We start from the raw sequence: 224,698 nt of genomic DNA, 5'->3' as shown, positions 1-224,698 counted from the left end.
AGTCTGGGTCTAGTGGGAAATCTGTGTTTTGAGGACTTGGCCCAGTGCTGGCTTTGCCAGGCAGTCCCTGGACATAAGTCTCCTGTTCCCCTTGCATTCTCTGGGTGAATCCAAGCAAGTTGCCTAACTGTTCTGAGTCTCAAGTTCCTTTTCTGATAATTTCAGAAAATAACACCTGTCTTGTGGGGCCATTGGGAGAATAAAAAGATGAGTACACAGTAAGACTCAATAAAATATAACCATGATGACTACTATTATATTTATTGATAGTCTCCCCATATGTGAAACAAGAGATTAAATCAGTAGTTTTCAGAGGAATTCTAGAATTCTGAAGGGCTACCAGAACTATTAGAGGATGGGGCTCGAGGTAGCTCACCCTCCAAGATGCTTCTTTTTTTCAGTTCTGTTTTTCTCAGATTTATGAAATTTTATTTATTTTGGGAAAAAAAGAATTCTAAGGCTTTTTTAAAGTGCTTGAAAAATTCTGGACTGGATAATCAGATAATTTTCAATCTTACGAATCTAATTAAAAGATAGTAAGACATTGGAACTCCAATCGCGGGGAGGGGGGATCTCACCTGGCAGGGAGAGTGTGACGGCCTGGCCCCAGAATTCCAGACCCCAAACTTCCTAAGTTTCCTTCACTGGGCTTTGTAAGGACTAGTTCCCTGTTAGAGTAATCTCCAGGATCAGTCTCTCCTCTGATGAACAAATGGTGGTTAAACCCCTCCTGGTGAAATATCTCACACTGTCATCTCTGCCTACGACTGCTTATTCCCCCCAAACTCTCGCATTCATGAAACGGAGGAGGGGAGAGGTAGTTATTAGGAAATACTTCTGGGTACTCCTGTCTCTCACATCTTTTCAATCTAGTTTCAACCCTGGGCATGGACTTAAAACGAAGCTATTCTGGAGGTGGTCTTCAAATGCTTGATGATTAAGGCTCACGCTGTCCTTTGAGGCCATGGGCTGTCTTGTGCACTATTCCCCATGGCAGCTGCTAATCTGGGTTCAGGGTATGGTGGAATAGCCTGGCCTAGAGGTCTGGAGCAGACCCAGCTCCTTCATTTGTTGGCTTAAAAACCTTGGGCAAATAATGTGCATTCTTAAGCCTTGGTTTCCACATCTGAAAAATTAAGGTAAATAATATCTGCCTTGCCCACCCCACAAGACCTTTGTAAAGATCTCATGAAAGAATGGATACAAGAAGCACACAGAACTACACAGAAGGGAAGCCCCAAGGTTACAGAGACCCTCTGAGCTGCCCCTCCCTGAAAAGGTCCAGCTTGGCAGAGAGGGGCCTTGCTCTGGACACGCACGTGGGTCCCTGGGCGTGGGGTGATCTGGAGAAGGCTGGGCCAGGGGGGCTGCAGCTTACCACACGATCCTTCCTCACATCTGATCAGAGCAGCTCACATTCACAGCTTGCCCAGTGTCAGGCAGGTTAGGATGCAAGTGTCCTGGCTGAGATTCCATCCAGATCCATGATTACACAGATAGTGGATCTTACGCCCCTCAGCTTCTCCAAGGCAGAGCTGGCCTTTGGCTCAGTGGGGCCCAAGGCAAGAATGGCTGGGGCCCCTCCTCCACCCGACGCTCCCATCCAGCCCCTGAGGAAGGTGGGTGTGAGTGATCCACAGGCATAGCCACTTATTTGGGCAACATCAGGATGTGGAAAGCCAGAGAAAGCCAAGAGAAGAGGGCTAATGACATGGACCAGGAAACACGTGTGGCTGAACTGACGTGGAAGTAAATGATGTAGGGAAGTGAAACAAGATGAATGTGAAGTTCAATGCAAACTACCTTTGGAGGCTTACCCCGTGGTCCCAGACTCAGACTCCGGAAACCTGGCTCTGCTTCCTACTCTGGGGGCCTTGGGCAAGTCATGTCTCCTCCTCAGGCTTCTCTAAATCTGTAAACTGATGGCGTTGGACCAGGATCTCACTTCTCAAATGGGTGCACTTAACCCCAGCTTGCCCACTGGTGAAAACCTACAAGTTTCTTATCTTCCCGGAATGTCAACTTCACACGACGATGGTGAGGGACAATTTTTTATTTTTTTAAGAGCTTTATGTGATATAATTCATATCACATACAATCCACCCATTTAAAGCATACTATTCAACGGTTTTTAGTATATTCATGGATTGTGCAACCATCACACAATCAATTTTAGATCATGTCCATCACCCCAAAAAGAAACCCTGTACCCTTCAGCCATTTCCTCCCATCTTCCCCAGCCCTGGCAGCCCTAGGCAACCCCTAACCCACTTCTCTGTCCCCACAGATTTGCCTATTCTGGGCATTTCATGTAAGTGGAATCATATAATATGTGGTCTTGGGAGGGTAATTTTTATATGAAACCAAACAGCTGCGTTATGAAAAGCAAGGAAAAAATTACATTCATTTTTAAGTCACAAAAGATATTTCAAAAAACTTTCTCTTAAATCTGACAGCTTCACGGCAAGTTTGTCCCCTTCAGGGACAGTGATTCATGGTGCTGTGCCCCTAGGGCCACTTGGTGGAAATTCTGGGGAGCACTGGACTTAATGATCTTTTATCCTCATCCTAAGTCCAATCTTTAGAAGACACCAAGGCCCAGCCTGATAAACCTACAGAGAGATTTTTCCAGGAGAAACTGCTAGTGACCTTCTGTTACCAGTTCTTCCTTCATCTCCTTATCTGTCCATCTCATCTCTACCCAGAGGTCTGCATTTAGAATAACTGAAAAAATAATCAGAGTACAGCAATACTACAGCTTTCTCTATAAAAGAATGACAGGTTGGGTTGTCCTCCCTGCCCACTCACCCTATAAATTCCCCCAGGTCTTGAGAGGAGCTTCTTGATCTGTTTTATTCACTGAAGTCTCTCCAGTGCCCAGTGCAGTGACTTGCAACATCATAGGGACTCAATAACTATTTGCTGGAAGTAAGAAATGAAAGAAAAGATGAAGGAATTAAAGGAGGGAAGGATAGAGGGAAGGAAGGAGGAAAAGAGGGAAGGAAGGCAGGAGGAAGGGCGGGCCTTGGATAGTGTCATCATACAGGAAGTTAGGCTGTGACAGGCACTCAGCATCAGCGCCAGGACAGTTTGTCTGTCTTCCAGGCTTGACACGCTGAAGGAACTGGCTCCGTCCCTTCAGTTCCATCCAATGGGAAAGAAAAAAAGTAACCATGAGCAAACAAAAGAAACAGGAAGATGAAACAGAGAAGGGACTCAGGGTGCCCTCTGAGAGGGGGCCCAGGAAAGTAGACAGGCAGTTCCATCTTCTGCACCCAGTTCAGGACTGTCTAATAGGGAGTTTCTTTCCAAAGTAAAGTCCTGACCCAACACGAATGCCAAATAACCCCAGGATCCCGCCTTACACTCATGGGCAGGGAAGCAGCTCAGGGCGATTTTGACACAAAGAACCAACAACTCACCAGAAATAGTGGCAAAGAAACATTGAAGCCTGGGACCCAAGGGCCACCAAGGCCATAGAGAAGTGGGTAGTGAACTTCTGTGGATTTGGCCTGTCCCGGTTGCCTGGACCCCTGGCTGCCTGGGCTCCAAGGCTCTAAAGACAAGAAATGAATTAAATAAGTTTTTTAGCTACATAAAATCTATTAATTTAGTCAACAAGGATTACTGTTCTAATCACCAAACTGATGAAACAAAGAAACACAAGAGTAAAGGCCACTTCTTTCCTTTTGTATCACTCAGCTTCTTCTAGGTTACGTTGCATAACAAATGTCCCCCCAAATCTGTGTCATACAACAACAGGTTTCTTGCTCACATGTCACACCTTCTACAAGTCAACTGCAGGTTTTCTTCCATTCTAGCACCAAGGCTGAGGGTGCAGCCCTCCCTGGAACAAGCTGGTCTCGTGGCAGAGAAAAAAGATCCAGAGGACTGGTGGAGACAGGCAATGACTCACAAGTGGCAAATGCCACTTTCACTCACATCTCATCGGCCAGTGGAAGCCATCCACCCAAGCCTATGTCAATGATGTAGAGAAAAACAAAACTCTCACAAGAAGGGCGGCAAATCATTGCAAACAACTGTATGGTCTACCACAGTCCAAACGTGGCCAGAAAGACCATGCTGAACCTCTTGAAGGGCAGAATTGAGACTTTTTCCCTCCGCCCCAGTGTCTGGCAGAGCCTGGTTATAGTAGAGTGTTCAAGAATGAAAGGATGGTGCCCACATTTAAAGGTGGAAAATAAGGACAATGACATTGCCAAGATTAGAAATCAGACATCCTGATATCAGCCTTCTCTCTTCCCATCACCACACCATCCTGAAATGCAGCCACCTAAAGAGCTTTGACCTTGCACATGGCAGTAATCTTGCTTTTCAGAAATCGTTCCTGCCCCAGATCAAGACAACAAAACCAACTGTTGACTAAAGAATTTGAAGATGAAGAGGGGTGAGTGAGTTGGGGGTGGTGGTATTAAACCAGGAAGCATAGCACTTTTAACTTATAAAGTGCTTTTGCATATATTAACTCATTTGACCTTCCCAGAAACCTGGTGAGAAAGCAAAGTTTATTTAGGCTGTTTTTGATGAAGAAACAGTGTTTAAGTAGAAAACAGTGGTTTAGCACACAGGTTCTAGAACCACTCAGCCTGGCTTAAGTCCTGGCTCAGCCCCTTGCTGGCTGTGTGACCTTGGGAACACTGCTTTACCTTGGTTATGCTAATGGACACAGGCAACAGCACTGGTCATTGGGGCAGAGGCTGGAACACACAGGGAGAAGGGGCAGCCAGTGCTTGGGTGCTGTATTCTCCTGGCATGGTGCCCCATGCCTGTGCTCCAGGAGAGACAGACCTCTATCTTTCTACTGGCCATGAAAGGAGCCTTGGAGGGTGAGGGACAAGTCAGGCCGGGGTACTAGGAGGTCTGAACATAGACCTGAGCTGTTCAAGGAGGTGCTGGGAGTGCTGGTGCCCAGGATCTGGAGACAGGGAGCAAGTCAAGACTGTGCACAGCCCTCCCACCTTGGTCCCAGAGACCTTGTTGCCAGGTAACTTGAGGGTCATCCATTGAACAATTCATCTGACATTACATCTGACATTTGGAGTTGGAAGGGCTGGGCCCAGTGCCCTCCTGGAGAGGCTCACAGGGTGGAGGGGGCAGACACACAGGATGTGAGTGTAACACAGTGGGTGTGGTGGATGACTGCACAGAGATGTGAGCCCTCGAGCTGGACCAGTGGCAGGCAGGAGGGATGCTTGACGAGGGAAGAGGCAGGAGCGGACACCTGAGGAGGTGAGGGAGGCTTCCCAGGTCAGGGTCAGACCAGCAAAGCGAGAGCCTGTGCGGGGAGCACTGAGGGGCCTGAGGCTGGGAAGAGCCACCCTGACCTCTGAGCAGAGAACAGATGGAGACCTGGGAGGGGTGCGGGGCCGGGCCTGGGAGCTTATAGGCGCACACCTCATTCTGCATGGATGAGGAGCCAGTGAGGCAGGCCCGGCCACATAATTAGGGGCCCCGTGCAAAATGAAGACGTGGGGCCCCCTTGGTTAAAGAGTGTTCGCAATTTCAAGACAACAGCAAAAGAGCATTATACCAAGTCCAGGGTCCTGAGTGCAGGCCCCATGTGACCACCCAGGCTGCAGCCCTGGGAAGCTGGCTGTGGGTGTGGCTTAGGGAATGAATCCAGACCCAACAGCTGGCAGTTCCCAGTCTTGGCCAGGAAAAGCCTTGTACTTGTCTGTCTTTGCAATACTGCTGTTTTACAGGCACACCTTCATTTTATTAGGTTTCACTTTATTGTACTTCACAGGTATTTTTTTTTTTTTTTTACAAATTGAAGGTTTGTGGCAACCCTGTGTTGTCAGATGATAGTCCACATTTTTTAGAATAAAGTATTTTTAAATTAAGATATGTGCATTTTTTTAGACACAATGCTATTGCACACTTAATAGACTACAGTGTAGTGTAATCATAACTTTTTATGCACTGGGAAACCAAAAAAGTTGTGTGACTTGCTTTATTGCAATATTTGCATTATTGTGGTGGTGTAGAACCAAACCCGTAATATCTCCAAGGTGTGCCTGTAGTTTTTCTTCAAATAGAAAATTTTTAAATATATTTTAAAATCTTTTATGAGATTTTTAAAATGTTATATGCGATTAAATATACAGATTATTCAACTAAAAGAAACATTTCAGAGACAATTTTTTGAGAATCTCTCTTCTCCAGAGAGGGACAGCTGGAGTAAATCATCAGCGTTGCCCCTGTGGCTGGCATGCAACTTGCTGCTGGGGTCAGGAGCCAGCACTGCCTTGAAAACAGGGTAGTTGACACCTAAGGTTTAAGTTCTGGCAACAGTGGTCTGTCTCCTTTCACATATTTTACATCAAAGCCAGCCAAATTTCTCTGAGGTTCCCTAAGAATTTCTCTCACTATATCCCTAGGAGAAGGTAGAGTTGGAGAGAAGAAATGGTGTTTTTAAAGGGCCAGTGAGGACCCTCCTTTGGGGAGCCTCACAGCCCTTTTCCCCTGAGCCCTGGGCTCGTCCATCAAGGCAAGGCCCCAAGGGATCTTGAATCCTGTCCAGGTTCGCAGTCAGACTCCATGTCCCACAGGATGGAGCCCTGTGGAGAGAAAGCTCTACCTGTGCACTCCCTGCTGAGACCCAGACCCTCTCCAAGTGGACGGCACATGAAGCAGCAAACTTTCAAATATAGATGTGATTTTTTTAGGTTCTGATTTCTCTCGTCCTTGAATTTCTGCCTGGAATGTGAGGAGGTTTCCAAGAAGACTCCAAGCTGTACCCTGAAGTGGAACACGTGGAGTGGGAGCCTGGGCTTCCTACCCAGCTTCACGGAGGGTGTGACCCGGCCCTGCTAAGCCTCACTTTCCTCATCTGTAAAATGGGCATAAAAATACTCTGCTGCCACAAGTCCCAGTGGTGCCACGAGTATGAAGTGGGGAGATGGACACATCCGCACACAGTGAGAGTCTAATAAATGTTGACTGCTGTGATTTCTGCCCAACAGAAGTTTGCTTTAGTTACCTAAAGCAAATATACTCAATCTGGAGGGTTGAGAATGGTCAAGCTGTTAGAAACGGTCTGGATGGAAGGCTGATTTTTCATAAAATTACTGTCTTCACTGCCCTCGTAATAACCCCTGTGGGATGCCCACCCAGAGGCACAAGTTCCCCCCTGTGAACCCACTGCCCTGGATTTTATCTGTGGCCTTTGACCTCTGGTAATGGCCATGGGTGGGACTCCCAGTGATGCTCCTGAGCTTAGCCTCACCCCTGCTGCCCCACGCCCAGTGCAGGCCAGCCGATGGCTTTAGCTGCCATAACAATGCAAGCTGCTCCTCAGTACACAGCTTCAAGTTTTTCTATCCCTAAACCGTACTTTATGTGTTTAAACTAACAACAGAGTATCCATCAGTGCAGAAAAGTGGATTTCCTCCTTCTATCAGAGAGTAGTGAATGGGGAAGCAAATCACTTAAAGGGGTTTCAGAAATGAACAACCAGGAGCTCTTGGTTGTGAGAAGGTTGGAAGGAGACTCTACCCTCTCTTCCACAGTGTGCCTGCCAGCTCGCCAGGGAGCAACCACCAAAAACCACGGACAAGGTGGAAACCTCCAGAGAGGTGAGAGTTTCTGTAACACCTACAGAGCATGACTTGGGCCCTGGGAACACCCCAAGAACTGTCACCTGGCCCTGAAGGCTATTCGCTAAAGAAGAGTTAATTCTAACTGCTGGTGGTCACTGAACCTCCAGAAGGAGAGAATAACATGCATCCTTTCCAAAACAGAACTCACCACAAAACGCTTTTATTTGTGGAGTTCTGAGGGAATGGCTCCCTCAAGCCATTGCTCTAGGGACATGAGCAAAGGGAGAAGACACAGCTCCCGGACACAGGAGGGGACAAGTAAGTTGAGGCCACGCTGCCACCGTGTTGAAGAAACCAGACACACGACCCCAGGCAGCCAAGCCAAGGGAGGTTGTTGTGGACTGAAGGGCCTTCCCCTTCCTTTGCTCTCCCTTCTTTCTGAGTACATGCTCCTGGGTGTTTTCCTGGCTCCACCATAGCATCCATCACAGAGGCTCGGGGGGTGGGGGGGAGTAGCTGGGCGGGGAGGTCCAGCCCCTCACATGGCCCAGACACCTGACCCAAGTCCCAGCCAGGCCTGAGACAGAGGTGGGGATCCTGAGTTTTGTCTTTGTGTTTTTTATGACTGTACTTTCCACCCATCAAATAGACTTTTTCAAAGCAGTCATTCTCATTGTTTTAAAGGATGAAATTTATGGTTTGAAAGTAACGGCTGCCAACCTCATAAAATGAGCTTTAATATCACCACAGACATTCTCACAATTGGCCAAATCCCCAGGACCCCTATAAAGAGTGAATCGCCCTAGGCAGAAAAGGATTAAATTCACTGAACATCATAAAAATACACAATGAGCTCCATATCCTTTCTCATTTTCCAGTGACAGTTGTGCTGGGCAGGGGTCCTTTGGTCATGATCTCCTCTCCCCTCACCGTGCCCTCCTCCCAGTGTCCACGTGCTGGCCTCCACACTTACCCCACACAGCCTGGTCTGCTACCCCTGGTCTCGGCCCCTGACATCACTGTTGACCTGCTCCAGCCCGATCACAGTCAGTGTATTCTCTTGGATCCTGAAGAATCAGATGAGTCCAGAATTTGTTTCTGGATGTTGGGAATATGGACTCATTAATATAAGGCAATTAAAGGCTAATATTCACCTTGACCTGTGAGATATGTGAAAATCTCTTTATAGGTAGGCTATGCTCTGCTTTATAAACTGTAACCTTGAGGAAGTTACTTAACTGCTCTGAAACTGCTTATTCATCTGTTAAAAAAAATTTTTTTAATATGGAAGGTAACTTTACTATCTCGTCTCCCTTAATACTAAAATCCAACTTTCACAGCTGTTGAGGAAACTGACATTCTCCAGCCAGTATGAGTGGAGTTGGGGTTCAGATTCTGGTTTGTCTGATTCCAAAATTCACACTCTTTTTCGAGAGCCCTCCATCATATCCCGGGACGGGGGTTGGGGGGGGTGGGAATTTCTGGAATAGTAGGCAAGATGGCTGAGAAAGGAAAGAGGCCAATAGCAGAGCCTGGCACATTGGTCCAGAGTGAGAGATCCTAAACCAGAGTAACAGCAACTGGAGGGGACAGAGATGCTGTGAAGACTGAACCAACTTGATAGGAGCCAAGGGGGAGAAGAGTAAGAAAGTGGGAGGCACCATACTAAATTGAGATTTTTGAACCTAAATGACCGAGGAGGTGATGGAAGAGATGAATGTAAAAAATTTAGAAAAGAGAGGCATCTTGAGCATCAGGACAGTAAATGAAATGTCTGGAAGGAATTTAGGGATACAAAATTTTATATTTAGAAGAGATTAGATGCAGAATCAAGATGTGTAAAGCAGCCGCATTAATTAAGGCTAAAGTCACGAAGGCAGGGGACCTCCCAGTACAGAGAGGAAGGTTGCGGGCTGAGAGAGGCTTGGGTGGAGCGGTCACAGGTCATGGGGCAGGGGGAGCACCAGGCATTGCAGGGCCACCCTAGGGAAGGGACACTTTCCCAGCAGGAGTGCTCAGAATCGGTACACAAAGCTGAGGGAAGGATGTGGTGATAGAAGGAAATCTTTCCTTTTTAAGAGCGTAATCTCAGTAGATAGGTAAGGGTGGAGGTCAGATTATAGATGGTTAAAAAAAGACTCAGGGAAAAGAAAGAAGACAGAAGTCATAGACCACATGTTTAAGATACTTGGAAGGGAAAAGATAAAAAAGGGAACACAGGACCAAGGGAAGAGATTTTTCTTTCCCCTCTAAGTCAGATACTTGAGTGTGTCTGACTAGAGAAGGGAGGAATCTAGTGAAGATGGAGAGTGAGTAAGGAAAAGAGATCATTGGAAAAGCTGATTTCTAGAGAAGGCAAGAAGGGATTCATTTGTTAAGTGACAATGAGCCATTATATGCAAAGTATTGTGTTCAGGACAGTAAGAAATAATAAGGATAAAATGAAAAACAGTGCTTTCTCTAAGGAGCCCACAGTTTTGTAGGAGAGATGACAGTTAAACAAATAGTAATATTGCATGGCAGTGTGAGCCCTGTGTTCATTTAGCAATATAGTGTTATTTGAGGTTCAGAGAGGAAATTTGGGATGAAAAGGAAAGGGACACCTCAACAGGCATCACAGAAGAGAAAGTACCATATTCAGCCTCAGAAGATGAGCAATAATATGACTGACAAAGATGCAGAGGAAGTGTGCGAGAAAGGAGGAATTCCAGATGCAAAGATGGTATTCAGAACAAGGATAGAGGAGGTAGCCCTGGAAAGAGGAAAAATTCTCTAAATGGGACTTAAGGAAAGAATAGGTAGGGAGGAAAAATAGGATAAAGAGGTATTGCAAAGCAGAAAGGAGTGAGTACAAGAGAACTCACACCTGATGTTCTCACTGTACTTTGTAAGGTTGGCAAGCAGAGGAGCCTCTGAAAGCAGAGGATCAGGGGTCAAGGTCAAGAAGAAACGGGTGCATCTGAAAGAGATGGAGACACAGACTGCAAAGCAGCCAGGTGGGCTTTTTCTACTGAAGTTAATAACTCCCAAAACTTTGTCTAACAAAAGTCAGCACTCTGGGAATAGGAACTGAAATAGTAACTGTTGGGAGGACTTTTACTTCTGGAAGCATGGAAGAGATACTCTGGCCTACCCTCTTATGGAAAACGATTAACAATGCTGATCTATAAAAAGCATTGTTGAGCTTGGCCAGAAAAATGGCAAGAGACTGAAAATTAAGTGAAAGTGAAAAACCAGAGAGATGTGTAGACTTCTAAAGCCAGCTTTTACCTTGATGACATTTGCTGCAACAGTGAACTTGAATTTTGTTTTTCACAGCCTTGCTGGGTGAAGGAAATAGGGCCCAATCAAGGTGAGGAGTCTAACAGAACACCCCCTACATAAAGTTAGAGACTCACTGGATTATATCTTTCATGTCAGAGTGAACTGAGAAATAGACTCATCCATTCCCTCCTCCAAGGGGGTGCAAGGAATTTGCCTCTGTGAACCTAGAACTGAGGAAGAAGGAAAAACTTCAAATTGAATATTTAGTTTAAAGATATTTATGACAGGAGGTGCCCCAGATGCCTGAAAGAGGCAAACACAAATCTTCCCAAGAGAAACTCATCAACCGAACCTCAAATAATTCCCACAGATATCAGCTCACAGTCAAGAATCACAAAATACATAAGGAAACAAAGCATGAGTGGGTACAAGCAGGATTTAAAAAAAAAAAGAAGAAGAATCAGACCCATGGAATTATCAGATAAAGCATATATGATTTAAAAGATAAAATAAGGAATTTTAAATATTAGTAAAGATAAGAGACTATAAGAAAAAGAACCAAAAAACCCAAGAAATGAAAATGATAATTATAACATGAAACTCAGTAGTTGAGTTTAACAGCAGATTGGATACAATTGAAAAGAGAATTAGTGGATCAAAATACAAAACATTATAGCATATAATCTGAGATTAGAGGAGGGGTTTTTTGATAGGAGTTAAACTATCCCTCAAATCATGTATTGTTCAGAAAGGGGGAGAAAATACTGATTAACTTTGATGTTAGAATTTCTAGTATAGTAAGAAAAAATGGGGAAAAATTATATAATTTTTAAGCTAGTAAGGGGGAAAAGGAGATAAGAAAAATAATTTTTACTCTAAAAAAAGAAAGAAATGGGTGGGCCTTACTGGATCCAAATCAAGCAAACCAATACAACAGTAAAAAAAAAATTGTGTATGTGAGACAATTAGGAAAATCTGAACACTAACTGGATCTTTAATGATATTAAAGAGTTACTATTTTTTAAGATGTAATAATGGTAATGTGGTTTTGTTTTATAAAAGATCTCTTAAATATTATAGATACACACTGAAGAATGTATGAATGAAATTATATGATGGCTTTGTTTTGCTTAAAAACAATCCAATGCTGGGTTGTGGGGAAAATATAGAGGAGAGAAAAAATTTATTTGGTGAAGCTGAGAGATGGTTTTTCCATTTTTGTGTGTGTTTAAAACTTTCTGTAATAAAAAGTTAAAATAAGAAAATAAATATTAAAAAGATAAAAGAAGGCAAGTAAGGAGAGAAAAAGAAACAAAGAAGGCAAGACAAATAGAAAGCTTTTGATAAAATGGCAAATATATCAGTAATCACAATCAATACAAATTGACAAAGTTTCAGTTAAATAAATCTGTCTATATGCTATTTATAGGTAACACATAGAAACATAAAAGGTGAAAGTAAAAAGGACTGAAAATGATATTCCAGGCAAATGCTAATCAAAAAAGCTGGTGTACCTAAATTTAGAGTAGACAAAATAGACATGAAGGTAAGAAGCGTCACTAGGAATAAACAGAATCATTATACAGTGATACAAGTTTCAGTTTACTGGGAAAAGAGAGCAACTTTAAACATGTGTAACCTAAAAATATAGCTTCTAAACATATAAAAGAAAAACTATACACAATTACAAGGGGAAATAAGTAAATCCACTCTTATGGTAGGAAAATTTATTATACCTGTCCCAGTAATTGAAATATCAAGAATACAAAGCAAAACAAAACAACAACAAATAAAACAAAAAAGCGAAAAACACGTACAAATGTAGAAGATTGGAACAGCACCATAAGATCGATCTAACATATATTTATAGAGAACTATACCAAACAACAATAGAATATAAGTTATTTTCAGTGATAACACACTGAGTCAAAAAATGTCTCTATGGATTTTAGAGTATTGATATCACACAGACCACACTCTCTGATTACAGTGCAGTTAAAAAGCAATAACAAAAAGATAACTTCCTAATGGTTGGAAATTTTAAAATATGCTTATAACCAGTGATTCAAAGAAGCCAAGGGAAACAATTTATAATAGAATTAATGAGCTAAGCATACAACTTAAGAAGATAGAAAAAGATAGAATGAACCCAAAGAAAGATGAAGAAAATAAAGATGAGAAATTAATGAAATAGAAGACAAAAATATAGAGAGAATCAACAGAGCCAAAAGTTGTTTTTGGACAAAACTAATAAAATGGATACATTTCTGGCAGGATTAATCAAGAAAAGGGGCAGTCACAGATAACAATATCAGAAATTTAAAAGGAGACATAATTATAGATGCTCCAGACATTACAAGGATTTAAGAGGTTAATATAAACAACTTCATACCAATAATCTTGGAAATGTACATGAAATGGACAAATTACTAGGTAAGTATAATTTTATATAACTGACTCAAGAAAAAGTAGAAAACTCAAATAGTCCTTTAAACATTAAATAAATTGAAATAATAGTTGAAAATCTTTCAAAAAGGAAACACCAGGCTCAGATGATTTTACCAGCAAGTTCTACCAACATTCAAGAAATGAAAATAGTTTCAAATTATGTTAAGATAGGGACTTCCCTGGTGGCTCAGTGGTTAAGAATCCTCCTGCCAATGCAGGAGACATGGGTTCGAGCCCTGGCCTGGGAAGATCCCATATGCCACGGAGCAACTAAGCCCGTGTGCCACAACTACTGAGCCTGCGCTCTAGAGCCTGCAAGCCACAACTACTGAGCCCACGTACTGCAACTACTGAAGCCCACGCACCTAGAGCCTGTGCTCCGCAACAAGAGAAGCCACCGCAACGGAGAGTAGCCCCCACTCGCTGCAACTAGAGAAAGTCTGCGCACAGCAACGAAGACCCAATGAAGCCAAAAAATAAATAAATTAAAAAAAAATTATGTTAAGATAGAGAAAAGTAGGTACGACTCACCATTTCATTTTAATGAGGCTGGCAGAACTCTGGTATCAAAAGCAGACAAGGACAGTAGCAGAAAGTTACAATCTCACTTATGAAATACAGATGTAAAAATAATAAACGGCTAGCTAACGATGGCAGATTAAAGATGACTGCACTTATTTTTGTGACTTCTCCCATTCAGTGGTAGAGTCTAATTCCTTCCCTTTTCTTCTAGAAAAGTGCTTCATCAATAGAATGTGGTAGATGTGCCACTGCATGACCTCCTTCTGCCTTAGTCTCTTAGAAACTTCCTCTGGGAAGCCCTGAGCAGCCATGTAAGGAGTAACACTACCGTGAGAATGCCAGGTGGAGAGGCAACATGAGAGCACTGTGATTGACAGTCCCAGATGAGTCCAGTTTTTCAGCCATTTCTGTCAAAGCACCAAACGCATGAATGAGGTTGTTTTGGACCCATCAGACCAGCCCATCTGCCAGCTTAAATCCACCAAGTGACCTCAAGGAGTCCATATGAAGCAGGAAAATCCCTGAACTGAGTCCTGTCCAAATTTCTGATCTGCAAAATTATGAATAAAATAAAATGAATATTGTTTTAATCAACTAAGTTTTGAAGTAGTTTGTTATGCAACAAGAGATAACCAGAAACACTATCAAATTCCAATACTGTATAAAATCATTTATGACCTAGTTGGTCATAAATATTAGAAAATCAGATAATATAATTTACTCCATTAACAGATTAAAGGAGAATAGTCATCTTCTCAAAGTAAAAAGAAAGGTAGTTGTTAAATTACTACTCATGATTTAAAAAAAACCAAAAAACTCTTAGTAATCTAAGTACATAAAGGAACTTCTTCAGCCTAGACATCACTTTACAGACATCATCATATGGTAAAACATCGTCTGTATTTCTTTTAATATTGGGTACAAGACAAATGTGTCCGCTCTCACTACTTCTAATCCATTTTGTACTGGAGATTCAACCCAATAGAGGAGGGCAAGAAAAAGAAGTAAGAATTGTAAAGACTGCAAAGGAAAAAGCAAATCTGTCATTATTTGCAGATGATACAGTTGTCTTCAAAAACAACCCTAGAAAATCTATCAGAAAGAGTGTAAGTATTGATGAAATTTTATCAAAGGTGCTGGATGGATATAAAATCAACATACGAAGATGAATTTCATTTTCATCTATCAACAAAAGAATGCTAGAAATTTTGTTTTAAAAACACAGTTTAGAGTAGTATCAAAATATTTTAATCAACAAAGATACCAATTTTTCACAAATTCATCTACAGATTTAGTTCATATCCAGTCAAATACCAAAAGAGTTTTTGTGGACCTTGATGAGCTGATTCTAAAAGTTACATGGACAAGACAGCATAGCAGCCAAGACACTGTTGAAGAAGAATGGGGGAGGAGGAGTGTGGAACTGACATCACAAGGTATCAATATTTATTCAAAGCCATAGTGCATAAAACAGTGTGGTATTGGAGAGAGACAAACTGATCAACAGAATTGAGAGCCTCAAAGAGACCAACACTGATATGAATTTGGCGCATTACAGATCAATGGAAAGGATGGACTATTCAATAAATTGGTGGAATAATGGCATATCCATATGAAGGGAAAATTTTAACTGGACCCTGAACTCACACCATTAGAAAAAAAAAAAAAGAATTTCAGGTGGACTAAAGTGCTAAATGCAAAAGATAAAACCACTAAACTTTTAAAAGACAACTTAGGAGGCTATCCTTATGAACTTGAATGTAGTTGAAAAGGATTCCTAAAACCAGACACAATTATGCAAATTCTAAAGGGAAAGATTAAAGAACTTAACTATGTTAAAATTAATAACTTCTGTTCATTAAAAGGCACCACAAAGACAGTGAAATGATAAGCCAAAATTGGGAGTATGTATATATTTGCACAACACATAACTGACTGAGGATTGACATCCAAAACATATAAAGAACCCCTGTAAATCCATTAAAATAGGCAAAATATTTCAATAGGTGCTTCACAATGGCTAATTGGCATAATTAAAAGACACCCATCCTCATTAACCAACAGGGGAATTCAAATTGAAGCAATGGTGAGCCGTTATTTTCTGCTCACTGGACTGGCAAAGATAAAAAACAATATCAAGTGTTGGTAAGGAAACAAACAGTACACTTACTACACTGGAGCAGAATGGAAACTGACCTAGCCACTTTGGAAAACTGAAGATGTACACATTCTAGAACCATTCATTTTACTTCCAGAGCAAGTCTCGAACAAGGAGACATATGTAGAATGTACATAGCACAGCAGGAAAGTCTGAAATAGTGAAAACAATCTAAACGTCCTTCGGAATCAATATCACCATACGATGGGACTCAGTGAGCGGCGACACTGAACAATTTCACAGCCGCAGCCAAAAGGATGCTTCTCGGGAGACTGATGTTGCCAGAAAGAAGCTTCAGAAGAATATTATTCTATCATGTAAAGTCCGGAAACATGCAAACTGAGTATTCTAGTTAGAGATACTCAATATACATGAAAACGTAAAGAAAAGCAAGGGAACGGTGGACACACACCTCAGGATGATTGATCACTTCTGGGGGAGAGAGAAGGAGATGGATCAAAGAGAGCCCACAGGACACATCACAGGCAAGAGCAACGGCCTTTTATTTAGGGTGAGGGTTGGGCACATGGGTGTTCCCTAAATCGAGTCTTTTTATTCTATTCCGTCTCATTAAAAACAGCGAGGGTCCCCCAGGATTGGTGATTGGTGGCCAGAGGCGCCACTACAGGACAGAGATCCCTGTTTAGCCCCAGCTTCCAGACAGTTGGGCTTAAGAGGAATGTGTTGTAATTCTCTTCGGGCACCCCTCAAAAATAAGAAAATGCCTTTTTAAAAAAGCAAAAGCCCAGGTTTTCCACCTGAGCTAGCTTCGGGGAAATCTCTGACTCTGACGGATTAAGGATTATGCATGTGTGAATGCGTAGGTGGCCGGGGAGGGGTTGAAGAAGGATGAGGGAAAGTGAGAAAAGAGAAGAGTGTGATGGTGGTGGTTCGGGCCCCAAAGACAGGCACCCAATGGGAGAGGTTATGGGAAAGCTTCTTGTAGTCCCCAAAGAAAGTGAGGATTAACGCTGAACGCACCAATTAACGCACGTAGCGTCTACACTCAGAGTCTGATGAAACCAGTTTGATTCTGGCCAACAGCCAAGGGGAGAAAACCCCACTAGATCTGATTTCATAGTGCCCTTGAGGATGTACCCAGTAAATGGACACTTTGGAAAGAGGAAGAAAGGGTTGTGTCAGTTCCTGCCAACTTCTTATCCTTGCAAGGTCCTACCATCAGTTAAAAATGCCTCTGTCCTGTTGGGCCTGTCTGCCAGGGCACAGGGGAGGTATGATGGCCTTGCTTAATAGGAGGGATTGCTCTGCGTTAGTTTTTCCTGAAGCAAAACTTGGCACTGGCCTCCAGCATGGCAGAAAGACAAGCCTGTACCTCCCAGGCCCAGGCCATTCATTCCTCCCCTGGACTTGGGGAGGGAAGGTTGGTGATGCATGAAGCGCCTCTGGGAGGGGGCCACCGTGCTGGCCTGGCTTCCCAGGCACAGGGTTTGAATCAAAGGCGGAAGGGGAGCCGCTGGCTCCAGTTGGGCTGTGCTCAGAGCTCCAGCTGTTGGGTCTTTGGTTTTTATTACATTAGTCTTAAAAAAAAAGTTTTTAATCAGCAAGAATCAGTGAAGCAGGCTTTATGGTGCAATAATTCTGCATGTTTTGTTATAAATATCCCCAGGCAAAGTTAAGGTTATTTCATACGACTATCAAAGTAACACGCCCGCTTCGGTTGCAACAAGGAATCTGTGAGGACTAGCAAACAGGAAGCATACCATCTGCATTTAAGAGGCTTTTGTTTTAATAAAACGGGTACATATTTATCTATAAAAGAGATTGACCGGCTTGGTAAAGCCAGAGTCTGTAATAAGTAAAGATACAGAGAGAAGCCATGTTATTTGCTGAATTAAAAAAAAAAAAATCATCCATCCACTCACTTTCCAGAAACAGCACTCAACTGTGGGTTTTGGCCACACTGATGTTTACAATGAACTCTCGGAGCTCAAAGGCTCCAGGTCCAGTACCCGAGGCCTTGGCTCTACAGGAGATGCTGACGTCTGACTTTTTATTAAGAGTTAAGACCCTTCCCCACCCCTCCCCTGAAAAAACATCAGATGAAAGTTTGAAATCGTTCAGTCCAGGATGAAAAGACACTCCCATGGTTCTGCTTCATATATCACACTCGATCTCGCTTATTTCGACCCTGAGGAGGTTTGGCAGTAGACACGGGAAGCTTGCAGAGGGGCAGCGCAGAGGCGATAACACCCCCCCACCACCCCCATGCAGTTCTGAACCGCACACACTTTCTGATCACGGTGCAAAGACACATTTCCAAACTCCATGCTTCCTGCCAGGGAGGATGTCACAAATTCTTTTCCATCAAACTTCCCGAAAGCTGCAATTCTTGATGCTGAGGCTGTCCTGGGTCAGAAGGAAATATCTACAGGGTGTCAGATTTTAGTAGGAAGTCTGTTTGTTCGCTTACCTTTTCATTTACTAGGCGTCTCACACATCCCAGGCTGGCCCTGGGCATCTGCATATTGAGACATCCAATCATCCTGCAAGGTAGGCATCTCCCCTGGCACAGACGGGCCCACAGAGGCCGGAGAGGGCAGGAAGGTGTCCAGGAGCACAGGCTGCTTGGTCACTGAGGGCTTGGGAGGCAGACCTGCCTGCCCCCCTGTTCTGCCTCTTTCCCACCATAAATAACCCATTCGACTCTTCTCCCTCTGACCCCTCCGCCATCCAGGTGGGTGAGTTGTGAGAAACATGGGCGGCCAGGAAATGCAGCACGAACTTGACCTGGAGGCAGACCCTGTGGGGATGCTCAGGTTCTCACACTGTGGAGACAGCGGCTGCAGGAACTCCGTGTCAAACCACCCATCCCCATTCTGAGTAGGAGACATGGCACTGACTGTCACAGTGACCCTCCTTCTGCCCTTTGACTGGATGCTCTACTTGGAGACCCTCCCAGGAGTGTGTCCCAGGGACACTGCCGGCCTCCTGTCCCACACGGAGGTGCAGAACAAGCATATTTACCCTCCTGACCTCCGTGCTTCTGAGCCGTGTGGAGCCACGGCCTCTGACACGGGGTCTGTGAGCCCGTCCGCCTGGCATCCATCCCCCAGGTAACATCCCCTGGCCCTGCTGTAGCTCAGGGCTTCCCTCCAGCCTGGATGGTGACGGCCACACCAGCGGGGCTGCCCGAGTCTCAGGATAATCATCTCCCTCGCCCCTCATACCCATAAATGCACATCTGACACCACATAACCCCCTTGGGGCTCAATCAGCAGCCTATGTGGTACTTGGAAGGGATTTCTTCTCTCAGACTCAGAGCCCTTCCTACAATGGATAGACTAGGCTTCTAGGCAGTAAACTAGTCCTCCTGCCCCACAAAAAATAAAATGACCAGGGAGCCCATGGTTTGTTAACAGGCCTTTAGTTGGTGCCCAAGTGGGAAACCCGGGGCTCTGGCTAGCGACAGAAGGGTCTGGAAGTAAGACAGGTCGACCCATCTTGATTGTGCAGCCAGAGGCTTCGCTCCCAGGACAACAGAGTGATGATAAGGGAAAAAACACTGACCTTCTCTTCTCGGTTTTCCAGCTTGAGAGATGGCGTCCAACCCTGTGGGGGAGAAATGGCTGGGACACCACACGACCACCGACCAGAGGAGAAGGGGTGACAGCAGGAGAGGAGCCGCAGCCAGGCTTTCTGTTACAGAACACGTTTGAAAGTACTTAACCAGAGTCCATGATTTACACGGCACAAGCTACCTGCCGGCTGTGGCTTCCAGATGACTTACGAGGCTTCTGCACCCAGAGGACCCACCTAAGCCCTCTCAGGAAGAGCCCCAGGACCGCGCCTGTGGCTCAGAGGTGGCCTGTGCTGCCATCAACAGTCAGGACAACTACTGTCCGGCCCTGCCCAGACAGTTTGGTTCCTGCTGACTTCCAGAATTTCCATTCCAGAGGAGCTAAAAACAGACAGGAAAATCCCTAATTGTGGCTTCTGTAGGCACTCCCTCCCCCAGGCTCAGGTTACCTGGCAGGGAGCTAAGAAGCTCCCAGGTGCCAGTGCCTGGGGAGGGGACCCCTGCTGGTGCTGAGCCCGCCCAGTCCCGCCAGGGCCCACAAGTCTTCCCTCAACCTTCAAACCTCTAACCAGACCTGGGGGTTTCCAGAACCGAGGTTGCAGAGTGAAGGGGCACCTCTTCTGCTTGTTACCACAATACAAGTCACGTGGCGCCTCAGTGGAGCAGCCCCACATGAGGCCGTCTGCAGACTGCCTGGACCTGTGTCCTAACCCACTCCCACCAATCCCACCACGGAGAAGGAGAGGGTGGGAGTGGGCCGAGGAGCCCCCAGAAAGACGTTCCAGGGTCCAACCAGGCAGGGGCTCAGGCAGCTGGGCAGCAAGCAAGCCACCCCTTGGCTGTTCTCTTGGTAATGGTGCCTGGCAGGCAGGCAGGGCCGCCATGAGATGCTTCATCATCAGTCCTGCGATGTGTGAAAGACCAAAGCCCAAGGATGGAGGTGGCTGGCGTGTGGGTGTGAATGGTGAGCAAAAGGGGGACTATGTGAAAGCTGAAGGCCTCTCATGCTTAAATTCAAGCAGGCCTTACCTCTCAGGAAGCCTGTGTGTGTACCATCAATGTATTATCATTTAAAGGGCTCCAGAGTCAGGGGAGTCTGGGATGTGTGTGCTGTGCCACTATTGGAGGGTTGACTCCTGTACTCCTGAGCTGGCTTACAGAAGCTGTCATTCTGCACATGCTCCAGCCTCAGTAAACAAACAAGTCCCCAGATATAGACACGTCATGGACCTCTGCCTTTTGCCTGGACAATCTTCTTCCTAGGAGTCTAGGCAACTCCTATTTATTCTTCAAGTTTCAGTGTAAACTTTCCCAACTCCCTCCCAGAGAAGGCCCTCCTCCTGTGTACCTGGAGGGGACTTGCATGTCCCCCGTCCCAGCACTTAGCACACCCCAATGCAGCTATTTGGTGACAAGTGTGTCACCTGTCACCGAAATAGTTCACCTCTGTGTACCCATCACAGTGCTTGGGTACAATGGACGTGTGATAAAATAAAACCCGATATTACTATCCTTAAGCTATTTGATATTTATTCATTTTCAAGAAGGAAGAGAAACTGAAAGAAAAGGCAGAAAGTAAAAGAAATAGAGTTGATGCAAACAAGAATGAAAACCCTCTCAGTGCACTTGGTTCATCTTTCACCCTCACCACACTGTGTTCCATCCACCTGCCTCCCAGATATCTTGTTTACTCTATGCAGGGAGCTCCCAGGGCAGGGAGTATGTCTTCTTCATCCTGGAATCCCACTGCATGAGCTGCAGTGCCTGGTACACAGTAGGCATCAAATATATGTCTGTTGGATGCATGGCAATACCGATGATTGCAAGAAATCCATAGACAAAAGCAGCAGTACTACACATTGAGGGAAAATGGTTGAGTGCATTGGAGTATATCCAACTCACAACCAAGACACCTATAACCTGGAAGCAAGAACCACAGCTAAGACCTGTCGCTGGGGAACAGGGGTAAGTATTTTGCCAGGCGGCCCAAGCAAATGCCCAAATATCAGGCTCTCAGGCTCCCAAGACCAAGCTCACAGCCACACGGGACACCCTACCGATCTGTTGGATGATTCAAACCTCTGTCCCCCTGGCGCCAGTTTCTGCTTTGCCACTGACCATTTATGGACATTATTCTCCTCACCTGTAAAACGAGGTGCCAGTTCCAGGCTCTCTAACATTCCTTTGAGTGTTCATGTATATAATTCCACCCCCTCCAAAGCTCTGCAAAGGGATATTCTGTAGCTAAATATTGAATGAGCAGTGACCACTACAAAACCTAAGAAGAGTATTTTAAACTATAAGATCAATTTATGGATCAAATGGAAAATTCATCAGGGAAAAGCTTCAAGATTGCAATGGCACATTTTTTTAGATATCAGTGTGACATACATAGCTCATTCATACAGGTCTAAAATGCTGTACTAATTATTATTTCTACCAGTGCCACTACTGCAAGTGCTTTTATTATCATGGTGTCTGTTTAGATGAAAAATGTGTGTGGGCCAAAGGCATTCTGATGCGAATCAAAATGGAAATTTAAAATATAAAAGATGTGGGAGAATTTGCTTAGAAATGGGATAGACTTTAATAATCTCTCCTAAGAGGGTAAGACCAGATAGAGTAATTCTCCAAGCCAAGTGTTGGCCCCTGTAACTGGAAGCACGGTGGTGTTTCTCTTGGGCAGACAATCCTTCCAAGTTCTCTTCAACCCTCCACGGCACTAACCCCTCTGAATGCAGTTCATGTATGCAGCCAGCTAATTCATCCATTGCTTTAATAAGTTTAGGCCCAGTTCTTACGTTTATCTGGCTCAGAAACTGACTCAGTATTGCTGGGTTGCATAAGAAAATAATTTTTTTTATATTACCAGTGTTCCCACAGAATTGTGCATAATTAAATGCATTCTAGTGCTGTGCTCTTAGGCAAACTAATCTCTCTGGTCTTCAACTTCTCGTCCTGAAATCTGACTGCGTGGCTAAGGCTCAGCACAGCTTTAAAACTCCTAGGATCTGATCTGACCCACACGGGTATGCAGTTTTAAGCAAGCCTAATATTCAGAAAAGTTCAAATTTACCAAAAATCAGTGGGGGCAGGGCTTGGTAGAGCAGTTCTTCTCAAACTTATAACACACATACAAATCCCCTGGGCATCTTGTTAAAATGCAAATTCTGGTTGAGCAGCGCCGGGGTGGAGTCAAGGTTCCTCATCTAACAAGCTCCTGGTGATGCCCATGCTGCTGGTCCATGGACCACACTTTCAGTAGCAAGGGCATGCCCGCTATGCTAAAGTCTTCCAGTAAACAACACTGCCAAGGGTGCTTCCTCGCATGGGATCTTGTCTTGCTTTACACCTGTGACATTATACCCAGGGACTAGCCCCTGACCCCAGAGCAACTATCTATAGGCCAGCCAGTCAGTCACCTGTGAGATAGTTTAGCACAAAATCATTATCCAAAATGTATGAATATCCAAAAGGAAGGAACATTTAATCTATCTAAGCACTTCCTCTCTCTTGGGAGGTTTGAATGTGACACACAGAGATTTGTGCCCAGATGCAAAAATGTGCAGGGAGAAAGCACTCAACAGAGAACAAAAGCAGTAGCAGAAAAGTTAGCAGGAGAAGCAGGGATTGAGCAGCTGAGGCACTAACGTCAGAAGTACTAGAGTCAAGAGAAGGGGTTCTGACGTCGAGGGGACAAGATGACAGGGCTGCTGGAGTTTATGCTGTATGGTGATGACTTTTTCATTCTCCCAGAAGCTTCACCTCAGGGGTGTTGTATTCTGGGATTCCCAGTAAGCTTTGATTAAAGCCCACGAATGCAGACACCTTGGACATTCCTCTGTACCTTGTGACCCTAGAAGTGATTTTGCCCTTTGAGTCAATCTTTTCCCTCACCCAGGACGTTACTGGAGCAAACGGCCCTGAGGCATTTTAAAGGTAGCATCCTTTATGCCCACGTTCCTCACACACACAGAAAGGTACCACCTCAGATCATCTTACCAGAGCCAGATGATCAATTCTACCAAAAAGCAGTGGCAGAAGAGGGGAGGCGATGGGATGGTAGATTGCTCAAGGCTGCCGTAACAAAGAACCACAAACTGGGGGGCTCAGACAACAGAATATTTTCTCATGATTCTGGAGCCCAGAGATCAAGGTGTTGGCAGGGTTGGGGTCTTCTGAGGCCTCTCCCTTTGGCTTGCAGGTGGCTGCCTACCTGCTGCATCCTCACATGGTCTTCCCTCTATACCTGTGCCTGTGTCCCAATCTCCCCTTCTTATAAGGACACCAGTCACATTGGATTAGGGCCACCCGAATGAGCTCACTGTAACTACCTCTTCCAAGACCCTATCTCGAAATACAGCCACATTCTGAAGTGCTGGGGGTTAGGAATCTGCTAGCAGGTGAAGACCTTCCAAACCATCATCATGTTCTTTGAGGTGCCTGCCAGGCTGGTCCAGCACGTGCTGGGTGGTGCATACAAGGGAGCGAGTCCGCCAGAGCTGCTCGTGAAGACTCTGGGGGCCCTGCAGTAGCACTGTCAGTCAGATACGACCCCGGGCGGCCAGAGCAGTGTCCGTGCTGATTAACAGACTGATGGTGGAGACAGAAACATGCTTCATTATTTCCTAGCAGCCCTGTCTTGTTCAACACATTCACGCGCAAACTGAATGAACACAGAAGGCATGCTGATGAAACGTGTGGGTGATGCAAGGCTGAGCAGGATAATGGGTTGCAGGGTTGACTGAGTCACTTGAACTCAGATGTGCTCACTGAGTGACAGAATCAAATTTAAATGATCATAACAGGCCAAAACTAACAAAATGAAGCAAGCAGAACATAGTAATGTTTTCTCTTTAGGCTGATAGAGGCAATTGAGAGACAAGTGCTTCTCAAACTGCAGGGAGCACAGGAGTCACCCGGGGATCTTGCTAAAATGCAGGTTCTGATTCAGTAGGTCTGGAGTGCGGGCTTCAGCTCCTGCTTTTCTAACAAGTTCCTAGGTGAAGACGATGTTGCTGGTCCACTGGCTACTCTCTGAGCAGCGAGGGTGAAAAAGCCCTGGGGTGATTAGTCAGCCACAAGTTCACACGACCACCATCTGTCTTCAAGCGTACGAATGGGCCCGCTCTCCTCCGATGCCCCCAGCCCCTTCTGCTGTGTTGCATTTAGCATAGGAAACCAAGTTTTAATGTGGCCTTTAGCAGAGTAGAATGTGACCAAGAGAACAATGAAAATTCTGAGACATCTGGAACCTATGTGCGGAGAATGGAAAGAACTAGGACGCTTCAGCTGACAGAAGGGAATACCAAGTGTAGGAAAGGACACGGGTACTATCCCTAGATATTTAAAGTGCTGGCCACAGGGAGATCAGCTCGGTGCTTTGTGACCACCTGGAGGGGTGGGATAGGGAGGGTGGGAGGGAGGGAGACGCAAGAGGGAGGGGACGTGGGAACAGATGTATATGTATGAATGATTCACTTTGTTGTAAAGCAGAAACCAATAAAAAAAAGTGCTGTCACATGGGACGGAGATGAGCTCTGAAGCATTAAAAAACAAACAAAAAACAAAACAAGACACAACAACCCCCCAGCTCAGTGTAAGGATCAAGAGTGTAGGCGCTGGGGTTAGACCTCCAACTCCACGACTTTCTCTGTGACTTCCACTAAATTGTCTAATCTCTTAAGGCACCAGTATGTTTATCTGTAAGATAGAAATAATAGTAGCAGTAGCTGTATCTGGGTTAGTTGATTTAGTTGCTATAGTTATATTACACACCATAATATGTATAGCATAGTTATATTACATATATAGTTATTAGCAATTAACTACTATGGTAGTTACATCATATTAGTGATTTACACATTAGATGTTTATTTCTCACCTGTGCATAGTCCAAAATGGGTGTCCTTGATTAGCAGGCAGTTTTGCTCCAAGCCACGATTCAGTGACCACAGCTCCTTCCATCTGGTGGCTCGGCCATCTTCACAAGCCTTTCAGGGCCTCTGTAGAAAGGGAAAGAGCACACAAGTCACACATGGCAGGCTGTCATGAGCCAGCTCTTACATGTCACACATCACTTCTGCCTACATGTCATTGGCCAGACCTCAGGCACAAGGCGACTTTCAACAACAGGGAGACTCAGAAACATGGTCTAGCCGCGTGCCCAGGAGGAAACAGGTTTAGTGAACAGCCAGCCACTTTCTGACTGTGAGAGTGATGATTTAGACAGCGTCGGTAGAATGCTTAGTTTGGTCCAGTCTCCGTTTCAGAGTCAGTGCTCAACAAACCTGTGTTATTATGTAACTTCGGAGAACAAATGTAGGCCCCAAATGTTAAATTATAGGAAGGCAGATTTCAAATCAAACCAAGATCGAACAAAGAAATAATAGTTCAATTACGAATTCCATGATAAGATAGTAAGGTCCCCATCAATGAAGCTATTCAAGTAGAGGACCTAGGCCTCAGGGATGCTGACAGGAATTCCTTTATTAGTGGAATGTTGGACTAGCTAACCTTCGGACAGCCTCAGAAATATCGAGAACCTTGGGCTGCACGTAAGTGGCTTGATTCTAAGTGGATTTGTACTCAAATGTGGTAGACTAGACCACATCACCTCTTGTTCTACAGACACTCATCTTTGTGACTTAGCCTGCGTCTCAGCAATTGACATCTCTCAGTAACACTGAAACAGATGTAACCAGAGAGAAGATGCAACGTCCTATCATTTTGCTTGATTTGATATCTTTCTCTCCTTATCCCCATGCCTGCCTCTGCACCTGCCTCTGCATCTATCAAACAGATGGATTAAAACTTAATCTGGGGAACCTGAGGTCTGAGTCCTCCCTTGAGATAACTACAGACTACGTCATGAAAACAAGTTTGAGAATCTGGTAGATGACTGAGCCTATGTTAGCATTTTAGGCACAGCCTGCTGTTTTTTGACCTTTACAGACTGCACTCGATAGACTTTTCTGTGGGATTCTGCTTAGAATATATGCAGATGTCGTCTAAGGGCCTTTTCCCCAAACCCCTGCCAACTGTTTGCCTAGTTATTCAGTAAATCCATAAGAAGTAGACAGAGGATGGCCTTTGAAAGCTGCAGTAGGCAAAATACACATTCTTTAAAAAGTTAGTTAGGATCTTTTCAATATTCTATTGCAAAAGAAATCTGATAAAAACCTGAACTGCCTGTTAGGGACTCTAGATTTAGAACTTGCTATCAACTCCCAGGTCCAGAGGCTAATGCCTAATGGTGGCATCTGTGATGAAGTCAATAAAACTATTCTTGATGTTTCTCCAATTTCTAAGTCTCCTCAGTGAAGCATCTCTCCCCAGTAATTCTGGGCTTTGCTTCTTCCTTTCCTTCTCCAATAATACAGATTCCCACCTCAAAAGTGAGACTGCCAGTGTCAAATCAACTGGCTTGATTGATTTAATGGGACTGGGTCCACAGTTGGCACTTGGGAAGCAGATTTTGAAAGGAACAGTTACTGACATTTTCCATATATTGGCACATTCTCATTTCAGGACTAGACATGCATACCCTGGAGATATTGTGGGTTTGGTTCCAGACCACTGCAATAAAGCAAATATCACAATAAAGTGAGTCACACAAATTGTTTGGTTTCCCAGTCCATATAAAACTTATGTTTACACTATACTGTAGTCTATTAAGTATACAATAGCATTATGTCTAAAAAAACAATGTACGTACCTTTATTTAAAAATACTTAATTGCTAAAAAATGCTAACTATCACCTGAGCCTTCAGCGAGTCATAATCTTTTTGCTGGTGGAGCGTTTGAAATATTGCGAGATGTTGAACAAACTGTAACACACAGACATGAAGTGAGGAAACGCTGCTGGAAAAATGGTGCCAATAGACTTGTTCGACACAGGGTTGTCACAAACCTTCAATTTGTAAAGCAAAGCACAATTAAATGAGGTACGCCTGTACTCTCTTGACGTTCTTGCAGAGAGGACCTGGGTTCACTTCTATTAAAAAAATTCTAATACTTGACACTTGTTAGAAATAAACTTATGATTTGCTCATAGTGTGGAGAATTTCCTTAAGAACAGTCAACATGTACATAGCATTCAGAATCTCAAAAGGCTTCTGAAGACAGAGTCACTTGAATATACTTCTGTAAACGCCAGGATGGCACAGTCTAAACCACATCAAAGACACATTTCTCAGAACAGAGCCACCTACTAGAAACTTCTGAGCTGAAAGAGGAGAGAAGTGGGGAGAAGTGGAGGACAGGTATCTTGACAGACCACAAGATTCTAAGATACCCATTTAGGGAGACACAAAATCGACCCCTTTACATTTTAACAACCATTAAGTTTTTCACTACTTTTGAAGTCAGAGGTAAAAAATAAAGTATCAGGAATATATAATCATATACAGTATGCTCCTGTAGTGAGGTGGACAGTGTCCCCTACTTAATACATGTTCACCTGGAACCTCAGAATGGGACCCTATTTGGAAATAGGTTCTTTGTAGATGTTAGTTGAGGGTCAAGATGAGATCATCCTGGATTAGAGTGGGCTCTGAATTCAATGCCTGGTGTTCTTATAAGAAGAGGAGAGGACACAGAAGATGCAGAGAAGACCATGTGAAGATGGAAGCAGACACTGGAGTTCTGCTGTCACAGTCAAGGCCATTAAAAGATACCAGAAGCTGGAAAGGCAAAGAAGGTTCTCCCCAGAGCCTCTGGAAGCAGCTTGGCCCTGCTGACACCTTGATTTCAGACTTCTGGCCTCCAGAACCGTGAGAGAATTTAACTGTGTTTTAAGCAGCCCAGTTGTGGCAATTTGTTTTGGAAGCTGTGGGAAATTCATCTAGCTCAATATATCTCAAGTAGGATGCTTGGATTGTTCTTTGATTGGGGTCTGGCCCAGCACCATGCACAACTTACACTTTTTGATAATGGCAGAAGACACAGAAAAGACATGATGCACCATTTATTCTATTGCTCTTCTCAGCCATAGAGGCAACCACTGTCTACTTTGATAGCAATTAAAACTCCCAAGAAGCACCCAGTGAGATACTCATACCGCCATCTGAAAGTTTAAAGGTTCCTTGAAGACCAGCTGGCACAACTTCACACTTCTTTTTTTAGGGACATGAAAACCTAAGGCATGAGATTTCATCAAGAAGCCAACCAGCAAATCCTTACCTTCCCCTCATCTTCAGGCAGAGCCTCCATTAAGATTACAAACAGGAAAGTTACCAGTCCTATAGCTTAAACCTCATGGATAACATTCCTACACTAGCTTTGAATCTGCTCAATAGTTTACAGAGAATTATGGCAATTCTTCCTCCACATTACCTTCTCATGTAGAGGCCCAATGCAAGTAATGGTGAGACATAAAAAGTACTCTCATTTCACCCCGAAGTGCAGCAAATTGAAATTGTTTTAAACAAATCCACATGCTATATGAGGGCACCAGAAACATGGCCTCAACATCACTTTGAAAAGACAAAACTCAAAAAAGTGATGTTTTATTCTCCTAGCTGTGTTTCTTCTCATTTTCCCTAGTGTCTCCAATGGTGTGTAGGTAAGGATACAAAGCTGGATCAACTTTATGATCTAAACCATCTATCTACAGATTTAGCACAGAAAAAAAAGGATAGAAAGAAATGCACCGAATATTATTATATTTTTCATTTTCCTTATAGTCTCTTATTTTCCAAATTTTATACAGTGTGAATATATCATTGTTATAATCAAGGGAAAATCTTTTGGGTGGGTAGGGGGTTGGTTTCAGGCAACTCTTACCACTCTCTTTTTCTATAATCACTTTGAAATAAAAATTATACATAACTTATCTAGAAGACAAAGGTAGGGGACTTATATTCTTTTGTATCTATGAATTTTAGACAGTGTAAATATTAGTTGCTGCTATCTTAATTTCCAAAATTATTTTCCATTTCTCCCTTACATGACTTTCATAATCAGCCAAACTAGATCTAGATATTTACTTCCCTAAAAGTACTCTATCCTCTTTTTTTTTTTTTTTTTTTTTGCTTCCCAAACTTTTGCCTTAGAAGGCCTTAAAACATACGACTTGAAAAAAATCTTATCCATTTCTTTCATTGCACGGGTCAAATTCTATCTCTTCTGTGAGAAATTGAATACGATCGTTCCATTTGGAAGTGACATCTTTTTTTCTAAAGGCACCTACAAGAAACTGCTATTTATGCCTCTCTTTAGGAGGAGTATATGCTACTTTGTGTTTATGTGTCTAGAGTCCATCTCTCTGACTAGAAAACCCCTCCAGGCCATGGACTGTGTCTTATGCATCTTTGTTCCCCATAGTGCAGAAAATTTTTACAAATTTGCCAAATGAATATTTTGGTATCAGGCATTCCTTCATGGATCATTCTCAGGAACCCCAAATTTAGATCACCCCTATTATGATCTACTTATTACATTTAAATGAAGAATATCAATCTTACCAAAAAGAGGTTGGAGTGATCCTCAATTCAGGTTGGCTTCCAATGCTAGTGTTCACGGTGGGAGGGTTCTGTCAGTGAAACTTTATAATTACAACTAGAAGACTCAATTCTTCCTTTAAAAGATTTTTCCTCTTTCCCTCTCCCCACTTCCTCCCAGAGTAAACCTCTACTCCCCTTGTTGCTTTTCATGATGCCTGTTTGGTAGAGGAATGTTGTTGACACACACTCAGATATGACTGAATCCTTCTAGTGAAATAAGAAAATTTACAAAACAGTAAGAAAATCTGAGACTAAATCCCTCAAGGAAAAATTCAGTGTTGTTTTCCCAAAGATTTACAGGAAGAGTCTACTAGGACCCCTGGCCTGGGACACAGTATAAATTGAATTAAGAATAATGAAACCGTGAGAATGGCAAGGGACAGATCAGTATGCTCCCATATGCAAATAAAGGGGGAACCTACAACTATGTGCTTATATGTATACAAACTATGTCTGGTAAGAGATATATGAAACTGGTAAAAGTGGGTGAATCTAGGGAGGGGAGCACAGGACCTCAGGAGGTCTGTGAGTAGAATTACTTTGGTATGCCCTGTTATGTGATTTGATTGTTACAATATCTATAATAGTTTCAATTAAAAATTTAAAAATAACGGCACAGCTTCATTACTGCTTCCAACCCTACAAGAAACTTAATAGGCAAAGCCAGGGACATAAGAATTACTCTGCTTAATGGCTCCACTATAGTATTATACTTTTCTCCTTCTAGCCTCCCATCCTCCAATCCTCAATGCAATACATTAGACTTTTGCATGAGCTTAGATTATTCTATTTAAAATAAGATACTAGGTTCATGCATTCAACTAGTGACTTTTATCAATACAATCTAGTACTGGAGGTGGGTGGGAGGTAGAACTATGCCTTTCAGAATTGATAAAACCGTGACAACCACCATTACTAACAAATATAGTGTTTACTACATGTGACACACTGTTCTAAGAATTCATTAAATTCTCACAACTACCTCACGGGTAGGTACTATTATTTGCCTATGAGGAAACAAAGGCAGAGAGATTAAATAGTTTACCCAAGGTCACACAACTGGTAAGAGGCAAGACTGAGATGGTGACAATGTCAGCCAGGGCAACATTGCCTCAGTGCCGCCTATAATAAGAGAAGTTAGACAGATATCAAACTGACCTTATTATTTGAAAGGAGAAGAGCCGCCATTAAAATTGCTCTCATCATGTTTTACCAAAAAAGTCAAAAGTCTTCAAGTGAGTTCCTTGGAAGTATTTTCTTCCCACAAATATTCAATGTGCAAAGTCTATACAAATTCTAAACATATAACTGTTAACATTATCTGTTCCTCTCACCCAACCAGTGTCCAAGTACACAGTGGCCAACACTTTAGGTTTCTTGCATGCACAGCAGTCTCTCAAAGTTTCCCAAAGAAAATTATGGCAAATATATGCTACTTGGAACAATTTCTAACTGATGGAATAACTTCAGTGAAAACGTAATTGCACCAATGCCATACTGCTAAAATGCATGTGAAAATACCAAGGGGTTGTTAAAAAGTCAGAGAAAAAGAAGTTGATATCAGATGTAAACTGTGCCTAAATGTTAAAAAAAAAAAAGTTGTTTCAGGGCAGCAAGGCATATGAAAGTATCTGAAAAGATAATAACATTAAAAACAACAAGGTAAAAACTGGATACTAGGTCGTATATAAACATAGGATATATTATACTTTTATTTCCTGTAGAATCACTGAGTCTTGCTGAGGTTAAAGTTTCATAAACATTTAGTTGGTTCATTGTACAACTAGGTATAAAGTCCAACTTAATCCCCCTGAGATCTTGGTTTCTTATTTTTCTGAAGAATATGTCCTAATATTGCTTGTGTTTTTTTGCTGCAACTATGACATAACTAGTATAAATGGTTTTAATTCTAAATAAACTTTTGCCAAAATTCTAATGAGACAAAATTTACCTCAAAGCAGATTTCAAGAAATATAGGCTTTAACTTTTATTCAACATAATTTTGGAAGTCCTAGCCACAGAGTCAGAATAGAAAAAGAAATAAAAGGAATCCAAACTGGAAAGGAAGAAGTAAAAATATCACTGTTCTCAGATGACATGAAAATCCTAAAGCTGCTACCAGAAAATTAGAGCTCATCAATGAATTCAATAAAGTTGCAGGATACAAAATTAATATACAGAAATCTGTTGCATTTCTATACACTAACAATGAACTACCAGAAACAGAAATTAAGGAAACAATCCCATTTACCACTGCATCAAAAAGAATAAAATACCTAGGAATAAACCTATCTGAGGAGGTAAAAGACCTGTACTCGGAAATCTTTAAGACACCGATGAAAGAAACTGAAGACAAACCAACAGATGGAAAGATATACCATGTTCTTGGATTGGAAGAATTAATATTGTTAAAATGACCATACTACCCAAGGCATTGAATCTGCAGATTCAATGCAATCCCTATCAAAATACCAATGGCATTTTTCACAGAACTAGAGCAGGTAATTTTAAAATTTTTACGGAAACACAAAAAACCCCAAATAGCCAAAACAATCTTGAGAAAGAATAACAGAGCTGGAAGAATCATGCTCCCTGACTTCAGACTATACTACAAAGCTGCAGTAATTAAAACAGTGTGGTACTGGCAGAAAAACAGACACTTAGATCAATGGAACAGGATAGAAATCCCAGAAATAAACCCAATGCTATGGTCAATTAATTCATGAAAAAGGAAGCAAGAATATACAATGGAGAAAAGATAGTCTCTTCAATAAATGGTGCTGGGAAAACTGGAGAGTTACTTGTAAAAGAATGAAATTAGAAATTCTCTAGCACCATATACAAAAATAAATTCAAAATGGATTAAAGACCTAAATGTAAGGCTGAATACATAGAGGAAACTCCTAGATGAAAACAGAGGCAGAACACCCTTTGAACCCTTTGACATAAATCGCAGCAATATTTTTTGGATCTGTTTCCTAAAGCAAAGGAAACAAAAGTAAAAATAAACAAATAAGACCTAATTAAACTTAAAACCTTTTACACAGCAAAGGAAACCACTGACAAAATGAAAAGACAACCTACTGAATGGGAGAAGATACTTGCAAATGATATGGCCAGTAAGGGGTTAATATCCAACATATATAAACAACTCATACAACTCAACATCAAAAAAACAAAAACCTGATTAATAAAATGGGCAGAAGAACTGAAGAGACATTTTTGTAAAGAGGAAATGCAGATGGCCAACAGGCATATGAAAAGATGCTCAACATCACTAGTCATCACAGAAATGCAAATCAAAACCACAATGAGATATCACTTTACACCTGTCAGAATGGCCATCATCTAAAAAACAAAACAAAGAAACAAAAAACCCACAAGTAACAAATGTTGGCGAGGATGTGGAGAAAAGGGACCCCTCATACACTGTTGGTGGGAATGTATTGGGTTGGCCAAAATGTTCATTTGGTTTTCTCATAAGATGGCTCTAGTAGCACTTAGTTGTCTTTAACTTCATTCAAAACTATTTTGTTAGACTGTATGTGACAGCTGTCATATCAGCATGCATTTAAAAAATGACATCAAAATTAGCGAATTTTTGTGTAGCCATTTTAATATTGAAGATAGAAGAAAAAAAGCAACATTTTCGGCATATTATGCTTTATTATTTCAAGAAAGGTAAAAATGCAACCGAAATGTAAAAAAAATGATTTGTGCAGTATATGGAGAAGGTGCTGTGACTGATCAAACATGTCAAAAAGTGGTTTGCGAAGTTTTGTGCTGGAGATTTCTCACTGGATGATGCTCCACGGTTGGGTAGATGAGTTGACAGCGATCAAATCGAGACATTAACTGAGAACAATCAACATCACACCACGCGGGGGATAGTCGACAGACTCAAAATATTCAAATCAAGCACTGAAAGTCATTTGCACCAGCTTGGTTATGTTAATTGCTTTGATGTTTGGGTTCTATGTAAGTTAAGCGAAAAAAACCTTAACCGTATTTCTGCATGCAATTCTCTACTTAAACGTAATGAAGACGTTCCGTTTTTAAAACAAATTGCGACAGGTGATGAAAAGCGGATACTGTACAATAATGTGGAATGGAAGAGATCGAGGGGCAAGCGAAATGAACCACCAAACACACCAAAGGTCGGTCTTCATCCAAAGAAAGTGATGTTATGTATATGGTGGAATTGGAAGGGAGTCCTCTATTATGAGCTCCTTCCGGAAAACCAAACGATTAATTCCGACAAGTACTGCTCCCACTGAAAGCAGCATTTGATGAAAAGCATCCAGAATTAGTCAAAAGAAAATGCATAATCTTCCGTCAGAATAACTCAAGACTGCGTTTCTTTGATGACCAGGCAAAAAGTGCTACAGCTTGTCTGGGAAGTTCTGATTCATCCGCCGTATTCACCAGACGTTGCACCTTCGGATTTCCATTTATTTAGGTCGTTACAAAATTCTCTTAATGGAAAAAATTTTAATTCCCTGGAAGACTGTAAAAAGCACCTGGAACAGTTCTTTGCTCAAAAAGATAAAAGGTTTGGGGAAGATGGAATTTTGAAGTTGCCTGAAAAATGGCAGAAGGTTGTGGAACAAAAGGGTGAATACGTAGTTCAATGAAGTTCTTGGTGAAAGTGAAAAATGTGTCTTTTATTTTTACTTAGAAACCGAAGGTACTCTTTGGCCAACCCAATAAATTGGTGCAGCCACTGTGGAAAAACGTATAGAGGCTTCTCAAAAAACTATAACTAGAACTACCATATGACCCAGCAATTCCACTCCTGGGTATATATCCAAAAAAAACCAAAAACACAAATTTTAAAAGATACATGCACCCCAACGTTCATAGCAGCATTATTTACAATTGTCAAGTATGGAAGCAACCTAAATTTCCATCAACAGATGAACGGATAAAGAAGATGTGGTATATACACACATACACACACACACACACAACGGAATACCACTCAGCCATAAAAAAGAATGAAATTTTGCCATTTGCAGTAACATGGATGGACTTGGAGGGCATTGTGCTAAGTGAAATAAGTCAGACAAATACTGTATGATATTACTTATATGTGGAATCTAAAAAATACGACAAACTAGTGAATAAAACAACAAAGAAGCAGACTCACAGATATAGAGGACAAACTAGTGGTTACCAGTGGGGAGAGGGAAGAAGGGAGGGGCATTACAGGAGTAGGGAAAAAAGGGTTAGTATGGGATTATATGAAATCATGTGTGTGAAACTTGAAAATTGTAAAGCACTAAAGCACTAGAGAATTTAAAGAATCTTTCATTCAATAAAAAAAAAGAAAAAGAAAAAGAAATATAGGCTTTACAAGAATGTTAAACTTCGCTTCTTTTAAGAGGAGAATAATCTTACAGATATTCAGGAGGAAACAATTTAAAAGGTCCATTGGTCATATTAAAATTAAATGGATAAAATGAATTTTATATGTAAAACATGCCTCAATAAAATTGCTTAGAAAACAGTAAATAGATGGAGGATTTCTGGCACTTTCCCCTTTTAGTGTTCATAACTTAAGATCAACATTGAAGGCAGAGTCTCATACTTCAGTGCTTAAAGGGATCAGGCAAGGGAAGGTGAACTTAGGCTCCCACATCTAAAGTGGACAGCCACTGGTTGGCTCCAGCAGACTGTCACACAAACCGTACACCTAGTGACTCCAGATCTTCTAATTTTTCAAAAGAAGTGGAAATACAGATTTTTGTGAATTAAAATATTGGCAGCACCATGTGAGTCACAGAGAACGCATTTAGAGATCAAATCGGCCCCAAGGCCATCATTTTGCAAACTGAGTGGAAGAATACCTTGGGCCCACTGTGTTCTTTTGTGTGTAAGATATACTTTAGGACACAAAGTTTAAAAATGTATATTAAGGATAAATTTTGAAAAAGCATACCTTTGTAAGAAAACCTTGATGGGCAAGAGAAGCTTTTGTAATGAATATGTGTAGCTTTCATTGAGTCAAATACCATGCAAGTTTACAACTATTTCAAAGAAAGTGATACAGGAACTTGGATCTGAAGTGAGCTTATGGAACCCAAATGCTCACACTCCAAAGTAACAATCCCAGCCAAGAAAGATCTACTGCCCAGCCCCCAGCTTCAGGTGCTAACTTCCAGAGATATTTCCAAAGTCAGTGACTGAGCAAAGTTATTCTTATAATAAAATAATTATTTTAATGAAGTATTTGAAATAATTTTAAACATCTGATCAATAAGATTACACACAAATATGGGAGTGTGCTGCACTTTACCAAAAAATAAAGCTAAGCATTTAAATATACAAAAACAACTTTAGGTATAGACCTCTTCTTAAAGGACTCTTTTAACATACACATAATTTATAGCGTTTTTACATAATAACTTGCTGAAACAGAAAATGTGGCCAATTTGAAACTTACTACAGTATAGAATATGGCCATAACAGTCCCGATGGGAAGAACAGGATGAAGAATAACATACTTGAGGTTTTATTCCCCTGAATTCTTTTTCTAAGAAGCACAGCTTTCCTTTTTTTTTCTTTAGCCTTCTTTGGAGGATTTACTCATTCTTTCTGTATGTGATTCTAACTACAGCTATTATCTTTCACCAGCTACATACCACAAAAGTGGAATTAAAAAAAAAAAAAGAGGGTTTGCTTTGCAAAATGTCAGCTTCCTCCTCAGATGAGTATATATAACATGCTTCTCATAACATATGTAGAGCCAAGATCTCCACGAGTAAGATGCTGACATTACCTTTTAAGTACAGAATCCAAAACGGAATCCCATTGTTAAAAATTTCTAATCATCAATTAGGGATTTTTTTAATGCAACAAGATGCTTAAAACTTAGGGTAACTAAAAGAGTTTATAAAACTATCCTTCTTGAGATTTAAAGCAATACACAAAACAAAGAATAACTTCTTCCTTTTGAAATACTGTAATTTGAAAATGTTTGATACATTTTCCTTTTTGGTTGGGCTGTGATTTTTTTCCTGTCAACAAAACATGTACTGGTTGGTTCGGAGTTCCAATTCGACCATTGACCCCTCTTAGGTGTATACAGCATATTTCCTGTTTTATGATTCCGTTTTCATTTTCCCTCCATCGCTGGTGGTGAGATGAACCAGGGAACAGCAACCTCAGGCACAAACTATCCCCATTTGTCAATGTTTTAACAACAATGGGACTCAGCCGACAAAAGCCACCACTGGCCTTACCCTGTGGCTTGTCACCTTCAACCACAGAAGGCAACTGTCATAACTTGCTAAGCAACTTCTGATTCCAGCCCAGAAAACCTAATGCTTTGAGTCAGGTTCCATGTAGGATGAAATACATAGTTTCCTGGTAAGTGGTGACCCTTCCTTCTTCCACATGCATCTCAATGCAGGCTGTACTAGGGAAAGATGCCTTACCTATTAATAGTTTGGCAAATGAAGCAGGGAGTAACAAACAGAACCTTGCTGTAATTAAACACATAGGTAGGCATATGCCTACTTCTGTGTAAATAAACCGTACTTCACAACCTATTTTTAGAAGCTGAATCCTAGTCATTATGAACCTAATGGAATACATAAGATTTAATAAAAGTATATAACTGTAAACAATGGTCTTCCCTATCGGTGATTATTTTCCAGAAACTGAAATCTCAGGACCACGTGACACCGCTCTATATGTCTTCTTTGGCAGTAAGTAGCAAGGATCTGGATGGAGAGGGCCATGGTCACTTCAGAAGGGCCAGGTACAGAGCTCGAGAATACTTCATCTCCCTCTCCTGCTCCATACAGAAGATCAGGTCCCTGAGGCAGACTCTTGTGATTCTTGGACGAAGCAACTGTTTGGTGGCTGTCAGGCTGGATGTCCCAGAAGCAAAAAGGTTGTCTTTTAAACCCTATACAAAGTAAAGGGAGAAGCAAGTTTAAAATAAGCAATCTTTTATAAATAGAGAACCTGTCAACTCAGCAAGAGCCTGCTAGCCTCTGGCCCCTGGGGTAGGTGCTGGAGGTAATAGCACGATGCAGCTTGTCCTTCAGCAGCCCAGGCTCTTGGGGGAGGCCCATGGCCAGCACACCTAGTTCATGGCCTCAGTCACTCTCTCTCACCTGGACCGTGGCCACAGCCTTTTAACTGACTTCTCCACTTCACTCCGTTCTTTGCTGCACATCACAGGGCAGACCGTCCTCTTTAAAGGTCTTAGACAAAAGTTTCAGGAGTGATGGCTGTGGTCATAATTCTGATTGTGGCAATGATTTCACAGGTGTGTATATATGTAAGAACCTGTCAGATTACACACTTTAAATGTGTGTGGTCTTTTGTTTGTCAATTATAAAAGTAAAAGCGAAAGCCTCACGTGGTTCAGATCCCACCACTCCATGGTTCAAAAACCTTCAATGGTTCCTCTCTGTCCAGAGTAGCTACTTGAGCACTTATTATACTTTGAGAGCTACGTTAAGCACCTTCCACACATGATCTCTTTTCTTTCATACAACACTGCAGCAAGTTACATGGGTGCTGTCCTCATTTATCAGTGAGGAAACTGAGCTTAGACAGGTTAAAGCAACCTGTTTAAGGTCACACAGCAACACTGAGCTGGGACTCAACTTTTAATGTGATCTGAAGTGAATGCTCACCGCATAGCACAGGGAGATCAGCTTGTGCTTTGTGTCCACATAGAGGGGTGGGATAGGGAGGGTGGGAGGGAGACACAAGAGGGAGGAGATATGGGGATGTATGTGTATGTATAGCTGATTCACTTTGTTATACAGCAGAAACTAACACACCATTGTAAAGCAATTATACTCCAATAAAGATGTTAAAAAAATAATAAAGTGAATCCTCTTAGCCTGTTCTATATTATACATCATGTCAGGTACAAACTCATTACCTGGCTTCCCTTCAGCCTTACTTCCCATTGCAGAGATCAGCAAAAGGCCATTCCAGGCCAACCTACTCATCCTTTAAGACCCATTTCAAATGGGTCTACTTACCCTCCCCTTCCCTGTAAGAATTCTCACTGTGGTAATTATCTTACATCGTATTATAATTTGTATATGCTAACACCACCAGCACATACCCATTAGATTGTAAGCTTTCTGAGGACAGGGACTATCATTTCTATACCTTCTATGGCTTAGCAAAGTATACAGAACAACACAGATTATCAGCAATATTTTCTCAATTGAATACACTGGTTTAAAACAGAACAACTAATATGAGTTCTAAATGTCATTCAAAATTGAATGAAACCCAATACTTCTGTATTAAGATATTACGTTTCCTAAGTATCAATATGTCTATACACCACTATTTAAAAAAAAGATTTGGAAGAAGAAATAAAAATACAGAATACTCAGATATAGAATAATTTGGCAAAAATGAATCCTTTATTCTCCCATTCTTTTCTTTTTTTAACCATACTTTGTTTCAAAAACATCTCAATTGAGTTGGCAACTCTCCTTTCCCTACCCAAAAGACTTACACACGGAAAGATATGTACCTAACACAGGAAGCGAATCTTCTGGTTCCATTACTATCTTTTCATAACCTTCAAATTTTAATTACTCCCTCTACGTTTCTGTTTTTTTCTTTTTTTTGCTTTGTTTTAGTTTGATGGAGGGTAAGGAAATCCCCTTTAAGGTCTCCAAAACCCTGTGGTCAAAACAAGTGAACTTAATTCCATACATGTTCACAGAATGACTGGGAGCACTTTACCTTACAGTCGAATAAAATTTCCTTCGAAGATACTACTCACTTTTGAAGGGATATGATATCACAATCCCACTTCTATACTCATTAGGTCAGACTTATTCAAAAGCATCCATGAAGCAAATTTTGGAAAGTCCACGTTTTAAAAAAAAGGACAAAAAGACTAACTTAGAGGCGGTGTAACACAGATATAATCTTAACTCTTATAAATTATCACCATCAAAATATTCTCATAAGATTTTTACAGAATGGGCCCACCAACTCAGCTTTGGAACACTGGATAAAAGGACAAATTAGGAAGAAAATTAACATAACACGTCCCAGGCACTGAGCAGCAATTTTGCTGTATATAGGAGTTACCTACTTAAAACTACAGTATATTTAACTAGAGGCATTTTTCTTAGCCAAAAATTAGATATATTATGCTAAAGCTGAATCTATATATGTTTATAGATCTTTCCTACCAAGTTTGCCAAAAATCACTTGTTTAGTGTTTTACATGAATTTTTAAATTAAATGGCTAGTTGGACATATTATATCTTGGCAATTTAATTTCTACATAAATATCCAGAAATATGTCATGTCTTTTGATAAAAAGGCATGTATGAGACTGTTTAGCACTACTATTCATAATGGCCCTAAGCTAGAAACGATCCAAACGCCCATTAAGAGCAGAATAAACTGTGGACTATTCATACAAATGGAATACTACACAGCAGTAACAAACTTGAGTAACGTGGACAAATGTCACAAAATGTTAAATGAAAGGATCCAGATGCAAAGGAATACATATGGTTTGATTCCATTTCTATAACGTTTAAAACAGGCAAAGCTATAGAAGTCAGGATCATGATTCCCCTTAAGGGAGAAGAGTGGTAACCAGAAGGGGATAGTAGAGGTTTTCTGGGATTCTGGTGATGTTCTCTTTCTTGACCTAAGTACTGTCTGCATAGGTGTGTTCTGCTATGAAAATTCAGTGAGCTTACTCATGATTTGTGTACTTTTCTGCACTGATGTCCTACTTCAATAAAAAAAATTAAACTGCTACCAAAAAAGTCTTGTGTAGGTAGGAAATACAAAGGGAAATGAAGAGGGAAAAGAGGAAAGAAGATAAGGCAAAATTGTTAAATAGAAAAAAATTATGGAGAACGAACCATCTGGGTAAGGAACAAAGGGGTCACAGTTCATGTCTGTCATGTGACAAGCCTGAAGGATCCCAGGGAAAGAGCCACATCACAGCTGCCAGCACAGGGTTGAAAAGGAGGTCATTCCAACAGGATGCAGCAGAAGGCCTGAGGCAATGTTATAAATGAAACAAACCCCAAGGGACATTCAGTAACCCAACAGAAATGTCTTTTATAATTCACAACTTTACGAAGGTGACAGCATTCTCTTCCCCCAAATAGTGACTGGCTTGGAAAGTTAATCTCTGTTGAACTTAGATACAAATATATAGCATTTTTATTCCTATGCTTATGATTTGAAAAAATCCACAATCTGACTTTTCAGCGTCATACTGACCTGGCCAGAATAATCAGCTACATCTCAATTATCCATGGTAAAGCAGGTGGAACTCAGAGCCATAAAAATTCGAACCTGCCTTCACCATCAGTTTTTATTTTCTTCCTCACCAAGTCCTTTGCCCAAAGTCACCTAGGGCTGATTTCTGGTTACACTATACTGTCAGTGCCAAAGAACACAAATGTAGTTAGGAGACCATTTGAAAGAAGAAAATAAAAACCTGTTGGGACAATGTACTGTTTGTTTCTGAAATAGAGGATTTTCCCAATCGACTTTCTACATGAAGATATTCCTTAATCTGAATTCTTCACTTAGATGAATAGAGGGTAAAACAGAAGATGGCATTCAGTGAAGATGAAAGAAATAATTCACTTACTAAGTGTACAACAGATGTTTTCGGAAGCGTAACCGAACCTAAATGTAAACATTCTTCAACACTGCCAGGTCAATTAAGTTAGCCCTCATTAATTTGTTCAATTATATCACTAAACAATGTTTCTTATTTTTATAATGAAACTTCTGAGAAACGCTTTTGCTCTAATAAGGAAAACTTGAACACTGTCAGTTACCAATTTCAGAGCAATGACACCATTTTAAGAATGACACTAAGTAATTAAAAATAAGCAATTATTCACATTTCCCCCCAACTTAATAGAGCAGGTGCTGTGAGGTAAAACTTTTAAAAGCCTCTCTACTTCTTTTTCCATGTTTCCTTAAGTTATGTTACTGCTATACTAACTAGTTCATGCTAGCCCACGTACTGATTCAATTCAAAAGTTATCTGGGTTACTGGGTGCCTACTATGGACAAAGGAACTGTTCTGGCAGCATAAGATATACAGGGGGACTGAATGGTGGTGAATACACATTGTCTCCTCCATAAGGAAACTCAGACAAATTACTTAACTTCTCTGTGCCTCAGTTTCCTAATCTGCAAAATAGGGACAGTAACTGTAACTATCTCACAGGGTTGGCCTGAGGATTAAATGAGAACAATGCCTGGCATACAGTATACAGTCTATAAATGTCATTTGTCACTTGGGAAGCACTGAAGGTTTATAAACAGGTAACAGTATAATCCTAGTTCCAGATCTTTTTTTCCATCCCCTAGTTTAAATCTAATTAAAAGTTCCTGTCCATGCCCTATTCTCATAAGTCCTGGCTAATTTAAATAATTTGTCCTGCCACACTAACCTTGTCCCTCCAAGAGAAATTTTTAAATTTTAGTTGAGCTTTGAATGCTTAAAGCTAAAAAGTAAACTAATGGGCATTACAGACATATGGCAAATGGATGAGGGATGTATCCTGGGACAGGAAGGTTTTCATAAGCTCCTCAGATCAAACAGTGGAGGAGCAGCATTGCTCCTTTACAGAACCAACCACACTTATCAGTACTGTCTGCAGGAGCTGATGTCCATTCCTTCCATTCTAGTCCCTGAATCATAAGACCAAGAAAACACAAACGTGTCCCTGAATCTTAACAGTTAACCAGGAACAAGAGTTGGGCATTTTAACCTCTAAAAGGCAAAGCTCCATTATATTTCTCAGACTCTCTACTTGATTTATTCTAACCCCATGTCACCATGGCAGCTTTTAAGGGATGACTCAAGTCTCAAACTTTAAGGAAAAATAAGAATTAGACATAGGGCACAGGGGGTGGAAAGAAAATCTGGCTCCAGAACAAAAATCAAACATCTCTAAGTCTTGGAAGCAAAGATAAATAAAAGTGTCCTGGATGCCTGGCCTTAGTTTAATAAGATCACTGAAAATCTATGTTTGAAAGACCTGAGCTTCTAGGCCTCAAGGGCAGCACAGAGCAGAAAATACTGAGTTGTGAGACTGCCTGCCCTCTGCTGGTCAACAAGCAGAATTTATGAAGTAACACATCCCTTACCTCTATCACCTTCATTTCATTCCTTTGAGTTATTTCAGAATACAGACAACCTTGCATATTAACTTCCACCCTAGAATTTTGTCACCTCTAAGTATCCGTTTTTCAACAGTCTTTATAGAAGTAATACATCTAAACAGACTGATGTGACGTGTAATCGTGGGCTTTGAGTTCTAATTCTAGTTGTGTGATTATGAGAGTTTTGAAGACAATACTGGTTGTCCTATGCTAATGACCACTCGCATCTTTATCTCCAAAAGAACACTTCCTTAAATTCTAGACCTCATTGTTCAATTTCCTAATAAAGTATGTATCCTAAATTCAACATGTTTCAAATCATTACTCCTGCCTTTCTCCTCTTCTCTTTCTCATTTAAAGGAATGGTAATACCATTCACCTCCAATGCCTAAGCCAGAAAACTGTGTGTCATCCTCAACCCTTTCTTCTTCTAATCCTATCTATCACTTCTGATCCGTTCTACCTCTTTAATAGTTTCCAAATCATCTACATCCTTCTACATTTTCATTTCCATTATCTTCTGCCTAAGACAACTTCATCAACCTTCTGAGAAACTATTTCCAGTATTAATATTTTTCACACTGCTGTGAGTATGATCTTTCTAAAATAAGTAACCTGATAATACCATTTTCCTGTTTAAAATGCTCCAATGGCTAAAAATCTCCTCTAGGACCAAGTCCAAGTATTTAAGCATGACAAATACAGTCAACCATGAGCATACCAAAGCTTCTCCCCACATTCTCATCTCTCATTCCTTTCTTCCTATCTCAAACTATTGATCATGCCATAGAATGTTTTTTCCTCTTTGTTCCAGACAGCTAATTCTCTCCTCCTGGAACTCCTTCTCCAATCTCTCTGTCCTATCCTTATATCACATCACCCGACTAAGTTCTTTAAGACTCAACTCAGGTAACCTGTTTCCCCAATGCTACAAACACAGACTCACTCCAGGTCTAGATTAGGTGCAACTCCTGTGTATTTTAGCTGTACTCTGTACTTTACTGTCACATGTATTCAGTGCAATGCAACAACCTCTTTAACTTTCTCACTCACTGGAAAGGAAGGATTTTGTACCTGTGAATATTTTATATATATGGCACTTAGCTGGTATCCAATCAAAGTTCGTAGTACAATTATGCATCAAGTGTCACCCAATATCATCAGTTATATGAATGACCAAATAGTGAAAATGAGCCATATTATGGGCTTTGGACATTTTAAATCAAGATCCTGCTGTCATTCTTAGCTTTAAGCCAAATAAATTTGGGAGAAAAGCTGAAAGGTAAAATCCTTTGATGACTTGTTCCTCAGCATTACTCATCCCCACCAAGCTGCCACCAGATGGGATTTGCTCAAAAGGCTATTTTCTGCCACTTTCTCCAAACAGTGGGTAAGTGCTTCAACCCACCAAGTAATACAACACACAAGAACAGCAAATAACCAAATAAATGTCAATTCTGAAAAGCAGTAACTTACTGCACGTTGAAAAGCCTGTGTCAGTAGGACTTTCCTCTTTATACTCCCATAATTTTCTTTACCTTTAATTAAGACACAAAGTCCTTCGAAAACTCAAGTAACCTATGTCCAGAACTAAGTTTTATCTATTATTTTATGATAACTTCTTTAAAGGACTGCCAGTTAAAGATTTTTCTTTCAGAGCCAACTTTAATTTTATCCTCGAAGGACTGTAAATGTTAAAAAAAGCTACAACATCAGTAAGGATTGCTGTGCCTCACAACTAAAGGTAGAGTTACCGGTATATTTAAATGTATTAATAGTAGCTTTAGGTTTGTTTAATTAAAACTTTGGTAATTCTGGAGTCGATGAATTGCATATAGACTGATGGAAAATGATACTAGAAAGAAATATGAATTTACAGGAAAAATGAAAGAGCACTAGAAATGGTAAACATTAAAAAGCTGTTTTTATTTTCATAAGTTCTTTAAGAGATATATGACCAAGTGATAACAATGTACTATGGAGGTTAAAACATATGCACAAGTAAAATAGGTGACAACAATAGCACACAGGATGGGAGGAATTTGTATAATGGAATTATATAGTTAAAAGGTTTTTACATGATATGTGAAGTGGCATTAATTCAAGATTGAGTATAATCAGTTAAGGATACATATTGTACCGTAAAGCAACCATTAAAAAAAAAAAAGAGGTATAGTTAAAAAGCCGAAAGAGGATATAGAATGGTATACTAAAACACTACTTGGTTAACTCAAAAGATGACAAGAAAGGAGAAACAAGAAAACAGAGGGACAAACAGAAAATAGCAAGACAGTAGACTCAAATCTAATCATAGTAATAATTGCATTAAATGTAAATGGACTAAACAGTCCAAATAAATTTTCAGACTGGATACAAATCCAAAGCTCAATTACATGCTACTCATAAGAAACCAGCTTTAAATAAAGACACAGATAGGCTGGAAGTAAAAGAATGGAGAAATGATAAATCATGCTAATACTAAGCATAAGAAGTGCTGGTGTAGCTATAATAATATCAAAGTAAACTTTAAGACAAGGAATATTAGAAATGAGAACAATTTCACAATGACAAAAGGGGGCAATTCATCAAAAAGACATAATGTGTTTGCACTCAGTAAGACCATCACATAAAAGAAGCAAAAATTGACAGGTAAACATAGACAAATGTACAATTATAGTTAAAAGAAAAGAAAACAACTTATGGAATATTATTCAACCATAAACAGAAATGAAGTACTGATACATGCTACAATATGGATGGATCTTGAAAACATTATGCTAAGTCAAAGAAATTAGATACAAAAGGCCAAATATTGTATAATTCCTTTTATATGAATGCCTAGAATAGGTAAATCCATAGAGACAGATGGTTGCACAGCTATGTTGTCCCTAGGTATATTGGTTCCAGGACCTCCCATGGATACCAGAACCTGTGGATGCTTAAGTCCCTTATATACAGTGGCATAGCATTTGCATATAACCTCCACACATCCTCCTGCATACTTTAAATCATCACTAGATTACTTATAACACCTAATACAATGTAAATGCTATGTAAATAGTTGCCAGCACTTAGCAAATTCAAGTTTGCTTTTTGGAACTTTCTGGAATTTTTCCCCAAATATTTTCAATCCATGGTTGGTTGAATCCATGGATGTGGAATCCAGCAGATATGGAGGGCCAACTGTACTGAACTGCACACTTTAAAATGATGAGGTATGATATGTGAATTTTATCTCAACAAAAATCCAAATAATGGCACAGTTTGGTAAGTCAAACAAACAAGTTCAAATAAACATTTCAAAAACAATTTATATTTATTCTTTTCAATACTCTTCACAATTCTTAGGAAAAAATGCATAAATAGGAATTCAACAACATACTCTAAATAGGTACTGTTGCAATGCTTAAGGCAGATACATTGTTTTCCATGTAAACCTGGATTTTCACTGGTAACATTAGTTGAAAATCTGAACATTTTATTTCGGAATATTTCAGAGAGAAATTTACTGTCATTTAAACTACTGAATAATTTTATTGCTGATTTCTCCTCTCTTCTTTATTCTTGTGTATTTATGTCATTTTCACTCCTTTATTAACATTTAAGGGGGACTTGGGAAGGAGGGAAGATAAACCCATAATGTGCAATTCAACTTATTTCACAGGTGGTCCCTGAAGATAGCTGACAAGGTGTCACACCTGCTTCTAGATAGAAAGGACATACACTTATCTATATAGTAATAATTTCTTTGTTTTGGTTAGCAAATGAACACTATTTTAAGCAACACATACCAGGCATATCAATACTATAAGCATCATGTAGTTGATCTGGCACTGTAACCACTTAATTTTAAAAGAAATATCAGCATTTTCAAGCCAATATGTTATAAGGTTAAAATAAAACCTATCTTTATTTTCAAAAAAATAAAGAAATATTGCTATGATGGTTGGCTCATTAAGTTAGGTGAACTATTTGTAAGTATTGCTAACAGAGAAAAGGTAGATCCTTTCTAATCCAAGGACCTAAAATTAAGGCAGGAAGTAAAGTTATTAATGACTTAACATTCCAAAGAACCCCAAACACATCACCTCAGCAGTATACATACATGACACACACATGCAAACACTCTAAATCTTTAAGTAGGTTCTAGATTACTGCATAGGTATCTGTACAGCCTATGTTAATTTAAGAACTAATTTCATATGCATATATTCTTATATATAACTTCAACACACAGCAGTAAATTAAGGACAAATTAAATATTCCAAAGTAGTAAATTTTAAGTTCCCCCCCACTTAGAGCCAACAGGCTTATGAAACAAATAATTTGGCTCTAAATGATAATTGGTACTTGCTGCTTTTTGCCAGGTTAACACAAGGAGACAGGAGCTGATGCTATTCAACTCTACCAAGACTTCTGAGAATATCAATGTAAATCTACACAGAGGATAGTTTAATATATAAACTGTACAACTAGAAAGATTTTTTAAAGGATAAGAGCCAGTTTTGCTTTGTTTTACATAATAGAAAAAAATACTAAAGGAAGAAGGTCTAAAACTAATTTCTCCAAATTTATTATTGTTGATTTATTATCCACAAAAATGATAATCTATGAATGCTGAACGTTCTAAGTTTAATTCTCTGAATTTTACATTTTTTAAAATCACCGTTTTATGCAATCTTCCAAACTGAAACCTATTCCCTTCAGTACTAAAAACCTGCATTTGAACTAAGGATTTTACTCTTCAAAGAGCAAGACTCTACCTCACTCCCTTCTGGGATTATATGCTTATTCTAGTAAATTCAAATCAAACAGGTAAGATTTCAGGTTCCCATCTATAAAGTAAGAGGCAGACAAAAAGTAGACCCTTAGTTTTCAAGGTATAGAATATTAAAAATCTAAATGGTTTCATACATCAATTTTGTGTTATTTGTGAGAGAACAAAAAAACTAAATCGTTAAAGGGTTTTTAACAATCCTGATTCATGCAATTTAAGTGATTGGAGGGGCAAATCAATCAGCAGTATATGTAAACACTGAAAGAGCATACGGCAGGGTTCTCTCCAGTTTCCCATTTTTCAAAGAAAATTACCTTTGAAGGTAAAACACCATGAATAAAAATCAACAAAAAATAATTTTCAGCTAATTTCAAAATAAGGATTGTACTAAAATGTCACCAACTCATTAAAGAAATGGATATTTTCAATTCAGGTTGGCATTACTTAAAAGTACTCGCTGTTGTTATAACTCAGTAAAAGTCTGACAACGATCGAAGTTTAAAGTCCAGGAATAAAGGGGAAAACATACAGGCCTAAGTTCTCAAAACTGAAGAAGCACCAAGCAAACACACACTTCAGTATATTTATAGCCAAGTTAGAACACATCTGTTTTGAAATTTAAAACTTAAATAAGCTTATATTTTAATGCTAATAGATAAATCATATAAACTGATATTTTTTTAATCACTGTTTTGAACATCAGCAGTACATTTCATTTTCCCCCCTGTAACCTATGGACTTTCTCAGATTCAAACATACAATTGATGAAAAATACTTTAAAATCTGATTATTAGAAAACAGGGAACATTTAATGTTTCTGAGATTTGTGACGAACTCAAATGAGACATAAAAATGAAGCTTTGAAGAGATTAAGGATTAACACAGTTCAAATTCACTATGGATCATTACTACTTATAAAATTCTATTAAAAGCTAAAATAATGGTACTATTACTATGATAACAAAGATGACAATTTATTAGGCCTGTACTTGAGGCCAGGAACTAATTAAGCACTTTACATAATCCAATCCTTAAAACATTATAAGGCGGGTATTACACCCATATTCCAGACGGGGATAATTGAGGTAAGAGGTTTAAAGAACTTGTCAAAGGTTACAAAATTTAATGGTCAAGAACCAAATCCAGATTTGACTGAGTCCAAACTATTATGTACTTACCCACGTGCTATGACGCTTCCCCACGAAGCAAACATTTAACAGAATTTGTATAAAGCGACCATTATCAAAAAGTAGGGCAGGAACTTAGACATCCCTGTAGCTCTTTCTCAAAGGAATTATAATATTATAAAGAATAACTTTATGTGGATGAAAAAAAATTACAAGTAACTGTTCTTGCCAAAAAGAAAAAAGTATGCTAACTAGGCCATATTTTTTTTTTTTTTTTTTTTTTTGCGGTATGTGGGCCTCTCACTATTGTGGCCTCTCCCATTGCAGAGCACAGGCTCCAGACGAGCAGGCTCAACGGCCATGGTTCACGGGCCCAGCTGCTCTGCGGCATGTGGGATCTCCCCGGACCGGGGCACGAACCCGTGTCCCCTGCATCGGCAGGCGGACTCTCAACCACTGCCCCACCAGGGAAGCCCTAGGCCATATTTATAGGAATACGCTTAATGATGAAATAGCATGCCCCACTTTTAATAAATATTTACACATTTACATACAAATAGACCAAAAATAAAGGGCAGTGGGTTGTCCTGTGCTAGAGAAGTAGGAACATAAAAAACTCTACTGGACTAGTTTTACCATATTTTAAAATACACTAAGATTTGGAACCTTGAGGTCACAAAAAGACAAATACTAAATGATTCCATTTACATGAGCTATCTAAGTAGTCAAATTCATAGAATCAAAGTAGAATGGTGGTTACCAGGGGCTGGGAAAAGGGAAGATGGGGAGTTGTTTAATGGGTACAGAGTTTCAATTTTGCAAGATGAAAAAGTTCTGGAGGTGTGGTGCATAACAATGTGAATATGCTCAACGCTACTGAACTGTACACTTAAAAATGGTTAAGATGTTTGAAAAGAAAGATTTGGTACTAATACATAAATAGCCATAAACAGAGATATACATCACTGGACTGGTCCTGCTGCAATTATATGGTAGTTGCTAGTCACATGTGACTATTAAAATGTACATTAATTAAAAAAAATTAAAATTATTTCCTCAATCACACTAGCCACAGCTCAACTGCTCAACAGCCATATGTAGTTGCTGAGGACAGCACAGACAGCACATTCTCATCACAGAAAGTTCTATTAGCTAGCACTGGGTCAGAGTACACAGAAACAGTCTCAAATACATATGGGAATTTGTATTGGACACAAACTTGTTTGTGATAAAGGTGGCATTTCAAATCAGTGGGGAAAGAATCATTGAGTAAATAGTGTTGGGACAATCTGCTAGCCTGGGGGAGAATGATGGGGGAGTGAGGGAGTAAAGGTAAATCCAGATCTCAACTCTTATTCAAAACAAATTCTGAATGAACCAAAGATTTATACTTAAAAGCTGAAATGATAAAATTACTAACACATAAGTCTAATTATTAAGAAAGGGCTTTCCAAACACAATAGAACCCCAGGAGGACAAAAGCAGAAGACTGATTTTTTTTTTTTTAATTTAAGAAAATACAAACTTTTAGATGAATAAAGCCCAGACAAACTGAAAGGAAAGTGGAGGGAGGTGTGGAGAGTTCCATGTTCTTAATCTATTAAAAAATATAACTCAGTGGGGAAAAGGTAAATTGAAAATGCCAATATACACATGAAAAAATTGCTCAATTTCACTCATAATTTAAACACTCTATTAAAAATTGCATTTTCAACCATCAGATGGCAAAGAGAATCCCCAGTGTTAAATGAGAGTGTGAGAAAACAGGCACTAATGGATGTAAAACCTGATACAACTCATTCAGGAGGTAATTTAAAAATATTTATCAAAAATGAAAATCAGGGGCTTCCCTGGTGGCGCAGTGGTTGAGAGTCCGCCTGCCGATGCAGGGGACACGGGTTCGTGCCCCTATCCCGGAAGATCCCACATGCCGCGCAGCGGCTGGGCCCGCGAGCCATGGCCGCGGAGCCTGTGTGTCCGGAGCCTGTGCTCCACAACGGGAGAGGCCACAGCAGTGAGAGGCCCGCGTACAGCAAAAAAAGAAAATCAACAAATAATATTTATGGGTAAAATGATACTGAGTCTAGGATTGACTTTAAAATAACATGAGGAGTGAAAAACTTACCTGAGAAGGTTGGTGTAGATATAAATAACACAACATTAGGCATAAATTGATAGTAGTTGCAGCAGGATGGTAGGTGTGTAGGGGATTCATTATACTACTCTAGTTTTGAGTATGTTTGAATTTTTCCAAAAGGGTTTTCCTATTAATGCACACCCTTTAACCCAGGAATTCCATTTCTAGGTATTTAGTCTATAGTTACATTGGACAAGCACACAACAAGGTAAGTACAAGGATGTTCTCTGAGGCAATAAAAGCGAAGACCTGGAAACAACCTAAATTTCCATTAGAGAACTGGTTGAATACATTATTTATCTAAACACAGTCATGTCATATACCTTTAAAAAGTATGGAGGTAAATTATATGAGAGAGATTACGGAAAAGGGGAAAAGTATCAAGAGCAGAACAACAGACACAGTTTGACTGCATTTAGTAAAAACAAAATCAAATGTGGATTTGTGAAGGCACATGAGATACATGCCCACATTCACAACGAATTCTAGAGGGATATGTGAGAATATTAATGGTGGTTACATCTGGCTGGGCAGGAGATGGGGGACTAGAAATCTGTGAGGAGGAAACATTTATTTTTTTCAAACATTTTTATACTCTGGATTTTTTTTGCATGTGAACATATTGCATTCATTACACTTTTATTAATAAAAAGAACTAGACTTTTAAAATCCTTCTTCTATTGAGATGATTGTCATTCATTTAGGAACTATCAGTGTTCAGGGTCAGCACTGGGAGGGGCTTGTCTCAAAGCATATTTAAGTTTTACAGAGCAGAACAGACAAGCCGTGGTTCCTTTACTGCTGACCTAGCTCAGGGCTCTTATCGAACCTGTATCTCAGCCCTGATGACCGATCTGAAAATCTATCACTACAGCAAATAATTGCTCTAAAGATTTAAGTAAGATCCTTCCTTGGTGTTAATCAAACATTAATGATGTTTATTGAATATGTATGTGCCCTGTCCTGTGGGAGATACAAAGGAAAAGGATTATAGTCTTGCTCAAGAAATTCATAATCTCACAGAAGATAAAACACGCACGCGAGGAGCAGAGAATGATTAATGCCGTGGAAACACATTATGTGCTGAGAAAAGAAGTCAGTGTGGGTATGTAGAGTCAAGGTTCATGATAGAAATGAGAGTGCAGACTTGATTTTAACAGACGAGCTGGATTTAGATACATAGCGGGGAGAAAATTACATAAAACTGCCTGAAAGAGTGCACAGAAGAAACTGAGATAGTGAGATTCAGTATGACTAGAGATGGGGGATAGGAAAAAGTATAAAATAAGTAATTAGTAGGAGTAAAGTTCAAGGTGATATATATTTTTAAAAACAAGCAAAAATTAAGATTTTATAAAGAGGCAAAGGAGAGTTTTAACAAGTATTTGACAGCAACAGTGTGCAAGGCAGAGTAAATTTGCATTCTTTGCTTCCTTTAGGCTTGCTTTTTTGACATGAAAAATAGAATAACAAACAAACATTATTTCAATACCTCACTTCCAGACCCGGATTCTAGTGGTCTCTTCTTCCTTGGTCCAATAGCTGCAAGAGCTGTGAGATTAGCATCTCTATGCTGTATCTGCGCGAGCTCCAACTGTTGTAACTAGAAGATGGAATAAAAAAAAAAAAGAAAAAAATCAATGTTTACACACAGTGATGCTCAAAGGGGGAAAGAAACTGATCACTAAGCCCACTTCTCTGTTCTTTACCAAATACGTGACAGTGTAAAATAAACATGAGATTTCCCTAACAGCCAAAGGTACATCATTTCTTGATTCCTTTCCTCTAACAAACTCTTTATTCCTGAATCTCTAAATAGAAGAGGCAGAATTTAGGTAAGGAAGAAGTATGGAATAGAAGAAAAAGAAGAAAAGAAACACCCCTAGAGCTTAAGCTCTCCTTAGTTTAAGCACAGGTTAAGAAATGCCTGAAGAATAAGTTGAACAGTAAATTGGAGGGAAAGTGGCCAAAATATAGTCAAACTTTTTGGAATAAGAGAGAATGACAGTTGGCCCTTGAACAACAAATGTGGGGGGTAGAGGCGCGGACCCTCTATGCAGTAGAAAGTTCACATGTAACTTATCGTTGGCTCTCCACATCCGAGGTTCCTCCATATCCACGTGTCTGCATCCATTAATTCAACCAACTGCGAATCGTGTAGCACTGTAGTAGGTACTTAGTGAAAAAAATATGCATATAAGTGAACCCACGCAATTCAAACCTGTGTTGTTCAAAGGTCAAGGGTACTTAAAAATAGTGTCTGTATATTATAGGAAACAGTTCTATGCTGTATGATTTACAAAGCACTTCCTTAAAATTAACTCATTTAACTCTTACAACGACACTGAAAGGTATATATTAATTGCTATAATAACATGAAAATTATACATATACTTTTTTTTAATAACTAAGGGAGAAAGTGAGGTTTTAAGAGATTGGGAAAACTTCATAAAGGTCACACAAATAATAAGTGGTAGAAACAGAACTCAGAGCCAAGTGTTCTCATTATAAATCTTTTCAATATATTACACTTTCTTATGGATTTACTCTGTATCTGTCTTCATGTCAACAACTGAAAGTGAGTTAGTATTGTTTTGTTGTACAGCTTTCATTATGCCTAACCCAAATGACCAAATCTACAAGGTATAATTTTTTAGTATTTGGGCACTAAACTATTCAGGGGTACCCATGAAAGATGCCTCATTAAGGTAGATAAATTCAAGATATTAAAACTGGGAAATAAATGTATGAAACGTAGCATCATTTCACCAAGGCAAGTAAGTGTCAAATGGTATTCTTTAAAAAAAAACAAGGTGAAGAAGTCAAAATAAAATATCACTACACAGGTCCTTAAGTTTTTCTGGAAAAGGAAGCAGGTTTAATTCCCACTGAAATCTTATTACTCTGGAGAAGAAGGAAGAAAGAACCTGGCACTGGTTGCTAGATAAATATTCAAACAAGATCAGACTCCAAGAGAGTCAACTGAAAGTAACCTATTGGGGAACCATAAATGTATCCTGAGAATATTTTTCTAAAAGAACACTAACTAAATTTTTAACATTCAAGAAAAAAAGCCTAGATGAAAGAAACAAACAATTTATGATGAAACAGGCAGTCTCAGAGAGACATAAAGTAAAGATCACTTCAAATTATTTTATAATATCAGAGGACAGACAAAGAATAAGCCATAGGTAACTGAATCCAGCAAAGCAGAAAACACTTAACTAAAGAAAATGAACTAGGAACCATTTTCCATTTGTTCCCCAAATTACAGGACAGAAATCCTTCATTTAAATTGTGCATTTACTTATATATAACTTGCTAAAAACCGATTTTCAGGAGTTAACAGCCATCTTTGCTTAATGCTGGCCTTTTAAATAAAATATAGAGTTTTAGAGCCAGATGCTGTCACAACACAGAACTTGTAGGTGACAAAATATAATTTTAATTAATCTACCCTGCAGCACAAATCAAACAACAAGCTATAGTTTAGTCTTTCCCTGTAGAGAAATGGCTTCTGCACGAGAGTCACACCAAATAAATAGTTTCAAAATTGACCTCTGTCATCAAATTCCACTACCTATATAGTAAAACATTTCCTTTCACTCTGCAAATTACACTTTGGTTTTCAGAAATCTCAAGAACGTTTTAGAAAATTTTGCAAAACTCTTAACAAAAATGAAAACTGACAATAGGTTGGTTGTATTTACAATTAACTTTCTTAAAAACAATGTATTTTGGGGCTTCCCTAGTGGCGCAGTGGTTGAGAGTCCGCCTGCCAATGCAGGGGACACGGGTTCGTGCCCCAGTCCGGGAAGATCTCACATGCCGCAGAGTGGCTGGGCCCGTGAGCCATGGCCGCTGTGCCTGTGCGTCTGGAGCCAGTGCTCCGCACAGTGCAAGAGGGAGAGGCCACAACAGTGAGAGGCCCACATACCGCAAAAAAACAAACAAACAAAAAAAACAATGTATTTTGGCCAGCACAATATAGAAAAACTATGGACTTCTTTTTTTAACAGCTTTATTGGAATATAATTGCTTTACAATGGTGTGTTAGTTTCTGCTTTATAACAAAGTGAATCAGCTATACATATACACATATCACCATATCTCCTCCCTCGTGCGTCTCCCTCCTACTCTCCTTATCCCACCCCTCTAGGTGGTCACAAAGCACCGAGGTGATCACCCTGTGCCATGCGGCTGCTTCCCACTAGCTATCTATTTTTTATTTGGTAGTATATATAAATCCATGCCACTTTCTCACTTCGTCCCATTTACCCTTCCCCCTCCCCTTGTGCTCCAGTCCATTCTCTATGTCTGCGTCTTTATTCCTGTCCTGCCCTTAGGTTCTTCAGAACCTTTTTTTTTTAAGATTCCATATAAATGTGTTAGCATATGGTATTTTTCTCTTTCTGACTTACTTCACTGTGTATGACAGACTCTAGGTCCATCCACCTCACTACAAATAACTCAATTTCGTTTCTTGTTATGGCTGAGTAATATTCCAGTGTATATATGTGCCACTTCTTCTTTATCCATTCATCTGTCGATGGACACTTAGGTTGCTTCCATGTCCTGGCTAATGTAAATAGAGATGCAATGAACATTGTGCTACATGACTCTTCTTGAATTATGGTTTTCTCTGCATATATGCCCAGTAGTGGGATTGCTGGGTCATATGGTAGTTCTATTTTTAGTTTTTTAAGGAACCTCCATACTGTTCTCCATAGTGGCTGTATCAACTTACATTCCCACCAACAGTGCAAGAGGGTCCCCTTTTCTCCACACCCTCTCCAGTATTAACTGTTTCTAGATTTTTTGATGATGGCCATTCTGACTGGTGTGAGGTGATTACCTCACTGTAGTTCTGATTTGCATTTCTCTAATGATTAGTGATGTTGAGCGTTCTTTCATGTGTTTGTTGGCAATCTGTATATCTTCTTTAGAGAAATGTCTATTTAGGTCTTCTGCCCATTTTTGGATTGGGTTGTTTGTTTTTTTCATATTGAGCTGCATGACCTGCTTGTAAATTTTGGAGATTAATCCTTTGTCAGTTGCTTTGTTTGCAAATATTTTCTCCCATTCTGAGGGTTGTCTTTTCGTCTTGTTCATGGTTTCCTTTGCCCTGCAAAAGCTTTTAAGTTTCATTAGGTCTCATTTGTTTATTTTTATTTCCATTTCTCTAGGAGGGGGGTCAAAAAGGATCTTGATGTGACTTATGTCATAGAGTGTTCTGCCTATGTTTTCCTCTAAGAGTTTTATAGTGTCCGCCCTTACATTAGGTCTTTAATCCATTTTGAGTTTATTTTTGTGTATGGTGTTAGGGAGTGTTCTAATTTCATTCCTGTACATGTAGCTGTCCAGTTTTCCCCGCACCACTTATTGAAGGGGCTCTCTTTTCTCCAATGTATATTCTTGCCTCCTTTATCAAAAATAAGGTGACCACGAGATTGGTTCAAGATAGCAGAGTAGAAGGATGTGCTCTTACTTCCTCTTGCGAGAGCACCAGAATCACAACTAACTTCTGAACAATCATCGACAGGAAGACACTGGAACTCACCAAAAAGATACCCCACAGCCAAAACAAAGGAGAAGCCACAATGAGACGGTAGGAAGGGCGCAATCACAATAAAATCAAATCCCATAACTGCTGGGTGGGTGACTCACAAACTGGAGAACACTTATACCACAGAAGTCCACCCACTGGAGTGAAGGTTCTGAGCCCCACATCAGGCTTCCCAACCTGGGGGTCTGGCAACAGGAGGAGGAATTCCTAGAGAATCAGACTTTGAAGGCTAGCGAGATTTGACGGCAGGACTTCGACAGGACTGGGAGAAACAGAGACTAGACTCTAGGAGGGCACACACAAAGTAGTGTGGGAATCGGGACACAGGGGAAGGAGCAGTGACCCCATAGGAGACTGAACCAGACCTACCTGCTAGTGTTTGAGGGTCTCCTTCAGAAGCGGGGGTGGCTGTGTCTCACCGTGAGGACAAGGACACTGGCAGCAGAAGTTCTGGGAAGTACTCCTTGGTGTGAGCCTTCCCAGAGTCCGCCATTAGCCCCACCAAAGAGCCCTGCTAGGCTCCAGTGTTGGGTCGCCTCAGGCCAAACAACCAACAGGGAGGGAACCCAGCCCCACCCATCAGCAGTCAAGAGGATTAAAGTTTTACTGAGACCTGCCCACCAGAGCAACAGCCAGTTCTACCCACCACCAGTCCCTCCCACCAGGAAACTTGCACAAGCCTCTTAGATAGCCTCATCCACCAGAGGGAAGACAGCAGAAGCAAGATGAACTACAATCCTGCAGCCTGTGAAACAAAAACCACATTCCAAGAAAGATAAACAAGATAAAAAGGCAGAGGGCTATGTACCAGATGAAGGAACAAGATAAAGCCCCCAAAAAACAACTAAATGAAGTGGAGATAGGCAACCTTCCAGAAAAATAATTCAGAATAATGACACTGAAGATGATCCAGGACCTCGGAAAAAGAATGGAGGCAAAGATCGAGAAGATGCAAGAAATGTTTAACAAAGACCTAGAAGAATTAAAGAACAAACAGAGATGAACAGTACAATAAGTGAAATGAAAAATACGCTAGAAGGAATCAATAGCAGAATAAATGAGGCAGAAGAATGGATAAGTGACCTGGAAGACAGAATGGTAGAATTCACTGCTGTGGAAAAGAATAAAGAAGAAAGAATGAAAATAAATGATGACAGCCTAAGACACCTCTGGGACAACATTAAATGCAACAACATTCACATTACAGGGGTCCAGAAGGAAAAGAAAGAGAGAAAGGACCCGAGAAAATATTTGAAGATATTATAGTCAAAAACTTCCCTAACACGAGAAAGGAAATAACCACCCAAGTCCAGAGAGCACACAGTCCCATACAGGATAAACCCAAGGAGAAACACGCCGAGACACATAGTAATCAAATTGGCAAAAATTAAAGACAAAGAAAAATTATTGAAAGCAGCAAGGGAAAAATGAAATATAACATACAAGGGAACTCCCATGAGGTTAACAGCTGATTTCTCAGCAGAAACTCTACAAGCCAGAAGGGAGTGGCAAGATATACTTAAAGTGATGAAAGGGAAGAACCCTCAACCAAGATTACTCTACCCAGCAAGGATCTCATTCAGATTCGACAGAGAAATCATAAGCTTTACAGACAAGCAAAGGCTAAGAGAATTCAGCACCACCAAACCAGCTCTAGAGCAAATGCTGAAAGAACTTCTCTAAGTGGGAAACACAAGAGAAGAAAAGGACCTACAAAAACAAACCAAAAACAACTAAGAAAATGGTAATAGGAACATACATATCGATAATTACCTTAAACATGAATGGATTAAATGTTCCAACCAAAAGACACAGGCTCGCTGAATGGATACAAAAACAAGACCCGGGCTTCCCTAGTGGCGCAGTGGTTGGGAGTCCACCTGCCAATGCAGGGGATGCGGGTTCGTGACCTGGTCTGGTAGGATCCCACGTGCCGTGGAGCGGCTGGGCCCATGAGCCATGGCCACTGTGCCTGCGCGTCCAGAGCCTGTGCTCCGTGACGGGAGAGGCCCGTGTACCGCAAAAGAAAAAAACCAAAACAAAACAAAAGAAGACCCATATATATGCTGTCTACAAAAGACCCACTTCAGACCTAGGGACACATACAGAATGAAAGTGAGGGGATGGAAAAAGATATTCCATGCAAATGAACATCAAAAGACAGCTGGAGTTACAATACTCGTATCAGATAAAATAGACTTTAAAATAAAGAATGTTACAAGAGACAAGGAAGGACACTACATAATGATCAAGGGATCAATCCAAGAAGAAGATATAACAATTATAAATATATAGACACCCAACAAAGGAGCACCTCAATACATAAGGCAACTGCTAATAGCTATAAAAGAGGAAATTGACAGTAACACAATAATAGTGGGGGACTTTTTTAACACCTCACTTACACCAATGGACAGATCATCCAAACAGAAAATTAATAAGGAAACACAAGCTTTAAATGACACAACAGACCAGGTAGATTTAGTTGATATTTAAAGGAGATTCCATGCAAAAACAGCTGATTACACTTTCTTCTCAAGTGTGCATGGAACACTCTCCAGGGTAGATCACATCTTGGGTCACAAATCAAGCCTCAGTAAATTTAAGAAAATTGAAATCACATCAAGCATCTTTTCTGACCACAACGCTATGAGATAACAAATCAATTACAAGGAAAAAAAACGTAAAAAACACAAACACATGGAGGCTAAACAGTACATTACTAAATAACCAAGAGATCACTGAAGAAATCAAAGAGGAAATCAAAAAATACCTAGAGACAAATGACAATGAAAAAACAACAATCCAAAACCTATGGGATGCAGCAAAAGTAGTTCTAAGAGGAAAGTTTATAGCAATATAAGCCTATGTCAAGAAACAAGAAACATCTCAAATGAATGATCTAAACTTACATCTAAAGTAACTAGAGAAAGAAGAACAAACAAAACCCAAAATTAGCAGACGGAAAGAAATCATAAAGAGCAGAAATAAATGCAAAATAAATGAAGGAAACAATAGCAAAGATCAATAAAACTAAAAGCTGGTTCTTTGAAAAGATAAACAAACTTGATAAACCATTAGCCAGACTCATCAAGAAAAAGAGGGAGAGGACTCAAATCAATATAATTAGAAACGAAAAAGGAGAAGTTACAACAGACACCGCAGAAATACAAAGCATCATAAGAGACTACTACAAGCAACTCTATGCCAATAAAATGGACAACTTGGAAGAAATGGACAAATTCTTAGAAAGGTATAACCTTCCAAGATTGAACCAAGAAGAAAATATGAACAGACCAATCACAAGTAATGAAGTTAAAACTGTGATTAAAAACCTTCCAACAAACAAAAGTCCAGGACCAGATGGCTTCACAGGTGAATTCTATCAAACATTTAGAGAAGAGCTAACACCCACCCTTCTAAAACTCTTCCAACAAACTGCAGAGGAAGGAAAACCCCAAACTCATTCTATGAGGCCACCATCACCCTGATACCAAAATCAGACAAAGATGTCACAAAGAAAGAAAATTACAGACCAATATCACTGATGAATATAGATGCAAAAATCCTCAACAAAATACTAGCAAACACAATTCAACAACACATTAAAAGGATCATACCCTATGATCAAGTGGGATTTATCCCAGGGACGCAAGGATTCTTCCATATACGCAAATCAATCAATGTGATACACCATATTAACAAATTGAAGAAGTAAAACCATATGATCATCTCAATAGATGCAGAAAAAGCTTTTGACAAAATTCAACACTCATTTATGATAAAACTCTCCAGAAAGTGGGCACAGAGGGAACCTACCTCAACATAATAAAGGCCATATATGACAAACTCACAGTAAACGTCATTCTCAATGGTGAGAAACTGAAAGCATTTCTTTTAAGAATAGGAGCAAGACAAGGATGTCCACTGTCACCACTATTATTCAACATAGTTTTGGAAGTCCTAGCCACGGCAATCAGAGAAGAAAAAGAAAGAAAAGGAATACAAACTGGAATAGAAGTAAAACTGTCACTGTTTGCAGATGACATGATACTATACATAGAGAATCCTAAAGATGCCAGCAGAACACTACTAGAGCTAATCAGTGAATTTGGTAAAGTTGGAGGATACAAAATTAATGCACAGAAATCTCTTGCATTCCTATACACTAATGATGAAAAATGTGACAGGGAAATTAAGGAAACACTCCCATTTACCACTGCAACAAAAAGAATAAAATACCTAGGAATAAACCTACCGAGGGAGACAAAAGACCTGTATGCAGAAAACTATAAGACACTGATGAAAGAAATGAAAGATGATACAAACAAATGGAGAGATATACCACATTCTTGGATTGGGAGAATCAATACTGTGAAAATGACTATATTACCCAAAGCAATCTACAGATGCAATGCAATCCCTATCAAATTACCAGCGGCATTTCTTACAGAACTAGAAAAAAAATCTTAAAATTTTTATGGAGACAAAAAAGACCCCGAATATCCAAAGCAGTCTTGAGGGAAAAAACCGGAGCTGGAAGAATCAGACTCCCTGACTTCAGACTATACTACAAAGCTACAGTACTCAAGACAATATTGTACTGGCACTAAAACAGAAATATAGATCAATGGAACAGGATAGACAGCCCAGACATAAACCCATGCACCTATGGTCAACTAATCTATGACAAAGGAGGCAAGGATATACAATGGAGAAAAGAGAGTCTCTTCAGTAAGTGGTGCTGGGAAAACTGGACAGCTACATGTAAAAGAATGAAATTAGAACACTCCCTAACACCATACACAAAAATAAACTTAAAATGGATTCGAGACCTAAATGTAAGACCAGACACTATAAAACTCTTACAGGAAGAACACTCTGACATAAATCACAGCAAGATCTTTTTTGATCCACCTCCTAGAGTAATGGAAATAAAAACAAAAGTAAACAAATAGGACCTAATGAAACTTAAAAGCTTTTGAAAAGCAAAGGAAACTACAAATAAGACGATAAGACAACCCTCAGAATGGGAGAAAATATTTGCAAACAAACGGGCAAAGAATTAATCCCCAAAATATATAAACAGCTCATGGAGCTCAATATTAAAAAAAAAACCCAGCCAATCCAAAAATGGGCAGAAGACCTAAACAGACATTTCTCCAAAGAAGACATACAGATGGCCAAGAAGCACATGAAAAGCTGCTCAACATCACTAATTATTAGAGAAATGCAAATCAAAACTACAATGAGGTATCACCTCACACCAGTTGGAATGGGCATCATCAGAAAATCTACAAACAACAAATGCTGGAAAGGGTGTGGAGAAAAGGGAACACTCTTGTACTGTTGGTGGGAATGTAAATTGATACAGCCACTATGGAGAACAGCATGGAGGTTCCTTAAAGAACTAAAAATAGAATTACCATATGACCCAGCAATCCCACTACTGGGCATATACCCAGAGAAAACCATAATTCAAAAAGACACATGCATACCAATGTTCACTGCAGCACTATTTACAATAGCCAGGTCATGGAAGCAACCTAAATGCCCATCGACAGATGAATGGATAAAGAAGATGTGCTACACATATACAATGGAATATTACTCAGCCATAAAAAGGAACGAAACTGGGTCATTTGTAGAGATGTGGATGCATCTAGAGACTGTCATACAGAGTGAAGTCAGAAAGAGAAAAACAAATATTGTATATTAACACATATATGTGGAACCTAGAAAATGATACAGATGAACCAGTTTCTAGAGCAGAAATTGAGACAGAGAAGTAGAGAAAAAATGTATGGACACCAAGTGGGGAAAGAGGCGGGGGATGGGGGTTGTGGTGTGATGAACTGGGAGATTGGGACTGACATATATACACTACTATGTATAATATGGATAACTAATAAGAACCTGCTGTATAAAAAGATAAATAAAATAAAATTCAAAAAAAAAGAAAGTGGCCATATGTGCGTGGGTTTATCTTTGGGCTTTCTATCCTGTCCCACTGATCTATATTTCTGATTTTGTGCCAGTACAATATTGTCTTGGTTACTGTAGCTTTGTAGTATAGTCTGAAGTCAGGGAGCCTGATTCCTCCAGCTACGTTTTTCTTTCTCAAGATTGCTTTGGCTATTCGGGATCTTCTGTGTTTCCATACAAACTGTGAAATTTTTTGTTCTAGTTCTGTGAAAAATGCCATTGGTAGTTTGATAGGGATTGTGTTGAATCTGTAGATTGCTTTGGGTAGTATAGTCATTTTCACAATATTGATTCTTCCAATCCAAGAACATGGTATATCTCTCCATCTATTTGCATCATATTTAATTTCTTTCATCCATGTCTTACAGTTTCCTGAGTACAGGTCTTTTGTCTCCTTAGGTACATTTATTCCTAGGTATTTTATTCTTTTTGTTGCAATAGTAAATGGGAGTGTTTCCTTAATTTCTCTTTCAGATTTTTCATCATTAGTGTATAGGAATGCAAGAGATTTCTGTGCCTTAATTTTGTATCCTGCTACTCTACCAAATTCATTGATTTGGTCTAGCAGTTTTCTGGTAGCATCTTTAGGATTCTTTAAGTATAGTACAATGTTATCTGCAGACAGTGACAGCTTTACTTTTTCTTTTCTGATTTGGATTCCTATTATTTCTTTTCCTTCTCTGAGGGCTGTGGCTAAAGCTTCCAAAACTATGCTGAATAATAGTGGTAAGTGTGGGCAACCTTGTCTTGTTCCTGATCTTAGTGGAAACGGTTTCAGTTTTTCACCATTGAGAACGATGTTGGCTGTGGGTTTGTCATATATAGCCTTTATTATGTTGAGGTAAGCTCCCTGTATGCCTACTTTCTGGAGTGTTTTTATAATAAATGGGTGGTGAATTTTGTGGAAAGCTTTTTCTGCATCTATTGAGATGATCATATGGTTTTTATCCTTCAGTTTGTTAATATGGTGTATCACATTGATTGATTTGTGTATATTGAAGAATCCTTGCATCCCTGGGATAAACCACACTTGATCATGTTGTATGATCCTTTTAATGTGCCTTTGGATGCTGTTTGCTAGTATTTTGTTCAGGATTTTTTTGCATCTATGTTCTTCAGTGATATTGGCCTGAAGTTTTCTTTCTTTGTGACATCTTTGCCTGGTTTTGGTATCAGGGTGATGGTGGCGTCGTAGAATGAGTTTGGGAGTGTTCCTCCCTCTGCCATATTTTGGTAGAGTTTGAGAAAGACAGGTGTTAGCTCTTCTCTAAATGTTTGATAGAATTTGCCTGTGAAGCCATTTGGTCCTGGGCTTTTGTTTGTTGGAAGATTTTTAATCACAGTCTCAATTTCAGTGCTTGTGATTGGTCTGTTTACATTTTCTACTTCTTCCTGGTCCAGTCTTGGAAGGTTGTGGTTTTCTAAGAATTTGTCCATTTCTTCCAGGTTGTCCATTTTATTGGCATATAGTTGCTTGTAGTAGCCTCTTAGGATGCTTTGTATTTCTGCAGTGTCAGTGGTTACTTCTCCTTTTTCATTTCTAATTCCATTGATTTGGGTCTTCTCCCTGTTTTTCTTGATGAGTCTGGCTAATGGTTTGTCAATTTTGTTTATCTTCTCAAAGAACCAGCTTTTAGTTTTACTGATCTTTGCTATTGTTTCCTTCATTTCTTTTTCATTTATTTCTGCTCTGATCTTTACGATTTCTTTCCTTCTGCTAACTTTGGGGTTTATTTTGTTTTACTTTCTCTAATTGCTTTAGGTGTAAGTCTAGGTTGTTTATTTGAGATGTTTCTTGTTTCTTGAAGTAGGATTGTATTGCTATAAACTTCCCTCTTAAAACTACTTTTGCTCCATCCCATAGGTTTTGGGTCATCGTGTTTTCACTGTCATTTGTTTCTAGGTATTTTTTGATTTCCTCTTTGATTTCTTCAGTGATCTCTTAGTTATTAAGTAGTGTATTGTTTAGCCTCCATGTGTTTGTATTTTTTACAGATTTTTTCCCGTAATTGATATCTAGGTCTCATAGTGTTGTGGTCAGAAAAGATATTTGATATGCTTTCAATTTTCTTAAATTTACCAAGGCTTGATTTGTAACACAAGATATGATCTATCCTGGAGAATGTTTCATGAGCACTTGAGAAGAAAGTGTATTCTGTTCTTTTTGGATGGAATGTCCTATAAATATCAATTAAGTCCATCTTGTTTAATGTATCATTTAAATCTTGTGTTTCTCTATTTATTTTCATTTTGGATGATCTGTTCATTGGTGAAAGTGGGGTGTTAAGGTCCCCTACTATGATTGTGTTACTGTTGATTTCCCCTTTCATGGCTGTTAGCATTTGCCTTATGTATTGAGGTGCTCCTATGTTGGATGCATAAATATTTACAACTGTTATATCTTCTTCTTGGATGGATCCCTTGATCATTATGTAGTGTCCTTCTTTGTCTCTTGTAGTAGTCTTTATTTTAAAGTCCATTTTTTCTGATATGAGAATTGCTACTTCAGCTTTCTTTTGATTTCCATTTAAATGGAGTGTCTTTTTTTCATCCCCTCACTTTCAGTCTGTATGTGTCCCTAGGTCTGAAGTGGGTCTCTTGTAGACAGCATATATATATATGGGTCTTGTTTTTGTATACATTCAGTCAGTCTATGTCTTTTGGTTGGAGCATTTAATCCATTTACATTTAAGGTAATTATTGATATGTATGTTCCTATTCCCATTTTCTTAATTGTTTTGGGTTTGTTATTGTAGGTCTTTTCCTTCTCTTGTGTTTCCTGCCTAGAGAAGTTCCTTTAGCATTTGTTGTAAAGCTGGCTTGGTGGTGCTGAATTCTCTTAGCTTTTGCTTGTCTGTAAAGGTTTTAATTTCTCCATCAAATCTGAATGAGATCCTTGCTGGGTAGGGTAATGTTGGTTGTAGGTTTTTCCCTTTCATCACTTTAAATATGCCCTGCTACTCCCTTCTGGCTTGCAGAGTTTCTGCTGAAAGATTAGCTATTAACCTTATGGCAATTCCCTTGTATATTGTTTGTTGTCCCCCCCTTTTTTTTTTGCGGTACACGGGCCTCTCACTGTTGTGGTCTCTCCCATCGCAGAGCACATGCTCTGGACGCACAGGCTCAGCGGCCATGGCTCACAGGCCTAGCCGCTCTGTGGCATGTGGGCTCTTCCCAGACTGGGGCACAAATCCGTGTTCCCTGCATCAGTAGGCGGATTCTCAACCACTGCGGCACCAGGGAAGCCCCCCTTGCTGCTTTTAATATTTTTTCTTTGTATTTAATTTTTGATAGTTTGATTAATATGTGTCTTGGTGTGTTTCTCCTTGGATTTATCCTCTATGGGACTCTCTGCCCCTTCTGGACTTGGGTGGCTATTTCCTTCCCCATATTAGGGATGTTTTCAACTACAATCTCTTCCAGTATTTTCTTAGTCCCTTTCTTTTTCTCTTCTTCTTCTGGGACCCGAATAATTTGAATGTTGGTGCGTTTAATGTTGTCCCAGAGGTTTCTGAGACTGTCCTCAATTCTTTTCATTCTTTTTTTCTTTATTCTGCTCTGCAGTAATTTTTTCCACTATTTTATCTTCCAGGTCACTAATCTGTTCTTCTGCCTCAGTTATTTTGCTATTGATTCCTTCTAGAGAATTTTTAATTTCATTTATTGTGTTGTTCATCATTGTTTGTTTGCTCTTTAGTTCTTCCAGGTCCTAGTTAAACGTTTCTTCTATTTTCTCCATTCTAGTTCCAAGATTTTGGATCATCTTTACTATCACCACTCTGAATTCTTTTTCAGGTAGACTGTCTATTTCCTCTTCATTTGTTAGGTCTGGTGGGGTTTTACCTTGCTCCTTCATCTGCTGTATGTTTCTCTGTCTTCTCACTTTGCTTAACTTCCTGTGTTGGGGTCTCCTTTTCACATGCTGCAGGTTCGTAGTTCCTGTTGTTCTTGGTGTCTGCCCCCAGTGGGTAAGGTTGGTTCAGTGGGTTGTGTAGGCTCCCTGGTGGAGGGGACTGGTGCCTGTGTTCTGGTGGATGAGGCTGGATCTTGTCTTTCTGGTGGGCAGGTCTGCGTCCAGTGGTGTGTTTTGCGCTGTCTGTGACATTATGATTTTAGGCAGCCTCTCTGCTAATGGGTGGGGTTGAGTTCCTGTCTTGCTAGTTGTTTGGCATAGGGTGTCCAGCACTGTAGCTTTCTGGTCATTGAGTGGAGCTGGGTCTTAGCGTTGTGATGGAGATCTCTCGGAGAGCTTTTGCTGTTTGATATTATGTGGAGCTGGGATGTCTCTGGTGGACCAATGTCCTAAACTTGGCTCTCCCCCCTCAGAGGCACAGGCCTGACACCCGGCTGGAGCACAAAGACCCTGTCAGCCACACGGCTCAGAAGAAAAGGGAGAAAAAAAGAAAAAAAAGAAAGAAAGAAAAAATAAAATAAAATAAAGTTTTTAAAATAAAAAATTATTAAAATGTAATTTAAAGAAAGGAAAGAAAAGAAAAAACGGACAGACAGAACCCTAGGACAAATGGTAAAAGCAAAGCTATACAGACAAAATCATACAAGAAGCATACACATACACACTCACAAAAAGAGAAAAAGGAAAAAAAAATATATTTTGTTGCTCTCACAGTCCACTGCCTCAATTCTGGGATGATTCGTTGTCTCTTCAGGTATCCCACAGATGCAGAGTACATCAAGTCGATTGTGGAAATTTAATCCGCTGCTCCTGAGGCTGCTGGGAGAGATTTCCCTTTCTCTTCTTTGTTTGCACAACTCCTGGGGTTCAGCTTTGGATTTGGCCCCGCTTCTGCGTGCAGGTTGCCTGAAGGCGTCTGTTTCCGTTCAGACAGCATGGGGTTAAAGGAGTGGCTGATTAGGGGGCTCTGGCTCACTGAGGCAGGGGGGAGGGAGGGGTACGGAATGCGGGATGAGCCTGGACATTGCAACAGCCTGAGATGCGCTGTGTGTTCTCCCGGAGAAGTTGTCTCTGGATCATGGGACCCTGGCAGTGGTGGGCTGCACAGCCTCCTGGGAGGGGAGGTGTGGACAGTGACCTGTGCTTGCACACAGGCTTCATGATGGCTGCAGCAGCAGCCTTAGCCTTTGATGCCCATCTCTGGTGTCTGCACTGATAGCCGTGGCTCGTGCCCGTCTCTGGAGCTCGTTTAGGCGGTGCTCTGAATCTCCTCTCATCGTGCACCCCAAAACAATGGTCTCTTGCCTCTTAGGCAGGTCCAGAGTTTTTCCCGGACTCCCTCCCAGCTAGCTGTGGCACACTAGCCCCCTTCAGGCTGTCTTCACGCAGCCAACCCCAGTCCTCTCCCTGGGATCTGACCTCCAAAGCCATAGCCTCAGCTCCCAGCCCCTGCCCGCCCCGGTGGGTGAGCGGACAAGCCTCTCAGGCTGGTGAGTGCTGGCCAGCACCGATCCTCTGTGTGGGAATCTCTCCACTTTGCTCTCTGCATCCCTGTTGCTGTGCTCTCCTCCGTAGCTCCAAAGCCTCCCTCCCGCCCACGCTCGGTCTCCACCAGTGAAGGTGTTTCCTAGTGTGTGGAAGCTTGTCCTCCTTCACAGCTCTCTCCCAGAGGTGCAGGTCCCGTCCCTATTCTTTTGTCTCTGTTTTTTCTTTTTTCTTTTGCCCTACACAGGTACATGGGGAGTTTCTGGCCGTTTGGGAGGTCTGAGGTCTTCTGCCAGCGTTCAGTAGGTGTTCTGTAGGAGTTGTTCCACATGTAGATGTATTTCTGATGTATTTGTGGGGAGGAAAGTGATCTCCACATCTTACTCTTCTGCCATCTTGAAGGTCTCTGAAAAACTACACACTTTTAACTGGAACAGGAGGATGTTCTGGGCATTAATTTGGAGTTGGCATACACAGTGGGTGAAAATGACATGCAAGCTCAGTTCAGTAAAAACAGCCATTGAATTAGAGGTTTGCTGGTGGAAACAGGATTGCAAGTGACATGCTTATCTACACAGAAAACCTCAAGGTAGATACAAAAAAATGAAACCAAAAAGCCTCCTAGGACTAATGAATGAGTTTAGTAAGGCAACAAGATTCAAGGTCAATACATAGAATAATCGTATTTCTAAATATCATTAAGGTAAAGTCTGAAACTTAAATTTTTAAAAATCCTACTTGTAATAGCTTTCCCCAAAATGAAATACTTAGGTATCAATCTAACATGTACAGGTATCTGTATGCTGTAAACCACAAGACGCAGATGAAAGAAATAAAGGAAAATAGAGATAAATGGAGAGACATGCTGCATTCATGGATTGTAAGATTCAACATAGTAAAGATCTCAATTCTCTCCAAATTCATCTACAGATTTAACGTGATTCCAATAAAATTTTTTTGTGGATGTGGATAAGTTGATTGTAAAACTTATATGGAAACCGAAGAAACTAGAAAAGCTAAATCAATTTTGGGGAGAAAAAGGGAACAAAATGGAAAGAATTATACCATGAAGTTTTAAGAATTACTTATATAAAGCTACAGTAATCAAAATTATGTGTTATTGACAAAGGAATCGACACATAGGTTAATGAAACAGAATAGAGAATCGAGAAATAGATCCACATAAATATGGCCAATTTATTTTTGACCAGGGTGGAAAACAATTCAATTGAGAAAGCACAGTCATTTCAACAAATGGGGCAATTGAACATTCACATGCAAAAAAATGAATCTTGAACCTCACACCTTATAAATTAACTCAAAATATCAACTATAAACTTCTAGCAAAAAGCTTAAGGAAAAATCTTCGTGACTTGGGACCCAGAAAAGAATTCTTAAACATGACAGCCAAAGGCAGGTCTATTTTTTTTTATATTGACAAATTTGACTTCATAAAAATTAAACTTTTGCTCTCTAAAGGACACAGTTAAGAGAATGAAAGAACAAACTAATTTTCCTCTACAAGCTATATGCCTTTTCCTTTTCTTGCCTTATTGTACCAACAATATAATGTTGAATAGTAGTGAAGAAAGCAGACATCCTTGCCTTTTTCCTAATCTTTGGAAGAAAGCATTCAGACTTTTCACCATTAAGAATGATTTTTAGTGGTAGGGTTTTAACAGCTGCCCTTTATCAGACTGAGAAAGTCCCTTCTATTCCAAGATTGCTGAGAGTTTTATTATTAATGGATGTTGAAATCTGCCAAATGTATTTCTACATCAATTGATATAGTCACATGGTTTTTCCTTCTTAGACTATATACTGACTAATTTTTGAATATTGAACCAGCTTTGCATCCCTGGGTTAAACTGTACTTGGTCAAGATATATTATTATTTTTATATATCACTGGATTTGATTTGCTAATATATTGGTAAAGATGTTTACATCTATGTTCATGAAGCATATTGGTCTGTAGTGTTCGTTGGTATGCTGATTAGATCAGAGTCACATATAACAAATCTGTAGCTCAAGAGTGGTAATAAGAATTAAACATAGTAATACGGGGTTGCTTTCCTGAGCTCCTCCCTTTCAACCATCTTTCCAGTAATTTCTGGTTCCCTGGGGCTCCTCTTTTTGGCCCTCTGGCCAGAAAGCTGGGGTTTAGTTGCTCCTCTTTGCCACATAGTTCTCTGACTACGTCCATGTCTAGGGTCAAACAGCAAGAAAAAATGGGGGTGGGGAGTGGGGTAAAAGTGAGATGGCAACCTCACTGCTAGTTCAGAAGTCAGTTTGAATTCTCATCTTCTTCCCCAATTTGCCTACTATTTACTTTTCAAAGCCTTCGAATAGCTGCTCCATGCATTCTGTCCAGGTTTTATAGCTGTGTTCAGTGGCAGAAACAGTATGGAATGTTTTTACTCCATCTTAACTGAAACCATTAAAAACTAGTTTAATCAGAATTCTGACAGCAGGCTTCTGTTGTATTATATTCCTACTAGCTTGTACTTCATAAAACTTAAGCCTGCTTGCTCACCTATACCAGCAAACTCTCTCAACTTGGTCCAAAAAGACCTAACAGGCTTGGCAGGTTTTCTTTTAAGGGCACCCTCATTCCTTCCTTAATGGCTAATGAAAAAGGCAGAAGTCTTCATCTCCCTTATCATAGTCTCTCTGATATCAAGTAGAAGTCCCCTAAAATTCAAGTCAGTGCCCTAGAGAGCAACAGAGCAATCGTGGTTGAAAATTATTTTATCTCTGGTGTTTAGTACTTGTCTCTGTTCCTTAAAAGTATAACTATGGTAGTATTGACTTTAATCAAGAGCCAAACCGCATTAATAGATTACCTTAAAAAATCACACAAGCTCTCAGAGGTAAAACTCAGTAGAGGTACTTCTTGATGTTAAGGACATTATTTTTTAAAAAAACAAAAGATATAGAAAAAATGAAAATTAATGAAAACAGAAACCAAAAACTTATTAGGCAGAATCAGAGGAGTTACATGAAGAATGAATAAGCTAGAGTCCTAAAGCCAACTCCCTCAACAAATATAGGGACATATTTAACAAAAAGGGCTAACTTATCTAGATAACTATGCTGACATAATGGGAAATCCAAAAATGAGTTTCTTTTTCATGCTCAAGGAAGGCAAGATATAGGGGGAAAACGTAGGCACAGAGAGTACAAAAGATGACAGCAGAGCTGTCCTCCATAACAAATGATCCAAAAATATGAAGTAGTGTCACCTTCAGTCCGATTTTGCTACATACTTTCAGAAAGTATAAAGGTATAAAGCAAAGGAAGGAATTGAGAGGTAAGTTAATGAGCCTGTGCCCTAGAGCCCTTGTGCCACAACTACTGAAGCCCACGCGCCTAAAGCCCGTGCTCCACAACAAGAGAAGCCACCACAATGAGAAGCATATGCACCACAACAGAGTAGCCCCCGCTCGCTGCAACTAGAGAAAGCCTGCGTGCAGCAACGAAGACCCAACACAGCCAAAAATAAATAACTTAATTAAAAAAAAAGGAATGTCCTGCTGAGATTTCATAATTACAGTTAACATAATCTTAAACCAAAGGAAAAAAATTTTGGAACAAGTTCCAAAAAAATCGTCTCCCCACCTCACATAAATTCAAGGATACCACAATTCAAACACAGAATCCTTTTTAACACCTTAAAGACAATTATTAAGCAGGCATTCTACCAAATCAGTCACAGGGTCTGATTAATTTTTCTCCCAACCATTAAGGCTAATGTTATCAGGACACTGTCCAGAACACCTGAGATACTTGGCTTGAAGTTTTTTCCTCCATTGATAATTATTTTAATTGAAGTATAGTTGATTTAAAATACTGTGTTACAGTGTTCATTGCAGCTCTATTTATAATAGCCAGGACATGCAAACAACCTAAGTGTCCATCGACAGATGAATGGACAAAGAAGATGTGGCACATATATACAATGGAATATTACTCAGCCGTAAAAAGAAACGAAACTGAGTTATTTGTAGCAAGGTGAATGGACCAAGAGACTGTCACACAGAGTGAAGTAAGTCAGAAAGAGAAAAACAAATACCGTATGCTAACACATATATATGGAATCTAAAAAAAAAAAAAAGGGTTCTGACGAACCTATGGGAAGGACAGGAATAAAGACGCAGACATAGAAAATGGACTTGAGGACACGGGGAGGGGGAAGGGTAAGCTGGGACAAAGTGAGAGAGTGGCACGGACGTATATACACTACCAAATGTAAAATAGATAGTTAGTGGGAAGCAGCCACATAGCACAGGGAGATCAGCTCGGTGCTTTGTGACCACCTAGAGGGGTGGGATAGGGAGGGTGGGAGGGAGACACAAGAGGGAGGAGATACGGGGATATATGTATACATATAGCTGATTCACTTTGTTATACAGTAGAAACTAACACACCATTGTAAAGCAATTATACTCCAATAAAGATGTTTAAAAAATAAATAAAATATTGTGTTAGTTTCAGGTGTACAGCAAAGTGGTTCATATATATATATATATATTTTCAGATTATGTTACATCATAGGTTATTACAAGATATTGAATATTGTTCCCTGTGTTATACAGTAAATCCTTGTTGCCACCTGAGATACTTGGAATTTGAAATGTATATCTGCTGGTCAGCCCTTCTAATCCATCTCTACCTTTCAGGAAAATAGTATATTCCACATAATCTCAATTGAACACTTTTCCCCTTACATGCAAACATAATACTTGATTTATGTATTATTAAAAAGAAATATAATGTGCTGTATTCATATTAGATTATATAATTTTTTTTCCAGTTCTTACTCTTATATCCTTTTTTTTATTCCCAAACTTCTTTTCATTCCTCTGGAAGGAAAAAAAGAAACCAAAAAACCAAAAAACTGACATATTAGTTTTTGGAAACTGATATACCCATGGGCAATCTCAGGATTATTATATTTAAGAGCTTGATGGCATCTTTCTTAAATGTATCTTAGCTAATGGTTTTAAGCTACTGGTTTTCCCTGTAATACCTCACCTTTCCCTAAATTATGACAGCTCTGTAATACAAGCAGAGCATGTATTGTTACATTCATTTTAAATACAAGGAAATGGGTAAGTTCAAAGAGGTCAAGTAACTTTCCCAAAGTGAAATCTAGATAATGGCAGGCTGAATCTAGCATCCACGACTCCTGACTTCCACTTCAATGCTATTTCCTCTATAATACACACCTTTTCTATCAAAAGGATAATACATATCTCAAGACACGCAGATCCTATACATCAAAATTAAAGAATGAGTACAACCTTCTGAAGAAGCTCTAAATAAAATGTTATATTTTCTATGTAAGGTTCACCAATCAACAGATACAACCAATAAAGGTTTCTTGAGAAAATATCCATTAAAAAACCTAGTGTAGCTTTCCTGCTTCCAAAGAGAGAATCTAGTGAATGGTAATTGGATGGTAACTGAACTATGCCAGTTCAAGATGCCAGTTCTCAGATTCCCAATTCACAGTATTTTATTTAACTTTCTATGACCATTTAGTCAATGGGAAAACAAAAGTGATAGATTTTAAAGGCCCCCTTCTTTCCCCTCCTAGATTCTAAGTGTGATCTCCAGAACAGCGATAGCAATAGAAAAATCACCGAAAATTTTGTTGGAAATGCAAATTCTCAGGCTTCACCCAGGCCTACTGTGTCATAGATTACTGGGGTGGTACCCAGCAACCTGTGTTTTAACAAGCCGTCCAGATAATTCTTATGCATACCAAAGTTTGAGAACTACTATCTTAGACTATCAATGCTTTGAAAACCTTGCATTTCTGTTTCTCTGCTATGTATACAAGCGCTTTATAACTTGCCATTTTAAGAACATCTTCTCCATACTACATTAATTTGATTGCACTTTTAATGACAAATTTCATTTTTTCCTGTTCAGTGTTCCATGAGTTTTGGCTCATGCAGAACTAGCATAAAGTTTAAATACAAGTTGCTATAAATTTAATAGTTAGCCTTAACTATCATATTTCACTGACTCCATATCTTTTAAAATTTCTTTTTAAAAAATTCCTTGCCCTTCTTGTACCTAAATGATATATCTTCTTATCAGTAATGAGCCTTATGAGTCAGTATTTTATTTATTGTACAATAATGCTTCATGGAGAATTGTATTACTTATAGTTTTTATATCCTATATTTTCTATAAACAAAAATCCAAAGTCCTTCAGGGTATAAGTTTTCTAACCTGTTATGCATTTTAATTATTTAATACTTATTTTTGCCCAGTTTTTACAGGATGCACTGTGAAACTCATGTGCCAGCAGGTACATGTCATGCATTCTTTTTTCTTTCTTCTAATGTCTGATAACAAATGAAAGTGGGGATGCTAGGAATTGTTAAAAAGAAAGTAAATGAATTCTTTGTCTCACTCTGCACAGATGTACTAAACTCACATTTCCCAAAGGAGAAAGAAGATATTCAAAGGAAATAAGGGTCACAATATATATAACAAATGTTTAAGGCATCAGGATGTTTGAACTCCAAGGTCAGATGGCTTGCTCTGCAGAACTCTGGATGTGGTAAGAAAGGCAAACATTGAAGGCTAGATGGTAATCTAGGACACACAGCACACATTTCAGACAAGTCTGCAGATGCATTAAACAAAAATGTGCCTGCTTGTTTAAAGTCAGAATTTGGCAATTAGTAATCTATTTAAAACCTTTCACACATTGATGGTGAAATGGAAGAATGTCAGTAGTTACATTTCAGTAAAAGTATCTAGGGGAAAAAAGCCATCACAATTTAAAAGTGTCCATATTTAAAATATAAACTTACAATACAGAGAGCGAGAACGCTTATGACATTTTTTTTTTCCTTCGGTATGCGGGCCTCTCACTGTTGTGGCCTCTCCTGTTGCGGAGCACAGGCTCCGGACGCACAGGCCCAGCGGCCATGGCTCACGGGCCCAGCCGCTACGCGGCACATGGGATCCTCCCGGACCAGGGCACGAACCCGTGTCACCTGCATCAGCAGGCGGACTCTCAACCACTGCGCCACCAGGGAAGCCCCTGCTTATGACTTTTTTTTTTTAAAGGCAAAGATAGAAAATAGGAAAAAGATGGCCCCAAAGTTGGAACTAAAATGTTTGATATCCACAGACATTTTAGCCAGATGACAAGGTTTTCAAATAGATGGATAACCTGTCAGATCAGTAAGAATAGTATGCAGCAGGAGCTGCTTCAACGGATTCAGACTAGGCTGGAGGCAAACCCAAAGGCAGCCTACTTTTTTAAGTGCCAAATGAGAATGACAAAATTGGAAGAAGTCAATAGGAAGGATGAAAAGAAATTAGACATCTTTATAAAAACCTGCTCAATTTAACAGTTTGTCTTTACACCAGAATGCAAAGAAGAAACGCATAGACTCTAAAACTGTATTAGAGAGAAGAAAACCCACGGGAGAAATGACCAAATCAAAACTCTAGTCCTGGGCTTCCCTGGTGGTGCAGTAGTTGAGAGTCCGCCTGCCGATGCAGGGGACACGGGTACGTACCCCGGTCCGGGAAGATCCCACATGCTGCGGAGCGGCTGGGCCCGTGAGCCATGGCCGCTGAGCCTGCGCGTCCGGAGCCTGTACTCTACAACGGGAGAGGCCACAACAGTGAGAGGCCCGCATACCGCAAAAAAAAGACAAAACTCTAGTCCTTAACAGTTGAAAGCAACCATGGATTATAAGACTACGTATGAAGGGGATTCAAGTTGTGATTTAATATTTATATGACAAACATCACTGCTGAAACATTCCTCAGGATCAATAAAGCCTACAACTTCTCTAAACAGTTCTTTGGAGTTCTATATTTGTAAGACACTGTCATTAATCTGTTTCCTATGCCCAGCTTGGTAGGCAGGTAGTTACCGGAAAAAGGAAAGCAAAGCAGTTTTTATATTGAGCAATGGTACGGAATCTGTACTGATTTTCACAATTGGACAAAGAAAACTTCCTAAACAGCCAAATACCAAAAAATCACAAACCAAAGCTTTATGGTTTATAGCAGTGTGATAACAATTAGTATATCCCAAATGATAACCTTACAAATTACCATATAAGACAACAATTCAACTCTATATAAAGATAGGGTCAGTGATCTTGCAACCAAACAAAATATGGTGTGTTTGATTCTAAATTAGAGCCCCTTAGAATATTAAAGTTATTAAGAACTCTAGGGGACATGGGGATGACAAAAATGACAATATTTTACTTTCATCCAACATTTGCAACTAATAGAGTGGCTCTGTTCTTGGAACTGGGCCAATGTATTTGACTCTTTTTTAAATCAAAGATGATTTAGAATAGGAAACAACCAGAAAACTTTTGAAATATTTTGGAAGGAAAATATATAGTCTTTTTAATCTTGCTAGGAAAAATAAATAAATAGAGGTGCAAAAACAGTGGGGAAAAAAAACAGGCTTGCTAAAGCACACCTGCTCTCATTGAGAGTTGTTTTTTTTTTCTTTTCACATTTGCTCTTACAATTTTCTTCAAAAAATGCTGTCCACCTATTCATCCTTCAGGGAATAAAAAACACAATTAAAAGAAAAACAAACAAAAGCATTCCATACAAACCCGAAGGAAAAATTAATCTATGATCCACATGTTTGTGAAGGTATATGAAAGAAAAACAGACAGGATAAGACCTTTAAGGATAAAGCGGTAAGTTTTCTGATATTTATTTTCCAAAAAGTGGGTGGGATTAGAAGATAAGCATCTATCAGTCCTAAATGAAAACAAAGAGGGACACTCATGATTCAAAGCAACCAATCAATCTATCAGCAAGCCAGACTTGCTGTAAGATTATAGGTACAGTTCTCGTGTTAACTTTTTTAGATAATATTTTTAGATAAATTTTCTGGAAAGAAATGAGTAACAGAAATTTTTTGTTGTTGAAATAAAATGATTCGGTTTCAAATCCTTTTTAATATTCTCCTTTCCCAGTTCTCTTCACCTCAATCCAGAAACCCCTCCATCCAGAGTTCATGTTTTCTTCCTTTTCTATCTGAGTGAAAATACACCACATTGATTGTAAGAATCTTACTAGATTTCCATTTGCTTTGCCTCAGCTCCCACATTAATCCAAACAATAAGGTCCTTTAAAACATTCATAAATAACCTGCTGCTGCTGGCACCTAGGAGCCGAGTGCAGCAATGTTAAGCAACAACAAATTTCATAGTTCAAGAGGCACAGTGAAGGAAAAAGGTTGCTCAGGAAATCACTCTTATTTAGCACAAAGATCCTTAAAAATTGCATGGAATCAGTCAAGTAACTATAGAAACCAATTTCTTCAGCTCCATATCACACGTCTCACACCTCAGTTGTCTTTATTATCATCTGCTGTCAGATCCTTAATCAGAAATGTGAACAGGCTTGATGATTTATTCAGCAGGGAAAAGAATCTGTAGGTCAAGTGAAAAATTTCACACACACCCCCATACATACACCACGTCTTCAACCCTAGGTACTTTCAGTTCCTTCTGTTCTCAGCAGCTCTGGGGGCAACTCCAGTGGGATCCAATATTAAGGCTCAATTAAAATAAGCTCCAATTAGTGGAGCTTTTTTCTCTGGGGCTAGAAAAGTCAGGAAATGGATATTGGGAAATGTAAAAAGTCAGCTACTGAGAGGAGGCTGCAGACATAAATGAACTTATTTGTTGATTTCTACAGTTGCTATGCAGAGGCCTCTGGGAGTAAAAGCTTAACCAGTCTAAGCTATAAACTAAAACCCCCGCAGCTAAACATGAACTGTGTGAAACAAGGGCTCCATTCCAGAACAGAAAACTGCTGGGCCCAGAAAATTAAAAGCCAGAGGCGTTTTCCATTTAAAACTAAATCCCAGTACCACCTCCCAGCCAAAGAATTATAAGCAGTATCAGATTTACAAAACGAACAATTACCCTGGAAAAATGTAGCCTATTGTACAGTCCCAGATGCTAAATCTCAGAAGTTTCTTTTCTTTCTTTCTTTTTTTTTAATCCCACATTATATTCCTCCAAGTGTGCTGCTGTAGTTTACAAAGAGCCATTTCTAGACAGGCCTAAGCCTTGAAAATAAATTTTAAAAAGAGAACACATAACTCATTGACCTCATTTGAAGTACTGCCCTTGCCTTCAGCAGTTCCTGTCCTTCCCCAAGGCTTCGGCAAATGGTATGCAACAGCAAAATAAACCCTGACCTAATTGCCAGGAGAGAGCTGCCAACCTTCCCTCAAACACAAAGACAAGCATGGTAACTTGAAAGTCCTACCTCTTTGGCTTTCTGCTTTAATCTCAGCTGTTCTGGATCTTCTTTATTGGAACGACTCTATCAAAGGAAAAGAAAATTTTAATAGAAATTACTAGCATCTAAACACCATAGTTGCCGTTAAATATTTAATAAATGACAATTTTCTCTTGTGATTGAAAACCTTAGCTCCAGGGGAAAATGCCTCAATCCAGTCTCGTGCTCTCCCTCCCACCTCCCCCTCCCTCTCATCATCTGGGCTGGCTGCTGCAGTTCTAGCCGGGAGGAAGCTTATAGAGAAAATGATGCTAACAATGTCAGTCAGGTCCAGTTGAGGCATGACGTTGTTCTTGTTGGAACACTAAAAACTGAAAAATGGATGGTAGAGATGAAGGAAAAGAAAAGGATAACTGTTGGCTCAAATGAATGAAAATAATCAACATTGGCTAATCCTTAGGTGAAGCCATTTTGGTAAAAAATATGGTATTTCAAGGACTATTAAAAACAAGAACGTGACGAACTTTGAACCAAATTTCTCTCTCTTCAAAAGTGTAATTTTTAAAAATTAAGAAATACATCCCAATGTTTTCATTAGAGTATCTTATCATCTTTGGGTCCTCTATAGCACTTAACAGAATGCTGTGCCCAAGAAAATGTTCAATAAATGTTTACTGAATGTCACTTTCCATACTGATTCAGTTTAACATTCAAAAAATGAATAGTCTTACAGGACTGCTATAAGAAAAGAGCTACATTCTACATGTAATGCTATGATGGAACCAAAGGTAAGGAAAGAACTATATTTCTGACACTACAGACTTTTGTCCACTGAAAAATATGCTGCGGATAGGTGTATTCTTCTTCTTATTCTAATAAAGTTACCTAACTCCTTATAAATCTGAATATTCCATAACATTCAATAGCAGCTAACTAAAGATAGCTAACAAAATAAAAGCAAAAAGTATTTTCCTATTTACTTAGTTTAACTGATAACGTTTTTACTGATTGATCAGTACATCTGTTAAAGGAAAACACAAGGAAGAAACTTTATATTTGAGTGCCTTCTAATTTTAAACACCTTAATTAAATACCTACATAAGATTCTACCCAAAGCTAATATATTTTTTCTTAATTTTGTCTCCAATCTAGTAAAACAACTTCACTCTAGCTCAAACTAAGAAAACTCCCTTGTTATTCTAGTTATGTTAGGAGAGAATGAGTATATGTGTATTCACATAAAAATATGTGTGTATATGTATGTGTGTATGTGTATGTGTGTGTATATAATTTTTGCCACAGTATAAGATGGGCACATTTGGGTATCAAGTCTTTGTCAGTCAACCAGTATTTATTGACTATCCATAGTATATATTCTACTCTGTGTGCCATTGTTCTAGGCCTTGGAGATATAGAAATGAGGTAACAAGACAAAGTCTCTGCCTTCGAGTAACTTACATTTTAAGAAGAGAAAAATAAAACAATTTTATAGAAATTAAACACAGTTGTGAAATGTGAAACATTTATGATGGGGAAAAATAAAAAACGACTGATAGTGATAAGTACTATAAATAAAATAAAATAGGATAATGTGATAGAAAGAGGGGCATACTTCTATAGTCACAACAGGATGGAAGACATCTCTGAGGAGTGACAACTGAGTAGAGATCTGAATGACAAGAAGGAGGCAGCCACATAAAACCTGGGGGAAGAACACTCTTAAGCAGAAGGTGCAGTCACTGCAGAAGCCAAAAAATGGGAATATGGTTGGCATACTTGAGGAAAGAAAGAAGGCTGGTGTGGTTGGAGCATAAAGAAAAGTTGAGAGATAAGGCTGGAGACAATGTGCCGCCTTGCAGGTCATGATAAGGAGTTAGGCTTTGATTCTAGTTGTAAGAAAAAGCCACGGGAGGGTTTGGAGCACAGGTGTGAGATGCCACTGGCAGGACACTTTCGAAAGGTCACTCTGGCTGCCGTACAGACGATGCACTGTATGGATCCAAGACTGGTGGCACAGGCACACAGAGCAATTAGGAAGCTGTTCTAAAACAACTGCTGTAAATACAAGACTGAGAAAAAGATGAGGGCAACTTGAACCAGCATCATAGAATATGATGATAAATAACTAGATCGAAATACATGTTGGGGGTAGAGCCAACCAGATTTATTGATGGATTGGATATAGGGTGTGAAGTAAACAGAGGAATCAAGAATGATGCCTAGGATTGTGGCCTAAGTAATTGGAAGGAGAGAAAATTCCAACTTCCCGAGAAGGTGAAGACCAGAGCAGATTTGGGGAAAGGGAACTCAGTGTTCAGTTTTAGATGCTTCATTAGTAGTCTAGGATACAAACTTGGAGCACAAAGAAAGGTCACTGTGACTGGAGCAGAATGAGTGAAGAAGGGAGGGACATGAAGCAAGTTCAGAGAGAGAGGTGGGTGCCTTTAAAAATTTGGTAGTAAGTTTGGATTTTATTTTAAGGCAAGAGGAAGTCACTGAAGGATTTTAAGCAACAGAGACACACATGATTTGTTATGAAAACATTATCCTGACAACAGTATGAAAAATGGATTGTAGAAGGAAAAGGACATTAGTTAGAAGACATTATAAAGGTCCAAGGGAAACATGACTCAGATCAGAGTGATGACAACAGTGATGAAGAGAAGGTGGTGGATACATTTTGGGAACTGAATAGGAAAGTGAAGTGGATGTAGGGAGAGAAAAGAGAAAAAGGACTTAAAGATGACTCCTAGGTTTTTTTGGCTTGAACATATGGGTGAATAATGATGTCATTTACTGAGTTAGAAAATCTGTAAGAGTAGAAGGTAAAACTACAAGAAAGTGAGAGCAAGTATAATATACTACGCCCGACAATAACTAAACAAGTATTTAAAGGTTTATAACCTTGTTTACAGCAGAGTAATTGGGAATAAAATACCAATAAACCACCTCGTTACATTGGCTGTGTGCTTGCTTATAATACTCAAGGGCTCGAGAAAGAGCATCTTCCTGTCCCAGCAGCCTTTCCCAGGACGAGAGGGGTCAGAATGGGGACTGAGACTGTGGGACAGTGAGAAGCTGCACAGTGACAAGGTTGTGGTGCACCTTGGCACATGAAGGTATAGACCAGAGGTCAAGAATGCAGGGTGATGAAGGGCTGGGGAAGACCCACCAAGGCATGGGCCAGTGGGCATGGCGGCCAATTACATGGGCAATGAAATGAGGGCAGGGGTAACAGTGGTAGCAGACAGAAGAGTCAGTCAGCATGGTTGCTTGGGAGATTAGTTACATTGATCAAATAAGTAAATTGAGAACATAAATAAATATATTGAGGATAATGAGAGCCAAGTTTCTGACTTCAGAGTAAGTACTTATAAACATGGAAAGGTTAAGGCTAGGAAGAACCCCAAGATATCACGGAGATATTCATATAAATTTACAGTTTTACAATGTACACACACAGGAAAATAGTTATAGATCTATGTTTGTGTATTTATATAGATATGTGTACATATCACATACATGTTTCCTAGATCTGTCTATTTGACAGGGTCTACATGTAATGATACCCTCTTAGCAATGAGCACACTGTAGGCTCTAATCTTGATTTCTGGATATCATCCTCAACTAAAAACTATACGGTTCCTTGGAGAACTGACTGATTCCAGGGCTGGGAAAGGATGAGTAAAAGCTGGGCCTGGAGTATCTTGTGCCTGAAAGTAAGGACATGCTCAGTGAACGATGGAAACATGATTAAAGGACAGAAGTGCTAGCTGGAAGGGTCTCCCACTCAGGAGCAATTTGAGCAACAAAATAAATAATGATAGTAATGGGTTACAACCTGTTGCATCAAACAGAAATCCACGAGCGCATGTTGATATAAATGAATGCATGAATGTATGAATGAATGAATGAGAGAGAGGAAAGCTCTTCCACAAAGCAGAGTACTAATAAACATAGAAGAGATGATGAAAATAAAGAATCACCATTTGGCAGCCATCACAGAGGTATGTGATTCACAGGTATCATCTATGGATGCTAAAGTTGCTCTGTGGAGTTTGATGAGGTATGGGATATCAGTATAATGCTATAATACCTTCCTACAAAAAACTAATTGATTACAAAGGGGGAAAGGGCAACTTTAAAATGGAGAGAACTGATCAAGGTTGCCTTTTGATAGAATCAGCTGAGAAGAATGAAGCATCATTTCCATGCATTCCCACCAAGAATGCATGACCCAAGTCAAGTTGTAAGAAAACATAAGATGAACCCAGGTTGAGAGTCACCCTACAGAAGGTAAGGCTTGTACTCTTGTACTCTTGAAACTTGTCAAAGACATGAAAGAAAAAGAGTGAGAAAATCTGACTGAAGGAATCTGATGACAACTGAATAGACACACATTCCTGAATGGGAAAATGGACCATGAAGGAAAAAGAGGGTTGAGACAGCTGGTTAAATCTGAATGGGGTCTGTGGATTAGATGGTAGTGTCATGTTATTCACGTCCTGACTTGGAAGGTTATACAGGGGAATGGCCTTGCTTTCGCAAATACATGCCAGTATGTTTAGGAGTGATGAGACATCATATCTGAAGCTTGTTTTCAAAAGGTACAGAGAAAGACTAATTAGAGACAACAGTTCCACAACTTTGTGAATGTACGAGAGACCTCTGAATTCAAAGAAAAAAGAACAGAAGAAAGAGAATAATAACGGGAGTGTGCACCTGTGTACAGAAATGATGAAGATGGAGGAAATGCAGTAAAATGTTAAAAATGGGGAACCCCAACTGAAAAGGAGATGTATAGTTCTGGCAACTTTTCTGTAAGTATGAAATCATTTCAAAATAAATGAATTTTTAAAAAAGTGATTAGTATGTGACTAGGAACAAATATTCTAAAAGGGGAAGATTCCAATAACATTGGAAATCAAAACTGAAGCGTTTAAAACAAAAAATAACACTAGTATCCAACTCTTAAGACTGCTCCCCAAGGCCTACAAAGAAATGTGCAGCAACAAAACACAAACTATGATGGAACTAGCTCTCACTCCATCTGGCACTAATGGCCCGGGAAAATGCTTAAAGGAGGAAGAAAGAAAATCAATAATAGCCTTACCTGTTCTCTCTTTTAGTATCTCTCTAACCCATTCCTGCTCACCTTCTATTTTGTTTCATATAATCCTAATTATTCCTAATTTTTACCTATAACATTCATGTCCACTTTCCAAATTTTCCTCTCTCAACTTCAACTTGGCACATATTAAATCATATCCCTAAAAAGAACTTGAAAAAATTTTAAACATTTTTACTTGGGGAGGGAGGAGTGGTATGATGCTAGGCACACAGGAATTGAGAATGAGGAGACAAAAGATTATGTCTCATTAAACTAAATTAACTGAAAGCCACTGTACCACACCATCATGTGGCTGTGAGAGAATTTATTAGTAATTTCATTTTAAGAAATCCTTCAGAGAAATCTAAAGGCCTAACAAAACCAAGATAGTCAACAAATGATAAAGCCGATTCTGACCTCCTTGCCAGGCCATGTTCACTCATAAATCACATAGGACCTTACCTTGGCTGCTTTAAGTAACATTTCTCTTTCTTCTACATCCTTTCTCTGCTTCTCCAGTTGATCTAGCTTTTCAAGAAATTTGAGCTGTGATCTGGTGTCATTAGACAGGATGTAATTTTCACTTGCCTGGGGGAAAAAAGTCTTACGATGATCCTAGGCAACACATTCTACATTAGGTCTTGTTATAAATCAGCTAAAGACAGTAACACAAACATAGGGAACTAAATTTACAGGAGGTAATATGTTTATTTCTGTTAAGCAAACAACAACAAAATAAGAACTTTAATCATCCTTAAAATTTGAGAGGTGATTAAGCATTGAAATTTCAAAGAGCTTTCCTAGTAAGCTTCATCCAGAGGGGAGGAAAAAGGAATTAAGCCAAGCAGATCCTAATAACTGGAAGTAGAAAGCAAGAGAGTGCACTGTTTACCTATAATCTAAATCTTTTTATTTAAACTATCGTCCATCTCAGCAGACCTTAATGATTAATTAAATCGTAGGCCTGTGTAAGACAAAAAATAAGAAACAATCATCTCACTGAAAAATATACCTAAGATGAAAGTTATCACCCTTGTTTCTATTGTTGAATTGGTCTAACCATGCCAAGTGAAGGCAACTTCTACCAAAATACAACATAAGACAAAATGGCAAACATTAATATCCTAAACCCTGTTGTAAGGATTTCCTTAAGCTATGGACTTGGGCAGAAACTATAGTCAAAGAAATTAAGTATACAATGTATAAATGAGAGTCATAACAGAGAAGTATAATTATTCATCTTCAGTGTTCCATAAAATGATAAAATTTATACTGTTTCATTTATTCTGATATTCTACAGTGTAAAACAGTGCTTTACAATCTAAATATTTTGTAATTTTATCTGATATGACCACCTATCTCTCCTCCTTTAATACATGTATGCTTGTTGGGGGTGGGATGACTTCCTGCCATCTACTCATTTCAGTAATTCAGACATCCAAGCTATTGAAGGGAGACTATAAAATAGGAAAACTGAATGTTTTAAACATTTAGTCCAACGGTCAGTGCGTGGCTTGGAAATCTGGATACAGCACCATTCCCATCTTTGTTTTATCCCATGCTTATGGTTGATTCAATTAACTGGGACTGAGAGATTTCATATGCCCAAGATTCTTTTTAAATTAAATTTTTATTGTTGGTATTTAACTAGATCAAAAGAGTATTACATAGAATAATGAACAAGGATGTATTAGTGCTACTTATTTTACTTTGTGTTTAATACAAAAAGAATTCTCAAATGTTTTTAAAGTTAAATAATACAAGATAGAATATGGAATACATTATAAGCCAACCATAGAGGCATAAACATAATAATCAGTGGTTTCTTAAATACTTCATTTTTACCATTTTTCTGTTCATATACCCTGGAGATAATTTACTGACAGGATTTAATTTAAAAGGACAGCAAATGCTAAATTAAAAAGGGGCACAGACTTTCTAAATTTGAACCCAATCTCATTTCCATGCTAAGATTCCTTCTCTCTCTTCCAACTCAGTACAACTGCCTCTTGCTTAATGCATCCTTCCTTTACTTTTCCAGTCCTAAACAACTGAGTGTCTTCCCTACTTCTACTGACTCTCCAACTTTATTTAAACAACAGTAACCCCAATCTTACCATGATGCTTCCTGTCTACCCAGCTGGTCTAACTGAAGTCTTCTTGCACCACAGAGTCAGGTGGTTTAGCAGTGAAAATATAAGGACTCAGACCAAACAATAACATCATCAAGTGAATCCCATCTAGAGAAAGTACTACAGCCCCTTTCAACTGGAAAACATGAAGTTTCTCCATGGCCACTGGCACATAGAAGACTCTAACATATCTTCAGTGGGAAAAAACCTGGCAGCAAGATCAAAAGCTTTGTATCACGTGTGTCACTTTCTACTTCTTCACTTAAATCTCAGTTTATGGACTATGATTAATTAGAGAATTATGTCTAACCAGGTGAAAGATTATCAAAAGTAGAGGGATTTCAAATGGAAAGAGATGGTGGGATTTTGCTTTTAATAAAAGTAGCTCACTTTTGTGAAATTCATGGAGTAAAATTTCCCATACTGTACAGATAAAAATAAATCCTATCAGGGATGAACTGAAATATAAGGACAGGGCTCAGTCTGTGACACAAAGATTATTACAATCAAAGTCTACAAAATAAGTATATAATTTTGAACTAGATCCAAATATAATTAAATGATTATTATTTCTGTTTAAAGAAGGATGATTGTGTAGCTGCTTTTCTATATGTGCAAATTCACACAGTGGCATTAGCTGTATTAAGGAATAAGTGTGGGGAAAGGTGGACAGGGGAAAATCAATCAGGATAGGCAGTGTCAAGACAGAAGGTTAAGAAGGTGTTAGCTTTAAGCTAAGTTATTGAGTTTCTAAGTGGGGTAGATACTATCCATTTTGCCTGGGGCAACTAAATCCTTGGAATATGTGTTATTGATATACACTAGAAGAACTACTCCATCTGAAGGCTATACATAATAGAGCTTTGGATGGCATTCTGGATAGTAAACATTACTTGGAAAAATTCTATTCCATACTAAACGTACATGCTACATTTTGTATAGAAACAGCCTACTGTAAATGAAAGTGCACTCATGTATATCTGAAACAACAGGGTGTTTGAGGCAGGAAAAGGGGAGAATCCAGATGTGAAAAATTATAAGGCTCTTTAAAAAGTCACAGTAAAAAGACAAAAAGGAAGACTAATCCCCCCACATCCCAAAAGTGAAGGTAAATTGTTATCAATTTAAATTAGGTTACTGCAAATTTAGGATGCTAATTGTAATCCCCAAGGTAACCACTAAGAAAATATCTAAAAAATACACACACACACACACACACACACACACACACACACACACACACGCAAAGGGAATCAAAACAGTATACAACAAGAAAAAAATCAAACAAAAAAGAAGGCAGGTAAAGGAATGCCAAAAAAAGCTGTAAGACACACACAAAAACAGAAATAGCAGAAGTAAGTTTTTCCTTAATCAGTAATTACTTTAAATGTGAATGGATTAAACTCCTCAATCAAAAGGTAGAGACTGACAGAATGGATAAAAAGCAAAATCCAACTATATGCTGTCTACAAGATATTGGCTTTAGATAAAAGTACAAATAGGCTGCAAGTCAAAGGATGGAAAAAAATATTCCATGCAAATAATAACCAAAAGAAAGCAGGGGTGGTTATACTAATATCAGGCAAGACAGACTACTTTGTGTCAAAAACTGTTAAAAGAGACAGGACATTATATACTGACAAAGGGTGAATTCACCAAGAAGATATACACACTAGACAACAGAGCCCCCAAATATATGAAGCAAACACTGACAGAACTAAAAAGAAATAGTTTTACAATAGTAGTTAAAGTCTTCAATACCCTACTTTCAATACTGGATTGAATACCTATACAGAATATCAATATGGAAATAGAGGACCTAACACTATAAACCAACTAGATCTAAAAGACATATATGAACACTCCTCCCCAACAACAGCAGAATACACATTCTTCTCAAGTGCACATGGAACATTCTCCAAGACAAACCATATGTTAGGCCACAAAACAAGCCTCAATAAACTTAAAATGATTGAATTGTGCTAAGAATATTCTCTGACAACAATGGAATGAAGCTAGAAATCAACAACAGAAGGAAAACTGGAAATTTCACGAATATGTGGAAATTAAACAACATACTCTCAAATAACCAATGAAATAAAGAGATCTCAAGGGAAATTAGAAAATACCTAAGAGATGAATGAAAACAAAAACACAATGTACCAAAACTTATAGAATGCAGCAAAAGCAGTGCTCAGAAAGAATTTTATAGCAATAAATAAATGCCTACATTAAAAAGGGTAGATCTTAAATCAGTAACCAACCTTACATCTTCAGGAAACAAAATGAGAAATGAAAGTAGGATCATTACCACTGACCTTACAGAAATAAAAAGGATTATTAGAGAATACTATGAACAACTGTATGCCAACAAATTAAATAACCTAGAAGAAATGGACAAATTCCAGAAGCACACAAAAATAAACACTGATAGTAGGGGTTTTTTCACAGCTTTTTCTGATGATCATATATTTTAAAGTCAGTCCAGCAAATTCTCACAAAGATTTATACAAGTGAGGACCTCAGCAACTATAAATAGTTCTTCCAAAGTTCTAAATGAAGCAGAAAGGAGAGAAAACAGAATGATTTCCTCCAGGAAATTTACCGGTGGTAGAGTGGCTGATCTTCCCTAGATTGTTTTTAACCTATGTGTAGGACATCATGACAATGACCATTCTTGCAAACTCAAAACCTTGTAAGGTTATCCATATACTACACTGTACAAAATCTACCTATGAACATTTCTTGATATAGGGGGAAAAGGTTATCTTTCTCAACCCTCATTACCCAATAAATTTGTTCTCCATCAAAACCATAATGCAAATAAATCTAATGCTTTCATTTTGATGATGGCAAGTGATTTGGTTCACACTACTAGGGATAAGATAGGCTATTCTTGCATTTAATTTTTTATAAAAGTGGTCAATATAAATAATGAGTGGCACCAATATTAGCACTCAATGCAATCATTTAACTTATTAAAAGGAACAGGAGTGCTAGCAGAGAACGGATCACTGAAGAGAACACAGCTATCCAATACGTTATCCCTTCTAACACATCCTCCCTCCCAGTCAAGAGCTTTAGGAGGAAAAGCCTCAGGCAGAACAGATGCATATTTCAATGTACAGTGCCATAGAAGCTTTGGATACCATTTGAAACCCTATTTTATTTGTCATGTAAGCGTATCTAAATAAGGCAAATTAGGAATGAGACTTTTATTTTCTACCAATATGAAATTTGTCTCGACCATTTCCTTGAAAAAATATACTTAGAATGTGAACCCATATCAAAAAACTACCTTTAACACAACAAAGAAGAGACAGAAGAGTTTGTTCTTCTTTAAGGATTTCCTTTACCTTGTAAGTTGTCATTCGATGCTGAGCAATTGTAGTCAGTTTTTCTAGAAGGCCTCGTAATCGCTCCTGTGTTGCATGGGAGATCAAGTTCACAGCATCAGAGTTAAGTTCTGTAATGTCATGCTTTTTACCTGTGGAAGCAGAGAAAATCCATTACGTGTTTTAGTAGTGGCTGATAATTGAAATAATTAGCACAGCAGGTATTCTGTTCCCCCTGGAAGTCATACCCATTATGAATAAAGGTTTGGAGATTATGATTTTCCTGGTTAAGTCACAACTTCAAAGATCTTAGACATTACATTAATAAAACCTAGCCTGAAGCCTCAGAAAATATAGACATTGTTTCACTTAGCCTCTAGACTCATTCTCCTTGCAAGGTCATTTATAGGACAAAGTTAATAAGAACACAAATCAAGTCTAGTGTTCAGGGAGGAAAATGGTAACTGCAGAAATCAGTGCCGTATTCTGTTAATTTTAGTCATTAAAAAAATAGAAAATTACATTTTGCCGTTTGACACTGTTAACAATTTATGACATTTATTTCAGTTAATTCAGATTGTGAGTCTCTGTTAATAACTTGTCTGCATGACACACCTATACTCCTTTTATCCATTACCAATCATGCTTATTTTGCACTAACTCATGTTCCATAAGTTGACCTGGTAATTAATTTACAAGTTGAAATGGGTTTTCAAAGCCTCATCATTTTACCCATCAATTTGAAAAATTTCTCTTTCACTATATCTCCTTCCATAAATAAACCAAACTTCTATTCTTCCTTCTGCTAACTAGGAAGAAAGTTTCAGGAAAACAATTTGGACCACATACCCCAAAGCAGAAGCTCATTTATAAATCAACCTTATCAGTTTTTAAATAGTAATTCTCCAGCTCAGTGAAACTACCTGTATTATCAGAGACCTAACTCTAAAGATACAGGTAATTAGGTAACCTCATTTAAATGAGCTTTTAAATAGTGCTATTGTGATTGTTTTTAACATATGTATTTATAGAAATTTAAAATATATTATTGTTTGATTTTGCAGTCTATCTGAAACATACTCATATACTCAAAGTGTGAATGAGTATTGCAAAAAACAAGCTTTAATTAAAAGCTAACAATTCTTAAACACATTCTTTGACATTATTCTATAACAAATGTTCAACTTAATTCAAAATGTGGGCTATAGTAAATCACACAGGAAAACGATATAAAATGATTCAGTTTCTCCTATAACAAACCTTTAAAACAAAGCAGTTCATTACTTTGTAGCAAAAATGAATTAATCACCAAGTTATGACTCAAGGAGGGGAAAAACACCGAAAAGTCAAATCTACTTTACTAAAACATCAGCATAAACAAATAGTGAGGGCCTTCTATAGAAGGAATAATGCAATTTCAAAACAATCCAATGATTAAAATTATAATTAAACATAGAGTATATAGAGGATGACATGCCTGTTAATGCCTAAAGAAAGTGAACATTTAAGAATATATAGTGTTGGGCTTCCCTGGTGGCGCACTGGTTGAGAATCTGCCTGCTAATGCAGGGGATACAGGTTCGAGCCCTGGTCTGGGAAGATCCCACATGCCGCAGAGCAACTGGGCCCGTGAGCCACAACTACCGAGCCTGCACGTCTGGAGCCTGTGCTCCACAACAAGAGAGGCCGCGACAGTGAGAGGCCCGCACACCACGATGAAGAGTGGCCCCCGCTTGCCACAACTAGAGAAAGCCCTCGCACAGAAACAAAGACCCAACACAGCCAAAAATAAATAAATAAATAAATTTATTTTAAAAATATATATATATATATAGTGCTTGGGGAGAAACTTTGAAAATAATTTCATATGTATTTATGAAACAGAAACCTATGCTAAAGAAATACCTGTATTTTCAAAATACTAAAAATAAACAAGTACTGGGAGCTGCAATCAATTCCAGGGCTTAGTGAACAATCAAACATTCTAATATCTTCACTAAACTGATGATAAAACATAACAGAGTTACAAGTTAAAGTCTCATTTGAAAATAAAACACTCCCTTTAGTAAAGTCACCATTGACTGTTTAAGGCAATCTAGTAGGTGTTTGCAAGCTTACTACCTGATTTTTACAGAATGTCTGTGTAATTTAATTTAGGTAATTAGCAAAAAAGGAAGAACACTGGCATGTTTACTCCCCTAACATATTCAAGTAAGAAAATCTTCCTCCCCAAATTCTTTGGGTTACTTTATAATTCCTGTTATTAAGAAATGGTCTTGGTTCTGATCTGTTCTGTAAACATGAAATTTTATTGTAAATGAAAAAATTCCTAGAAATATATAACTCCATTCACTCTATGGTTTTTGTTTTTGTTTTAAAAGCTTAGGTAATTTAGAGGGAAGAAGTTTTGCAATTTTCCATCATATTAAATGACAAGTTGGTGTTTTATCATCAAGAACTGAAAATACAAAGAGTTCTCCCCAGAATTCTCCTTGAAAGCAGAGGTTAGCAAACTAAATCTGGTCTCTCTTTATAGATAAAGTTTGATGGCAATACAGTCTTTTCTATTTGTTCATATGCTGTCTACAGTTGCTTCTATAACATAACAGCAGAGGTAAACAGTTGCAACACAGACTATATGGCCCACAAAGTGGCAAATATTTACGATCTGATCCTTTGCAGGAAAAAATATTGTCAATCCCTGTCCTAAATGATGGAAAATGCTCTGTCAAACTAAAAGTTTTCCTATCATATAATCAAGGTTTAAATCAAGCTAGAAATAAAATTTAGAAGGGGGGCAGGGAATTGCTAAAACTAAGTATGAATCTACTTCTACTCTACCAGTTCTAAATAATTATATGGCTAAAAGGAGTTAAAACACCAGTAAATTTCCCATGCCATCACAGAAAGATATTTGCTCAGCCTTATTCCAAAATTAAGGAACCGTCTCCTATATAATACAAAATACAATGCAAGAAGAAAACGAAAGAGAAAGAAAGAGAGGGAGGGAGGGAAGGAGGAGGGGGAGGGAAGGAGGAGGAGGAGGGAGGGAGAAATCAAACAAAACACAAGCAAACAGCAAACAAACATTTTACAATTAGCTCTTCTGAATTTCTATCCCTTTGAACTACTGTAAATTCTAGTTTTTCAAGATAACATATAACCAACTTAAATTAGAGGTGAAAAAAGTGATAATTTGAATAACATACAGTAGGAGCTCACATATTTCTTTACTGAGTAATTGTGAAGTAGACTTAGAATATGTAATAGTAATGCATTTTGAAGTCTTTAAATATACCATGGATGTATCAAAAATCTGAAACCTTCACATTTTTGTGTTAGGCCTTCAACACAGAATGTAAAGGTTCTTAGTCAAGCATACTAAAAGGTCACTGGTACTGGCCCCACTGGCCCCTCAAATTGGACATGGGTTAAGGAAGAGAGCTAGAGGAGACTCCAATAAGTCAGGACACAAGAAGTGAGATAACTCACATGCAACAATCTCTCTCCAATCTGTCTCTTTTTTCAGTTATCACTGCAAGTTTGGTATTAAACAACAACAAAAAAGCTGTTTGGCTCCAGAATAAAACTGGTATGTTCTCTTCCATTTCTTTTCACATACTTCAGGCCACCCAGCAACTACTCCTGGCCAGAGAGAACTCTGATATTCTAGTTCAGTTCTTTTACGGTAAGGATGGGTTTGAATTTCAGGGTTGAGATGAGGAAAAAGGGACTTACTCTCATTGGCTATTTCTTTATTCCATAAAAACAAACTTGTAACAAGTTACATGCCTAAAGTCCAACCAAGGAAGAACAGCACAGAAAAAAATAGTATATTATAAGCATATATTCATTTTTTACACATCTATTCTCCCATTAAGATGAATAAAATATTAACTTCTATTATCTACACCAGAAACCATAGGTTACATGATTTAAGTTACAGTAATAATTTTTAAAATAAAATACTTTTTTCTATAACACCCATGAAATCTTGATTACTTCCAGAGCCTTTTTTAAGCCTCAGAATTTCCAGAAAAACCAACCCAGGCTATCTCTTTTGATAACATTTTCCTTGGAAGAGACAGTCCTATCAGGTCAATAATCATACTTACCAATGTCTAAAATTCTCTTTTGTAGAGCTCCAATGAAAAGAAACGGTTCATCTTTACATGACTGAACAAGTGTGCCAACCAATTCAGAGTTTGTTGCTAAGATGCAGGCATTTTCTTCACTGAGGTTGACCCCTGCCATGGAAGTCACATCATTGATGTCATCTTCATCTCTAATAGAAAAAAAAAGAAAGTTTTCAGTGGTTGTGGTATGTGAATGAGTGATTTAAGAGAGCAAAGAATTATAGGTTTCTCCTTATAACTAAAGACATTATTTTACTCAATTTATCCAAGCAAGTGAAGTAAAGCATGGCTATCTTTCCCTGTCAGCCTTTAAAATTCACTGATGTTTCTAACCACTAGTGTATATTTAATATCAGAAAGATGAATCAGAAGCAACTTTGTCTCCTAGTGTCCATCTCTCCCACTCTCAGTTTAGTAAATAAGATACTCTAAGAGGGATTTGGAAGTTATACTAAGTTATCCACAAATTGCGGGTAATGAAAGAATGAAATAAAAACAGACTTCTTTGTTTTCATCCAAGATGATTTAAAAACCCCTCAGATATCCCCAGTGCAGTCCACTGTTCCACTGAGGAGCAGGAGAAATCCCCCAGTCCCGAAAGGTCCATACCCATGTAAAAGCCCTTGAGAAGAAGCTTTCTAGACTAGCTATTCTGAAACCATATGGTTAAAACCAGTTTTGTTTTTCCGCTTCAGACTTTTGGTGTGCTCCACCTGTACCAATTGAATTCATTAAACCACCTCCTCAAGCAAGTGGCTGCAAAGGGCTTATATTTAAAATATAAAATTATACACACATATGTAAAAGACATACATATAAAAACACAAAATATGTTTGAGCTCCTTGCATTGTGCCAGCAAAATTAAATAGTGGCTTTTATCTAATAGAATTGCTACATGGCTACAGTACTAAGATGAGTATATATGTTTCAGGATAGAGAAGTGAGAGACAAAAACCTAAAATTCCCTTACGGCATTCTTAACACCCTGTAATAACAAGCATGTTACTGATCATAACTCATGTACCAATGCATAACATAATTTACATAAACATGATTATATAAAAAACATATTGTTTCTATTTACTGCATGGGCCAAAAGATATATCATGTGGTTTCATGTCAACAGATTTAAATTATGAACCTCCTTGTGGTAATGCATTTATGCACAAAAAAGCAAAATAAAGTATAACTGTCAAGCGCTCAAGATACAAAGGCCTCTGGTGTTCAGCTTTAAAAAGCAGCATGTTAGGAGTGAGAGGGAAAGAGCCCCTACTCACACAGGTATGAGAGATTCAAACTAAATGAAAGAAAGTTAAGTGCTGGACGTAGCAGTTGCAAGTGAAGAGAAAGAACAATGGTCTCACAATCTGAACACTATATTTAAAAACCTAACATTAAAAGGTGTGTCTCTGTAATGGAGAAAAGAAAAAAATTTTAATTAGTATCTCAAATCAACCAAATGAAACACGCAATATAAATAAACTGTATGGGGACTTCCCTGGTGGTCCAGTGGATAAGACTCCATGCTCCCAATGCCCAGGTTTGATCCCTGGTCAGGGAACTAGAGCCCACACGCCACAACTAAAAGAGCCCACACGCCGCAACTAAAGATCCTGCGTGCCACAATGAAGATCCCACGTGTTGCAACTAAGACCTGGCACAGTCAAATACATAAATATTAAAAAAAAAAAGAATCTATATGAAAATGGTTGGACTCCACCTCATCAAATGTCACAGAGGTACTCTCAGAGGGATGGTATGCTGAGAATGGTTCTAAGAATCAATTTACCAACTATGTAAACAAAGAAGTATTCCAGAAACATCTAAACATTTAAAGTCTAAAGTGTAAGACGTAGAGAATGGACATGAGGACACGGGGAGGGGGAAGGGTAAGCTGGGATGAAGTGAGAGAGTGGCATGGATTTATATATACTACCAAATGTAAAATAGATAGCTAGTGGGAAGCAGCCGCATAACACAGGGAGATCAGCTCAGTGCTTTGTGACCACCTAGAGGGGTGGGATAGGGAGGGTGGGAGGGAGATGCAAGACGGAGGAGATATGGGGATATATGTATATGTATAGCTGATTCACTTTGTTATATAGTAGAAACTAACACACCATTGTAAAGCAATTATATTCCAGTAAAGATGTTAAAAAAATAGTAAAATCTAAAGCATAAGAACAGTAGAAACCATAAACCTAAAGATGGACCAAGGTCTGAGTAAAAAAGTATTTTAAAAGGTCTGCGTAAAAAATATTTAAAAAACCCCCCAAGTATCAAGAAAATGAAAAGACAAGCCACACAAAGGGAGAAAATATTTGTAAAAGACATATCTGATTCAAAACATATAAAGAACTCTTAAAACTCAACAATATGAAAACAATCATTAAAAAATGGGCCAGGGCTTCCCTGGTGGCGCAGTGGTTGAGAGTCCGCCTGCCGATGCAGGGGACACGGGTTCGTGCCCCAGTCCGGGAGGATCCCACATGCCGCGGAGCGGCTGGGCCTGTGAGCCATGGCCACTGAGCCTGCGCGTCCAGAGCCTGTGCTCCGCAACGGGAGAGGCCACAACAGTGAGAGGCCCGCATACTGCAAAAAAAAAAAAAAAACCCACAAAAAAAAAAAAAAAATGGGCCAAAGACCTAACAGACACCTCACCAAAAAGATGTGCAGATGGCAAACAAGCATATGAAAAGATGCTCCACATCCTATGTCATCAGGGAAATGCAAATTAAAACAATGAGATACCATTACACGCCTATCAGAATGGCCAAAATCCTGAACACTGACAGCACCAAATGCTGATGAGGGTGTGGAGCAACAGGAACTCTCATTCATTGCTGGTAGGAATGCAAAATGGTATAGCTACTATGAAAGACAGTTTGGCAGTTTATTACAAAACTAAACATACTCTTACCATATGATCCAGCAGTTACACTTCTTAGTACTAACCCAAAGGAGCTGAAAATTTATGTCCACACAGAAACCTGTACATGGATGTTTATAGGAGATATACCCTTAATTGTCAAAACTTGGAAACAACCAAGATGTCATTCAGCAGGTGATTGGATAAATAAACTGTGGTAAATCCAAACAATGGAATATTATTGAGTCCTAAAAAGAAATGGTATCATACCATGAAAAGACTAGAGGAAACTTAAATGCACATTATTAAGTGAAGTAAGCCAATCTGAACAGGCTACATACTGATGATTCCAACTATATGACATTCTGGAAAACGCAAATTATGGAGACAATAAAATGACCAGTGGTTGCCAGGGGTTAGTACAGAGGGATGAATATGCAGAAAACAGAGGACTTCTAGGACAGTGAAATATATAGTATCTCTATGATACTATAATGGTCGATACATGTCATTACACATTTGTCAAAACCCACAATGTACCACACACCGAGTGAACTGTAAGGTAAACTATTTTGGGTGATAATGATGTCTCAATGCAGGTTCATCAATCGTAACAAACAGACCACTCTGGTGGGGGATGTGGATAATGGGGGAGGCTGTGCATGTGCTGCTATTTTCTACAACGTCCAAATCAATTTTTTGCTATGAACTTAAAACTACTCTAAGAAACAGTCTATTTAAAACAAAAAGGCCAAGTACAAATCGATGAAAAGTCAGGTCACTCCAAAAGAGAATACCAACCAGTTACTTAACACCTTTAGGACTCAAATTTTTCTTCCTCTAAAAAATGAATAACTTAGATTAGGTACTTTCTAAGGTCACTCTCAGCCACTTAAAAGAATGAGGCAGCTCTCTTTGGCCAGACACAGAACAAATGCCAAGGTGTATTGTGAAGTGGGAAAAAAACTAAATAAAACGTAACAAGGCATAGAACAGACTGCACCTTGAAAAAAATACACACACACACACACACCACACACACACACACACACACACACACACACACACACACACACACACACACACACACACACACACACACACACACACACACACACACACACACACACACACACACACACACACACACACACACACACACGGGCATAACATATCTCTGCATGCACAAGAAATTCTCCTCTGGAGAGGGAAACAGGGAAGCATGGATAGGAAGAAGATTTCACTTATACCACATCATACTCCTTTCTACCCTTTGAATGTTGTAGTATATGCACAGATTACCCAATCAAATGGTAAGTGATTTTTTTTTTTTTTGGCTCTGGATGCGCAGGCTCAGCAGCCATGGCTCACGGGCCCAGCCGCTCCACGGCATGTGGGATCTTCCCAGACCGGGGCACGAACCCGTGGTCCCCTGCATCAGCAGGCGGACTCTCAACCACTGAGCCACCAGGGAAGCCCCGGTTAGTGATATTTAAAAAAATAATATATAAATAAACAGAGAAAGAAAACTGGAGACAGAAAAATATTATGAAGTTTAGATATATGGTCTCATCCTTCCTTTAAAAAAAACCAGAATTGTTTAAGGTACACAGCACATGGCTTTTACACACATGCACACAACAGTGATTGTTCACAATCTCAGCTGTCTGCCAGGTACACAGGCCCTGTAAACTGCACCCTGCTTCCATAGGTGAGTTCCCACATAGCCCCTGCTGAAATCTCACATACAGACTGGAGAGACCAGTACGAGGCCTCCTTACTACCAGTACCATGCACAGTACTGGAACTGAACAGAACTCAATGTTCAATGAGGAGACTGTCCCATGTCTTTTAGAATCTTCTTGCAGCCCTTCTCTGAACTAAGAAGGGAGCTAACCACCCAATAAGATTTGTTCTTGCCTACCCACCCACCCAATTTGGCCCCAAGCTGAACACAGCTCCCTCTAGTTCAGCTGCCAGTTGCTATGGTTACAGAGGGCAGCAGGAATAGAGGAAGACCCCTACTGAGGGAAGAGGAAAAGGTACCACCATAAACAGTACCCGAACCACTTAAAAGTTCCTCTAAGAAAGGAGGCAGACTAAAGGAAAGCAAAGACAACACCGTGTTGTAGCAGTATTATTGATAAGGCTAAATATTGTAAGATAGGCCAAGGCAGTAATAAAGGATTTGATGCTGAGGTGTATTTGTGATTCTGGGTTGGCTCAATTTTAAAGGAAAAGAAAGTGAGAACCTCCAAATCGCATCTTCAAGTCTTCTGGTCTAATGCAGTATGTCTTTTAACGAAGGTGCTGTGAAAGATAATCTGTTTCATTTTTAAAGACATACAAAAAGGAAATTTAATAGTGCCTCAGTAGAAAAAGGCTTCCAACTCAAGATTCTGTGGGGAGTAATAGGTTAATATGCAAAAATTAAAGTAGCATTACCTAATTATCATTAATACCTTGCATTTTGGTTTCTGAAACTGATCTAATTCTTCAGCTTTTTATAAAGTTAACCGTTGCTTGTGCCTACCTTAAATCTCTTCTACCCTTTTAAGATCTATAATAGCACCAGACTAATTTTTCTATAGTAGAGAAAATCACATTACTTTCCTATTCAAAAACATTTCATGATCCTATGAGCTCAACCTGATATTCAAGGCCTTCCAAGTAATGACCTTAACTTAGCACTCTTACCTCCCATTCCTCACCATAAAATAGCTCCTACTGATTCTGGCTTTCCTGTTCTAGTCTTTAGCTCCTCTTGCTTTATTATCTTTCAGCTGTCAGTGCCTTATCTATATTCCAGACCTACTTCAAATGCCTACTTTGGAAATGTTGGTTTAACTTATCTTTATACTTTTAAAGCATCTTTCCAATTGCTACAACTTCCAAGGGTACATTTTGCCTTTGTTACGGTAGGTCTTACTCTGTCTTCCAATAATCAACTATTTGCCTTATACTTCAACCAGAATAATTTTACTGAACATATTATCACTTTCATCACCTATCATTTCTAGCAGAGTAGTCATAAATGGTACTTAAATATTTGAGGAATTTGTATGTGCTCAGAACAGCATGCTGTTTATCTGTGACAATGTACTGAGAAGTAGAAGAATGGTGGGTAAAAAAGATGAGTCAAACTGCCTACTGTGAAATTCTGTCTCTGCCACTTACTGTCTATATGAAATAAAGCAAATTAATTAACCTCTCTAGGCCTGCAACATCAGTAAAATGGAGACAATAACATTCCCCACATCTGAGACTGAGGACTGAAGGAAGCAATCATATCACGAAAAAAGGAGTTCCTTTAATATATAAAGAGCTCCTACAAATAACTAAGGAAAAGACCTAAAAGCCAATGGAAAAATGGATGAAACAGAGAAATCTTCAGTTAATGAAAAATTTTAAATGACTCAAATATAAGATGTTTTACCCTACTCATAAGAAAAATGTAAGATACAATTTTTCACCTGTTAGATTGGTAAAAGTTCACGAGAACATGTGGAAATATGATACCTTAAGCTTTGTTGCTCAGAGTATAATCTGTTAATCCAACTCCATTGAGAGTTACTTGACATCTAATTTAAAATGAATAAACTGCTCTTTCTAGAAATTACGTGAAACGATAGTCATTGCAACTCTGTTTTCTGAGTACAAAACACTGGAAACAACCTAAATGTCTATCATTATGTAACCTTGTTAAAAACATCAAATCACAATGATTATATACTGATATAGAATAATCTACAAGATTTATTACTGCTAAGTTGTAAATATCAAAATGGGTTGGCCAAAAAGTTCATTTGGGTTTTTCCATTACATCTTACGGAAAAAAACCGAACGAACTTTCTGGCCAACCCAATAAAACATCATGTATTGCATACTGTCATCTATGTTGAAAAGATTCTATCTAGAGAGATATGCAAGAAATTGCTAACAGTGGTTGGCTCTAGGCTGAGAACCTGGGTAGCAGAGGGAAAATGATGCAAGAGAGAACCTTATTTTTTTCCCACTGTATATCCTTTTGTTCCTTTCGAATGCTATACAAAATGTATTACCTAGTCAAATAAATAAATAATTTGCTTAAAAGGTATAAACAAAAAATTTTTATTTTAAGAAAATCAAGTTCTTCCTTTAGGTTACTAATCTCTGGTAAAATAAGGTTACCTTCAATATTCTTTTTTCACCACCCTTGGGCATAATCTCACTACGTTACCACAGCCAGCTTACAAACCCTGCTTTCTTCCTTCTATGACTTTTTTAAAGGTATCTTTCCTCATGGGAAATTCCCTTTCCTCTTTTTAACACAAACACAGCATAGGATATTGCAGTATTTCTCAAACTTCAGTGATTTTAGGAACTACTTACGAGTATATTCCTTCACAGTTCATTCAGCATGTAAGCACAGAGATAATTTTTCCTAAATCGCATTTTACTATGAAAAAAATCTGCCTAAAAACTATGAAAGACTTCACAATCTCATCTCTAAGTCTTCATTCATGTAATTTCCCTGTGAGGAATGTTTAAGACCATAATTTCTAACAAGATTTAGCATAAAGCAACTCCTTCAAGAAGATTTTGTTGTTGTTGAATTTTAACCCTAGATTTAGAGTTTATCTGGGCACAGCTCAGAAGGATGTTTCTTCCCTGTCTCCTGACTTTCCAAGATTTTGTCACCAGAGACTGTTTCCCCTCTCTTTAAGTCCTTACTTGAATGATTAATCATCTATATTATGTTACCCTATGTAACAAGTATATATCATTGATACACTTGTATATATAAGGACAGACTCTTAATAAATACATAATAAAACAATTAATTACATATGAAGCAAGTTAGAGCACATGTTTAATCTACACTAGAGAATCTGATTCCTGCAATATGAAAAAATGGGACATTAAAGTTGGTGGAGTAATATTATCTGTGCAAACAGCATGTAACCTTGTCCTATATTATTTTCTAAGTGTCTTTTAAAGCAAAATTTTTTAAAAACCTCTTAATTCCTAGCTGGTAAAATACCTTCTAAGTTATGTAAGTATATATTAATATACATATATATGTATTATTCATCCATAAATATTTTATAATTTCTCTCTAAAATATAAGGACTCTAAACAAAGACCTTAACCATAAGGCATTATCACCTCTTCAAAAAATCAATAATTCCTTATTATCATCAAATAGCCAGTCTGTTTAAATAGAGTTAACTCTACAAACATGCACAGGTACTGTAATATTTATCACTTCTGATTCTGAAGTACGAAGAATAAAACACAAATCTCTGGCACCCTCTGGTGTTTAAACACTATATAGCTTCCCTTATTCATCCCAGATGTACTTACTGACAAGCACAACAGAAAATACGATTTACACTGGGAAAAAGTCACAAAAATGTTCTTTTCAGTTAAACAGGTAGTTTTGAAAATACAGGCAGATATCACTCTATGTTATTAAACCTCATCCAGTTAAGACAGGATCTAATGCCATACACTATTACCTCTTCTTATTTAACAAAAGAGTCGATATTAAGGGTCTATTTTAAGCTTCATTTTAACAATAACTGAAGTGATATTAAGTATCCAAGAAAGCAAACTGAAAGAAAAGACATTACTATAAAAAGATATGCATAAAACCACATATAACAGAAATAACTAGAACATATTATACAAAAATGAAAAGTGTATCTTCGTGCAAAAATTAAATGTATCTTAAAAATAGATTATATCTAAGATTATAGATATTCCTGTTCTCTTTTTCAAAATTCATTATTTCAACAAATTTCTGAATGCTTATTATGAACAAGGCATTGTTCTAAATGTTAGACAATGGTAAAGTTATTGTAAACTCTCAGAGATTTAAAAAGGAGTGGGGCGCATAAAGAAGGGTAAATAAATGAATAGGGTAACTTTAGATAGTGCCTCAAGACAGCAGATATGACTGAAAAAGGAATAAAGAGAGAGGATTTATCTAAACAGATATAAAAACAAATAATGAAAGATAACTGAAAATGCAAAAATATTAACACAGAAATAAAACAAAAACAGCACTAAAATGAAAATCTAGAAATGCACCCTTGTATAACTGAGAATTTACTAAAAGGTAAAGTAGCATTTCAAATCAGAAAAGTAAGGATGGGGCCTCCCCGGTGGCGCAGTGGTTGGGAGTCCGCCTGCCGATGCAGGGGATACGGGTTCGTGCCCCAGTCTGGGAGGGTCCCATATGCCGTGGAGCGGCTGGGCTCGTGAGCCGTGGCCGCTGGGCCTGCGCGTCCGGAGCCTGTGCTCCGCAACGGGAGAGGCCACAACAGTGAGAGGCCCGCATACCGCAAAAAAAAAAAAAAAAAGAAAAGTAAGGATGATGAAATCTTCAGTAACTGTTGTTGAGATGAGCAACCCAACTGGGAAAAGGTAATTTCTGTTTCAGCTATTTACAAAGATAGAATCAAGAATTACTGAAGATTTTGTAAAGGTCTATTGCATATATGAGGTGTGTATAGATAACTTGGAAGAAAATATAGGAGCACATCATTATGAGCTAAGGACAGGGAAAGAGTTTTAAAAATAATGCAAAAGTCAAAAGCTATAAAGGAAGAGATTAATAAAGTTAATATTGTGATTTAAAATCTTCAAATAACAAAAGACACTAAAAACAAAATCACACATTAAACAAAAGATTGGGAGAAAAATATTTATAACATACACATACTTATAACATACACAACAAAGATCTACTCTCAGGAAGTCCCTGGCGGTCCAGTGGTTAGGGCTTCGTGTTTTCACTTCTGAGGGCCCGGGTTCAATCCCTGGTTGGGGAAATAAGATCCCACAAGCCACACAGCGCGGCCAGGAAAAAAAAAAAAACTATTTTCCAATATACAAGTCTAGAAAGCAATAAGCACTCAATAGCTAAATGAGCTAAAGTAGTAAGCTAGAAACTACCTAAAGAAAATACTAATGGTGACACTTTTGCTTCAGGCATTAACGACTAGATTTACCCATGAGAAATTACATGACATTCTTCTAATTTAGACCAACTTATTTTCATTCCAGTGTTGGATGCACAGAAGTTGTCAAAAAGGTGTCAGTAAAAATAAGCACTGAGCACACTCTAAAGTAGAACTGCCTCAGGGGCAAATGCCTGTGGCTAGCACTAGTTTTCGGGCCTCTGTTCAAGTGGAGAAACTCTTAAGTCAGGTTCTCTAGAACAGGTACTAACATGGTCCCAAGGTCAATTGTCATCTCTGGTTCCTATGGGACACAGTCACTAATCTTCTTTGGAGTAAAGCAAACTCAATTTGGGTCGCCAGATTTAATCTGATTTACCCATCCACTGAGGTTTTAAATTCAACCATTACATTTTTCACTTCTAAATGTCCTATTTGGTTCTTTATCAAATCTTTGTATTCATTTTTTAATAGATAATTGTTACTTGCTCATTTTTTGTGATTCCACATTTTATTTTTAACCATTTTATAAGAGTTTTTAATATTGAATAGTTCATCACCCAATGTTTGAAGTCAATGGCATTCCAATTGTGTTGCTGTTTCCTTTGCTTGGGGTGACCTTTCCTTGTAGGCTTTATCTTTGAAAGTGAACACATGCATACATACCAGAGAAGAATGAAATGACATTATTAAAGTGCTGGAAGCAAAAAAAGAAAAGCCAACCTATAATTCTAATCTCACTCCTGACATCACTGTCTACATAAATAACCTAATTTAAAAATAATCAGAAATAAGAACTTAACAAGGGGGTTGGCATATAATTTTTTTTTTAAAAAAGCAACCTAGGGAATTCCCTGGTGGTCCAGTGGTTAAGATGCAGGCTTTCACTGCTGTGGGCCCAGGTTCAATCCCTGGTTGGGGAACTAAGATCCCACAAGCTGCGTGGCGTGGCCAAAAATAAATAAAAATAAATAAATAAATAAAAAGCAACCTACATTTCTATATACTAGGAACAGAAAAGGCAATTACCAAAAATTTTACCTATAATAGCAACAAAAAGGTGCCTAGGAATAAACAACAGATAAACAAAACAAATGGTATACAACCTGTATAGAAAATTATATCACTTCACTGAAAGATGTTAAAGAAAGCATGCATAAACGGAGACATACATCATGTTCATAGATAGAAGGTTCCAAATTATAAAGAAATCAGCTGAAGGACAATGGACCTATGGGCTCAAGGCCATGTTGGTCAAATTCCAGCAGAGGTTTTTGATGGAATTTAAACTGATGCTTAAATTTATATGAACAGCAAAATCCCAAGAATGGCAAAAAAAAAATCAAGAAGAGCAGGGGAAGGGGGTATGAAAGTGGAGGAAGGAGGGTGTAAAAGTAGAGGAAGGAGAGGAAACAAAAAAATAAAGAGGGATAGGTAGGAGACATGCCTTAACAGAGGTAAAATTTATTTTGAAGTTATAGTAAATTGAGCAGTATGTTACTGGAAATAAATTAAACAGTAAGATAAAATAGAGATTAAAAAAAAAGATTAACAGAATAGATAAGCCCAGAAGAGACCGTGCCTATACAGGCACACCTCCTTTTATTGCACTTCACTTTATTGTGCTTCGCAGATAATGTGTTTTTTACAAACTGAAGGTCTGTGGCAACCCGGTGGTCAAGCAAGTCTACCAGCGCCAGTTTTCCAATAGCGTTTGCTCATTTCATGACTCTTCGTCACATTTTGTCAGTTCCTGCAATATTTTCAAACTTTTTCATTATTATTTTATTTGTTATGGTGATCTGTGATCAGTGATCTTTGATGTTACTATTGTAATTGTTTTGGGTCACCACAAACCATGCCCATACAAGATTGCCGACTTAATAGGTAAATGTTGTGTGTGTTCTGACTGCTCTACCAACCAGCCATTCCACAGTCTCTCTCCCTCTCCTCAGGCCTCCCTATTCCCTGAGACATGACAATATTGAAATTAGGCCAGGTAATAACCCGACAATGCCTCCTAAGTGTTCAAGTGAAAGGAAGAGTTACTCATCTCTTACTTTAAATCAAAAGCTAGAAATGATGAAGATTAAGGAGGAAGGCCTGCAGAAAGCCAAGATAGGCCGAAAGCTAGGCCTCTTGTGCCAAACAGTCAAGTTGTGAATGCAAAGGAAAAGTTCTTGAAGGAAATTAGAAGTGCTACTCCAGTGAACACACAAATGATAAGAAAGTGAAACAGTCTTACTGCTGATATGAAGAAAGTTTTAGTGGTTCCAGACAGAAGATCAAACCAGCCACAACATTTCCTTCAGCCAAAACACAATTCAGAGTCAAGTCCTACCTTTCTTCAATTCTATTGATACAAAAGCTGAGAGAGCTGAGGAAGCTGAAGAAGAAAAGTTTGAAGCTAGCAGAGGTTGGTTCATGAGGTTTAAGGAAAAAAGCTGTCTTCGTAACATAAAAGTACAAGGTGAAGCAGCAAATGCTGATGTACAAACTACTGCAAGTTATCCAGAAGATCTACCTAAGATAATTAATAGAAGTGGCTACACTAAACAACATACTTCCAATGTAGACAAAACAGCTTATACTGGAAGAAGATACCATCAGGACTTTCATAGGTAGAGAGGAGAAGTCAACCCCTGGCTTCAAAGCTTCAAAGGTCAGGCTGACTCTCTTGTTAGGGATTAATGCAGCTTATGATTTTAAGTTGAAGCCAATGCTCATTTACCATTCTGAAAATCCTAAAATTAGGGTTCAGAATCCAGCAAAGAAAAGTACCCTAAGTCTTAGTTGAAATACCTGAGGTACTACATCCTGGAGTCAGGGAGAACCAAAGGGACATGGAGTCTTGGAAAGATTACAGCCTAGATTTGAATTCAGTTACTGACTAGATGAAGGCAATCTGCTCCTCTCCTGCCAACCAGCAAACTGGATAAATTCTCTTTCTGGAGGTAATTAATCCAAAACTCCTATAATTACTTTTTACACATATTTGACACTGACTCAAAAATTACTAAGTTCATACCAAGAAACAGCTAAAAAGCCAAATAACAGAAACAGACTTACAGACAACCTGGATGTTGGAAATATTAGGTATGAACTTTAATATAACTATGACTAATTGTTCAAGAATGCAGAAGATAATTCCAATAGAGAACAAAAATCTATTAAAAAAGAAATGGAGGTGTGGTTTTTGGTAATGACAGAGTAGCTTAATTAATCATTACAAAATCAACATATAACTTTTTAAAAAGGCAACCATTTTAAAAAATGGGAAAAAGGCAACCAGAAACTAGAGAGAAGTCAACCCTTGAAATATGGTAACAATGATGGGTAAAATTTGTGAGTTTATGTCTTTTGGCCTGAAAGCACTCTCCGGCCTGTGCAGCCGTATTCTAGGTGTCAGAGGACAGATTTTAGTGTTGAAAGAGCACTTAGACAATTAGGGAAGATACATCAGAATGTAAGGCTCCACAGAGCAGTAATCCCTCAAATCTGCATATAAATCTGACCTAATCATTGACTGATGGAAGAACTACATATGCCCCAGGGGACACTCCAGCAGCCTAACAAAAACAGCAATAGGAAGGGGAAAGAACCAAGTGAATATTTCAGTTGCTACTCAACCTAAGAAAGACTAAGTTTGGAATTTAAGAACAGTCAAGTTAAACTAAACTAAATAAATAAAAAAAATAAATTTTTTACTAAATTAAAAATCAGTCTTCAGGAACATAACTGAATCCAGAGTCAATAATTACTAGATATGTGAAAAAACAGAAAGTCACTGAATGTTCTGAACACAATGAAAACTTATAAGACGTATGAAAAACTGGAAAATGGGACCTAAAGTTTAAAAAAAAAGTTGGCAGAAATGAGCCAAATGTTGCAATTAGCAGACAAAGATTTTTAAGGAAGCATACAAATATGCTGACAGATTTAAAGGAGCAAAAAGATCAAAGAAAATAACAGAGCCTTGGTATATGCAGGAAAATATCAAAGTCTAATGCATATATAATTGGATTCATAAAAGGACAGGAGAGATAATGGGGCCAAGAAAAAAACTCTGAAGAAACATTTTCCATAGTTAGGAAAAAGAAAAATAAACAGTTACAGATCCAAGAAGCTCAGTAAAACCTAAGCAGAATATAAAGGAAACCATAACTAGAGTCAGACTGAATCAAAGTCAAAGTGCTGAAATCTAAACAAAAAGAAAATCTTAAAGTAGTGAGAGGAAAACAAACAAAAAATCAGTGTACCCATGGAAATAATGATTGAATGAAAACTGTTTTTTTTTTTTTTGTGGTACGCGGGCCTCTCACTGTTGTGGCCTCTCCCATTGAGGAGCACAGGCTCCGGACGCGCAGGCCCAGTGGCCATGGCTCATGGGCCTAGCCACTCCGCGGCATGTGGGATCTTCCTGGACCGGGGCACAAACCCGTGTCCCGTGCATCAGCAGGTGGACTCTCAACCACTGCGCCACCAGGGAAGCCCTGAAAACTGACTTTTCATCAGAAACAATGGAGACCAGAAAACAATGGAATAACATCTTTAAGTCTTCACAGTAAAGAAGATTGGGTCAGCCTACAATTTCTAATTGGAAAAAAAAAAAAACCTACCCTTTTAAAGGGAAGGTAAACAAAAATAGTTCTCAGGAAAAGGAAAACAGAAGAGTTGTCACCAGAATTACAGACCAAGAAATGCTATAGGAAGCTCTTTAGCTGAAGGGAAAAAATACTACTGAAAACTGAACTCTACAGAAAAAAAAGAGCACTGGGAATGGTTTAAAGAAAAGAAAGAATATTTTAAGGAAAAAAAAAGACTTTAAAGCTAAAATCATAACATTGTAGATACATATATACATTTATAATGCATGCTGATGTAATACATATGAAAATAAAAATATATAGCACAGAAGAAGAGAGTGAGGTAAATGGACTTACATTGTTGCAAGGTTCACATATTTTATGTGTAGTACTATATTAACTCCAAATAGAGTGTATACTAAAAATACATGTTATAGCATATTGTAATCCCTGTTGATCAAACAAACAAAAAAATGCGGATATAGATAAGAAGCCAACAGAGGAATTAAAATGAAATATAAAATAATAATCACTTACCCTAAAAGACAAAAAACAAATGAATAAAATAGCAAAATATTAACCTAAAGAAACAACCGTTGGATTTCATAAGAAAAGCTCAACCTAGCTATATGCAATGTATAAAGGACACTCTTTAAATACAAAGACACATGTAGGTTGAAAAAAAGGAAGGAAAAAGATAGAATATGCAAACAGTAACAAAGCTGAAGTGTTTATATTCAGCAGATAAAATACACAGCAATACAAGAAATATTTTCAAATAAAGAAGGACATGTGGGGACTTCCCTGGTAGTCCAGTGGTTAAGACTCTGTGCTTCCACTGCAGGGGGCCCGGGTTCCATCCCTGGTCCGGGAGCTAAGATCCCGCATGCCACGCAGCATGGCCAAAAAATTTTTAAAGATAATAATAAAATAAATAAATAAAATAAAAAATAAAATAATAAAAAAGGACATGTAATTATAGGAGGGCCAATTTATTAGAAAAACATAATTATAAATGTGTATACCTAATAACAGAGCTTCAAATAATTAATGTAAAAACTGGCAGAACTAACGGAAAAAATAAATCTATAAGCATAGTTGGAGATTTAATACCCATTCTCAGTAACTGATGGAACTAGTCCAAAAAAAAGAAAGCCAGGAGATAGATATAAACACTACTAGCTACCTTCACCAGAATGGCACTTACAAAAAACTACTCCCCCAAACTGAGTAATACATTTTTTCCAAGGGCATATGAGATATTCATCAAGTTTGACCACAATAAAGAGTCTCAAATTTAGTAAGATTGATATTTAACAGTGTATATTCTCTGATCAGAACAAAATTACATTAGAAAAAAAATGAATAAAATCTCTAGAGAAGCCCCAAATATTTGTACTTTTAAATAAAAGGAAAAGGAGAAAATATTTTGACATGAATAAAAATGAAAACAAAACACTATCATTGGCTGGATGCTAACTCAGAAGTTAGGGGGTTTATAGTTTTAAATGAGAAGCAACTAAAACCCAACATAAGGAAAAGAAAGGAATATTCTTTATAATAAAATAAACAAAAGATGAACAGATAAAAACAATAAAATCGGGCTTCCCTGGTGGCACAGTGGTTAAGAATCTGCCTGCCAATGCAGGGGACGCGGGTTCAAGCCCTGGTCTGGGAAGATCCCACATGCCGGTGAGCAACTAAGCCCGTGCACCACAACTACTGAGCCTGCACTCTAGAGCCTGGGTGCCACAACTACTGAGTCCACGTGCCACAACTACTGAAGCCCGTGTGCCTAGAGCCCGTGCTCCACAACAAGAGAAGCCACCGCAATGAGAAGCCCATGCACCCCAACAAAGAGTAGTCCCCGCGTGCCGCAACTAGAGAAAGCCTGCGTGCAGCAACAAAGACCCAGTGCAGCCAAAATAAATAAATTAATTAATTTAAAAAAAAGTAAAATCAAAAGTTAACTCTCTAAAAACACTAAACAAAACTGAAAAAAACATATCAATGAAAAGAGAGAGTATCACTACAAATCTTACAGATATTAAAAGGATAAGGGAATAAAATGAACAGCTATATGCCCAAAAAAGTCAACAACTAAGATAAAATACACAAAATCCTTAAAGAAAAAAAAGCATGATACGTTATCCTAAAGAATCTACAAATATTAAAAGGAAAAGAAAGTAGTAGCACAGCTTCATTTCAACAAATTTAAAAGTAAAATGAAATGTACAAAAACCTTAAAAAATGCAACTTTCTGAAATTGACATTAAGATGACAGAGAAAATCCTTTATAGATGAAACTATCTTATCAAAACCTTCCCCCAGGGGACTTTCCTGGTGGTGCAGTGGATAACACTCCATGCTCCCAATTCACGGGGCCTGGGTTCGATTCCTGGTCAGGGAACTAGATCCCACATGCATGCCACAACTAAGAGTTTGCGTGACACAACTAAGGAGCCCACAAGCCACAACTAAGGAGCCCACCTGCCGCAACTAAGGAGCCCACCTGCCACAACTAAGACCCAGAGCAAACAAATAAATAAAAAACCAAAAAACCCCAAAACCTTCCCCCCAAAGAAAACAAAAGACCTATTTAGTTTCAAGGGTAAATTCATTCGTATATTTAAGGAAGAAATAATATAATTTCTACTCAAAGGTTTAAAATAAAGGAGAGGGAAAAATATTGTACAACTCATTTTTGAGACCAGCATAACCACATACCAAAATCTGGCAAAGACACCATAAGAACAGAAAACTATATACCAGTATCCCTAAAGAACATACATATAAAACCCTTAAAATAGTAATCAAATCAAATGCAACAATATATAAAAAGGATAATAATACTTCAGGAATACTAACATTCAAACTATTTTTTTTAAATCAGTGTAATTCACAATACATTGCATAATTTAAAAAATGAATGACTGTCTTAAATAGATGAAGAAAAAGTGCATGACAAAATCACTCAATTTAAAAATGGGCAAAATATTTGAACAGACATTTCACAAAAGGAGCTACACAAATGGCCAATAAGGACATGAAAATACACTCAGCATCTTGATCAACATGGGTTTGAACTGCACAGGTCCACTCATACACAGATTTTTTTCAGTAAATACATACAGTAGTAGATGATCTGGAGCTGGTTGAATCCGAGGATGCAGAACCACAGATATGCCAGGCAGACTATAGAACTTGAGCATCTGCAATGGGTCAACCACTGGTGGGAAAACCAATCCCACTGCAGATACTGAAGAATGAGGGTACAGCTATATACCAACTACAATGGTTAAAACTTTAAAAACTGCAGTTTATCAACTGTTAGCAAGGATATGGAACAAATTCTCATACTTTGCGGGTAGGACTGTAAATGGTACAACCACAAAGGAAAACAGTTTGGCAGCTTCTTATAAAGTTAAACATACACCTACTAAATGATTCAGCATTTTCATTCATATCTTTATGTAAGTAAAGGGAAAACTTATGTCCATACAAAGACTTGGATACAGGTGTTCCAAGCAGCTTTATTCATAATAGCCAAAAACTGGAAACAACCCGCACGTCCACCAGTGGATAAAGAGACAATTCAGTACAAACAAATGCAGTAGACCCATACAGTGAAATACTACTCAGCAATGAAAAACAACAAATTACTAATACATGCAACAACACTGGATGTATATCAAACACATTATTCTGAGCAAAGGAAACCAAACATAAGAATACAAATTATATGATTCTATTGATATGAAACCCCAGGAAAGACAAATCTACAATGATAAGAAGCCAATCAGTGGCTGCCTAAGGTATAATGGGGGGACTGGCTGGGAAGTCTCACAAAGGAGGCTTCTGAGGTATTGAAAGTGTTCTATGTATCTTGACTGAGGTACTGGGTACATGAATTTAGCCTTCTGTCAAAACTCACGGCACTGGAAGACAATGATGACTTCCTAGGTTACCATCTTCCAACATTTACTCCCCAAAACAATACAGAACAACAAAAACCACAGCCTCAGCATAACTTGAAGACAAAGAATACCCAAACTTCAAAACAAGAATAAGTGAAAAAGGAAAACAATTCCCAGTGCATACTTTCTTGCCCTATTGCGACCAATTTCCCAACGCACTCACCCTCACCTCAAAGGCTTTGGGTAAAAGGAGACTGAATAAAAACTGCAGAAGAGAGACCAGAGAACTAGTGGTAGGCACAAGGATGAAACTAATGGTTGTCCTGGTAGATCAAAGCATGGACTACATTCAATTAATTTCATCCAAACAAGAGATGACTGGGAAAACTTCAGAGAACAGACTGAAGGTGAGCATTTTAATATAAAAGTAGAACTACAACTAAAATATAGGTGGGGATGAGGACTAATGTACAAATATTTATATATTGTGACAAATAATGCAACTAAAAATGGGAGAAGATAGAGGAAAAAGAAAACAGAATATCCACACACTGATTTTTAAGTAATCAACTGGTAGAAATTAGAGAATATCAATCCAAGAAGGACAAACATAAGACTGTAAAACTTCTAGAACAAAGAACAGAAGAAAATCTTTGAAACCTTGGGTTACACAAACATTTCTTAGACAAAACATGAAAAGCATAACCTCTAAGAGAAAAAAATTAATGAACTAGACTTCAGCAAAATTAAAAACTTTTGCTCTGTGAAAGACACTGGTAAAAGAATGATAAAACACACCACAAAGAAATTACTTCCTAATCACTATGTGACAAAGGACTTGGATCTTGAATATATAATGAACTCTAAAAACTCAATCATAAGAGAAAAAACAACTCAAAGGAAAAATGGGCAAAAGATCTGAATACACACTTCACCAAAGAAGACAGTATAAGGATAGCAAATAAGCATAGGAACAGATGCTCAACATCTTAAGTCACTAGGAAACTGCAAATTAAAATGACAATAAAAACAACCACTATACACTTATTGGAATAGTAAAAATCAAAAGAATTGGCAATAACAAGTACTGACAGAGTTGGAGTGCAAATGGAACTCTCATCACTGCTGGTGGGAATGCAAAATGGTACAGTCCCTTTGGTAAACAACTTTGGCAGTTTCTTAAATAGTAAAACACATACTAATGACCCAGCAATAATACTCTTAGATATTTACTACAGAGAAGTCAAACCTATGTTCACATAAAAATCTGTATGTAAATGTTTATAGCAACTTTATATAGAATCATTAAAAAACTGGGAACAACCCAATGTCCATCAACAGGAAAATGGAGAAACAAATTTACATTCAGACAATGAATGCTGCTCAACAGTACAAAAGAACAATCTTCTAATAATCAAAATGATGTAGATAAATCTCAAAAAAATGCTGAGTGAAAAAAGTCAAATGCAAAAGAGTAGATACTGTAATTTTCCATTTATATAAAGTTCAAGAATGGACAAAAATGATCTATGGTGATGGACATAAGAACAGTGGCTGCCAAAGGCAAGGGTTGGAAGTCATTGATTTGAAAGGAGCATAAAGATGATGGATATGTTCAGCATCTTGGTCTGAATTATGATTACACAGGCATATGTTTGTCAAAATTCATTGAGCTCTACAATTAAGATATGTGCACTTTACTGCTTATAAATTATACTCAATAAAGTACTGTTAGCTTTTTAAAAAGGCATCATTAAATTTGTTTTGTATATTATTGTCATCCCTTTCCTGTTTTTTAAAAAATATTAATTTCTTAAACCAGACCAAGTTTTAACCATTTAATTTCTTTACCTGAAGGATGCTGTTCCATTCTCTTTTATTTTGTTTTTCTGAATAGATGACTGAAGTGACAGAACTTTACTTCCTGGCAGGGTAATTTGCTTTAGAATGGAAGCTATAAAAACAAAAGAAGAAAGAAAAGGTAAAATTTTAAAAAAGCAATCACACTACATTAGGAAAAATTCAGGACAAGTTATTTTTAATGCATATAGAATAATCAAAGAAAATTTCAAGCTGCCCTAGAACCATGTTTAAATTCAAACATGACAATGAATTTATTCCCTGCACAAGAAATCATAAAATTAAGACCTCTCCCATTTCTTTTTATATGGTCCTCAAATTGGCTACAGAATTACCAGCATTATAAAAATATTATGCAGAAAAGGTGACAGAAACATGTTAATAATATATCCTTTATATTGGTAGATTTAAAAAATACATAAAACCTCTTTTATTTGTAAGACTGACTTCCAAATGTAGGGAAAGCAGCACATTTTAAAAAGAAATAAGACAATAGCAAATTTTATAAGTTAGAAAAAGTACTTTATTTACTAGTAGATTGTTTTATCTAGTTACAAAACACCACGAGTGGTGCTTCTTTAATCTAAAACAACATACACCCTTAAAAAGTGGCTATGTACAAAGAATATAATAAAGTTATCTTTCAGTCTTCTCTCACAGGTCTCAACTTAAAAGAAATCTCTCTTCTCTTAACAGTGCAAAAGAAAAGTATGGAAACCCATCATGTTCCAAACCCAAGGTGATGGGGCAGGGATGAGCCAGAGCCTACCTTGAGGAAACTGACTGGTAGGTACTGCAGTGCTCACTGTCACCTTCTTCTGTCCAGATTTCTGGATGGTCAATGCTGAGGAATGGGAAAGTGTGGCCACTTGTTTTGTAACGCCTCCTGAAGGCTGCTGGACTACCTGAAACAATGAGAATGATTAATACAGTCATTCAACTAGACCTGCTTTAGGAAAGAACAAGCTTTCAATTGTAACAACAGAACAAATGATTAGGCTCACCTAACTAAATATACCTTTATTGTAGCATCACAAGAAAGCCTACTTAAAATATAAATTTGTATGTAGCAAAATTATCTTACTCAAAAGTGAAAAACATGACTATCTCACACTATAATTTTCAGAGTGTAATTCAAATTTATATTCTGCTCAATTTAAATCTCCAAATAGACCCTATTTTCATCTTTTAACTTAACACAGAAAATTTCAAACTTATACAAAAGCAGAGGGAACAATAAAATGAAACCACCTATACCATTATTACCCAGCTTCAACAATGATTAATTCTTGACCAATTTTATTTCATCTATATCCTTACCCACTTCTCCCCACTCTCAATTATTTTAAAGCAAATCCCAGATATATCTTTTTATCCATAAATATTTCAAAATATACCTCTAGAAGATGACAACTTTCAATCGGTTGTTTTTTTATAAGTATCTGAAAGATAACAATGCTACAGGCATTCTCCAAGATAACAGTTCAAGAAATCCAGAGGGTGAGGGTTGAGGATAAAGGAAAAGAAATTAAAGTAATAGCAGGGCCTTGTTTTTAGCTTCAAAGAAGAAACAACAGAATAGCAGAGTTTCATTTTTTCACTTCAAAGAAAAAAAAGTCACCATGTATTTGAGCCAGCTATTGAGAGCGAACTATTTATAAGTCCTCAAATTCATATATGGCTAATATAAATGATCTAGGAGGTAGACTTCATAATGGAATTCTGGAGGTATAATTTATTCTATACTCTAATTTTTTATAAATAAAATTGTCTAGTGCATAATACTAAACAAAAGTAACTTACAAGAAATCCAAAATGTCCCAATAAATAATCTTATAGGAACCGATATTCCTAGAGAAAAAATACAAGTTGGAATAATTCAATTGCCATGATTCTATGAGAATAGACTCTTGAAAGAGAGAAACAACTCTTGAAAACAATGATGCATTTCAGTTGAGATCATACTTATGTATTGTAAAGTCCTAGGAAACAGATTTAAATTCTATAAAGTAATACACATTCAGAGTCCCATTTATGCATTCAGATTGAAACTCAAAAGAAAACAGAAACACTCCTAACAATTCTGGCATACCTCCCTATTGTTCATATTTTCTTCCTTGATATCTTTTATTTGGTATTCTTTTCAGTATTTTAATTACAAAAGATAGCAATAAAATGTTATTAGAAATTTGCTTATGAGTTAGTCTTCATACCATTTTTGACGGGTACTCAAAAATATTTTAAAAAGTAACAGCCTAGAGACCAGCCCCTGAGGTGGAAGGAGGCTCTATGCCTCCTGGGGTCCTGCCAGGAGGAGTGGGGGCATGGAGACCACAAGACCCCAGCATCAGCGTGTGGCCCTAGCACAGAACAAGCTGGGGAAGGCAAGCCTTGGTGCCTGCAGGAGAGCTCCCAGGCCAGGGATGTGTGTGGCTCAGCCTACAGCCCACTCCAGGGCAAGTTCATGCAGGGAGCAGGAGGCAAATGTGCCAACTGATTTAACAATCCTGGATACCCATCATTCCTCATCCTAATGAGGATGTACCAATGAGGATGTATGCTACCAAGTGCACCTAATACACTTGGTATCACATGTGCAGTATATTCCTGCACACTTGCTGAACAAAATAAAATACCATGAGTGAGAAAGTATAAAACAGTTCAGTAGTCTTCTTTCAAAGAAAGTACCATTTTTAGACCACAATATTAGGCATCTTATGGAGACTGAAATTAGAGAGATGGAAATTGGCCCAAAGATGATATATCTGTTCCTACTTGGCAAGCAAAACAAAGAGCTATTATATTTTTTAAAACATGTCCTTTATTTACTTTCCCTCCAAAAAAACCACTAGAAAAGAAGAAGAGTAAATAGTACATACCTTAGCTTTTTCTCTTGACAAGTCAAGTTCTGATGTTTTACTAGGATATTAACATAATTTAATGTTCTATAGTTTATAGAAACTGCAGGTCTAGAGCTACACAATATTCTTCAGGTGACAGCTATTTTTTTACATTGATTATGATTTTTACATTAACTATGATCTGGAATATCTGACATGGAACTGTTCTTAAATTCCATAAGGAAAGGAAGCAAACAAACACAAGTACAGATTAAACTAGTAGATGAGAACACCCTTCACACTCTGCTTTCTCTATATTTCGACCCCACCAACTCCTGTTTATAAATACACAGCAATCAAATACTTAGCTCTAAATAACTCAAGCAGTAAATGCACACAAAGTTACTAAAGGGTAATACCTCCTCTAATTTTTATATAGTATTCAATATGTGATTACTGGCACACACTCACTGAGGTTGAGTTCTAGAAAACATAGGGCCCCAAATTAACAAAAACTGTAGTATAAAAAGTCAGGAAATAGGAAATCCCTGGTGGTCCAGTGGTTAGGACTCTGTGCTTTCACTGCTGAGGGCCTGGGTTCAATCCCTGGTCGGGGAACTAAGACCTCGCAGGCTGCGCAGCGTGCCCCCCCCCTCAAAAGTCAGGAAATACATGTTAGTTGCCACTATTTCTTAGGAACAGCCAATGTGTGGTTCTTGTGCTACTACTCATATTCTGGGACGAGCATACACCACTGAATACCACCACTTCTATATAACCACATGCAGCCTTAGAATCTTTCTTGACACAGAGGTCCAGTAAAATCCTATGAGAGGTGAAATGTTATTTGCCATGCCCAATCTAGATTAAAATTCAACCTTGGCAACCTCAGAATATGCTGTTTTTTCAAAGGGCCTTCTAACCACTTTTAAAAATTTGCCCAAATGAACTGTTAATTATATTACCAGCTTTTATAGAAATCAGTAAATGCTGCTTCAAATCGAGAACCTATAAATTTCTGTTAAAAAATTTAAATGTGCTTATTTGTATGATGATTTATATGAACTTTAACAACAAGCAAAACTAATCTGTGGGAGTCATTGCTTCTGGAGGTACACAGGTGGGGACTGACTGGGAAGGGACAAAAGGGAACTGCAAGGTGATGGTAACACTCCCTATCTTGAAAGAGTTTGAGTTACACAGAGGTAAGCACTGTCAAAACTTATCCAATGTTACATTTAAAATTTATGCACATCACTGAATATAAATTTTAGCTAAAAAGAAGAAAAGAGTAAACAACTATTGATTGGTAGTTAATGATATGCATGCATTAAAATTAATGTTTAATTTTTTAGGAAGAAACCTTTGAAATGTATCAAAAATTAAGATTGATGGGTGGATAAATCAAGTATAGTAACTGTAAATAGTGGAATCTCGGTGGTTGGTATATGGGTGTTCACTATAAACTTCAACTTTGCTATGTTTGGAAATTTTCATAATAAAACATTTTCTTGAATAAGGCAAAAATAAGACAACATACACCCTGTAAATATTGTCTCTAAATAGTCTATTTTCCATAAATTCTAATGTAGCCTCACCAAACTAAAAGCTAAAAAAATATATTCTTCAATTAAATTTAAATGAACTGGCATTAATGAACCTATATATTAAGACTACTATATGAACCCTGATTAAATTATAGTCCATGAAGATTTTTCGAGGCCTTACTTGGATTCAGACTCTTTACCAAATCTTTCATTAGTCCTATTTGACAATCAACAACTGAATTCTACCTCTCCTGTCACTCTTAACAGCATGCTAAGAAGAAAGAAAAAAAAGACAAACTGATTACTTAACTGTGGGTCTTAGTAGATCAGTCCAATATGAAACTGACAGTGAACTACTTGACCCAATAAAACAATAACCTTGTTTTGTTTCCTACTCAATTTTAATTTCAACTTCTTTAACAAAAATACTGGCCACCAGCATACTCAGAGACTGAAATTTATACCTGGAAAATATTTCTCCTTCTTCAGTGAGAAGTGAAGTCAGAGACAATCAGCAGAGTGAAGCCTCACAGAGCATTTCATATAAAAATGTGTATTCTGAAATTCTTTAATGATTCCCTACTTCAAAATAATTAGGTACGAGACAAAAATATGATGCAACAACAAATTTTTTCTAATATTCTGGGTCAATTTATTTTAGGAGATCAGTTTTACTTCAATGAAACTGAAAATTACCACATTAATAATATACTGATAATTAGCTGTCTTTCTCTTACATCCGCAAAACAGTAATAGTTGGAGAATGATTGTTGAACGTACTTGGCCACTTACTTATCAAATGTCTACAATTCTGTTAAGAAAGAAATGCAAGTAATAGTCACCTGGGGAAATATATATCTGAAATAAGGAAAATATCTATGATAATACTACAACTTCCTGCTCTATCTCCAAATAAAAACTTTTTTAAAGATTTTACACACACACACACAGACACACACACGCACACACGATTACTAAGAGTAACATTATTCAGTTTACTCTCTAAAACTATACACCTTTTTTCTAAAAAACAGAAACCCAGAATTTTGAATTTCCTTTCTCATTCATGATTTTTGTTCACACATGTGGATTTGAGAAGCTTATTAATTTTTTGTGTTAAAATTTATCAAAATTTAATTTAAAAAATGATGAGGGGGCTTCCCTGGTGGCGCAGTGGTTGAGAGTCCGCCTGCCGATGCAGGGGACACGGGTTCGTGCCCTGGTCTGGGAAGATCCCACATGCCGCGGAGCGGCTGGGCCCGTGAGCCATGGCTGCTGAGCCTGCGCGTCCGGAGCCTGTGCTCCGCAGGGGAGAGGCCACAGCAGTGAGAGGCCTGCGTACCGCAAAAAAATAAATAAATAAATAAATAAATAAATAAATAAATAGTTCATCCTCTTTAAAAAAAAAAAAAAAAATGATGAGACATTAAAATTTAGCTCTTTTAAATTAAATTAACATTTCTAATTACATTTAAACTGAATTACTATGACAATGTTTAATTTAAATTAAATTTAGCTTTTGCTCAATTATGTGTAAAATAATTTTTTCACAAATATCCTAAGGAAAATTTTAAGCATCAAAACTCCTGAAAGCGTCTACTTATTTTCTATCCACCATTGGTAGATTCTAATCCAATTCATCCACTCTCTTTCATTAACTTTTTAAAAAAGGTAAAAATGTCAAGCTCCGCTTAATTGTAGTATATAACATCCTATAAAGCTGCTATGCCAGAATTGGTAGACAACCAATAAGATTAATCATTTAAAAGAATTAGATTCTTAGATGAAATCCAGGAACTACTGGTTAGGTCCATATTTCAACAATTCAAGCATTTGAGGACCAAGATATACAAAGCACTATGTTGAACTACTGGTACAAAATGAAAAATTTATACCTAAAGAAAGTCTGAACAATCCTAGCTAATGTACTTGAGAACTTTAGCAGATCCCCAGAGGGCAACATACAAAAATCCATGAGATAGAAGAGATAACATGTGGTCCTAAATCTAATTTTTTTTTTAATTGGGAGGAAGGTCTCTTTAATCTGGAATGAAAACATATACTTCATAAAATAATAACTGTACAAAATCTAAACCCTGAAATGGTAGATTAAGAGGAATCTCATACCTTGAAAGTGTGATATTTAAAACATCTTATCAAGAAGGCAGGAAACCTATACAACTCTTCAGGAAAACTAGTACAAGCTAGAAAAAGATAAAGTATTAACAGGGATTTTTAAATTCATGATTATTAAAGGAAATACATCACACAAATTTTATACCTAACACTGAAAAACACAGCCATACTTCTACTGTTCAGACCACTTTTGGAGATTGCATCCTGAGTTACATGGACCACAGATTTGATTTAGAGTGGCAATTCTCGTATTTTAAATAATTATTTACCATATTTCTTACAAGCTGCATTGAATACTTTCTTATGTTTCTAGCACCCAGAGTGTTTTCCTCCTCACTTAGACCTAGAATTAAACTGCACTATGGTTTATAATGAACTCACTGATCATATTCTTAAATTACTTGAGTAATACTAATTCAAACTTAAGTAACATTAATTTTCTAAATTAGCTGATTTGAAAGAACATCCTAGTTCAATCCTCTCTGTGGCATTACCATACAGAAAGAACAGCTTATGTTGTTTTGTGCCCCAGGTAAAAATTTGTTATAAAACAGATTACAATGCTTCTTCAGTGTCTAGCTGCTTTGTTTCTGCCATTTTAAACAGGAAGGTATGAATACTGACATCAAATTTGTTGACTAAAATTGAAACAAAGGCCACACAAGAAAACAGAATTCACAAGGAAAATATATTCCCCATTCTTTTAAGAATGAAAGCAGGAAGTTTAAAAATCCCTAAAATTTACCAGTGGATTTTGTTACATGTTTTTCTTGATTGAAACTGTTTCTAATGTATAACAAGGTAAGCCTATAAAATGTAAATGCTGTCAAGATGTTATTACCTGACAGTTTTCCATTTCAGGACCCTCTAGAAACCTAGAAGTTCTTGCCATAAGTGCCAGAATCTAATGGGAAAGATGCTGGGTTCTAGGTGAGATCTATTACTTGTTGAGTGCCAGTGGATAGGTCCCTTACAATTTCTGGGATTCTTAGTTTTCTCCCTGCCTTGTCTTCATCAAAATTATTTCAAAATCCATACTGCATACAAGACATGTTTTAAGACTCTATGTAGCTATAAAGTATTATTTCACTTAGGGGTGGATATGCTATAGATTTTCAATAAAGATTAGCATTTATTCAAGAATCAGCTATGACCCATAAAGAGGATTTCAGTACTCTTAAGTGCTACCAAAAGAGACCTTTCACCAGGGCAATTACAGTTCCAATGGTTCCCAAACCTGGCTACTCAGATCGATGTTTAAGAATCACTGCTTCTAAAGAAGGTTCATCTCTGAGATTAAATGCAGACACCGAAGAGAAACGCCACAAGGCAGGTACATTTCTCCACTTGAAAATCAGACGCAGAGTAGGAAGGGATGAAAAAAGATCAATGCCCAGGAAATGATATTACTTCCCACCTACCCAAGAGTTTGACTGTTGCCCAAACTGATCTTTCCTCTTTTATTCTACACCTAAAGCTTGCCCTCTGCCTCAAAGACAATCATTCGCAGATACTAATGTCTTCTCCTGATCATGTACACAAGGCTGGGAAGTCTACGTAGATTTTACTGTTCCAAAAAGCAGAAAAAACTAAAACAAAGAGATTCAAAACACAGCCTTTAACATAAAGGTTTTCAAAGAAGAACAAGGGCAATCACCAAAAATCAAAAGAACAGTTAGTTCTGTGACAGTATAAGGTAGGGGAGAACTTTACTTAAAAAACACGATTTTTAATTAATTCACCACGTACTATCTTCCACAGGTTAACAATACTTTCAGTCTTCCGATAAAACGCGTCTTGAGTGAAGTAGATCTAAACACTAATAGATAAACAGCTAAAATTTCAGGTTTCTTCCACCCAAGAACTTCCCAGTCTATAGGGTTTAGGAAGAACCACAACTTCTTACTCATCTAGTCCCCTCACTTCTCTCTTCCCTCAGCACGTTTTTAAAAGAAATGTTACCATAATATCACCTATGTAATAACCTTACCAAAAATATTTAATCTGAATCTAGTCTTGAGGAAATGATTAGACAAAACAAAGTAAAGGACACTCTGCAAAACAACTAGCCCAGGCACTTAAAATATTACAACACAGTAAACAACTACAAAAGGCTGAGAACTGTTCTAGATTAACAGAGCCTGAAAAAAAAAAAGACAAGTGTAATATGCAATTCTTTACTAGAAACAACATCAGAAAAAAAATTAGCTATTAAGGACATTGTTGGGACAACTGTAAATATTGTGCCAATATTAACTACCCATGTGTGATAATAAGTACGTTTGCAGTTATGCTAAAAAAAATCCTTTTCCTTAAGAGATACACAGTACTTAATGGCACAAAGTCAATTTCTGCAACCAACTCTTAAATGGTTCAGGAAAAAATTACGTGTATGTTTGTGTATGTGAATAGAGGGGGGAGAGACAAAGCAAACATGGTACAACGTTAACAAATGGTCAACCTTGGTCAAGGGTACACAGGGGTTCATTTTACTAGTCTTGCCAGTTTTCTGAATGTCTGAAATTTTCAAAAGAAGAAACAGAGGAAGAAATGAACTGTTACTCACTAGTTGTTTGACTTTAACTGCCTGTGGAATGCTGGCTGGTTGGGTAAGCACGGGGCCCGGCTGTGCAAGTGTGATTTGGAGTGGAGTGCCAATGACAGGCTTGTCAGATGTGGTCCCAGCAGAAGTAACAACAGGTTTCATAGACGGAAGACATACAGCTGCTGCTGAGGTTTCTCCAAAAGTTACCGAGGGGAGGGCCAGTGTCACTGCTGTCCCAGAGACAACTGGCTTTTCAGGCTGAAGTGAGACTGCTGTCACTGTGTTCTGCAGAGATGTCACTAGCGGTTTTGGAGTCTGAAGCACAACAGTTCCAGCTGTTGTTCCTCCTGGCACAGCAGCTGGACCCACAGAATGAAGTGTCACAACTCCAGTTTTTGCTCCCCCTGGAGCAAGTGGATTCAGAGTTTGCACTGACACAGTTCCAGATGTTGCTGCTTCAGAACCAATGATGGGCTTTTCAGGCTGGACTGAGGAAACTGCTGTTGCCACCACAGGAGAAGGCGTTACTGTTGTGGTACAGGTAGCAATGACCACCTCGCTAGAAGTCTGCTGAACACACTGCTGAATAAAGCTCTGGGAGTTAGGCATCAGTTGTCGTAAGGCAATCACACTTTTCTAGAAACACAGGACAAAAAAAACACTGATAGCTAAATAAATGAGCTCTAGTAAAACAGAACTACTTTGTATGTCATATCTTTACAACATAAAATTAAAAGTATACCAACGTTTCAGTTGAGGAAATCTGTTATCAATCATTTACATTCTGTCAATATCCAGGATACAATTTAAAGCCCCGAAGTGCTTCATTTTTCAATTCATAATTATTATGTCTCAGGATTAAACTTATTTTATAAACCTCAGTGTCAATTTGGTATCAAATATTAATTTGGTAAAATAAAACACTGCATCCTACTTATTTGTATTTATCTAAACCCCATAACAGATCACCCATAACTTCAGTATTTACAAGTTTGTTTACAGGACAGCAGAACCTAAAAAAAAAGTTTTTGTTAAATAACTTCCAAACTCTTGAGTAGAAACAGTCTTTACATCAAAATAAAATTAATAGAAAGAAGGTCAATTTCCTTAATTGAGCTAGGATATTTTCTGACTGGATTTTAAGTTGGAGTCTACCTTTGTATCTTGCTAAAAAAATAAAAACAGCTTAATGTAAAAAGAAGGTTCTGCCTTTTCATCCCTGGGGTTTTTATCTACTTCTGTTTTTGAGTAAGAAAAAAAGATGAAAAAGGAGGTGGTTGGTAGGTTATCTTTCAGTGAATTCATGAGCTGTTTTGGAAGATTTCCTTGTTTTGATACTTAAATTCAGTCAGATTGCCTTTACTTAAAAAGCAAATGAGAACTATTGCTTCTCTTCCCTTTCCTTCTAGTTACTTCTCTTACTTTTTTTATTTAAAAAGATTGAGAAAATTTTAATCTGAAGGTTTTCAATTATATATATCTATAAATAGTATCAAAAGAAAGAAACAAAAAGTCTTTCACGCTCCTTTCCCAAACTTTAAAAATGGTAGAAAACAAGCTGCTTTGGAAATACATGAACAAATGAAGTGATATGATTAATTAAATTTAAGCAAGAAATCTAAGATGGGGGAGACCTGAGAAAAACACAACTGGAAAGAAATGTTAAAGTAATAAGACTTAAAGAGACAACAATAAAAACATGTATGTTAAATTATCTCTTGATCACCTGGCCAGAGTTAAGTCTAAATGCCGAATTCCTTATCTCTATGCAAAAGTCCAACCTCCAGAGCTCTCAAGGATGTGAAAAAAATATTCTCAAGAAAGAAACATAAGGCTTAATAATAGTCCTTAGAAAACTGATACAAAATGCAAATACTTAATGGTAATATTTAGTAACTTCAAGGGAGTGTTACATAGCCAGTAGAGTCAGGCTAAATTCTAGACCTGTGTGTTTGATCAAAAGTTAAGCTAATTTAAACAATTTTCTCATCTCCAAAATGGAAAATACTATACCATCTAGCACCTATTGTCAAAAGACTGATATGAAAATTAAGTCCAAACAATCCAAATTATAAGTGAAGTAGCCAGCAAAGCACAGAACACATAGTAGGTACTTTCTTATTTCCCTCCTTCTCCCCCACAGTGTCTCCATTGAGTATGAAACACAGATACACTAAACAGAGTTGTCAGTATCACATAGAGCACCTACAGCTCACAGAACTTTTACATTGAAAGGGACCCAAGAAGAACTGCAGCTAACTTCTCAATCAAGAGGGTCACCTGAAAACAGGGCTCTAGTCATTTGATGTTCGGTACTGCGCTGACCCTTCAATCTTCCCTTCCCCAGACTAAGTCTTCCCTGGCTAAAACATTCTCAGTTTTTTAGCCACATTTTATATCACATGATTGGCAACTTCCTAATCAACATGGTCAGCCTCCTAGGGACAATTTCCAGTTATTTTAATAGCCTTCTGAAAATGTGGTGCCCCATCTCCTTTCCCACTCTTTTCTAAAGGCAACTAACTCTTCGTTCCATTATTTCAAAATATACGGGATGAGTGTTTGGTTCACTAAAATCTCAGGTCTTTAATAACTTTATAAATTTCAATTCAATTCCTTTTCAGCTTCAAAATATCCAAAAGGAATATATTTTTTCAGCCTGCCAAACAAAGCTCTTGTTATCAAAGTTATTGTTCTCCATCAAAATCTATTTAATTCAATAAATCTTAGAGAAGAGTGTCTACTAACAATATAAATAAGTTTTTAAAAATAATAGCTTCCCCCCTCCAAAAAAAAATAGTAATAGCTTTCCCACTAAATTTGGTACCATGTGGCTTACTATTTCTAAGAGAATAAGAGTCATCAGGACAAAGCAGAGATACTATTTTTTTTTAAAGTTAAGAATCTTTGAGAATACAAGCATCAAATAATACAATCATTAAGTTATGTTCATGAATGAGATGTTACTTCTGTTTTCTCAATGTGTTCCAATGCAAAGAATATGAATTATGAATGTGCTTTACAGATTGCAACAGCCCTGAGAGATTTCTTCTACTGTTACTATCTTCACATTAAATTGCTGTCATATTGAAATATTCAGATTTTAAATTACTTTAAAATAATCTAATCCAAACTATTTCTTCAAAGTAACACATAACTCTACCTTAAGGAAAGGAACTAGGTGAGGCTGAGGTGAAGACTTGAGTTCAACATACAGTTGTCTAGTAAATTCTTCTGCTTCAATTTTTGCATCCTGAGGAATGGAAGAAAGAAAAACACTTTTAGGTCTACAAATATTTTACAAGAGGAAAAGTGTGTGGTTCATGATTGTAGACATAGCAAACTTTGAACAGTAATAAAGTCAAAGTCTATCATTAAATGGGGGCGGTTTTTTCATGTCCCCCATAAAATGAATAAACATAGAGATGTTTTTTCATACAGAATACAATGAAGAGATTATTATTATTATTTTTTAAGATCCCAGTAAGCAAAGTGAGAGAAGAGCTCACTGACTGGATAAGGTGATAGTACTATAGTCTGTTAAGAACAATTAAGAAGTAAAGACACAGGAGTCCTACACTTCTTAGGGTAGGAAATTGGAAGTTATTTGGTGTGGGGGCCTTGGATTTTTTTTTGTTTTCCTTTCTCAATTTTTAAATTACTTTAACTGAGGTTAGACTGTATTTTATTACAAGGCCACAATAATAGATATGCTGTTGTTCCAAAGAACTTAGGAACCCTTTCATAGTGGTTTGGACTCTAAACACTGCAGGGGTCTATGAGGTCTAAATTATTTTCACATTAATACTAATCATTTTTTTGCTTTTTCCACTGTGCTGAGATTTGCACTGATGGTACGAAAGCAACTGCTGGCAAGAAAGGCAATGATAACAAATTTAAATAGTTGTCGTCATACTCTGCATTGCTATGCATGTGTGGTAAAAAAACAAAAAAAAATAGAGCCAGTTCCACTTTAAAATGTCCTTCACAGAACAGTAAAATTTAATTTTACTAAATCTTAATCCTTCAGTAGACATCTTTTAAAAATATTGTGTGCAACATAATGGGAACCATACATACAGTAGACCAAAGTAAGATACTCAAGGAAAAGCACTTTGTGATTGAGTTGCTAGCTGAGCTAGCTGCTTTTCTTTCATTTACTGGAAAGAATATCAAACCAGCTGTGGTTATTCACATTGGGGTATTTTGAGAGACACTCTCTCAAAAAACAAACAAACGATCGAAGCCTGTCACTGTAAGGAAAACAACTGATGGTTTTTGTTGCTAATGATAAAAATCAGAGCTCGCAAGCCAAATTAGAATTTTGGAAAATTTGTAACCACAATCCTGAGCTTGATAGCTTCCCTGTATTGAAAAAATTTTCTGATGCGATTGTTAGATTACAGGTATGATTTTTTGATATCTTAAATAACAAATCTGTCAAATTTGGAAGATCTATACAACTCAGCGAATCAATTATTTTCCAGACAACCAAAAGTGAGCTGTTACATTTGGGTGAAAGATCCATCCAGGATACAAGACAAACCAGTGGACTCTACAGAATATCCATAACGATCTGGAGAAAAGCTCTTAAAATACTTTTCCAACCACTTCTTTTCATGAGGCCAAATATTCTCCAAATACTAATAAGTTTTTATTTGACCAAGTAGTCAACCTTCTCTCAAAAGCTCTTTTTAGGCTAAGTGAAGCAAGACTAGCAAACAAAGTAATACAGTCGGCCCTTCATATCCCCGCGTTTTGCATGAGCAGATTCAACCAACTAAGGACTGGTGTAGTACTATATTTACAATTCGCAGTTGGTTGAATCCACAGATGCGGAACCCACAGATAGGGAGGGCCAACTATGGGACTTGACCATCTGTGGATTTTGGTATCCTCAGCAGGTCCTGGGACCAACCCCATGGATACTGAGGAATGACTGTATAGATTAGATTTACTAGTCTAAGATTTATAATCATTACAAAGCTTTCAATAAGCAAAAGCAAAGTTTATCCAAAAATGCATTTAAGATAAACCTCATTTAAAAATATTTATTTCTCATTTAAAACATGTTCTACAGCTGTTTACAGAGCTTTTATAGTCCCAACTTACCAAAAGTTGTTCCACCAACTTCTTCACATTCTGCCCCATCTCCGGGGACTGTGATCCGCTACACGCCAGTTTTATTAACATTGCGAGGAAGTTCCTACATTTCTTCACATTTTCTAGCATTGTCTAAATATAGAAGTATAAACAAACAGTCACAAATGTTAGCTAGAAAATATACTTGAAGAAGATTTGTAAAGAGTTCTATTTACGTAAGGTACAAGGGAGAGCTTTACCGGAGAAAGATTAGTCTGAGCAGCAGCTGAGTTCTCTGCTGTGAGACTGGGCTCACTTGAGGGGGTGGGTGGTGCTCCCAAACTTGAAGGCTTCAGGGTAGCCACTGTATTCAACGGCTTTGCAGGGGTCACTGTAACAACACTGGTTGGCACAGCCACAGACTGAAAGTAAAAGCGGTAGATATCGAGAGATGTATTACTATGATATGCATCATGGCGAGTGCCTCATTTCACACTTAGACTACAAAAGGATCTTGACATCCTTGCTTTTATATTATGCTCTACTAGTCTAAGGCAATGTAACACCATTTACCAGCTCTGGACTCTGGCAGCTCTGGGTTTCATTCTCACCTACCTACCTATTTATCATTGACACCCAAGTGTTGACCTCAGGCAAGTTACTTTATTTTATCCTGCTAACCCTCTGATTCCTGTTTGTAAAAAACAAGGACAGCAATGGTACCTTCTATCCTGGGATTGTTTCTAAAAAACAGTGCCAGGCACGTAGTCCTCAAATATTATTAATACTTCTCCAGGGGGACGAGGGGAAGATGGCGGAAGAGTAAGAGGCGGAGATCACCTTCCTCCCCACAGATACACCAGAAATACATCTACACGTGGAAAAACTCCTACAGAACACCTACTGAATGCTGGCAGAAGACCTCAGACCTCCCAAAAGGCAAGAAACTCCCCACGTACCTGGGTAGGGCAAAAGTAAAAAGAATAAACAGAGACAAAAGGATAGGGATGGGACCTACACCAGTGGGAGGGAGCTGTGAAGGAGGAAAGGTTTGCACACACTAGGAAGCCCCTTCGCGGGCGGAGACTGCAGGTGGCAGAGGGGGAAAGCTTCGGAGCCGCGGAGGAGAGCGCAGCAACAGGGGTGTGGAGGGCAAAGCGGAGAGATTCCCGCACAGAGGATCGGTGCTGACCAGCACTCACCAGCCCGAGAGGCTTGTCTGCTCACCCGCCAGGGCAGGCAGGGCTGGGAGCTGAGGATCCAGCTTCGGTCGGAGTGCAGGGAGAGGACTGGGGTTGGCAGCGTGAACACAGCCTGAAGGGGTTAGTGCACCGCGGCTAGCCGGGAGGGAGTGTGGGTAAGAGTCTGGACCTGCCGAAGAGGCAAGAGACTTCTTCTTCCCTTTGTTTCCTGGTGCACGAGGAGAGGGAATTAAGAGCCCTACTTAAAGGAGCTCCAGAGACGGGCGCGAGCCGCGGCTAAAAGCGCGTACCCCAGAGACGGGCCTAAGACTCTAAGGCTGCTGCTGCCGCCACCAAGAAGCCTGTGTGCGAGCACAGGTCACTATCCACACCCCCCCTTCCGGCGAGCCTGTGCAGCCCGCCACTGCCAGGGTCTCGGGATCCAGGGACAACTTCCTCGGGAGAGCGCACGGCGCGCCTCAGGCTGGTGCAACATCACGGTGGCCTCTGCCGCCGCAGGCTCGCCCCGCACTCCGTACCGCTCCCTCCCCCCAGCCTGAGTGAGCCAGAGTCCCTGAAGCAGCTGCTCCTTTAACCCCGTCCTGTCTGAGAGAAGAACAGATGCCCTCCGGCAACCTACAGGCAGAGGCGGGGCCAAATCCAAAGCTGAGCCCAGGGAGCTGTGAGAACAAAGAAGAGAAAGGAAAATCTCTCCCAGCAGCCTCAGAAGCAGCGGATTAAAGCTCCAATATCAACTTGATGTACCCTGCATCTGTGGAATACATGAATAGACAACGAATCATCCCAAATTGAGGAGGCGGACTTTGAGAGCAACATTTATGATTTTTTTCCCCTTTTTCTCTTTTTGTATGTGTATGCTTCTGTGTGAGATTTTGTCTGTATAGCTTTGCTTCCACCATTTATCCTAGGGTTCTATCTGTCCGTTTTTTTTCTTCGTTTGTTTGTTTTTAATTGTTTTTCTTAATATTTTTTATTTTAATAACTTTATTTTATTTCACTTTTTTTTCTTTGTTTCTTTCTTTCCTTCCTTTAGACAACAAACCATCCCAAACTGAGGAGGTGGACTTTGAGAGCAAGATTTATGATTTTTTCCCCTTTTCCTCTTTTTGTGAGTGTGTATGTGTACGCTTCTGTGTGAGATTTTGTCTGTATAGCTTTGCTTCCACCATTTGTCCTAGGGTGCTATCCGTCTGTTTTTATTTTTTTTTAATTTGTTTTCTTAATAATTTTTTTTTATTTTACTAACTTTATTTTATTTTATCTTACTTTTATTTTACTTGATCTTCTTTCTTTCTTTTTTCCTTCCTTCCCTCCTTCCTCCCTCCCCCTTTTCTTTCTTACTTTCTTTCTTTCCCTTTCTTTCTTTTCCTTCCTTCCTTCCTTCCTAGCCTCCTTCCTTCTACTAATTCTTTCTTTCTACTTTTTCTCCCTTTTATTCTGAGCCGTGTGGATGAAAGGCTCTTGGTGGTGCAGCCAGGAGTCAGTGCTGTGCCTCTGAGGTGGGAGAGCCAACTTCAGGACACTGGTCCACAAGAGACCTCCCAGCTCCACATAATATCAAACGGCGAAAATCTCCCACAGATCTCCATCTCAACACCAGCACCCAGCTTCACTCAACGACCAGCAAGCTACAGTGCTGGACACCCTATGCCAAATAACTAGGAAGACAGGAACACAACCCCACCCATAAGCAGAGAGTCTGCCTAAAATCATAATAAGTCCACAGACACCCCAAAACACACCACCAGACGTGGACCTGCCCACCAGAAAGACAAGATCCAGCCTCATCCACCAGAACACAGGCACTAGTCCCCTCCACCAGGAAGCCTACACAACCCACAGAACCAACCTTAGCCACTGGGGACAGACACCAAAAACAACGGAAACTACGAACCTGCAGCCTGCAAAAAGGAGAACCCAAACACAGTAAGATAAGCAAAATAAGACAGAAACACACAAAGCAGATGAAGGAGCAAGATAAAAACCCACCAGACCTAACAAATGAAGAGGAAATAGGCAGTCTACCTGAAAAAGAATTCAGAATAATGAGAGTAAAGATGATCCAAAATCTTGGAAATAAAATAGACAAAATGCGAGAAACATTTAGCAAGGACCTAGAAGAACTAAAGATGAAACAAGCAACGATGAACAACACAATAAATGAAATTAAAAATACTCTAGATAGGATCAATAGCAGAATAACTGAGGCAGAAGAACGGATAAGTGACCTGGAAGATAAAATAGTGGAAATAACTACTGCAGAGCAGAATAAAGAAAAAAGAATGAAAATAACTGAGGACAGTCTCAGAGACCTCTGGGACAACATTAAACGCACCAACATTCGGATTATAGGGGTTCCAGAAGAAGAAGAGAAAAAGAAAGGGACTGAGAAAATATTTGAAGAGATTATAGTTGAAAACATCCCTAATATGGGAAAGGAAATAGTTAATCAAGTCCAGGAAGCCCAGAGAGTCTCATACAGGATAAATCCAAGGAGAAATGCGCCAAGACACATATTAATCAAACTGTCAAAAATTAAATACAAAGAAAACACATTAAAAGCAGCAAAGGAAAAACAACAAATAACACACAAGGGAATCCCCATAAGGTTAACAGCTGATCTTTCAGCAGAAACTCTGCAAGCCAGAAGGGAGTGGCAGGACATATTTAAAGTGATGAAACAGAAGAAACTGCAACCAAGATTACTCTACCCAGCAAGGATCTCATTCAGATTTGATGGAGAAATTAAAACATTTACAGACAAGCAAAAGCTGAGAGAGTTCAGCACCACCAAACCAGCTTTACAACAAATGCTAAAGGAACTTCTCTAGGCAAGAAACACAACAGAAGGAAAAGACCTACAATAACAAACCCAAAACAATTAAGAAAATGAAAATAGGAACATACATATCGATAATTACCTTAAATGTAAATGGACTAAATGCTCCCACCAAAAGACACAGATTGGCTGAATGGATACAAAAACAAGACCCATATATATGCTGTCTACAAGAGACCCACTTCAGACCTAGAGACACATACAGACTGAAAGTAAGGGGATGGAAAAAGATATTCCATGCAAATGGAAACCAAAAGAAAGCTGGAGTAACAATTCTTATATCAGACAAAATAGACGTTAAAATAAAGACTATTAGAAGAGACAAAGAAGGACACTACATAATGATCAAGGGATCGATCCAAGAAGAAGATATAACAATTGTAAATATTTATGCACCCATCATAGGAGCACCTCAGTACATAAGGCAAATACTAACAGCCATAAAAGGGGAAATCGACAGTAACATATTCATAGTAGGGGACTTTAACACCCCACTTTCACCAATGGACAGATCATCCAAAATGAAAATAAATAAGGAAACACAATCTTTAAATGATACATTAAACAAGATGGACTTAATTGATATTTATAGGACATTCCATCCAAAAACAATAGAATACACATTTTTCTCAAGTGCTCATGGAATATTCTCCAGGATAGATCATATCTTGGGTCACAAATCAAGCCTTGGTAAATTTAAGAAAATTGAAATTGTATCACGTATCTTTTCCGACCACAACGCTATGAGACTAGATATCAATTACAGGAAAAGATCTGTAAAAAATAAAAAACACGTGGAAGCTAAACAGTACACTACTTAATAACGAAGTGATCACTAAAGAAATTGAAGAGGAAATAAAAAAATACCTAGAAACAAATGACAATGGAGACACGACAACCCAAAACCTATGGGATGCAGCAAAAGCAGTTCTAAGAGGGAAGTTTATAGCAATACAATCCTACCTTAAGAAACAGGAAACATCTCAAATAAACAACCTAACCTTGCACCTAAAGCAATTAGAGAAAGAAGAACAAAAAACCCCCAAAGTTAGCAGAAGGAAAGAAATCATAAAAATCAGAGCAGAAATAAATGAAAAAGAAATGAAGGAAACGATAGCAAGGATCAATAAAACTAAAAGCTGGTTCTTTGAGAAGATAAACAAAATTGATAAACCATTAGCCAGACTCATCAAGAAAAAAAGGGAGAAGACTCAAATCAATAGAATTAGAAATGAAAACGGTGAAGTAACAACTGACACTGCAGAAATACAAAAGATCATGAGAGATTACTACAAGCAACTCTATGCCATAAAATGGACAACCTGGAAGAAATGGACAAATTCTTAGAAATGCACAACCTGCCAAGACTGAATCAGGAAGAAATAGAAAACATGAACAGACCAATCACAAGCACTGAAATTGAAACTGTGATTAAAAATCTTCCAACAAACAAAAGCCCAGGACCAGATGGCTTCACAGGCAAATTCTATCAAGCATTTAGAGAAGAGCTAACACCTATCCTTCTCAAACTCTTCCAAAATATAGCAGAGGGAGGAACACTCCCAAACTCATTCTACGAGGCCACCATCACCTTGATACCAAAACCAGACAAGGACGTCACAAAGAAAGAAAACTACAGGCCAATATCACTGATGAACATAGATGCAAAAATCCTCAACAAAATACTAGCAAACAGAATCCAACAACACATTAAAAGGATTATACACCATGATCAAGTGGGGTTTATTCTAGGAATGCAAGGGTTCTTCAATATACGCAAATCAATCAACATGATACACCATATTAACAAATTGAAGGAGAAAAACCATATGATCATCTCAATAGATGCAGAGAAAGCTTTTGACAAAATTCAACACCTATTTATGATAAAAACCCTGCAGAAAGTAGGCATCAAGGGAACTTTCCTCAACATAATAAAGGCCATATATGATAAACCCACAGCCAACATCGTCCTCAATGGTGAAAAACTGAAAGCATTTCCACTAAGATCAGGAACAAGACAAGGTTGCCCACTCTCACCACTCTTATTCAACATAGTTTTGCAAGTTTTAGCCACAGCAATCAGAAGAAAAGGAAATAAAAAGAATCCAAATCGGAAAAGAAGTAAAGCTGTCACTGTTTGCAGATGACATGATACTATACATAGAGAATCCTAAAGATGCTACCAGAAAACTACCAGAGCTAATCAATGAATTTGGTAAAGTAGCAGGATACAAAATTAATGCACAGAAATCTCTGGCATTCCTATACACTAATGATGAAAAGTCTGAAAGTGAAATCAAGAAAACACTCCCATTTACCACTGCAACAAAAAGAAAATATCTAGGAATAAACCTACCTAAGGAGACAAAAGACCTGTATGCAGAAAATTATAAGACACTGATGAAAGAAATTAAAGATGATACAAATAGATGGAGAGATATACCATGTTCTTGGATTGGAAGAATCAACATTGTGAAAATGACTCTACTACCCAAAGCAATCTACAGATTCAATGCAATCCCTATCAAACTACCACTGGCATTTTTCACAGAACTAGAACAAAAAATTTCACAATTTGTATGGAAACACAAAAGACCCCAAATAGCCAAAGCAATCTTGAGAAAGAAAAACGGAGCTGGAGGAATCAGGCTCCCTGACTTTAGACTCTACTACAAAGCTACAGTAATCAAGACAGTATGGTACTGGCACAGAAACAGGAAGATAGATCAATGGAACAGGATAGAAAGCCCAGAGATAAACCCACACATATATGGTCACCTTATCTTTGATAAAGGAGGCAGGAATGTACAGTGGAGAAAGGACAGCCTCTTCAATAAGAGATGCTGGGAAAACTGGACAGGTACATGTAAAAGTATGAGATTAGATCACTCCCTAACACCATACACAAAAATAAGCTCAAAATGGATTAAAGACCTAAATATAAGGCCAGAAACTATCAAACTCTTAGAGAAAAACATAGGCAGAACACTCTATGACATAAATCACAGCAAGATCCTTTTTGACCCACCTCCTAGAGAAATGGAAATAAAAACAAATATAAACAAATGGGACCTAATGAAACTCCAAGCTTTTGCAAAGGAAACCATAAACCATAAACCATAAACAAGACGAAAAGACAACCCTCAGAATGGGAGAAAATATTTGCAAATGAAGCAACTGACAAAGGATTAATCTCCAAAATTTATAAGCAGCTCACGCAGCTCAGTAACAAAAAAACAAACAACCCAATCCAAAAATGGGCAGAAGACCTAAATAGACATTTCTCCACAGAAGATATACAGACTGCCAACAAACACATGAATGCTCAACATCATTAATCATTAGAGAAATGCAAATCAAAACTACAATGAGATATCATCTCACACCGGTCAGAATGGCCATCATCAAAAAATCTAGAAACAATAAATGCTGGAGAGGGTGTGGAGAAAAGGGAACACTCTTGCACTGTTGGTGGCAATGTAAATTGATATAACTACTATGGAAAACAGTATGGAGGTTCCTTAAAAAACTACAAATAGAACTACCATATGACCCAGCAATCCCACTACTGGGCATATACCCTGAGAAAACCATAATTCAAAAAGAGTCATGTACCAAAATGTTCATTGCAGCTCTATTTACAATAGCCCAGAGATGGAAACAACCTAAGTGTCCATCGACAGATGAATGGATAAAGAAGATGTGGCACATATATACAATGGAATATTACTCAGCCATAAAAAGAAATGAAATTGAGCTATTTGTAATGAGGTGGATAGACGTAGAGTCTGTCATATAGAGTGAAGTAAGTCAGAAAGAGAAAGACAAGTACCATATGCTAACACATATACACGGAATTTAAGAAAAAAAATGTCATGAAGAACCTAGGGATAAGACAGGAATAAAGACACAGACCTACTTGAGAATGGACTTGAAGATATGGGGAGGGGGAAGGGTAAGCTGTGACAAAGCGAGAGAGAGGCATGGACATATATACACTACCAAATGTAAAATAGATAGCTAGTGGGAAGCAGCCGCATAGCACAGGGAGATCAGCTCGGTGCTTTGTGACTGCCTAGAGGGATGGGATAGGGAGGGTGGGAGGGAGGGAGATGCAAAAGGGAAGAGATATGGGAACAAATGTAGATGTATAACTGATTCACTTTGTTATAAAGCAGAAACTAACACACCACTGTAAAGCAATTATACTCCAATAAAGATGTAAAAAAAATACTTCTCCAAAAAAATTTGAAATAGTAAGTTTTTGTAAGAAAATATAGAATTTATTTTATAATATTCTGCTTTTTATTAAGTATAAATCTGAGAGATCTATTGATAGTCTCATATTCAGATAAGCTGCTTTTATGTAGACTATTAGAAAAGCAGTAATAGCTTTGTAATTTGTAATAACAAATATTACAAAATGTGATTATCTTATTTTCACACTGAAAAGAATTTCGGTTGTTTCTTCTATCCTCTATTAAATAAGGTGTGATTACAGCACCACCTGCAGGATAAAAAGTTTAATATAAGAAATCGCAAATTGGGTAATAATTTAGACAACCAGATTGAGATAAAGCAACAATCTTACTTTAAAGACAAACACTAAAAGTTACAGAACATGAGTAAAGTTTGAGGGTGGGGGAGAGAACAGTATTTACAATTCACACAGAAAACTGAACACTGCACCATCATTTTAATTTAAATACTTGTGTTCTACAGGTATACAACACAAAAAGGTCAGGTTGTTATTACCCTCAAGAAAATTTCTTTCTGCAACCATCAATATAAGTGAATAAAATATACATCAAAAATTTCCACTTTAGAAAGACTGAAGCATATATTAGATAAGAATGTTCTGGGGGTAAAAAAATGGGAAAAATTTAAAACACTGATTAATGATGAAGATGAAAACTTATGAAATGTTAAGCAAAAAAGGCAAAATTAAAAATCATACCTAAATTAGTAGTTTTATTAAATATTAACAGATCTCAAAGACAACAATGAAAATGAAGTCTCATTCTTAGTCTATCCCTAGTCCTGCTCTTCAAGGACAAGTACTGTACAGTTCCCTCTGAATCCTTTTGGAGATCTTCTAATAAACATTTTAGGTTTATGTAAACACATACTCTTTTTTCAGTGAGTATGTTTTATACTCTACCATTAATTCTCTGTACTACTATATTTAAGAAAGTAATGTCGAACTTTAGCTGTTGACTATGATTACCTCGCAGGACTGATGGGAGGGGTTCCTCAGGGGAGTACTGTCCCTCTTCCTTATGAAGCAAAATAAGGCCCAATGAAATGTGAGCTCAGGAAAAAAGTCCTATTTTTTGTGAGTAGAAGAAGCATTTGTGGCACTCCTACTTTCCTTGTCAATATTTTATTCTGTCTCCAGCACAAAATTTGTCCTTCATAACTCTTTTTAATATAGCTACTACCTGTACCTTACCAGATACCTGCAACTCTTAAGAGGCATGGAGAAACACACAATCCTGGTCTTACTCTATGTATATAATCACACTGCAGTAATGGATGGACTGTTTTAAACTCAATCATAAATCTCAATATTCTAGACCAGGCAAGGCTATTTCCATGCTTTGCAAGACTGCACTGGCACTGAGTAGGCATGTCTAGGGGACAGGAGAGAAAAGACCTGGGGTATATGTGAAGTAAATTGTGAAAATCAGTTATATTAATGTACAAGAGTCAGTGAAATTAATTGTACACAAATTTAACAGACTAAATTGCCTTTTAAGGAGAGTCATCCAAGTTCTAGCTCCTTATTTCCAAGAAATGCCTAAAACTGAGATGCTTTACCTCTCAAAGTGGACACAGAAATTATTCACTAACTTCACTGATAATTTCTACTGCCTTAGCCTACCACTAAGGAGCAACTCAGCTTAAAATATGCATCAATCTAAATTAAGAAAAGTTATACACACCCTGCATGGAAATAGCAACTGTAGACATATATATGGAAAAATAACCCAAGGAAAAGAATTAAACAACGCATATATACCATTTTAGTACAACTATATGTACTAAATCTTTAATAAATAGATACAATAAAAAAATTGATTTACTCAAAATACTGTGGAAGTTGAAACACCTTTCATAAAATAACTGTATTGTAAATTCTTCGAACTTCATATTTTTCTGGTGCCTCAACATCCCTACAAACAGGCTGTGAACGCCTTGCCCAGGTGACCAGGTGCACCAGTGTGATAAGGCTGGTCCCTGCCACAAGTTCTCTTTCTGCTCTCCCAACTGTGACATAATGACATTCAAACACACCAATGAAATCCCCTCACGTCTTTTGCTTGTGTACTCCATACCAACCCTCAACAAAGGCACTTGCCCCCAGGTCTTCATTCTCTCTCAGATCCCCACTTGTTTGGTTGAGCCTGCCCCGGTGCTCCTCCCATATGGCCCCCTGCATGTCGTTCCATGCCACCCTCTTCTAGGACCTGTCAGTACAGGAAGTCTCTTTCACTTTCATACAACTTCCTGTGGTGTTATTTGGTGTCCACCTCTGACTGATCAAAAAAAAAAATCCCATTTTAAGAAACATAATTATTTCTTACAACACATAGCAGCTATCAGTAGGCCTAAATTCATACCCTTTGGCCCAGTGATCTCCCCAGAATAACCTAAGGGAGGGGGGTGGGGGGGAGGTGGAACCTAGAGTTTGAGACGATCAGCACAGAGGTCATTAAGAACAGAGTTTCCAGAGTCAGAGACCATGGTTCAAATGCCCCCTTTGCTACATATTAGCAGAAATCATGCAAATTTCTTAACTTCTCTAAACCGATTTTCACATACATAAAATAGAGATAATACTTCCTTACAGAATAGTCACAGGATAAAATGAAATGAGATGAGGGATGTAAAGCACTTAAAAAGTGTCCAACACATTAAGTGCTCAATAAATGGTAGCCATTATTAGCAAAAAAAAAACAACAAAAACAAAACAAAACAAAAAAACTATGTTTAAAATCAGGTTCACTGATCACCATATCTGTTAGAGGAAGTAATATGGTTAAGTAATTCTGAAACACCAAACACCATGTTTGATCCACAGCATGGGATTTCACATAACATGCTTCAAGAAGATGTATCTTCTATACAGCAAAGGAAGTACAACAGTGGTCCCATGACCATGGGATCCACTGATTATCATATATGGCATGATCCAGAAGCTGCCTGCCTAGTAAAGTATTAGAACAGTGTGCAGAAAACACAGGTGAAGTGCAAACTCAGAGACAATACTCTATGAAGATGGAATTCTATCCTCCACCTTCTAAGACTTAGTGCATACTCACTGAATCAAAAAATTCTATATGGTACTATGTCCCCAACAGGACAAATATATGAAGAACCAAGAAATCAAAGAGTAGAAGGATGAACGGATCCACTTATCATTACTCCCAAAGACCCACTGGGGGATCCTGTGCTTCCCATTCCTGCCAACAGTTGGCACACTTTCACCAAAGAACCTAGCAAGAGTCCCTATAAACTAGACACCATGGCTGCCTCTTGGACACTTCAGGGTCCCTGTGTCCAGTGACCAACAGGAAAGAGAAGAGTCATTATCATGACAGGGGTAACTGACCTGAGAACTGGAATAGGTAGGGTAGCTTTTACACAATGAAGGCCAAGAGGAGTTTATGTAGTGAATCCAGGTGATCCACTTAAGTGCCTCTTGGTATTTCCTTGCCCAATTGTGATGATAAATGGACAAGTGACACAACTCTTGCCTCAAAGGACTGTGGCAATTTGGACCTTGGACCTGTCAGGGATAAAAGTCTGATCACACTACCAGTTAAGACCCAGAAGAGTTGGTAGTTGAGTGTGGGAGGAATCTAGATGGTATCAGCTGCAGCAGTGGGGACTAGATGGTAGTCAGCTGCAGCAGTGGGGAGTGTAGTTCATCCTACTAACCTCCTCTCCTTTGCTTCTCCAGGGAAGGAACCTATAGAAATCCAAGGAGAGCGGGTTTCCAATGCATATGAGGAAGTACATCCCAGCAATTCAAGTAGACTGTGATACACCATCACAAAGAGATTTGTGTTATCCTAGTTGTTGGGAATGCTATTCAGACAGACAATTGTCAGCTCCTTCAGAGTCTGCTTCGGCTACAGAGAATTACCTGCCCATGAGCACAACTCTCCCTGGAGAGTCCACATCCCATGACTGATGACAGGGGGAAAATTATGGCTCATCCAACCACATTGGCACACAGTGGGACAACTCTGACGGGCCACACTTGCTCCAAAGCTCTCCATCAGGTTGGCTGAGGCTTTATTGGACCTGCATCTAGTTCAAACTCTTACTCTCCTTCCCTTCCACAGGTATCAATCCCTAATAAATATCCCATACACCAAAATTCTGTTCCAGCACCTGCTTCTAGACACTGTGACACATGAACATTAGATGCATTTGTATTAATTTAATACATTTGAATAAATCTGATATTCCAAGAATATACACCATGTTCATCTTGTGTTTCCCATACTTCCAACAGTTCCCAGTTTAATAAGTGTCCTCACATATCACTGAATTGCTCTCTTCAGGAAATAGCTAGCAATAAATAATAATGAAAGATGAGAAAATAACCAGTGCGCACATGGCCACAAGTCACAACTTACTTGCACTGGGGAAGGCTTCGGAACAGTGGTTACCACAGTAGTTCCTATTTGTGCCAGTTGTTTAACAGGTGCCACTGCCACCTTCTTGATTAACTGTGAACTAGAATTCTTGGGGAGGAGGGGGAGATAGTACAGAGTCATCAGCATTAGTAATTTAAAATTAATCGGTACTATGGCAAACATCAAAACACTTTACCACAGCAAACTTCTTTGTTATAACTGGTTTTATAACCTCATGAATTTTATGCATATTTTCTACTATTAACCTAACTCGTCAATTAGCCAGTTGACACTCATTTCTTATTCCTAAAGAGACAACTGATTAAACAGATAAATATCACAGTATTTCTGCATTAAAATATTGAATTTTACTCTTTGGCTCACACAGAAAACATACAGATGTTTTTTGGTCATTTCTATTGCTGGTATCCTTTTAGTCTTTTTTTAAAAATAACTTTAAACTATATTTTTTGTGATATAATTGACGTATAACATTGCGTAAATTTAAGGTGTACAATGTGATTTGATATATTTATATATTGCAGTGTGATTCCCACCATAACATTAGCTAACATCTATATCATATCACATAATTATCATTTTTCTTTATTGAAGTATAGTTGATGTACAGTATTATATAAGTTTCAGGTTTACAACATGTCAATTCACAATTCTTAAAGGTTATACTCCATTTATAGTTATTTTAAAAGATTGTCTATATTCCCTGTATTGTACAATATATCCTTGTAGCTGATCTATTTTATATATAGTAGTTTGTATCTCTTAATCTTCTACCTCTATCTTGCCCCTCCCCCTTAGATTCTTATTTAATATATGATTATAAACAAAAGTCTGCTCACCTACCCATAGCAAACAAGAAAGGGAAGGAGCAGCTATCATTGACAGATATAGAAATAGAGAAAATGACTGGCTGAGAACCTATATCAAATTATGAGAGAGTGGGTTGGGGGAAACTGGCAAAAAATGATATTACCACAGAATACAATGAAACTTTTTATTAGGGTGAGCCTGCTTCACTAAGAAAATACTATACTACATTCCACATTTTCTGTTTAACCAAAGAAAGATGCTCATAAAAATATTTTTATTTAACTCTGGCACACACAGGATAAGCTTTAGTTACCTAGAAAGATGATCACGTATGTAAAATAAATCATCTTCTAACAACGCCAAGTTAACGAAATATTACAGCAGATTTCTAATTTTTTAAAGGTAATTCCTATATGATATGGATAAAAAAGAATACTATAAATTGTAGTGTTAATGTTTTACCACAAATTAAAATTGAAGCAGAATGGCTATTTTCTTCCCGTTTAGAGATGCACATAGCCCTTTGAACATCCCCTTGAGGACAAGAAAATCTTTGAGTACAAAGATTAACTTATTAGTTTTGCCAAACGACAAAACCAAACACCTAGATTAAATGAACATATTCAAAGAAAGTAGCTTAATTCAAAAAGTTGAGCAGAACCATCTCTTCTATTATTTTTACTGGCAAATATATACACATCTATATGAAGATAACTGCTGGAAAACTGAGGAGGATGAAAAAAACTTTAATGTACATTACCTGCATTGTACAGATTTTGACTGTTTGAGTATTCGTTGGTACAGCTGGCCTTGAAGTTATGTTACTTGTGGTCTCGGTTCTTGTTACAGCTTGCTGAGGAGATACCAACATCAACTGACCACTGTTACTTTTGATTAACACTGTTCCTATAGTTAAAAGAAAACAAAATGTGAGCTAATAAATGAAGTATTATCATCACATATTGTTCTCCCACTTCTTTCAGTGCTATAAAATGTTCTGAATAAGTGATTAGTTAGTACATACTGAATTCCATGTCTGCTAATTAAGATATATAATATGGAAAAAATGTTGTCACTCAAAGCTATTTAAAATATTAAAAGTCTAAACATATGAACAAGATACTCCTGAAGAAGGCAAAACACTTTTCCTTATGACATCAAACTATTTATAATGCTATAGTAAGACGGTATGGTAACAGCACAAGACTACACAAACTGACCAATGGAGTAGAATAGAAAATCCCCAAATAGACCCCAAATAGCCCACAGATACGTCATATCAAATTTTTCTAAAAGCACTGCAGATCAGTGAGAAAAAGAGATACTATTCAATAAATAGGGCTTGTTCAATTAACTAATGGAAAAGATGAAAAGTTTCACACCATACACAAAAAACCAAGGGCATTAAGGATACAAGGATAAAAAGTAAAAACTTTTAAACTTTTAGACAATGTAGAAAACTGTCATTCTGAACGGGGATAGGGAAAAATTTCTTAAATAAGTAAAGTTTGATACATACAACTATATTTTATTTTATTTTATTTATTTTTTTGTTTGTTTTTGCGGTACGCGGGCCTCTCACTGCTGTGGCCTCTCCCCTTGTGGAGCACAGGCTCTGGAGGCGCAGGCCCAGCAGCCATGGCTCACGGGCCCAGCTGCTCCGTGGCATGTGGGATCTTCCCGGACTGGGGAACGAACCCGTGTCCCCTGCATTGGCAGGCGGACTCTCAACCACTGCGCCACCAGGGAAGCCCACAACTATATTTTAAAAACTTTTGTTCAGCAAAAGATATCATCAGGTAAAAAGACAAACCACAAAATTGGAGAAAATTTAGGGACTTCCCTGGTGGTGCAGTGGTTAAAAATCCACCTGCCAAGGCAGGGGACACAGGTTCGATCCCCAGTCCAGGAAGATCCCTCATGCCGTGGAGCAACTAAGCCCGTGCACCACACTACTGAGCCCACGTGCCTAGAGCCTGTCCTCTGCAATGAGAAGCCACCACAATGAGAAGCCCACGCACCGCGACAAAGAGTAGCCCCTGCTCACAACGACTAGAGAAAGCCCCTGCGCAGCAACAAACACACAACACAGCCAAAAATAAATAAATTTAAAAAATAAAACTAAAAAAGAAAAAATTGGAGAAAATTTTAGTTCACGTATATTCAAGGAACAAATACCCAAAATGCAAAAAAGAAACACAGATACCAGTGACAGGGAAAGGTAAATTAAGACCACAGTGAGATATCACTTTATATCTACCTAGACAGAAAAAAATTAAGAAGTCCAGTGACAATATTAAGTGTTAGAGAGATGTGCAGCAACAAAAACTCTCAACATCTTTAGGCTGATAGTGTAATTTGGTACAACTGCTTTGTTCAACTCTACACTGTTGTGCCAAACTGGTTCCAATTTGCATACCCTCTAACCCAGTATTTCTAATGTAAAGAGACTGCTGTCCATGTAAGTAGGAGGTACAAACAAGAATATTCATAGCTGGAGTTCCATTTCTGGAATGGCAGCATGAAAAGCTCAGTAAAGCCACTCCCCAGAAAAACAAGCATAACGTGAAAATTATTTTTAAAAACAACCATTTAAAGTCTTTGGGAATGCCCTAAGGCATACAGAAAATGACTAGACAATTATTAAAGAGAATCTACTAAAACTCAGAACAGCAAGAATCTGTGGCATCTGAACCATGACCCACTCCCTCTCCTTTCTCAGTTCAGGCATTGTGGACAACACAAGGCCTCCCTCTTCCCCAAACTCCCAGTTGAGGGCTATGGTATCTCCCTGGGAGAAGCAGGCCACTAGCATTTCCCATCTCTGCCACCCCAACTTGCATACAGAAGAGAACAAATTTTAAATAAGTGCATCCAAGAGTTTCCAGGCTTCTTGTTTCACCCATCCCTACTCAGAAAGGGAAGGTTTTACCCCAGGGATGGCTCAGAGAATACTTGGGGCCCAATCACCCTCACCCCAGTTCTTTCATAGGGTGGAGGTTCCACACTGGAAGAGGTAAGCAGAAAGACCAGAGGCTACCACCCATGCCCAGTACCCCACTGCTAAAACATGGATATCACTCAGAAAGAAACATGCCACAGCCCTGGGTACTTGCTCCAAACATCTCCCAAAAGAAACTGACTTTATTTCCAACAGAGTGTGGGAAAGGTCAAGGCTAAGGTCACTCTCAAGTACAACAGAACAATTAAAAGGTTTCTGGTATCTTCATGACAGATATAAGCTAAGTCACAGGCATATCTCCAGTTTACAAGAGAGAACATGATAAAGAAACAACTAAGAAGGGCCCTTCTGGGGGTCAGAACCTCAAGCAATGACCTCAAAAACTACCCCTTGTAAAGGAGTCCACATTTAATTGAATCAGACTAGGCTCTAGGGCACTGCTGAAAACAAGAGGGTAACTGGCTGGCAGTGAGTGGAGCCTAACAGTTAGGCGTGACACCAGCTGAAGCAGAAAGCTTAACAGAGAGATCAGAGAAAGAAACAGTCAAAAAGAGCCCTGCTAAAACCACTGTCATCCCAGGGTGGCTGTGCTTATGCCCAAAGCTGTACCCTGTGAGGAAAATAGACTTCACTAAAATAACACAGCCATTAAAAAAAATAAACAAACAAACAAACAACAATAACCCACTCAGGGAAGTAAAGACCAGCATCTAGACTTGCTATAATATATTAGTTTTGGGGCTTCCCTGGTAGTGCAGTGGTTGAGAATCTGCCTGCCAATGCAGGGGACACGGGTTCGAGCCCTGGTCTGGGAGGATCCCACATGCCGCGGAGCAACTAGGCCCGTGAGCCACAACTACTGAGCCTGCGGGTCTGGAGCCTGTGCTCCGCAACAACAGAGGCCACGATAGTGAGAGGCCCGCGCATCGCGATGAAGAGTGGCCCCCACTTGCCACAACTAGAGAAAGCCCTCACACAGAAATGAAGACCCAACACAGAAAAAATAAATTAATTAATTAATAAACTCCTACCCCCAACATCTTCTTAAATATATATATATATATATATATATATATATATGTTTTGCTTAACAAATTACAAGACATACAAAGAAAAAGAAAAGTGTGACAGAAAAAGGCAGGCAACAGAAACCACCTATGAGGGACTAGATGTTAGATTTAACAAAGATATCAAAGTAACTGTAATAAATATGTCAAGAAACTAAAGGAAATCATGCTTAAAGAAGGAAGATATGATGATGATGATCTCAACAAATAGAGAATACCATTAGAGAAATAAATATTATAAAAAAAGGAATTCTGTAGTTAAAAAGTACAGTAACTGAGGGCTTCCCTGGTGGCACAGTGGTTGAGAGCCCGCCTGCCGATGCAGGGGACACGGGTTCATGCCCTGGTCCGGAAGGATCCCATAGGCCGCGGAGCAGCTAGGCCCCTAAGCCATGGCCGCTGAGCCTGCACATCCGGAGCCTGTGCTCCGCGACGGGAGAGGCCACAACAGTGAAAGGCCCGCATACAGCAAAAAAAAAAAAAAAAGTACAATAACTGAAATAAAAACTTCACTAGAGAGGCTTAACAGCAGACTTGAATGAACAGAAGATAAGTCAGTGAACTTGAAGATAGTTCAATAGAGATTATGCAATCCAAAGAACTGAGAGAAAAAAGCATTTCAAGAAAAATGAACAGAGCTTCATAGAAACGCAGGACAATGATAGGCACACCAACATAGGCATAATGTGAGTACCAGAAAGAGCGGGGGAGGGAGGGGAAGGAGGGAGGTGGGGAGGGAGGGGGGGAGAGAGAGAGAGAGAGAGAGATAGGAACAGAAAAAATATTCAAAGAAATAAGGAGGTGGGGAGGGGGGGGAGAGAGAGAGAGATAGGAACAGAAAAAATATTCAAAGAAATAATGGCTGACAATTTCCCAAATTTGATGAAAAATAATCTAAACATCCAAGTAGCTCAACGAACTCTAAGTAAGATAAATGCAAAGAGACCCACACCAAGACACAACATGATAAAAATGTACAAAGAGAAAATCTTGAGAACACCAGGGGAAAAATGTACAAGAGTACTGCATTAATAGGATTAACAGCTAACTTCTCATTAGAAACAATGGAGGCCAGACAGCAGGGGTATGACACATTCCACTTGCTGGGGAAAAAACAAAAAACAAAAAAAACCAACTATCAACCAACAATCAGATATTCCCTGAAAATATCTGTCAAAAAAGGAGACAAAATAAAGACATCCTAGACTGGGATTGACATATACACACTACTATATATAAAATAGATAACTAATAAGAACCTACTGTATAGCACAGGGAACTCTACTCAATACTCTGTAATGGCCTATATGGGAAAAGAATCTAAAAAAAGAGTGGATATATGTATATGTAAAACAGATTCACTTTGCTGTACACCTGAAACTAACACAACATTGTAAATCAAATATGCCCCAATAAAAACTTAAAAAAAAAAAAAAAGACATCCTCCTTAGAGGACTGAGTGCTAGCAGACAAACCAGACAGGAAATACTAAATGAAGTTCTTCAGGCTGAAAACAAGAGACTCCAGAAAGTAACTCAAACTCACATGAAAAGGGCACTGGTAAAGTTAATTATATAATTTATATGCATATTACTGCTTTATCTTAATGGGTTTAAAAAACAACTATATAGAATGATATACATAATTGTATTCTTGAACCTATAACATATTAGAAATGTAACGTATTTGTGAACAATAACACAAAGAAAGTGGTCAGGAGCAAAGTTTTACTGCACTAAGGAAATGACTTCAGATGGTAACTGGAATCTATAGGAACAAATGAAGAAAACTAGGAATGGTAAATAAGAAGGAATAAAACAAATGCTACAAATATATCCTTGTGATCTTTTCTTCTGTCAGCATCTTTAAAAGACATATAATTACATAAGGTAATAATTATAACAAGGTATTGTTGGGTTTGTAACATATCTAGATGCAATATGTAGAGCAATAATAGCACAAAAATAAAAAAGAGGAAAATGAGCTAAATAGGAAAAGTGTTTCTACATCTCACTGAAACAAGTTAATATAAATGTGAAGTAAATTTTAATAAGATGCATATTGTAAGAGCAATCACTAAAAAATATATATATTCTTAAAAAATATTATAAAGGAATTAAAATGTTGCACTAGAAAATATTCACTTAATGCAAAGGAAAGAGGGAACAGAGGAAGAACAAAAAAGAGAAAATATATAGAAACAAAAGTAAATGGCAGGCCTAAACCCAACTATATCAGTAACATTAAATGTGAATGGATTAAATAACCAATCAAAAGGCAAAAAGTGTCAGACCCAATTATAAAATAGGATTCTACTATATGCTGCCTACAGAAGACACACTTTAGACTCAAAGACACTAAAAAGGTCAAAGTAAAAGGACAGAAAAGACATCATCCAACAGCAACCATAAGAAAACTGGAATGGCCATACTAATATCAGACAATAGAGTAAAACAATGTGTTACTGGAGATAAAGAGTGGTACTTTATAATCGATAAAACAGCCAATGGATCAGGAAGATCTAACAATTACAAACATATATGCACCAAACAACAAAGCCCAAAATATATGAAGACATGTTGACATAAACGAAGGAAAAAAATAGAGAATTCAACAATAACACTTGGGGGACCTCAACACTCTACTTTCAATGAAAGATAGATGTCTAGGTAGAAGATCAACTAGGAAATCATGAACAGCAATATAAACCAACCATACCTAAAACACATCAATAGTATACTCCACCCAACAACAGCATTCTTCTTAAGTGTACGTGGAACAGTCTCAGGATAGACTACATGCTAGGATATAAAACAAGTTTAAATAAATTTAAAAGGACTGAAATCATACAATGTGTGGTCTCCAACTACAATGGAATGAAATTAGAAATCAGTAACAAAAAGAAATTAGGGGAACTCACAAATATGTAGAAATAAATTACTCCTAAGTAGCCAGTTGGTCAATTAAGAAATCACAAGGGAAACTGGACTATACTTTGAGATGAATGAAAATGAAGACACAACATACCCAAATTTATGTGATGCAGCTAAAGTAGTGTTTAAGGGAAATTTATACAGCTGACCCTGAACAACGTGGGAGTTGGAGATACTGATGCCCCACACCCTTGTTCCATTGAAAATCTGCATGTATCTTTACAGTTGGCCCTCCATATCTGAAGTTCCGCATCCACAGATTCAACTGATTGCAGCTCCCGTCGTAGCACAGTATACACTTATTGAAAAAAATCTGAGTATAAGTGGACCTGTGCAGTTCAAACCCGTGTTGTACACAGGTCAACTGTTGTTGTAAATCACTCTATTTTAAAAGAAGGATTAGGGCTTCCCTGGTGGCACAGTGGTTAAGAATCTGCCTACCAATGAAGGGAACGCAGGTTCAAGCCCTGGTCCGGGAAGATGCTACATGCCACAGAGCAACTAAGCCCGTGCGCCACAACTACTGAGCCTGCGCTCTAGAGCCCACAAGCCACAACTACTGCAGCCCGCACGCCTAGAGCTCATGCTCTGCAACAAAAGAAGCCACCACAATGAGAAGCCCGCGCACCACAACAAAGAGTAGCCCCTGCTCGTCGCAACTAGAGAAAGCCCACGCGCAGCAATGAAGACCCAACACAGCCAAAAATAAATAAATAAATAAATAAATAAATTTATATATATATTAAAAAAAAAAGATCTGAGGAGATGTGGGAAGGCCTGAAGGATTTCAAGTAGGAGAGACATTATTATATTTGCATTTCAAAAAAATAAAAGAAGGATTATTTGAATTAATAACTTAACCTTCTATCTTAAGACATTGGGGAAAAAAACAAAATAAAAACTATAGCAAGCAGACGAAAGACAATTAATAAAGATTAGAGCAGGGGTCAATACAATAGAGAATAGAAAAACTACTGAGAAAAATCAAAACAAAAGTTGGTCTCTGAACAGACCAACAAAATTGACAAATCTTTACCTAGATTAACTAAGAGAAAAGGAGAGAAGGCTCAATTTGCTAAAATTAGGAATGAAAGAGGGGATATGACCACTAATCTTACAGAAAGAAGGATTATAATAGAATACTATGACCTATCATAAACCAATAAATTGGATAAATAATATGAAATGGACAAATTCTTAGAAACACATAAACTACTAAAACTAACTTAAGAAAATGGGCAACCTGAATAGATCTCTAACAAACACAGATTGAATTAATAATCAAAAATAGTATCCACAAGATAAGCTCAGTTCCAGATGGCTTCACTGATGAATTCTACCAAACATTTAAGGAAAAATAAATCCTTCACAGATTCTTCTAAAAACCAGAAGAGGAAATGTGTCAATTCATTCTGTAAGGTCGGTATTACCCTGATATTAAAACCAAACAAAGACATCACAAGAAAACCAGAGACCAAAATGTCTTATGTATACCAACGCAAAAATTCTCAACAAAGTACTACCAACTGAATCCAGCAACATTTAAAAAGTGTTATACCCCATGACCAAGTGATATTTATCTCAGCATGCAAGGTTGGTTTAAGACCCGCAGCGAACACCATACTTAGTGCTGAAAGACTAAATGCTTTTCCCCTAAGATCAGGAACATTTGAGATGAGGAATGAGACAAAGATGCCTATAATCACTACCACTTTCATTTAACATTATACTGAGAGTTCTAACCAGGGCAATTAAGCAAGAAAATAAAATAAAAGGCATCCAGAATAGAAAGTAAAACTATTATGATCTTCTATATAAAAATCCAAACAAATCCACGAAAAAAGCCATTAAAATTAATAAATGAGTTCAGCTAGGAAGGATACAAGATCAACTGTATTAAAAAAAAATCAACTGTATTTCTATACATTTCCAATGACTAACTATAAATGGAATTTAAAAAAATTCTATTTACAATAGCATCAAAAATAATATACTTTAGGAATAAATTTAACAAAAGAAGTGCAAAAGCAATACTCTGGAAACTACAAACTGTTGCTGAAAGAAATTAAACATCTATATAAATGGAAAGACATCCCATGTTTGTGGACTGAGAGACTTACACTTACTTTGCAGGACTGTTAAAGGGATCAAATGAGACAATATGAGCAAATTTATGAACTTTAAAGTTATTGGTGGTAGTTGTTATTAATGCCTTAAGGTCCACAACCTCTGAGTCTTTCTAACTAAAAAATGAGTTAAAGTGGCTTCACAGCCTTAGAAACCCAAACAGTGGAGGGCGCATATGGTGAGCACTGAAGACAATTGCCTCTCATTTCATGACGTCCAGGAGCACCGTTACAACTGTGGGAGCAGATGATCATGTACTATTCCCTTGAAAAAGCTAGGGTGGAAACAAGAACCACGAAGATTATCCAGGAACGAATAAAGGAATTTGAGAAATGCAAAACCTATACCATGTCTCAGCATGAAGGAGTTGATGAAAAAGGACCCGAACCATTTCACAAGCAACTTTCACAAACTTCTGTACAGTAAGACTGAGAAGCAGAATTTATGAAGCACAGTCTATGACATAAAAGAAGCAATCAAGTCCTTACTCATCACTCTGAAATACATGATAGAAGGGACACAGAATACCAAAACGGAAAGAGCCACAGTCTGGTCTAAATCCCACAGATTCATAAAAAAGAAGACTGAAGAGATTACAAAAAATATTCGACAGAATAATCTTCAGGGCTTTGCTACAGTTTCTTTCATTTCCTCACAATGCCCCCCTTTTTGTTTCCAGCTCCTGCTCCCTAGAAAAACCTGTGGTGCATATGCATATTTTTTAAAACTAGTTCTGTTCACAGAGGAAATTCCGAAGTAAAGAGAAATCAAATACTTAAAGTATTCATTACCTTGGGAAAATCAGAGCTGACTCCTATGTAATTTAAGCATCCTTGAGCAATCCTCTGCTAATCCTCAGTATATAAAAGAAGTAGAACAAGACCTTTTTAAAATGTTATTTTAATCAGTGTTTCTATGTCATTCCTCAAGTATCGGTTATCTTATTGTGCATCTGTGTGAACACAAATATGAGTATGTGCTTCTGCTACACCTCAGCAGAAATTCCAAAAGCTGCTCTTCAAGGTACCTTCTCACCTCCTCTCTAAATAACAACTCCTAAGGGCAATTCATCTCCTCTCTTTTGTGGGAGTTTATCCATGGTCAACAGCATAACAAGTTTTAGTGTAGTGCATACTTAGGCTGTGGTCCTGGTTTGCTGCTGTTTTGCTCTAGCAAGTTTCAGTTTGTGTTTCTCTGTGTAATAAAAAGATCAGGCTCTAAAATTCTATAAATCGCCTTTTAACATTGCTACGCAAGGAGGCATATTGTACACACACCAAGTGGTAAGCACAGTGTTGCGGAAAGAGTAGAGTTAAACAGACCTGAATTCAAATTCCCTCTGACATCTATGACTTGTCTGGCATTGGGCAAATTCTTTACCCTCAGAGACCTTTTTCCTTATTTGCTATATATCTATTATGACCAGCAAACAAAAGAATATAAATAATGTATAATAATAATAATGGATGAAAACTTCCCAGCAATATAATGTTGTATGTCAATTGTAGCTCAATTTTTTTAAAAACTGCTTAGCACAGTACGCCCTCAATAAGTGATCCGTTCCCACTTACCAGCAAGTTTCCACTCCTGAAAGTTCTTCTCTCTTAATACTTTTTTGATTGTTTCTAAACAAACTTCACTGACTAGATAGGAATTTTGTTTTTAACAAGTTAGGAGTAATTTCATTCAAACACATTCATAGCTACTTTATAAGAGTGCATGTAGGATGACAATTTAGAGCCAGCAGAAAATGTATCCAGCGGTGCACACAGCCTTAAGTGTAGGTACGTCGTGTACAATACAAAACTAAAACACAGCTACCACAGAACATTAGCTCCAAAAGAGGCACCCTCATTTTGCTTGGGGAAACTGACATCACGTGAACCAAATGCTTCCACTTCTTTACCACCTTTGGGGGTCAGAGTGCCCATTGCTGCTCAGCAAAATACATAGAAAACAATCAAATTATGAGTAGAGTTTTTTTCCAAAGAAGATAACATGTGCTTTTTTTCCCCACTGAAATTCCAAGTGACTTTCATTTGAGGAAAGAAGACAAGGTAGAAAACTCGAACACCACTCTGCATATTTACAATATGCAAATGAGCACAAAGCAAAACCTTGGTCTCAGTCATGAAAAACAGCCCCCCAGAGGACACTCTAGTATAAAAAGTAGTCACAGGCTCATTAACGGTAGCATCCACACAATGCTTCACAAATAACCACCTCATGGCTCTGACCTGTCAACTCTGGCATTTGCTCCCTGTGAGAGGGATCCTTCTAACTCAAAGTTACTTACAATCATCACACATCTGAAGACTGTGCGGGAAGCAACATTATTCATTTCTAAGCAGTAAACTTACTTAGGCTTGCTTAAATTTAAAATTCACTTTCGGTCTTAACACACAAGAGCCTTTTAAAAACACTTTTTTTTAACATAGTAATCTAAGCTTGTGGATATAAAAATTGATCCTTTCTCCATATGAAAATAAACTTTAGCGATACTCTTTACCTTCCCGCACCTAAGAGCCAGTGCCTCAAAGGCCCTCCTGAATATGCTGCTCCAGCTTTTCCTGTGTCACTTAAGGGAAAAGATGCTCTCTTTAAATAGGAAAAGAAAAACTATGCAGTAAGGACTCAAAGAGGCTATCTTGATTGTAACGCCAAATCACTGCCCCGCAAAGTCAAGATTATGAAAGGTTCTCTTGGCTGAGTTTTTTAGAACTCCCAGCGAGAAGGCGCAATCCCGGGCTGCGACGTTTCCCGTGTCACCGCTGGCCGGCCCGAGGGATAAGCCGGAAAAGGTGAGCGACATACCTGGAGGAAGCTGAAAATTAGCAGGCAACTGGATTGTTGTGGTGTTGGGTGCTTTCACAGCGACAATCTGAGGAGCTGGCAGACGAGGGCCGCTGCTGAGTTTAGGAAGAGCACTGACAGGAGTCACTTTAGTCACCAGGGTCCCCACGGGGGACCGCAGCGGCTGGGACGCCGTGGACTCCACGCAGACACTGACAGGAGCCTTAGTCACGGCGCCCAAGGCCACCGGAGTGCTCTCCACCCGGACGGGCAGAGCCGCGGCGGGGGCCATGGTCACGGTCCCAGAGGCGCCCACACCGGCGGGGGGAGCGGCGCCGGCCGGTTCTGTGAGGCCCGCGGGCATCCCCAGGTGGATCAGCGGCAGCTGAGGCGCCGCCGTTCCGGGAGCACAGGCGAGGGGACGCTTGACAAGCGGCAGCCGACTCCAGTGCAGTTCCGGCTCCACAGCATCGCTAGGGAGAGGCGCCGGGGCCGCCACACGAGTCAGTGACCGGCGCCGGCTGGACAGCGGGACCCCGGCGTCCCGGACCTTCCTCCAGTCCGCGCGGCCCCGCCGGCAGCCACACCTGCTCGGCCGCTCGCCGCTTCCTCAGCGGCGCTCACACGTGCGCCGGCTCAACCCGGCCCCTCAGCCTCGCGACCAGATGCAGCGGAGCCCGGCTGCGCGGCTCCCGGAAGGGCGTCACTTCGGCTCCCACCTTCCACCAAAACTCTGCGCGGCGGATTCCCCCGCCAGAAATTTCAAAACTACAAACCCAGAGCGGCCCAAAGCCCCCTACGCGCGCTCCGTACGGCCCCTCTGCGCGACCACGCCAGCCATGTTTATATAGCCACGCGGAGACCTCGCGCACGCGCACCAGCTACCGCCGCTGCCCCGGGCTTCCCCCAGAACCCGGCCGCGTGATTGGCCACAAACTGGAATCGCGCTCGTGACGTCAGTAGGGACGGCTCCAGAGGGCGTTAGAATCCGCCTCTGAATCCTGAGGAAGGAGGGGCGAGTTGCCAAAAATCTACCACGTGGCGAGGCCAGACAGCTCTTGGAAAACTGCGGTATCCGCGTTCAGCTCTCTCCTTGGTATCCCCAGTTGCGTGTTCCTTGAAGAGCCCGGACTATACTTTCCACAGGCTTCTTTTTAAGGAAACAGTGTGGAAGACCGATTTCAGAGAACGGTAACAAAGTAAGAACTCAATCACACTTCCTCACTGTTTTTCTGCGGGCTTGGCTGTATAGCGTCGTTAGAATGAGCATTGCATTTGACACTGTGAAAAAAAAACTTCCATTTCTTTCTTTTAAATGTTTAAGCATGGCGTATAATTTTACAGTCTGTAAAATGTGCCTATTTTCGTATAATTAATTTAGGGTTGAGCTGCCCCAAGGGAAAATCTCTTTCTTCCTCGGCGTTGCTGTAGATATCTCTGTCACCTCTGAACTTATTTAAGTTGTTTACGTGTCTGTCTGCTTGAAAACTGGGACAGTGTCTTTTGATTCCTACATCCTCAGATTCTAGCGCTTAGCTTTTAAGTGCAATGCTAGATATTCTTTGAATAAGTGAAAAGAGTGTGGCAAATGAATCAATGATACAAGTCAAATATGGGAAAACTTGCCCCTTAGAGATCTAATCAGAGAAGATGCCTTGATTTCAGGCTGTTGTCCTAATATTATATATTTTAGGAACTGACACTATACTGAATGAGATAGATTATGCAGGTAGGCAGGCAACGTGACGTTTACAGCTTCTAGTTCTCTCCCTCCCTGTCTGTTCCAACGGACAGGATCTATTCACAGTCCTCACACGTCACTGCGTTTGCCATCTCCCACATCTCAGCCAGTCCAAATCAAGAACCCATCTCATGACCCTAATCAATCGCAACATTCCCCATTTTATGAAGACTTACTTGATCACTTACCTTGCAGAAAACCCCTCCAAGTGGAGTTGAAGAGAGGAAAACTAAATTTATTGAGCACCTTTTGCGTGCTGGTCTTAGGAGATACCTTTCTTTCTCCTTCTTTCTTTCTTTCTCACTCTTTCTCTCTTTCTCTCCCTCCCTCTCTTTCTTTCTTTACCACCTCATTTTACTGACTTAAAAACTGTAAAAGTAAATTATCCATGAAGCTGGGAATCTAACCAGTCTGTATGAAGTCAAAGTACATCTCTTTCCACTACTCCACAAATGTCTGATTCATCTTATATCCTCCATTGCCGCTGGCAAAATGCCTTGCACAGAAAAGGTACTTAATAAATACTTGCTAAGTGAATGAATTAAATGGAGCCATGCAACATTTCCAGCGAAGCAAAACCATCTAGTGGATTTGAATCTTAGGCCTGCTCTTTACTAGATGGGCAAATTGTTTAGCCTTGGTTTTTCTCTCTCCGTGTAGTATAGTTCAGTGAATGCTAGAGGAAGGAAGGCTAGAGGAAGGAATGCTAGAGGAAGTTTGCTCTGAGAACTACCCTTTTCTAAACTTCCATTAAACCCCACCTCCAACTCACATACTTTATTTAGGTATGTAAATAACCTCTATCAAGTTACTAAGAGGCTTGACTTGAGGAAGTATACTTTCTCTTTAAGGTGACCTTGAACATTTTTCTTTTATGTTTGCTTTATAATTTGCCTTGCTAATGGGAACTTTAATTTTCTAGTTGAAAAAAATATACTCCTCCTTACCCAGCACTTGTCCTGATATTTGGAGTTTAGCAATAATTATGTTTATTACATTTCCTTCCTATAGAAACTTATAATAATAAAATAGGATACATAGGAAGGCAAAATGCGTTCTGTCTCTATGTAAGAAAAGAAAAAATGTAGGGGGAAGATTATATCTTGATTTTATTAGATTTATCTGTTAAAATATTTGTAAAATTAAAGATGTTAAAAAATACTTATTCATTTACCTTCTGTCTTAGTCCAGAGAACTAATCCCATTCATGAGGGTTCCACTGTCATAATTTTACACCTCCCAAAAGCCCCACCTACTAATACCATCACCTTTGGGAATTAGGATTTCAAAATACAAATTTTGGGGAGACACAAACATTCAGATTATAGCGCCTTCTAAATGATGGACTAAGTCATTAATTGTCCAAATATTCTGCTTATCAACTCAGGTAATAAAACAAAATTGAACAAATACAAAATTTATGTTCTGAATATTTTACTATTTTACATACAAACACACACAAACGTAATTTAACTAGGGTACAGTTATCGAGTGGACAATGTAAGTTATTCTTATTGTCCATTTGATTTTCCAAGTACCTACAGTCTCTTCACAAAATGAATAAAAGTTTACTACTCTAGAATTTAAGTAGGAAGCCTTCTTTATCAGTGCAATGAGACCAGCTGAAAAATCTGCCAGAGAAAACATAACTGTTTGACTAAGATGGCTATGGCCTCAGCTTCAAAGTGAGCCAGGAACAACTGTGTGCCTTCAAGTTCTATACCTTGAACCTAGTCCAGTATCTATGTTTTGCATCAGAGCATTTAAATACTTTCTGCAACAGAACACCACTCTGTCATTCCTTTCCTCTTAAAGGAATGTGACTCAAACTTTTTTTTGGCCGCGCCATGTGGCTTGCAGGATCTTAGTTCCCCAGTCAGGGATCAAACCTGGGCTCCCGGCACAGAGTCCTAACCACTAGACCACCAGGGGATTCCTGTGGTCCAGACTCTTAAAGAGTTTTGACTTCATGAATGATTTCCATTTTTGGTGGCTTCATTAAAGATTCAGTGAAGTCTGAGACACTTTTTAAATTTTTTAGTGTTTGAAATCTTGCTCTTAGAAAAAATGAATGCAGCTGAATGATCCTAACATAAGAGATCCATTCACACTATGGAATATTAACTAGCGTTAAGACTTATACATTTAGGGACTTCCCTAGTGGCTCAGTGGTTAAGAAACTGCCTGCCAATGCAGGGGACACTGGTTCAAGTCCTGGTCCGGGAAGATCCCATATGCAGCAGAGCAACGAGGCCCATGTGCCACAACTACTGAGCCTGTGCTCTAGAGCCCGTGGGCCACAACTACTGAGCCCATGTACCACAACTACAGATGCCTAGAGCCCTGCTCCGCAACAAGAGAGGCTGCTGCAATGAGAAGCCCATGCACCGCAACGAAGCATTGCCCCCGCTCGCCACAACTAGAGACGGCCCGTGCGCAGCAACAAAGATCCAACTCAACCAAAGATAAATAAATAAATAAAATTTATTTTTTTAAAAAAAGATTTACACACTTAGAGGTACATTTATGGAAAAATGATCATGGTATATTGTTAAAATTTAAAAAAGGAGGTTATAAAATAGTATGCAAAGTATGACTCCATTTTTTTGTAAACTAAAACAAAATTTTAACCAATAAGCAGATTAGATATATACTCAGAAGAAAATCTAGATTATACACCAAACCCTTAACAGAGGACATCTCTATTTGGAGATACTCTAAGTGATCCTTTTTTTTTTTTAATTGAAGTATAGTTGCTTTACAATATTGTGTTAGTTTATACTGTACAGCAAAGTGAATCAGCTATACATATACATATATCCCCTCGTTTTTGGATTTCCTTCCCATTTAGGTCACCACGGAGCATTGAGTAGAGTTCCCTGTACTATGCAGTAGGTTCTGATTAGTTAACTAAGTGATCCTTTTTAAAAAAAATTCTGTGTACTTTCTAATTCTTTTAACAATGAATGAATAGCATTTACATAGTCAAAAATTAACACAAGCTTTTTCTTAAAATATGTATTCTTAGTAACAATTGAAATCTGTAAACACAGCTAAGTACTCCCTAGTCTCCTTCACATAGCATCCAAGAAACTTCACTGAACTTCACCAAGCTGGAAACCTTCCACTGGCCCATAGGTAACTACGGGAATTTCCCAAATATCCCAAACTTTCTCTCAACTTTATGCCTTTTCATACATTGGTTCACATCCCTTCAAAGACCTTCCCCATCTGAAACATGTTCTACCTGGCCAATTCCTGTTTGGCCTTCAACAGGCTACAGCCTACACTGGATGAATTCAGTGCCTCTTTCGTCTCCCATAGCACACTGTAGTATCTGAGTTGTTTTTCTTGTCTGTCCTCTCTTACTAAATTGTGAACTTCCTGATAGCTGAGACTGTGTCATGTTCATCTCAGAACCAGAAGAGAGAATCTAATACATAGTAGAAAGACAAAGAGTACTTCTCCAACTCCTATTCCAATCCCAACCTCTAGACTGGCTACCAGGGGCAGGAATTCTGTCTTGTCTGTGTATTCCTGGTGTCTGATAGGAGAGTAATATTTCAGCTTTCTGTTCTCAGTCTATACTTTCCTTGGGTGATAACATTCACTTCCATGGCTTAATTTCTATCTATATGTTTATGACTTCCAGATCTATCTATCTATCTTTGGCCCAGTTTCTCTCCTGGTTTCCAGACTTAGGTAGACAGCTGCCTACTGTCTTCACCTGGATGTCCCACAGGTTCAAACTAAACTTATTCTGCCATCTTCAAACCTGCTTTTTCTTCTATAATCCTATTTCAGTGAACCAATGAACCCCTTTCCAGTTGCCTAAGATGTAAAGTGAGGAACTGACCTTGAGTTTTCCCTCTTTTTCACCCCTGTTTCAATCAGTCTTAGATCCTGTCAATCCCAGGATTATATCTGTAATATCTCTGTGATCCATCGACTTCTCTCATTCCCACCATCACTCTTCTAGTTCAAACCCAAGTGCAGTCACTTAAATTATACTAACTGTGCTGTGTCCATACCTCTAGCCTTGCCCCTCCATTCTATTCTGGAGTCTGCAATTAGAGAGACTTTTTTTTTTTTTCCAAAATGTTCCTTTAAGCACTAACATGGTAGTTATTATCATCATTCTTTGATTTAGGATTATTTTTCTTTCTTACTGAAAGGAACCTAAAAAGAAAACAATTTCTATATTTAACCGTTTATAATTCTGTCATTCTGGCTGAATTCTAATTTTTGCATATTACTTTCTAATCCTTGTCCATTGTTTGCCTGTGAAGTATGATTTTGTATATAACTTATAGAACTTACCTTTGCCGAAATAATTTTCCATGCCTAAACATTTAAAGCAAGTCACTTGCATAGTTCCATACTTCTAAAATGTCTTCATAATGATCATTTTACACGTTTATGAAATACAAACACATAATTGTTTGCATGTATAATTACAAATTATGATAAATGCTATGAAAGAAAAGAACAAGGTGCTTCAAAAGAGGGTAATGGATAGGATCTAATTTCACTATGGAGATAGGGGAGTGTTCCAGGAATTAAAAGAATGCCTGTGAGACAACTAGAGGAAGGGTGGCCTAAATGACCTTTGGAGAGGCCAAAAGGGGCTTGACCACCTTCAGGGCTTAAAGGTCATGTGATGTGCAAATGAAAGCAATTGAAATATTTTAAGCAGAGGAGTAAAAATGGATCAATTTACATTTGAAAACTTTTTATTTGGAAATAATTTCAAATTTAGAGAAGAGCTGCAAGAAATGGTACTTAAAATTCCCATATCCTCTCCATCCAGATTCACCAATTTTAACCTTTTGATTTGTTCATCACTTGCTCTCTTTGTGTATAAGTGTGTGTGTATGCATATATAGTAAACATACTCACTCGATCCTCATTACTCACACATGCTGTATTTGCAAATTCAAATTCAAACCCCCTACCTGCTAAAATTTATTTGTTCCTCCCCTCGTGCCCTGTGGTACTTGCAAGGTCTTTTGCAGACATTTGCAGATCAGGGAAAATTTTAGTTGCCAAATGTGCACATTCCCAGGTGAGCTCAAACAAGGCTCTGCCTTCTTGTTTTAGCTCCCATACTGTAAACAAGTATCCTTTCTGCAGCCTATTTAGTGCCATGTTTTTCATATTTTTGTACTTTTTGTTGATGATGTCACTGTTTAAAATGGTGCTCAGGCACAGTGCTGAAGTACTGTCTAGTGTTCCTAGGTTACATGCCTTACAGAGAATATATGTGTTAGATACGCTTCTTTCAGGCATGAGTTATAGTGCTATTGGTTGTGAGTTCAATGTTAATGAATCAACAATATGTATTAAATAAGGTATCTTTAAACAGAAACACATAAGACATGTTGATACATGGAAGGGTGGGGGAAAAAAAGCATGTTATGACCAGAGGCTTACAGGAACCTAACTCTGTATTTCCCCTAGTCATGATTTTTTAGTATTTGCTAATTCAGTGTTCTGTGACTTCATAGAACACAATCACCACAAATAATGAGAATCAATTCTATATACACTTTTCCCCTAAACTACTTGAAAGCAAGTTGCAGACTTACCCCATTACCCCCCAATACTTCAGTTTACGTTTCCTAAAAACAAGGACTTATATAACCACAGTACAATTAACAAAAGTAGGAAATTTAACATTGATACAACTATTTAGTCAGCAGATCTTTAATCGACAGATCTTTTTCAATTTTGTCCCAATAATGTTTTTTATAGCAAATTTTTTTCTAATCCAGGATCCAATCCAGAATCATTCGTTGCACACAGTTTTATATCTCTTCAGTCTCCTTCAGTGTAGAACAGTTCTCTGCCTTTCTTTTTCATGATATTGCCATTTTTTCTTTTTTTTTTTTTTTTTTTTGCATTACGCGGGCCTCTCACTGCTGTGGCCTCTCCCATTGCGGAGCACAGGCTCCAGACGCGCAGGCTCAGCGACCATGGCTCAGGGGCCCAGCCGCTCCACAGCATATGGGATCTTCCCGGACTGGGGCACGAACCCGTGTCCCCTGCATCGGCAGGTGGACTCTCAACCACTGCGCCACCAGGGAAGCCCGGTATTGCCATTTTTGAAAAAAAAAAAAACAACAGACCCTTTATTTTGTAGAATGTCCTCAATTGGGTTTGTTTGTTGTTTCCTCATGATCAGATTCAGGTTATGCATTTTGACAGGAATACTGCATGAGTGATGTTATGTCCTCTGTGTCACATTAGGAGATACGTTATGTAAGTTTACGTTATTACTGTTTACCTTAAATTTGATCACTTGTTTATGTCGGTATACGCCAAGTTTCTCACCATAAAGTTAACTATTTTTCCTCTTTGTATTTAATAAGCAGTGTGGTGGGACATATTTTGAGACTATATAAATATCTTGTTCTTCATCAAGCTTTGCCTTATTAATTTTAGCATCCATTAATGACTTGGCTGAATCAACTGTTACTATGATGGCCGCAAAATAGTGATTTTTTTTTTATTTAGCAAATTTAATCAGTTATACATATACATATGTTCCCATATCCCCTCCCTTTTGCGTCTCCCTCCCGCCCTCCCTATCCCACCCCTCCAGGCCGTCACAAAGCACCGAGCTGATCTCCCTGTGCTATGCGGCCGCTTCCCACCAGCTATCTACCTTACATTTGGTAGTGTATATATGTCCATGCCGCTCTTTCGCTTTGTCACAGCTTACCCTTCCCCCTCCCCATATCCTCAAGTCCATTCTCTAGTAGATCTGTGTCTTTATTCCTATCATACCCCTATGTTCTTCGTGACATTTTTTTTCTTAAATTCCATATATATGTGTCAGCATACAGTATTTGTTTTTCTCTTTCTGACTTACTTCACTCTGTATGACAGACTCTAGGTCCATCCACCTCATTACAAATAGCTCAATTTCGTTTCTTTTTATGGCTGAGTAATATTCCATTGTATATATGTGCCACATCTTCTTTATCCATTCATCCAATGATGGACACTTAGGTTGTTTCCATCTCTGGGCTATTGTAAATAGGGCTGCTATGAACATTTTGGTACATGACTCTTTTTGAATTATGGTTTTCTCAGGGTATATGCCCAGTAGTGGGATTGCTGGGTCATATGGTAGTTCTATTTGTAGTTTTTTAAGGAACCTCCATACCGTTCTCCATAGTGGCTGTACCAATTCACATTCCCACCAGCAGTACAAGAGTGTTCCCTTTTTTTCCACACCCTCTCCAGCATTTATTGTTTCTAGATTTTTTGATGATGGCCATTCTGACTGGTGTGAGATGATATCTCATTGTAGTTTTGATTTGCATTTCTCTAATGAGTAAAGATGTTGAGCATCCTTTCATGTGTTTGTTGGAAGTCTGTATATCTTCTGTGGAGAAATGTCTATTTAGGTCTTCTGCCCATTTTTGGATTGGGTTGTTTGTTTTTTTGTTACTGAGCTGCATGAGCTGCTTATAAATTTTGGAGATTAATCCTTTGTCAGTTGCTTCATTTGTAAATATTTTCTCCCATTCTGAGGGTTGTCTTTTGGTCTTGTTTATGGTTTCCTTAAAATAGTGATTTTTTAAAACTCATTTCTTCTACATTATTGTGTGACATTCTACTGAAATAAATAGTTTTCCCATTTCTCTTATGTATGTATCAGCATGGATTCATGCATTCTTTTTTAGTCAATGGGCTATGATCAGTAATTGCCATGACTTATTTTGATTCTCAAATTGTCCGAGATTTGGACAGTAAGAACTCCTTTTTAAGTTGTTTCCCATATCCTTTTGATGTACCCCCATCATTTTCTGAGTAATGTACATTCTTAAAAGACCATTCTAGTTATTATATGGAGAATGGACTTGGGGAAGGCAAAAGAAGAAACAAAGAAACTAGTTGGATGGCTCTTGCAGGTGAGAGATGATGGCGGCTTGAAATAAGTTGGTAGCAGTGGACAGATTTGAAGTATATCTTGGCAGTAAAAATCTGTGGGTGTTAGTGGTAAATTGAGTAAAGTAGCTTAGGGAGTGGAAGGTGTTAAGAATGACTAACATTTCTAGCTTGAGAAATTGGGTGGATGGTGATTGCATTCACAGTCATGGGGAAGATTGGAGATGGAGCAGCTCTGATGGAAAAGATCAAGAGTTCAGGGCTTCCCTGGTGGCGCAGTGGTTGAGAGTCCGCCTGCCGATGCAGGGGACATGGGTTCGTGCCCCGGTCCGGGAAGATTCCACGTGCCGCGGAGCGGCTGGGCCCGTGAGCCATGGTCGCTGAGCCTGCGCGTCCAGAGCCTGTGCTCCACAACGGGAGAGGCCACAACAGTGAGAGGCCCTCGTACTGCAAAAAAAAAAAAAAAAAAGATCAAGAGTTCAAGAAAGATCAAATGGAACTTGAAAGTGGAACAAGAACTAGGCTTTATATTACCTTTCTACCTGCACTTCTTGACAGTATAGATTATACTTGAAGTATTGGGAGTAAACGTTATCATGGAAAGAGAGCAGGTGCAGTAAAGAGAGAAGAACCCATATCAAACCTCAGGATTTCATGGTAGCATAGAAAAAGAAGCCAATAAAAGGAACTAGAGAAGGAGGAGAGGCTGGAGAGATAGGGGGAAGAACCAAAAGGGTGAAGTCAGGAAGCCAAGACAAAAAAAATCAAAACAGGTGAAGTCAGGAAGCCAAGATAAAAGTGATGAACTAGGTGAAATGCTGAGAGGTCACATTTCAATTTGCCTCTTCTAGAATGATGCTTGATGAAGACAGCGATCTTTTGTTGTTGTTCACTGCTATACCCATATATATGGGCCAATGCCTGGTCCATAGTAGGTGTTTCATAAATATTTTTGACTGAATGAATGAATTTGTAGATCATGTGTTTCTGTAGTGTTATCACATTGATTAGATATAATGTCCAGGAACATGTTGAATAATAACAATGATATGCTTCCTAGTCTTGTTCTTTTTTTTTTGGCCGTGCAGCATGCCAGATCTGTAGGATCCTAGTTTCCCAATCGGGGATTGAACCCGTGCCCCCTGCAGTGGAAGCATGGAGTCCTATCCACTGGACTACCAGGAAAGTCCCAAGATGAAGGCTTTGACATCACATCTCAGGGCCATGTTTTGTTTTGTTTTTTGCTGCCATCAAACATGGAGGTGTTGGGAGTTGAACCCAGGGCCTTGTGCATGCTAAGCACGCATTCTACCACTGAGCTACACCTCCCCTTGAGTTCCTAGTCTTGTTCTTGATGTAATATTTCCTCAAGTGGTTTAATTGTTTGATGTTTGCCTCTCCAAAACAAAAATTTGTGTTTTCTTGCATCATTAATAAGTTTCCATGCCCCCCACCCCATCACCATATGCCCCTCCTCTCCCCCAGTGTCTCTGGAGTAAAACCCAAATGTAGGATAGAAGTCCCATCGTGATGTGACCGCTGGTTGGCATCACTTCTGGCTACCACCTCCCTTTTCCCACATCTTCTTGTGGTGCCATGCTCCTCTTGCCAGGCAAAGAGGTGGGGGAAGAACTTTCCCAAGGAAGTCTTCTTTGACCCCCTCCCCAGCAAAACCCCCCATTATGTTTGTTTTCCTCTTGGTTGATCCTCCTAGTAGATTCTCCTAGTATATTCCTTACTTCCCTGTTTCTCTTGAGACTCTAAGTTTCTTTCAGAAAGGTCTGTTATTTTACTGTTTAACCTGCAGTTTCTGACACAGTATCGTGAGGTTTTGTGGTAGGAAGGAAGGAAGGAAGTCAAGGTCCCAGGCAAAACAGCTAAAACCTTTCACCCACCATCACCTCTCTGTTTCCAGGTATTCTTCCCACAGACTCTGTCTTCTAAGTTTCAACAAATTCTTCATTATATCTTTCCTAGACTGTCAAGTAATCCCAGCTAATGTATTTCATTTTAATTACATTGTTAACTGATAAGGTGTGATTCTTTTCTTTTTTTATTTTTTAAGAAACTTCTGAATGAGAAAAAAGTTTCAAGTTTTCAGGACTTAAAAGTTGTCGACCTCACCATCTCCTAAAGCTTTATGTACGTTAGATCTGGGTTTAAATTCAGATTTGCAATGTACATTTGTATATCAGAACTCTGAGAAGACTTGCAATAAAGCAACTGTTTTCAAACTTTTTCAGCTCAGGAAACGTTAATACTATTAAAACTTACTGAGGACCCCTGAAATCTTTTGTCTGTGTGGATTGTATCTATCAATATTTACCATATTAGAAATTAAAACTGAGAAAAGTATAAATTATTTACTTATGGGTCCATTTAAAAATACCAATAAAAGCCTCGCCACATGTTATATTAGCCAGGGTCCATTCAGGGGACAGATATCACATCAATTTTTTGAAGAGGGAAAATTTAATATAAGACATTGTTAGCTACTAGAAGGTGGTTAGATACTGAAAGGGGTAGAAGAGGACTGACTCTAAGGCATCCTTAGAGTCGCAGATGCAAAAAAGCATCTCCAGCTAGAGGGAGAGTGGGCATTAAAAGAACCAGGGAGGGCTTCCCTGGTGGCGCAGTGGTTGAGAGTCCGCCTGCCGATGCAGGGGACACGGGTTCGTGCCCTGGTCCGGGAAGATCCCACATGCCGCGGAGCGGCTGGGCCCGTGAGCCATGGCCGCTGGGCCTGTGCGTCCGGAGCCTGTGCTCCGCAACGGGAGAGGCCACAACAGTGAGAGGCCCACATACCGCAAAAAAAAAAAAAAAAAAAAAAAAAAAAAAAAAAAAAAAGAACCAGGGATTAGGAGAGGAACAGTCCCCATGGCTGAGATTCAGACCTCCTCCAAGGGGGCATGGAGCGCACCGCCGGGCAGTGATGAAGAAACTTGCCAGATGAAATGGGCCATTGCTGGTCTATAAAGCCACTGAAGGTGGGGAAAGCATGGCCTGCGGGTGTAACTGGAATTATCTGTACTTCATAACAGCGGAGTACCAGAATCCATAAGCCAAATAGTTACCTGTTGCTGTGGCTCTGCAGTGTGACTTCAGTGCCCTCTATTGGCGAAGTGTAGCATTTCATTAGCTGGCAAAGGAGAAATGTTACCAGGGTCCACCTCTGCTCTCACAAAAGAGGGCAAAGAAAGGCAGATTTGTAGCTGAGAGTCAAGAAATTGATAATTAGCACACATAATACCATAAATATTTTATAATATTTCATAAATATTTTAAATGAAAAATAACTATAGTTTTCTCAGCCAGAGGTGCCCACATTCTAGTAGGAGATACAAGTGTGAAACAATTATAGACAGTATGAGACAGGTCGCAACAAAGAGCTTTGGAGACACAGAGGTTGGGCCTCTAATCAAGCCCGAGGAAAGGCTTCTTGTGGTGAGTCATAAGAAGTTTCCAGAGTCAGCTCAATCGATGAAAAGGAGGAGGAGAAAAGTCTTTTCTGTGAGAAGAAGCATGTGTGTGCTCCCCAGGTCAGTCACATACGCAGCCCCTTGCAAGGGAGCTGCTTTACTGACAAAAAGGGCCTCATGGGGTGGAACCACTTGACCTCAAGCTGCTGGCCACCACAGACTGGACAAGCAACAGGAAGCTGGCCCAAGGGCAGCCACTCCTTTGGCCACAGTGACCCTACCCAGGCCTGATACAAAAATATCAGCTGGTCCAAACACATTTACTCGTGCAGAATTGCAGTTGGGAACCTTGGAAAGAGAAGGGAAGTTAACTGTGGAAGCTGAAGCTACATGATTGTAATGGAAAGAGAAGCTAGAGGGGCCATAATGCACATGTATGAGCTAGAAGGTTATAAGGGAAAAGAAACCATGAATTAGCATAAACTGTGAGTTAAAGAAAGAAAATGAGACTGAGAAAGTCAGACAGTAAAGAGAGAAGAACAGATGTGCTGAAAGGAACTGATCCTGATACTGCTTCAACATTAGAGTTAAGATCCAAAAGTTCCTGATGCTGACATTTCTAACGCGGCCATTCCTAGGAGGCAAAATGATGTTATTGTTCCCAGTTTTGTAATTCCCCATGAGGGCCCTTGTTTCTTTGAATCCTTACTGGAGTGAACCTTTGTTTCTTTTAACCAAAAGATCTCAACTGAAGTGGGCATAGAGAAAACATGACACAATCAGCAAAATGCAAATATCATGTCTGAAAAAAGGTGGCCTTGAATTGTCCCTGAATTCCTAGTGCAGGTGGGCCAACCTTATATACATGATCTACTCACATGTTATATGTATTTCAAAGACAGAATTATAATTCACCAAACACATCATTTGAGAACTTTTCAAAACCTCTTTCCTATTACTTTATCCATTATCAATAAATATGATATTATGCTAGAATAAGATAAGCAAAGAACAATCTCATCTTAGCCAGTAATTTTAAGTAAGAAACATGGAAACAACTGGTATCTGATTTTGGATTTTTAAGTTGTAATATAAATGAATGGCTCTCTAACATTCATTCAGTAACTATTTATTAATTACCTACTATAAGCTCAGACTGTTCTAGGCACTGGCCATACACCAACTAATAAAATAGATGTGGAACTTAAAACTCTAATGGGGGGACTTCCGGGTAAGATGGCGGAAGAGTAAGACGCGGAGATCACCTTCCTCCCCACGGATACACCAGAAATACAGCTACACGTGGAACAACTCCTACAGAACACCTACTGAATGCTGGCAGAAGACCCCAGACCTCCCAAAAGGCAAGAAACTCCCCACATACCTGGGTAGGGCAAAGCGGAGAGATTCCCGCACAGAAGATCGGTGCCGAGCGGCACTCACCCGCCCGAGAGGCTTGTCTGCTCGCCTGCCAGGGCGGGCGGCGCTGGAAGCTGAGGCTCGGGCTTCGGTCAGAGCGCAGGGAAAGGACTGGGGCTGGCGGCGAGAACTCAGCCTGAAGGGGGTTAATGTGCCACAGCTAGCCGGCAGGGAGTCCGGGGAAACTCTGGAGCTGCCGAAGAGGCAAGAGACTTTTTCTTCCCTCTTGGTTTCCTGGTGCGCGAGGAGAGGGGATTAAGAGCGCTGCTTAAAGGGGCTCCACAGACGGGCGCGAGTCACGACTGAAAGCGCGGAGCCCAGTGACGGGCGTGGGACGCTGGGGCTGCTGCTGCCGCCGCCAAGAAGCCTGTGTGCGAGCGCAGGTCACTGTCCACACCGCCCTTCCGGGAGCCTGTGCAGCCCGCCACTGCCGGGGTCCCGGGATCCAGGGGCGGCTTCCCTGGGAGAACGCACGGCGTGCCTCGGGCTGGTACAACGTCACGCCGACCTCTGCCGCTGCAGGCTCGCCCCGCACTCCGTGCCCCTCCCTCCCGCCCGGCCTGAGTGAGCCAGAGTCCCCGAAGAGGCTGCACCTTTAACCCTGTCCTGTCTGAGCGAAAAACAGACGCCCTCCGGCGACCTACACGCAGAGGCGGGGCCAAATCCAAAGCTGAGACCCAGGAGCTGTGAGAACAAAGAAGAGAAAGGGAAACCTCTCCCAGCAGCCTCAGAAGCAGCGGATTAAAGCTCCACAATCAACTTGATGTACCCTGCATCTGTGGAATACATGAATAGACAACACATCATCCCAAATTGAGGAGCCCCGAGTCAGTGCTGTGCCTCTGAGGTGGGAGAGCCAACTTCAGGACACTGGTCCACAAGAGACCTCCCAGCTCCACATAATATCAAACGGCAAAAATCTTCCAGAGATCTCCATCTCAACACCAGCACCCAGCTTCACTCAACGACCAGCAAGCTACAGTGCTGGACACCCTAAGCCAAACAACTAGCAAGACAGGAACACAATGCCACCCATTAGCAGAGAGGTGGCCTAAAATCATAAAAAGTCTGCAGACACCCCAAAACACACCACCAGACGTGGACCTGCCCACCAGAAAGACAAGATCCAGCCTCATCCACCAGAACACAGGCACTAGTCCCCTCCACCAGGAAGCCTACACAACCCACTAAACCAACCTTAGCCACTGGGGACAGACACCAAAAACAACGGGAACTACGAACCTGCAGCCTGCAAAAAGGAGACCCCAAACACAGTAACATAAGCAAAATGAGAAGACAGAAAAACACACAGCAGGAGAAGGAACAAGATAAAAACCCACCAGACATAACAAATGAAGACGTAATAGGCAGTCTACCTGAAAAAGAATTCAGAATAATGATGGTAAAGATGATCCAAGATTCTATTTCCCAGATCCAAAATCTTGGAAATAGAATAGACAAAATGCAAGAAACAGTTAACAAGGACCTAGAAGAACTAAAGATGAATCAAGCATCGATTAAAAACACAATACATGAAATAAAAAATACTCTAGATGGGATCAATAGCAGAATAACTGAGGCAGAAGAACGGATAAGTGAGGTGGAAGATAAAATAGTGGAAATAACTGCTGCAGAGCAAAATAAAGAAAAAAGAATGAAAAGAACAGAGGACAGTCTCAGAGACCTCTGGGACAACATTAAACGCACCAACATTCGAATTATAGGGGTTCCAGAAGAAGAAGAGAAAAAGAAAGGGACTGAGAAAATATTTGAAGAGATTATAGTTGAAAACTTCCCTAATATGGGAAAGGAAATAGTTAATCAAGTCCAGGAAGCACAGAGAGTCCCATACAGAATAAATCCAAGGAGAAATACGCCAAGACACATATTAATCAAACTGTCAAAAATTAAACACAAAGAAATCATATTAAAAGCAGCAAGGGAAAAACAACAAATAACACACAAGGGAATCCCCATCAGGATAACAGCTGATCTATCAGCAGAAACTCTACAAGCCAGAAGGGAGTGGCAGAACATAATTAAAGTGATGAAGGAGAAAAACCTGCAACCAAGATTACTCTACCCAGCAAGGATCTCATTCAGATTTGATGGAGAAATTAAAACGTTTACAGACAAGCAAAAGCTGAGAGAGTTCAGCACCACCAAACCAGCTTTACAACAAATGCTAAAGGAACTTCTCTAGGCAAGAAACACAACAGAAGGAAAAGACCTACAAAAACGAACCCAAAACAATTAAGAAAATGGGAATAGGAACATACATATCGATAATTACCTTAAATGTAAATGGACTAAATGCTCCCACCAAAAGACACAGATTGGCTGAATGGATACAAAAACAAGACCCATATATATGCTGTCTACAAGAGACCCACTTCAGACCTAGAGACACATACAGACTGAAAGTAAGGGGATGGAAAAAGATATTCCATGCAAATGGAAACCAAAAGAAAGCTGGAGTAGCAATTCTCATATCAGACAAAATAGACTTTAAAATAAAGACTACTAGAAGAGACAAAGAAGGACACTACATAATGATCAAGGGATCAATCCAAGAAGAAGATATAACAATTGTAAATATTTATGCACCCAACATAGGAGCACCTCAATACATAAGGCAAATACTAACAGCCATAAAAGGAGAAATCGACAGTAACACAATCATAGTAGGGGACTTTAACACCCCACTTTCACCAATGGACAGATCTTCCAAAATGAAAATAAATAAGGAAACACAAGCTTTAAATGATACATTAAACAAGATGGACTTAATTGATATTTATAGGACATTCCATCCAAAAACAACAGAATACACATTTTTCTCAAGTGCTCATGGAACATTCTCCAGGATAGATCATATCTTGGGTCACAAATCAAGCCTTGGTAAATTTAAGAAAATTGAAATTCTATCAAGTGTCTTTTCTGACCACAATGCTATGAGACTAGATATCAATTACAGGAAAAGAGCTGTAAAAAATACAAACACATGGAGGCTAAACAATACACTACTTAATAACGAAGTGATCACTGAAGAAATCAAAGAGGAAATTAAAAAATACCTAGAAACAAATGACAATGGAGACACGACGACCCAAAACCTATGGGATGCAGCAAAAGCAGTTCTAAGAGGGAAGTTTATAGCAATACAATCCCACCTTAAGAAACAGGAAACATCTCGAATAAACAACCTAACCTTGCACCTAAAGCAATTAGAGAAAGACGAACAAAAACACCCCAAAGTTAGCAGAAGGAAAGAAATCATAAAAATCAGATCAGAAATAAATGAAAAAGAAATGAAGGAAACGATAGCAAAGATCAATAAAACTAAAAGCTGGTTCTTTGAGAAGATAAACAAAATTGATAAACCATTAGCCAGACTCATCAAGAAAAGAAGGGAGAAGACTCAAATCAATAGAATTAGAAATGAAAAAGGAGAAGTAACAACTGACACTGCAGAAATACAAAAGATCATGAGAGATTACTACAAGCAACTCTATGCCCATAAAATGGACAACCTGGAACAGATGGACAAATTCTTAGAAATGCACAACCTGCCAAGACTGACTCAGGAAGAAATAGAAAATATGAATAGACCAATCACAAGCACTGAAATTGAAACTGTGATTAAAAATCTTCCATCAAACAAAAGCCCAGGACCAGATGGCTTCACAGGCGAATTCTATCAAACATTTAGAGAAGAGCTAACACCTATCCTTCTCAAACTCTTCCAAACAATATCAGAGGAAGGAACACTCCCAAAGTCATTCTACGAGGCCACCATCACCTTGATACCAAAACCAGGCAAGGATGTCACAAAGAAAGAAAACTACAGGCCAATATCACTGATGAACATAGATGCAAAAATCCTCAACAAAATACTAGCAAACAGAATCCAACAGCACATTAAAAGGATCATACACCATGATCAAGTGGGGTTTATTCCAGGAATGCAAGGATTCTTCAATATACGCAAATCAATCAATGTGATACACCATATTAACAAGTTGAAGGAGAAAAACCATATGATCATCTCAATAGATGCAGAGAAAGCTTTCGACAAAATTCAACACCCATTTATGATAAAAACCCTGCAGAAAGTAGGCATAGAGGGAACTTTCCTCAACATCATAAAGGCCATATATGACAAACCCACAGCCAACATTGTCCTCAATGGTGAAAAACTGAAACCATTTCCACTAAGATCAGGAACAAGACAAGGCTGCCCACTCTCACCACTCTTATTCAACATAGTTTTGGAAGTTTTAGCCACAGCAATCAGAGAAGAAAAGGAAATAAAAGGAATCCAAATTGGAAAAGAAGAAGTAAAGCTGTCACTGTTTGCAGATGACATGATACTATACATAGAGAATCCTAAAGATGCTACTGAAAAACTACTAGAACTAATCAATGAATTTGGTAAAGTAGCAGGATACAAAATTAATGTACAGAAATCTCTGGCATTCCTGTACACTAATGATGAAAAATCTGAAAATGAAATCAAGAAAACACTCCCATTTACCATTGCAACAAAAAGAATAAAATATCTAGGAATAAACCTACCTAAGGAGACCAAAGACCTGTATGCAGAAAATTATAAGACACTGATGAAAGAAATTAAAGATGATACAAATAGATGGAGAGATATACCATGCTCCTGGATTGGAAGAATCAATATTGTGAAAATGACTCTACTACCCAAAGCAATCTACAGATTCAATGCAATCCCTATCAAACTACCACTGGCATTTTTCACAGAACTAGAACAAAAAATTTCAAAATTTGTTTGGAAAAACAAAAGACCCCGAATAGCCAAAGCAATCTTGAGAACGAAAAACGGAGCTGGAGGAATCAGGCTCCCTGACTTCAGACTATACTACAAAGCTACAGTAATTAAGACAGTCTGGTACTGGCATAAAAACAGAAAGATAGATCAGTGGATCAGGATAGAAAGCCCAGAGATAAACCCACGCACATATGGCCAACTTATCTTTGATAAAGGAGGCAGGAATGTACAGTGGAGAAAGGACAGCCTCTTCAATAAGTGGTGCTGGGAAAACTGGACAGGGACATGTAAAAGTTTGAGATTAGATCATTCCCTAACACCATACACAAAAATAAGCTCAAAATGGATTAAAGACTTAAATGTAAGGCCAGAAACTATCCGACTCTTAGAGGAAAACATAGGTAGAACACTCTATGACATAAATCACAGCAAGATCCTTTTGGACCCACCTCCTAGAGAAATGGAAATAAAAACAAAGATAAACAAATGGGACCTAATGAAACTTCAAAGCTTTTGCACAGCAAAGGAAACCATAAAGAAGACCAAAAGACAACCCTCAGAATGGGAGAAAATATTTGCAAATGAAGCAACTGACAAAGGATTAATCTCCAAAATTTATAAACAGCTCATGCAGCTCAATAGCAAAGAAACAAACAACCCAATCCAAAAATGGGCAGAAGACTTAAATAGGCATTTCTCCAAAGAAGATATACAGACTGCCAACAAACACATGAAAGAATGCTCAACATCATTAATCATTAGAGAAATGCAAATCAAAACTACAATGAGATATCATCTCACACCAGTCAGAATGGCCATCATCAAGAAATCTAGAAACAATAAATGCTGGAGAGGGTGTGGAAAAAAGGGAACACTCTTGCACTGCTGGTGGGAATGTGAATTGGTACAGCCACTATGGAGAAGAGTATGGAGGTTCCTTAAAAAACTAAAAATAGAACTACCATATGACCCAGCAATCCCACTACTAGGCATAAACCCTGAGAAAACCATAATTCCAAAAGAGACATGTACCAAAATGTTCATTGCAGCTCTATTCACAATAGCCCGGAGCTGGAAACAACCGAAGTGTCCATCATCGGATGAATGGATAAAGAAGATGTGGCACATATATACAATGGAATATTACTCAGCCATAAAAAGAAACGAAACTGAGCTATTTGTAATGAGGTGGATAGACCTAGAGTCTGTCATACAGAGTGAAGTAAGTCAGAAAGAGAAAGACAAATACCGTATGCTAACACATATATACGGAATTAAAAAAAAAAAAAAAAGTCATGAAGGACCTAGGGGCAAAACGGGAATAAAGACACAGACCTACTTGAGAATGGACTTGAGGATATGGGGAGGGGGAAGGGTAAGCTGTGACAAAGCAAAAGAGAGACATGGACATATATACACTACCAAACGTAAGGTAGATAGATAGTGGGAAGCAGCCGCAGAGCACAGGGAGATCAGCTCGGTGCTTTGTGACCGCCTGGAGGGGTGGGATGGGGAGGGTGGGAGGGAGGGAGATGCATGAGGGAAGGGATGTGGGAACAGATGTATATGTATGACTGATTCACTTTGTTATAAAGCAGAAACTAATTTAAAAAATTAAATAAAAAAAAATTGCCAATCTAAAAAAAAAAAAAAAAAAAAAAAAAAAAAACTCTAATGGGGCGGGGCAGTCAGTAAACACATACAAACACATATTTCAGGTGTTAGGTGTTTGGGGCGTGGGAGTCCTATTTTATAAATGATGGTCAGAGAAAACCTCTCCGATAGGGTGACATTTGTGCAGCAAATGGAAGGAAGTACAAGAGCAAGCCATGCCCACATAGAGTATGGGTAGAGTGCTGCAGGCAGAGGACAGTTAGTTTCAGAGCTCTGAGACAGGAGCCTGCTTAGTGTTTATGAGGAACAGCAGGGAGGCCAGTGTGGCTTGAGGTGAATGAAGGATGGCAGAAATGGCAAGAGATGAAGCAAAGAGGTATAGGGAAGGTGGGGGAAGGGAGATCACGTAGACCATAGTAGGGGCTACATGTAGATGTCTCCTAAATACTTAGCTAATGAGATCTAACAAGTACTTAGGTGATGCCAGTGCATCCTAAGCATCCGTCATCTGGGAGCTTGACAGAAAAGACTCAATGGGCTCTACCTCAGACCGATTGAATCAGAACCTGCATTTTTACAAAGATCCTCAGAGATTCATATATACATTAATTAAAGTATGAGAAACACTAGTTTAGCTTATGTTAGTCAGCAAAGACATAGGAAACCACAATCAGCACTTTTTCTTTAATTTTCAGTTTAGGATGGATTTTTCTACTTCTGCAAAAAACATCACTGGGATTTGGATAGGGATTGCATTGCATCTGTAGACGGCTTTGGGTAGTATTGACATCTTAACAATATTAAGTCTTCCCATCTATGAAAACAGGGTGTCTCTCCATTTATTTATGTCTTCTTTTATTTCTTCCAGCAATGTTTTGCAGTTTTCAATGCACAAGTCTTTTGCCTCCTTGGTTAAGTTTATTCTTAAGAATTTTATTCTTTTTGATGCTGTTGTAAATGGAATTTCTTAATTTTCCTTTTGGATTGTTCATTGTTAGTGTATAAAATGCATCTAATTTTTGTTTGTTGATTTTTTTATCCTGCAACTTTGTTTTCTACTCCAAAGATTCCATTTAAAAAATGTTAGAACTAATAAACATCAGTGAACAAAGATGATTTTACTTCTTCCTTTCCAAATTGGATGCCTTTTATTTCTTTTTCTTGCTCAGTTGTTCTGGCTAGAATGTCCAATACACTGATGAGTAGAAGTGGTGAGAGTAGGTGTCCTTGTCTTGTTCCTGATTTTAGAGGAAAAGCTTTCTGTCTTTCACCATTGAATATGATGTTAGCTTTGGGTTCTTATTATGTTGAGGAAGTTCCCTTCTGTTTCTAGTATACTGAGTAATTTTTTTAAAAATCACAATTGATACTTCAGATTCTTTCCCATTTGGTAGCTTAAATGGACACAGAAGTCTTGGGAGTGTTTGAAAATGGCATGTTGAAGATGGCAGAGACACAAAATGGGAGGAGTCTTGGCTCCTAGATTTTTTTTTTTTTTCTTTCCTAGATTTTCGCTTGGAGGATTGCAATCAACAATGGGATTTGTTATTGAGAAACAAACTGGGGAATTCCCTGGTGGTACAGTGGCTAAGGCTTTGCGCTTCTAATGCTGGGGGCTCGGGTTTGATCCCTGGTCAGGGAACTAGATCCCACATGCCTCAACTAAAGATCCCCCACGCAGCAACAAAGATCCCACTTGCTGCAACTAAGACCCAGCACAGCCAAATAAATAAATAAATAAAATTAAATTAAATTAAAAAAGAGAAGCAAACTGTGTGGGCTCATCTACTATAGTAGCTAGCATTGCTTTAACATGTAAGCAAAACGTAATTTCCCAAATATAGTAAATGCTCTTACGAATTGATGTGGGAAAAACCCAAAACCTATTGGAAGAATTAGGCAAAGGATATGAACAATCAATGGAAGGAAAATTCAAAAGGCTTTTAAACAAACATAAAGATGTTCTATATCATTCATAAAAGAAATGCAAATCAAAATTATTTGGGTAAATTTTTAAAAATACAAAGTAAATAGCTATGAAATTATATATTGAGATTTCACCTATTTATTGGCCAAAAAGTTTGAAGCACTGTTTTATTAGTTTGAGTTGAATTAGAGAAGCAAAACCACTGTGGTATCAAATAAGCAATTTTCTTCCTCTAGGAATTAGACCTCACACAACTGTGGGAGTTGATGGAGAAGTCTGTGCAAGGTTGTTGCCGCTGGTGTCAGCTCATTCTGGTAGTCAGGAAGGAAAGTTGGATGTGAAGTGGGGAGGGTGAGAATAAACTGTAACCCATGAGGACAAACAGTGCCCTCATGTATCTTTCACCATCTGCAACCTTGGCAATGCTGGTGACCTGCAGGAAAAGCTGGTGTCCTTTGCCATGAAGCTGCATGCAAAGAATCTGTTAGCAAAGAATATGAAGGAGGAGATCCGGTAGGACCTGGAGGAACTAGAGTAGCTATGGGCCTGGATGCCTCCCCACACCAGTAAAGTGAGCCAGCAAACCAACATCCTTTGCGAGCTGCTACAGTGCTGGTGCCCTACATGGAGCTACTTCTCTTCTGCCTTTCAAATACTGTGCAAATTTCTCCTGTGGCCAACTCAAACTGGCAGCCATATAGGAAAGAAAATTCTGGGAAATAGTTCCAAGGTTAGCTGAGTTGATACCGTACAAAGCCAATGCAACTACAACGGGAAAGGTATAGCAGAGGGACCCTCACTCACTGTTAGGAGAAACATAAATTTGTATAATTGTATAACATACTTTTCACCCTGAAATTCTAATTCTAGTGATTTATCCTGTAAATATACTTCTAAATATGGGAAATGACAAAAGTTTATTCATTGCAACATTATTTGCATTAGCAACACCATGAACAGTAATGATCATCAATAGAAGACTGGTTAAGAATTTAACCTTGGGCTTCCCTGGTGGCGCAGTGGTTGAGAGTCCACCTGCCAATGCAGGGGACACGGGTTCATGCCCCGGTCCGGGAAGATCCCACATGCCACGGAGCGGCTAGGCCCCGTGAGCCATGGCCGCTGAGCCTGCGCGTCCGGAGCCTGTGCTCCGCAACGGGAGAGGCCACAACAGTGAGAGCCCCGCGTACCGCAAAAAAAAAAAAAAAAAAGAAAAAGAATTTAACCTTATATCTGTACGTTGGAAAGAATGAGCCTCTCATGGGAAGATCCTCAAAGATATGTTAAGTGAAAAAATCAAGATACAGAACAGTGTACAGTATGCTACCACTTGCATTAAAAGATATATTCATGTTTGTATATGTATGGAATATCAATAGAAGTATACTGAAAATATCAGTAGAAGCATACTGATAACATCCGTTACCTTCAAGAAGAGAAACTTAGTTACTGGGGGACAAAAATGAGATGGAGTATTTTTACAATTTTTTTAAAAGTTGTGTACCACGTGAATGTATCAGTTATTAAAAATAAGAGTCTCCTTTAAATGAGACTGTTACATGCATTTCTTCTGTAGTTTATTTCTGACATATGCTTCTTGAAATCAAGATCTTACAGAAAATATTCTTGTGACCTGTTTTCTCTATGATAGGTAAAGCACAGTATACCTTTATAACTCTATTAAAAATACAGTGAAAAACCTTCTTATAATTTTTAATTAGATGAGGCATTTTTATGACCCCTCAATAACCAATGAAAATTTATATGGAGTTATGATAAAGTAACTGCTTAATTTCTTTCTAAAGGAATGTCAATGTATGAAATATATATATATACACATGTAGATATACATGTATTCAATTAAACAGGACAAAGCATGGGAATACTTGGAATGAAGAGCCCTAAGGAAATATGAAATATGAGATTAAGTGGGGTTTTTTGCAAACTTGGAGAGTATTTATTTCAATCACATCCTTTTCCAAAGATCAAGTAGAAATTTACTTGCTTCCAAGTGTCTTTTAAAACTTACTGTGCAAACTGCAGATCTGCTTCCTAAGAGAATTAGTCATGACTTCACTTCAGATAATGGTTAGATTGTCATGTCTTTCATTACTTCCCTCACTTGGTCATCATCCTCAAGATGACCAGGAATGAGGGAAAAAAAACTTTTAGAAAGGATTAAGCGCTAACCTTAGTAATGAAGCAAAGCTGTCTCTGGCTCTGTCAGACAAGGGAATATTGTAATCACCACTCTTATACCATCCACTATTCAAGAAATAAAGAAATATGATGTGTCAAGTGCAGTTGAAGCCCCGTGTGTTCCCTTCTCTTCCAACCATCCTGATTTTGCTTTTTATTTTTACTACATACGGATACATACATAGACAACACAATACATTATAGTTATGCATGCTTTTAAGTTTTCTTAAGCAGTGTGCTTCTTGAGGGCAAGGTATGCGTGTTTAAACTTTCTTAAACTTTTTCTGCATTGAATGTTTTTTGGATTTATAACTGTGAGATACATAATAAAGTATAGATAATTGACATGTACACTTTAGAGAATAATGAAGTGAACATGCACATGCTCACCACCCAGCTTTATAAAAGCCTTACCCTTCTTGTGCATTTCTCTCCCTGGCTCCCAACAGAAGTACTCATGTCCTGACTTTTGCAACAACTATAACTCCCTTGCTTTTCTTCAGTTTTACCTCACTGTATCTGTTAAACACTATATTTAGCTTTGTAGGTCTTTAAGCTTTCTATAAACATTCCTTTGTGTATACTCTCTCACAATTGGCTTTAGTTTTTGCTCAATGTTTTGGAGACATATACCTGTTGTGTACATGTAACTGTAGTGCCTTCTTTTTCCCTGCTATATGGTATGCTACTGTATGAATAAATCACAATTTATTCAGTCATTTTCCTATTGATGAATATTAGGTTACTTCTAATTTTTTTTTTTGCTATCACAAGCAATGCCTTTATAGGTGATTGTTTTTATGCACATATACTAGAGTTTCTGTAGGCTATATACCTCAGAGTGGAATTACTGGCTGAAGGACACTTGCCTCTTTGACTTTCTAGATCTCACTACCTTGTTGCCCACAGCAGGTGTCCTAAAGTCCAATAGCAGTATAGGAGTTTCTTGGGCACCAAATGCTCACCAACATTTTATATAGTCTAAAAAAAAATTTTACAGTCATTTTTAATTTTTGCCAACTTGATGGCTGTGAAGTAGTGTCTCATCATAGTTTAATATGTGTTTCCTGGATTAGTGTGGTAGAGCATTATTTAATAAGCTCCTCATAAAGAGAAAATCATTCAGATGTTCTCTTCTGTGAACTGCCTGTTTAAATGGTCCATCCATTTTTCTGTTGCACTGTGTTTTTAATTCCTTTGAACCAACAGTCCTATATAAACTCCAGACACACACCTTTTATCAGTTATATGTTACAGATATCTTCTGCCATTTGTGGCCCGTCTTTTCACTTTCATTATGGTATCTTTTGATGTAGAGAAGCTTACATTTTCAGAGTTGAATTATCAATCTCTTCCTTAAGTGTTAGCACTTTTTGTAGCTTGTTTAGATACAAGGTCTTAAAGATATTTTCCTGTATTGTCCTCTAAACGTTTTACCTCTTATGTTTATGTCTTTAATTCATCTGACATTGACTTTTTAAAAAGTGGTGTGAAGTAGAGGTTCCATTTTCTTTCTTTCCAAATGGATAACCAGTTGTCCCATTTTCTTTCTTTCCAAATGGATAACCAGTTGTCCTATCACCATTTATTGAAGCACTTATTCTTTACCCACAGATATGCAATGCTAGCTGCCATAACCCAAGTATCCCAATGAGGGTGGCTGTGTTTCTAGGCTTTTTATCGTCTCATTCCTATTTTGGTTATTGTGCCAGTACAGCTTTCTCCTGGGCAGCACTGGCATCTGCTCAAATGCCTTCTCTGATTCTCAACCCCTTTCTGTTTTTGGCCTCTGGGGATTTCCCTTACTTCTTGTGAGTTCAGTTATGCATTTAAAGGGCATATGTTATGTTTATTAGATCTTATCCAGCATTTCTTTGCCTGTAGTGAGAGATTTTTTTCAGACTATATAGTTAATGATAACCTAATGATGGAAAGAGAAGTTGTTTAACTGATTCCCAAAAACAAATGTTTGTGATCATCTCACCTTGAGGATACAAGGGAGGAAAAGCACAAAGTGCTTGCATATTGTATTTTTCCAGTAAAGCACAAAGCACTTGCATATTGCATTTTTGCAGTAAAAGAGGTAAAACTGACATTTTAAATAGCAATAATGTTTGAATATATTTTGGCTAAAACTTCACATTAAATTAAAAATCACTTTGTATAGATCAGCGAAACATGACCAAAACAATACTTAGATTTCCAAAGTAAAACAAAGCAATTGAGTCAAAAATAATTTGACTCTTATGCCAGTTACAGGAAGAATAAAACCAATGAGATATAAAAGCCTCTGCCTCCTATGATACAGCCTTGTGAGGAAGATTTGGGGGAAATGTGTCCATTTCGATGGATAGCTGTGGTGTAAAGCACTATAAACATCAGCACTTTGGGCATAAACTATACAATGTGTCTCATAAGAATTAAGTGAGTTAATGTTTATAAAGAATTCAAAACAGTGTCTGGCATGTAGTAAGCACTATATGAGTGGTTGTTTAATAAAAATAAGGGGTGGAATTACAACCATATCACTTGGATGGTGTGTCCCTATTTCCCCCCCATATAGAAGACATGTCTTCAAGACAAGGACCATTTCTGGTACTTAGCACGAAAAGAATGTTCAATGAGGATGAGGAGCAGGTGAATGCACCTTCATGAGAAGGCTCCCCGGGGCCATGTGTGGTATAGCAACACACCCCTCTCTTCCTGGAGGTCCCCCCATTTTTACTTAACCAGGGTCTGAATCCACTTTCAGGGACCCTGCATCCAGTATATATTCAACAATTATGTGGCGCCTTCCCATCACTATAATGTTCAACAAGGGCCAAAGACATTAGGGAAGACATAGAGATTGAAAACAGGCACATGACAAGATGCTCAACATCACTAATCACCAGGGAAATACAAATCAAAACCACAGTGAGATACCGCCTCACACCTGTTAGAATGGCTATTATCCAAAAGACAACAAATAACAAGTGTTGGCGAGAATGTGGAGAAAAGAGAACCCTGTGTACTGATGTTGGGAATGTAAATTGGTTCAGCCACTATGGAAAACAGTATGGAAATTCCTCAACAAAATTAAAAATTGAAGTACCGTATGATTCAGCAATTCCACTCCTGGGTATTTTTTTTTTCTTTTTAGGCCACACTGCACAGCCTGTGGGATCTTAGTTCCCCGACCAGGGATTGAACCCAGACCCCCTGGAGTGAAAGTCCTAACCACTGGACTGCCAGGAAATTCCCTAGTCCTGGGTATTTATCCTAAGAAAACAAAAATGCTAATTAGAAAAGATATATGTACCCCTATGCTCAATTCAGCATTATTTACAGTAGCTAAGATATGGAAGCAACCAAAGTATCCATCAGTAGATGAATGGATAAGGAAAATATATACACACGTGCACGCGCGTGTAATGGAATATTACTCAGCCATAAAAAAGAATTAAATCCTGCCACTTGTAACAACATGGATGGACATAGAGGGTATTATGCTAAGTGAAATAAGTCAGACAGAAGAGACAAATAGTGCATTTTACCTATATATGTAATCTACAAAACAAAACAAATGAACAAAAAATAAGGAAACAGAAAGAGTTATAAATACAGAGAACAAACAGGTGATTGTCAGAGGGGAGGGCATGTACAAGGAGGAAAGAAATAGATGAGAGAGATTAAGAAGTACAAACTTCCAGGGGCTTCCCTGCTGGCACAGTGGTTGAGAATCCGCCTGCCAATGCAGGGGACACGGGTTCGATCCCTGGTCCAGGAAGATCCCACATGCTGTGGAGCAACTAAGCCCGTGTGCCACAACTACTGAGCCTGTGCTCTAGAGCCCATGCTCTGCAACAAGAGAAGCCACTGCAGTGAGAAGCCCGTGCACCGCGATGAAGTGTATAGCCCCCTCTCGCTGCAACTAGAGAAAGCCCGTGCACAGCAACAAAGACCCAGCGCAGCTAAAAATAAAATAAATTAATTTTAAAAACAAGAAAAAACAAACAAACTCACTCATATAAAAAGAGATCAGATTTGTGGTTCCCAGAGGCAGAGGTTGGAGGAAGGGGCAATTGGATGAAGGCAGTCAAAAGGCACAAACTTCCAGGCATAAGATAAATAAGTACTAGGGATGTAATGTACAACATGGTAAACATAATTCATGCTGCTGTATGTTATATATGAAAGTTGTTAAGAGAGTAAATCCTAAGAGTTCTCCACAAGAAATAGAATTTTTTTTCTGTTTATTTCATTTTGCTTCTATATGAGATGATCTTCACTAAACTTATTGTGATAATCACTTCATGTTTCTAAATCAACTCATTATGCTGTACTCCTTAAACTTATACAGTGCTGTATGTCAATTATATCAATAAAAGTGGAAGAAAAAATAAAGTATACAAGAGGATGCGTGTAGGTTAATGCAAATACTGTGCCATTCTGTATAAGGGACTTGAGCATCTGCATATTTCGGTATCCACAAGGGGTCCTGGAACCAATCTCCCTTGGATACCAAGGGATGACTGTACTGCAACTTATAAGGTAAAATAAATATAACAAAATATTTAAAATTTTTTTAAAAGGCTCTGACAAAATTTTGGCAATTCACCAACACAAGGATGTTTTTATCATTCATCTAGAAATGCAAGTCAATAGTATATTCAGTTTATTTTGGAATAGCTATCTTTACCTGACAGTCTATGCTCAAATGGCACCAAATTATTAATTTTTAATTAAACATTTTTATTAATTAAATTTGCATGTATGAAAAAAGTAACATACTAGGCAAGTTATAAAGTATAGTCTCGGGCTTATATAAAATCTTGACTGCTTTCAACAATTACTGAACTCTCTTTTCAAAGAAAATCTTCATACTAATGTATGTTTGTCTATGTAATAGACTGAAGACAGCCACAAATGGCATTCTCAAAACAACACGTAACTACTAAATGTAATGTTGCAAATTAACTTATTTCCTTAAAATTTCACTAAATAATTCTAAGGAGCACAACAAAATATTAAAAGCTCCCAGTGTTATCCTCAGAATTAGGCAGTCTTCTTTGATTTTTCCTTCTCTGCTTCTTCCTTTTCCTTTCCTGTTTCATTTACCTGTAATTCAATTTCTTTGGCACTAAACATCTGAAAAGAGAAAAAAATTTAAAAAGCAAATTTCAATTATAGCAATAATTTCTAAATATTTATAATGCAAAGGACCCCAATTATATTTTATAAATTTTTATGTTCTATTTATAACATTATATTTTATAACTTCAAATATATAATGAAATATTTCACAAGGTTCAAAAGCAACATACTTGTAACAATTATGGACAAAACCAGAACTCTATTGACATTTCCACTCTCGTGTGCTAATATAGAAAGCTGGGCAAATGCAACATTGCATTACATATCCTATATGTGATAACTCTGAAAACATTTTTATGTGAGGCTTATTCTATTAATGAGCAAATAACTCATTACTGAACTCCTATCCCTACCCCACTGTGTGATTCTTGAAAAGGTTTGTCTATTTTATCAGCTCATGGACTAGCCAAAGGCAGGAAAATGATGATTTACACTGTGCTTTGTTTACAGCTACTGAGTAGAGAGCAAAACAGTTTTTATTTTATTTAAATCAATTTTATTTTATTTAAAATCAAAGGTGGGAGCAACGTGCTCAAGATCATACGGTTAAACAAATGTATCTGCTGGAAATTAAACCCAGATCTATCCAATTCCAAAGCACAGGCTCTATTCACTACACAGCCTATTGTGAAATATCATGTGGAAAGATAGTGTAACTTTGGTGCCAGTACACATACCATTCTACCACTCATAAATAAAACTATATATATATCTATGTGTGTGTCTGTCCAGGTGTGTACATATGTATGTGTTGGGGCTGGAGAGGTGACTCTGGAGTCAGTGGTTCTGTGTCCCTGTGGTGTTGACACGTCTGTCCCTGAGTCCTTGGCAGCAGGGGTGACAACCTGACCCAGTTCCTATCTCCATACTCTGCTCAGCACCCTGGTTATTTATGTGGAGCCTTGCAGAGGCAGACCCAACTACCCTGTCCCCATTTCTCTTATTCATTGAAACTTGCTCCTGTACTCTCCTTGCATCCCCATCCATTGGTGTCAAAAGAACAAGAACAACAACAAAAAAAACTGTCAAGAAAACAAAACAAAAGCAAAAACCACTGCTCCACACAGCACTGATTTTAACATTATTTCCCCTTGAAATATTTTCTTTAAAATAAAAGTTATATGTAAAATAATCCTTTTTAGCACACTTTTCATATAGTTTCCCATGCAAGTGCTTTTGTACACTCTCAGCTAAAGAACAGCTAGTTAGCAGTGTGAAGCTCTACCTAATGAACAATAGTGAACCACATGTCAAATGCTCTTTAGCCAATGAGTCCTTATCACAATATTTAGAACAATTTATCACAGCGTTCTGAATACTTTATTTTGCAGTCTAGCAGTTTTAACACATAATGGCTGACAAAAGGTGTACAAATAATAATGCTAGACTTGCCATAAAGAAATATGGAAGGATTATCACACTAGATATTAAAATGCAAGTCTTAAATAAGCTCAAGGCACTCATAAATGAAAAGTAGAGAAAATAGATAAAAAACCAGTAGGCAATCAAGAAAGGTGTTTTGTTTTGTTTTGTTTTTTGCGGTACATGGGCCTCTCACTGTTGTGGCCTCTCCCGTTGCAGAGCACAGGCTCTGAACATGCAGGCTCAGCGGCCATGGCTCATGGGCCTAGCCGCTCCGCGGCATGTGGGATCTTCCCGGACTGGGGCACGAACCCGTGTCCCCTGCATCAGCAGGCGGACTCTCAACCACTGTGCCACCAGGGAAGCCCAAGGGTGGTTTTTTGACATAATGAAGGATAACATTATGTTAGAAGCCTAGAGGGCCAACAATTATATAAATGGCAGCTGAATGACACTGGCTAGAAGCTAATCTTGATTTCAGAAGATGTAAAGACAGGAAGAGTAACTGTTCTCTATATGGTGCCAGGAATGAATCTTTGTAAGGAGTACGCTACACTGACCCTATATAGGACTGACTCAGTAGGGGTTCCTACTTATAAGAACATATACTAAATGGGGTAGGCCTATATATAGATCTCAGCACATCTAAGTCTTCCCAGAGGCCTAGGAATAGATAACTGCTTGTGTAATAAGCATGTACAAGTTAGTGACTATTAGGCTACAGAAACAAAACAGAAGTCATCATAGTGTCAATGGATGCTAATGGATGTTTCAGGCTTATAATAAAAGATTCACAGGTGTCAACAACATATTAAATTTTGTCAAAATACTTTATACCACAGATATTTTTTCCTCTTTGTTTAATGACTTACCTTCAAAGGTTGCTTTCTTCTTATTATACCAAGTTCAATGTTTTTTCCACCAGATTGGACAACCTAATGTAAAACAAGTGCAATTTTAGAATTACTTCAGGAAAGTCTCTGTTTTAATAAGCGACTGAATGAGGGGAAAAAACATGCTTTTCTGTATATGCTTTATTAGATCACTTACTTCCAGCAAAGCTCTTATTGCTAATTTGATAGTTTCACTGTCGTTTGCTATAGCATCTTCTGTGTAATTCTTTTCTAGAAATTCTCGGACGGTTTTAGCACTTCGACCTATTGCATTTGCCTTGAAAGGTAGAAGATAATTATTAATATCACTGCAATATGAATGAACTTATGGTTACTAAGTGAGGTTTAGAGCTTACTCCTATATTTCTTAGCATAATTACTAAATGAAGATTGTAGTTTCAAAGATTTAGCAAACATTTCAACAGCTCATTTGATTACTATATGAATAATCTGTGGTGATGGCATGCCTGACTTTCAGATATACCAATGCTTTCCTGGCCAGTGCTTTCTATTTCCTTAATGGCTCCCAAGTCCTAGTAGTCAGAGAAGATTAAAAGAGTTGAAACTCAAAAAGATGTGAAGAGGAAAGGAGACATAACTTTGCAATATGATGCAAAAAGAAAAGAAAAAAAAAGGACATCACTGTGAAGAAGAAAGTTGTTTCTGTGGATAGGACTGTGCATCATTTTCTTAGAACTTAGAACATAAGTTTACTAATTACTGATTCATTATATCCTTTGACTATAAGCAAGAAGGGCTGCTTCTGTTCCATGCCCCATTTTTCTTTGTTCTTTAGAAATTTTCATCAGATGAAGGGAAGAGGAAATGCATTTTCCTGGCTGCATGACTACAGGTAGTATATGGCATGTTCTTTCCATTTGGTCTCAATATCCAGTACTAGTAATGATGATGATGATGATAACAGTAATTTATATTAACAGAGCACTTAATGTGCCAGGCACTATGTTAAGCATTTTACATGGATTATCTCATTTTAACCGTCACAAAAACAATTAAATAGGTACTGTTACTACTCTAATTCATTGAGGAAGAAATGAAGGGTTGACGGGGTTAAAAGAGCCTTCTCAACCTCAGCACTGTTGGCATCCTGGGCTGGATAGCTCTGCCCTGGTGAGGGCTGTCCTGTGCACTGCAGGATGTTTAGCAGCCTTTATCCACTAGATGCCAGCAGCACCCCGGCCTCAGCTGTGACAACCAAATGTGTCTCTAGATATTGCCAAATGTCCCTTAGATGGGACAAAATCACCCCCATTGTGAACCACTGGCTTAAGTAACCTTGCCCAAGATCATATAGCGGGTAAGTAGAAGATCTGAGCTTTGAAACCAAGTAGACGGAATCACCAATCCAAGCTTTGAACTCTATACCCCATGCTGCCACATGCCCCTTGCTGTGATGTCTCGAGAGAGAGAAAAGAACCAGCAGAAAGGCCCATCCTTTCACCGAAGGATTCTGGCACGAAATGGGGGTTGTCTCAGTTCCAACTGGTAGGTGTTATGATTACTGGAAAGATATCTCAAAGGAGTCTTTTAGGAAGTAAGAATGAAAACACACCTTTTGTACTACATGAGTATATAGTTCTGCTACTTGACAGAACTTTTTTGATACCTTTATATTTCAGAAGATTAAAATAAATAGCTGTGAAATTTTAAATCAGATTTTGTGGCCTTGAAATTTCATTAAGATCAAAGGTAAAGCCTTCAGCCTGGTATGACTTTGGAGTTTATCAGCTTCTAGTTTGCTTTGGTTAACTAATTGGTTGCTGCCCAGAGAGGAAGTACATAAGATAGTGGTTTGTCCAAAAGTCTCACTGAGCCTTTAGAAGTCACCTTGTAAATTCCTGGTGACGTTCCTGTCCACCTCTTCCAATTGCTGATGTCAAAATTCTTTAACTCTTAACCTATTTGACTGGTTTCCTAAATCTAGCCGCTTCTTGCCACACTCATGCCCCTACCCTCCCTGCAACCCGATCACCCACTCCAGCTCACTTCAACAGACTCTGATGAGTTTGCAGTGTTTTTCCTGCCTGCCTATCCAGATTAATGACAATTTTCTGTGGCAAACAATATTAGCTGCCAACCCCAATATCCATTCTTCCTTTGTAACAGAACTCTAGGCAATGTGCCTGCTGAAAAATGTCATGTCCTACCCTCTGTTACCAAAAGGTATATACAAGTGGAAGTAACTGGGTGAAACTTCTAGGAATCCTTGCTGCCTGTAATGCAGACATGTTGGCTGGAGGTCTAGTAACTACCTTGAGAGCATGAGAAAAGACTAAGATAATAAAAGAGACAAACACCAGCAACTGCCTATTTCAACCTTCTCATTAGGTGGGAGAAATAAATCCTTCTGTGTGAAGAATCATCGCATCTCTGTTAGGAGCAAAGAACAATAACTCACGAGTACACCTTTGAGTAGATCCTGTGACGTACTGCCCCACCCCCCTTCAGAAATGAAAGCCTTATTCCTACAGTTGCTGGAAGTGCCAATGGCACACAGCCCTCAGCTCTTAACTTCTTTGAGAGGTGCCTTTGTTAACAAGAGCTGCCTCACCTAAGGTCTTGTACTATCTAGGGTTGGCCCAAGTCCAATGACTGATTGATGAAGAGCTATTAATGTCCAGACCCTCACCCCAACTTGGAACAACTTTGAAGAGCTACCCCAGATCCAGGGCTTCCCATGGGATTGATGAGGCCTTTATTGAGATTGCACTGCAGTCCAACTTTTCCCTCAGCCTAATCTGGTTCCCTTCCCTTCAACAAATGCTGATCCCCAAAGCACTTCCTAATATGCTTCCTAAAAATGATGGTTAAATGGCCTTTAAATATTTTCCAAAGAATACCAGAGTGGAGAGAGGATCTATGATAGAAGGGTTCCAAATTCAAGTAATCTTGGAGACTACTACTTTAACTGCTTCTAGAATATTTATAACGCCTTTTAGAAGATGCAGAAGGTAACAAAATTTATTAAATTTCTTTAGAAAAACATCTCTCAAAGTTAATTAGCTTTAAAGAGCTTGTTTACATTACACCTATTAACATAAAAAGAAATACACTTTGAGAAACACTGCTCTGAAATATACAACATATTAACTTTGTTCCTGTTTTAAAGTGTTACCTACAACAGCAAAACACTTGGCCTTATAAGCTCTTTACCATCGCTCCATCCAAGCTGTCCTTGCCGAAGTCACCAATGACTTGCCTGTTACCAAATTCAATCATTTCATGTCCTCTTCGTACTTGATCCATCAGTGGCACTGACTCAGCTGATCAACTCTTCTTAGAATACTGTTTTCACTTAGGATCCAGGATATTGCTTTCTGGGTTCTCCTCGTTTACAGACTAGGCTGGATCTATCCCCACCTTTCACTGGCCACTGCCTCTGATCTAAATCTGGTCTTGCCTGAATTATTATTGAGTCCCCTAACTTGTTTGCCTGCTTCTACCCTACAACCTGTTCTCAATAAAAGAGATACTTTTACAATATAAATCAGATCATTTTACTCTAATAAGCAAAACTCTCTAGTGTCTATTTCACATGTCCTCTATGTGTACCGTGTACGACTACAACCGAGTACTGCAGTGGTGTCATCTCACGGTACCAGAGCTGTGTTCTCAAGTCCTCTGTACCATCCTGTCAGGCTACGTGGTATAGTAGGTCAGAGTAAAAAAACAAAACATAGAAACAAACAAACAAAAACACTTGATCTTATGTTTAAAGCGCCCCCCCCCCAAATAAAAAGAAAACCGGAAGATTTTACTCCACCTTTAAAGACTGAATATCAGAATTTATATTAAATGTATAGAGAATCCTTTGGCCTAGGGAAGTAGCATGAAGTAGTGGACAGAATACTGGACTAACAAGCAGAAGACCCTGAGTTCTAATTCCAGTTTTGCTATTAACTAGTGAACTTAAAAAAAAAATCACTTAACTCCTGAGTCTTACTTACCAAATACATAAAATTAAAGTTTCCAAGACTTTTTTGTTATAGATGATTTTTTTAAGATGCATAATGCTTCCTTCAACCAAAATCTTATAAGAAAGTACAACATGTAAAATCAGTAAAATGATGATAACGGGGTGTATGTGTGTGTGTGCACAGGCTCACGCTGTTCACACCCTCCCCACCTCCACCACGTGGCCTTGCAGTACCACAGCAGCAGTTTCAGACCTGAGTGATAAATGAAATCCCCAACAATTAAAAAAATTTCCATAATTTTCCTGGCTGACCTTGAAATGAAATAAAAATGCTTCTCTATATAACCCCCAGGGAGCAACCAAATTAAAATAGAAAGTTATGTAAACTTGGAAATTGTTATGATATTGAAATGAAAGGTCAGGATGTAATGATAAATGTAAACAGAAGATGGCAGACTTCAAAATATTTAGAGAAAGATTGAGTGTAATAATTTGTTTTGTTTAGGGCATAGATTTGGGAGGCACATGAAATCTAGTACCTGTAAAAGATTTCTAACCGGCAGAAAAAAAGTCTGGCATTTGCATCAGGTAAATTCATAGTTTCTGGTTACCAATTAGATTGTCCAGATAGCTTTTTAAGATGTGCCCTTAATAACGCAAGTATTCAGATCTTTGTGGCAAGAATATAATCCACTCTTTTACTGGCCTGGTTAACTCATAACCGTCTTATGAGTATGGTCAGCTAAAATCAAATCCTTTAGTTAATACAGGTTTAAAGACCAAGGTAGTATTTCCCATGAATTTATTTGGCCCTTAATAATAGTAAAATAAGCTTTTTATAAAATTATTTAAAGCCTGAGTGTTTAAACTTTTAATAAAGTCAAAATCACTTAGACTCTGTAGTATATAGTCTTATTCTTATATATGAGAATATACAAAAATTCACTTCTGCAAGCTGTCACTAGTTTTCCTAAGCCCTAGACTTTTGTATTAGATTTGAGTTTACCATTAAACAAAGTTAGCAGTTGGGTACTAAAACAAGAGTAACAACTTATCTGGAAAACAAACTATGTTCCAGGAATTATGTGGATACAACTGCCAGGTACTGACACATAGGTATAGATTCATAGTTTGGGGTGCTTTGACTCTCCTAGAATAGAGGATATATTAAAGATTTCACCATGAGATTTAAAAGCTCATTTAATTCTTTACTGAAAACAAAGAGACTATTTCTACTCAAAGCAAGCATCCTACTAATATGGAGGAATGAATGATGAAAAGAAACTGGGTATTTATCTTACTTTGCCATTTATATACATTTTGGTTTGTCACATTTTTCAAAAGTAAAGATCCTGTGATTAATAAACCAAAGTGTTTCTTTATCCATCCAAAACCATCATACTTTCTGACTAGCTAAATTGTTACATAAAGTTTATACTACCATCAATATTTTAGTACAACATAATTTGTTGTCAGGTCCCTGAAAGCGATAAAGCACCTACTCAAATTCTAAAATACATTAACAAATTCATGACTCACCTTCCAAGCATGATAAGCACCAGAGGGATCAGTCTGATATAATCTTGGGATACCATCATCATCAAAACCTACAATTAAGGCAGAAATACCAAAAGGTCTTCGTCCATTGCTTTGCGTATATTTCTGAAAAATAAAATGTTTTCATGACTACTTTCTATATGAGGCCTTTTAAAGAAAGGACAACACTATTACTTATCAAATAACAAATTCCAATAGTAAAGTATTCCTGATAAAATGATCTTTATTAATTACTATTGTGTATAACTTCAAGATCCTCTTCCTTTTTCTGTACTAACCACAATCCATGATGAAAATTTTAAGAAATAAATGTACACAGTAAAATAAAATTGTAAGTTTCTTATGTATGGTCTTAAATTTGTTTTCTCATTGCCTTATGTAAGTTTGGTAACATAACTACACTGTAATCTTTTTTCTTACTTCAGAGAACTGTGCACGTCATACCATTTTGGTTCCCAATAAAGCTGATTTCAATGAGCTGTGCTTTGGAAGCATGTCCTTGGTTTACTTTGAGGGAAACTTTGTTATTATCAAGTATTCTTACTTGATACTATTCCTATCAAGTATATTCTGTTCACTATACCAAGTTATCTCTATATAAAAACCCAACTAAGATACTTCTTTCAGTACCAAGACAAGGAACCTCTGTTTCTCTTGAAGAAAAAATATGTTTTTTCCTGACTGACAGTGGGGCACTGGAAACTAATGGTATTTTTTACTTTAGTGCCAGGAACTTTCTGAATTTGTGCTCTAGGGAGTGGAATTCACACTAATTCTGAGACTGGCATCCACAGAAGTTGTGCAGAGAGGCAGCCCTGGCAGAAAACTCAGGACTACATTTGTAGGCAACTGTAGGAACTGTATATAACTCTATGGCTTGAGATAGCTTTATACTAGCTTTCTTCTTGGACTTGTCTACATATCTATTTTTAAATTTTAATTGTATTATATCTATATTTATAGGCCACTTTAAGTTTCGGGGTTTTTTGAGGTTTTTTTTTTGGCTTCATGGCTTGTGGGATCTTAGTTCCCAGACCAGGGATTGAACCCGGGCCCCCTGCAGTGGAAGCATGGAGTCCTAACCACTGGACCGCCAGGGAATCCCAAACCACTTTAAATTTTGAATGCAAATAGTGAGTTAAAACATAAACTCTTTTTTTAATAACATACTTTTATTTTTTATAAATTTATTTATTTTTATTTTTGGCTGCGTTGGGTCTTCATTGATGCGCGGTCTTTCTCTAGCTGTGGTGAGCAGTGGCTACTCTTCGTTGCAGTGCGTGGGCTTCTCATTACGGTGGCTTTTCTTGTTGCAGAGCACAGGCTCTAGGCACGGGGGCTTTAGTAGTTGTGGCACGCAGGCTCAGTAGTTGTGGCTCACGGACTCTAGAGCATAGGCTCAGTAGTTGTGGCGCACGGGCTTAGTTGCTTGGCAGCATGTGGGATCTTCCCAGATGAGGTATCGAACCCATGTCCCCTGCATTGGCAGGCAGATTCTTAACCACTGCACCACCAGGGAAGTCCACAATATAAATTCTTAAAGAATAGGGTTTGTCTTTTTTCTCTGTATTTCCTAATGTTCCTAGTTCACACCTAGGTATGAAGTAGATGTTTTGTAAATATACTTTAAGGAGAGAAACTTTTACCTTATTTGCTTAATTGACCACTTTTTTTGTTTTGTTTTGTTTTGGCTGCGCCGTGCTGCATGTGGGATCTTAGTTCCCGCACCAAGGATCAAACCCGCGCCCCCTGCACTGGAAGTGTGGAGTCGTAACCACTGGACCTCAAGGGAAGTATTAATCAACCACTTTTTAATGAAAAAGTAACACACGCACAACTTAAAATAATTTAAAAAAACAAAAGGCGTACATGGGGATAACTCTTTTGTCCCAGAGCCTCAGCTTCCTCCTCAGTAGCAACCCCACTGTTAACAGATTCACAATGTGTATTTCTATAAATGTTCCATGCATAATAGCTTTTGTATTTCCAAAAGAAAAGCTGAAAACCACAATTGGGAACCTTGTATACACAATGTTCTGCACCTTGTTTTTTGGTGAGTACCTTTTAACTACTGGGAAAATCAAAGCAAAGAAAAAAGAAAAACAAAACAATATAAAAATGTTGAACTTTCTTGAAACATGAATTAAATTTTAAAAAATGTATGTAATCTAAAACCTTAATATCTAGAATATATAGAACCTATTAAAAAATCTCTATGTAGACGAATGGTAAAATCCATGCCAGGAAGTGTTCTAAATGCTTTAAAATGTACTAAATCATTTAATCCATACTGCAATTCAACAAACATTATTGTAACATTCATTTTATAAATAAGAAAATTGAGGCAAAACAGGCTAAATAGTTTTCCCAAGGCATTAACTAGGAAGTAGCAAAGTCAGGATTTAAGTCCCAAAATTCTGGCTCCTGGGAGTACATTCTTAACTACTAGAGTGCCTGTCAAAAGGAAAGATAGTTTACACTGGGAGAAATGAAAATAGCAAACCAACGTGGAAAAAAATTGACCTTACTACTAATTATAAAATACAAATTAAAACAACTATTACAGTACGTTATACTTATTTGCAAAATAAAAGGAAAATGAAAAACCCAATGCTGATGATTCTTCAGGGATGTATTTATGCATTGCTAGTTGTACAACAAAAATTTGTTCAATCTTTTTAGAAAGCAATTTAGCTACGTATAACAAGAGTCTTAAAACTAATTACAATCTCTAAACTAGTAAATCCATACTGAAAATTAATTTAACAATATAATTCAAAAAAGAAAAAGAGAAGCTGTGACAAAGATAGAGTAATGTTATTAAAGCAGCAGATTGAGAGAGAGACAGAGAGAAAGGCAGAGAGAGAGAGAGAAAAGGAGAAAAGGAAAGAAACTGGAAACAACCTAAATAATTACCAGATAGCAACTAGAAACAGTACTATATAGTTTGTAAGGATGGTAAGTATAAGGAGATGTTGCCATATTTAAAGAACAAAGAAAATGATAATAAATGAAACAATACTTGTATGCATCATGATTATACTAAATGGCAAATCATGTATCTACACATGGACTCAGAAGAAGTCATATCTAAACCTGATCAGTTGTGTTTAGCTTTGTAGGTGAAAGAATCATGGGTATTTCTTTGGAAAACTTTAAAACATGTGTTTTACTGCTACATCTCTGATGTAGAAATCTGTACAACTGTAGAAATCTCCTTAAAAGGTTACTCATTTTTTAAAATTTAATATAATTCTCAGAATTGACATTGATTGAGATTTCTGATATCAAATCAATCCACTCCACTGGAATAAGAATGTGAGTTTGAAGTTAAGTGTGAGAAATAATAAGGAATTTAGGACGTTTTAATAGACTAAATGGTTGGAGTGACTGTAGTATTCCCATGACAGGACCCATAATGATAGAAAAGAAGAAAACTTGAAGAAATCTGTTGGAATACTGGCTTACCTGCTTTAAGGTTGCTATGAAGCGAGTTATATATTCTACAGTGACTGGGTCCTCAACTGTAAGCTTATGACTCTGGCACTCCACACGAGCTCTGCTTATTACTACTCTTGCATCAGCAGTCAGTCCTATAAAAGTAGTCAATATATTACAAAAAAAGGATGACATTTTTTCTTGTCAAAAGGGTTTTGGCCACCATGATATTTTTCTTGTAACATCCTTTGTTTTTTCCAATATATGTTCTTAATAAAGGATTTATAAAATAGACTATAACTCATCCTAAATTAGTTTCCTTCATTTGATCCATTCTTATTTACTTTTTAAAGAAAATTGTTTTAAAGAATAATGTTTAAACACTAATGTTGTCACCTATTTCCCAAAGATCAAAATGGTTTAATTCACAGGACAGTAAGTCCCCTACATACGAACGAGTTCTGTTCCGAAAGTGCATTCATAAGTCCAATTTGTTCCTAAGTCCAACAAAGTTAGCCTAGGTACCCAACGAACACAATTGGCTATAGAGTACTGTACTGTAATAGGTTTATAATACTTTTCACACAAATAATACATAAAAAACAAACACTAAAAATAAAGAAAACATTTTTAATCTTACAGTACAGTACCTTGAAAAGTACAGTAGTACAGTACAACAGCTGGCATACAGGGGCTGGCATCGAGTGAACAGGCAAGAAGAGTTACTGAGTGGAGGAGGCAGAGGAGGTGGGAGATGGTAGAGCTGAAGGAGCGTCAGCAATAGAAGACGGAGGGCAAGATGCAATTTCACTCACGCCTGACGTTGATGGCACAGGTTCTGCTTCCTTGCTGGATTCAATTCTATCTACATGCTTGAAAAAACGATCCAGTGATGTCTGGGTAGTAGCTCTTTTTTTCTCGTCATAGATGACATGGTAGCCTGGACTGCATTCTGAATGGCTGCTGCAACCTTCATGTACCATTCTATGTTCGGGTCCTGTCCTCAGAAACTAACAGCGCCTCGTCAAATAAAGAAAATCCCCTTGTCATTTCCTGCGTTGAGAATCTCTTCAGTTCTTCAGCAGTACCAGCTACATCACTGCTGCTTTTACCCTTGCTTCCGGATATCCTGGGCTTGAAATAAAGATACTGTTCTACTGTACTCTATACAGTACTGTAAAGTACATAAAAGCACAACCACTTGTAGAGGATGCACACACATGACAATGTACGCCAGACACGTGAACTAACTTATGTGATTGGACATGTGAAGACCTGTTTGCATCTTTGAAAGTTCTCAACTCGAAGGTTCGTATGTAGGGGACTTACTGTAGCTGGTTTGATTATTAGGTTTTATTAAATTAAAAAAAATCGTGGTCATATTTTTAAAAACTTTTTTGAGAAGATATCAGTGGCAGATTGTTCAAAGGTTGATGGTCTATCCTAATTCCAGAACCAAGATACTTATTACCTAAACCATGAAGTAAGCTGGATTTCTTCTTATGGAAACAATGAGTATTACTTCATTATCAAACAGAATTCAATCTGCATTCAGTGTAACTGTGACATGTCACTTCTCAGCTTTTTGTCTAAGATTAGGTGTTTGAAAATCAGAAATGTTAAAACAGAAAAAGAAGGGAATTCCCTGGTGGTCCAGTGTTTAGGACTCTGTGCTTCCACTGCCGATGGCCCGGGTTCAATCCCTGGTCGGGAAACTAAGATCCCACAAACCATGTGGCCAAAAAAGAGAAAGACAGAAAGAGAAAGAAAGAAAGAAAAAAACTTCATCTTGCTTTTGTCATACCAAAACATCATGTGATGAATTCTCAACACTTCTAATAAGGAGATAGAAGGTGTTTCTACCAAAAGAAAAACAAACTGACCAAAACCTTAAAATGGATTCTAATAATTACAAACATTTCTACTAAAGACTTTTTTGGCATTTGACCTTTCCGTCACCATTTTCTTTCTTCCTCCACTCTCTTAATATCACATTGCCCCCAAAATTCTTTCACAAAGTCTCTGAAACAGCCGTTTCCCACATAACCATCAGCCTTTTGCAGTCACAGGCTCTTGTTTCCCTTCCACACCATTTCAAAACGTGTTTCTACAAACCTGGAAGAACTGTCAGCTCCTGAAGACAGTTAACAGTAACCAACAATGAAGACGTTGTCAGAATATGCCGCTGTTAAGAACACTCTAACATTCATGAGTAGGGCGTGAATTATAATCAGATACTCAGTTAAAGAAGAGAAGCTGATTCTCTTCTCTTTGCAAAGGTTATCTGAGAGAAAGAAATGGGAACAGACTGACTTAGCCTACCCTATAGACTAAAAGCTTCACTCAGCTTAAAAATATGATCAGAAAGGAGATTTTGAAGTACAATTTTCCCCTTTACATTGTAAATATGGTCCAAAACTACAGAAAAATAAAAGTATCATATTTAGAAAGTAGTAATGTAACTACTTCAAGGAAAAAAATAAGTGATAAATTTGTCAAACCATACGAGTAACATAGTTGTGTATATGTGTCTGATTTTAACATAAGAACTAGCAATTATACAAATCAATACTAAATGGCTAGGAAAAAGAGAGCCACTTCTATTTAAAGATACATTGAAAAGTGCAAATTCACTTCCTTTATAAATAGACAACCTATAGAAGAAATGAGTCCTCAGTCTGTTGCTTTTAAATTTATACAACTTTAACTTGAAAATGCTATCATAATGTTATCTTTGCAAAGAACCAAATCTCGGGTCCATTGCTTTTTCTCTATTGTTTTCCTATTCTCTATTTTACATATCTCTGCTCTAATCTTTATTATTTCCTTCCTTCTGCTGCCTTTGGGTTTATAGTTTGTTCTTCTTTTACTAGTTCTTAATGTAAAGTTAGATTGCTAAATTGAAATCTTTCTGTTTTTTTTTTTTTTTTTTTTTTGCCATACGCGGGCCTCTCACTGTTGTGGCCTCTCCCGTTGCGGAGCACAGGCTCCGGACGCGCAGGCTCAGCAGCCATGGCTCACGGGCCCAGCCGCTCCGCGGCATGTGGGATCTTCCCGGACCGGGGCACGAACCCGCATCCCCTGCATCGGCAGGCGGACTCTCAACCACTGTGCCACCAGGGAAGCCCTCTTTTTTTTAATGTAAGCATTTATAGCTATAAATTTTCCTCTTAGCAATCCTTCTGCTGCATCCCGTAAGTTTTGTATGTTGTGTTTTCATTTTCGTTTGTCTCAAGATATTCTCTAATTTCTCTTGTGATTTCTTCTTTGATTCATGGGGGTTTTTTTAGGTGTACTCTTTAACTTCCACATATTGTATATTTTTCAATTTTTCTTCTGCTCTTGATTTCTAGTTTTATTCAATTTTGGTCAGAAAAAAAACTTTGTATGATTTCAACCTTTTAAAATTTATTAAGACTTGTTCTGTGGCAAAATGATTCCTTTTATAAGACAGTAAGGTAAAGGCTATGTGTTGCTCAATGAAGTTTTTAAACTTCAATACAAAATTTTTGTTTTGAAAAAACACAATTAGAAAAGGAGCAAAAAGAAAAAAAAGACAAGAAACATGTCTTGTTTGCTATACAGTGGCAAATAAACACATAAAAATATGTTCAACATCATTAGCTATGAGGCAAATGCAAATTAAATCCAACAAGAGATTTCACGACACACCTACACAAATGTCTAAAATAAAAAATAGTAACAACACCAAATGCTAATGAGGATGCAGAGAATATGAATCATTCATACATTGTGAGCAAGAATGCAAAACAGTACAGCCTCTCTGGAAAACAATTTGGCGGTCTTTTATTAGACTAAACATGCATTATTATATGACCCAGCAACTGTGCTCAAGCATTTATCCCAGAAAAATGAAAACCTACGTTCACGCAAAAACCTGTACACGAATGTTCACACCAGCTTTATTTGTAATAGGCAAAAATTGGAAATAATCCAAATGTCCTTTAATTGGTGAGTTGTTAGCAAAGTGTGGTATATCCTGTACCATGGAATACTATTCAGCAATAAAAAGCAATGGCGTAATGACGTATGCAGTAACTTGGATGAACTGCAAGGGAATTATGCTGAACAAGAAAAGCCAATATGAAAAGGTTATATACCACATGATTTTATTCATACAACATTCTCATGCAAAATTACACAGATAGAGAATAGATTAGTAGTTGCCAGATGTCAGACACAAGAAGGAGGAATAGCATGATATAGCCCTGTGATGACCAAAGAGTTGTATATCTTTATTTTGGTGATGGCTACATGAATGTACGCATGTTAAATATATTAAACCTACACACACACACACAAATGCATGCAAATGAATGCACGTAGAGCTGGTGAAATCTGGATAAGCTCTGTGGCTTATACCAATGTCAATTTACTGGTTTTTAAAGATGTTACCTTTGGAGGAAACTGGGTAAAGGGGACTTCCCTATGTTGTTTTGTAACTTCCTAAGTATAATTATTTCAAAGTAAAAAGTTTAAAAAGAAAACAGCTACCTAAAGTTATAATTAAGGTAATATATTTCTTTTAAAATTTATGTTTTATTAAAGCTCAGTATCAGAAATGCTGGTTTAGAGTTGTGATTTCCCCCAAAAATAAGGCATACTGTTTATGTTTAATAAGAAATGGAGTTTAGCTCTATATGTTGTATAAATATTGCATAACAGCTACAGAGGGGCCAACTGTTACCCTACTACACCAAGATACTCTATCATTATTGTAGGTCCCTAAGTACCTGCAAAAGCCATGCAGACATGGTCATCAAGGGCACAAATTTTCCTCACAGTTCTTTCACCTTGAAGCTTGGCAACAGATTTTTTTTCGACCCCAAGCACAACTATATCAGCACCTCGAATTCCAACCTGTTGAGTCATTAAAAAAACATAACGAGTTATCATTTTCAACACTAAAATCAAATTATTCTAACATATGACTTACGGAGAAAGGCTCTTCCTTAACCTTCAATAAAAATGAGAAAAGAAGACTTCTAAGAAAATAGATGCATAGGTATAGGCTTACTAGAAGTTCATTTCCCAAACTCAAAGCGAAGATAAATAGGTATAAACTAGAAGAATATACCACCAATGCTGAAACTACGTGAGTGTCCTAATCTCATACAGTACACCTAAAGAAGTACTATCTCAATAAAGAAAAAATTTAACCCAAATGAAAGAAGATGCTGGAAATACATGTGAATTCCTTATAGAATGGGTAGTACCAGTGCTGGTGGTAGGAGAAGTAGTATAGAAAGTCAAGTAGAAAAAATCCTGAAAGCTCTCCCATGAATCTCACAATTTGGAGGGATAAGGAATAGGGGCCATAAGTAGCCAAGAGAAAGACCAAATGCCCTCATGCTACATCAGTGATAAGGAAAACCTCAATGCAAACATGAATATAACAAGAAGAATCACTATTGCTCCACTCTCCATTCCTTCACTTGGGAAGGAAGTGGGAAAAAGTTTAAAGAATAATGTATAAGGGTAGTAGCTCTCAGATAGGGACTTCTGGGAAACATGACCCTTTTCTCAGGGGTTCAAGAGTAATCTATGAGAATTTTAATTCTGTATTACAATGGTAATGTAAATATTTTGAGAGGCATTTGTGTTTTATGATTGCCTTGTGACCAAGTGTGGTATTAGTACAGTTTTATACAATATAATTATGCAAAAAGGTGTGCTTGAATTAGTATTATTGAAGTAAAAATATAGAACAAGTTAAATATATAGAATTAGATCTGAGACTACATCTTCCAGTTAAGTAAAACACAGACAATTTGTCAAGGCTTTTGCTCTTATTGTTCCCTTACTTCAAGTCTGTCAGTTTATCCAATAGTCCTTCTCTTACCATTCTATCCAACATCAGCTACCCTCCCCCCACATCCCACCCTCACCTAATACACACATGTCAAACTTTACACCCTACAGGGAATATGCCTTTCTAGCAAGCCATGGGACATTATAACACTTTAACATATATTAGGAGTCAAAAAAAATCTCAATATTTTCCCAAAATTGAAATAAATCCAATTCAATTCATTGATCACAAGAGAACACAATATGTAGCTCTCACCTAAATAATTTTTGACTTGATAAAGTGATTAAAACTGTCAAAACAGACTATTTAGAAAATGTTTATAATGAAAATCCTAATATTAAAGTCTTCTGTGGATGAAATTAAGCTCAGAAGAAAATGCATAATCTCACTTTATAAAATCAAGTAAAAATTAAGAATTCATTCAAGAAGATCAAAAAGGAATAAAAATACTTAAGCTAAACTTAAGAGGTGAAGTAAGGCAAAAGCAGAAATTAATGGTTAGGGAGAAAACAATACAATTGATAAATAATAATAAGATTAAAAAAAAATTTTTTTTTAATTTTTGGCAGCACTGAGCAGCTTGCGGGATCTCAGTTCCCTGACCAAGGATTGAACCTGGACCACGGCAGTGAAAGCCCAGAATCCTAACCAATAGGCCACCAGTGGACTCCCCAAGATACGTTTTTTTTTTTTTTTTTTTTTTTTTTTTTTGCGGTAGGCGGGCCTCTCACTGTTGTGGCCTCTCCCCTTGCAGAGCACAGGCTCCGGATGCGCAGGCTCAGCAGCCATGGCTCACGGGCCCAGCCGCTCTGCGGCATGTGGGATCTTCCCAGACCGGGGCACGAACCCGTGTCCCCTGCATCGGCAGGCGGACTCTCAACCACTGCGCCACCAGGGAAGCCCAAGATACGTTTTTTAAAAGAAATAATTAAAAGCAGTATTTCAGTTAATATAGCCAAGAGGAGGAAAGGATAAAATAAATATATGCACACGTGAAAAAGTAGGAATTTAAAAATTCTAAGTTAATAAATTTGAAAACCTGACTGAAAAAAAGACGACAGATGAGAAAAATTAAAAATTGCTCATACTTACTCAAGAAAAGATAGAAGTCTCACTCTCACTAACCAACATGGGATAATTTCAGGAAAGAACTATTCCTCAAAAGCAAGTGTCAGACCTCGAAGGTTCATGGATAAATTCTTTCTAACCTTCTGTTATAGGTACTTCCTATGCTATTTAAATTATTCTATGGTGCAGATCAAAATTGAAATATTCCTAATGCTTTTTTAAAATTATTTTGATGGATTGATTTTTGGCTGCGCTGGGTCTTCGTTGCTGTGCGCAGGCTTTCTCTAGTTGCAGAGAGCGGGGGCTACACTTCATTGTGGTGTGTGGGCTTCTTATTGCTGTGGCTTCTTTTGTTCCGGAGCACGGGCTCTAGGCACCCGGGCTTCAGCAGTTGGAGCACGTGGGCTCATTATTTGTGGCGCATGGGCTTAGTTGCTCCGCAGCATGAGGGATCTTCCCGGACCAGGGATCGAACCCCTGTCCCCTGCATTGTCAGGTGGATTCTTAACCACTGCGCCACCAGGGAAGTCCCCCTAATGCTTTTAGGGAAAGCTATGTAACAATGTTAAAATCTGGCAAAAAGTACTAATGATTTTCACTTAGGAAACCTGATGCCCATTCAAAAAGATATTCATAAATAGAATCTAGAGGTACAGAAAAATAACAATATACCATAAATAGTATGGTTCATTCCAGGAGTTTTAGGAACATCAATAAAATTAAATCTTTAAATATAAATGTTACACTGGGTAAGTGGAGATCTGTTATTTTTGGCCTTCTGATAAGAACCGAACTTCAATTGTTCTTGAAAAAATACTGAGTCTTTAGGTGGGGCTATAATGTAACCCAGCCTAGCCAAATGATAAACCCTTAAGGTTTTACTGGAAGTGTTTGGAAGACAAGATAATTCCTTCTGCTGTACCTAGAGCTGGGAGCCTGAAGCCTAGGGCTCTCTGGGAGCCACCATGTAGAGATGTTATGTCTGAGGGTGAAAGTAATAGGGAGAGGAAGCAAGAGATAGAAGGGGAGAGAGAAGGAGAGAAAGGGAGGAAGAGACACACCAGTTCTGCTGACATTGTTTGATACCCTAGCAGCCATATAGTTGAACCTGAAAGCAAGGTTTACCGCTGCTGCCTTTGGATACTTGACTCAATAGATTTACTTTTTTTGCTTAAATTAGTTTGATTTGAATTTCTGATACCAGCAACTGAAACAGTACAAACTAAAACAATCAAATAGTAAAAGTAAAAAGTAAATGATAAAACTACAAAGATGTGATAAAATTCAACATCCATACCTAAATTAAAAATAACACTAGAAAAGCAGGAAGAAGATTATTTGTGAAAACTATTTCAAAGCTTGTTAAAAGTATCACAAACCAGCAGCCAGGTTCGTCTCAGAATATGAATCTCCGTCCATTCAACTGTTCAAGCCAAAAATCTGGTTGACATCCTTTATCATTCCTTCTTCTACACTATCCATTTCTAATCAATCACCAAGTTTCTGTCCATTTTACCTGCAAAAGCTATCCACTTCTTCCTATCACCACTCTAGTAAAAGCAACCATCATTTCTTGCCTGCACTACATACTACTGCATATCCTAATAGGTTTTCCAGTTTCTTCTCTTGCTCCCCACCTTCCTCCTTGCATCCTCACCCTTCACTGTACCCCCATCTAGTCTCCACAAAGCAGCCAGCATGAGCATTTAAAAACATCAACAAGGTCAGATTACTCTCCAGTTGAATATCCTTCCACTGCCCTTAGAAACTTTTTTCAGACTCCTTAGTCTTGCCAATAGAGCTGGGCATGATCTGACCCCTGCCTACTTCTACAATAGTATGTCACTGTTGTTAACCAAGCACCAGCTACACTACCTTCTTTCAAGACTTCTCAAACACAATTCTGTTTCCCTCCTCTGAGCCTTCACATGTGGTATTCCCACTGTCTGGAATGCTTCTCCTCTTATTTCAGGTCTCAATTTAAATCTCACCTCAAGGAGTCCTTCTGTATTATTCTCTAAACAACCTATCTGTTTGTGCAATCAACACATTTATAATTATCTATTCATTATACTTATCTCTCCAAATCGTTAAATTTATGAAGGTCAAAAAAACAGGCAAATCTAGATGGGGGATACTACTGAACAATTAATCCAGTCTCTTCAAAAAGTCCAAGGTGGGCTTCCCTGGTGGCGCAGTGGTTGAGAGTCTGCCTGCCAATGCAGGGGACCTGGGTTCGTGCCCCGGTCCGGGAAGATCCCACATGCTGTGGAGCGGCTAGGCCCGTGAGCCATGGCCGCTGAGCCTGCGCGTCCGGAGCCTGTGCTCCGCAACGGGAGAGGCCACAACAGTGAGAGGCCTGCGTACCGCAAAAAAAAAAAAAAAAGAAAAAAGTCCAAGGCATGAAAATAAAGGGGGATGCTGTTCAAGAATAAAAGAGATATCTAACAGCTTACTGCAATGCATGGACTTTAGATTCAGACTCAAACAAAAGAACTATAAAAAGATATTTTGTAAGCAATAAGGAAAATTAGAATGTAGACTATTATAAAATATTAAGGAGTTTTTGTTAATTTCATTGGGAGTGATCATGGTTTTAAAAAAACATCTTTTTGGGGACTTCCTTGGTGGTCCAGTGGGTAGGACTCCATGCTCCCAATGCAGGGGGCCCAGGTTCGATCCCTGGCTGGGGAACTAGATCCTGCACGCATGCCACAACAAAGAGTTCGCATGCCACAATGAAGAGTTCGCATGCCACAACTAAGAAGTCCGCATGCTGCAACTAAAGATCCTGCATGCTGCAACAAAGATCCCCTGTGCTGCAACTAAGACCCGGCACAGCCAAAGTAAATAAATAAATAATAAATAAGTATTAAAATAAATAAATAAAAATAAAAAACATCCTTTTTAATTGAGATAAATACTGAAATATTTACAGGGGAAATATCATAATATCTGGGATTTATTTTAAAATACTCCATTGAAAAATGAATTTCAACTTCAGCCTCACACCATATACAAAAATAAACTCAATATGGATCATAGAATTTGCCTGGGGACTTCCCTGGTGGTGCAGTAGTTAAGAATCCGCCTGCCAACGCAGGGTACATGGGTTCGAGCTCTGGTCCGGGAAGATCCCACATGCTGTGGAACAACTAAGCCCGTGTACCACAACTACTAAGCCTGCACTCTAGAGCCCAAGAGCCCACAACTACTGAGCCCACGTGTCACAAAAACTGAAGCCCTCGCACCTAAAGTCCATGCTCCACAATGAGAAGCCACTGCAATGAGAAATCCACGCACCACAACAAAGAGTAGCCCCTACTCACCACAACTAGAGAAAAGCCTGCACGCAGCAACGAAGACCCAACACAGCCAGAAAGAAAGAAAGAAAGAAAGGAAGGAAGGAAGGAAGGAAGGAAGGAAGGAAGGAAGGAAGGAAGGAAGGAAAGGAAGGAAGGAAGGAAGGAAGGAAGGAAGGAAGGAAGGAAGAAAGGAAGAAAGGAAGAAAGAAAGAAAGAAAGAAAGAAAGAAAAAGAAAAGAAAGAAAGAAAGAAAGAAAGAAAGAAAGAAAGAAAGAAAGAAAGAAAGAAAGAAAAAGAATTCGCCTGTGAAGCCATCATGTCCTGAACTTTTGTTTGTTGGAAGATTTTTAATCATAGTTTCAATTTCAGTACTTGTAATTTGTCTGTTCATATTTTCTATTTCTTCCTGGTTCATTCTTGGAAGGTTTTACCTTCTAAGAATTTCTTCTAGATTGTCCATTTTAATGGTGTATAGTTGCTTGTAGCAGTCTCTTATGAGCCTTTGTATTTCTGTGGTATCCATTGTAACTTCTCCTTTTTCATTTCTAATTTTATTAATTTGAGTCCTCTCCCTTTTTTTCTTGTTGAGTCTGGCTAAAGGTTTATCAATTTTGTTTATCTTCTCAAAGAACCAGCTTTTAGTTTCATTGATCTTTGCTATTGTTTTCTTTGTTTCTATTTCATTTATTTCTGCTCTGATCTTTATGATTTCTTTCCTTCTACTAATTTGGGTTTTCTTTTTTCTTCTCTAGTTGCTTTAGGTGTAAGGTTAGGTTGTTTATTTGAGATTTTTCTTGTTTCTTGAGGTAGGATTGTATTGCTATAAACTTCCCTCTTAGAACTGCTTTTGCTGCATCCCATAGGTTTTCATTGTCATTTATCTCTAGGGATTTTTTGATTTCCTCTTTGATTTCTTCAGTGATCCATTGGTTCTCTAGTAACATTGTTTAGCCTCCATGTGTGTGTGGTTTTTACAGTTTTTTTTTCTGTAATTGATTTCTTTTTTTTTTTTTTTGTGGTACGTGGGCCTCTCACTGTTGTGGCCTCTCCCGTTGCAGAGCACAGGCTCCGGACGCGCAGGCTCAGCGGCCATGGCTCACGGGCCCAGCCGCTCCGCGACATGTGGGATCCTCCCGGACCGGGGCACGAACCTGCGTCCCCTGCATCGGCAGGCGGACTCTCAACCACTGTGCCACCAGGGAAGCCCTGTAATTGATTTCTAATCTCAGAGCATTGTGGTTGGAAAAGATGCTTGACATGATTTCAATTTTCTTAAATTTATCGAGGCTTGATTTGTGACCCAAGATGTGATCTATCCTGGAGAATGTTCCATGTGCACTTGAGAAGTGTATTCTGCTGCTTTTGGGTGGAATTTCCTACAAATATCAATTAAGTCTATCTGGTCTAATGTGCCATTTAATGCTTGTGTTTCCTTACTAGTTTTCTGTCTGGATGATCTACACATTGGCATAAGTGGGGTGTTAAAGTCTCCCACTGTTATTGTGCTTCCCCTTTTATGGCTGTTAGCATTTGCCTTATATACTGAGGTGCTCCTATGTTGGGTGCACATATACATTTACAATTGTTATATCTTCTTCTTGGATTGATTCCTTGATCATTATTTAGTGTCCTTCCTTGTCTCTTGTAACAGTCTTTATTTTAAAGTTTATTTTGTCTGATATGAGTATTGCTACTCCAGCTTTGTTTTGAATTGCATTTGCATGGAAATGAAAATCATTTTTCCATCCCCTCACTTTCAGTTTGTATGTGTCCCTAGGTCTGAAGTGGGTCTCTTGTAGACAGCACATATATGGGTCTTGTTTTTGTATCCATTCAGCCAGTCTGTGTCTTTTGGTTGGAGCATTTAATCCATTTACATTTAAGGTAATCATCGATATGTATGTTCCTACTGCCATTTTCTTAATTGTTTTGGGCTTGTTTTTGTAGGTCTTTTTTTCCCCTTCCTCTTTTGTTCTCTTCTCTTGTGTTTCCCTCCTAGAGAAGTTCCTTTAGCATTTGTTGTAAAGCTGGTCTGATGGTGCTGAATACTCTTAGCTTTTGCTTGTCTGTAAAGCTTTTGATTTCTCCGTCGAATCTGAATGACAGCCTTGCTGGGTAGAATATTCTTCACTGCAGGTTTTTCCTGTTCACTTTAAATATATCATGCCATTCCCTTCTGGCCTGCAGAGTTTCTGCTGAAAAACCAGCTGATAACCTTATGGGGATTCCCTTGTATATTATTTGTTGCTTTTCCCTTGTTGCTTTTAATATTTTTCTTTGTATTTAATTTTTGTTAGAAATATATGCAATGCTATGAATTTGCATGTCACCGTTGAGCAGGGGCCACACTAATCTTCTCTGTATCATTCCAATTTTAGTATATGTACTGCCAAAGTGAGCACTTAATATGGATCATAGACTCAAATGTAAAACTATAAACTCTTAAAAAAAAAAGGAGAAAATTTTTGGGATCTAGGCAAAGAGTTCTTCTACTGACACCAAAAGCATGAACCATAAAAAGGAAAAAAAATTATAAATTTGGCCTCATTAAAATTACAAACTTTTGCTCTATGGATGTCCATGTGAAGAGGATGAAAAGACAAGGTACAGAGTGAGAGAAAATATTTGCAAACCACTTAACTGACAAAGTACCAGAATCTAGAATATATAAAGAACTGTCAAAACTCAACAGTAAAAAAACTAAACAGTCTAGTTAGAAAATGGACAAAAGACATGAAAGACATTTCACTGAAGAAGATATACAGATGGCAAATAAGCACATGAAAATATGTTCAACATTATTAGCCATTAATGGCTAATTTAATTAAAACCACACTTAGGTATCACTACACACTTATCAGAATGGCTAAAATGAAAGACAGTAACACCAAATGCTGGCAAGGATGTGTAGAAACTGGATCACTAACATATTGCTGGTAGGAATGTAAAATGGTACAGCCACTCTGGGAAACAATTTGGCAGCTTCTTATAAAACATGCAATTACCATACAATCTAGTAATTGTACACTTGGGAGGTTTATATCAGAGAAATAAAAACTTACATTCATACAAAAACCTGCTATGAATGCAGCTTTATTCATAACAGCTCCAAACTGGAAACAACTCAAATGTTCTCCAACACATGAATAGTTAAACACTGTGGTACATCCATACCATGGAACACTACTTGCAATAATATGCAACAACTTGGATGAATCTCAAGGGAAGAAACCATATTCCAAAAGGTTTCATATTGTATGATGCCATTTAAATAACCTTTTGAAGTTAAAACAAATCAACCTCAACATTCTCTCCAGGCTTTTTCTCACCAACATTTAAAGGTATGCTGAAGTCTCTCTTATCTTAAACAAAATCTTAAAGACCACTTCATTTCAATTCTGCCTCTCTCTCTCAACTTCAAGGCCAAATACTGTCATCAACTCTTAGCTTATAGTAACCTGCTTTCTACCCCACTCCTCCCAGTGTTTAGCCAAGGTAGACTACACATAGGGTCATTAAGGTCCCTTAAGGTTGCAGTCTACCCTAGTCTACATAGTCTATAGTCTAAATTTTGTCTTCTCTAGTGAAGAAGAGTTCTCAAGAACACTCATTTACTTGACCTTCAACATAGTTTTTTTTTTTTTTTTTTTTTTTTTTTTGCGGTACGCGGGCCTCTCACTGTTGTGGCCTCTCCCGTTGCGGAGCACAGGCTCCGGACGCGCACGCTCAGCAGCCATGGCTCACGGGCCCAGCCACTCAGCGGCATGTGGGATCCTCCCGGACCGGGGCACGAACCCGTGTCCCCTGCATCGGCAGGCGGACTCCCAACCACTGCGCCACCAGGGAAGCCCCAACATAGGTTTTAAGTAAGGGAGAGAAAGGATACACTTCAAAATACCAGTAACTATCTCCAGCCCAGATCAATATCCTGAGTTCCAAATGTGTATATTCAGCTGCCTCACCGTCTCTGTGGATCAGGAATCTGGAAACAGTTTAGCAAAGTTCTCTGGCTCAGGGTCTCTCAGAAAGCTGCAACCAAGTTGTCCCCCGGGACTGCACTCATCTCAAGGTTCATGGGGGAGAGTCCATTTACAAGTTCACTCGCATGGTTGTTAACAAGATTCAGTTCCTTGCGGATTGTTGGACTAAGGACCTCAGTTCCATACTGGGTTTTGCTCCATACTGGGTTTTTAACAGAAGCTTCCCTCAGTTCCTTGCTACACAGGACCCTCCAAATGACCAATCACAACATGCCAACTGTGTTCCACCAGAGTAAACAAATGAGAGAGTGAGTGAGGATGAACAAAACGCAAGTCACCATCTGTAACCTAATATCTGAAGTGATGTTCCATCACTTTTGCCTATCCCATTCCTTAGAAGCAAGTCACTAGGTTCAGCCTACATCCAGGCGAGAGGGTTACTTAAGGGCATGAACACCAGAAGGTGGGGATCATTAGAGGCCATTTTAGAGGCTGCCTACTACAGATTCCATAAGCATCTCAGTCTCAAAAAGTCCAAACCTCAGTTATCTTCTCCTCATACTTAGTGCTTCATATTCCCTAAAAAAATGGCAGTGCCATATACTAAGAGGCTAAATCCAGAAATGGAGGCACCCTCTCTAACTCCTCCCTCTTCAGTACCTCCTCTTCTCCTTCCCCACCCCCAGTGCCAGCCAAATAATCATCAAATGTATCAACTATGCTGCTTAAGTTTCTCCAGAATCTGCCTTATTTCCATTTTTGCCCCAACCCTAGTGAGAACTATTATCATCTTTCATCTAGACTACTTCCATAGACTCCCATGTATTCTCCCTGCTTCCAGCCTTGATTTCATCTAATCCACTGACCACGATGCAGTCTGAGAAGTCTTTGAAAAATTAAAATATGAAGAAAAAAGAAAAGAAAATCTGAATGTGGCATTCCTCTACTTAAAACCTGTATTGGTAGGAAACATTTCTCACTAGGCAAACCAAGACAACACAGAGGTGGGTTAGGGACAAAAGGATCTAGGGACTATAATATTTACTTCTGCATATCAGCCTTCCTGCTCTCTTGATGCAGAGAGGCTTTATCTGTACAGAAAAAAAGATGGCCACCAGCAACCTTGGACTCATATCCCAACAGTTCTCCCAGAGGAAAAAAGCTACCACTATCTCTAGCTAGAAAAGTCCCGAGGATGGACTTATATTGGCCAGATTTCTGTCACTTGCTCATCGCAGGAGGACAGAAACTATAAATGATTCTGCTCGGGTCATGTGAGTACCTCTTTGGTGGGACAAATGCAGTCTGTTATTAGAAAGACAGAACAGCAATAGCCACATCAAAACCCTTCAAGGCTTCTTATTCCTTTAAAAGTATTCCGTGATCTGGCTCCTGTATCTAGCTTCATCTCTTCCCATTTTCCCACTGCTTCAGCAATCCCGAATGCCTTCCAGTTTGTGAACCATAGTCATATTTTCCTTCTTGGTCTTCCCATATGCTATTTCTTTTCTCTAAAATACTCTTCTCTTTCCCCTCCCACTTTTTCACCTGGCTAACTTTCATCTTTCAGGTGTCTACTTAAATATTACATACATCTTCATGGGGACCTAACACCTAGAGTTCCCACAATGCCTCATATTCTCTCATTATGATACTCAGATAGGCCTTGTTAGGACTATCTACCCATAGTCATCTAACATTCCTGCTAGAGAGTAAGCTCTCTGAGGCTATTGACTGAGTCTATTTTGTCCACTGTGAAATCCTAGGACCTAGCACCACATTTGGCAGATGTAAGTGTTCAACAAAAATGTCTTGAAATAATAAATGAAAGTGCTGGAAGAAATACAGACCAAATTGAAGGAAAAGGAGAAAACAAAGGGATAGTAAAGAATAATACCTACCATTTATTAAGTACTTGCTGTGAACCAGACACTGCGCAAGATGCTGAACATGTATTATTGCCTCATTCATTTATCACATCAACACTATGAAGCAGGCACTATTTCGAGGCCTATTTTACTATTAAAAAAACCCCTGAAGCTTAGAGAAGTTAATTGCTTTACATGATACATATCTAGCTTCCACACTCATGATGTTGACAGATAAGTAATATACAAAATTTATGAAATAAATTGCATGGTGCAATGCAAAGAGCAGGGGCTTTGGAACTAGAAAGACTTAAGTGAGAATACGGGCTCTATCACTTTCTGGTTGGGTACCTTCTCCAAGCTATGGAAGCATCCTAATCATGGTTTCCACATACACTAAAAAGGGGATTAAATACTGTTCTTAACGTTAGATAATGTACATGAAATACATGGTATCAAATAGGTATTACTTAAATGGTAGTTTACGTCCTTCCTAGTTCATCCACTATATATCTTTTTTTTTTTTCTTTTTTTTTTTTTTTTGCGGTACGCGGGCCTCTCACTGTTGTGGCCTCTCCCGTTGTGGAGCACAGGCTCCGGACGCGCAGGCCCAGCGGCCATGGCTCACGGGCCCAGCTGCTCCGCGGCATGTGGGATCTTCCTGGACCGGGGCACGAACCCGTGTCCCCTGCATCGGCAGGCAGGCTCTCAACCACTGCGCCACCAGGGAAGCCCCATCCACTATATATCTTGCAGTAGAAGCACAAAAGGAATTACACCATCTAGATTCTCAAAGATCTTACTATCCAGTTGGTGTGAGAAGACTATTAAGCATACCTGAAGTTAAAGAGAATATGAGGCTAAATAGTAAATACTCTACACTGCTCTGTGGTACAGATGATAAATTCAGAAGAAGAAAGAGATCCATGATGACTAGACTGGATCAGAAACAGGGCCACAAAGGAAAGAAATGTGCAGAGACTCTTAGAGGATAAGTAAGATGGAGAGTGACAGAGAGGTGTTTTCTACTCTCCCCACCTACAAGGCAGAAAGCATATATTGGTAAAACCATGAAACTGCTCCCTTAATTAAAGAGCATGGATGTGGATCGTGTAAGATTTTCATGGCCAGACTGTGGAGCTGAGATTTGATAAAGTAGGAAATATGGAGCTAATAACAGTTTGGGGTCAGGGAAAGGACAGAATGAAGAAGGATAATAAACCTTAGCCTTTTCATGGGAATATTGTGAAGGATTCATTTTTTTCTTCCCTTAAAAGAAAGTATTACCTCTTCGAAATGTTATTCAAACGTATTTTTCATTTATATAAAAGGGAACTAAAGCAAAAAGAAAACAGGCCTCTTGCCTCACTTCATGCTGTAAGATAATCATCAAGAAATAAGCAGAACGGGCTTCCCTGGTGGCGCAGTGGTTGAGAGTCCGCCTTCCGATGCAGGGGACACGGGTTCGTGCCCCGGTCCGGGAAGATCCCACATGCCGCGGAGCGGCTAGGCCTCTGAGCCGTGGCCCCTGAGCCATGGCCGCTGAGCCTGCGCGTCCGGAGCCTGTGCTCCTCAACGGGAGAGGCCAGAACAGTGAGAGGCCCGTGTACCGAAAAAAAAAAAAAAAAAACCAGAAAAAAAGAAAGAAGCAGAACCCAAGGACTCTAATTGTAGCCCATATAACTTTTTGTATTACCAAATAATATCGTATCTACATACTGGTCACAGCTGGCCAACCTCAGCTTATTTATAACTCATCATATCAACTGTCATTTATAGACAGAATATTTCGTGACATATTTTAATAAACAAGTGCCACTGTAAACTTTACCCCACATGAAAGGTCATAGTGCCCTCAAGGAAACACAATGAATAACTCCATACAAAGATGCAAATTATAATTTCAGAATCCTGAGACAAAACTGTCTCATCCTTCCAATGTGTCTTTAAAAATACCCACTATAGGTATTTTTATATCCTTACCCTTTTACAGTTCATTACAAAGAAACCATCAATCAGTTTTATAGCATTCTTAAAACATTTTAAATAGCCAATGTGGTTTCTTATTACACCTCAGTCTTCTCCCATTACTCCCTTTATTTTAGGTTCTAAAACTCGGGCATTATTTTCTAACCATATGCTTCATGGCATGCGGGGGATTATATAATTTTTGTTTTTATCAAAATGGTACCCTTTTGGTTTAAGCTACATCAGGCTTTTCTTAAATTTACAATTCCAAAAGAATTACTTACAAAACAGAAGTAAAACTAGAGGGCCCAATTAAATAGAAAAATACTTTAAAAAATGGTAAGATTCTTTCTAGTGTTATTTTTTTAACCACTTTACATTTGATAGATTTATGATAAAAGTGAATTACTTCCTTTCATAACTAAGTTTGTATGGAAAGTGAGAGAAAATACAGATACTACTAGACTTAGAAACGCACTGCGTATTGTCATAGCTAGTGTCTCAATTTCCAAGATACACAACAAACATGCTCATGAAATCTGAAAGATTTTAAAAAATTGCACCCTCCTGAATTCAAAGGCTAGGATCTGGACGATTTGGGGTAATATATCTTTGGTCACCAGGGCACTTTTGTCCTTTTAAATTTTTATAAATCACCAAGATTATTAAATATAATTAAAACTTGGCAGGAGCATTACTGCTGCCCTGAATGTTTTAACGTTTTTCAGAAATGTGGATATATCAATTTAAAGGAGGGTATAATCTCTCAAGGAATTCCAGTATTATTTAAAAACCAAACCAAAAGAAGTGGAAATGGCAAAAGAGTGGAGATTCTTGGGCTTAAAGCCTCTAGAAGGCTGCTAAATATTCAGGAGTAAATTTTTGGACAATTATTTTTAAAAGGTGAAAGTGTTGGAGTAGATTAGCATTTTCAACCATTCCCTCAACAAAGATTTAATTTTACATCGATTTAAGCCACATTTCAGGGACAGCCATGTTTGATTTTTACTGTAATTATTACTTTTCCATGTGTCTGCCAAATCCTGAGGAAGTGGGCAGTGTGCATTCAGGCAGGCTGTTACAGGCTGAAAGAAGCCTTTTCTTTCTTTACTGTCAGACACAGCATTAATATCTCTTCTACAGTCAAGGCTACAACACACACACATACACACACCCTAGTTAAACGTTTACAGCGACTGTTAAAGGCAGTTGCACAACGGAAACCTATGAAATCTACCAACTTTTAACTCCACCGCTTCCATCCCACATTTCAGAACAGCATCTTCCTCAATAAAGGAAAGAGGCAATTTTCACACGTGGGAGACTCTTTTCTTGTTCCCCTACACTGAGTGATGCGCTGGGGCAAAGGGGTAAGGAAGGCCTGACACAGGGCAGAGAACGGTGGTCAAGAAGAGTTGCTCGCTCACCACGGTGGATCCTTTCTTTACCGCTTTCTGGGCATATTCCACTTGTAATAGGTGTCCGTCCGGGGAGAAGACAGTGATTGCCCGGTCATACTGAGACGCCATTGGCGCAGGGCTACCACAATATCCGCTGTGAGTCCCACACTGCCTCAGTCGAGGGGGCAGTGGCGTCGCACCTGCGGCCACATGCTACCCGGAAGTGCTTGCGCATGCTCAAGACGCCGTCGGAAGTGATCACGGGGACAGCTCAGGGGTCCTCGTGGACTTCCGCTGGTTCGAGGCTGTGCGTGTGAGTCGACTGTGTTCCTCTGCTATCCTTAGTGCCTGGCGCGTGTGTCCCAATTTTCCCATGCTGGTGTTGCTCCAGGAGTGGGGTTATTAAAATGACCCTCAGAGATTAGGGCTTAATAGTGAGAACTTCAAAGATCAGGTATTTTTGTTTTCGCAAACCTATTAGAGAACCAGTGGTAAGTTAATTTTCAACCTCTTATTTTTGGATTCAAATTCTAAAATGTCCTTCTCTCTCTTTCTCTTCCCCTCCATCCTTCGTTATCTTACATTATTTTAACCCAAAGAAATAAGTTATAATTTTCGAATTTTCACTTGTCCTTGCACTTGCTCGCACTCTTTCTCTCTTTTCATTTCTTTTGTCCATTTCTGCCTTGTGATCAAATAGAACAAATGAGCAAATAGTCCATCAAACTAATGTTTATAATAGGAATTAAGATAATACTATTTTAACCAAAGAAATTTTCTAAAAGCCCAAATTATGCTAACTTGAAAGATATCTGCAAATTTAACTGTTCTATGAAATCTGTATAATCTGGTACAACATTACTACCTGTGAAACAACTCTTGTCTCTTTGTCCTCATCAATAAAATGGGAATATTTAAAAATTGGTAGAAAAGTGTTCGTCTTAGGTTTAATGTATTTATAGGTATAAATAACTTAAAATGGTGCCTAGTGGATAGTAATAGCCAGGTAAGTTTAAGTATTGTTATTACTTTCCATGTTTGTTGTTTTCCATCGGGGAGGATCTTAAGTTTGGTGAAACCAGCCTTAACTAAAAAAAGAAAAAAGGGTACCCACAAAAGAGGAGAACTCCATACCCTCAATTCCAAACACTTAATTCAGAGTTTTAGTTAACTAGTAAAAGCAATTTGTATTTAGCCCCCCATGCCCCCCATCTTTTTCTTTAATATTAGAAACTCTTGAAAAGTCTGGTTTTACTAAAAAAGAAAAAAGTTCCTAACCAAACCAATTCACTCTAACGTTTCAAGGGTTTCTGAAATTTACAATGTTATGGTAAACCAACATTTGCAAGAAGCTGTTACTTAAAAAGTGTCTTGGTGTCCTTGTTGAATAATATGATTTTTTCTTTTTCTTTTTACATGATTATAGATCACAAGAAATTTCAAAAATAGTGCAGAGAGGTCCCCTGTACCTTTCACCCAGCTGCCCCCAATGGTAATATTTTAACATAACTATAGTACAACATCAAAACCGGGAAAATGACATTGGTACAAACTTATTCAACTTTTACCAGTTTTACATGTACTCATTTGTGTATGTGTGCATAGTTTTATGCAATTTATCATGTGTAGATTGGTATACGCACTACCACAATCAAATACAGAACTGTTCCATGACCACAAAGGTCCCTTGTGCTGTTCACTTACAGTCATACCCATCCTACTCCCCTCCCCCAACCCTGGAAACCACAAATCTGTTCTTCATCTCTATAATTTTGTCGTTTCAAAAATTTTATATAAATAAAATCATACAGTATGTAACTTTTTATTTTAAGATAATTGTAGATTCACAGGAAGTTACAATGATAATACAGAATGGTCTCCTGTACCCTTCACTTAGTTTACCCAATATGTTACATTTTATTGACTATAGTACAATATCAGAACCAGGAAATTGACATTGGTAGAAAATATGTATATAGCTTTGATTGAGAGACATTTTGAAAGTGTTATGATGTATTTTAGCATTTATTTCACAAATATGATAGCATTAAAATGTTGACAAGGATTAATTGACACATTTGGGATTCACATTGACACTGCAGCTTAACAGTGTGGCTTTGGGCAGGTATATTTCACTTCACAAAAAACTAGTTTCCTGATCTGTAAAACAAGGGTAATAATACTTACTTCATAAGCTTGTTGTGAAGAGCAAATGACATAATGTGTTAGTGCACATAGGGCAGTGCCTGACACAGATAAGCACTTGAAAAATGTTAACTATTGTTACTAATCATTGAGTTAACTAAAAAGATTATTCTGTAAGAGAGATTAGGAAAGTAAAAATGTAGCATGAACCCATTTATATATTTTTAACATGTATATATGTGTAAATATACATTTTTAAGTATAGAGACAAAAAAAAAAAAAGAGTGAAAGAACATACACCAATTTGACGAAAGTGGTTTTCTTTGCAGGAGGCCGGGGATTGGAAAGAGAATGGGGAGACATGGTAAGGAAAGAGAAGTTACTGTTCTAAACTTTATATGTATAACTGTATTATTTAAAAATTTTTACAGCAAGCATAGTTTATACTTAAAAACAACATTGAGAAAGTTTAATGCTTAGAGGCTTCCAGCAATGACAGCCTTGATGGTTTGAGCCAAATATCCTATTGAGAACAATTAGAAATATTGAGCAAAATACTTTTTTAAAATTATGTATGCTGACTCCAACTAGGGTTTGTGGTGCCAAGATTCAAAAGAGAAGGAAAACTCGTAGAGAGTAAGCCTAGCATCTTCCCTTGGAGGTATTTGCCTATTTCCAAAGCACTCACTAGATGAGAAGAAGTAAAGGAGACCTTTGATAAACAAAAACTGGAGTTCAAAGTCTGTTACGGTATAGAGGTCATGAAAAACACCTAGGCTTTTGTTTGGGACTCAGGGGGCCACAGCCCCGAAGTAAGAGTGAAACAAAAATAGACCTGTTCTCACAGGGACTAACATTGAGCTTTGAATCATCTCAATCCATGATTGGAATAAAGCAGTGTTTCTCAGACTGTGGTTCAGAGATCTTGGAGGTACCCAGAAACCTTTCAAGGGATTCACAATGTCAAGCCTATAGTGATTACACTAAAACAGTATTTGCCCTTTCACGGTGTGGATATTTACATTCACAGTGCAAAAGAAATGGGTAAAACTGCTAGAGCCTTAGAATAAATCAAGGCAGTAGTACCAAACTGTGCTAGTAAACACTGTATTTTTTTTACCACTAAACACCTATGGAAAAAGCCAATTTCATTTTAGAATATCATTGAATAAGCAGTAAATTATTAATTCTATTAAATCTTGTCTCTTGAGTACCTGTCTTTTTAATATTCAGAATGACATAATGGGCAGTACTCATAAAGCACCTTTGCTGCCTTCAAAGTAAGATAGTTAGCTTGAGAAAAAGCACTTTTTAAAATACTTGAGTTGCTAACCAAACCAGCCCCCTTTCTTGTGGAACACCATTTATACTTGAAAGAATGACTGACACACTGTGGTTATTCAGAGTTATAATTTGGGCAGGCATTTCTTGAAAATGAACAAAATTAGCCTGTCATTTCAAAAAAACAACAGTATGTGTTTCAAAAGATAAAATTCAAGCTTTTAAGCAAAAATTAGAATTTTGGAAGACTTGTATACATCACCATGAACTTGACAACTTTCCCATAATTAAAAACTTTACTTGGACTTCCCTGGTGGCGCGGTGGTTAAGAATCCGCCTGCCAATGCAGGGGACACGGGTTCGATCCCTGGTCCGGGAGGATCCCACATGGCGCAGAGCAACTAAGCCTGTGTGCCACAACTACTGAGCCTGTGCTCTAGAGCCCACGAGCCACAACTATTGAGCCCGCGTGCCACAACTACTGAAGCCTGCACGCCCAGAGCCCGTGCTCTGCAACAAGAGAAGGTACCGCAATGAGAAGCCTGCGCACCTCAACGAAAGAGTAGCCCCCGCTCGCCACAACTAGAGAAAGCCTGTGCGCAGCAGCGAAGACCCAACACAGCCCAAAATAAGTAAATGATATAAATTTTTAAAAAATTAAAAACTTGACTGGGACTTCCCTGGTGGCGCAGTGGTTAAGAATCTGCCTGCCAATGCAGAGGATACAGGTTTGAACCCTGGTCCAGGAAGATCCCACATGCCGCGGAGCAACTAAGCCCCAGCACCACAACTACTGAGCCTGTGCTCTAGAGCCCTCGAGCCACAACTACTGAGCCCATGCACCACAACTACTGAAGCCCACGTGCCTAGAGCCCACGCTCCTCAACAAGAGAAGCCACTGAAAGGAGAAGCCCATGCACCTCAATGACGAGTAGCCTGCGCTTGCCGCATCTAGAGAAAGCCCGCGCACACCAACAAAGACCCAATGCAGCCATAAATAAATAAATAAAATTTATTTTAGAAAACAGACATTCAAATTGCTGTAGACCAATGGATTTTAATGTAATAATCAAAGTTCACTTGTAGGATTCTAAATTGTGTTTCAACCAACTTTAAGAAACTATCACCTTTTGAGCTCTGGTCTAGTATCAAAGGAGACCCAGTGATTGAAATTCACTGAATGATTGCTGTGCAGTGATTTAAAAAGGCTATAAAAAATACTCTATTTTGTAATACCTATCTTTGTGAGTTTTTTCCCTATATTACAACCAAAATAACATATTGGAACAGTTTGCATGTAGAAAGAGATATAAGAATACAACTATATTTTATTAAGCCAGACATGAATGAGATTTACAATCTCATTCTTCTCACTAATTTTTCAAATTTGGGAAAATATAGTTTTTTTAATAGAAATATATAAAACATATCAATATGTAATGAATTTACTATTTTAAATGAATTAATAAGTAAAATGTTTTAATTTCTTATATGATCAATATTGATAGATATAACCCACATAAACAAAAGCTCTTTGAGATCTTCAGTAATTTTTAAGAGGGTAAAGTGTTCCTAAGGCCAAAAAGTTGGGAAGCACTGGGATAAAGCATTGCTAGTGCCCCTAGATGATTAGCTACCTGCCAGAAGCAAAAGTAAATCCTTTGTAGAGGAAGATAAGATCATGCAGAAGCTCAACTAATTACCACACTTTCTCATCTGCAATATCATGTACTCAATCAAAAATAACCGGGCACACACAAAAAATGGTGTGACCAAAGAACAAGAGAAACAGCAGACAATATAGGATCTAGATAATGGAGTTATCAGATGCAGATTTCTAAAACAAATAAGATAATTATATTTAAGGGGTTAAAGACAAGATCAAGATTTTCAGCAGGGACTAGAACTATCAATAAAGCACATATTGGAAATTGTAGTATTGAAAACTAAATTAACTACATTAATTGAGATTAAGAGTTCAATAAATGGATTTAAAATCAGAGTAGATACAGTTGAAGAGAGAAGTGGAGAACTAGAAGATAGTTTTATATGTATATAAAATCTCCATATCTTGGAACTTCAAAATTTTCTCTGTGAATTACTAGTAAGAATGATTAAAAATAAAAACTAATGGATGCACCGAAAAAAAAATACAAACAAACAAAAAAACCCCTCCATATCAAAGCAGAGAGAGGTAAAAGGATAGAGAACACTGAAAAAGAATTTAAAACATTTTGGATATGCTGAAAAACCTAATGTTTTTATAGTTTCAGTACCAGAACAATAGCAGATAGAAAAATAGGGCAGAAACATGTAAAGATAGTTTGTTTAGAAATTTTCAAAACTGACAAAAGCATCAAGCAACAGATTCAGGAAAAACTATTACAACAAGCAGGATAAATGAAAGAAATTCAGCTTAGAAAACCTATAATAAACCTGCATGTATGTATTGGCCACTTCATTACTGTGCAGTCTTTAAATCTTTTGTCCATGTTTGTTAATAGGGTTGTTTGTCTTCTTACTGAGTTGTAAGGGTTCTTTAAATATTCTAGATACAGGTTCTTTGTTTTCATACATTTTCTCATGGAGTATAGCTTGCCTTTACATTTTCTTATAATCCTTTGAAGAGCAGATTTTTAAATTTTATTGAAATCCAATTTATCACTCTTTCTCTTATGCTTCTTGCTTTTGGCTATGTCTAAGAAACATTTAACCTAAGGTCATGAAGATTTTCTCCAATTTTTTGTTTCAGAAGTTTTATAGTTTTATTTTTTACGTTTAGGTCCACAATCTCTTTCAAGTTAACTTTTGTGTCTATGTGAGGAAAAGGTCAAAGTTCATTTTTAAAAACATGGATGAAACATGGATTGTTGTTCCAAAACAATCTTTTCTCTATTGAATTACCTTGTCATCTGTATTAGTTTCCTATAGCTGCCATAATAAATTCCCACAAACCTGGTGGCTTAAAACAGAAATTTATTCTGTCACAATTCTGGAGGCCAGAAGGCAGAAATCATGGTGTCTACAGGACTGCACTATAATATTACGCTATTATTTTTCTTTTATAGAAAATATACAATAAATGTGATTGATAAGTTAGCTTAGTATTTAATTAGGACAGTAGTTTGTAACATATTGAATAACATCAATATTTTAGTGCACATTGCATAATTCAACCATAAATGTTAGATGGGGAATAAACATTGTATTAGTTTCCTATTGCTACTTGAACAAATTATCACAAACTTAAAGCTTAAAACAACACAAATTTATTACTTTACAGTTTTAGAGGTCAGATGTCCAAAAGGATCTCACTGGGCTATAATTAAGGTGTCGGCAGGGATTTGTTACTTCTGGAGGCTCTAGGGGAGAATCTGCTTCCTTGCCTTTTCCAGCATCTCGAGGTCACCCACATTCCTTGGCTTATGACCCCTTCTATCTTCAAAGCCAGCAAGCAATGTCCAGTCAATTCTTTCTCAAGGTGCCCTCTCTCTGATTATGACTTTTCAGCCTCACTGTTCTCCTTTTAGGGATATCTGTGATTACACTGGGCTCACTCAAATAATTCAGGTTAACCTTTGTATTTTAAGGTCAGCTGGTAAACCACTTTAATTCCACCTGGAAACTTAATTCCATGTTGCCATGTAACCTATCATATTCACAGGTTCTGAAGATTGGGAAGTAGTCATTTTTGTGAGGGTGAAATTATTGTGCCTATCATACCCATTCATAGGGAAAGTAGCTATGAATTCATAGGGAAATTACAAATCCTATAAATTGTGAAGTAGGGCTTCCCTGGTGGTGCAGTGGTTGAGAGTCTGCCTGCCGATGCAAGGGACACGGGTTCGTGCCCTGGACCGGGAAGATCCCGCATGCCGTGGAGCGGCTAGGCCTGTGAGCCATGGCCGCTGAGCCTGCGCGTCTGGAGCCTGTGCTCCGCAACGGGAGAGGCCACAACAGTGAGAGGCCCGCGTACCACACACACACACACAAAAATTGTGAAGTAGTTCAACAGTTATATTCTTTTACTAAAGGTAAAGTAACTGCACATCATACACAAGGTCAGGAAACATGTTAAACAGGGAAAAAAATCATATGATGTCTAAATTATTGCCACAAACTATCTCAAGGATAGACTACCAAGTATTTTGGACCATTTCTAGTCTTGAAGTATGTATTTCTCTTCTTATTAGATTATTAAGTACAAATCTTATCCTTGTTTAGTAATTTACAGTATCACATGTGTTTTTGCATATTTTACCTGTTAAAATTGACACAATCTTAAAGAATCTAAGGTAAGACTATCACTTAGCACAGTGGCTGTGCATAATAAATGCTAACTAAATGATTAAACAATTTATTATTTCTAACAGCCTTTTAAATAGGGCGGCTCTTTTTCAGAAAGGTGAATGAGATACAGAAATGCCCTGTCCAGTATCATGCCACAGGTGGACGAACTGGGAACTCCAAACTTGGGCATCCATCACAGTGAGTTACGATTGCATAGAGCTTCCCATAGAAACTAATTTTTTTGAAGCAATACTTTCTTACAACATTAAATCCCCAAATATAATTGATTCAGCTCCTTCTTAATTCATTAAATATTTGATACTAAAGAGGAAATGGAAATGCGCCAGAGAGGCTAAGTTATAGTCTACTTTGAATGAAATCTTCTGGAGTATTGAAAATAAAGTCTTTTATGAAGAATTGAGAAAGGTGATTTGTTCTTGCCTGGAATAATGATTATATATATAGATGTATGCTCTTCACCTTATAGTCTGGAAATCTGTGGAAGCCACAACTCAAAATGACTCATCAAATGCCATGGTGATAGTAAGCAGAGAAATATTTTGAAAGATATTACCTGAGGGGTTTTGCTCTGAGCCCAATTACAAGCAGACAGGCTTGGTCTGTGCCTTCCCAATGTATTATAAGAATTTATGGCAGCACTGGGGCTTAAAATATCAGCTAATTTGATAGTACAGAGATTCTACTAATTATAAAACAATAAGTATTAAAGAAATGTTTGTATGAAAGTAATCTCAATTATCTGCAAATTCATGATTTTTTTTGTGGATTAAGGTAATTTTAATGCCATGATAATATAGTTTCACTAAATATTGAGCATATTCCTACAGCACTTCAAGTTATCACTTCAGTGAAATACATTTAAGGAATACAGATTCATGTAAAACAAATAAAAAATTGAAGCATATTTGAAAATCAAGCATGGATAATTTCCTTATTACCTTTTTTTGGTTTGTACCTACATTCATTAGGGTGAATAATCAACACTTAATTGTTCATCCAGATTATTTACTCTGAGCTATTGTATATTCTAAAAAACCTTTCACATCTTCATTATGTGATCTCAATTCCTTTTTCAGATGTCTCAATCGAAGAACAATTTAAATAATGGGACTGATTTTTTCTGGTTGGGGAGATGGTTGCCTGGGTAGCTCATTTTTAAGTTCCCAGAGTCATTTCTCAAACTTGGGCCAACTGCCCGTATTCATTCTCTGTTTTCTCCTTAACTAAATGCTGGGGACTCTATTCTTTTCTTTCCAGCTCTGCTACCACTCAGTCTGTACCTTGGGATTCCTCTCTCTTAATGGCGAAGTGAGACAGGATTTACCAGATGCTTCTATCTTTTTTCTAACTCAGGGTTTTTACAGGTTCAAAGACTCCAAAATTCTAAGAAAGTTCTTCCAGGCTACAACGTTCCTTATCACTTTCTGAATTTTCCACTTTTCCAGGTCAAGCTGATTGATTGGTTTATCTACAATGGACGCTTAAGAGTAAGATAAAGTCCCTTTTAAAAAGTGTCTTCTCAAAAAAAAAAAAAAAAAGTGTCTTCTCCTGGGGAGATCATTTGTATTTTTGGATGGATCTTTACACCAGTGCTACCCCTCTGATTTCATGTGATGGACACATAGAAAATACTGGTATTTTTACGGCACACATGGTATCAGAGAAAACTGTGGTCCATGCCTAGAGGCTTGGGGTGCCCTAGACTCTAGCGTGCTACTCTGCAGGAATAAACACCTTAAGCAGATCTCTTACCCATTCTCAGTTGATTTCCTTTCCTGCTGTTGGGAAACTGTAATTTAGACAAAAAACGTACCCACCTCTGGGTACCTCCTTGGAATAGGAGTCCCCTTGGCACATTTTTTTTTTTCTGGGATATAGTAATTCAGACAGTGTTCCTACTGGTTCATGTCATTCTTCTAAAATTTCTGTGCTATCTGCCTAGCAGACAGAACTGGAGCAGTAAGAGTATGTTTCATTTCTCCTACTGAAATATTGTTCTTAACTACTAAGGCACGTTTGTGTAAACATCAAGACAAGATGATGGCAGCCAGGCTTTCATCTTGAAAGGCTTAGTGATGGATTTTGTTTCTGTTCTGAATTCAGTAGGTTTTCTAAATTGATGTGTTACATTATGTCCAAATATACCAGAGTATTTCTGTCAAGGCTTAGGGTAGTGAAAGACAATTGAATTCCTAAGAGTAACTACTATTTGTAGGAGTACAAATCATCTTACTTTTATTCTTAGGATGGCTTGAGGCTTTTCATCCTTTAGGCCTCAGCTTAAATATAACCGAGGGGATTTCCCACCCTAACCCACACGGGTGCCTCTGTCACTCTCTCAGTCCCGTTTGCTAGTCTTTCTTAGTAGTTTTTTTTTTAGCTGTGCCATGTGGCATGTGGGATCTTATTTCCCCAGCCAGGAATAGAACCCGTGCCCCTTGCAGTGGAAGGGCAGAATCCTCACTACTGGACCCCCAGGGAAGTCCCTGTTAGTACTTTACGTACGTACATACTCGTTTACTTGTTTCTGGTCTCTCAACTCTATCACAGCTGTATCCTAGGTGCCTAGCATAAAGCCTAGCACATAAAATGCACCCACATTTGCTGAATGAATGAAACTCATGACCTTTTTGTGAAGAGCATTTATTTGAAACATAAATTTTAAAATATGAAAATTTCCTTTATTTTTTCTGGTTTAGTTTATACATAAACAGAGGGATTGATTTTTGAGCCTCATTAATGTTGGGTGACACTTTTAAACTTTTCCTTTGTGTTACATGGAAGTCTAAATTTACACCATAGTAGTAAACCCCACACCAACACATTAAACACATTTGCCCATGTCCCTTACAAAATTTGAAAGCTATGGCTTTTTGCCTCACACTGATTGGAAGCCTGGTAGCTTGGGCCTAATTTACAAGCCACTAAATATTGCAAAAGAAAAGAGCAAGGGAGCCCTATTTCAAAAGTTAGTTCCGAAGATGCAAGTCAGATGAAATCAACCCACATTTCTGACAAGGGTTTATCCTAAGAGGTGAACTCTTCAACTGTGGCCTTCCCAGCCAACTTGGCCGACCGCTCCCGAGTGCAGGACACAGCCTTCGTTTCCCGATTTTGGGTCGCGCTTACTTTCCAAGTGTTAAGAAAGACTGTGTGTGCGCGCGAGACCGTGGACTCGGAGGTGCGCACTCGGGGCGTAGCCGAGCCATTCAAACCAGCGAATCCGCGTTCTCCTCGTCCTCCCAACTCTGCCTCATCTTGGCAGATGCCCCACGGGTTGGCACGAACTCCCGGGTCCTGACCTCCCTCCTCCCATCTCCGGGGTACCC

At 38.5% G+C, this 224,698-nt stretch overlaps 2 protein-coding genes and 1 long non-coding RNA gene across 5 annotated transcripts; 1 reads left to right on the top strand and 2 right to left on the bottom strand.

Annotated features, from left to right (window-relative positions):
* Positions 1-36,199: 36,199 nt before the first annotated feature.
* TAF4B (TATA-box binding protein associated factor 4b) lies at positions 36,200-153,710 on the bottom strand. Its single transcript, XM_081253251.1, has 15 exons — positions 152,890-153,710; positions 141,747-141,892; positions 140,156-140,263; positions 127,721-127,882; positions 127,491-127,613; positions 125,542-125,631; positions 122,400-123,014; positions 114,080-114,215; positions 113,302-113,404; positions 93,110-93,279; positions 89,016-89,146; positions 83,990-84,115; positions 78,445-78,501; positions 52,690-52,800; positions 36,200-37,913 (listed from the first exon to the last, which is right to left on the bottom strand). Exons 1-15 carry the CDS (start codon positions 153,230-153,232, stop codon positions 37,746-37,748), a joined length of 2,589 nt encoding a protein of 862 aa, XP_081109377.1. The 5' UTR covers positions 153,233-153,710; the 3' UTR covers positions 36,200-37,745.
* A 212-nt stretch (positions 153,711-153,922) lies between these two features.
* LOC308627204 lies at positions 153,923-192,578 on the top strand. The gene is made up of 3 exons (XR_014017377.1): positions 153,923-154,067; positions 186,075-186,131; positions 192,492-192,578. It is a non-coding gene; the product is annotated as an uncharacterized lncRNA (long non-coding RNA).
* PSMA8 (proteasome 20S subunit alpha 8) lies at positions 182,913-213,761 on the bottom strand (the record flags this gene model as incomplete). Of its 3 annotated transcripts, none has more annotated exons than XM_081253002.1 (7): positions 182,913-183,017; positions 185,258-185,320; positions 185,436-185,555; positions 190,755-190,877; positions 194,241-194,410; positions 198,965-199,091; positions 213,660-213,761. In XM_081253002.1, the coding sequence occupies 7 exons, from the start codon at positions 213,759-213,761 to the stop codon at positions 182,925-182,927; spliced, it is 798 nt and encodes a 265-aa protein (XP_081109128.1). In that variant the 3' UTR covers positions 182,913-182,924. The 3 variants fall into 3 exon arrangements, with proteins under 3 accessions (XP_081109128.1, XP_081109126.1, XP_081109127.1); XM_081253000.1 differs by having other exon boundaries at positions 194,241-194,365; XM_081253001.1 differs by lacking the exon at positions 185,436-185,555 and having other exon boundaries at positions 194,241-194,365.
* Positions 213,762-224,698: the final 10,937 nt, after the last annotated feature.

This window comes from Mesoplodon bidens (assembly GCF_964165515.1).
Source record: "Mesoplodon bidens genome assembly, chromosome: 13".
Taxonomy (NCBI): domain Eukaryota; kingdom Metazoa; phylum Chordata; class Mammalia; order Artiodactyla; family Ziphiidae; genus Mesoplodon; species Mesoplodon bidens.
This window is presented reverse-complemented; position numbering and strand designations above follow the sequence as displayed.

Coding starts and splice junctions, on each gene's coding strand:
- TAF4B (XM_081253251.1), bottom strand. CDS start 153,232: ATGCCCGCGGGCCTCACAGAACCGGCCGGCGCCGCTCCCCCCGCCGGT. Junction 127,883..140,155: donor CGAAGCCTTCCCCAGTGCAA/GTAAGTTGTGAC, acceptor TTTTACTTTCAG/TCTGTGGCTGTGCCAACCAG. Junction 123,015..125,541: donor ACCTAGTTCCTTTCCTTAAG/GTAGAGTTATGT, acceptor CTGTGTTTCTAG/AAAAGTGTGATTGCCTTACG.